This window comes from Microtus pennsylvanicus, chromosome 12, assembly GCF_037038515.1.
Source record: "Microtus pennsylvanicus isolate mMicPen1 chromosome 12, mMicPen1.hap1, whole genome shotgun sequence".
NCBI classification, from domain to species: domain Eukaryota; kingdom Metazoa; phylum Chordata; class Mammalia; order Rodentia; family Cricetidae; genus Microtus; species Microtus pennsylvanicus.
Window position 1 is genome coordinate 88302643 of NC_134590.1, and position 243793 is coordinate 88546435.

Sequence of the window (243793 nt, forward strand, 5' to 3'; positions counted from 1 at the left end):
AGAGACTGTAGAGGAACACTGTGAATCCATCTTTAGCATAGCCCTAAAGACTGTTTACAGGCCAGTCTGATGGAGACGTTCCTTAATTGAGGTTTCCTTTTGCCAGGTGGCCTTGCTCTCAGCCAGCAGATGACAATCTGGCCAGCATAGTTCTGGGCTTTCCTCAGCACTATCAGCAAGCAGACTCACCTAAATGCTCTGTTCTGTCTGCTGAACTAACTTCAGCTTCTTGTCAGCTTCTGGTACTTCAGCTGGAGCAGGAGGAGGGGACGCTGAAGAGGAATGTACGTGCTCTGAGTCAGACTGAAGTGTTCGCATGTGGGGGCGTGTGTGCGCTCAAGTGTGTGGTGTATGTGTGTCTAGTCCTGTTTGCATGCGTGTGTGCAGATGCTTGTGTACATTTATGTGTAGAAGGAGCTGTGGGCTGCTTCCCGCCGCCCAGCTCCCACACAGCTAGCTTTACATCCAAAATAACAACACACAAATTGTATTTTTTTTAAAGATTTTTATTTTTATGTATACAGGGTTCTTCCTGCATGTATCCTACCTTCAGTACAGAAGAGGGCACCAGATCTTATTACAGATGGTTGTGAGCCACCATGTGGTTGCTGGGAATTGAACTCAGGACCTCTGGAAGAGTAGCCAGTGTTCTTTACCTCTGAGCCATCTCTCCAGCCGCCCAAATTGTATTCTTTTAAACACTGCCTGGCCCATTAGTTTCACCCTCTTATTGGCTAACTCTCACTTCTTGATTAACCCATTTCTATTACTGAGTGTAGCACCACGTGGCTTACCAGGAAGGATCTTAACCTGCGTCCATCTTGGAGAGAAAAGCTATAGTGTCTGCTCATTTCCCTTCTTCCCAGCATTCTGTTCTGTTTACTCTGCCTACCTAATTTTCTGTCCTATCAAAGGGCCAAGGCAGTTTCTTTATTAACCAATGAAAGTAACACACAGACAGATGACCCTCCTCCATCATCTGTGTGGACACTAGAGGTGGGTGCCTTCTCGTACTCACTCTCCACCTATGTGATAAGGCAAAATCTGTCACTTGAACCCAGAGCCAGCTTGCTCTGTTGGTCCTCTGTCTCCTGGGATGACAGATGGGCCACCAACAGCATTTATATTAGTGCTATGGATCAGAATTCTGTTCCCCACAATTACATGAAAACTGCTTTACCCACTAAGCCATATATATAGCCAAGATATTTATATTTTGTGGGATCAAAATTTTGTATTTCATTTGTATTTCCAATTTTGAACGTGCAAGTCTGCAAATGTATGTAGAAGAAGCACTGCTTCAGCAAGTCTCAGCATTATTTTGGCACTGAAATAGCATGCCAGTGTGTATGAGAAATAATTAAAGCTAGGAGGTGTTATCTGAGCCAGGTTAAAGGCAAACTCCCATGTCTGTTGGCTACCAGAAAGAACTGGAGACTAAAGAATCTAAAAGTCAACTCTAGGCATCTTGTGACGGAAGAAATATTACTGACTCTGGCCACCAGAGGGCAGACCACTTAGAAAAAAAGGGCAAATCTATAGCCACCAAGATCCACCTCAGGTCCAGTCATCTCCAGGAAACTTACTTTCTTGTTTGTTTTGGAGGGGAGAAGAGAGGGGCCTTGTTTTAAAACATAGTTATATATTTAGTCCCCTGGCAGTATGTTATTATCACATAGACTGTCTTTTATGTTTTTTCTTTTTTTGTTTTTAAATATATTTTATTATTTTAAGGCCTTCAAAGTAACATATACGTATTTTGATTTTGCATCAATCTATAAGATAATTATTTTGGTGGGAAAATTGAGGTCTTTGGTATACTCATTTTTCCAATTGAACAACATGGTGTTGGAGCTGGGGATGCAGCTCCGCTGACAGACTGTATCTTCAGGATGGACAAAGATAGGTCTGTCCCCAGCAGCTGGTGTGTCAGTGCTGCGTGTAGCCCTGACACCAGGAATAGAGGGGGGACGATCAGAAGGCAGTGTTGCCATGGATACATGGTGAGCATTCAGGGCCAGCCTGCCCCAAGAGAGAAATGCTTTCTCCACTCATCTAAGACTTTGCGTCTCTCTTAAGAATTCTTTTTAGATCTACCTATTTTATCTTATGTGTGAGTGTCTCACCTTCATGCATAGGACGGAAGAGGGTGTTCCCTGAGCCTGGAGTTACTGATGTCTGTGACCCACCACGTGAGTGCTGGTTCTTGTCCTCCATGAGAGTAGCAAGTACTCTACTGTTGAGCCATCTCTCCAGCCCCTCGGTTTTGTCTCATAGATTCTGATGCAGTTTACTGTTAAACAGGTGAATATCACTCATTAAAATTTTACATAGAGGGCTGGAGAGGTGGCTTAGAGGCTAAGAGCACTTGATGCTCTTGCAGAGGACTCAGGTTCCATTCCCAGCACCCAGCCAACAAGCCCTGGTTGTCTGTAATTGCAGTTCCAGGCTATCCAATGCCCTCTCTGGTCTACAAGAGCACCAAACAAAAACTCAGTACAATTACATATATTCAGGCAAACATTCACATTATAATTTTTTACATAGACATGACTTGGTGGTCAACATTCAATTGCTGTGTTTAATTAATTCTCTTAGGAGTTGATCTGGCCCCATCTCCAAAGTGCTGATGTAACAGGCTTGTGCTGCCATGCCTGGTTTATGTGATGCTAGGACCGAATCCAGGGCACTGTGCTTGCCAGCCGAGCCCTCTTTTCTGTTGAGCTGCATCCTCAACCTCCCAGCTAGCTCTTCCTAATTTTCCTGCTTGTCAAACCTATGATACAAACAATATAAAATTTTTGTTTTGCCTTTATAATGTTTTGTTTTTTTCATATGTCATCACATGGGCTAAACTAGTTAGTTTATATAACATATTTAATAATGATAAATAATACATTTCACTCGATTCTGAATTTTTATTTTTAATCCTCCTTTTTGTTTAGTTTTACAATAGTAATATTTTTTATTGAGAATATAAATGTTAAATTTTATTAGGTAACTTTTCAACATTTACTTAAAAGACCATGTAATTTTTCTTAATAAGTTATAAAGGTCTACAAGAGCTAGTTCCGGGACCAGCACCAAAGCTACAGAGAAACCCTGTCTCAAAAAACAAAAAAAAAAAAAAAAAAAAAAAAATAAGTTAAAAAGAAATTAAAATTTTAAAAAAAGCTTGACTGGGTTGTATGTGTGGATAAAACTCTTTCCAGAAGCCCTATGTTCTTAAATAGAAATTCCACCACTGGATGGGCTGATTTCCTGTGAAAGTAATTTTAATTATTGAGTTGTTATTAAGTTGATGTGGCTACTTTATTAATATGTTCCTCTGTTATTTCAGTTTTTCACTCTGGAATAAGTTTCTTTGGTCTGGGTTAAAGTTGTAGTACATTATTGGACTATGTTTGCTAGTGTTTTGTTTTGAGATTTACAAAATTATCCTCCTTTTTAAAGTTTTTGGTGAACCACATCTTTGTTCCATTAGATGCTCAGAGTTTAGCTCATCGAAGATCTGCAAAACATCCAGTCATTTTCTGTGTTTTATTCTCCAGCATAATAATGATTTTATATTATTAAAATGCTCCTGACAGACTTCCAGAAAAAATCCTGGATTGTTTGCTTGGTTTTTGAAACATATGTTCTTTATTGCTCTGCATTTCCATCACAGATAGTTTTTCTTTTATTACATTTTTTTCATTTATTTTACTTACCCATTACAGTTTTCCCTCCCTCCTCTCCTCCCATCCCTCCCCCACCTCCCATCTACCCCCCCCCCAATTCCTCTTCCATTCAGAAAAGAACAGGCCTTCTATGGGAATCAATGAACCATGGCATATCGAGTTGAGACAGGACAAACTCCTCCTCCTGCATCAAAGCTGGGCAAGGCATCCCATCATAGGGAATAGGTTCCCAAAAGCCAGTTTATGCTCCAGGGACAAGTCCTGATCTCACTGCTAGGGACCCCACAAACAGACCGAGCTACACAGCTGTTACCCACACGCAGGGGGGCTATGATCCCATGCTGGTCTGCAGCTGTCAGTCCAGAGTCTGTGAGTTCCCGCTAGTTCAGATCAGATGCCTGTGAGTACCCAGGTCATGATCTTGACCCCCTGGCTTGTACAATCCCTCCTCCTTCTCTTCAACTGTACTCCTGGAGTTCAGGTCCAGTGCTTGGCTGTAGATCTCTGCATCTGCTCCCATCAGTTCCTGGATGAAGGCTCTATGCTGATGGTTGGGGTAGCCACCAATCTGATTGCAGGAAGGCCAACTAAGTCACCCTCTCCACTACTGCCAGAAGTCCCAGCTGGGGTCATCCTTGTGGATTCTTCTCCCTAACCTCAAAATGCACCCCATCTCCCACTCTGTCTCACCCCCACCCCGACTAGCCCGATTCCTCACATTCCCCTCTCCCCAGCCTCTGCCCCCAGTTTACCCGGGAGATCTCATCTATTTCCCCTTCCTAGGGAAACCCATGCATCCCTCTTTGGGACCTCCTTGTTACCTAGCTTCTCCCTTCACAGAGATTTGCTGTGCTCTTTAAGGCTCTGACCATGTGATCCCCTCAGAGATTTGCTGGCTCTCCAGGGCTCTGACCCTGTGCTCCCCTTACCTCTCCACAGCTCTGACCACAGGATCTCCTCACAGAGATTTGCTGTGCTCTTTAAGGCTCTGACCATGTGATCCCCTCAGAGATTTGCTGGCTCTCCAGGGCTCTGACCCTGTGCTCCCCTTACCTCTCCACAGCTCTGACCACATGATCTCCTCACAGAGATTTGCTGTGCTCTTTAAGGCTCTGACCGTGTGCTCCCCTCACAGAGATTTGCTTTGTATGCTTTTCCGTCAGTCACAGTCTTTCACTTCTTTCTGTCTTGGTAATTTTCCATCAATCTTACTGATTTTTTTTCTTGTTTGTTTTTTTTAAATAAGATGATTTGTTTTAACTACTACCTTGCTAAATATAATTCTGTAGATAAAATTGCCAGAGATGAAAATGATTAAGAAGAGATGGCAAAAAAAATGAATGAGAACCCTAAGTGGAGCCAGTACTTTGACATGAAAATTGAAGCTGTACGTTAAACTGCTTTTCACAAAGGAATCCATTTCACCGAATTCATTACTGCAATTATACTTTAAGCTTGCTAAAACTGCCCTTCAGTACCCAGCATCTGCATGCAGCGGTGCATGCAGCTGCGCTGTTACTGCAGTGGGAAGGTTTGGCAGTTGTGTCAGGCAGCACCTCGCACACTTTGCTCCTGTGGGCAGCGTGGACGCATGCAGCGTGGCTGCGTATTTGAAAAGCAGGCAGTTTCAAATGACCTAGAAGCTCAAGGAATTATTTCGGTAAATTCTCCTTGGGTTAATGGCTCCAGAGTACTATTTTTAGAGACTGGAACAGCCATTTATTTGAAGCTAAATCATCTTTATGAATTCGTCTTTTAAGTCATAATTGTCAGTAGTTAGGAATAATGGTAGCTGAGTAATGACAAAAAGCCAGAAACTGATTTCAAACAAAATTGCCTGTGACCAAAATGCAGGCAGGGAAAGTTTTAAAATATAGGGCTAGTTGAATACTTAAAAATTCAATTTCAAGTTTGAAATATATATTTTCCTATCATGGAAAAAATTACTAACAGAGATGCCAAGTCTGGTGGCAGAGGAAGCTCCAGCCAGGGCTGACTGTCCAGGATGGGGAACAGAAGAGTTTAGTCATTTAGATCAGAACCGAGCTGCTTAGGCTGGTGTCTTGATGAAATACATTTTATTGTCTTGTCCCTCACTGATTGACAATTTGTAGTATAATTTAAGCTTGTATGTTTACCCCAAGGAACACATTTTTCTAAGAAATGATAATACAGGAAATTATATGACCTGGGGCCAGTCAGGTGGCTCGGCAGGAAAAGGTGTTCACGGCAAGCCTGGTCACAGGAGCTCAATCGCAGGAACCCTATTGGTAGGAGGAGAGACCTGATCTCCTTCCTTTGTCCGCTGATGTCCACATGCTCAGCATGGTGATGTGTGTGCATGCACATAAAATAATAATAAATAAATGTGATAAAATTGTTAAATAGCCAGGTGGTGGTGGTGCACGCATTCAATTCCAGCACTCTAGAGGCAGAGGCAGGTGGATCTCTGTGAGTTCGAGGCCAGCCTGGTCTACAGAGTGAGTTCCAGGACAGGCTCCAAAGCCACACAGAGAAACCCTGTCTTGAAAAACTAGGAAAAAGAAATGAAAATGGTGTGATAGTGTGGTATTTAGGGAGTTCCTTGCTATTTCTTTTTATTCCTTTTTTTTTTTTTAGTTTGAGGATTTCGCACAGGGGTGCACTCATTTCATACATAAATACATTATATTTGCATCATTTTCACCTTCCCATCCCCCTCTCCAAACCTTCTATTTCTCCCCAGTTAGCCTCTGGAAATCGTATCCTCTTGTATTTTTATTTTCTTTCACACATGCATGCGCGCCCCCCCCCCCCACACACACTAAATCCAATGAATGATGCCCTTATTTACATGTGTTTCAAGCTGACTGACCATTTAGGATTGGGATCTCATCCCAGAAACAAACCCACTTCAAAGCAAACAAGTGGGTTCTGTCAGCCCTCAGCAGCCGTTCACTGCCTTTTCATCTGGGGTGGGACCTTGTTTTCCTCCATCTGCACTGACAGCGCCACTGGTGTGGTCTTTGCAGGTCTTACACAGACAGTCGTATCAAGAGTTTATAGGAGCAACATTTCTTAAAAAGAGAGAGGGGGGTGGGGCGGGAATATAACTCTTAGTTTTGAATATAGTTTGGGCAGTAATCTCATCAACTCAGGCAACAAAAAGAAACATTCTACACAATTCGAACAGAAAGAACCTCTTCATTTTGCCTTTTGTTGCTTCTTGTTGATTTGTGTTGGAGTCTGCTCTATGCTGCCCAGGACAACTAAACTCCAGTTCCCCTGTGTGCCTAAGATGATGGGCACACAGAACTGCATTCTGGGAAAGAGAGAGCTGGAAGAGAAGCGTGGATGGGAAGACACCCACCTGATGCCAGGCACGTTTCCATGTGACTGTGGAGGAGCTCCCCATTCAGAGAAACGCTTTATAACCTGGATAACCCTGTGTTGAGGAGCGCCACAGTGTTTCTTCTCCTACTGGTAACTCCCATTGGCTAAACTTGAATGGAAGCTAGCTGGCAGAAGTCTCTGGAAAAGAAGTGTTCAGACTTTTAGCCCTTACTTTGCAGTATAAAATACAACACCAAAGAGAGAGTTGACATATTAAAAAGTAATTGATGCGAATATAGTGTCAGTTAATTGGGTGGACGTTAAGTTGTTTTAAATAAATTACATTTGATAGAAATTTACTTCTGAACGGTTTGGGTAGCTGCAACTAGCCAACTCCTTTCTAGTCATTTAGTAGCAAGTCTGTTGTCGAGACTAAGTAGAATGTCAGAGCAGACCAAGAAGGAAGGGTGACCAGTGCAGGGTGCATCAGGGCAGATGCGAGGCAAGCAACTTGAAGGCCAGCAAAGGTTCTGAAAAATAAACTCACCTTTCCAACTAGAAAATATCAGCATTAGGAGTGAGGAAGAAGTACCACAATAAAAAGAAGCCCCTTTGTGTTAGGAAGCAAGAATCTGTGATTTACAGAAGACAAATCCATATAAAACTAGCAATTCTATGTAAAGTCTCCTTTATTATGGGAGAAGAATGCATCCATTCCAAACACAAAGGACTCATCCAGGATCCCTTCCCATGGTTTTAAACAGTGAACATTGAACAGCACTTTGGTATTCCCTTTGGGCTAAAGGGAAGAATGCTTCCATTAATGCTTCTTAAGTGTGTGCAAAGTTCTCTCTCAGTTCTGGGTGTGAGGCAGTCAGCCCATTTCACAGCTAAGCCTAGGGAAACACTGGTGGGCTGAAAGCAACAAACGTGACAGGAGTCTCTTATGGCTCAGTCATCCCCCTTTCAGGTCATAGGTTTAGAAACATTTGAAACACACCCATGGAGTACCACATAGACTCCTAGGAGATCACTATACAGAATATGTCTTCCAGCAATTTCCAAAGACGTTCTCCAAAGTTTTCCAGTCCCAAGTCCTCAGGAGCCTGTAAATGTGACCAAAGGACTTAGTGTGAGATTAAGGTTAGGGTCTTGGAATACAGAGAGCGCCTCTGGATTATCTAGGAGGGGATAATCGAATTACTCAAGCCCTTGAAAGTGAAGGGCCTTTCAGAACTTCTATGGCCGTGGAGGATGGCCAGAATAAGGTGCACCATTGCTGCTTTGAAGACAGAGGAAGGTGGCCATGGGTCAAAGGAATGTGGATGGTGTTGAAAAGCTGAAGAAGACGAGAAGATTCTCCCTTAAGCCTTCACAAAAGAATGTGGTTGTGTCAGCTCCCTAAACTCAATTAAACCTATGCCTGACTTCTGCCTTAGCCAAGACATAATAAGTTCTGGTTGCTTTATGCACTGATATCTTCGGTCATTTGTCACCACAGAGTTGAAAAACAAACATACTCGAAAGACCACGATTCATCTATCACTCTGGCCTTTTGCTTCAGACACAGCCAGCACAAAAAGCAGCCCCGGTGCAGCAGCTTTCTAACACTGTAGCTGGCTTTAGCAATGCCTGGGCCGGCTGTGCCATGCCTTACAAGTTGGGACATATTTTGAACAAAGATTATGATTATGAGGGCTAAATCAGCAGTTTTCGTGTGTGTGTGTGTGTGTGTGTGTGTGCACATGTGTGCTCATGTCCTCATCTGTGCCTGTGTCTATGGAGGCTGAGGTGGACTTCAAGTGTTCTCCTCTCTTACTCTCATCCACCTTAGTTTTTGAGGCAGGATCTCTCTTTGTTTTACGGAGAGGGCCCGCTTGTTCTTCCTGGCCACCTGGCTTGCTTAGCCCCCAAATAACACACAGATATTGTATTAATTAAATCATTTCTTGGCCCATTAGCTCTAGATTCTTATTGGCTAACTCTCACATCTTGATTTAACCCATTTCTATTAATCTATATATTGCCTATATATTTCCTGGCAGTGGTTTACCAGGAAATATTCAGCATGTCTGTCTCTGGTGGCTCCATGGCGTTCCTCTGACTCTGCTTTCTTCCTTCCAGAATTCAGTCCTGTCTTCTCTGCCTACCTTAGTTCTGCCCTATCAACTAGGCCAAGGCAGTTTCTTTATTCATTAACCAATGAAAGCAACATATAGACAGAAGGACCTCCTACACCATCTCTTTTAACCTGAAACTTGCTGCTTCTCTGGGGTTTTTGTTGTTTGTTTGTATTTGTTTTATTTTTTTTTTTTTGAGACAGGGTTTTTATGTTGCTTTGGAACCTGTCCTAAAACTCGCTCTGTAGACCAGGCTTGCCTCGAGCTCACAGAGATCCACCTGCCTCTGCCTCCTGAGTGCTGGAATTAAAAGTGTGTGCCACCACCGCCTTGTATGAAATTTGCTGTTTCTGTTAGACTGGGTAGCCAGCAGGTCCCAAGGATTCCCCTGTCTTTTCCCTCATGTAGAGTGTTATAGGTGTGGACAGACACTTGGCTTTAATGTTAAATATGGTGTGCTGAAGCTACTCTGAGCCACCATTACCCACTGAGCCATCTCTCCAACCCTCAATTTTTTATTTCAACCTGTGACTTGTAAGACACACATTTTAATATTAGTTGTCATATATAATATTTTCATGAAGCAGTACTTACCTTTATTTTAAGCATTGTATTCTATATCCAAACTAAAATCAACCAAGAGACAAAGAAGGACATTTCATATTAGTCACAAGCAAAATCCATCAAGAGGAAATCTCAGTACTGAACATCTATACCCCAAATACAAGGGTGCCCTCATATGTAAAAGAAACTTCTAAAGCTTAAATCATACATTAAACCTCATACACTAATAGTAGAAGACTTCAACACTCCATTCTCACCATTGGACAGGTCTGTCAGACAGAAAATTAACAGAGAACTAACAGATGTTATGAATCAAATGGACTTAACAGACATCTATAGAACATTCCATCCAAACATAAAAGAATATACCTTCTTCTCAGCACCTCATGGAACCTTCTCAAAAATTAATCACACACTTGTTAACAAAGCAAACTTCAAAACAATTGTAATAACCCCATGTATTTTATTGGATCGCCATAGCTTAAAATTAGAATTCAACAGCAACACTAATTTCAGAAAGCCCACAAACACATGGAAATTATACAACGCTCACCTGAATCATCAGTGGATCAAGGAAGAAGTTAAAGACTTTCTAAAATTCAAGGAAAATGACCACACAACATAACCAAATTTATGCGACACAATGAAAGCAGTGTTAAGAGGAAAGTTCATAGCATTAAATGCCTATATAACAAAGCTGGAAAAAAAATCCCACACTAATGAGTTAATAAAACACCTGAAAATGCTAGAACAAAAAGAAGCAAACTCACCCAGAAGGATTAGATGACAGGAAATAATCAAATTGAGAGCTGAAATCAACAAAATAGAAACAAAGAAAACAAAACAAAGAATCAATGAGACAAAGAGTTGGTTCTTTGAGAAAATCAACAAAATAGACTAACCTTTAACCAAACTAACCAAAAGGCAGTGAGAGAATATTCAAATTAACAAAATTAGAAATGAAAAGGGGGATATAATAACAGACATGGAGAAAATCCAGAGACTCACCAGAAAATCCAAAGGTCATTATTTCAAAATTGGAAAACTTAAGGAAATGGACAATTTTCTGGATAAATATCACTTACCAAAATTAAGTAAAGACCAGATAAATGAATTAAATAGACCTATAACTGCTAAATAAATAGAAACAGTCATCAAAAGTCTCTCATCCAAAAAAGTCCAGGGCCAGATGTTTCAGCACAGAATTCTACAAGATTTTCAAAGAAGCACTAATACCAATACTCCTCAAATCATTCCACACAATAGAAACAGAAGGAGCATTACCAAACTCTTTTCATGAAGCTACAATTACCCTGATATCCAAACTACACAACGATATTGCTAAGAAAGAGAATTACAGAACAATATCACTCATAAACATTGATGCAAAAATACTCAATAAAATACTGGCAAACCAAATCCAAGAACACATCAGAACCATCATCCACCATGATCAAGTTTGCCTCATCCTAGAGATGCAGTTCAACATATAAAAATCTGTCAACATAATCCACCATATAAGCAAACTGAAAAAATAAAACACACGATCATCTCATTAGATGATGAAAAATCCTTCGACAAAATACTACATCCTTCATGATAAAGGTCTTGGAGAGAACAGGAATACAAGGAACATACCTAAACATAATAAAGGCAATATACAACAAGCTAACAGCCAACATTAAACTAAATGGAGAGACACTCGCAGTGATCCCACTGAAATCAGGAACAAGGTAAGGTTGTCTACTCTTTCCATATCTATTCAATATGGTCCTTGAGGTCCTAACTACAGCAATAAGAAAACAAAAGGAGATCAAGGGGATACAAGTCAGAAAAGAAGAAATCAAACTCTCACTATTTGCTGATGATATGATCGTTTACATAAATGACCCCCAAAAATTCTACCAAGGAACTTCTACAACTCATAAACACCTTAAGTAATGTAGCAGGATACAAGATTAACTCTAAAAAATTAGTAGCTTTCCTTTACACAGATGATAAATTGGCTAAGAAATCAGAGAAATATCACCCTTCACAATAGCCACAAATAGCATAAAATATCTGGAGTAACTCTAACCAAACAAGTGGAAGACCTATATGATAAGAATTTTACATTTTTGAAGAAAGAAATTAAATTAAAGAAGACACCAGAAAATGAAAAGTTCTCTCATGCTCTTGGGTAGGTAGAATTAACATAGTAAAAACGGCAATCTTACTGTTCCAGGGAGACCGCTTGTTCATCCCAGCCACCCAGAACCAAAATAATCACACAGAAACTGTATTAATTAAATCACTGCTTGGCCCATTAGCTCTAGCAACTTATTGGCTAACTCTTACATCTTAATTTAACCCATTTATAGTAATCTGTGTGTTGCCATGTGGCAGTGGCTTTACTGGGTAAAATTCCCAGCGTCTGTCTCTGGTGGCTCCATGGCATTCCTCTGATTCTTTCCTTCTCCCTCCCTGAATTCAGTTCCATCTTCCCTGCCTAAGCTCTTCCCTATCAACAGGATAAGGCAGTTTCTTTATTCATTAATGGTAATTACAGCACATTGAGGGAACTCCCACATCATCTTACCAAAAGCAATCTACAGATTAAATGCAATGCCCATCAAAATCCCAGCAAAAATTTTTCACAGATCTAAAAAGAACAATACTCAGCTTCATATGGAAAAGCAAAAAACCCAAGATATCCAAAACAATCCTGAACAATAAAGGAACTTCTGGAGGAATCACAATCCCTGACTTTAAACTCTACTACAGAGCTACAGTACTGAAAACAGCCTGGTATTGGCAAAAAAAAAAAAAAAGAAAAAAAAAAGAAAAAGAAAAGAAAAAAAAAGACAGGAGAACCAATGGAACCGAATTGAAGACCCAGATATCAATCCACACACCTATGAACACCTGATTTTTGACAAAGAAGCAAAAAATATAAAATGGAAAAAGAAAGCATATTCAACAAATGGTGCTGTCATAACATAGATATCAACATGTAAAAGAATGAACATAGATCCATATCTATCACCATGCACAGAATTTAGTCCACCTGGATCAAAGACCTCAACATAAAAACAATCACATTGAACCTCACAGAAGAGAAAGTGGGAAGTACACTTGAACACATTAGCACAGGAGACCACTCCCTAAATATAGCCCCAGTATCACAGACACTGAGAGAAACAATTAATAAATGGGATCTCCTGAAACTGAAAAGCTTCTGTAAAGCAAAGGACAAGGTCAACAAGATGAAATGGCAAAGACTGGGGAAAGATCTTTACCAACCCCACATCAGAAAGGTCTCCAAAATATATAAAGAACTCAATAAATTGGTCATCAAAAAAACAAATAATCCAATAAAAAATGAGGTACAGACCTAAACAGAGAACTCTCCATAGAGGAAGCCAAAATGGCTGAAAAATACTTAAGGAAATGTTCAACATCCTTAGCCATCAGAGAAATGAAAATCAAAACAACTCTGAGATTCCATCTTATACCAGTAAGCATGGCCAAGATCAAAAACACTGATGACAGCTTATACTGGAGAGGATGTGGGGTAAAGGGAACACTCCTCCATTGTTTGTGGGAGTGCAAACTGATACAGCCCCTTTGGATATCAGTACAGTGATTTCTCAGAAAATTAGAAAACAACCTACCTCAAGACCCAACAATACCACTTTTGTGTATATACCCAAAGGATGCTCAATCATAACAAAAGGACATGTGTTCAACTATGTTCATAGCAGCATTGTTTGTCATAGCCAGAACTTGGAAACAACCTAAATGCCCCTCAACAGAAGAATGGATTAAAAAAAAGATGTGGTACATTTACATAATAGAGTACTACACAGCAGAAAAAAATAGTGATATCTTGAATATTGTGGGCAAATGGATTGATCTAGAAAACATCATATCGAGTGAGATAACCCAGACCCAGGAAGACAAATATCATATGTACTCACTCAAAACTAGCTTTTAGACATAAAGCAAACAAATCAGCCTACAAATCACAACCTCAGAGAACCTAGACAACAAAGAAAACGTTAAGAGAGACATACATGAGTCTAATCTACATGGGAAGTAGAAAAAGACAAGCTCTCCTGAGTAAATTGGGCAGACTAGGATCATGAGAGAGAGTAGAAGGGAAGGGGAGAGGATGGGAGGGGAGTAGATTAAAATATATAGCTCAATAAAAACAATTTTTAAAAAGACATGAAAAAAATAACAGATCACAAACTGATGTGGGAGTCCCTTCTGTGTGTTGCTTGTATTGATTAATGAATAAAAAGCTGCCTTGGCCTGATAGGACAGAACTTAGTAGGAGGAAAAAACAGAACTGAATTCTGGGAAGAAGAAAGCAGAGTCAGGGGAACACCATGAATCCTCCACCTGAGACAGACGTCTGTTAGAATTTTTGCCCATAATCCACTGCCATGTGGTGATATACGAATTAATAGAAATGGGTTAAATTAAGATGTAAGAATTAGCCAATAAGAAGTTAAAGCTAATGGGCCAAGCAGTGATTTAATTAATACAATTTCTGTGTGGTTATTTCAGGGCTAAGCTAGCCAGGCAGCCGGGACAAACAAGTGGCCCTCCCATTACAACAACAAAGTTCAACTGAGTAATCCCCCAGGGTCAAGACGTAAAGTGTCTGATAGAATATTTTTCTCTTTTATTTTTATGGACCCCCTAACCATTTTTCCATAATACATATAACATTATTTCATTTAAAACTTTCTTTTAAATATTCTTTTTTTTAAATCTTTTTTTATTGAGAAAATGAGAAAGAAAAAACAAGTTTCCACCTTCTCCCAGCCTCCCATTTCCCTCCCCCTCCTCCCACCCTTCTCTTTGTCTTTTAAATATTCTTATTAATATGACAAAATGTATTTATTCGTTTAAAGTGAATCTTGGACCCAAGACAGTTTGGAAGTTAAGCTTAATGGCAAAAAAAAAAAAAAAAAAAAAAAAAAAGCTTCTCAACAGTGAGAGGGCACTCTCTAGAAAAAAGGTCACCAGATTATGTTCTGCTTTTCTATTGCTCAGTTTGCTCATTTCTCCTTTTTATTTTTAATATTTCCCCTTTTTGTCTCTAAGAAATAAATTATTTGCTTTTTTCCTATGTTTTAGGCTCATTTATTGCCACAGCTTCTCTGGCTACTATCTGTAATTGGAACATTATTTCAAAATATTTCTTGTTTCAGTATCCCCTTTGTATATAGGTTCAGGAGATTTCATTACATTTTCAAAGAAGGTTTTCTGTTTAAAATTATATCTGTTATAATTTTGCTAACTTTCTAAAGGTTGATAATGAATGAATGTTGAAATCAAAAATTATTTTTTGCTCTGTTATGCTGAGAAACAAACCTGCCCTCCAAATCATAGTAAGTTCAAAACAATAAAAGTTTACTAGTCATTTGTTGTGCATATGCATTGAAATTCTGTTCCTGAATCTGCGTTTTAGCATGTAGGCTGAAAGAGCAGCCCTTACAATGACATTTCAGCCCCTAGCTAAACCACAAGATTCCTCTTACACAGCTGCTTTTTCATAGGGGGTGGACATCAGCTCACACATAGCAGAGGCCCAAGAAGGTCAAATGCTAAAAGTTGTAATTGATTTTTTCATACACTATATTCTGATTATGATTTTCCCTCACCTCCTCCCAGATACCCCCCACCTTCCCATATCCACACCCTTTCTTTCTTTCTTTCTTTCTTTCTTTCTTTCTTTCTTTCTTTCTTTCTTTCTTTCTTTCTCTCATTAGAAAACAAACAGATATCTAAAAAGATAAGCATAAAGTTAGGTAAAATAAAAAACAAACAAGAATAGGACAAAACAAGCAAACAGAAAAGGCAGCCAAAGAAAAGACACAAGAACACACATGGAAGCAGAGACACACACATCTGCACACACAGAAATCCTAATGTGGTGATAATTTGTGTTATAACAAATAAGGCTTGCCTGAAGATCAGAGTGCGAAGCTAGCCATACTAATTACCCAGAGAGGCCATGCAGTGGTGGCACACACCTTTAATCCCAGCACGAGGGAGGTGGAGACAGGAAGGGATATGGCTGGGCACAGGGAGAAGTACAAGGTGGGAGGAGACAGGAAGTCATTGCATTTAGCCTGAGGGTTGTAGAGACAGACACCCTTCCTTATCTGGTCTGAGAATTTCAGAGGCAAGAACTCTGATGGCTGGCTGCTTTGCTTCTCTGATCTTTCAGCTTTCACTCCCCCCCCCCCCAATATCTGACTCCAGGTTTTTATTATTAAGATAAAATAGAAGTCACACTATATGTATGGTTATAAAAAATAAAAATAATAAATAAAAAAAAGCTCAGACAAAGCCAAAACATCCCATATCATCAAGTTCTGTTGGCCATCTCCTGCTGGCCATGGGGCCTGCTCTTAAGTGTGGTTTGTATCCAATGAGATTCTTCTGTTAGAGAAAATTAATTTTTCCTTAGGGAAGAGTTATCAACTGGAGATAGCTTCTGGGTTAGGGATGGATACTTGTGTCCATTTTCCCCTCTCAGTGCTGGGACCACATGTGATCTGGACCTGTGCAGGCCGTGTGCTACAGTCTCTGTGAGTTCATACGAGTGTCAGTCCTGTTGTGTCTGGAAGGCACTGTTTCCTAGGTGTCTTTCAACCCTACTGTCTCTTACAATCTTTCTGCCTTCTCATCCGCAGACTTCCCCGGACCCTGAGGGGAGGGATTTGATAGCAACATTCCTTTTGGGACTGTGTGCTCCAAGGTCTCTCACTCTCTGCAAGTTGTCCAGTTGTGTGTGTCTATATTTGTTCCCATCTACTGCAGGAGGAAGCTTCTCTGATGATGATTGAGCAACTCAGCTGATCTGTGAGAACAGCAAAATGTCACTAGGAGTCATTTTATGTTGTGTTCTTATAACGAAACAGTAATATTCGGTTTTCCCCCAAGGTCCCTGTCCTATCTAGTCTCATGTTCTTGACCACCAAGCAGTGTTGGGCATGGGTTTCTTCTCATGGAGTAGGCCTTTAAATATGATCAGATAGTGGTTAGTTATTTCTAAAACTCTGGTGCCACTATCTCACAAGTATATCTTGCAGATAGGTCACCATTGTAGATCAAAGCGTTTGTAGCTGGGTTGGTGTCTGCCTTTCTTCTCTGGAGTACCTTCCAGTACCATAAAAACTAAACATTAAAGGTGAAGGGTTTAGGTAGGCACTTGACTTTTCTCTGTTCCGTGAGCTTTATAGGTGTTATTTTCAGCAATGGGGCCTTACTGTTTGCAGAGAGCAACCACTAGCCTTGGCAATAGCCTGAGTTATTTGGGGTTTCCAGGGTGCCTCTTTGGTCAATGACTCAACTAAAAATAACCTATACCTGGAATTAGAGGTTTCATTTGGTTAGAGATGTCTGGTGGGGCTTTGTCTCCACTATTATTTGATGATTTCATTTAGATTTCTTTCATATGTGTATTTTAAAGAAGCTTCTTGTGGTGGTCTGAAAGAAAATGACCCCCCCAAAAGGGAGTGGCACTATCAGGAGGTGTGGCTTTGTTGAAGTAGGTATGGCCTTGTTGGAGGAAGTATGTCACCATAGGGGTGGACTCATGTATGCTCAAGCAACACCAAGTGCCTCAGTCTACTTCCTGATGTCTTCTGATCAAAATGTAGGCAGCACCATGTCTACTGCATGCTGCCGTGTTTTATGCCATGATGATAATGGACCGAACCTCTGAATCGCAAGCCACCACCTCAGTTAAATGTTTTTCTTTATAAGAGTCACTGTGGTCATGGAGTCTCCACAGCAACAGAAGTTGTTTTCTTGTTATTCATTATTTGTTTTCTTTGATGTCCACTTTTTTGCTAGTTCTTTTTATATTTTAGATATTAGTTCTCTATGGATCTATAGTTGGTAAAAATGTTTTCCCATTCCACAGGCTGCTGCTTTGTCCAAATGATGGTGTCCTTTGCCTTACAGAGCTTTTTAGTTTTGTGAGGTTCCATTATTAATTGTTGATCTTAGTGCCTCCAATGAACAGTGTTCCTTTCAGAAAGTCCCTGTGCCAATGAGTTCAAGACTTTTCCTCACTTTAGCTTCTATCAGGTTCAGTATATCTGCCCTATGTTAAAGTCATTGATCCATTTGGAATCAAGTTCGGTGCAGGGTGATAAGTATGAATCTATTTGTGGTGTAGGAGGTCCTTCTTTCTATGTGTTGCTTGTATTGGTTAATGAATAAAGAAACTGCCTTGGCCTGATAGAGGTAGAACTTAGGTAGGTGGGGAAGACAGAACTGAATTCTGGGAAGAAGAAAGCAGAGTCAGAGGAACGCCATGGAGCCACCAGAGACAGACATGCTGAATCTTTTGTATTAAGCCACTGCCATGTGGCGATATACAGATTAATAGAAATGGGTTAAATCAAGATGTGATAGTTAGCCAATAAGAAGAAAGAGCTAATGGGCCAAGCAATGATTTAATTAATACAATATCTGTGTGGTTATTTCAGGGCTAAGCAAGCCAGGCAGCCAGGACAAACAAGAAGGCTCTCCTCCAACAATTTTGAGTCTTGTACATGCAGACATTTAGTTTGACTAGCACTATATTTTTGATGGACTTAACCTCTGAACTATAAGCCACAACCTCAATTAAATATCTGTTTTTTTTCCAATGTGTATTTCTGGCTTCTTTATAAAGAGCTAGATTTTCTTGTATGTGTGAATTTATGTCTGGGTCTTCAGTTCTGTTCCATTGATCAATCCCATGCTGGTATGCTGGGGTTTTTTTGTTTTGTTTTGTTTTGTTTGCTGTACCTCTGGAATACAGTTTGGTAGTAGGAATGATGCTGCCTCCAGCAGTTCTTTTTTTTTTCTTGTTTTTTTTTTTTTTGAGACATGTTTTGCTGTAGCTTTGGAGCCTGTCCTTGAACTAGTTCTTGTAGACCAGGCTGGCCTCGAACTGAGAGATCTAACTCCCGAGTGTTGGGATTAAAGCCATGCACCACTACTGGCACATCCAGTAGTTCTTTTATTTATTCAGAATTGCATTAGCTATCCTGGACTTTTTCTGTTTCCAATATGAAGTTGAGTATTGTCCTTTCAATTTCTCTGAAGAGTTGTGTGGTAATTTTGATTGTATTGAATCTGTGGATTGCTTTTGGTAGGATGGCCATTTTTACTATGTTAATCCTATTGATCCATGAGCATGGGAGGTCCTTCCATCTTCTGATATCGTCTTCAATTTTTTCTTCAATGCCTTAAAGTTTTTATTATGCAAGCCTTTCACTTGCTTGGTTAGAGTTGTCTGAGACATTCATTGTGGAAGCTGTTGTTTTCCTGATTTCTTTCTTAGTCTGTTGTTTGTACTGATTCTTTTGTTTCTGTTGCTTTACAGAAAGCGTTTATCAGTTGTAGGAGTTTTTTGGTGGATTTTTTTAATGTCATATATGTGTACAATCATATTATCTGAAAATAAAGATACTTTGACTTCTCTTCCTATTTGTATTCCCTTGATCTCCTTCCGTTGTCTTGGTTTCTTTATATCTTAAGAATGTGTGGGCTGTGGGTTGCCTGGTAGGGAGTGCTTCTGGGTTCCTGCTGGGTGTGACCACTAGGGGTCCCCAGGTACACTGGGTTTCTAGGTATTGGGGGTTGTCACAAAGAATGGGGATGGTCAAGAAGGGGTAGGAGCTGAAAGGGCCCTTGGGAAGGAGCAAACCTGGCTTTACCACAAGGTTTGGCAGAGTCTACAGGGGGTGATGCCATAGAGGGAGAACAGACCCTTGCAAGTGATCTGCTATAGGACCGAGGATCAAACTGGGGATTAGAAACAGGGGCTAGGAAGGAGAGTGAAGATTGCCTACCTGACTTCCAGGCCAGCATGGCCAGTGGGTTCCCAGGTGGAGACGTAAGTTTGATATGCTAATATGAGAGTTTTGAGGAACATAATTCTTTCCTAGGGAGGACAGCAAGCAAAGGAATTGAAGATGTATTAACCTGTTCCATGTCATCTTCTAGAATGCTACCACCAGACAGTTTGACCTTGCATCTCTGTCAGTTTCTATGGTCCTGAAGTAGCACCTGTAGATGAATCCAAAGGAAATGAAGTCAGTATAGCAAAGAGACACTTGGACTTTCTTGTTTTCTTGTTGCCGATTGGTGGGTGAAATAGACAGATAGACGCCTGTTGAATCGGTCTCCAGGGAGATCTGGGCATAGCTCCTTTTTCAAGTTGCTTAGTGCAGTGGTAAGAATAGAACATTATTCCTATAAGTGTTCTAGAGAGAGTGGAAGTGTAATTTAAGAAGGGGAAGAGCATGTTCTAGCTGAAAGACTAAAGAGATGTTTCCATTAGATGACGAGTGGAGAAAGAATTCATTGTTTTGTGTGGCGCAGAGAATGATTTACAGTAGCCATATTCAGTTTTGATTGAGCAAGCTTAAGTATAGAGCAAGCTAAAGTAAAATAATACATAGTAAAATACACAAATAGTAGATAGACAGACAGACAGAGAAAAACATCAAACAGGGTATTCAAAGCATCTAATAGGAGCTCTGTTGAGGCAGTTGGCTGGAGCTCCTGACAGACAGTCCTGAGAAGAGCAGAGTGCTCTTTGGTGAGGCTTTCAGGTTAAAGAAGGAATAACAACAGACAGAAATGACGTCATCAAATTGGGCATTTAGAACATTCAGCAGAGACTGACTGGGGTGCTGAGGGAGCCAGATGAAGTTCCCAACTTCGCTTTCTTACCATGGATTAGTGTCCCATGGACGAAGTTCTGACTTCTTTTCCCCACCGTAGGCGTGTTTAAAATTTTATTTATCTTTGTACGTATGAGTGTTTAGTTTGCATGCATGTAAATTCACCAATTGCATGCCTGGCGACCGAGGAGTCAAGAAGAGAGCGTGCAAGTGGAGTGATGGGCAGTTGTGAGTCACCACGTGGGTGCTAGGAACCTAACCCAGTTTCTCTGCAAGAACAGCAAAGGCCACTGTCTGGCATCTTTGCAGCCCCTCTGCTCTGAGCACTTCCCAGCATGGGCTAAACAGTAGCAACAACTATTGGAAACAGCTCCTAGCCCAGCTGTTGCTCTTGGTCTCTGCCCCCAAAATGCCCTCCCATTCCAGTGATCTCTCCCTGAATGTGGTACATATATACACACTGGAGTGCTGGAGGAAGGCTTGTAGCTTGTGGTACCCGCCTACTGGGGCGTGGCCTCTTAGGTCATATATGCTGGCACACAGCCTGCCTCAACCCCATTATCCTCCTTTTCACCGGCTGCTCGTTCGGATTGTTGGATTGCTGGATTCAATCTCTGTCCACCGTTCAAGCAGAGAATTCTGATTTGTGAGTTTACCCCTAAATAAATAACTATTTCTCAATTCTGAGCTACTGTGGGATTTCTTTTAAGCGTCCGTTCATCACGTATCACTTGGGTATTTCTCAACTGTTACAAAAATGACATGAAATTTGAAGGCAAATGAATAGAACTAGGGGGGAAAATCATCCCGAGTGAGGTAATCCAGAAACACAAACATGGTATGCACTCAGTTATAAGTGGATATTGGCTGTTAAGTAAATAATAATCATGCTACAATCCACAGACCAAGAGAGGCTGAGTAGCAGGAGAGCTCAGGGTGGAATACATGGATCTCCCTGGGATAGATTGTGCAGGTGGACTGGAGATGGTGGGGGGGGGGATGGGGACAGGAGGGATGAGGTGGTGCTGGAAGAACAGAGAGGGAGAGCACTGGAAGAGAGTACTGGAAAGGGGGGCATTGCAGGGTCAGGTAGAAACCTGGCACAAGAGAATCTCCCAGGAATCTACAGGATGACCCCAGCTAAGACTCCCAGAAATAGCAGATGCATGGCCTGAACTATCCATCTCCTGTGACCAGAATAGTGCCTAGCCTAACTGTCATCAGAGCAACTGATGGAAACAGATGCAGACACACAGACAAACTAGGCAGAGCTCAGGGAATCTGTAGAAGAGGAAAGAAGATTGTAGGAGCCAGAGTGGTCAAGGACACCAAAACAAACAAACAAACAAACAAGACAAACAGAAACCCACAGAACTAATTAACCTGGGCTCACAGAGACTGAACCGACAACCAGGGAGTTTGCATGGGACTGATCTAGGCCCTCTACATGTACGTTGCAGTTGAGTAGCTTGACTCTCTTGTGGGACTCCTAACAGAGATAACAGGGGCTATTTCTGACTCTTTTACTGTCTTTTACGACCCTACTCCTCATACTGCCCAGGCTCAGTGCATGTGGAGTTGCTTAGTCTTACTGCAACTTGATCTGCCATGCTTGTTGATACTCATGGGAGACCAACCCTTTCCTAAACAGAAACAGAGAATGGATTGAGGGTTGGGAACTGAGGGGGGTTGGGAGGAGGTGCTGGGAGGAGAGGAAGGAGGAAAAACTGTGGCCTGAATGTAAAATAAATTTATTAAAAATTAAAATAAAATAAAAATTTGTGTGTGTATCTATCAACCCCACCCCCCGTGTCTGTGTCAGTGTGCACACGCAAACTCAGAAAGAACAACCTCCTCAGAAAGATGACATCAAACTCCTTTGAGACTGGACCTCCTTGGCCTGGAGCTCACAGGTTAGACACTTTAGCCACCAAGCCCCACCTCAATGTCAGGATTATAATCATGCATCACCATGCTAGGCATTTTCATTTGAGTTCAGGAAATCAAACTCAGATCGCCATGCTTATGGGGAAAGCATTTTACTAACCGAGCTATCAACCTTCCCTCATTTCATGGTGGCCTTATCTGGCTAGCTTCCATGAAGGTCGTCTTAGCTACGCTTCTATTTCTGTGCTACGATGCTGTGACTAAGGCAACTCCTGGAAGGAAGGGTTTATTTGGGGTTTACAGTTCTAGAGGGGTAAAAGTCCGTTGCTGTCATGGCTGGAAAGTGTGGCAGCAAGCAGACAGCCGCTGGAGCAACAGTTGAGAGCTCGCATCTCTAAGTGCAGGAAGTTAGACAGGAAGCCAAGAGAGCGAACTCAAAATGACGTAAGTCTTCTGAAAGCTCTGAGTCCACCCCCAGTGACATGTTTCCCCCTGCAAGGCCATGCTAACTGGGGTTACCACTAACTGGGGCCCCAACATGCAAATCCCAGAGACAATGAAGGACATCTCATTCAAACCACTGCAAGAGCCTTCTGTCTGCACCCCAACATGGTGGAGAAACACATGCAGAAGAGCACACATGGGACAGAGTAACACAGCAAGTCTAGAAGCCGAATCCCTTTTATAGCAAGCTGCTCCCATGGTAACCAGTCTTTATAGTTCACTAGTCCTAACCCACTCTTGTAAGAGACACGTTAACCCTTGAGAGGGTGTTGCCTGCGATACCTAATCACCTCTCTATGGTAACACTTACCTTCTGAACCCTTTCATCTGCTCTTTTGAGATAAACAGCATACAGTGTGCATCACCGTCACCCGCCACACAGCAATGCAGCAGTACTACCTAACTGCAGCGAGGCACCCATGCATCAACCTCCCCACCTCTCCCTGTCCTTCACTCTCTCCCTAGTCTCTGGTGACCACTGTGACCACTGTTGTTTTGTTTTGGCTATTTGAGACAGGATGCCCCAGAATCTAGGCTGGTCTTGACCTTACTATTCTCCTGCCTCCGCATCCCAAAGCTGGGGGTCCGAGCTCGGAGGCACTGCATCCAGCACTCCAGTGCTATCAATGTACACTGTTTCAATGCCCTTGGTCTTTGTATCGCAACTATTTCACTTAACAACCTTCAGTTCTATCAGTGTTGTGACAGATGACATTCTTTCTATGAATGAATCATTGTGATGCGCATTATGTTAGTAAGTTGTTGTCTGTGGTTTGAGTTCACCAAGAGGCTGACTCTGGAAGCAGGGCCACCTGTCCCCCATTTCATACCCGAACATTCTTTCTCAAAGTGTCCCCTAGGACTCCCTATCTAGAGATGGTCCTTTAGCTTTGACAAAGACTGAAGAGAACAGTAAAGAGACCAAGAGCAACAGCAGGGCTAGGAGCTGTTTCCAATAGTTGTTGCTACTGTTTAGCCCATGCTGGGAAGTGCTCAGAGCAGAGGGGCTGCAAAGATGCCAGACAGTGGCCTTTGCTGTTCTTGCAGAGAAACTGGGTTAGGTTCCTAGCACCCACGTGGTGACTCACAACTGCCCATCACTCCACTTGCACGCTCTCTTCTTGACTCTTCGGTTGCCAGGGTATAACTAATATAAGAAAAACTGTATACAATAATTATGCAATCTTTGGGGGTTGGAGCCTTGCTGGAGGATGTATGTCACTAGAAGTGGTATGGGAGGGCTTGTAGCCTTGCCTCCCTTCCTCCTCTCCCTTCCTCCCTCCTTCCTGGATGTGTGCATGAAAATGTGACTAACCAACTTCCTACTTCTGCCATCCTAATTCCCCTGACTTCTGCCAAGTCTTCCTTGGTGTTTGAGCCCATCCCTCTGGAACTATAAGCCAAAAATGAACCCCCTTTCTCTTTTAAGTAGATTCTGTGAAGGTGTTTTGTCCAGGTAACTGAAAAGTAGCTAAGACAGACAAAAGCAACTAATACAGGCTAACACAGACTTTATTCCAGTCTTGGTTCATATGGCTCTCTATCGGAGAGGATTTTCTGAGCATCCTGGCTTAAATAGTCTTAGCAATTGGCTTCTACTTGGCGCTCTCTACTCTTCCCCTAGCTGAAGTACTCATAACCACCTGGTACTGTTTTATCTAATTTTATTTTAGTGATCTCTCTGAGATATGTTTACATACTATACAATATACTCTAATCATACTCATCCTGCTTCTAGTTCCCTTGTTCCTCCCGATTCTGTTTTGCTTTGTGTTGTGGAGGACGACCTTGATCTCCTGTCCCCCTGCCTCCACACCCCACATGCTAAGATTATAGGCATGTGCCACCACACCCGGCTTTATGCAGTGTTAGGGACAGAGCCCAGGTCTTGTGTGTGCTAGACAAGCCCTCTACCAAGAGAGCTATGGCAGCAGCCCCTTCATTTGAATCTTAATTAGAATAAAACAACTTTAAAATGGCATTTTTTAGATAATTAGGGATATTTGAATATAGACCAGGATCAGATAATATTAAAGTGTTATGCTGTTTTGCTTGGTACGGTATGTGGAAAAAATGACAAGTCCTTGTGTATTAGAGATGAAAGGGAAGTATCTGTTAGGAAACTGAGACAATTTCCTTTATTTAAGGATGAGTCTGAGATGTTTGCCCTGAGCAACTGCAAGAGCAGAGCTGCTGTTCGTGGGATTGCTGAAGACTATGAGAAGAAGCAATTTTGCAGAGGAGGAGAGCAGGGTAAAATAATGGGTTTGGTTTGCACATGTCAAGCTTGAGACGTGGGTAGACACCCAAGCAGAGACGTTGAGTAAGCACTTGTATATAGCAGTCTCAAGTTCAAGGAGAGATAACCCTCTGGGAGTCATCATGGATACATGATATTCAAAGTGGTGAGACGGGTGAGAACATACAAGAGATAAAAGTCGTCTTCTTTTTTAAGAAAAAGGAAAAAAGGTCCAGAGAGATGGCTTAGTATGTAAAGGGCTTGCTGGGTGAGAACATACAGGAGATAAAAGTCGTCTTCTTTTTTAAGAAAAAGGAAAAAGATCCAGAGAGATGGCTTAGTTTGTAAAGGGCTTGCTGTGTAAGAGTGGAGATTTGAGTTCAGATTCCTTGACCCCAAGTTAAAAACTGGGAGAGGTGGTTCATGCCTGTAATCCCAACCTGGGGCAGGTGAAAACAGGCATCTCTCTGGGTCTTGCTGGCAAGCCAGTTTAATCCAACAGGCAGGCAGGATCTAGGCTCCATGAGATAAACTGTTCCAAATAATAGGATAGAGTGAGCTTGGTGATCCACACCTTTAATCCCAGAGGCAGAAGCACGCAGATCTCCATGAATTCAAGGCCAGCCTGGTGTACAGAGCTCCAGGCTGGCTGAAACTACACAGTGAGACCCTGCCTCTAAAAACAGAAACACACAAATAAGGTGGAGAGTAGTTCGGGAAGACACTCAACGTCATCCTCTGGCCTCCATGTGCACACATGTGTATGTGTGCCTGCATATACATATGAGCACACGCACACACGCACACATTTTAAAAATGAAGGGACAGCCAGTTGGTTCCATGGGTAAAGGCCCTTCCTGCCAAGACTAATGATACAAGTTCTATTCCAGGACCCACAATGTAGAAGGAAAGAGCCAACTCCCCTCCCGAGAGTTGTCCTCTGACTTGGCATATATGCACCTCACACAAATAAATAACAACAACAAAATTAAAATAGAGAAGGAGAATCCAAGCCTACTACTGTCTTAGTGTTTCTATTGCTGTGAAGAGACACCATGACCACAGCAACTCTTAAGGAAAACTATTAAACTGGGGAGGGGTGTCTTGTTTACAGTTCAGTTGATTGTCATCATGATGGGAAGCATGGTAGTGTGCAGGCAGATGTGGTTCTGGCTACATCTTCCCCAGAAGGCAACAGAAAGTCAATTGACTGTCACACAGAGGAAAGTTTAAACAAAGAGACCTCAAACCCTGCCCCCACAGTGACACACTTCCTCCAACAAGGCCACACCTCTTAACAGTGTCACTCTTTTGGGGGGCACTTTCTTTCAAATGTGGGCCACCGTATTCCACTCCCTGGCCCACAAAGGCATGTAGCCATATCATAATGTAAAAAAATGCATCCAGTCCAGCTTCCAAAGTCCATATACTCTATAACAGTCTCAAACTCATTTCAAAGTCCAAGGTCTCTTCTGGGATAATTGGCAATCTCTTAACTGTAATCTCCCTGTAAAAATCAAAACCAAAAAGCAGATCACAGTCTTCCAACATATGATGGCACAGGATGTACATTAGCATTCCAAAATGTAGGGAAGGGAGCACAGCGAGAAATCCTGGAGCAAACAGGACCAAAAACCACTGGAGCAAACTCCAAACTGTGCATCTCCATGTCTGATGTCAAAATGCTCTTCAGAGCTCCAACTCTGTTTGCTTTGTTGACTGCAACACACTTCTTTGTCTGGGCTGGTTCCACTCTCTGTTGGCAGTTATCCACAGCAGGTGTACCATGGCTCTGGCATTGCTAACATTGGGGCAATCTAGGCTTCAACCTCACAGCTTTACAAAATGGCCTCCCTAAGCCTGCGTTCAGGGACACGCTGATCCATGCCTGGCTTCAGCAGCTTTATTCCATAACTCCTTTCTTCCGTCCTTTATCTAAAGCCAGAACCACATGAGCAAAGCTGCCAAGTTCTGCTACTTGCTGGGACTGGAACATGAATGGCCCCTTCATTCAGTTATTTCTTCACCTGCCTTTTGTCCATTGCCTAAGCGTGGCTGTCCTGAAACTTGCTCTGTAGACCAGGCTGGTCTCAGACTCAGAGATCCGCCAGCCTCCGTCTTCCCAGTGCTGAGATTAAAGGTGTGTAATACCTCACCAGGCTCTAAGCTTTTCTTTATTTAGTTCTATCTCACAAGTTGGAATTTTCTTTTTTTTTATTGAGAAAAGGAGAAAAAAAAACAAGTTTCCACCTCCTCCCAGCCTCCCATTTCCCTTCTCCCCCTCCTCCCACCCTTCTCCCCCTCCCCCCACTCCTCTCCTCCTCCCTCTCCAGTCCAAAGAGCAGTCAGGGTTCCCTGCCCTGTGGTAAGTCCTAGGTCCTCCACCCTCCATCCATATCTAGGAAGGTGAACATCCAAACTGGCTAGGCTCCCAAAAAGCCAGCACATTAAGTAGGATCAAAACCCCGTGCCATTGTCCTTGGCTTCTCATCAGCCCTCATTGTTCCCCATGTTCAGAGAGTCCAGTTTTATCCCATGCTTTTTCAGTCCCAGTCCAGCTGGCCTTGGTGAGCTCCCAATAGTTCAGCTCCACTGTCTCAGTGGGTGGGTGCACACCTCGTGGTCCTGACTTCTTTGCTCATGTTCTCCCTCCTTCTACTCCTCATTGGGACCTTGGGAGCTCAGTCCAGTGCTCCAGTGTGGGTCTCTGTCTCTATCTCCATCCATCACCAGATGAAGGTTCTATGATGATATGCAAGATATTCGTCAGCATTGCTATAGGATAGTGTCATTTCAGGTTCCCTATCCTCAGTTGCCCAAGGAACTAACTGGGGACCTCGGCTTGGGCTCCTGGGAGCCACTCTAGGTTCAAGTCTCTTGCCAACCTTAAGGTGGCTCCCTTAACTAAGAATTGTGCTTCCGTGCTCCCCTATCCAACCTTCCTTTATCCCAATCCTCCTTTTTCCCCAAGTTTCCCCCATCCTCCCCTTCTCCCTTTTCTCTCCCCATCACCCCTTACCCCGATCCCACCCCACCCCCAAGATCCCAATTTTCTCCCCAGCAACTTTGTCCACTTCCCATAGCCAAGAGGATAACTATATGTTTTTCCTTTGGTTCACCTTCTTACTTAGCTTCTTTAGGATCACCAATTGTAGACTCCATGACCCTTATTTATGGCTAGAAACCAATTATGAGTGAGTACATCCCATATTCATCTTTTTGGGTCTGGGTTACTCTAGTAATAAGGAGCGGCTGGGCTGCGTCCCCAACACCCCAGCCGCCTGCTCAGCTAGCTCTTGCCCCAAAATAACAACACACAAACTGTATTCATTTAAACACTGCTTGGCCCTTTAGCTTTTGCCCTTACTGGCTAATTCTGATATACTGATCAACCCATCTCTAATAATCTGTGAGCACAGGTCTTACCGGGAAGATTCTAGGTCGGAGCATCAGCGTGTGTGTCTTCCCTGGAGCAGGGAGCATGGCGTCTCTCTGAGGCGTCTGCCCCGGAGAGGAGAGCTGTCGAGTCTGAGCTCACTTCCTCTTCCTCCCAGCATTCTGTTCTGTTTACTCCTCCCACCTATCTTCTAACCAATAAAATGGGCCAAGGCAGTTCCTTTATTAGCCAATGACCTTCCTCCATCATTTCCCCTTTTTCAGTTTAAACAAAAAAAAGGACTTTAACTTTAACATAGCAAAATTACATATAACAAAACAGTTATCAAGTAAAAATTACAATAATCTTTATCATAACTAAGGAAAACTATAACTATTCTTAACTCCATCAAAGACTCCACAAAGATACAATACTACCTAAGCAAACAAGAAAAAAGCAACTTTCAAACTCTAGAAATGACAGAGACATCTCGCTGCCTGGACAGTCATCCAAAGTTCCTCTGTACCATTGGGGCGTCCATCTTCAGCCTCCAGGCCCATAGTATCCAGCAGACATTTCCCTAAAGCAGGAAAATTCAAAGTCAGTTCAGTCACTATCTGTTGTGTCCTGCAGAATGTCTCGCAGACTCTTTCATGAATCAGGAACCCCGAAAGATCATCTCACCTTAGGCAAGTTCAGTAGTCCTCTCTCTGTGGGTTCTCTGTGTCCAGTTTATGCAATAGTCCAGGCAAGAGCAGTTTCTTGCCCAAATGGCTATCAAACTCCTTAACGAGCCTCTTCGATGCCCATCTTCTTCTTGAAGTAGATTGGTGCTGCCAGGAGCAGAGTGTCTCATTGTCATGAAAAGTCCTCAATTATTAAAACATTAAATGTCCTATTCTGTAATCTTTGAAAGACATAAAGAAAGATATTTATTTAAATATTCAAGAAGCATACAGAACACCAAGCAGACTGGATCAAAGAAAAACATCTCCTCACCATATAATAATCAAAACACAAAATATACAGGTTAAAGAAAGAATATTAAGAGCTGCAAAGGAAAAAGGCCAAATTACTTATAAAGGTAAACCGATCAGACACACCTGACTTCTCTATGGAATCTACGAAAGCCAAAAGGTCCTGGATAGATGTACTGCAGAAGCTAAGAGACCATGGATGCAAACCCAAACTACTATACCCAGCCAAGCTATCGTTCATTATCAATGGAGAAAACAAAACATTCCAGGATAAGAAACAATACGTAGCCATAAATCCATCCTTACAGAAAGTAATAGAAGGAAAATCACAACCCAAGGTATCCAACACTGCCAACACTGCCTACAATAACTCAGGCATCTAGTGACCCTTCACCAGCACATCTCAAAGAAGGGAGACACGCAATCTCTACTACCAAAAGCAATAAGAATAACCGGAGTAAACAAACACTGGTCATTAATATCACTTAATATTAATGGGCTCAATTCACCTATAAAAAGGCACAGACGAAAAGATTGGATACGAAAACAGGATCCACATTCTGCTGTTTGCAAGAAACACATCTCAACCACAAAGACAGGCACCTACTCAGAGTAAAGGGTTGGGAAAAGGTGTTTCAAGCAAATGATCCTAAGAAAAAAGCAGGTGTGGCCATACTAATTTCTAACAAAACTGACTTCAAACTAAAATCAATCAGAAGACACCAAGATGGTCACTTTACATTCATAACAGGAAGAATTCATCAGGATGACGTCTCAATCCTGAATATCTACGCTCCCAATATAAAAGCACCTACTTATGTAAAAGAAATATTACTAGAACTCAAGGTAGACATCAAACCACACACACTAGTAGTAGGAGACTTCAATACACCTCTCTCTCCAAGGGACAGGTCAATCAGACAGAAACCTAATAGAGAATTAAGAGAATTGTTGGAGTTAATGAAGCAAATGGACTTAACAGACATCTATAGAACATTCCACCCAAATAGGAAAGAATATACCTTCTTCTCTGCAGCTCATGGAACCTTCCCAAAAATTGACCACATACTTGGAAACAAAGGAAACCTCCACAGATACAAAAAAATATCAGTGTCCATCTGTGTCCTATCTGATCACCACGGATTAAAGTTAGAAGGCAACAACAATGCTACCCACAGAAAGCCGACAAACTCATGGAAACTGAACAGTCAACTACTGAACCACACCTGGGTCAAGGAAGAAATTAAGAAAGAAATAAAAGTCTTCCTTGAATTTAATGAAAATGAAGAGACAACATACCCAAACCTATGGGACACAATGAAAGCAGTCCTAAGAGGAAAGTTCATAGCACTAAGCGCCCACTTAAAGAAAACGGAGAATGCATACATTGGGGACTTAAAAACACACCTGAAAGTTCTAGAAAAAAAAAGAAGCAGACGCACCCAGGAGAAGTAGAAGACTGGAAATAATCAAACTGAGGGCTGAAATCAATAAAATAGAAACACAGAAAACAGTCCAAAGAATCAAAGAAACAAAAAGCTGGTTCTTGGAGAAAATCAACAAGATCAACAAACCCCTATCTAAATTAATTAAACGACAGAGAGAGAACACGCAAATGAATAAGATCAGAAATGAAAAGGGGGACATAACCACAGACACAGAGGAAATTCAGAGAATCATTAGATCTTACTACAAAAGCCTGTATAACGCAAAACTGGAAAATGTAAAAGAAATGGACACTTTTTTAGATAAATACCATATACTAGAGTTAAACCAGGACCAGGTGAACAATCTAAACAGACCTGTTGGTCGCAAAGAATTAGAAGATGTTATCAAAAACCACCCTACCAAAAAAAGCCCAGGACCAGATGGTTTCAATGCGGAATTCTACCAGAACTTCCAAGAAGAGCTAATACCTATACTCCTTAATGTATTCCACTATATAGAAACAGAAGGGTCATTACCAAATTGCTTTTATGAAGCTACAGTTACTCTGATACCAAAACCACACAAAGACTCAACCAGGAAAGAGAATTACAGGCCGATCTCACTCATGAATATCGATGCAAAAATCCTCAACAAAATACTGGCAAACCGAATCCAAGAACACATTAGAGAAAGTATCCATTATGATCAAGTAGGCTTCATCTCAGAGATGCAGGGCTGGTTTAACATACGCAAATCTATCAATGAAATCCACCATATAAATAAACTGAAAGAAATAAACCATATGATCATTTCATTAGATGCTGAAAAAGCATTCGACAAAATTCAACACCCCTTTATGATAAAGGTCTTGGAGAGAATAGGGATACAAGGGTCATACCTAAATATAATAAAAGCTATTTACAGCAAGCCGACAGCTAACATTAAATTAAACGGAGAAAAACTCAAAGCCATCCCACTAAAATCATGATCACGACAAGAATGTCCACTCTCTCCATACCTCTTCAATATAGTGCTTGAAGTTCTAGCAATAGCAATAAGACAACATAAGGAGATCACGGGGATTCGTATTGGAAAGGAAGAAGTTAAGCTTTCGTTATTTGCAGATGATATGATAGTATACATATGTGACCCCAAAAATTCTACCAAAGAACTCCTACAGCTGATAAACACCTTTAGTAATGTGGCAGGATACAAGATCAACTCCAAAAAAATCAGTGGCCTTCCCATACACTAAGGATAAGGAAGCAGAGAGGGAAATCAGAGAAGCATCACCTTTCACGATAGCCACAAATAGCATAAAATATCTTGGGGTAAATCTAACCAAGGAAGTGAAAGATCTATTTGACAAGAACTATAAGTCTTTGAAGAAAGAAATTGAAGAAGACACCAGAAAATGGAATACCTCCCTTGCTCTTGGATTGCGAGGATCAACATAGTAAAAATGGCAATTCTACCAAAAGCAATCTATAGATTCAATGCACTCCCCATCAAAATCCCATCAAAATTCGTCACAGATCTGGAGAAGACAATAATCAACTTTATATGGAAAAAAAAAAAACAACCCAGGATAGCCAAAACAATCTTATACAATAAAGGATTGTCTGGAGGCATTACCATCCCTGACTTCAAACTCTATTACAGAGCTACAGTATTGAAAACAGCTTGGTATTGGCATCAAAACAGAGAAGTCGACCAATGGAATCGAAAAGAAGACCCTGACTTTAACCCACAAACCTATGAGCCCTTGATTTTCGATAAAGGAGCTAAAAGTATACAATGGAAAAAAGAGAGCATCTTCAACAAATTGTGCTGGCAAAACTGGATGCCAATCTGTAGAAGAATGAAAATAGATCCATATCTATCACCATGCACAAAACTCAAGTCCAAATGGATTAAAGACCTCAATATCAGTCCAAACACACTGAACCTGATAGAAGAGAAAGTGGGAAGTACTCTACAGCACATAGGCACAGGAGACCACTTCCTACGTATAACCCCAGCAGCACAGACACTAAGGGCATCACTGAATAAATGGGACATCCTGAGACTGAGAAGCTTCTGTAAAGCAAAGGACACTGTCACTAAGACAAAAAGGCAACCCACTTACTGGGAGAAGATCTTCACCAACCCCGCAACTGACAAAGGGCTGATGTCCAAAATATATAAACAACTCAAGAAACTAGACCGTAAAAGGCTAATCAACCCAATTATAAAATGGGGCACTGAGCTGAACAGAGAATTCTTAACAGCAGAACTTCAAATGGCCAAAAGACACTTAAGGTTATGCTCAACTTCCTTAGCTATCAGGGAAATGAAAATCAAGACAACTTTATGATACCATCTTACACCTGTCAGAATGGCTAAAATCAAAAACACCAATGATAGCCTTTGCTGGAGAGGTTGTGGAGAAAGGGGTACACTCACCCATTGCTGGTGGGAATGCAAACTTGTGCAACCACTCTGGAAAGCAGTGTTTCGGTTTCTCAGGAAATTCGGGATCAACCTACCCCTGGATCCAGCAATACCACTCTTGGGAATATACCCAAGAGATGCCCTATCATACAACAAAATATATGCTCAACTATGTTCATAGCAGCATTGTTTGTGATAGCCAGAATCTGGAAACAACCTAGATGCCCTTCAACGGAAGAATGGATGAAGAAAGTATGGAATATATACATATTAGAGTATTACTCAGCAGTAAAAAACAATGACTTCTTGGATTTTGCATACAAATGTATGGAAATAGAAAACACTATCCTGAGTGAGGTAAGCCAGACCCAAAAAAAGGAACATGGAATGTACTCACTCATATTTGGTTTCTAGCCATAAATAAAGGACATTGAGCTTATAATTCATGTTCCTAGAGAAGCTAAATCAGAAGGTGAATCCAAAGACAAACACATAGGCATCCTCCTGAATATTAGCCTTCATCGGGCGATGAAAGGAGACAGAGACAGAGACCCACATTGGAGCACCAGACAGAAATCTCAAGGTCCAAATCAGAAGCAGAAGGAGACGAAGCATGAGCAAGGAACTCAGGACCGCGAGGGGTGCACCCACACACTGAGACAATGGGGATGTTCTATTGGGAACTCACCAAGGCCAGCTGGCCTGGGTCTGAAAAAGCATGGGATAGATTTGGGCTAGCTGAACATAGAGGACAATGAGGAAGAATGGGAACTCAAGAACAATGGCAGTGGGTTTTTGATCCTACTGCACGTACTGGCTTTGGGGGAGCCTAGGCAGTTTGGATGCTCACCTTATGAGACCTGGATAGAGGTGGGCGGTCCTTGGGCTTCCCACAGGTCAGGGAACCCTGATTGCTCTTCGAGCAGATGAGGGAGGGGGACTTGTTTGGGGTAGGGGGGGGAAATGGGAGGCGGTGGCGGGGAGGAGGCAGAAATCCTTAGTAAATAAATAAATAAATAAATAAATAAGAGGAGGGGCATCCCACCTATGTTTTTTGCTATGATTCTTCAAATCATACAGGATGACCCAATATTTTGTTTCCTTTTTTTCTCCTCACAGTTACATTAAAAAATTAACTCTTGCTTTATTTCTTTGCTTTATCGTATAAAAAAATAAAAGAAGTAAGACAAAAAGTAAAAAATATGAAAAAGTAGTTGAAAAACTAAAGCTAGAACCATGATTTTCTTCCTGGGTTTTGGAATCTTTAAAAAGTTGTTTTTTTATTTTATTTTAACAGTGTGGGTGATTTGCCTCTACATACGTCTGTGTGCCCTGGAACTTGAGTCACAGATAGTTGTAAACTTCTATGTGTGTGATGAAAATAAAATCTGGGTCCTGTGGAAGGACAGCCAGTACTCTTAACTGCTGAGCCATTTCTCTAGCCCAAAATAATTGGAATATTAAAATATATGAAGTGTGTGTGTGAGTGTGTGTGTGCATTATTGTGTGTTATACATCATCATGAACACAAATGTGTGAACCTATGCAGAGGCCAGAACAAAATATCTGGTGTCCTCTCTACTCTTGTCTAACCTGTGATTTTGAGGTAGGTGCTCTCACTGAACCAGAAGCTCACTGTTTCAGCTAGGCTGACTGACCAGTGAGCTCTCGGGACCCATCAGCCTTGACACCCCAGTGCTGGGGTTTCAAGCATTCATGATCAAACCTAGCTTTTTACATGAGTGATGGAGATTTGCACACAGGTCTTTACCCTCGCAAGGCAAGTGTTCTTGTTCACTGAGTCATCTCCCAGGCCCTGAAATTCTCCACACTTAAACACACAAAGAAACCAACATCTGTGAAACTTAGTAACAACATGAATATGCACACATGTTCCTAAAGCTTACCATATACATAGTTTATAAAATATCTACATACTAATTACAAGTTATACATGATCAGTACCACTTTTTTTAACATATTCTATTAATTTTTGAGAATTTCATACATGGTACAATGTACTATGGTCATACTTAGAGTCCCAGTCCTCCCAACTCCTCTCAGATCTGCCCCCAACTCAATGTCCTTTTTATTAATGGTTCACGGGTTTTGATTTGGGCTTCCCATGTGCTCACGGGTATGGTTCCATCCCACGGGACTAGATATAACTACTCACTTTCAGCAGATAACTTTTCTTTCCTTGGAGGCCATCAGCTATCAGTAACTCCTCTACCAGGGGCAAGATTTGTAAGCCCCTCCTCTCCATGTTGGAATATCTGCTAACTTGATCATATGCGGGCAACAGCAGATGCTGGGAGTTCATGCATGTATCACTCCTCCCATGTCCTGAAACTTTTCATTCTAATCCTCCCTGACCTCTTGTTGGAGAAGGGAGCCGCTTGTTCCTCTTGGCCGCCCAGAACCAAAATAATCACACAGAAACTGTATTAATTATATCACTGCTTGGCCCATTAGCTCTAGCTTCTTATTAGCTTATTTCTTACATCTTAATTTAACCCATCTCCATTAATCTGTGCATCACCACGAGGTCATGATCTACCAGCAAAGTTTCAACACGTCTATCTCCAGCAGTGGATCCATGGCTTCTCTCCGACTCTGCCTCCTTCCTCCCAGCAATTAGTCCTGTTTTCTCTGCCTACCTAAGTTCTGCCCTATCAACAGGCCAAGGCAGTTTCTTTATTTATTAACCAATAAAAGCAACACACAGACAGAAGGACCTCCCACACCAACCTCTGATTCCTGTTGTCTTCCTGCCCTCTCTTCTCTGAGCATTGTGGAAGGGTGTGATCTAGCTTTGCAGCAGAGTGCCTTACAAACACTTTTTCTCTCAACTTTGGCCACTTGTGAGTTTTTCCGCTAACTGCCATCCAAAGAAACTTCTCTGAAGAGGTCTTTGGGCTGCATTAACAGATGAGTGTAGAGGTAGGCAGTTTGGTTCTGTGTCCATTAGCAAAATAGCAGAAGCTTCTAGGGTGTATGTGCTCTCTAGCCATGGGTTCTTGGCCAGATTCCAGGGCCAGGCAAGCATATCCTCCTACAGAGTAGGCCTTAAATCCAATTACAAAGTGACTGGTTACTCTCATAACATCGGTCCACTCTTGCACCAAGGTCCGTTTCTTGTCACTTTTAAAGCTTTTTTCAATTGTAACTTTTCAATGACTTCATTGACTTACTGAGTCCATAAGAAAATATCAGTTTGGGCAGCTTGAACAGTAAAAACTTATCCTCATAGCTCTGGGAATTAGAAGATCATGGTGGCACATGCTTGGTTTCTTCTATGCATGTTTCTGGGCGCCATGTGTCTAAATTTTCTCTTTTTTCAAGGATACCAGTCATTCTGATTAGGACTTCCCAAGTGGCCTCATTTTAGCCAAATCGCCTCTTTCAAGGCACTGTCTGCAAATGCCCTTTCTGAAGTAGTAGAGCTAGGATTTCAGCAAATAAATTAATGGTACACAGCTCAACCCTTACCACTGTGACTTTACATAGAGCTGTAAAGATGAGAAGCCCAGGGTTACCGAGGAGGCAACAATGCAGTAAGTTTTGACACGAGTGTGCTGGCGGTTCACCTTCGGCACAGTGGCTACACTTACAACTACTAGTGGCTCCGAGAGTTAGAATAGCAACTGGCTAACTTTCTCTCTTTGCTGGTGACCCGGAACCCACCCCATCCATACCGCCCTAACTAAAACACCCACACTAAGTTCCTTCCTTCTACTTCTGGTCAACCAGTTGTTAATCCCACCTCTGTGAGCCTGGGTTAATGTTAAGTAAAGCAAATCAACATATCTTTACATAGTCAGCAAATGTAGCATGAAATGTAAGGAAGCTTTGCTTGGTTAAATTGGTTAAATAAATATTACACAACACACTGGTTAGGTTTTGTTTTTGTTTTTTTCTTTTCTTTCTTTGTTTTTAAATCAAATTGACATAAACTAAGCTCATCTGGGAAGAGGAAACCCCAAATGAGACAAGGCCTCCATGAGATCTGCATGTAGGCAAGTCTGTGGGATATTTTCTTAATTAATTATTAATGTGGAAGGGCCCAGCTCATTGTTAGCGGTGCTAACCTCGGGTTGTATAAGGAAACAAACTGAACAGGACAGGGAAAACAAGCCAGTAAACAGCACGCTTTCATGGTCCCTGCTACAGTTCCTCCCTCCAGGTTCCTGCCAGGACTTCTCTCAGTGCTGGATAAAGACCTCAGGGTTGAAAGGTGAAATAAACTTTTTCTTCCCCAAGTTCCTTTTGACCCTGGTGTTTATCACAAAACAGGAACCAAACTAGGACAATGGAAATAAGAGGAAGTAATTGGTCTTCTGTGTTCCTAAGAGAGAGAAGTCCCTGTCTCGTGCAGGAGTTGAGGAAGGGGAGTCAGAAAACTACAAGGAGGTTTCACTGAAATAGGCTCAGAGATCAATTAGACATTGCTTAATTTCTGCCAATATTCATGATAGTAGTGTCTAAAATATTGTTGAACTTTTCTGTCCTGCCAACCAACTCCCAATTAACCACACAGAAACTTATTATTAATTGTAAATGCTCAGCAGATAGCTCAGGCTTATTACTAACTAGACCTTACAACTTCAATCAATCCATATTTCTTATCTATGCTCTACCATGTAACAATACCTTTTTCCAGCACTGCATATTCATCCCGTTTCCTCTGCTTCTGGCTGGTGACTCTGCCCTCCTCTGCTTCTGGCTGGTGACTCTGCACTCCTCTGCTTCTGGCTGGTGACTCTGCACTCCTCTGCTTCTGGCTGGCGATGGCCCTCCTTCTTCTCAGTGTTCTCTCAGTCTGGCTCTCCCGCCTAACCTCTTTCTACCTAGCTATTGGCCAGTTAGCTCTTTTTAAACTAACGAGAGAAAACTATCTTCACTGTGTACACAAAAGGATTGCCCCACAGCAGAGTATAGTCAACTGTTGTAGTAAGTGTCTATGAGCACGTGGTCAGGAAGCGATATGTGATTCTTTTCATTTTTCATTCCTCTAATTAATACGATGAATTGCCCATCTTCTTTATTTTTCAAAAAACCACATCGCTAGTGAAAGCGTCCATACATACTGTGCTTCCTTCCTTTATACTCCAATACTTGACAAAATATCTTGTTGTTTCTCCTTGCATTCTTTCTGCCTTTTGTTGCTCCAGGCAATACAAAATAGCTCATATAAGGCTTGAATTTTTTTCTGGGATGGAGAGAGTGAGGGAAGAGTGCAAGTTTGGTAAGACTTTTACATGTGATCCTCTCTGGCTACAGAACCTAAGGGTGGCTATTATTTGTGGTGGGAACAAGATGGACTATATACCTGGCAAAGTTCTATTATGCAGTTAGTTGAATAAGTCTCGAGGACATGTCAAATGGAATTCTCCAGAGTTCTTTTGTTTCAACGCCCCAAATATATAAAATATTAGTCTCAAAATAAAACCATGTAAATTCATTTGATTATAATTTAAAGTTAAATATTATTACTTTAATATAATAGAAATTTATTTCTAACATAATAAGCTATAAATGAAAAATATAAAAGTCTCAAATATAAGACAGTCTCTACAGAGTGGTAATAGCTTCTTTTTAAAAAGATTTGATTGTTATTTATGTGTATATATGTTTTGTCTATATGTATGAGTATAACGTGTGCATTCTTGGTGCCTACGAAAGCTATAAAAAGGCCCTGGATCCCTGGAACTCGAGTTACAGGTGATTGTGAGCTGCCACGTGGGTACTAGAAGCAAAGCTGGGTTCTTTGCAAGAGCTCTTAACCACTGCGCATCTCTCCAGCCCTTAGCTATAACAGCTTCCCTTCAAACTGTAAAGTAAATTTCACTGCCTGCTCCCGGGAAGCTTTCGATGTCACTCCCAGGGATAGCATTCCGAGGTTATTCGCAAGTTGCCCTCTCCCTGGAGAAGGTGGTTGTGCAGTCTTTGTGGTTTCTGTGGCTCACACTGTGATAGTTACATCAGATTTACGTTAATAAATTATGCTCACACTACTCATATGGCCTGACATAGGAGTAAACTCCCAAGCCTACTAATTAAATTAGGAAGAAGATTGCTTTCCATTAAAAGGTGAAATGCTTTTTATAACACTTACGCTTCTCCCAACTCTCATTGCTGTGTAAACTACATCCTGGAGAATGTGTGGCGCTATATTTAGCTAGCATGTGATGAGACCACCTCCTGCAAGGGCACAAGTGGCTTCTTGACAACTCTTTTGTTTTGCCAATGAATACCTTGTATTAAACATTAAAATGCCATGGTCTTCATAATTGTCACAGCTTAACTGGAAGTGACTTGGAAACACAATTTGTTTAAAAAATTTAGCAGGCTAAAGGCAATATGCTCTCTTGGTTTGGATTCTGGAATGAAAAGAGAATATTAGTGGAAACCTGGTAATCCCTGCTGCCTGTCATTCAGTTAATAATGACATATAGATGGTAATTGCCTCTCTGACAAGGGAACCCTGGCTGAACAAGATGTCCCCTTAGGGGGTACTGGGAAGAGGCTATGCAGGGATTCTGCACTGTTTTTTGCCATTTCCTGCTAATGTAAAAAGATTGACAAATAAGAGGGCTTCCAAGTGCGCTGTTGAGAAAGTTCTTAACTAGAGAGTAATTCCCCAAGTTAGGATTACATATATTCACGGAGTGATTATAAGTCTAAAAGTGATACTTTAAAATCATGTTGTTATGGAAACAAAACACATGTGTAAATGGAAATGATGACTGTAACGCTAAATGAGACCTTGTCTAAAGCGCTTTTGAAATTGAAATTCTGTGTGTTAAGTATTTGGAAACTTCCAACAGGCACACTGAGGATGCTGTTGAACCCTCAGAGGATTGGCACGTGTTCTTATGGTGACAATGGATGAAGTTGGATGACTATCTTCTGTTGCTTGCTTTGTTTCTGAGTCTTTTTGTTCTGAGATCACCTTGTCATTTTACTTTGTTTGTTATGTTTTGTTTGTCGAGACAGGGTTTCTCTGCATAACAGTCCTGGCTGTCCTGGAGCCTACTTTCTAGACCAGGCTGGTCTTGAACTCATCGAGATCCTTCTGCCTCTGCCTCCCGAGTGCCAAGATTAAAGGTGTGTGCCACCACCGCCCGGCCACTTTGTCATTTTAAATAATTTTTTAAACTCATAGATTTATAGTTTCAGTTCCAAATTTTTAGAGAAATTAAAAGACTCTAAAAGACCACCCTGCAATTTGTTATCTGCTTTAATATACGTTCCCACTCCTCTTTGTTCAGAGATGCCCCTCAGAAGAGGGGCTCACTACTCTGCTCCAGTCAAATACGGTACCTCCTTCCTCTGAACATACTACCAAAGGGGGAAAATGCAAACCGACTGGAACAAAGAGGAAACCCTGCAGTCTAAAGAGGAGGAGAGGGCCAAAACTCGCGCTCAGCAATCAGGCCCCAGGAGCAGGGAGGCCCATCCTGACTCAGCCAGTAGCCAAGGTGCACTGAGAGTCTCATAGGAGTTCTTCCTGCACTCTGAAAAACTGAATTTTGTCCTCAAACGCGAAACTAATACTAAAGAGGAAGACAGGAAACACATTGGGGACTTGGCAAGAACCCCCAAATTAGGGAACCCTGCCCCTTCCTCTCAATTTTATTGTCTCTACTAAACTAGTGAAAGTTCATACCTGTAATGAAGCACTACCCAGTGGGATGCAGGGGTGAGGCAGCCATGGTGAGAGACTATAGGGTGGACAAAGCTGAGGTCTGTTGCTAAGAAACAGAAGTTACAAGGGCAAGTGAGATCTCTGATGTTGGTGACTGGTTTATGAAATCCCCAGGTATAAAACTGGCAAAGATCCAGCTGAGGTCTGAAGGGAATTGTATCATCAGGAAACCACAGCTTGGAGACAAACTTGTGGCTGTTTATAGCTGAGGGCTACTCAGGCTCCAGAAAGGTTGGTTGGTGACATAGCATGGCCCTGGTATGTAATGGGCAGGGATGGTTTACTTTTCAGATGTGTAGACTCATGGCAACAAGACTGAGTCACAAAGCACTTACTTCAGAGTTAGGGAAGAAAATTTAGACAGCATTTGTGTTATAAGACCACAAGGAGCCCAAACTTCAGCTGCCATGAGGAACAGCCTACACCCCAGGATTCCCGTGTTAATGCGATACAGTCACTGAATGAGCCTGTATTGTTTTGTTGGATGATGAACTGTTGCTTTAAATTCAAGGGGTTTTTTGGAATTGCATATATGAAAAAGCAAGGTGTGCATGAGGACAGTGAATTGTGGTAGACATCTGTAATCCCGGTACTCAGGAAGCTGAGGCAGAAGAATAGCCACGAGCTTCAAGCCAGCCTGGGCTCCAGCGTGAAACTCTATCTTAAAATATAAAGCAAAACCAACAACAGTAAAAGATACTACTGCAGCACGCTACGATGCCTGTGTCTTTCTTCATTTGGCTGGTGTCGGCCCTTTTTCTCTCCCAGCCCCAGAACAGCTCTTCCTGTTAGCATATGCCACAAGCCCACCTGGTCCTAGCTCTCCCTTCCCCAGATGCTGACTGGGGATTGAACATGTGGTCCAAGCAGGAACTTGAGAGTCCTTCTCTGGAACTCATAAAGAGACACAAGGGAGAAAGAGGGCTCTCTCAAAGATTCTCAAAGAAGATGATGTAAGCCTGGAGTTGTGGACTGTCTACTTCCCTGTAGTGATATTTCATTTGTATTTTAATAAAAGTTTGCCTGAAGGTTAGAAAAGCAAAACAGCCAGCCACTGGATCTCACCTCTACCTCAGTCCGAAGTGGCGATCCTGCCTCCAGGAATCTCACAATGAGACTCTCTGAGAGCTGTCTCCTCCCATCTTATATTCCTCTCCAGGGCTGGGATTAAAGGCGTGCACCACTACTGCCCAGTTTCTATAGTAAACTAGTGTGGCTACTGGGATTAAAGGTGTGTGTCACCACTGCCTGGTCTATAAGGCTGACCAGTGGGACTGTTTTACTCTCTAATCTTTAGGCAAGCTTTATTTATTAAAATACAGATGAAATATCACTACAGAGACCCTATCTCAAAATACTATATATATATATATATATATATATATATGCATTTATATGCATCTCTATAAAGTAAAAGAACACAAGCTATAATTGATAGCTGTTTTTAATGGCGAGGAACTATTTTCTGTTGTTTAAATTAGATAGTTTCTCTTACTTTGTGATGACAGCCTTGGCTTACTGGGAGAGGTTAGGACAAACAAGAAAACAAAACATTTGCCTAAACTTAATGGCAATGGAATGGGAGAAGAGAGGATGAATCTGAGACTTTGGAAAGAAATGAAAAGGTTTAGATGTAGGGTCTGAGTCTAGAGCAGTGGTTCCAACCTTCCTAGCGCTGCAACTTTTTCATAGGATTCCTCATGTTGTAGTGATCCCCGGCCATGAAATTATCTTCATGCTATTTCAGAACTGTAATTCTGCTACTCTCATGAATCATAATGTAAATACCTGATATGTTGGATGTCTGGTATGTGGCCAAAGGGTTGGTTGACCCTCAAGAGATCGTGACCCACAGGTTGAGAACCTCTGGTCTTTCCGACTTGAACCCCTGGGAAAGATTCACAGCTGAGAATGGGGTACTCTTTTCCCCCATCTCTTTACTTAGCTCCTACCTGTCTACATCTGGACTCCTAAAGCAAAGCCCTCCATGGGCTGGGTCTGGGGCTCAGATGGAAAGCAGTCACCCAGCTTGTGCAAGGCCCTGGGTTCAGTCTCTAGCCCTGCTACCCCCAGCATTCTCAGTAAAGGAAAAACACAAAGATCACTGTAGCTGATGAAAAACTGCACAATTTTTGTACAGAGAGAGAAATAATGTGGGCCTGTGTATAGGAAGCCCTGTGGTTTGTATCTGAAAAGACAACGTGAAGACCGATATCGTTGCCCACTAGAATGCAAGGAACCTCTTTACATCACCTCCTGACCTCGGGAAGAAACAGTGTACCCCGAGCTGCTCTTGTGGTGGCTGATACATGCCATATGCTCACCAAACATTTGCTGGCTGAATAAATGAGCTATGTGCCCATCCGCTCACCTTAAAGCTGGCGACAAAACTGAACTGTGCCATCTTATTTTGAAGGCAAGAATAAGGAAGCAGGAAAAGATGTAAATGTATTCAAATGGTTTTCCATCCTATTATCTGCCAGCATAGAATTACTCTTTAAATCAGTTTTTAAGTTAGCATTCAAAGTAATGGATTTCCCTGTAGCATTTTCATACTTGTATGTAATTATACTTTTTAGTCCACCCCCTCCATTGGCTCCTCCCAGTCCTCTGTCCCTTCTTGCTGGTCCTCTTCTCCCAAATACTTCTCCTTTCTTGAGGCTTTCATGTTACAAGATTCTGTCATCACCACTCCCCTCCCCATCCTTAAGATCTTTTCCGTTTTAAGGTCTCTTTCCACTGTCATGACCTCCACCAACACATAAAGGAGGTCCTCAAGAACCCATAATAAAGAATAACAAATGTTTATCGGCGATCACTTACAATAGAAGGCCTCTGCGTTCCTCTGCTCTGTGGATGCTGGAGTTGAGAATGGAACACCGGCCACCAGTGGAGCGAAAGGACAAAAGGGGGGCAAGCATCTTCCTGTCTGTGCTTACAGTACCTCAGACCAGACCCTAATGGGCTGGCATCTAAAAGGCTATTCACTGAGTGAATTCCCACCACACACATACACACTCACAATACTAGAGCAGTGGTTCTCAATCTGTGGGTCACGACCCATTTGGGGGTCAAACATGACCCTTTCACAGGCTCACATATCAGATCCTGCATATCAGATATTTATAGTACAATTCATAAAAGTAGCAAAATTACATTGTGACGTAGCAATGAAAATAATTTCATGGTTGGGGTCACCACAACATGAGGAACTGTATTAAAGGGCTGCAACATTAGAAATGTTGTGAGCCACTGCTCTAGAGTCTCAGTACGGAAGAAAGCAAGTGCTCTTTGTTTTTCTGAGTCTGGCTTATCTTGTTTAACATAGTGATACCTAGTTCTCCTCACCTTCCTCCAACTGTCATCATATCCTCAGTCATTTCCTCAGTCTGCTGCTGTTCTTGTTTGGCATTTGTTGTCATAGTTAAGAGTCTGTTACTAAATCCAAACCCATGAAGATTTTTCCCTATTTCATTTCGAGAGTTTTATAGCTCTTACATTTAAGTCTTTGGCTCATTTATTAAAAATAAAAAACATAACATGAGAACAGGGGTCCAATATTACTCTTTGGCATAAAAATATACAGTTGTTCAAATTTCATATTTCTTGAAAAGATTATTCATATCCAGAATGAATTATTTTGGTACCTTAAAACAAACAATTGGGGCTAGGCATTGGTGGTGCATGCTTTTAATCCCAGCACTTGGGAGGCAGAGGCAGGCAGATATCTGTGAGTTTGAGGTCAACCTGGTCTACAAGAGTTCCAGGTGAGGCTCTAAAGCTATAGCAAAACCCTGTCTCTAAAAAACAAAAACAAAACAAAAAAAACCCCACCAAAAACAAAAACAAACAAACAAAAAAGCAGTTGGGAACTAGTGATATAATTGAGTGGCTAAAGGCACCTCCCTCAAAGCCTGATGACCTGAGTTCAGTCTGCAGACCAATATGGTGGAAGGAGAGAATTGACTTTTCCAATCGTCCCCTCACCTCCACACGTGTGCTGTGGCATGTGCACCCTCTATACACAAAATAAAAAAATCACTTGGCTATAGCTGCCATATCCTTATTTCTGAAGTCTTGTTTCTAGTCCACCTTGGTGATAAGTTTTGAGATTGAGTTGTAGGAGTCCTTTGACTTTGATTTGTCTTTGCAAGACGATTTTTGCTGTTTAGGGTCATTTGAGTTTGATATAAAATTTGAGGAGTGGGTCTTTAATTTCTTTAATAAAAAGTTATGTTCTTGACATACTGAAGATCATGAAGGCAGTCAGGCAGCTTTCCCACTCACAAATCCGGTGTATCTTCTCCTTTATTTTGATCTTTCATTCCTTTCAGTAGTGTTTACAACACTGGAATTATTCTGCTTCTCATTGGTTACATTTATCATTATCATTGGGTTCTCTTGATGCTACTGTGAGTAGAATCGATTGTTTTAATTTTCTTTAGAGATTGTAGGTAATTTAGTACCACAGTTGAGTTTTATGTGTTGGCCTTTTGTTTTAGAGTTTAGTTAAACTTGCTTATTAGCTCTGACAGTTTTAGGATTATGCCATCTACACATAGAGGTAACTTTACACTTTATTTCCTGATTGCATGACTCTTTCTTGCATGAGCTGTCTTTCCAGAACGCCCAGTGGGATGCTGAATAGAAGTGACAAGAGCAGCTGTCCTTTCTTCTGTTACTCCTGGTGTAAGTGGAAATGCTCTGAGTTTTTAACTACGGAGAATGATGCTGACTGTGAGTTTTCACACACGGCCTTTAACAAATAGAAGCTTCTATTTGTAGATTGTTAAGTGTTTTGTCATGAAAGGATGTTTTTTGTTTGGTTGATTAGGATATCAGTCTGTAGTCCAGGTTATCCTAGAACTCAGCATATAGCCCAGGCTGGCCTCAAATGCACAGTGATCTTCCTGTCTTAGCTTCTCAAATGCTGTGTTTCCAGGTAAATGACACTATGTCAGGCTTGCACGGATTCTGTTTATGTTTAGCTTCTCTAGTGTTCCTTGAATAAGGCCTAGTTGCTTGTTCATGGCATGTAACTTCTTCTATATGTGGTTGGATTAATTTACTAGTATTCTGTTGAGTATATTTGTATACATCTCCAGAAGAGATATTGATCTGTAGTTCCCTTGTAATGTCTTTGGCTTTGAGTTTGGAACTTTATCCTTTGAACATGATACATTTTCCAACTTAGAATCAGATCTGTAATGAATCTTTCTCTGTCCCTCCAGCTCCCAAATAATGACACAGAAACTTCTTATTAATTATGAAAATTAGGCCTTAGCTTAGGCTTGTCCCACTAGCTCTTAAAGCTTAAATTACCCGTTTATATTAATTTACATTTTGACTTGCGGCTTTTTACCTTTTTTCCATTCTGTTTATCTGACTCCCTCGATGTCTTGTTAGCATCTCCTCTGCACCTTGATTATCACCTCCTACTTGCTCTCTGTATGCCCAGAAGTCCTGCCTATACTTCCTGACAAGCTATTGGCTGTTCAGCTTTTTATTACACCAATCACAGCAATACATTTTCACACAGCTTACAAATGTCCCACCACACAAATCAACTGTGATTACCTGTGTGAAGATGCCCCCACAATTGCACACATTCCTTTGTGAAAGGTAGATAAGAGCCCATGGACATACATCCAAAGCCCTGCCACTCAGGTTTGCTATATGAGCAGTTAGCAAGAGCTAGGGGGGAGGTTCTTCTTCAGTGTTGTTGCTGACTATGAGTTGCTGTGCTCCTGTCAGTAGCCTTGAATCGTGTAGACTCGTTCCTTTGGTTTGTTATTGATGCTGTATCTGGCATAAAGAGCTGTTTGTTCATGTTTTCACAGGAAAAGCAACACAACACTTTGATATCAAGGTAACATGAGATTCTTGAGGTTCTTGCCTATGTTTTGGAATAGCTCGAAGATTGCTTGGTAGAAAGCAATAACAATCTGGGTCTAGTTTTCTTTTTTTTTCTGGGAAACTTTTGAGTATCCGTTTAGCTCCTTTTGTTGCATTAGGTGTAGTAGAAAATGTTACTCCTTCTTGAAGTGATTTTGGGAGTGTGTGTGTTTCTAGGAATTTGTCTATTTCTTTTAGGTTATAAATTTCTTTCTTTCTTTCCTTCCTTCCTTCTCCCCGCCCCCTTTTCAATGCCTCACAGAGTCCAGGTCATCCTCAAACTTGCTTTGTAGTAGAAGATTGTTTGTGGAGACTGCTCATCCGTTTCTCAACTGCTCAGACCCAAATAATCACACAGAATCTATATTAATTAAAACACTGCTTGGCCAATAGCTTATGCATATTTTTAGCTAACCCATATCTATTATTTTGTATTTTAATACGAGGCTCCTGGTTTACTGGTAAATTTCCAGGCGCCTTTCTCCTTTGGCAGCTACATGGCGTCTCATTGATTCCACCTACTTTCTCTCTATATCTCTGTTCAGATTTCCTGCCTAGCTTTATTCTGCCCTGCCATAGGCCCAAAGCAGCTTCTTTATTAACCAATGGTAATAAAACATATTCACAGCACACCAAGGGGCATCCCACATCACCTCCCCTTTTCTCTCTAAATGAAAAGGAAGGTTTTAACTTTAAATTACATATAACAAAACGAGTATCAAGCAAGAATTATAGCTTATAATATTTAGTCCATTTAGATTTGACAAATTAAGGAAAATACTCTATCATCTATCCTATCTTTGTGAGTCTAAAGTTTTATATCTAATTTATCCTTTATCATAACTAAGGAAAACTATAACTTTATTCAACTCTTCAAAGACCCCAGAAAGATAATATTAACAGGAAGTGCATTGTAAGCAACTTCCAAAACTCTAGAGACATTATGCTACCTGGACAGTCACCCAAAGTTTTTCTGTAACATCTTCAGCCTACAGGCCTATAGTATCTGGCAGACTGTTCCATGAAGCAGGAAATTTCAAAGACAGTTCTGCCTATACTAGCAATTTATCAGTCACTTTCTTCTGTGTCCTGCGGAATGTCTGGCAGACTCTTTCATGAAGCAGAACCCTGAAGGACTGTCTTGCCTTCTTTAGACAAGCTCAGCAGTCATTTTCTGTGGGTCCTGCATGTCCGGTTTATATGGTATACTATCAAGCAGTCCAGGCAAGAGAAGTTTCTTGTCCAAATGGCTAGTCTTGTCACATTGAAGGCAAATTCCATAACGAGTTTCTTCAATGCCCATCAACTTCTCTGTAGTAATTGGTACTCCTAGAAGCAGACATGTCTCACTGTTGAGAAAAGTCTGTTCTTAAAACATTTTAAATACCATATTCTGTATGCCTTTGAAAGATTAAAAGTATACTTATCCATCTGAAATATATCTCTGTACATCTAGAAAACCTAACTAACATGACTACAAGTTTGACTATTATAAATGACTATTAGTCTGTATTTTTCAACTATACACTACATTTTTAAGTGAGCTGCACAAACACAGTACCTTAAACAAGAGCAGAAATATATACAACAAAATTGACCTTAAATTTGTATCAATAGGATGACCTTCAAATTCTGACCCTCCTACCCTCACCGCTTGAGAGCTGGGATTACAGGTGTGTATCACACAAATGATTTACACAATACTGGGACTCAGACCCTGGGCTTTTTCTCCTCAACTTCATTCTGAGTTTGATTATTTTTATTTCTATAAATTGGTAATGATATATTCATTTTGAAAATACTATGGCTGAACTTTTAACTATGAAAAAAATTGAATACATACAAAGGTAAATAGATTAAAAACTTTTACCTACACTTCACCAAGATGAGCGGATATCAGGGTGTGCCACACTTCCTTCACAGCTTTTCTCTCCATTCCTGCGAATGCGGCCAGTTCTCTTCTGCCTAGAGAAGAAGGTATTTTTCAAAAGCATAGAGGACAAACACGAGTACGTGCAGCTAATGGCTTGCTGGCACTGAGCTAGCTCATGCCTTTTAGCTGTTCTCCTCTCTTACACGAGATCAAGTTTCCAGGCAAGTTTCTCCTGCTGGAGTATGATCTCCAGCCAACTGGAGGCACCTGGGAGCTGTAAAATATATTAGCATGTCTGGGTCCTACCCCAGAGGTTCTTATTTTATTGGTCTGGGATATGGTCTGGGCATCAGGAGATGTTTTAAAGCTTATTCTAACATATAGCCAAGATTGAGAGCTTCTGCTCTAAAGTATAAGAACTTCATTTTTCTTCTATTTTTCCATTTGTAATACATTCCTGAGTTGTTCTTAGGGGGAAAAATCCCTGAGAACATGTGCCGTGAGATCCAGCTGCCTATTTGCATGGGTATTTACAAATAAGTAATGAATTTAAAGATGAAGTCAAACGAAAGCCAGGAATCAGTTCTGGAGTTAAGTCTGAAATCTGTTGAGTTGTTGCTAATCTTTCGCAGAAAGAGACCTAAATCAGGATGTGGGGAGCGCAGCCAGGTGTGAGGAATGGAGGCTTAGTCAACGGGGAATTCTTTTGAGTTCCTTTGGGCTTTTGTACAAAGCGGTGCTCTCAAAGCTGGCTGTACATCAGCGGCTGAAGCAATACGTTTTACTCGTGCGTTCTACTTTAATTTGCCAATGCCAAACAGTCTTACGTTTTAGTGAGCATCTAAACCACCCAGAGGGATGCTAAAACAATTGCTGGACACATCCTCAGAATATCTGCATCACTAGATCTGAGGTGGGGGTTCAAAATTTGCATCTTTAGCAAATTCTTGGGTCACATGTAAGAGTTACTGGCAGGTAAGCTGTTTCCGTGGGTGAACCCATCATGGTCTTGACCTCTTTGCTCATATTCTCATTCCTCCCACTCTTCAACCAGACTTTGGGAGCTCAGTCTAGTGCTCCAATGCAACTCTCTGTCTCTGTTTCAATCAACTGCTGGATGAGGTCAAGACCATGATGGTTTCACCCATGGAAACAGTTTACCTGAGCTAATGGGAGCTCACCAACCCCAGCCAGATAGGGAAGGAAAGAGAAAAGGTCCAAACTAGTCCCTCTGAATGTGGGTGACAGCTGTGTGGCTGGGGAGACTGCGGGCCACTGGCATTGGCACCAGGATTTATCCCTACTGTTTGTACTGGCTTTTTGGGAACCTATTCTCTTTGGATAGATACCTTGCTCAGCCAGATATAGTAGGGAAAGCCTTGGAACTTCCCCAAAGCAAGGTATCTTACCCTCTCCAAGGAGTGGATGGGGGGGGGGATTAGGCGAAGGGAAGAGGAGGATGGAAGGGAGTGGGAACTGGAATTGGTATGTAAAATGAAAAAGATAGTTTGTTTTCTCTTTAAAAAAATAAAATAAAGGCACCTGCACCATGCCTGCCTGTTGCCTGTGCTTGCCGGCTGCAGGCCTTCTTCTGGGGCTGCTGCTGCCCACCCCTCTCTCAGGTGCAGGACTGGCTGAGGAAGAGCTCTGGGATCCTTCTTCATCTGTCAACCCTACTTTTCCATCAGAGGGAGGGCAAGTTTCCACCACGGCACCTGCTGTGGCCATGGACGAAGGTGTCCTTGAAAAGCAGGGCTCCTGACCCGGTGTGGACTTCCCCAAGCTCGGCATCTGTGAGGACCAGTTCCAGGTGGATAGCCAGTGTCCTGGAAACATGAAATGCTGCCGCAATGGCTGTGGGAAGATGACTTGTGCCACACCCAAATTCTGAGCTGCAGTCACCACCAGCCTGAGGAATGGGACGAGAATGCTTCTGCCAGGCCGTGCATCTGGCATCATTCCCAAGGCCTCCCTTCCCTCTGGTCTTTGTGTTTCTTCCTGGACCTGCAAAAGCATCTCCCTTTTCTAACCAATAAAGAGCTCCCTTTCAGAAAAAAAAAATTACAAAACCAAAAAAAGTACACTAGCAAAAAAGAAAAGAAAAAAGTTGCTGTCTTAGAGCAAGGTCCAAACATTAGTTTGTGGAGAAAATGTGTCCAGGTAATTTCAACATACATCAGGGGTGGAAAATTAGTGCCTTGGAACGCCATACTTTCTAATTAAAGTGTAGCAGAAACTACAGCAAACCTGGTCCTTTGGAACCACGGCATTTCAGGCGAATGAACAAATTTCAGGTAGAGTCCTGGACACAATTCATGAAGGCCTAACTCTATGCTGGGAAGAAGAATGGTTGGATTCAACTCTCGAATTCTGTCAGTAGAAGAAACACAACTGAAGAACGTTTTCCCCTTTCATGTAACTGTCAGAGAAGTAAAGCAGCTCTTCCAGCACAGATTGTGTGGTACAGTGAGACACGAGGAAGAGGTTGCTTCTGCTGCTGACCAGCAGGGGTAAGTAGCTAGTCCTTGGGAGAGGAGAGGACAGTCAGTATCTTCAGTGGTGAGAAGCAAGCATGCTGCTTGTGGGAACTAGAGCTGACAGTCTGCTTATGCAGATAGAGCCTTCTGTGACAAGATATTCAAAGAAAGTATCCCCATCCCCAAGAAGCCACTGTTAGCTTAATATATTGTAGGTGGCTTGCTTTTGAGTTTTACATTATACATTTGTCCCTGATTTGAATTAACTCTGTAACACAGTTGTGTAATAAATATCATGCCAACCTTACAGCAGCATTGGCCAAAAGGTAGACATGCTGGGACAGTTGGGAGGAACTCTGGTCTTCAAGTCCCTGGTGTTTCCATACTTTAGGGGTTCATAACCACTCATGTTCCTCTGAAAGCCACCCCTCTCTACCACCCCTTCCCCACTCCACCCCCTTTCATCCCACCATGTCCATGCTGAGTTTGGTTTCATGCCATTTTCTCAAAATGCTCCTAAGTCACAGCGCCTAGTACCCAGCTATCCTGAAAGACCACTTTCCTCAGCCCTTATACTATGTGTAAATGGGGTGCAGGTCTCTGCAAAACAAACCCCTCCCCCCCTGCATTCTTGACTACTCAGTTGAATTCCCCATTGGGTCTTTGCTTATTGCTCTGCTTGCAGGTCAATACAATGAATTTAGAAGCCTACTGTTGTAGATCAAAAGAACCCCTAAGTGACTTTTTGTTGGGAGTTAAATTACCTTTTTACTCTTTTCAACCAGCAAAGCAAGTGACTGGGAGCTAGCCAGATGCTAATATGTCAATAAATTAGTCTGCCTCCAAAGAAAAGGGACTCCACTCAAGAGCACACGTTTGTGGCAGAAGCTTGAGAAGTGCATAGGACGTGACAATAGCTAACAATAATTTATTACACATTCCAAAACAGCTGGGAGAAATGATTGGTAATGCTTTTTGTATAATAAAGGAAGACATGTGAGGTGGATACACTAATTATCTTGGTTCTATCATTACGTACCGTATACATGTGTCAAATATCACACTGTACTCCACTTACATATTATTGAAAAATAGAATAAAACTTGCAAATATTATCACCATGATTTATCACAATGAAAGCTTGTGTCAGACCCAAATTTTTCATACTTCTAAACTGTGTATTAGTGAATGGGCCAAATGAGAACAGCCAGTTAACAGCTCCCGGAGACTTGATAAAGTCTACACTGCCTTGTCCTGATGGTCTAAGGAACGCATACCAGAGAAGATGGACTTGGAGCTGATGTGGACTTATGCTGACAAAGGGCCTTCCGGCCAGTTCAAAAGAAGCAATTCTGCGTGGAGAAGGCTGACCTTGGTGCTACTATTCAGTCTCTGCAGCTGCCAGGCTGCCACGTTCTCTGGCGATGTTTGTGCACAGTGTAAGTACTTGCACAAGGGAACTCGAGTAACAACCATTTCACTGTGAAAATGAACAGGTTCACATAGTGACATCAGACACTGCCCTAGCTGCCTTTGGAGGGTAGCCTAAGACAAGGGACCTTCAGCTGCTAACTATTCATCCTCTACTGAGTGTGAACTCCTGATCAGCAGTGTCGAAAAGGGTAAATATTTGTCATTGCAGATTTATTTACACAAACACGCATGCACACTCACACACATACATATACATACACTTACATACATGCATATATACATAGACACACACACATGAATACACACACACTTTCACAGAAACGCACACATAAAGACACACAGATGCACACTCATACATACAGACACACACAGACTCACACACATTCATATACACACAGAGACACATGCATACACAGAGATACATACAGAGACAGGCACACAGAGACACAGACACACACACTTAGCACATTTTCAAACTCCAGGTAAATATTTAGCTAAAGATACTTCAGCCTACTCTCTCTCTCTCTTTTTTTCGGGGGGGGGGCGGAGTATTTTTTTCTCCTAAATATAAAAGTGAGACTGACTTTAAAAATAGGTGCATTACTCAGAAATGGGCAAAGTGTCTTTCTGTTAGTTAAGGAGCAGAAAATCTCACTCAGTCTTAGTCGTTTATGCCAAGAACAGAAGTTAGCATCTCATATTATCCCTGGGGATAAGAGGGAAAGATTTCGGCCATATGTACTCCGAACCCAGGGATTCAGAGAATTTCTAATCTCTCCATCCTCCTTTTTCCTGCTCCCTCCTGTCTCCCTCACAAGTTTGTGTTTCCATGCATTGGTGTGATTCTCTTCTGACACACCTTTGCATGAGGTGTGCAAACTCTTCCAGCTTACGTCCTTTTGGCCCTATCACCCCAGAGCCTAGGGGATCCACTTCAAGAACCGGTTACAGGAAGATGTGAGTTGCCTCAATTTGTGTCACTCACTGTAATAGCAATCCCTAAGCAATCTTCCCAGCAAAGGGTTGTGGTACTCTGCAAACCCTGGGTCACGGACTTGGTGTTTTGTTGATGACAGGGGACAATTACAAGAAATAGGGTAGGAGTGCTTGCTTCTGTAGCACAGATGTTAAGGTTAATAGAATACAAAGATTAGTGCGAACCGCGCATGGAGGGCATGTGACTTCATGAAGTTTCCCCAGTTTGCTTTCTTCTGAGACATGGTTCTGCTTTGGGGCCAGACTGGTATGGAATGTGCCACAGAGCCCAGGACAGCCTCCCAGCTGATAGCCTCTGGTCTCATCCTCTTGGGACCTGGGCTTACAGATATTTACCCTGTGTCCAGTCACATTCCCTACCTTTTAATTTTTTTTTAATCTTAAGTGTTGTTTCTTTATTTTCTAAACTGTGAGGCTCTGGATTTGTTCGTTAGTTTATTCCATGATGCATATGCCACACCATGAGTTATAATCCTTAACCATATGTAGTTTTTATTTGTCAGTTATACATCAAGAAGAAGTGGTCGGACTGGCTCAGAGGATGAATTGCTTGTTCTACAAGCATGAGCCTGGATCTGCAGTGTGATGGCTAAAGAAGCTCCATTTTTATGCTAGGTACCCATCTCGGTACCCACTAGCCTTTGTCTGTGACTCCAGTCCCTGGAAGATAAATTCCCAGTATCCATGACTCAGTGACCGCCACCCAGACATGTACAGCTATGACAACTGCTTCGTTGCTTCAGCGACCTGGTTGCACAGATACCCACAGATTCTTTTTGGTTTTTTTGTGTTTTTTTTTTTTTTTTGGATTTTCGAGACAGGGTTTCTCCGTAGCTTTTGGTTCCTGTCCTGGAACTAGCTTTTGTAGACCAGGCTGGCCTCGAACTCACAGAGATTCGCCTGCCTTGGCCTCTGCCTCGGCCTCCCGAGTGCTGGGATTAAAGGCGTGCGCCAGCACCGCCCGCCCCCACAGATTTTTTTGATTGCTTTAACTACTTCACTTGGCAGAGCAAACCAGTTTTTGCTTGCTTGTGTAGATAGAGAAGGTCTTCTTGTGGTTTTGCCCTTTAAAAAGTCTCCCCTCAATCGCCTTCTCTCAGGGATCTCTAATTTGGCTCAGAGATCGTTCATCCTGCCAACAGGTAATCAATAAATCTTTTAATTATAACTGGATTGAGTCTACAGTCTTTTCCCAGGAAGTCACAAACTCTGTAACACCAGCGTTACCCCTGTAAGAGCCAGGAGATGCGGCATAGCCTATAGTCTCGGGCTGGGCGACTGGAGATGGGTGGGTCTCTGGAACTTGATGACCAGCTAGTCCAGACAAACGCCTAGGTTCATAAAGGCTTGCTCCAGGTTCAGTGAGAGGTTCTATCTCAAAAAACAAAATGGATGGCAATAGAGGACGACAGCACCCTGCATACACATCCACACATAGGCAGGAAAAGTTAAAAACGAAAGCTGTACTCCATTCCCCCAGGCTGCGGTTGCCATGGTCTCTGCAGCCCTTCCTGCTCTCCTTACACTGCTTCCTGTACTTGGGATCACCATATGTGCGTAAACTGAGTGTTATGAAAGATGAGAAATATTAAGACTTTCTGTATGTTTTGTTATTTGTATTTATTTTAATTAATTTAAGTTATATTTATTTATTTTTATTTTACTCCTGTGGTTCCAGGAATTGTGCATGCATTGAAGCGCTTTGCTGGCGAGCCTCAGGTCCAGCCCTGTCACCTTGGTGTTGGCCTTCTCCCTCTGTTTTCTGTGTCTCAGCATTCTGTAAGCCATCAATCAGCATTAGTCTATTTCATGTTTTGCAGTAGCTGGAATCATGGAGAACCACTGGCATAAGAACTTTCTGGGTTTCTTCTTCCAGCCGTCATTTATTTACTTATTTTGCTTTGGGAGGCAGGGTAGCCTGGCTGTCCTGGAACTGACTTTGTAGACCAGGCTGGCCTTGAATTTAGAGATCCGCCTGCCTCTGCCTCTGAAGTGCTGGGATTAGAGGCATTTGCCACCACTGTCGGGTTCTTTAAGTGGTTATTACGAGCAGCTGTGGGTTGCCCTGAGAGGAGGTGTGAGTGAATTTCATGAACAAAATTAATTTTCTAATTCAGTGCAGTCACCTGAATTTGAGAGTATAGAAACTGCTTGTTTCTATACTTGTCACCATACCCAGGAAAGGAACACTGAGAGTTTTCCAGGTGAACAAGCCCCTGATGAGTTTATCTCCGTCCTGTGGACAATAAAAGATTTCATGGATGCCATATGCAGTATTTAGCTCCCAAGGAGACCTACGGCCTACTTGGAACACATCCTATTCACTGTGCCCACTGGAGAGCAGAGTGAACAGATTGCTGCTAATAGCTCGCGCCATGCAGTGTCTGCCAGACATAAAGTGCCAGGCCGGGCACTGACCACAGTCAATGTGGACACCATTTTTCTCCGCTTTTTTCAGTAAGCAAGAACTTCTTCAAAGTAGAACAAAGTGAACGAATTGTATGGGCACTATTAGACAATGATAAGTTATGGTTTATCTGACCACTATATTATAGGGACTAACTCATAGTTGATTTAAAAATGGTCAAGTGCTATCAGTTGTAATGTTAATGCTCATGGGTATCTTAGTTGCCTTTCCACTGCCGCGATAAAACACCACAAGCAAGGCAATTTAAGGAAGAATTTATATTGACCTATGGTTTCACAGGGTTAGGACCTATGTTTTCACAGGGACAGCATGGCAGAAGCAGCAGGCATGGTGGTTGGAGCTGAGAGCAGAGAGTCCACATCTTAACTATAACATGAAGCTGTGAGAGCAAACCGAGAATGGCATGTCTTTAAACTCTCAAAACCCACCCCCAGTGACATACTTCCTCCAGCAAGGCCACACCTCCTAAGCCTTTCCAAGCAGTGCCACCCACTGGGACCAAGTGTTCAAATACTTGAGCTCATAGGACATGCTCTTTCAAACCACAATAACAGGACACCTCAATGCTTTATTGGTATCTTCTGGGATAAATTTCTATACTGAATATATTCTGAAGAGTAGTAAAACATGTCATGCTTCTTTTTCAACTTCATTTTTTAAAAAAAGCCTTTATTGATTCTTTGCGGATTTCACATCACACATCCTGATCTAACCTATCTCCCCTTCCCCTGACATTCACCCTCCACCCTAGCAATCTTCTCCCCAAATACAAAACAAAATTAAAAAAGGAAAACCAAAAACAAATAAAGCAAAAGGAGGAGGAGGAGGAGGAGGAGGAGGAGGAGGAGGAGGAGGAGGAGGAGAAGGAGAACGAGAACGAGAACAAGAACAAGAAGCAGCAGCAGCTGTGGAAGGGCCCTTTGAGTTACAGCATCAATCCTTTAGCCCTTTCATCTTCACTTGTAAGTGTTTATTTGCCAAATGTTCATGGACTCTGCTACCCCACCAATAATGAACTCTCACTGGGCCTCCTCTTGGATAGCCTGTTGTCCTGTGTCATGGAGATACTGTTAGTTTTGGATCTGTAGGTTCACCCCCTTCACATGCTCCAACAGTTCTTAGATGAGGTGGATGTTGGGGTGGGCCAACTAGTAGCCCTGAATCTGGCCCTGAGTGGTAGCTGGGTTGGTCAACCCTCCAGCTTGCCCACCTTGTCACCATCCAAGAGAGCTCTCCAGCTCTGCCTCAGCTGGGATGCTCACTGCAGCGTACAGCAAGGGTCCAGGCTGGTTCTCCTGCTCTCAAGCCCTTGGGTTGGGCTCACCCACACTCATCTACCAGGGCCAGCTCCACAGTCTTGCCCCAGTGAGGTGCAGAGCCCTCTCTTTAGACTGATGTAGAGGGTAAAAGGGGAGGGTGGGGTCAGCTCTCCTGCTCTCTATGCTGCCCTGGTGGGGTGCAGGGTCCACCCTCCTATGTGCTGCAGCTGGTGAGGGACAGGACTATTTCTCCCACTCTCATGACCCCGGGGCCAGCTCTCTTGCCTGCAACAGGTAGCAAGCGGTGGGAGAGGGCATCAAGGGCAGACAAGGGGAGTCAGGATCAGCTCTGCTGCTCTCAAGCCCACAGGGCCAGCTCACCTGTGTCCCTGACAACAGGATCATCTCTAGGGGAGGTACACTCTTGTGGTGAGGGTTGGGGCTGTCTTTCCCAAATATGGATACTCTTGCTACAGTATCCACCAAGGGTCAGGGCCAGTTTGTCCCAGGTCCAGTCAGGGACAGGGCTGGCTCAACACAGCCCTCAGTTTTCAACATGCATGGTTCCTATGAGCCCTTGTATGGGCCGTGGACATCAACGTAGACTCCAGCTACAGCAGAATCATGGCCCCTGACTAGGCTCTAGGCAGCAGCCCAGGTGGCAGCACAGGCCACCAGGTCAGCATGGTTTGGCAATGGCATGGCCCTCAGGTACCAACATGGTCTCAGGCATCCTCATGGTCCTCGTTGGAACAGCTACCGCAGCTACCAACTCAGTTCCTGGCTACTGGGTCATAGACCCAGACATGGCCCTTAACAACAGCCCTGACCCAGAGAACACCATGGCCCTGGATGACTCAACATGGTCCTGGTGGTAGCATGACCCTCAGACACCCACACGGCCACAGGTTTTGGTCAAGAACCTGGGCATCCATGTGGCTTTTGTTAGCAACATCGGCCACAGACATCAGCACAAACCCTGGCTGTGGTAGGACCACAGACCCAGACATGACCTTGGCAGCAGCCCAGGCCTGGATGTCACTTTGGCTCTGGGTAGCAAGCAGCACAGGCTCCTCAGATCAGCATGGCCCCCAAGTCAGTATGGCCCTTGGACACCAACATGGCCCCAGGTGGCAACCCAGACTACAGGCCTCTGTACAGGCCTCAGTGGGACAGGAGCCACAAACATCAACTTAGGCCCCCTCGGCTGCTTCAGGGCCTCAGACCAAGAAAGACTTGGCCCATGGCAATGGCCCAAGCTGGGACATCACCTTGAACTCAGGTGGTTAGCAGGTCATTCGGGGCAGCCTGTTACTCACCACACTCACCTCTTCAGATCCACCTCTCTCCCCAGCCCATGAATCGCTCTTCCTCTTTCTCTTCCACCTTCTACTCCCTCACTCACTGTGATGATGTCTGACCACCTGGCACCAGAAGCTAAAGACCCCGGGTGGTCTTGGTTGAGTCTTGCCCACCCCAGCCACAAGACATGGCACAGAGCCGTTGCTCCATTATTCTTATATAAGAGAGAATAGCGACACAGATACGGGAAAGAGCAAAATAAAGGCAACCTCCAAGCACCGGGTTTGCATTTGGTACACATACACACATAGGCAAAACCATTCATACACGTGAAGTAAAAATAAATACATCATTAAAAAAATGAAAAATCTTTGACCTTGAGGTTTGAACTGATGAGCCATTTTATATATCTCTGATAGCAGAAAAAAATCATGTCTAGTTTGACTCCTGATGGGAAAGGACTTTTTGGTTTTTGGGTTCAACTCAAAAGTTATCCTTTTCCTGATGATTTCTTGGTACCTTTTGTGATAATAAGCTTTAGCCATGAGTATAACCTGATATTAAGCCTTATAAGATTTTCTGGTAAGTAGTCAGGCAGGATTCAGGTGGGCATGGCACCCCAAACCATATGGGAAAGCATGCAAATTGCATAGAAATGTTTCAGATGAACACATACATCTGAATCTGGTGTCAATTTTTGGTTCTTGTAGCTATATAAAAGTATGCCGTATTCACTATATTATTATTTAACATGTTCTGAAGATTTGAAAGTTTTCAAGATATGAATTTGTAGAAAATGTTTGCATACGGGCATGAGGCTGTGGCGAGCGCTGCCAAGAGAATAATTCCTAGGTCAGTTTCCTGTGGTGTTTCTGGGTCAGTAGTGCCAAGACTAATATTCTTAAGTCAGGCTGCCAACTGCAGTCAGGACAATGAGAAATGCTGTAATTCAAAGCTGACGTATGTGACAGAGACCATAATGCAGATAGCCAAACAAGACGAAGGCCTCTGCCTGAAATGACCCCTCGGGGAAAGGGCTGGCACATGGCCACAGTTCCAGGTGTGTCTGGAAAGGAAGAACAATGGGGACATGAGCAATTGTGTTTACAGCGTGCCCCTTTTCTCTGGCTGTTTCAGGAGGACCTACATACACCGTAGCCAACAACGTGAACTCTGGAGTCAAACTCCTGGAGCCAAATTTTAGCTCTGGCACCTAACAATTGATTAACCACGTTAGTTAGCTTAGAGACATCTCGGTTTCTTCACACAGGAAATGCAGATACAAGTATCACTTCCTTCCAGCTACAGGGTTGTTAGTAGTAATGAGTATACACAGTGCTCAGACTGTTGCTTTCCTAATTTCAAAGATTTGTTTTAGTTTTATTTTTTTAATATTTTTTTGGCCGTCATTGTTGTTTGGTTTTTCAAGATAGTATTTCCAGTAGCTATGGAGCCAGTCCTGGAACACGCTCTGTAGACCAGGCTGGCCTCGAACTCACAAAGATCCACCTGCCTCTGCCTCCTGAGTGCTGGGATTAAAGGTGTGTGGCATTAACTCTCGCCCCCTCCTGTGTGTGTGTGTGTGTGTGTGTGCATGTATGTGTGAATGTGTATGTGTGAATGTGTATGTGTGTGCGTGTGTGTGTGCGTGTGTATGTGTGCCTATGTGTGTGTGTGCATGTATGTGTGAATGTGTATGTGTGTGCATGTGTGTGCCTGTGTGTGTGTGCATGTATGTGTGAATGTGTATGTGTATGCCTGTGTGTGTGTGCATGTATGTGTGAATGTGTATGTGTGTGCCTGTGTGTGTGCATGTATGTGTGAATGTGTATGTGTGTGCCTGTGTGTGTGTGTGTGTGTGTGTGTGTGTGTGTGTGTGTGCCAATGAGTGCAAGTGACCAGAGTCCAGAAGAGAGTGTTGGGTCCCTAGGAGCTGGAGTTACAGGCTGTACTGGGCTGCCCAGGTCCTCTGCAAGAGCAGTACATGCCCTTAACACCTGAGCCATCTGCTCAACCTTCTAAATACAATTTTCCAAGAGAACTTTTACAAATTAATTAATAATTAATTAATTAAGGGTCCTGGAAGAAATGACAAATTACAGAGCTGCCAGGGACGGAACATGTTAGTATCTTGCCATTTCGAAACTCAATCCCTCTAACCTTGATGGGGCATGTGGGAAGAATGCAGGAGCTGGTGGTTTGAATGACACATGGCCCTCACAGTTACGTGTATTTGAACACTTGGACCAAGTTGGTGGAGCTCTTCTGGGAGGTTACAGAACTTTTAGAATATGAAACCTTGCTGGAGGAAGCTCATTATTGGGGTGGGCTTTGAGAACGTATAGCCCCATCCCACTTCCTGTTTGCTCGCTCTGCTTCCTGCATGTGGAAGGACAACTTCCGGCTGTGACATTACCTACAGTCACTTAGTGGAGAAGGCTCTCCCCAGTTTCTCAACAGCTTTACTGCTTTGCTCTTTCTATTCCAGTTCCCTTCTGAGGAGATATGTTAACACTATAAAAAAAATCCCATTTCTCCAATACTGCCAAAGCATTAGAGCTGGTTTTAGTCATAGGGAAAAGTCAGGCAGAACCCAAATGAAGTCCTTTCTACAGAATCACTGGCATGTGCTCTGCCGATGCATCGGGTTATGAGAGACAAAGAAAGGTTAAGAAGCTGCCCCAGGTTAAATAGTCCACAGAGACAAGTCAGGAAATGCACTGTATGACTCTGGGTAGCATACCGGCCAGGAAACAAGATGACACAGTGTGATAGTCGACAAGATTCAAATGCAGCCTGTAGGTTAGCTGACCACTACTTTTTCTGTTTATCATATTGTTTTATTGTGATATGTAATTTAATAATCAGGGACACTGAGTGAAGACTAGAGAATTCTTTGTACTATTTGTGCCTGTCTGAGACTTCTTCATAATGCAGTTGAAAATAAAATATATTCCACTCACACAGCCTTTGAATACATATCACAAAAGTCTCTACTGCAGGATTAGCAATGGGCGTATTTTATCTGGAGCTTTGGTTTTTCTTGTTTTAAAGAAATGCAGTTGTGTGGGACTGGAGAGATGGCTCAGTGGTTAAGAGCACTGGCTGCACTTCCAGAGGTCCTGAGTTCAATTCCAGCACCCACATGGTGACTCACAGCTATGTGTAATGAGATCTGGCACCCTCCTCTGGCATGCGGGCATACATGGAGGCAGAATATTATATACATAATAAATCAATCAATCTTTTTTTGAAAAAGAAAAACACAGTTATCTCTGGGCTTGGGCTTAGGTTCCGTGACATGGCTAAATGCACCAAGAATGTTGGGGTCACTGGGAAATATGGGACCCACCATGGTGCTTCCTTCTGGGAAATGGTGAAGAAAATTAACTTCAGCCCATGCGCTAGGTCCTCTTGCTCCTTCTGTGGCAAGATCAAGATGGAGAGATGAACCTTTGACATCTGGCACTGTTGTCCCTGCATTAAAACAGTGGCTGGCTGGACCTGGACCTACAACACCATGTCTGCTGTCACAGTGAAGTCTCCACCAGAAGACAGAAGAAACTGAAAGATCAGTAGAAGAAGTGCTACCATTTGAGACTTGCCTGTAATAAATGGGTTAATTTACATAACAGCAACAACAACAACAAAGAAATACAGTTGTACTGCTGGGTCTTTTTTGTGTCTGCTCAAATAGGTCCTGTGGTGGTTTGAATGGAATTGGCCCTCATAATCCCATAGGGAGTGCCACTTTTAATTAGGAGGTATGGCTTTGTTGGAATGGGTATGGCCTTGTAGAGGAATTGTGTCACTGGAGGGACAGGCTTTGAGGTTTCCTATGCTCAGAATATCACCCAGTGTCTCAGTCTACTTCCTGTTGCCTAGGAGATGTGGGGCTCTCAGCTACTACTCCATCACCACATCTGTCTGCAGGCTGCCATGCTCCCTGTCATGATGAGATTGTACTGAACCTCTGAAACTGTAAGCCATCAACTAAATGCTTTCCTTATAAGAGTTGCCGTGACCATGGTATCTCTTCACAGCAGTAGAAATCCTAACTAAAATAGATCCTTAGCTGGGCGATGGTGGTACAGGCATTTAATCCCAACACTCAAAGAGGCAGAGGCAGGCAGATCTCTGTGAGTTCGAGGCCAGCCTGGTCAACAAGAGCTAGTTCCAGGATAGGCTCCGAAGCTACTGAGAAACCCTGTCTCGAAAAACCAAAAAAAAAATCCTTTGGGGGGCAATTGGCTCATTGCATAATGAGTCTGCTTGTTTCCTCATTTTAAAGCAGGCTCCAGACATGTCTATATCTCTACTGTACCCCTTCATGCCTGGTCAAAGAAAATCAGACCACACAGAGACATGTGACCCAAACTGTGCATGTCAAATTCTTTCTACCAGAAATTTGACATTGGAACCATAAGATACTTATTGGCAGTGATCTTTTCTCCCCAGTGAAAGAAAGTTCAGATTGTCAAAGCTGAATTAGTCGTAACCTTATGAGTGGCCTGAACAGCAGAATTCGTTCCAACGTGAGAGATGAGGATCAAGTGGAAGAGTGGGGATAAGACAGGAGGAGGCACTTCCCAGGTTCCTGTTTGCTGATCATGTTTTTAACATGGTGCCTGCCTGAGGGGCCAGTGCCCTGGGATCCCACAAGACACTTCATTTTTCCTGTAGTACTGGGAGAGGCTTGAACCCAAGGGCTTTGTGCTCATGAGACAGGTAGTCTAAGATCTACTTCACAGTCCACATTAAACATTTGAATTTGGCAACTGATGAGCCAAAACAGCACCACAGAAGTAGCAAATACAGGAAGCAGCTGCAAATCCTTGTCTTCAGAGCTGGGAGGGGTATCGGGATGTGGACATGACTCTAAGAACTTAAGGACTTGGATGCTCCAGTCCCAAAACCATGAGTGTGAGGCAGAGGAGTGATCATGTAGTCACTGTCACACCAGATCAGGCCACTTTCTGCTAGTTGCAAATGAAGAGTTTCAATTAACAAAAGTTATTTTGTGAAAATTTCGCATGATGATATATGCAGATTAGTTTAAATAACTGTACGGTAATGAGTGCAACGTACCACAATAATCCACAGAGCTCTGCTTTCAAATCTTTACATGATTTCTAGCTCATTTTATGCACAAGACTACATTGCTAGGAACATCCTTTTATATTCTCCAATGTACATGCATCTGTGTATCTTTTTGCTCTGAGTAAATTCCCAAAACTTCTAGATCAGAAAAACACACACTTGAAAATAAAGCTTCATAGAATGGAAAATTTTAAATGATGGGGGAAAAGCACACGATTAGATGACATATCTCTTTGTCGTTGAAACTTTAGTCTCTTTTAGGAGATAAGGCTCTGGGCAGGAAGCTAGGCTGAGATATGGTCATAACCCTCATGAATGGCAGCCGAGCCAGGAAAGCTTGCCTTTTTTCAGTGGAGTGGATGAGACTGCCCTCACCTGTGCCAGGCCAGGTCTCCATCACTTACCTACACTTTCTATCAAGAGCTTGCTTCTTCTTGCTCTTTACCTGTGGAGAAAATGAAAAGTTGACGGTTTGGAACCCAGGAGTCCTCACCAGACCCCACCGTACTGGAGCTCTTGGTTGTAACCTCTGGAACTTGGAGGGAAAGAAAACTTCCATTGATCACAATCTACTGAGTTTGTGCTAATTTTTATAGTAGCCCAGACTAAGATAATAACCATCACCTGTTTCTGGCTTCCACTTTCTTCCCATTCATTTTTCTTTTTCTCCTCTTCCTTCTTCTTGAACAAGAAATAAATATACTTTCTTAGGGTTTTTATTGCTGTGAAGAGGCACCATGGCCTCAAGAATTCTTATAAAGGAAAGCATTTAATCAGGGCTGGCTTACAGTTCAGAGGTTTAGCCCATTATTGCCGTGGCAGGAAGCATAGTGGCATGCAGGCAAGTGTATTAGAGGAGTAGCTGAGAGTTTCTACATCCGGGTCCTCAGGCAGCAGGACAAGAGAATGCTACACTGGGCCTGGCTTGACCATTTGAAACTTCAAAGCCCACACCCAGTGGCATACTTCATCAAACAAGGCCACACCTTCTAATAGTGCCACTGCCTGAGAGCCTATTGCCCTCAGAGAGCCATTTTCATTCAACACATATCCAAGTATTTACTAATTTTCTTACATAGAGCGTATCATTCTATAAATATTCTTTTGCACCTTGCTTGCTCTTCCCAGGTAACAATAGTTCATAAAATCAGCCTATGTTCATTCCTGGAGATCTTCATCTTGAGAGTTCTTTAGTATTTCTTTCTGATGCTGTACAACTGCTTATTTCATTATTATACCACTGGAGGTTATTTTTAAACTGTATACAGCATAGGGCTGGAGAGACGGCTGAGTGGCCAAAAGCACGTACTGTTTATCTTAATTACTCTTCTATTACTGTGAAGAGACACTGTGACCAAGGCAACTCATAAAAGAAAGCATTTACTCTAATGTGTATATATTCCACCTTCTTCCATTCTTCCGTTGAAGGGCATCTAGGTTGTTTCCAGATTCTGGCTATTACAAACAATGCTGCTATGAACATAGTTGAGCATATACTTTTGTTGTATGATAGGGCCTCTCTTGGGTATATTCCCAAGAGTGGTATTGCTGGATCCAGGGGTAGGTTGATCCCGAATTTCCTGAGAAACCGCCACACTGCTTTCCAGAGTGGTTGCACAAGTTTGCATTCCCACCAGCAATGGGTGAGTGTACCCCTTTCTCCACAACCTCTCCAGCAAATGCTATCATTTGTGTTTTTTATTTTAGCCATTCTGACAGGTGTAAGATGGTATCTTAAAGTTGTCTTGATTTGCATTTCCCTGATCGCTAAGGAAGTTGAGCATGACCTTAAGTGTCTTGGACTTCCCACAGGTCAGAGAACCCTGATTGCTCTTCAAGCAGATGAGGGAGGGGGACTTGATCGGGGGAGGGGGAGGGAAATGGGAGGCAGTGGCGGGGAGGAGGCAGAAATCCTTAATAAACAAATAAATTTAATAAAAAAAATAAAAAATAAAAAAGAAAGCATTTAATCGGGAGCTTGATTGCAGTATCAGAGGTTTAGTCCATGGTAATTATAGTATGATTCATGGCAGCAAGCATACCAGGCATGGTGCTGGAACATGAGCTGAGGAGACATTGGGCCTAGCCAGAGCTTCTGGAACCTCAAAGCCCACCCCCAGTGGCACTGCTCCTCCAACAAGACCACACCTCCTAACTCTTCTCAAACAGTTCCACTCCCTGGTGACATATGCAACCGTGGGGGACATTTTGTTCAAATACCACAGAAATGGAACTCAGGTCTTCAGGCCTAGACAGCCACTGCTTTGCCAGCTAAGCCATCTCATGGCTCAGTCTCATGTCTATTCCTATTTATCCATCTTAGTTTGGAAGACATTTGCATTGCAAGTTTGAAAATTTTATAAAAAAAATACCACATGGACACTCCTACACACTCGCGTCTTGGCCATACATAGGAATATATTTCTTTTGAGTACCTCCCGAGTAGTAAAATTACTGTATGTGAAGTGTGATTTTCATGTAGGCTGGTATAAACAGTCTTGTAAAGTGTCAATTTGCTCTCTCACCTTACCTACTCCCACAAGGCCACGTCTCCAATTAGTGCCACTCCCTATAAGTCAAGCATTCAAATCCTTGAGTCTATGGGGGCCACACCTATTAAAACCACCACAATAAGCATACATGAATTTGTAGATATGCAAAAAAGGAACATAATGTTTTAATTTTAAAATGTCCTTGACATTTGTCTCAAAAATCTACTTCTGGGAATTTATCATAAAGAAATAAGCAATGGAGGAGAGCAATAAGCAAGTGGGAGGAGGGGAGGCGATAAATAAATAAATAATAAGTAAATAAATAAATAAATAAATAAGCAATGGTGAGAGTCCAGAGTTGAAGAGATATTTGTTAATATACCATCAAAATTAAAAAAAAAGTAGGAAGCAACAATATAAAATTATACTTAAAAGCAGTACCCATCTAATTCAAATTTATGTTCTCAAATCTTAGTTATTGATGCATATATACTGCCCTGGTATATTGTTATATGTGAAAACAGCGATTCATCCTGTCTATACTCTTATCATATGCACGAATGTCTGTGTATACGTGTGCATGTGTGGTTGTGAGCCCAGAGTGACAGAAACACACTACTCAGAATCACCTATGTAGATGGGATTGTAGGTATAATATTTTTTCTTTCTCTGGTCATTTTTATATTTATCTGTAATATCTGATTTTCCTATGCCAGATATATGTGTAAAACTCAGCTTATCTAAAAAATTTATAATTTTGTTGATTTTATTTATATTGAGTGTCTGTAGCCCAGCACTCCTGGGATAGACACAGGAGGAGGAGAAGTCCACACTTGCCTAATGGCTAGTTCGAGGTCAGCAGACTCATTAAGAGAAAGAAAAAAATTTCAGATGTAGATGTAAGAAGTTTTGCTTGTGTTTCGTACCAAATATGTTCGTTTTTGTGACTACCACACAAATGATACTTTTAAATTTTGTTCTTCTATACTTATTGAATTTTTTTCTCCATGTGGTGGTGGTGCACACCTTTAATCCCAGCACTTGCGGGGCAGAGGCAGGTTGATCTCTATGACTTTGAGGTCAGCCTTCAGAGTTAGTCCAAGAAAGCCAGGGTTACATGGAGAAATACTGTTTCAAAAATTTTTTGTATTATATTATATTATATTATGTTATAGACACAGTTTTAGTAGGTTTTTCAAAAGAGTTTGATTTTAAAGTAGGATCAAAATACAGGCATGGTGGCTCATGTCTATAACCCCAGCACTCACGAGTTTGAGGCAGAAGGATTGCCATGAGTTCCAAGACAGTCTGGGTTACTAAAAGTCCCTGCTCAAGAAAGAAGGAAGGAAGGAAGGAAGGAAGGAAGGAAGGAAGGAAGGAAGGAAGGAAGGAAGGGAGGGAGGGATCAAGGGAGGGAGGGAGGAAAGTAGGGAGGAAAGAAGGAAGGGGGGATGGAAGAGGAGGAGGAATCAAGCTATGTGGAGCAGGTAATAATGTAGAAAGAATAAGTCAATATCTTGCAGAGCTATGCACATAAGATCGCGCATAATGCACGTGTCTTCACACTACCAACGTAACAAACATTATTTTAGTGAAATCTAAACACCTGAGAATATAAAATGTGGAATGATGCTCTTGATAGTGATTTACTTTCTGCCACCAGAAAGCATCATGAGCAAGTTGTTGGAGATACTGAAGTGCTCAGAGCCCCCCATCTCACAAAATTTCAAGACAGGCAGCATTGATCTTCCACAAAGAAACTAAAGGCACAGTTCAAACTGTAGCTTTAGCAGGAGGACTTCCTGTCTGCTTTCCCTGCAGTCTCACCCTTAAAAACCCCTTTGCACTGTCTCTCTCTGTCTCATCCTTCTGTGTCTTACTCTCCCATTTTTGCTTGCTTGTTTTAAACATTTATTTTTAATTTAATTTTATTATTTTATGTGTGTTTGTGCACTTTGTGTGTGCAGTGCACATGGAGGCCAGAAGAGGACCTCAGATCCTGGAATTAGGAATACAGAAGTACAAGAGCTGCTATGCCAGAGCTGGGAATTGAACCGGGGCTCTATAAAAGCAGCCAGGGCTATTAGGCACGGAGCCATCTTTTCAGCCCTGTCTTGATTTTTGAGACAGCATCTCACTTAGCCTGGGCTGTCATTAAATTCAACACATAGTTGAGGCTAGCCTCAACTCCTTGATCCCCGTTCCTCCATCTGCTGAGTTCTGGAATTGTAGGGGTGCAGCACCATCCTCAAGTCACACCCAGCAGGATAAAGTCAGGACATTTGACTTTCTTTTTCAATAAACTCCAACTTTCATTTCTCACCATCGTCCAGTCTTGCAGCTACATGTTCTTTTTTAGCCACGTGAAGCCATTCAGGGTCCCTCGGTGCACTACGCTCTTCTATGCTTCTCTCTCTCTCTCTCTCTCTCTCTCTCTCTCTCTCTCTCTCTCTCTCTCTCTTACCTGAAATTCTCCATGTTACCCTTCCCCAATCACTCACTGGTTTTTCATGTGAAGGATGGCTTGACCGTGATGCTTGTCTTGACTTTCTCACTGAAAGTGAACCTTGCTAGCCCCTCAAGGGCACACAGCACGTTCCTTGATGGCTCACGTGTCAAAAAGGAAGTGTGCTAATCTTACACTGTCTGTGCCTGGAGTCTGCCTTACAGTAAATACTCATCTTGTGTGTGCAGAGAGTGAGGAAAAGAAGCTGAACAGGATGGCCCTCGGACTGTCCAGACACCCTGGCTACACACTAGACTGGTGTCATACTGATGTCTGTGGACGTGCTTCTATGGGTTCTGGAAACAGCAAACGTTTCTTACTATAAGATTGCTTTTAGACTCCTTGGAACTTCTTGGCAAATTTTAATTTCCTCGCGACTTAGTGGCCAGTATTCTAGAAGATGGTGGTGCTTCAGCGTAGATACACGATCTCAGGTTGCTTGGAGTTTTTCAGAAATCTGAGTAACATCAGGTCATTTGATTTGTAAACCAGGTGGGTTTCTACTTTCCTGCCTCTCCCAAGACGGAGATGATCTATAAAGTGTGTGTGCTCAGTCTATTTAATAACCAACTCCAATCTCGGTGAGAAGGATCTGCTGAAGTTAGCTTTCCAGGGTGCAGTGAGAAGAGAGGGAAGCATTCCTTTCACAATTTCACCTCAGATAGGATCACATGGAATGTCGAAAAACACATGATATATATAAGCAGAGACAGATGATATTTTCTCAAGGTGCTTGCCGCTCTACCATCTGCCATGTTTGCAGCTGGTTAAAAAAGAAAGAAGAACAGAAATTAGTTTGGCAGTGTTTACTCTTACAAAAAGAATCATGTTGATTTTGCCAGTCCTATGTAATCTGATATGCCTTTTGCAAATTGAGTAAGAGGAAAAAGCTTTCGCATTTGTGCTCCAGGAAAAAATGTGGCCATTGTCCTTCTGACACTTGTCATATGAGTGTGTGCATTTGTGTGTGTGTGTGTGTGTGTGTGTGTGTGTTTGTGAGTGAGTTTTCAACTGTACGTTAGCTAGGCCCTTAGTAAACAAAAGAGACTGAGATAACTCATTGACTAATTCACAACAGCCACGCTGAAGAGCATATCTGTGGCCAGCACGGTATTGATGATATGCTATCACATAGCTTCAAATAAAAGGAAGGTGATGAGATTTAAAGTTAACATTTTAGGCAGCCTCTGGAGTCAAAGTATACTCAGTGCAGAACCCGGCAGCCTGTGTACTATACTTTTTCACAAGAGGTTTGTATACATCCACAAAAAGTAAAATTTGCTCATAAATTTTTTCTTCCTAATTTAGAAATAAAACCCTCTCGTGAATGATATACTTCGAAGAACAGATTTACTTGATGATTAGAAAAAAATAAGTAAATTTGCTGGAGAGGTTGTCTACTATCTCAGTCAATATCAGCTACCTACTATATTGCTTGCATAACTTTGAAGAGACTGATTGAGGTTTATCAAATGTAAGTAAAGGAGAGACTGGAGATATGGATCAGTCGCTAGGAACACAGGTTCTTCCTCCACCAGTCCTCCAGAGGAAGAGCCAGTGTTGGGACTGGTGTTTAATTCCCAGCATCAGCACGAAGGTTCACAACTATCTGTAACTCCAGTCCCAGGGAATTCAACACCCGTTTCCAGCATCTGCCAGAACCACCAGACATGCCAATGATTCACGGGCATAAATGCAGGCAAAATAGCTATACACATTTTAAAAGTTTTTTTAAACATCAGTAGAAGATATAAATTCCAATTTCTTACTGATTTTTTATTACAGGGAATGGGTATACATTCTCACTGAGTAGCTGGTTTTTGCTGAATGTGGAGACACATGGAAGAGAATCACTAGCAATGTACTCCACACTCAAGTTAACCTTACTTTGTTATTTTCATTTTCAAACAATATCTCTTTATAAATTATATTTTGTGCTACTTAAAAATTATCCAAACAAAAGCTACAAAAATTGTTCATTGTAGCAAATATGACACAGAACTATGAATGAGATACTAAAGGATATTGGTCCTGAATATTTGTCTATAAAAAATAAGTTAAACTGGATATGGTGGTGCACATTTTAATTCCAACCCTGGTGTGGCAGAAACAGGCAGAGCCTTGAGTTCAGGGCCAGCATGGCTATGTAGTGAGACCATGTTTCGGAACAAAGTTAGTCACTACTGTGCATGAAAGATTGCAGACATCAAATGATATACCAGACATCGAGCTGTTAACATCCAAATCAGCTCCCTCTGTTTCTTCACGATAGTCTACCAACGGTTAAGCTTCTGTAAGCCGGAGAGATGGCTCGTCAATTAAGAACACTGGCCAGTCTTGCAGAGGACCTGAATCTGATTCCCAGCATCTACATAATGGTTCACAGGCAACAATAATTCCAGTTCCAGGGGACCCAATGCCCTCTTCTGAACTTTAGAGGCACCAGGTTCACAGGCACGTGGTTCACAGATACACATTGAGGTAAAACACTCATTCCCATAAAAAATAAAAACAAGGAAATATTTTTAAAAACAAATTTAAACCTCTGTTAATTTGAGAAGCTGAAACACTTGGTATGTCAGGAAATCTGTAGACCCGGCTCTGGTTGTTACCCAAAGTTATATTGGGCAGTTCCATGCTCTATAGTCTTTTCTTGGAGATTTTCATCCCATTGCCTGCTGTCTGTGTCCATAAACTGACCTCTGCCAACTGCACTGTCTGCAGTGTCTTCCTCTATGCTTCCCAGAGGGCAGGTAAGCACACACTGACAAGCACAGAGCCCCTGATAGCCACAGGGAAGCACGGTGAGAAATGTACGTACAGAAAGACTGGGCTATTTGCTTGGTCTCAGGTCATAATTAGAGTGGTTCCATGCTTTCTGGGTGCAACTCCAGTCCAGGAGCCCCTTTTCTAGGCCACCAGCGGTTTCAGGGTTCTAGTAACAGTTTCTTGCTCTTGTTCCCTCAGACTTAGGTAAAGAAGTTTCCCACTGTCGCTCATTACTGGGTAAGTTTCTCACTAGCGTTCCCACATCTCCCTAAAATACGCTTTCATTAAATTCTCCTCGGCTAAACACCTTGAATAGTCCCTGCAGTTCCAAACAGAGCCCAAGGAATTAGCGGGCAGGGGGGCAGATGGGGGGGGACCTTTTATTAAATTCTCCTCAGCTAAACACCTTGAATAGTCCCTGCAGTTCCAAATAGAGCCCAAAGAGATGGGGGGGAGCAGGTTGGGGGAGCCTTTATGCACTAAGGGAAAAATATGATGTCGCATCTTCATTGCCACCGTTGCTGGGCTTGCAGTCACCTCTGGGTGTGTTTCCAAAGCTTTAACTAGGAGGAACAATCCACCTTGATTGTGGATAACAGGATCCTGGTATTGGGGTCCCAAACGGAATAAAAGGGGAAAAGGAGGAAGCATGAACACCTGTTGGTTTCCTGACCGACCCCCGACACACTGTGACCTATAGTCCTTCTTAGATGTAGCCTAAATAAATCTTTCTTCCTTTAATTTGTTTCTGCCAGGTAGTTTCCTCCTGTCATGAGAAAACTAATACCAGTGATAATGGGACTGGAAACTGAAAGTTGTTTAAACTGTATCTGAAGCGCTTGAGGCATGGAATTCAGCTTCTAAGCAACTCGTGTAGCTCTGGGAAATACACAATATTGAAGGTTAATTTACTTGTTTGGAAAGCGAACTAGTAAGCTAGGGAATTGTCAACTCTGTTTATTTTCTTTGCATTTAAGCATTCAAATAAGTTAGAGATTGACAAACTCTTTCTTGGGAACCAAACCTCGACCCACCGCCTCTCCTTGTATAGAGTTTAGCTATTCCTACTCTTTGTGTTGCAGTGACAGAGCCAAACAGCCAGGACATAGGCCTACGGACCACAGAGTCTCAAATATTTACATATGGCCTTTACAGAGAAGGTTACAAACCTCTGAACCGACTGAATGATCTTCTTGTCACTTCTTTTCTCCTTACTTAGACTCAGTCCTCTCTGTGTCTTTACAGCCAATACATTTGTCTCACACGCATGCTCATAGTAGGAAGTGACCATAGAGAAAGTCAGGGTGCACTGGCAAATACACAGTCTGTTGTTCCTTTGCGAAACTACAGCTCTCAGCATTCTCCTGAACTACGGACATATTCCCAGAAGCCTTTGCATTCCCCGTTAAAAAGCAAGGGCCACCGCGAGCCGTCTCTCTCTCTCTCTCTCTCTCTCTCTCTCTCTCTCTCTCTCTCTCTCTCCCCCCCCCCCCCCGCCTTTCCTGTCGTGTCAGCACACCTGTACCTGCCCGTTGTTACCCCTCCCCCATTAAAAGTGCACCCACATGGGACCTCCGCGTGTCTGTGTTTTCTTCCCCGTGTAATGTCTTTACCCTCTAACCCGCAGACAAGAAAGCCAGCCAGAAATTAGGAACAACACAGTGCTCTTCCACTTGTACTCTAAACTCAGAGTGCATTTTGGCCTTTTTTTAAAGACTTACTATTTAAATTTAACATGACTGTTGGAATTTACATCAGATATTTTAAAATTTGTTCACAAGGAGCTGGGAAGATAACTTGGTGGGTGAAATCACCTGCCACCATGATTGATGACTTGAGTTTGATTCCTGGGACTCACAAGGAGGAAGAACTGGCTACTGCAAGTTGTCCTCTGACTACTACATGCACACAGCAGGGCATACCCACACTCATGCACACTTCCACACCCACACTCATGCAACTTCCACACCCACACTCATGCACACTTCCACACCCACACTCATGCACACTTCCACACCCACACTCATGCACACTTCCCCACACCCACACTCATGCACATTTCCACACCCACACTCATGCACACATTGCCACACCCACAGTCATGCACACTTCCACACCCACACTCGTGCACACGTCCACACCCACACTCATGCACACTTCCTCACAACCACACTCATGCACACTTCCTCACACCCACACTCATGCACACTTCCACACCCACACTCATGCACACTTCCTCACACCACACTCATGCACACTTCCATACCCACACTCATGTACACTTCCTCACATCCACACTCATGCACAATTTCTCACACCCCCAATCATGCACATTTCCACACCCACGCTCATGCACACTTCCACACCCACACTCATGCAAACTTCCACACACACACTCATACACTCTTCCACAACCACACTCATGCACACTTCCTCATACCCATACTCATGAACACTTCCACACCCACACTCATGCACATTGCTCACACCCACACTCATGCACACTTCCTCACACCACACTCATGCACACTTCCTCACACCACACTCATGCACACTTCCACACTCACACTCATGTACATTGCTCACACCCACACTCATGCACACTTCAACACCCACACTCATGCACATTGCTCACACCCACACTCATGTACACTTCCACACCCACACTCATGCACAATTCCACATCCACATTCATGCACACTTCCTCACACCCACACTCATGCACACTTCCCCACACCCACACTCATGTACATCCCACCCCCACACTCATGCACACTTCAAAACCCACAATCATGCACATTTCCAAACCAACACTCATGCATACTTCCTCACACCCACAATCATGCACACTTCCTCACACCCACACTCATGCAAACTTCCACACCCACACTCATGCACACTTCCTCACACCCACACTCATGCACACTTCCACAACCACACTCATGCACACTTCCTCACACCCACACTCATGCAAACTTCCACACCCACACTCATGCACACTTCTACACACACACTCATGCAAACTTCCTCACACCCACACTCATGCACACTTCCTCACACCCACACTAATGCTCAATTCCTCACACCACACTCATGCACACTTCCATACCCACACTCATGCACACTTCCTCACACCCAACCTCATGCACACTTCCTCACACCCACACTCATGCACACTTCCACACCCACACTCATGCACACTTCCCCAAACCCACACTCATGCACACTTCCTCACACCCACACTCAAGCACACTTCCCCAAACCCACACTCATGCACACTTCCCCAAACCCACACTCAGGCACACTCCCACACCCACACTCATGCACACTTCCATACCCACACTCATGCACACTTCCACACCCACACTCATGCACACTTACACACCCACACTCAGGCACACTTCCTCACACCCACACTCATGCACACTTCCACACCCACACTCATGCACAATTCCTCACACCCACACTCATGCACACTTCACCACACCTACACTTATGCAAACTTCCACACCCACACTCATGCACTCTTCCACATCCACACTCATGCACACTTCACCACACCCACACTCATGCACAATTCCTCACACCCACACTCATGCACACTTCCTCACACCCACACTCATGCACACTTCACCACACCTACACTTATGCAAACTTCCACATCCACACTCATGCACTCTTCCACACCCACAGTCATGCACACTTCACCACACCCACACTCATGCACACTTCATCACACCCACACTCATGCACACTTCACCACACCCACACTTATGCACACTTCCACATGCACACTCATGCACATTTCCTCACACCCATACTCATGCAAACTTCCTCACACCACACTCATGCACACTTCCTCACACCCACACTCATGCACACTTTCACCCCCACACTATGCACACTTTGCCACACCCACACTCATGCACACTTCCACACCCATACTCATGCACACTTCCACACCCATACTCATGCACACTTCCTCAGACCCACACTCATGTGCACTTCACCACACCCACACTCATGCACACTTCCACACCCACACTCATGCACACTTCACCACACCCAAATCATGCACACTTCCACACCCACACTCATGCACACTACACCACACCCACACTCATGCACACTTCCACACCCATACTCATGCACACTTCTACACCCACACTCATGCACACTTCCACTCCCAAACACATGCACACTTCACCACACCCAAACTCATTAACAATTCCTCACACCCACACTCATGCACACTTCCACACCCACACTCATGCACACTTCCATAACCATACTCATGCACACTTCACCACACCCACACTCACGCACACTTCCACACCAACAGTCATGCACACTTCCACACCGACAGTCATGCACACTTCCATACCCACACTCATGCACACTTCCTCACACCCACACTCATGCACACTTCCACACCCATACTCATGCACACTTCCTCAGACCCACACTCATGCACATTTCCACACCCACACTCATGCACACTTCCACACCGACACTCATGCACATTGCTCACACCACACTCATGCACACTTCAACACCCACACTCATGCACATTGCTCACACCCACACTCATGTACACTTCCACTCCCACACTCATGCACAATTCCACATCCACACTCATGCACACTTCCTCATACCCACACTCATGCACACTTCCCCACACCCACACTCATGTACATCCCACCCCCACACTCATGCACACTTCAAAACCCACAATCATGCACATTTCCACACCCACACTCATGCATACTTCCTCACACCCACACTCATGCACACTTCCTCACACCCACACTCATGCACACTTTCACACCCACACTCATGCACACTTCCTCACACCCACACTCATGCAAACTTCCACACCCACACTCATGCACACTTCCACACGCACACTCATGCAAATTTCCCCACACCCACACTCATGCACACTTCCTCACACCCACACTCATGCTCAATTCCTCACACCACACTCATGCACACTTCCATACCCACACTCATGCACACTTCCTCACACCCACACTCATGCACACTTCCTCACACCCACACTCATGCACACTTCCACAACCACACTCATGCACACTTCCCCACACCCACACTCATGCACACTTCCCCACACCCACACTCATGTACATCCCACCCCCACACTCATGCACACTTCAAAACCCACAATCATGCACATTTCCACACCCACACTCATGCATACTTCCTCACACCCACACTCATGCACACTTCCTCACACCCACACTCATGCACACTTTCACACCCACACTCATGCACACTTCCTCACACCCACACTCATGCAAACTTCCACACCCACACTCATGTACACTTCCCCACACCCACACTCATGCACACTTCCTCACACCCACACTCAAGCACACTTCCCCAAACCCACACTCATGCACACTTCCCCAAACCCACACTCAGGCACACTCCCACACACACACTCATGCACACTTCCCCAAACCCACACTCAGGCACACTTCCACACCCACACTCATGCACACTTACACACCCACACTCATGGACACTTCCTCACACCCACTCTCATGCACACTTCCACACCCACACTCATGTACACTTCCTCACACCCACACTCATGCACACTTCACCACACCTACACTTATGCAAACTTCCACACCCACACTCATGCACTCTTCCACATCCACAATCATGCACAATTCACCACACCCACACTCATGCACACTTCCACACCCACACTCATTCACACTTCCTCACATCCACACTCATGCACACTTAACCACACCCACACTCATGCACAATTCCTCACACCCACACTCATGCACACTTCCTCACACCCACACTCATGCACACTTCACCACACCTACACTTACGCAAACTTCCACATCCACACTCATTTACTCTTCCACACCCACACTCATGCACACTGCACCACACCCACACTCATGCACACTCACCACACCCACACTCATGCACACTTCACCACACCCACACTCATGCACACTTCCACACTCACACTCATGCACACTTCCGCACACCCACACTCATGCACACTTCCACACCCACACTCATGCACACTTCCACACCCACACTCATGCACACTTCCTCACACCCATACTCATGCAAACTTCCTCACACCACACTCATGCACACTTCCTCACACCCACACTCATGCACACTTTCACCCCCACACTCATGCACACTTCCTCACACCCACACTCATGCACACTTCACCACACCTACACTTATGCAAACTTCCACACCCACACTCATGCACTCTTTCACATCCACAATCATGCACACTTCACCACACCCACACTCCTGCACACTTCCTCACATCCACACTCATGCACACTTCACCACACCCACACTCATGCACAATTCCTCACACCCACACTCATGCACACTTCCTCACACCCACACTCATGCACACTTCACCACACCTACACTTATGCAAACTTCCACATCCACACTCATGCACTCTTCCACACCCACACTCATGCACACTTCACCACACCCACACTCATGCACACTCACCACACCCACACTCATGCACACATCACCACACCCACACTCATGCACACTTCCACACGCATACTCATGCACACTTCCACACCCACACTCATGCACACTTCCTCACACCCATACTCATGCAAACTTCCTCACACCACACTCATGCACACTTCCTCACACCCACACTCATGCACACTTTCACCCCCACACTCATGCACACTTCACCACACCCACACTCATGCACACTTCCACACCCAAACTCATGCACACTTCCTCACACCCACACTCATGCACACTTCACCACACCCACACTCATGCACACTTCACCACACCCACACTCATGCACACTTCCACACCCATACTCATGCACACTTCACCACACCCACACTCTTGCACACTTCCACACCCACACTCATGCACACATCCACACCGACACTCATGCACACTTCCTCACACCCACACTCATGCACACTTCCACACCCACACTCATGCACACTTCCGCACACCCACACTCATGCACACTTCCACACCCACACTCATGCACACTTCCACACCCACAGTCATGCAAACTTCCACATCCACACTCATGCACACCTCACCACACCCACACTCATGCACACTTCCACACCCACACTCATGCTCACTTCCTCACACCCACACTCATGCACACTTCCTCACATCCACACTCATGCACACTTCCATACCCAGTCATGCAAACTTCCACATCAACACTCATGCACACTTCCCCACACCCACATTCATGCACACTTTGCCACACCCACTTCATGCACACTTCCTCACACTCATGCACACTTCCACACCCACACTCATGCACACTTCCACACCCACACTCATGCACACTTCCACACCCACACTCATGCACACTTCCTCACACCACACTCATGCACACTTCCTCACACCCACACTCATGCACACTTCCACACTAACACTCATTCACACTTCCAGTGCATGCTGCTTTTAAAACCTAGGGCCCGTGAGAGGGATCTGCAGGTGAGGGTGCTTTCAGACAAGGCTCCCAACTTAAATTCTAGCTCTAGGACTCATGTGGTGGAAGGGAGAACCCACTTCTACAAGTTATCCCTGACACACACACACACACACACACACACACACACACACACACACACACCATTGAAGGTACATCTACTCCTAACACAAAATAAAAGTGTTTTTTTTTGAGAGGCTGGGATTGTGAGGGTTTGAGACATGGTTTCACTAAGGCATGTAACTCACTCTGTAGATCAGGCTGGCCTTAAACTCATAGAAATCTGCCTGCCTCTGCCTCTGGAGTCCTGGGATTAAGGACATGCGCCTTGTAAAATTAATAAGTTTTAAATAGAGAGAGATCAGAACCTTTAGGTAATGAGACCTTATGGGGAAAAGCAAGGTCCTGTGTTCTAGGAGGGGCTATGGTGCCCTGGGGACTTCCTTTCCCTGTTTTTGTGCCTAGCCCTGAGGCGATCAGTTTTTTTTTGTTCTCCCCCCACTAAGGCCTCAGAACAATAGAACGAACCAACTATAGACTGAAGCCTCAGAGCTTATGAACAAAAATAAGTTTTGCTTCATTTTTAGTGTATTGTCTCAAGTATTTTGTTTTTGTTTTTTTTTTTTTGTGGGGGGGGGGATAAGGTTTTGCTGTATAACCCAGGAGAGTCTGGGCCTTGCTATGTAGCAGTCTGGTATTGATTTGATGATCTTCTGGCCTCAGGCTAATTATTGGGAATTTAAACTTGTCAGCTGAATTGAGAGAAGATGCTTTGCTCTACTAATTGAGGTGCCCATCACTGAGAGGGTGACTCTAGACTCAGGAGGCACAGACAAGCAAAGCAGAGTCACTCAGGAGAAGGGCATGTGCCATTCAGAGCAAGTTACAGATATAAATTGGGGATTACTTACCATGTAGCCACAAAAGGTGAGTGCTCCATTTGCCTGTGGTAGAAGAGGTGACATTGGCTGTCATGAAGAGGTGACAGTTGAATCTCAGAGGATGGATAGGAGTTTGCCTGGCTGACAGGCAGTCTGAAGTGGGTGTCATGGCACCGGTGCTGGAATATTATACTGAATCGGAGACGGTTCACTTTGGAGCACAGAATTGGGGCTTTGGGGAAGAACAGCTGATACCTGATGGAAAGAAGGACCCCTCCTTTCTTCTCTGTCATTTCTTGTTTTAGCGATCAATTCCTTGGTCTAGGCAGACGTACAGCATGCTATGAAAACAGTATCCCCTCTTTACACCCGAGAGAACTATGCCCAAAGAAGTTAGACAGTGTGGTTGATTTTGATCTTTCTCCTTCAACACTGTGTTGGATAGTTATGACCGTATCACACATATGTTATTAGGTGAGCCTGAAAACTTGTTTCTTCCACCGAGAGGCTCTTGGAAAAGTCTATGAGAGATCAGATTTCTCCTCTTCCTTTCCCTGTCCTTCTGCCTTTCTTCTGTCCTCCCTCTCCCTATTTCTTCTCGCTCTCTCTCCCCTCCCTATCTCTTGATCACTTCCTCTCTTTCTTTCTTTGGCAGGTCACAATAGGCTACCCAAGATTGCCATAAACTCACTTTTGGACTCAAGTGATCTCGCTGCTTTAACCACTCAGGCAATGGAGACTACAGACGTAGCTACCATGCCAAACTTGAGGGTGGGTATGCTGCTGATAGAAACATTCTTTTCAGGAGGCAATGACTTATTCTGTTTTGGAAAACTGTATTGAGATATAGTTTATATCCTACACAATTAACTCATTTAAGGTCTATAATCCAGTGACTTTTAAACATATTTACACAGTTATATGTCTATTACTGAAATCGATTTTCTGATATTTAATTTTCTCAGAAGAAACCGTGTACCTGCCCTCTTAGACACCCCCTTTCCAGCCCTGGGCAGACACTAATCTTCTGTGGGACTCTACAGTGCTTTGTCTTATGAGCATTTGCATAAAGGGACTCATACACTATGTTGTCCTTTGTGCCTGGCTCCTCACTTAACACAGCACTCTAGGTTCACCCAGGACGTAGCGCCTCTCACTACTTTACACTGTTTATTTACAATAGAGTTGGGTTCGGTTCTTATATTCCCTTTTCAACGGACATTTCAGATATTTCTACTCTGTGGTGGGTCTTAAATAACAGTACCGTTTTACTGTTTATAGATGTGGTCATTTCTCCAAATCTGTACTTAAAATATTTGTCCCCAAGGAGGTTGGTTGGAAGCAAGTCTGTTACTTCCTGTAGTATCCATCAAAATACACACTGGTTGTGGTGGGTAGGGGAGCTCCTGGTATACAGCTTGTGTTATAGATGTGTAGAATGTGGTGGGGACTCAGTTATAATATGTAGGATGGACCTTTCTGTAATGACTTCTCAATGGCGCACTCCAACTGTGTGTAGTGAAGAGGCCTGGTCAAGTAACTTAGGCTCTAACCAGATGGAGTGTTTTTCTCATGTCTTTTCCTGTTAGATTTACTATTTTGAGAAAGGATAGATGGAAACACATCTTCAAAATACAAAACTGAAGAACATTAAAGAAGTCTTTACAAATATCTTCCTAACTGAAAGGAGGATAGAAAAGTTTTGAATTTAATTGTCCAGGACGTTGTAATTCAGAGACTCTTAAACGGTGCATAATGCACCGTCCCTCCTCTGCCAGACAGAGGAGTTTCCTGATTGCACTCTTGAGATATTATAAAGCATTTCTAAGGCTGCTGTTAAACTAAAGAATGGCAAATTGTGAGGTTTTCAAATAAGTTCCTGCAGACCTCAGTCTGGTCTAAAGTTTCCTGTTTTTACAATTAACTCCTCATGTTTCTTTGTTGAAGTGTGTGTGTGTGTGTGTGTGTGTGTGTGTGTGTGTGTGTGTGTAACCTAAAGATAGACCAGGAAGCATCTGGACCCTCTGGTTCCAGAGGGGAATCCAGACTTTAGTGCAGGATAGGTTGGATACTTCATGGGTTTTCTCTTTTAAGTGAGACAGCTCAGCCTGTCTTAGAAGAACCCAAGTACAGGTAGGGATACTTTCGCATCATCAGGCTTCTGAGGGATTGTGAAGAGAGGTCCAAATGTCTGGCGTTGGTGTTCCTGAAAGTTAGGCTTCCATCTTGGTGCCAACTCTCCCGCTACATCTCGCTTGCCAAATAAAGAACTGTGATTAAGAACAAGTCAGCAAGAACAAAAGGAAAAGATTGCTTGCAACCAGGATGACTCAAGATCTGTGTATAGGCCAGGGAAATTCAAGGCTGTGTTCCGTACCACATGAATGCATGCTAATTTGAATTAAGATGATTTTGGAAGGGTGTTTATTTCCAGATTCTCCAAAAGCAAGGCATTTCTTCCTGGAACTGAACTCAAGCAAAACCTGCGATATTTCAAGCGTTTGGTAAAGATTTCGTGTTTGGGGGAATAATGATGAAAAGACCACTCCTCATAGTAGCAAAGCATTTACTATGAACTGCCACTTCACTGAATCGTATTGCTTTTCTGGTTTACATATGAAGGCAACGAAGTACAGAGGACTCAGTAATGTGTCTAGAGAGTCTTTCCATCAGAGGTCCAGAGGTCCTTCAGGCTCCAAGGAATTGTGCTGATTAATCCAGTTTATGACAAAGCATTTTTACTGATATAAAATATGAGGAGAGATAGCCCAGCAGTTAAGAGCACTGGCTGCTCATGCAGAGGACTAGGGTTTGACTCCCAGCACCCACATAATGGATCAGAGCTGCTTCTAACCCGTTTCAGGGGATCTCATGCCCTGTTCTGACCTCCACAGAGACCAAACATGTATGTGGCCAACAGACATACATAAAAAGCTAATTATTCATACAATAAAAGTAAAATAAAGATACAAATACAAATATGAAAATAGATACAAAAAGTATGCATCATTAAAAAAATAAAATAGAGTAGTGGAAGTAGATAAGTACATGTAAACACCATGCAAACACGGAATGCACTGTAAAACAATACTATATTGCTTTGGAAAACAAAGTGTTTTATACTCCATTTTATCCTGGGTATAACTTGGATATGAGAAGAAATAACGTTTGGACGTTAGGAAGAATAACATCTAATTTGCTAGGTTATTTTGATGCGCCCACTAGTTCATAACATAAATGATTTTTGACAAATGTTTGTCACACAGCTTAGATGACTTCCAAGTATTTTCTCTTGTGGCTCTTAGTTTGGGATATTTTTCGATGACCAACCAATCCAAAAACAAAGCCCGAATCACGGTAGCACCCGTCAGGAAATGCCCTGTTGAAAGGCAGCTTTGATTACTCAAAAGCCTATATTTCACTCGAACTTTCAAGACTATTCTTGTTTAGAGGACGGACTTTTCCTTTCTTTTCTTTTTTTTTGGGGGGGGGGGACAAAATCAACCCCCTGTTCTGCCTTCCCAAGATATGCCTTTGCTTTTTGCTGCAGTTTTCCTACTCCTTTTCGCGGGCGAAAATGCATGTTTAACAGAGCAAATCAAAGTGTCCGAAAAAGGATGTCTGCATCCATCCTGTTTAAAAGAGATGGGTTTCGTTCCCTTTCCTTCGCACATCAAAGAAGGCACTCCGGGAGGAAATAAACCATAATTAGGCACGAGCGAGCAAGCAGCAGACCCCCTTCCTCAGCCTAGCCCATCCCCGCCCTGGGCCCTGGCAACCGTCCGGGGCGCGGGCGCGACGCGGTCCGTGGCCGCAGCTGCAGCCCCCTCGCGCCCGCGCGCGCGCCCGGTCCCGCGCGCACCAACACGCCGCCAGAACCTGGGCGGCGGCGGGCCGGCCGGGGGCGCGCGCTCGGGGGCGCGCTCATGCAGCGGTTTTCTTCTCCCACAATCCAGAGGCAGAGGCGTGGAGGGCGGGGAGTAGGCGGAAAAATAGCAGCGCGGAGGGAGCGGCGCGCTCGCCCGACCGGCGGCGGGCGCGGGTGTGCTGCGGCACTGCGGTTCTGAGGCCGTTACCCCAGCTCCTCCAGAGGGCGGTGGAGGAGGCTGGAGCGCGGCGGCGGAGCGCCCGGGCGTCGCTGAGGCACCGGAGGCTGGCGGGGCTCCCGCGGCCGGACGGTCAGGGACACGCAGCGGAGCCTTCGGTCCCCGGGCAGGGCAAAAGGGCTGAGGCGAGCGCGAGCCCGCGGAGGGATGGTGAGCGCCCGGCGAGGGGGGAGCCGCGCCTGAGAAGGCGAGGACACGCTGCGGGCGGACGCTCCCGGCGCCCGTGCCCGCCGGCCGCTGAAACGCCCAGCGCCGCTCTCCAAGGGCCAGCCCGGCCGCCCCGCAGCCTCCGCGGCGCTCGCGATTCATCGGCGGCCGCTGCGCTGAACGACTCCCTCCGGGAGCGGGGCCACCTCGACGGGCTTTTTGTCTCGTGCCCCGGCCGCTCTTCGCGTCCTCCTCCTCCAGATGCCTTTCTTCTGCCCCTCCTCTCCGGGTGCAGACATTGCCAGCGCCGGCTGCGGCTCCACGCGGGATTTGGGCTCGTTTCCCCTGGGGGGTTTTGAGGAGCGAGAGTCCTTCCCCCTCTTCGATGGGATTTTCCTGCCTTGCCGAAATGGACTTTCATTGATTTCGTCTTACTTCTACGTTTAGTGACCAATTCCCTAGGCGTTTTTGTGGTACTTCCCTTTTTCCTCCCCGCCCGAATATATAATCTGTAAAATGGAGAACGAAATCTTTACTCCCCTTCTGGAGCAGTTCATGACCAGCCCCTTGGTCACTTGGGTAAGTAGGATGTCCTTTATTGTGTATTTTGCTGTGTTATTTGCGGCTGCAGAGATGGAGGTGGGCGTTAACGCCGTGATAATCCTTGTGTTCTAGGTTAAAACGTTTGGACCTCTGGCTGCAGGAAATGGGACCAACCTGGATGAATACGTGGCTTTGGTGGATGGGGTATTCTTGAACCAGGTCATGCTCCAAATGTAAGTGTTTTCTTCTTCTCTCGCTAACTTTTTTCTGTGAAAAATAACATACTTTGAACTTAGATTTCACGTCATAAACCCTTAATTTGGTTCTTTGGCCAGAAAAAAAATCAGGTGGTTTAATTGGATCTTGGAAGGAGTGCCCTTCCTGCTTATTAACCAAGTAGTTATACCTCCTGAAATTGAGAAACTGAATCTTTCACTCTGCCAGTCCTGTCTGTATTGTCTGAAGTGCTGAAATTCAAACCACATTGTGATATCTTTGGTAATTTGGTAAAATGACGGAGACAGAGAAATCTTGTCTACGAAAGAAAAAGACTTAACTGTGAAGTTATGTGCAAAGGTGTGTTCTTATTAACCTTTTAAATCTAAGAATAAATGATTCAAAAATTGAAACTGGTGAAGTAACATTTCAGCGGTGAAAAATTCAGTTAACATTGCTGATTGGTCAAGAAGACTTCTGTAGCCAGCAATTTAAATATCTAAGTTTGATCAGATGACTTACCGTGCTATTGATGAGTTATTAAATTAGTATTTGGGGAATTATTTAAAGGTATTTTGAGGTTTATGTAAATAACTGAAGTCATGAGAGCTGGGTTAATTAAGTCTTTTGTTTGACATGTTGAGTTTCTGCTAAGAAGAAATGTGGCTTTTGAGATAGAAATGGAGTGTTGGAAGCATGTTAGTACCTAGATCAGAGAGGTCAAAGTGACTCCATTTTATCGCTATGGTATTGTAGCACAGGTGCACTGTAAGTACTTCAGTGGTTATCATTGCTGGTATTACAGTTGGGTTTGGACACTTCTTTCTTAATAGAGTCTCATTACAACAGTAATCTTGCAACTTTTGATTTGAAGATATTTCTGTCTTATATATGTGAAAATTGATGCAGTATAAAAACTTGTTATTTAAATTCATATTCTATTAATTTTGCACATGTCAGTTCTGTATTTTCCTGGAAATTATTTTTCTTTCTAGATTTATGCTGGTTAGTTTTTTGTCATCTTGACACAAGGGTCATCAGGAAAAGGGGGACCTCAGTTGAGATTTTAAACTACTCTGTCATTTTCGCATGTAGGCGAGTCTCTGGGGCATTTTCTTGGTTGCTGGAGGTGGGATGGCCCACCCCACTGCTGGCAGTGCCATCCCTGGGCAGGTGGTCAGTTGTATGAGAAAGGTTTAACATTTTTGTTTTATTTTTTAAACTTAGTACTTGGGTGAAGAGTTAAAAACATAATAGCTGCTTTCACTTTGAGTTCACACTCATTTAAAAAATATATATTTTGAAAATAGTGATGTTCCAAAAGAATAGCTGCCAGGTTCTCCCTAGCGCCTTGGGAGGGGACTAGCTGCTTTCTAAACCTCAGGTCTACTTCTGTGTTTTCAGTTCCACCTCTCAGTTTCTCTAAGTGATTTTTAGTGTCCTAATTCTGTTCTGAATGACCTATATAAGGGAAATAAAAGGAAAAGTACTATTCTTTGCTTTCTTAAAAGAATAGTTTATTAAAATTGGGTCAACACAGTATGTTTAAGCAGTAAAGCAACAAAATACCTTATTACTATTTTGTTTATTTATTTTTAGGTACAGAGTCTTATTTTTCCCTGGCTATGTAGATCAGGCTGGTCTGGAACTCTTGGAGAGCCACCTGCCTCTGCCTTACAGTTTCTGGGATTAAACGCATGTCTCACCACAATACATTATTTTTATGAACTATGGTTAGAAAATGTGCTGCATAGTTTATTCAGTTGGCTGCATGACTTAATGAACTCTATTAAAGTGCCATTTGAAACTCTGTGTCATGAAAGGATAGTTAACCTAAAGATGAACCTTAATTAAAAACATTTCTAGATTACATTTAGTTATAGAACTTGTGAGCAAGAATCCTTTGTAAATGAAATGGTCTATTTTTCATTGTGTTCCTTATACTTGAAGTTTATTGAGCTTGGATCTGTGGGTTTCATTTTTATCAAATTTGGAAAAAAATGAAGGCATTGTTTCTTTAAATATAATGTGTGTGTGTGTGTGTGTGTGTGTGTGTGTGTGTGTACGTGTAGCTGAACTTACTTGTCTTTCCTCCTTTTGGAAGCCCAGTCACATGTATATTAAGTTCCTAGATGTGTTTTAAAGCTTATTGAGAGGTTCATGGATGTGTTTTTGTTGTTGTTTTTTCTTTGATTTTGACTAGTCTGTTGTGGTATCTGTGAATATTTTCTGTTATGTTTACTCCTACCCAGCATGTATTTCATTTTAGACATAGTTTGCTCTGTAGAAAACTTGCCATTATACCTTCCATGTCCAGGTTTTTCTGTTTTATCTCTTTAGATTCTTAAACATGGGACATAGTTATAATTGTCTTATTGCCCATATATACTAATTGTGTCATTTCATTTAGTTGGTTTTGATTGAGTTTTCTCCTCAGTATGAATTATGTTTCTTTGCTTTTGTATCCTGGTGATTTTATTTGATGATCTTGTTGGATATTGGATATTTTATTATTCCACAAAATATCGATATTTTGAGCTTTATTCTGGGATGTATTTACGTTACTCAGAAACAGTTTTATCTTTTCAGAATTTGCATTTAATTAATTAATTGATTATTTTGAGACAGGGTCTTTTTATGTGGCCCTGACTTTCCTAGAACTTACTGAATAGACCAGACTGGTCTTACAGAGATCTGCCTGCCTCTGCCTCCCAAGTACTAGAATCAAAAGTGAACACATCCATAGTGGCAGTAAGTTTGTTAAGCAGTACCTTTTTGTACTACTGAGTCAAAACTCTTACAAGTACAGTAATTGGTGGGAACAGTAACTGTGTTGTTACCTGAAATAATTTTTTGGTTCTTTCAGTGACTTTGCATAGTTTCTTCACACTTAGAGGTACTGACAGCTCAGAAGTCTGTAGGGATATCCTCTGCAATCTTTTTCTTGTTTAGCTCTCTTCTCTGTGATATTCTTCATGAGTATTTAGCTGCATTATCTCCAGACTTCATTTCCTCTACTCAGCTAATGTACTACCTAGGTTCCCTCCTCCCTGTTCACGGACTAGAGATCTTCTAGGCAGTAAGATGCGACTGTTGTTGGGTTCAGGCTTGGTATCCATCTATCAAGGATCATGGTTTTTGTTGTCCAGTATCTTGAAAAATACTTCTATGTTTTGTCTTCCCCCTGGTGCCCAATTGTCTCAGGAAGTAGAAATCAGCTTATATACTTTAATGACATTTTTGCTCTTACAGCTTTCATATGGAATATAGATGTTTTTGTTTATTTGTTTGGATTTTGATTTTTTTGTTTTGTTTTGTTTTCCAAAACAGTGTTTCTCTGTAGCTTTGGAGCCTGTCCTGGAACTCGCTTTGTAAAACAGACTTACCTCGAACTCACAGAGATCTGCTTGTCTCTGCTTCCCGAGTGCTGGGATCAAAGGCGTGCACCACCACCGCCTGGCTCAGAATATAGATTTTTATTAGGGGAGACTTACTTTGGAAATGTTTTCATTCAAAGTATTTGCTAAGAATAAGAATGTTTATTATGTCAGTGATGCTGGTGTTACCAGTGTGGACCCAGACTCTGAAAATGAGGCGACTGCGTTGTGACGTTTTCTATTAATTACTTTGTCATAGAACTTTGTCCTTTGTTCAGTGATGTGTAATTCATTATATTTAGAGCTAAATCTTGGATTTCATTGAGTAGCTCCTAGAATCAAAGAATGTCACAGCATTAGCCATCTTTAACAGGAGGGAAAAGCTCTGCAGAACTCTGGAATGATAAGCCAGCTACTATCTATGCTTCAGGGCATTTTCCTACTTTAACTGACTGAAATAGTTTTTTTTTTTCCATGACGCTTACAAGACATAAGACCTGATATCAATAAAGTAGAAACCCTCCTCTTGTGTTGTATCTCCCATGAGGGAAAGTGGTCTGAATGACAGGCTGTGGTTTTGCACATACTGTCGTCAGCATTGCTTGCAGTTTGGTTTTCAGTAACTTTCAGGGTAATGTCCATCATGTTGAGAGTTTGTTCATTGCCCTGCTCTAGACTGATGTCTTCAAGAGCAGTATGTAGTGGTCGATGGTTCTCTGTGTAACTAATCCTAAACTTGAGATTATGAGAACTGGAGAAGAATAGGGTGATTAGTTACATGTGCACATACATTTAAGTGTTTCACCGAGAATTATCTTTGCAATGTTAAGTATGAGAAACATCCTTACAGGATAAATGGAACTTAAGACTTTCTTAACTGTTTTTTTAGAAAGATATGTGTTGACTTTCCTTTAGGTTCTATGAAACACTTTGATACTAACTGAGTAATAGTTTCAAATTTAAAATTAATATTTGAGATTTTATAAGGACATTTAATTCATCAGTAACAATTTGTTTTCATATTGGTGTGATATAAAGACAGAAATTATAGTTTTAAGATTTAAGGTGTAGACTTGTTATTTTAATAAAATAGTTAACCAGTTGTTGATATTCGAAAATAATCTTTCTCATTTCTGATTTTACTTCTATGCTTTCTTCATCCATATAATGATATTTTAATAATTTATAAAGTAGATTAATGAAAGAGATCTGCCCCTAATATTTGTGAGACCTAGGGAAGACATGCATTTATAATAGGTATAAATACTAAGAGACCATAAGACAATCTAGCAAATGGTTAAATGTATTTTAGCATTTTACCATGATTATGTGTGTGTGTGTGTATCGTAATATCTTTAAAGGGTTTATATTTATAATTAGTAAAATTTAGAATTTATAAATTGACCATTCACAGTAGAGCATGATTGAGCACAGACTCCTTTCATCATTCCAGGCTCCTCTGTTACCACAGAGGTTTCATGCAAAGGCATACCTAGTGTGTCCAATTCAGGCTCTTAGAATCACTTTTCCAAATTGCTGCTCCTTTGCATTCACCTGTAGTGCATTCCATCCTAAGCACAGACTTGGGGGAAAGTTAAAAGTGTCATCTGCAAGAGAGGAGTTGGTATGTATCATCTTGTTTATATGCACTTATTATTTAGTGGAAGTAAGTGTGTGGCCCAGTGAGGCCAAGAGTGGAAGTCAGAACAGAAATGTTTTGCCAGTATCTAGATATAGTACTGGGTGAGATGAATGAAGGGATGTTTTGCCAGTATCTAGATATAGTACTGGGTGAGATGAATGAAGGGATGGTTCATTCAAAGGTAATTTCATTAAGTGGGTAGTTTCTGAGTGCTGTCTGCGAGGTCATGGGATATGCTCATTTCTCTACCAATAAAGTCTTTCATGCTAAGTGGTAGAAGTAGAATCTTAATAAAGTGTTGGCCTAAAGAGGGAAGTGGTGTTTTACATGGAAGAACTTTTGTAGGTCCAGGAATGTGGTTACCTAGTGTGTAAAGTCCCTGAGCTTGAGTCCCAGCCCTGGGTGGGTGGGAGACATTTTAAGGAGGACATAACTGAACAGGAGTCATAAACAGTAGAAGAATAGAAGGAAAGACATTTTAAACATATACAGTAAACAAAAAGCATGAAGATGTAAATAAAAGTGGTAAAATTAATAGACTTGAGGGAGATGGAGAAATTGGCAAAACTATTGGTGAGAGGTCACAAAGGGAGTTAAAGATGAATACAAGTATAGTTAGGGCAGGCCCATTGAAAGTTCGGAAATCACATATTCATGAAGAAGAGCCAGTCAACATGGTTGGTTAAGCAATAATCTTTAGCTGCTCAGGAACTGGCAAAAACATCTGTAAAATAAAATTTATTTATATTTGGAAGTACAGGATAAAAGAAAATATATTACAAATTCTAAAGTGAGTGAATTCTTTTTGGAATATATTTTATTTTTGGTTAGCATACATCATGACTTTTTGTCTTTGTTAGGGTTTTTGTTGCTGCAACAAAACACCATGACCAAAAAGCAAGTTGGGGAGGAACACTTCATCACTGAAGGGATTCAGCACAGGAACTCAAACAGGAAAGAATCCTGGAGGCAGGAGTTGATGCAGAGGTCATGGAGGGGTGCTGCTTACTGGCTTGCTCCTCATTGCTTACTCAGCCTGCTTTCTCATAGAATTCAGGACCCAGGTGCCCAGGGATGGCACCACCCACCATGGGCTGGGCCTTCCCCTATTGATCACTAAATGAGAAATGCCTTACAGCTGGATCTCAAGAAGGCATTTCCTCAGCGGAGACTCCTTCCTCTGATGACTCTAGCTTGTGTCACATTGACACTCAAAACCACCCAGTCCAGTCTCTTTAGATTTCATAAAGTTATTGAGCATGAGATTGTACACACTGATCAATAAATGGTCACTGTAATGCCGTGGTTTCTATTACCACTCTCAGACCTCCTCTATACACAACTGAGAGTGTGTAAACCAAAAGCATTCATCAGTACAGTCACACACACAAACACAAATCAAAGACTCATGAGTACTTAGGAGATGAAAGACCTCCTACATTGTTTTGACTGCATCATATATCACACTAGCTTGGTTTAGTTGATTTGGTAAAAATTGCTTCCCATGGCTTGCTCAGCACACCTTCTTAGAGAACGCAGGACCATCCATCAGCCAAAGGATGACACCACCCACCATGGGCTGGGCCTTCCCCCATTGGTCACATAATGAGGAGATGCCTTACAGCAGGATCTCGAGGAGGCATTTCCTCATTTGAGGCTCCTTCCTCCGATGACTCTAGCTTGTGCCATATTGACACTCAAAACCACCCAGTACAGTTTCATTATAACATTTATGAATGGTAAGTCAAAATAATTGTACTTTGTTAATATTTTCTTCCCTGCTATACCCCGTCATCCTCTCCCCTCCCCTCCTCTTTTTTGTCTTTCTGCAGTTAGTTTTCCAGTAATTGAATTCTTTAGTAGTAGTGTGTGAGCATTGAGGAAGAAAAGCAGATGGCATCAAAGGGCGGCTGGTAGACTAGAGCAGAGCTCAAACTTTTCCACTGATGACCTCTTTGCACTTGAGAAATTTTTCCATAAGCTTAGCTGTATAGCTGTATAGAACAGGTATACAAGTCAAGCATAAATATACAAATCACAAATAAATCGTTTATTTTAAAGCAATTCTTTGATATTCATATAACTATCATTTATTAAAAACAAAAGCAAATTCACATGCTAAGTATAAAGATATGTTTACTTTTACATAAAGAGTAAAGTCTTGGCTGAATACTTGATACTGTAGGATGTAAAGCATCTTTAGCATTTTTCAGAGATGATCTTTATTTTAATAGGGCCATTAGAGATTCTGATTTTTAATCCCAAGCCAAAATTTATTGTCATTGAGCAGCTTTTTTAAAAAAATGAAACTTGACTCAGCAATTTTAAAAATCAAATACTTTAACATAGTACCATATAAAAATACACAAATTGGATACATTCTAAAGAATGATCACAGGAAAATATTAATAGTATTTGTTTCCCATAATTAAACCTTCATTGGTTCTTTAAGAGCAGAAAACAGGGTATATCCATTCAAAACGCTGACATTTATGGCACACAATAGTCTTGAATCTGAACCAAGATGTTTTAGCAATGTGATCATTGTCATGGCATGGTGTGATGACATGCACTGTGCAGTGTATGTATGCAGTGTAGAGTCAAGGCTGAAGTGCAGTTTCATGGCCCAGCAGGTAAGTGCTGCCAGAGATGTCTTGGTTTCGTTACACATTTTATTTTGGAAGTTTTGGATGCTGTATATTCAGAAACCTTTCATTGTTGCCAGATTTTTTTTTGACCATATATTTAGTTATGTGACTTCCCTATGGGATTGTAACCTACATTTTTAAGAAACTGGACTTAAGAAACATTTTTTTTTCAGTTTCTTACAAAACTAAACTTTGTCTTACCATATGAACTAGCAATCCACTCATAGGAATTTGTCCCAATGAGGACAATCCTACCCTCTCTTCCAGGCTTTTTAAAAGATATAATCCAGGCTGGCCTCCAACTCATGATCTTCCTGCCTGTCCTCAGTATTTGCTTACTGTCAGATGCTACCATAGTCAGCACATTCTTTTTTTTGTTTTGTTTTTTAAAAAAAGTGCTTGGGTTTGTGTCTATGCCTTGTGTGAATTCCCTCAGAGGCCAGAATTGTGACTTGCATTATTTGGAACTGTAGTTACTGACAATAAGTTGTGACCTGCTCTTTAAACTCTTGAGGCATTTTCCAGCCTACGTTTTTTTCTTTTAAATACTATGTTCAACAATATTGGTTGTCCTCAGTTCATTTGGACATATTCTAAATCTTCTACCACTTACAAACTAGTGTCTCATTTTACTAGAGTCGAAGTGTACTAAACAGGTTGTTTTTCTTGTAGACTCTGCTGCAAGTTTGTTTCTGTACCTTTCTTCTAACCTGAGTTTCAGTAGATCATAGCTTTTGCAGTCTTGCTCGTGTTTGTCTGGACCTTTCTGCTTTATGCTTTACTATTTTTATTGTATTTATTGTTTTTTGTCTGTCTTTACCAGGACTTAAATAAATATCTTTTTATCTTGTCTTAACTTGGTGGCATATAATGAAATGCTTAGTATTAATCCATTTGAAGTCTGTTTTACTGGTAGATTGAAAAAGCCCACTTTTAAATTTGTTGCCCAAAGACTAGATCTTGAGCAAATATGGCCCAGGTTACTAATGAAGGCAGGCCTCTCTGACTTTGTCTTAGGGTTCAAGGGCGGTGGGTTAAAGCTTCACAGATGGTTGCCATAACCTTATCGCCTTGTGCTGATTGTGTGGTGACTCACAACAGTCTAAGAACATGAGTTGATTTGCCCAATACTGTGGTTCTCAAACACTCTAGAGGCTCTGGAGGTTGTCTGTGAGATCAGAATTATTTTTATACTATTAAAATGCCATTTGCACCAGACTAAGAGAATTGTGGGAAGAGGGAAGGCAGAGATGTAGTTGCCATCAAAGTGTTACAAGAGTACTGATTATGAAATAAAGGTTGGGTAGGTATATGTGTTTGGGGCACTTGAGCTAAGTAAAGAGACCTGATCTGTACATAAATAAGTAAATAGTGGGTAAATTGTTGCCACCTTGATATGATCAAAACTTCTACTACCTTGTACTGGTAGTTAATAGATTCTTCACACGGTGCTTGTAGTTAAAAATTTGTTTTCACATAAAAATGATGAAGTAGTAAAAGTTACTGCCTAGAGTACAGCTTGTCTTTTATTTTGTTTGAGGCGGGTTCTTGTTTTGCAGCCTAGGCTGGACTTGAACTCAGTGTGTAGCCCAGGCTAGCCTTAATCCTTTTAGTCTCTTAATGTGCTGAGATTACAGGTGTAAGCCACTGTGCCTGGTCAAGCTTGTCTAGTTAATATACATATTTTAAAATATTTATTTTTATTTTAATGTGGTTTGCCTACAAGTGTCTCTTGCCTGTTGCTGCAAAAGTCAGAAGAGGGTGTCTGATTCCCTGGAACTAGGGTTGCAAGCAGTGTGAGGAGCCAGGAGGGTGTTTCCAGTCCTCTGCTAGAGCAGCCAGTGCTCCTAAGCACTGAACCCCTATTTGATATTTAATATGTCTTTTTAATGGAAACTATGCCAAAAATACTTGTGTTGCTTAACAAAGTATTGTTATCACTAGAAATACTTAGATGAAATTTTGAATTGCAAGCCAAGCAAGTCCAGGGTTTTTGGACACTTATTTTTGCTTGAAAGAACAACTGATGATGATTATTTGGGACAGACACATACTCTTAAATAACTTAAACAACTTTTTTTTAAAGGAAAACAACTAATTGTATTTATTGCTAAAATGATATCTGAGTTACAGAAACGATTGACATCTCAATATTTAAAGACTTATCATGTTTACTTTTTTATTTTACATGTATGAGTGTTTTGCCTGCCTGTGTGTATGTGTTACGTGTGTCTGGTGCCCGAGAACAGAAGAAAGTGAATTTCCTGAAACCGGAGTTACAGGTTTTTGTGAGGTACCATGTGGGTGGTGGGAACTGAACTGAGTCCTCTTCAAGAACAAGTATGTGAATTTTATAGTTCTAATAAAATATCTCAACATTTGAAATGTATGCATAATTCAGTGAATCACATTTTGTTTTGACACAGTCTCTCAACATAGCCTAGACTTGCCACAAACTTATACACAAGGTTTTCTTAAATTCCTGATTTTTCTGCCTCAGTCTTTCCCAGCTCTGGGTTTATAGCTCTGCATCACTATGCCCAGCTATAAAGCAGTATATTTAAAATTACCTGTCTATTAGCTAAGAAAACCACATACATCCTTGTATTGTATTGTAGGTAGACCAGTGCATTTTTTCTTTCCCTCCTTTCTTACACCCTTCCCTCCTCTTTCTCCTTTCCTCACTACTCTTCCCTTCCCTTTCTCCTTTCTTTCCCTTCCCTCATTCTTTCTCTACCTCCCTCCCAGTGCGTGGTACTGGACCAATAGGTTTTAATTTCAAATTAGGAAAAGATAAGTTTCATAATCCACATTGCTAATAAGTGTTAAGATAGCAGTACCTCTTACTGGATTTTGAGAGCATCAAATAGTAATATCAATACAATTTGAAAAGGCTATAATATATGACTACATCATTCTTCTGGTTGTATGTTTGTGTGAAAATAAATTTTTTCTTTTTATACTTTAAGCAAAACAGTGTATAAACACACTGAATACAGATGCACATAGTTGATTTCCTGAAATCAGGAAAGAAAGAAAGATAGCATAGCTCTCCTGGTATTTTATACAGTTATGCAACACCCAAAGGTAAGACCTGTATGGCATTGGACTTCTATGATTGCTGTATCTCTGTGATGTTTTCAAAATCACTGCTTCTGTGTGTTAAATGAGGGACTGTGAGGCTGCACTTGATAGATCTTTCTGGGCCAATGAGAGAAACCAAGATTTTTTTTTATCTTTTGAAGAAATAACTTGATATATCTGAAAATACGCCTGTAATCTCTGTGATAGTTATATTATGTATCTTTCCAAGAGTTACTGTAAACACACACACACACACACACACACACACACACACACACACACACACACACTCACGTTGTTAATGTTTGGTTATATTGTTGCCATGCACAGTGAGTGAGTTTATGAGAAGGTTAGAGGGAAAATTAAACCAAAGGACTTTTTTTTTTAAAGTAACTTTTCTTCCTGATCATACTCAAGGATAAGCTATTTAGTATTTAAATAATTCTTAATGGTAGTGATATTTATCTATTGTTTTCATAAAGCAAAATTTTGGTTTATGTGTGTTTTAATTTAGATATATGAATCAGTTATTTCAAATGTTTCATAATTAAATACAAATGTCCATATTTACAAAATGTAAAATTATCACAAAAATAAAAACAAATTGTATACAGGTATTTTTAAGTTACAGGGGCGTGATCACAAAAATGTACACAACAAAAATGGACACAAATTTAGCAACATACTGAAGCATTGGTGGTTAAGCACCAACGTTTAAGTACCAGCACAGAACAGATGGCCTGAGAGGAGACACAACAGGCCTGGAGTCTGGAGAGAAGAGCATAATACCATTAAACATTAAAACTATCAGGTTTCTGTTTTTCATAGATATAGTCAACGAAGAGATAAAGGTGTAATCCTGGTTTGTACCACTGAAAAGTTTAGACTACTCACGTTGTAAATGTGCTGATCTTTCCTTTACATTTTTCTTAATTATAAAATGTGTGTGGGCAGTGGTAGGTAACATACTTACCTGCATATTCTTTAATTGGAATTGGCACAGCATGTTTTAAGTGAGTCATTTACCTATGATCACTTGTTTGAGGCTCTGTTTTACTGACAGATTGGTTTAACCTCTTACAAGACCATTTTTGAGCTATATTGCTTGGCTGTTTGCCACTAGAACATTGTTTTTCTCATGAAAAGAGATGGGCAGTCTGTGATTAGGTTGTTCGCAAATAGCTGTGTTTGATTGGAAAGAAATTGTTCATCTTGTACATGTTACATGTGTAGCATTTAAAGACTAATCTTTTTTAAAAGTCTTTTCCAAAAATAATATAAGAATTTTTGATTATTAATTTTTTTAGCATTGGAAATATTGAAATGAAAGATAGGCTATTTAGAATACTTAATATACTATATAGTTTTCTTTTAGAAAATTCTTGAGTATTTTAAAGAATATTTTACTGAGATTTTTATACGTATATATAAGTATACATATATATTTAAATAACAAAATATACAAAGGAATGGGGTATTTATGTCTATTTAAGGTATATTCTTTTTTTTGTTTTTTTTTTTAATTTATTTATTTATTAAGGATTTCTGCCTCCTCCCCGCCACTGCCTCCCATTTCCCTCCCCCTCCCCCAATCAAGTCCCTCTCCCTCATCTGCTCGAAGAGCAATCAGGGTTCCCTGACCTGTGGGAAGTCCAAGGACCGCCCACCTCTATCCAGGTCTAGTAAGGTGAGCATCCAAACTGCCTAGGCTTCCCCAAAGCCAGTACGTGCAGTAGGATCAAAAACCCACTGCCATTGATCTTGAGTCAGGGCGGTGGTGGCGCACGCCTCTAATCCCAGCACTCGAGAGGCAGCTGGATATGGAAAAAAATTTTTTTGGTTTTTTGAGACAGGGTTTCTCTGTAGCTTTGGTGCCTGTTCTGGAACTAGCTCTTGTAGACCAGGCTGGCCTCGAACTCCCAGAGATCCGCCTGCCTCTGCCTCCCAAGTGCTGGGATTAGAGGCGTGCACTACCACCGCCCGGCCTAAGGTGTATTCTTTATAGATTAGTTGTTGATTAGAATTCTTAGGTTCTGTAAAAGGGATAGTATGGCTTCATAAGTGTGTACTTCAGCTACATAACTATCAGACAGAATTACTAGTATTTGCCCCTAGGAGTAAATAAAATGGATAAGGTTCATAAAGCAGAAAGGTTTTTTGGTTGCTTTTCAGTATTTTTAAAAAAGGTGTTTAAATAGTTAAAGGCTTATAGTGAAAACCAGTACTCCTCTGTTATACCCCTCCTCTCATCTCACTGCAGATCTCCGGCAAAAGAAGTTACAGCCTTTTTATAAGTAGTATTTTTTTTCTGTTTCTAGACACACACACAGACACAGATATACATACACGTGTATATGTTTGCACACAAAGTACTTTCTCTCTGGCAAACAATAGAAAAGTACTGTTTACAGAGAAGTTATATAGAATAAGAGTACCCATATATCTATCTACTTTTATGTGTTCATGTATCATTTTTAAACTTTGATCTATTGACTTCTTTTAGTAGTATGTAGTAATCTGTGTTTTTCCTTATCATATCCTTCTAACATGGTTTTCACAAGATAGACAGCAATCAGTTTCTACATTATTGTTACTATAAATTATTTAGTACACAACTAGATATTTCTTTTCCTGGAGTTACTGAAATTGATATTTTTGTGCATGTGATTCTCCATAAATTCATTCTTTAAAAGTAAAATATTTTTCATGGGTTTATGATTTGAGGCTCTTTTCTTGTGGACTATTTTACCCAAGAGCAGTATTTATCACATAAAGAATCACATCCTTGGGGTGAAAAGGTTTGCTTTCCATGACCCTAACATATGTCAGTGTGACTCAAAATTAGGCATGCATCACATCAGAAATCTGAGCCTTATAATTGAAAGTTTATTGCTCTGTCTACTCACGCCTAGAGTGCTTAATGACTATCCTATTTTGAAGGCCAGAGAGTTTATGATTTTAGAACAGTGATGGAATGTCCATTTACTCTAATCAGGTAGGAACCTCTCGGCTCTATTTTCATAATAAAAAGAGCATTCGGTTAGATACAGGATAGATAGAAAACTAAAACTAGTAGGGTTCAGCCTTATTCAAGTAACTGTACTTTCTGTTGGACACTTTTCAAGTCTGGATAATCATATAAATTTCCTTAGATTTCATGTGTGTACTTAACAGATTTGTTCGTACAAAACAGTTTTAATGAAACAAATTTATTTTTTTAAATCCCTTTTCTTAAAGAGCCCCGTTGAATATAAGGATTAATTTTAGGTGTTCTTTCCCTACTGTTTTGCTTTTTCTAGCTTAACTTGTCATTTTTATTTCACCTCTAGTTTCTAAAATAATTTTCTCTCATATCATTAATACATAAAATGTTGGGGATTAGTACTCTGAACTCTCAGGATGCTGGGGCAGGAGGATTACGAGTTTGAAACTAGCTTGGACTACATAGTGAGATCCCATGTTAAAAAAAAAAACAACTCCCTTTTGTAGATTTAGAATTATCTTGATTGTTTAAAGCAGTTTTTCTCAGAAGCTTAATAGAAAAAAATCCTTAACACCTAACAATTGTTTTTAACATGAAGTTCTTAAAATATTTTGGTCAAACCAAAAGTTAAGGTATAAATACATGGAAGTTCTTAGAAGAGCAAAAGAATTTTGAGATGTCATGTGTAAATGTTAGGTATGACTTTTAAAACTTTGAGGTTTGGGTATGTCCTTGTCATGATCAAGGCATGGAATTATAATATATATGGAATTATTATTAAGTATGTACAGTTATTTTAGTATCTATACGTTTTCAGTAGTGATATTGAAATTATATTGTTAAATTTAAATAACCCATATTCATAATAAAACATCTTTGTGATGGCAGCTGGCAGGAAAAAGCAAGTACATCATCTTTAACTTGACTGCCTACTGTGGAAACAGAATTGGAATATCTCAAAAATAAATGGTGATTTATTATTTACTTGGGTTTTGTAGATGATATTGATGGAACTTCCTATTGGCCTTTTGTTTCCCTAAGTGAGAATAAAGTCAAAGAGCTCAGTAGATCTAAGTAGAGTGTAAATTTGGAATTCGGTTTAGTGGTTTATATTACTTCTAGGTATCAGTAAAATATTTTCTAGTTCTAAATATTGTCAGTGTATGAATACAAATGATCAAGGTTATGAAATGCATAAAAGGCCTCAAGTATATAATGCAAATTTATATGAAAGCTTGAAGGTAGCTAGAGAGCTGTGGTATTTACTGGATGCTTATGGTTGCAAATAAAGTGTGTGTGTTTACACATAGGCATATCTAATATTTTGTTTTGTTGCGAACATAGAAAAAGATTTCCTCCAGATTTCTGCAGTTGTAACCATGACTTTCTGACCATGCTTCTGTTGTCTTTGTTTGCTATTATGTGCAATCTGACTTCTGGGATAAAGTATCATTTTTATAAGGAACTAGTTCTAATTGGTCATTTTACTTCAAAGACTTAGCGAATTTTCTATTTAAATTCTCATTTGCCTTTGGGCTGTTTGTCTTTATTCATTGTTCTCTTGTTGTAAGCATGAGCCAGTCACAGGTTTAGCCTGTCTTAGCAATATTCAATATTTTGCTTTGCATACCCCATACCTTGATTTAGGAATCTTGTTATTCAGTAGAATAATTGTCATCAGTATTTACTTTGTGTGAGATAAAAGTTTGAGTGGGGAGTGACTGTTTCAGGCTGCCAAGTAGATTGGAGAATGACAAATTAAAAGAGTTGATATTAGAAAGCAACTATTAAAACAGTTGTTGTGTAGTCAGTGATTATTTTTATTTAATCAGCAGTGTTTGTGTCTGGAATTATGCCCTTAGAAATAAAATGTTATGAGATCCTGTGCTTCTCTCAGGGAGCTTTCAGGTTAAATGAGAGACCAAGAGTCAGAAAAGCATAGGATAAAATTATGTACCAAGTCAGGGAACAGTTATTATACTATGACTTAGACCTCAAAATGATGGAGGAAGGTCATTGGTTAAATAAAAAGAAACTGCTTGGTCCTCATTGGTTAGAAGATTGGTGGGAGGAGTAAACAGAACAGAATGCTGGGAGGAAGAGGAGGTCAGCTCAGACTCCACGGCTCTCCTCTCGGGAACAGACGCCTCAGAGAGACATGCTCCCCGGGAAGACGCAAGCTATGAAGCTCCGACCCAGGATGGACATAGGCTAGAATCTTCTGTAGTAATAGGAGCGGCAGGGCTGCGTCCCCAACACCCCAGCCGCCTGCTCGGCTAGCTTATGCCCGAAATAACAACACACAAACTTTAATCTCTGCTTGGCCCATTTCTATCTAGCCTCTTCTAGGCTAATTCTCACATATTAATTTAGCCCATTTCTAATCATCTGTGTAGCACCCCTAGGTGTGTTTACCAGAGGCGGTTGCGGGGAGCAGGCAGAAATCCTTAATAAATAAATAAATAAAAAAAACCAACAAGATCAAAAACACTGCTGAAGAGGTTGTGGGGAATAGGGAACACTTCTGCATTGCTGGTGGGAGTGCAAGCTGGTACAATTCCTTTAGTTGTCAGTGTGGTGATTTTTCAGAAAATTAGGAAGGAGCCTTCCTCAAGACCCAGCATACACTTTTAGGTATATGCCCAAAGGATGCTCAGTTGTGCCACAAGGACATGTGCCCAACTATGTTCAGGGAGCTTTGTTTGTCATAGCCAGGACCCGGAAACATCCTAAATGCCCCTCAACCAAAGAACGGACAAGGAAAATGTGGTACATTTACACAATGGAGTACTACACAGCAGAAAAAAATAATGACATCTTGAATTTTTTTTTTTGTTTAAGATGAAGATTAAAATTAAGGTAATACTTTGTATTCTGGAAATTTATTAAGAAAATGATCCATTTAATTCCTTCTCTCACAAAAGGAAGGCACTTCTTTTAGATGATAACCATATTAATTTATTTGATCACAATACTTTTACTGTGTGTAAGTATATAAAAATCATTCTGAAAACCTTAAATACATAAAAAATTCATTATTAATTTGGAATATTTTTATTTTCACAAATTAGCTAATGTTATTTTAGTATCTGTATAAATCTCAGCTGTTTATTCACTTGTTAGGAATGAGTTTTGGAGAGAGATTAATGCATTAAGAAATCTAGCTGCATAGAATAGCCCAATATTTTAATTGAATTTATAAAGAAAAGCTAGGAAGAAAATTTGTTAAGCATTTGAAAAATCAGTATTAATATTTAAGATGTAAATTCTGCAAGAATTTGAGGGATAAACAACATTTTGGAGGCCTGAGTACTATGAGATACTATTTGAAAAACTAATGTTTTTCACATATTTCTGACATATAATTTGTATAGGAATGCTCATTTAACCCACTGTGGTCACCTCTCTTTAAACAATGGAATGTTTTTTTGTCAATGTAAGTTTAGTTAAATAGCCATATAAGCAAAAGCAACTGAAGCGTGTGCCAAGAAAGAAAAGTTCCGCTCTTAATTGAGTAACCAGGTGATTCTGGGGAAGACCTGTTAATTGCAAAGGATCTGTAGGCAGAAGGGAGTATTTCACAAACTCATCCTCGGGGACCAGCATTTGATTGTAATAAACTATATTTTAAATACGCTGCAAAATCCAAGGGAACACTTTCGTCTTCAAAACAGCAGCATGCCTCCAAGAAAACATATCCTCAAACCTGTTTCTTATGATAGCTCTGAAATACAGCCTTCTAATTCTTGAATCCCTACAGGGACAAATCCCACCAGGTTTCCTGGAGTTGGAAAGAAAAGCGATTAACTTTCCATTCTTTTCAAGACTGAATATTTGCATAGGCCACTTTTTAATTTAAACTGCTTACCTAACCTATAAAATGCAGTTAATCTGGGTGCTTGTTATCAATCACAACTCCAGAAATGTAACCTTTAATTTATTTTTATTACTTTCTCAAAATGTAAAACTTTATTCAAATGTCACAGCTTCTCTACCTCCATTATGAAAAGTTGTCTAACTAAAGAATGTGAGAACCTTCCACTAATGATCCTTACTGCTGAGACTGTGGCGAGTTTATCCTGAACTTCAAAATGAGTACCAGCTTTCTCTTGTCCATTTATCTACAACATGTGGTACATGTATGCAGTTTTCCTCTCCTGGAAACCATTGCCAATAAAATGAACCGTAGAGTGTAATTAATACAGTATTGTGGGGAAAGTTTTAATGATAATTCTACAATAATACAGACATAGGGCAATATATATGAAATAAGCTTTTGTTGAATTTCTGAGAAAAAGTTTTTTTAATATGACTTTTAAAGCATGTATATCTAATACCTTGAATGTAATATAATGTTTTAAATAAAACATTGCTTATATGAAAAAAAATATTGTATCATGCCACTTTGCTGAAAGTGAGTAACAACTGTAGGAGTTTGCTTCGGGATCTTTTATGTATAGAATCCTATCTATATTTTGACTTCTCGTCCATTTGTGCCCCTTATATATACTATATACTTGTTCTGAGTTATTGCTCTCAATAAGATTTAGGGCATAATGTTGAAAAGTAGTGGACAGAGTGGACATCTTTGTTTTGTTGATGGTTTTAATGGAATGCTTTTGAGTTTTTCTTCATGTAGCATGATGTTTGTTGACTATGAACTTGCATGCACCATTGTTATGTTGAGATGTTTTCCCTGCATTTGTAGTCTCTCTGGTACTTTTATTATGAAAGGGTGTTAGAATCATTTTGGCGGAGGCCAAAGAGGCACTTTTGCATCTACTGAGATAATCATGTGATTCTGTTCATGGGTCATTTATGTGGTGGATTATGTTTATTGATTACAGTTGTTGAGCAATACTTGCATTTGTGGAATGAAATGACTTCATCATGGTTGATAATCTTTTTGCATATTTTTTGAGACAGGATTTCACTGTGTGGAATTCATGGAAATTCGCCTGCCTCTGATTCCTGAGTACTAGGATTAAAGGCATGTTTCCACCATGCCTGTTTGATATGTTCTTGAATCTTCTTTGTAAGTGATAAGGAATTTTGCATCTGCATTTGTCAGGGAGATCGCTTATAATTTTGGTTGTGTCTTTATCTGGTTTTGTTATTAGTCTAATACTGGCTTCGTTAAGAGAATTTGGAAGCATTTCTTCTATTTCTAGTAAATGTAATAATTCAGGAAGCATTAGTGTTAGTTCTTTACAGGTGTGGTAAAATTCTGTGGTGAATCCATCTGGTCCCAGGACTGTTTTAGTCAGTAGGTCTTTTATTGCTGCTTCAGTCTAGTTTGTGGTAGATCTGTTTAATATTTTTTTAAATCTTTTCTTGATTAACTTATTCGGTCATGTGCATTTAGAAACCCATCAATTTCTTTTAGATTTTCCAACTTGATGGACTATAAGTTTTTAAAGTATGTCCATGAGACTGGATTTCATTGGCAACAGATATAGTGTCTCTCTATTTGCCCCTAATCTTGTTAATTTGGGTCTTTTCTCTCATGGTTTATTTGTCTAAGGGTTTATCAATAATTTCTAATTTATTTATTTCTATCCTGATCTTACTTAGTTTATTCTATCTCCTAGTTTTGAGTTTAGTTTGTTCTTGTTTTTTAAGAATACACACCTTTAAGTTGTTTATTTGAGACTTTTCTGAAGACTTCTCTGATTTTGTGATGTGGGAATTTAGAGCTGTGAATTCTCTGGACCTTTTGTGTGTGACACACACACTGTTGATTTTTAGCTCTATAGCCTTGGTAAGATAGACTGCATAGAGTTACTTTTATTTTCCTGTATGTTGAGACAGCTTTGTGTCCTGGTATGTGGCTAGTTTTAGAACCTCATGGATTGCTGAGAAGGATGTCTGGTCTGCAGTATTGAGTTGAATGTTCTATATATATGTTAGTTCTGTTTGATATATAGTGTCATTTAGCTCCATTTTTTTCTCTGTTCATTTTTAGCTTGAAGACCTGTCTTGATAACTGTTTTGGACTTAATGTGTGATTTTTTTTTTTTGTTTTTGTTTTTCGAGACAAGGTTTCTCTGTAGCTTTGGAGCCTATCCTGGAACTAGCTCTTGTAGACCAGGCTGGCCTTGAACTCACAGAGATCTTCCTGCCTCTGCCTCCCAAGTGCTTGGATTAAAGGTGTGTGCCACCACCACGTGGCTAATGTTTGATTTTTAAATCCATCTTTGTTTTATGAAATTGGGTACATATTGTAAAAAGAGGGCCCACTTGTGCTTCCTGGCCACCCTGCTAGCTTAGCTCTGAAATAACCACACAGAAATTGTATTCATTAAAACACTGCTTGGCCCATTATCTCTAGTTTCTTATTGACTAATTTTTTTTCTTTCTTTCTTTCTTTTTTTTTTTTTTTTGGATTTTCATGACAGCATTTGGTGGCTGTTCTGGAACTAGCTCTTGTAAACCAGGCTGGCCTCGAACTCACTAATATCTGCCTGCCTCTGCCTCCCAAGTGCTGGGATTAAAGGTGTGTGCCACCACTGCCCAGCTTTGTTGGCTAATTCTTTGATTATTTATTTATTTTGTTTTTGTCGAGACAGGGTTTCTCTGTAGCTTTGGAGCCTGTCCTGGAACTAGTTCTTGTAGACCAGGCTGGCCTCAAACTCACTAAGATCCGCCTGCCTCTGCCTCCCAAGTGCTGGAATTAAAGGTGTGCACCATCTTAATTTAACCCATTTCTATTCATCTGTATATCGCCACATGGCAGTGGCTTACTGGGAAAGATTCTAACTGGCGTCCATCTCAGGCAGAGGATCCATGGCTTCTCCCTGACTCTGCTTTCTTCTTCCCAGCATTCAGTTCTGTTTTCCCTGCCTACCTAAGTTCTGCCCTATCAAAAGACTAAGGCAGTTTCTTTATTCATTAACCAATGAAAGCAACACATAAATAAAAGGACCTCCAACACCAGGTACACCTGTGTTTTGTATGATTGTTTAGAATAATAATGTCCTCTTGATAGAATGTTTTCCTTACTTTCATCACTTCTAATTTGTGTTGGTCTATTTTATCATATATCAAATAGTGACTCCTGCTTATTTTCTGGTTTCATTTAGTTTGAACACCTTTGTCCATCTTTCTTTCAAAGGTATTGTCTAGTTTTGGTGGCAAGATAGTTTGCTTGGAGGCAAGACAAAGGATCCTGTGTACTGCTCCAATAATTCAAGTTTGTGTGTTTTGATGGGGAAGTTGAGTCTCTTGCTATTCAGTTTTTGAAAGGTTTGTATTAATTCTTTTCATTTTGTTGTTTTTCTTAGTCCTTACTTGCTCAACAACTGTCTTATTACTGTTATTCTTTCTGTGTCACTTCTTAGATTTAATCAGTCTCTTATGTTTGATGCATTCCCTCCATTAATCTTTGTAGAGAGCTGGCTTAGTTCTTTCTTATCAATTACTGTACCCTGCTTTTTTTCATGGGAAGTTTCTTTCTTCCTTTGTGACAGGTAGTTCTTCTGGCAATAGTAATCAGATTTGGCATCTTTGAAATTTGAGGACTTGAAGTACATTGCTTCAGCTCTTCTGGATTTTAAGTTTCCTTTGAAAAGTCAGTTGTTAATCTGACAGGCTTGCCTTGGTTCTGTGTATTTCTTGTTTTAAGCATGGCATAGTTTGCCTTGGTGAAGGGCTGTTCTTTCTGGTTCTGTTTGGTGTTCTGTAGGCCTCTTGTGCCTGGATTGGCATCTCTTTACTTATATCTAGAAATTTTTCTTCTATGAATTTTTTTCTTAAAATACTTGCTATGGCTTTAACATAGACTTATTCTCTTATGTTCACACTTTTTAAACTTCGCTTTTTCATAATATCCTACAAATCTTGTATGGTCTGTTGCTGTATTTTAAAAAAATGTTATTGACTTTAAGAAATAGTCTCATGTCTTTACCTTATTCTCAAGTCCTGTTAGATGTCCTGTATTTATTCTTTTTTTTACTATTTGCTCTCAGGGGGTCCCACCACCCAACTCCCAAATAAATACATGGAATTTTATTAATGCCTGGCCTTAGCATGTTTCTTGCCAACTTTTCTTAAATTATCCTGACTACTTTTTGTCTCTGGGCTTTTACCTTTCTCTATTCTATGTGTCTTTCTTTACTTATTACTGTATGGCTTTCTGTGTAGCTGGGTGGCTGACCCCTGATGCCCTCTCACCTTCATTTCCTGTTCCTTGATCCTCTCTTCCCAGATTTCTCCTCCTATTCTTTCTGCCAGCCAGCCCAACCTAGCCTTTCTCCCGCCAGTTACAGTTCATTCAGCTCTTAGACGAATCAGGTGTTTTAGACAGGCAAAGCAGCACAGCTTTGCATCATTTTATAAATATTCCACAGGATAAATAAATGTGACACATCTTAAAATAATATTTCACAACAATGTCCTGTGTAGGATATTAGTCCTTTATATGATCAATTCTGTTATTTGGCCTTAGGTTTTTAGTTGAGTTTTTCATTGCAATTTGTTATTTCTTCTGTATATCTATTTTTTTTTTTGTTGAATTCCGTTGTATCCTGTGTTGACTTCCTATTTATTTCATTCATCTGTTTTTTATTTCTTTTTAAGGCGATTGAATTTGTTCAAATATTTTTACATGTCATGGGGAGCCTGTTACTATGGGGTTGTTGATTTTTTTCTTCTCTCATACAATACATCCTGATTGCTTCCTCCCCTCCCCTCCCCTACATCCCTTTTCCTTCTGGTCCACTGCTCCTCCATTTCCTTTCAGAAAAGAGCAGGCCTCCCAGTGTTATCAGCCCAACTTGGCGTAACAAGGTACAATAAAAGTAGGCATAAACCCTCATATCAAAGCTGGATGAAGTAGCAGACAAAAGAATCAGAGACACCTGAGCTAAACAACCACAGTATGTTTGCGAGGGCCTATGTGCAGGTCCGTGCAGGCTCCATGATTGTTGCTTCAGTCTCTGTGAGCCCCCCTGAGCCCTGCTTGGTTGATTCTGTGGGCTGTTTTCTCCTGGTATCTTTGAACTCTCTGGCTCCTATAAACCCCCACCCCCACTCCCATTTTTGGAGGATTCCCTTGCCAAATGCTTGTTTGTGGGTCTCAGTATCTGTTCCCATCTGCTGCCAGAGGAAGCCTCTCTGATGATGATTGGTTTAGGCACTAATCCATGAGTATAGGAGAATATCATTAGAAATCATTTCATTGACTTTTTTTTTGTCAGTTGTGTTTGGTTATACCCTAGGTCTCTGGGTAATCCAGCTTCCTGATCCTGGCCATCTGGGTAGTGTCCACATAGTCTCCCTCTCATGGCTTGTGCCTCAAGTTATACCAGTCATTTGTTGACCACTCCCTCACGTTCTGAGCCAGCATTGCCCCAGCGCATCTTGTGGGCAGGACAGGTTGTCGGTCATAAGTTTTGTGGGTAGGTTGGTGTTCCAGTTCCACCACTGGGAACCTTGCCTGGTTACAGATGGCCTGTTCAGGTTCCATATCCTCCTTCACTAGGAGTCCTCACTAGGGTCACCCTCATAGGTTCTAGGAAATTCTACTGTACTAGGTTTCTGCATTACCCGCAAATGCCAGTCATCTCCCCATACTCTCTTCCTCTGTTCCTCCCTCCCTCCCCCACCTGATTCCTCTAGTTCCCATCCCCACCTGCCCCCAGTGCACTCACAAAATCTATTCTATTACCCCTTCCCAATGAGAACCATGATCCCCAGACCTCTCTTCTTTATCTAAGTTCTCTGGGTCTGTGGATAGTAACGGATTACCCTTTAATAATAGCTAACTAATGTCTACTCATAAGTGAGTACATATCATGTTTGTCTTTCTGGGTCTGGGTTGCCTCTCTCAGGATGATTTTTTTTCTAGTTCCAACCACTTGCCTGCACATTTCATTGATGTGGGAGTGTCATATATCAATCTGTTGATTTCATTGGTTAAGTAATAAAGAAACTGCTTGGCCCTGATAGTTTAGAATATAGGTGGGTGGAGTAAACGGAACAGAATGCTGGGAGGAAGAGGAAGTGAGCTCAGACGACATGCTCCCCTCTTCCGGACAGACGCAATGAAGCTCTGACCCAGGATGGACGTAGGCTAGAATCTTCCCAGTAAGCGCACCTCGGTGCTACACACATTAATAGAAATGGGCCAGGCAGTGTTTAAATGAATACAGTTTGTATGTTGTTCTTTTGGGGCATAAGCTAGCCAGGCGGCCGGGAGCCAGGCTGTGGGAAGAGGTCCGCAGCTCCTACAACATCTTCTTGAGTCTTCCTTGATGGCAAAAGTGGTGGGTGGGGGCGCAGTGATTCCCATTGGGAATAAGGATAGTTAGGCCCAGATAGTTCTGTCCCAGGACCTGCCAGTGCCCCCACTGACCACAAACAGAGAGCACTGAGACCCATGTTGCAAGTTCCCTAGGAACCATCTTCCATGATGGCCAGCTTGCCGTTCTCTCCTCTTCCCTGTATAGTGCAGGGCTTCACAGAGAGGCATCCACAATGAGGGACTGGATGGCACCAATGGTGATGGGGTGGGGCTAGGGGTGTGGGTATGGTTAGATATGGGGCTGAACTGGAAGCCAAGGAGCTTGCATTACAAGTTCCAAAGAGAGAAATCAAATATCCTCCTGATCTCCCATGCATGCACAAGCCTTGGCGAATATGCACACTCGTGAACATGCACACCATCTCTCTAACCCAATCCCAGTCTTAGGGTTTTCTTGATTCTCCATGAGAAGGGGAAAACCAGGATAGATCAGGAGGAGCAGGGGGAAGAGGAAGTAGGAGAGAAGGAAGAGGAAGAGGAGGTGGAGAAACCTGCAGTTCCCCAATGAGGAGAGGCTAGCACCTAGGGACTACCCACTACATCCAGGTACCACAGTAGTTCACTTACAGGACAGTGTCTACCCTGTCTGGAAGGATGTCCCACGTGATCCAACGTCTTTGCCTGTACCTAACTGGGCATCTCACCTGGGAGCTTGTGGTAGATGCTGCCAGAAAAGAAAGCTGCCACAATGTAGTCGGGACAGTGCCTTGAGTTCCTCGTCCCACCCCCATCCCACCACACCACAGCACACCCCCACCCCACCCCTACTCACAACCCGGGTGCCCACCTTCCCACCCAAGCCCCATGCCTCCTCTGGGGACACAAATGGCCTGCAGGAAGGAGGACGGATCTCACTTGCTGAAAGGCAAAAGCTGGCTACCTGGCAACAGTCCCGTGATGGGGTTGGGGGTAGAGTCAGGGTCCAAAGCCAGTCCATGCCCTAGAAGTTGCTGAGGCCTTTTCAAATCCAACACCCGTGGATTTTTCACCAAGTGAGCCAGACGTGTGTACACTGGACCCTAAGCCCAGGAGAAGGGAGAAGCTGGTTTGTTGGCCAACTAATCTGACAGAGACATCGTTAATTTTGGCCTTGTCTTTCCTCATTTAATTTAGCCTGAAAACTTAAGGGGAAAACTAATCTCTTAAAGTGAGGTATGGCATATGTTGTGTGAGGGTGCCCTATGAGGAAGGGGAGAGAAGGCAGAGAAGACTGGACACTTCTGGGCCTGGACCCTGACTCCAGGCCGGGGCAGAGGACTAAGGAGGGCACAGCTGGTAGGCAGATGACCCAAGCAATCAACCCCTTTGTCAGTGCCTACCTGTGCACCTCCCCTGGGACCTTGTGGTAGAAGCTGCCGGAAAAGGGAGTTTCCAAAATGTAGCCCGGGTAGGGCCACGAACTTCTCACCCAACCCCCACCTTTACTCCCTACCCGGGTGCCCACCTTCTCACCCCAAGTCCCATGCCTCATTCACTGAGGACATGTTGGAGGACATGCCAAAGTCCAGGGACAAGGCAAGGAGGAGCGGCCAACTAGGGTTTGCCTACTTTCTCTGTGCCCACATTCACCTAGGGTACTTGCCTGCTTCACTGAAGCTTGGCAAAAGCTCTACCACACTCTGACACCACTGGCCTTCTCAGAACCAATTAAATCATAGCCAATTACTTAATAATCTTGACAATCTGTGCATGTGTTGAAAACATTATTTGCTATTCCCTAGCAATGTAGTTATATATTATAGACTATGACTTACTTGTCATGCAATTATTCTAGGCTATGAGCTATAAATAATGAAATTGATTTACCTATCTAATGAGATCATCAATAATATCTAAGATCTTTGAAATGAACTTTACAAAATCAAGGTTTTCAATTAGTAAAGACTGTAGAATAAAGTGTTTTGTCTCTACCTGGGTGATCATAAATAAATAATTATTAATTGATTTCATTCTTTCCACCAACAAAGGTGATAACTTTTGGTCCCCATAGTAAATGAGTCTATGGAGCACTAAAATAAACTATGAACTTTTTTTTTGAGAGTTTTCAACTTACTTTTGGTACATAAATGACTGGGATTAACTAAATCGCATTAAGTTAAAATAAAACTAAGTGTAGACTGCTGTTTTAAAATTCTGGCCTTGTCTTTCCTCCTCATTTACTTTAGACTGAAAACTTATGGGGAAAGCTAATCTCTTAAAAGTGAGGGAAAAAGATGTATGGCATATGGTGGGTGAGTGTGTTCCTGGGTGCTACGCCAGTGCGGCTTGGATGCCGAAACTGGCATGGGATGCCCGGATTCGGATACAGAGACTTCAATGCAGGGAGAAGAACAGCAACCTTTATTTTACCCCAAACTAGAGCCTTTTATACCTTTAGGCAGCTTGCCGGAGACATGCTAAGCAGCCAGACATCAAGATTAGGGCATCTGTGTACTGGGAATGCTTATGTGAAAAACCACTTGTCAGAAAGAACACAAACATCCTTGTTGATTACAGAGGACAAGGAAGTTTAGCTGTTGGTCAGGGGGAGAGAGGGCAGCTAGATCACACCACCTGGTGAGTCAGGAAACACATATCTTTGTGTCAATACCAGGACCAATAATACATAAAATGATGGTTACATAAAAGTTCAACTTGAAGAACCAAGGAATTTGTCAGGGTTGCTTACAGGAGCTGGGATGATTTAAATATTGCCATGTCACCAGAAAGTCCACCCCAGCATGAATGATGATTCATGAATGTTGTAGCCTTAGAGTTCTCTGCTAGACATACAGGAAGCTCTCCAGGCTGGAGAATCTCCTCCAGGAAGCTTAGCTGCTCAGACAATGTTCCCATCAGAAGTTGTTTACAACTTCCAGAAGCTTGGGCAGGGCCCTTGTGACTCTTGACTCAGCTCCCCAGGACTTGTAAGGTTGTTTCCTTACTAAGTCTCAGGAGCTCCTTCAATGAGACAATGTTTCTATTCAGAGGAACTGCTACACTCCACTCCTTTGATGACTCTAGTTTTCTCTGCACCCTATTTTCTGTGATAGTCTCAGCCTTCCTGTTAGTGACAAGAATACCTATGTATGACACAGCCAAGGTTACTTGTTCTTAAGGACTATGCCAATGATTATGACTCTCTGAAATACTCTTATCTATTGCAAAAGTCAAGTTTTGTTCCAGGACAAGTAGCAAATGACAGCACTAGCATCAGTGCAAATATTTAGAGATAGCTTGACAGGCACGTCAAGATAATAGAATAATTGCATGGCAAGTAACTCATAATCTAGAGTATATAATTACAGTGCTGGGAAATGGCAAAGGATGTTCTCAAAACATGCACAGATTGTGAATATTCTTAAATAATCATTTGTTAACTAGTTCTGAGACAGCCAGTGGTGTCAGAGTGTGGGTCATGTGTCGGAGCTTTCTCCAAGCTGCAGTGCTTCAGGCAGGGTACCCTAGGTGAGTGTGGGCACAGAACTAGGAGTCCAACCCTAGCTGGCCGCTCCTGCTCGCCTTGTCCCTTGCCGTTGGCATGTATCCCAGCTCAGCTTTCATTTTGCCCCTTTGCCATTCCCCAGTGAGGCCTGGACAGTGGCCTCCTTGCATTCTGCTCCAAAGCCTCACAGCCTGCCTGGTCCTGGCAGGATAGAGCCTTCCAATCAGATGCTTCCAATCAGATTGCTGGAGATGACATAACTGTCCCCCAAATGGCCTTAGCAGTGTGTAAGAGGAGCCTGCAAGCTTATGTCAGGGCTTATACCCCCTAGCTCTGCATCCACACTCACTTAGGCTACCCTGCTCCACAGCAGCTAGGCAACAGCTCTGTCACATGACCGGCACTCTAACACCACTGGTCATCTCAGAACCAGTCAACACACAGTCTGCAACTTAATAACACTCTGTGCATGTTTTGAGAACATTCATTGTCATGTACTAGTAATGTAATTATTCTAAAACTCGGGTTACATTCCATTCCAAGTCTGTCTGTCCCCAGTGCAAGGGGAGCAAGAGTCCAATCTTACCCACCTGCCTGTGGAACTATGGAGCTGGGGAGCCAAGTGCTATGCTGTGTGTCCCATGATTGTGGTCAGTTTAGAGGCTGGCCTGGGCTGCGTGTCACTCAATACAGCCTCTACCTTGTGATTCTTAGCTTCCTTCCTTGGCCCTGGGATTCCCCACTGGGGTGTTTCCTCTGTAGGTTTGCTGCATGCCTGGTTAGATTTTGAACTTTGTCAGAGGTGGGTGGGCTCTCTTTCCAGGGTGCAAATGGAGGTGGCCTGTCTGGCCCAGGCTGGCCCTCGGCCCACAAAAGACCAAAAGGCAAAAAATGGCCAAAAGAAAAGCCTACAGCTCCCAGTATTCCCAGGTGGTCCCCCATCCTAGTACTATCCAGGCCTGACTCTGCTTGACTTCCTAGATCAGACAAGATAGGGTACATTCAGGGTGATATGGCCATAGAAAGAGGCAGCACACGCTGCAGGAGCCCTAGAGCTTGCTGCTTTCCTTGCCCCCACACCTGACCTCATGACCTCCAACACCCCTTTTGGCCACCTAGTCCAGCCAAGCCCAGCCAACACTCTACCCCTGACCTGTCTAAAGCGCACCAGGCTGCTCTAGGCAACCCACCTGCCCACCTGCCAGCAAGGCTCTCCTCAGCACTATGCCCGGGCCAGGACCCAGGATACAGGGCCAAAAGTTGCCATCATTACCAATGGACATTCTCTCCCTTTGGTCCCTTGTCTTCTGTTCCTCACCTGGCACCTTCACCCTGCCCCAACCAAGCCCCTGGTAGGTTTGCTGGCCCACAAACCAGCTCCCCCCTTGCCCTGGGCCTGTGGTCCAGTTTGCGCACACATCTGACTCCCTTGGTGGGGAATCCACTGGTGTCAGATTTGACAGGGCCTCAGGTAACTTCCAGGGCATGGACTGGCTTTAAACCCCAACTCTACCCCTACCCCCACCTGAGGCCTGTTGCTTGGTAGGCAGCTTTTGCCTTTGGGCAGGTGAGAGCCCTCCTCCATCCTGCAACAAGTTTTGTCCCCAGTGAAGGCGGCATGGGGCTTGGGGTAGGAAGGTGGGCACCCGGGTTGGGAGTAGGGGTCGGGGCTGTGTGGTGGGATGGGGTGAGATGAGGAGTTCGAGGTCCTGCCGGGGCTGCATTTTGGCAGCTTTCTTTTCTGGCAGCGTCTACCACAAGTTCCCAGCGGAGGTGCCCAATTAGGTGCAGGCAAGGACGTTGGATGATAGCACAACATAGTTCTGTCCCAGGACCTGCCACTGCCTCCACTGTCCTGCAGGTTCTCTACTGTGGTTCCTGGATGGATCCCTTTGTCCCTAGGCACTAGCCTCTCATCATTGGGGAACTATAGGCTCCCCGTGCTTGTCCTCTTCTTCCTCCTCCTCAAACTCTTACTCCGTCACTTGCTCCTCCTCTCCCTTCTATTACTTTTCTTCCTGCTCCTCTCCCTCATCCTTTTCCTTCTCCTCCCCCTATTTCTCTTTCTCCTCCTCTATTGCAGTTCCTCAAACCCCCCCCCCTGACCAGTGCTCATCAAGAATCAAGAAATCCAAAAGTCTGGGATAGGGTTAGAGAGACTGTGTGCAGGTGCACTTGTGTGCATATTGGCACAGGCATGCACATGCGCCAGAAGTCAGGAGGCTCCTTGGTTCTTTTTTGGGAAATGAAATGCCAACACCTAGGCTTCCAGTTCTGCCCCATGCCCACTCACACCAAAGCTTCACCCCTTTCTCCAGCAGGGCCACCCAGTCCCCCATTGCAGAAGCCTCCCATGAAGTCCTGCACCGCGCAGAGAAGAGGAGAAAATGGCAAGCTGGCCAGCATGGAAGATGCTCCTGGGTAGATGGTTCCTAGGGAACTTGGAACTTGGGCCTTGGTCCTCTCTGCTTGTGGTCAGTGGAGGGAGGGGCAGGTCCTGGGACAGAACTATGTTGTGCTATCGATCCTTATCCACCACTCCCTCCATTAAAGAAGACGCAAGAAGAGGCTGAAGAGGACCTGGGGGAGGGAACTGGAGAAGAGGAATGGGGTGAATCACACTTGGGATATAAAATCAATGAAAAATTCAATTGAAAAAGATGTATTTTATCTATAATACATCTGTGATGTCAGTTTTTCTGTTTTTAGTCTTGTACATATATATCCATGCAGGCATCTAGGCAGGCCAGAGAAATGAAATCATCTTACCAGGAATTACAGTACGTTGTCAGTCCTCTTCTATTGTGCTTTTATTTGGTGACACCTGTTTTTCACCTACAATGTACAGAATGTGATTCCCATCACATAAGTGGTCTACTGTTCATGTACATTAGGAAATATTTTTTATAGTGTCTTGAAAATATGGTTTGTTTTGCTTTTCATAACTTTACAAATTACCTTGAGATGATCATATTTGTATTCCAGTCTTCTTGGATGTCAGAATTTGACTGAACTACATTTGGTGTGTCTGATTTTTGAGTACTTGGATAGAAGATGTACTCCCAATGTTTTCTATTCACAACCACATTTTAATAATGTAAATATTCAAGTGATTACTAGAATAGAATATCAGAATCATTAAATACCTCATGCCTATACGTAAAACATTGTTATCTATCTAGTAGAAGTACAATTAAGTTGGATATATGTATATATATTTGTATATATAATGAAAAAGTTGAGGATTCAAATGTAAGCCCATGCTTCTACAACTATCTCATTTTTTTTACAAAGAGGTCAAAAACACATAATAGAGAAAAAACAGTATCCATCCTGATCATAATGTTTGTGCTTGTAATTATTCTTCTTTATTTGAAATTTCATAGAAAAGTAGAAACCTTATAGAATTTAGATGTATGTATTTAATGAACCTGGTTTAAAAACCAGCAGACTTTTCTCTCTCTCATATACCATTTTGTCTCTATATTATGTAGCTGGATAATATCCATGAGCCACCGGGAGTCCAGTTATATGTTGCATATTCAAATGAGCTTGTGTCTGTGTTACAGAAGTTCTCTGCTCTTTAATGTTCCTCATGTGATGACACAGATTTAATGACTTGTATTGTGTGCTAATGAGTAAATGTTCTAACTTTCTTTTCTACAATGGAAATATTATTAACAAAAATGGTATGATAAGTTCATTGAAGGATTTTTGCTGTGACAAAAATTCTCTTACTATCACCATACTTTTATACTTTTCTTTGGCCACGTGATTACTACAAAACATTGTGTTCCTATGAGACAAGTCCAACCTTTTATATCAGGAAAAGTCATTGTTATCTGCAGAAGAAACTGTTGAAAAAGACAAAGAAAGTCTTACACCACATAATTAGCATTGGCCAAGTTCTTCTCAGGTGTGAAATTTCCATGAACTATTATAAGGAACAAAAATGGCACTTATGTAATGTTAAATTATGTTAAAACTTACACCAATTTGATTATCTCTGTGACCCTATTACTAAGTTGTAGTAATATGGTTATTATCTCTAGAGTTCTTGTTATTCTGCTAACACTTTGTGTGAATCCTAAGAACAAGTGCTGATTTCTTTTTTGTCTACTGATGTAATTTGTTGCTGGATCATTTACTTTCTCTTGCTGAAAATAAGTACTGGTAATATATTTTGATTTAATTTATATACAGTATTTTATGGTTATTGATAGATATGCTATAAAATGCAGTCTTAAAGTTGCTATAATTTATGCTACATATGGTCTACTTTTACTAAACTATATCTCATTATATTTTTCTATGTGAAAGAAACTTGATTATTCTCCAAAGAGAAAATCTTCTTATGCAATAATTTTTAGATCTATCATATGAATAGAGGCATATCAGAAGTGGTAAGAAAGTCTGAATTCTAGGTAGTTTTCAGTAGAAATGTAATCCTTTCCATACAGTCATTTTATTAATTCCCATTGTATGTTTACAATTCCCAATTATATCACATAACCATAAAATATACATAAAAAGATTGAATTTAACAAGGCTTTCCTAAATCCCTGGTCTAGAAATTTGTCCCTGCATAAGATTCTCGAACTTGTTTCTGAGAACTGTTCTTGATAAAAATCTTTTATTTTTAATTACATGACAATTGTTAAAACTAGATTATCTTTACATTAGAATGAAGAGGTTGATAAATACATGAAGCCTTGACATGAAAGGAAGAGCTGTGTTCTGTATAGCAAGGACCATTCATTTCATAGAATACATTGAAACACTAATGCACAAAATTAAGAAACACGTGTTACCATGTTTTGTTGTGTGTATATTTATTATATAATATGAATAATAAGATAGATTTATGAATCAGAATGTTCTAAAGTATATTTCTTATAATTCATCTTTAAAGAGCCAAATTTCTGAGAGAAAAAGTAAGTTAGTATATAAGTAAACATTTGTGCTTGAAGATGCTACTATTGCAAAAAAAGAGCCTTATTTTGCCTTCGCCACTTCTACATTTGAACGATTAACACATAGGATGATATTTGAGCATACCATTCTGTTTCAAAATTGGAAGAACCTACTAATTGATATGATTCATTTTGTTTCTATCATTGTCATTCACACAGAAACACCCTTTTTCATCTTTGTAATGACATACACATATTTTGTAATTTCTGTAGTAGTTTTCTCTGTTATATTTCAGGATTGGAATTGACTGGTAATAGAAGTTTATTTACTCTGAAATATGCTATGAAGTTGTTGCTGCTTGAGGAATGAAAAGGAGTGAAACAGGGCCTTGATATGTACTTTGTGATGACCTCAAAATCATAATTCTTTGATCTTAGTTTACTAAATGTAGGGATATAAATCACTATGTATTATTTATAATATTTTTCTGTGCATTTTTAACTTACTGAAGAAGTAGTCACTGTTTTCACCAGAAAAATAAATAGAAGTAGGATTATAAGATATAATATTTCATATTATTTTCTAACCAGTTTTTGCAATGAGTAATGTGTGATGTTATAGAGAAATCTTTATAAGAACCACAAATCGAACAAAATAGTTGATTTTTTACTAACTTCTCCCAGTTTCCTGAACATCTTTATTATGCTTGAATTAATACAAATGCTATTGTTCATATCTTTTAACATGTGGTGTTATAGTAATAGACGCATTTCTATATTTATTTTTTCCAAATAGAATATATGAGTTATTTTCACATATCTGACTCATTGTTGATGTGACTACCTGTAAATTTGGTTATTCCTAGTAATAAAGTATTATCTACTAATGATTTTATATATATATATATATATATATATATATATATATTTGTATACTGTGATACATATATAATAGAAAATTTAATGTAGGCATTTGTGCAATGGACTAATTATAACTTAATTCAGACTAAAGTAGTATGTAGGAAGATCCACATAACAACAGCCACGAATGCAATCCAGAGAACCCGAAGACATGCTTTACAAAAAGAATATATTTTATTACACCAAATTTGAAAAAGGTAAAAGAAATGAATAATTTTTTGATAGGTACCACTTACAAAGTTAAATAAAGATGAGATAAACTATTTAACTGTACCCATAACTCCTACTGAATTAGAAGAATTTTCCAACCCCTACACCCAAAAAAGTCCAGGATTAGATGGCTTTAGCAAAGAACTGTACCAGACTTTCAAAGACTAGTTAATGTAAATGCCAACACTCCTCAAATTATTCCATAACATAGAAACAGAAGGAACACTGACAAATTCATTTTATGAGGCCACAGTTACTGTGATAGTAAACCACATAAAGACTCCTCAAATAAAAGAATTACAGACCAATTTCCCAGTTGAACATAGATATAAAACACTCAATGAAATACTTGAAAAACAAATCAAAAACACACATAAAATATTATCTACCATAATCCGATAATAGTAAATACAATGGAGGTAAGAAAATTCACCTTCTACCACATTCTGCTGTTATCCAACTTTCTCAGCACCAGGATTATTAATTAATCACTCAAATACTCATTCTTTGCTTTTATTTCCCTTAGAAACATCGCTGTGGACATATAATATGGACGTCTACAATCTTTCTTTCATTTTTATTATATATATATATATATATATATATATATATATATATATATATATATATATATATATATATTGGTTTTTCGAGGCAGGGTTTCTCTGTAGCTTTGGTGCCTGGCCTGGAACTAGCTCTTGTATACTAGGCTGGCCTCGAACTGCCAGAGATCCACCTGCCTCTGCCTTCTGAGTGCTGGGATTAAAGGCGTGCGCCACCACCAACTGGTGGACGCCTACAATCTTAGCACAGTGACTTAGGTCATCCTCATAGAGCTCTCTGACCTCCCGGAGGTGTGTTATCATGGCCTTTATCACCATCTATCAAATAACTTTGCTGGGAAACAGGGTCATCTTCATGGCCACAGTGACTGAGAGAAAGCTTCAAACTCCCATGTTTTACCTGTTGGCAAATCTGTCCCTGCTCGACATATTCTGTCCATCAGCCACTGTCCCCTAGATGCTCAAAAATCTCTTGACTGAAGATCACAGCATTTCCTTTGTTGGGTTGTTTGCAGCTCTATTTCTTGGTGGCCCTAGCGGGGACTGAAATTTTCTTGCTGGCTGTGATGACTTATGACTGGTATGTGGCCATATGCTTCCCTCTGTGTTATTCCCACATCATAACCAAGGTTCGCTGTGTGCACCTGTTGTTAGAGACCTGGGTAGCTGTGTTTCTTAACTCCTTTCTCCACACAAAGTCTACCTTTAGTCTGTCTTTCTGCAAGTCCAATTGAGTAAACCAGTACTATTGTGATGTCCCACCTGTGGTGGCCCTGTACTATTCATCCACCTACATGTCAGAAATGCTTGCTTTAATGTTAGAGGTATTTTTGGTGTTGGTTCTTTTCTGATCACTTTGATCTCCTACATATACATTATGTCCACCATCCTAAAGATCCAGTCAGTGGAAGGGAAGCACAAAGCTTTCTCCACCTGTGCTTCTCATCTTCTTGTCGTCTTCTTGGTCTATGGCACAACAACATTTACCTCTATCCACCCGTCCTCCAGTCAACATTGTCCTGCTAGAGACAGACTCATCTCTATGCTATATGGGGTCCTTACCCCCATGTTAAACCCAACTAGCGACAGTCTGAGAAACAGAGAAGTCAAAGGAGCACTCAGAAAAGTTTTATGTCTTAGGATATGTTCACAGAAAACATGATTGAAGAGTCTCTCAAACTCTTCTGAGAATCAATATACAAAAAAAGGTAGCAAAGTACTAAAACAATTATTATAGAAATAAATTGATAACAAACTTGCATTTAAATTCACATATTATTATGAACATCTTTGTATCCACTTTAAAGTGTGTAATTGAAAGATAAGAATCTTTGATACTGCATAGCATTGGTAGGTCACATGAGATAACAATATCTGTTGCTTCTTATCTGTATCAATCGCTATATCTACATGAATGCCAACCTATATATTTACAGATATCTACATCACCACTTTCTTTTTGGTTCTAATCTACATTTATCCATGTAGTTATAGATATTATGTTTCTATTTTGTCTTGTTCCTTTTAAAAGACTTTTATATGTGACCATGAGGGCCTTGCTTGCTTGTTTATCTGCTTCATGCTCACAGTGTCCATAAGAGTGTGTTGGGCCTCCTGGAACTGGAGTTATGGAGAACAGTGGTCACCATGTGGATGTCGGAGACAAAATCCTAGTCTTGTGTAAGAGCAGCAAGTGCTTGATCTTCTGAAATATTCCTTCCACTGTAATTTTATAAATTTTTAAATTTACATATTGGTTTATTATAGGTGTGTGGATGTTTTGTATACATACATATCTGTGCACCAATTTATTCAGTAACTGGATGCCACAGGAGGACGTTATATTCCCAGGAAAAGGAATTTAGGATGATTGTAGTTCATCATCTGTGTTGTGGGAATTAAACATGGTCTTCTTAATCTCTGAGCCATCTCTAAAAACTCCCTAATTTACTTCAAGTGATAAGTTTAAAGAGTCAAATCGGTTTTATTGATTATAAACACTGTGAGTAACAACTAAACCATAATAGTTACCAAATATCTATCATTTTGTGGTGAGAGTTCTTGAAAATTTCTAATTCCCACTAAGTAATGCATGTCTGATATTTATTATATTGAACGTACTATTGAAGTAACATTCATAGGTACAAAATATTATTTATTCTGCTAATACTGTGCATCTGTGAGTACAGAAAATGAACAAATGATGAAACACCCAAGGATGAAAGTCATGAAACAGTTTTATTTTTTTCGTAAGACAAGGCCATGGGACACCACTCCAAACACCATGGCCTGAGTTCAGCTAAGCAGACCATTTTATTCCTTTTTTCTCCTTTTGCTTGTTTCCTGACATAGCAATCCATATGTATGTTGTGCAAATAATTTGATTGACTGTAGTAAACTTGGTTAAAGTTTTCTAAATTCCCCCCAAAGTAGAAAAAGTTACTCAAACAGTAGCACTTATCAAAAGTTCTTTTTAGTACCGACTTGGGAGGGGAGGATTTCTGTTACAGGCAGCACAGTGAGAAACTTTAAAGAGTACTGACTAGCCTGATGTAGATGTCTCCTTTATGTTTTCAGATCCTTCAACAACAAATTCTCTTTTATCTCTACACTCCTAAATTCTATTAATGAACATATCTTTTGTCTGTTTCTTTGAGTTTGGTTCCTTCAAATTATTTGTCCTTCTGTGACGTGATTGTTTCACTAAGGTTAATCATCTCTATCCATTCATGTTGACACAGAAAACTTTCCTCTAGGGCACAAAACAGTGGATGGTATCTTTATAAGAATTAAATTTTACCATTCATCTGTTGAACACAGTTTGATCTCCTCATGTGAATTGTGAGTTATGGATCGGTAAGTACGAAGAAGTAGAGCATGATTTTTACAATATTAATTTATTTTATTTTAGAATATTTTTATTATTGCTTGAAAGGTTTGTACATACATATAATGTATTTTCATGAAGTCCATATCTCATTCTCTCTGCTCTAGTCAATTCCCCATCTACCCCCATTATTTTCTTCCGTGTGTGTGTTTTATTCTTCTAGCTGATTCCATTCAGTTTTGGCAGTGTGTGTGAATGTTGTAGTGTTATGTCATGGGTATGGATAGTTTTTCATGGGTCACATCCCTGAAGAAAACTGAAAATTGACATTCTCTTTCTTTTTATTTGGTTTTTCATGGCATGATTCCTTGGGCAACAGCCTTGGTTGTCTTGAAATTGGCTTTTTAGCCAAGGCTATCCTCTGTCTTTGAAGTGTTTGTATTAAAGGTGTGGGCCTCCGTGACCAGGCAAATTTTACATTTCTTGGCAGCCATCATTGCCAGTTCCTCTTCAGATAGATGTGGGATTTCATAACTAACCATCTCCTTCCATGTTGGGATTTTTGTCTGATTTGATTTTGTGCCTATGCTGTTCAAACTATTACAATCACTGTGAGTTCACATGTGATACTGTACAAGTATGTCCTAAAAAACACTGTTTTATTAGACATTCACTAACTCTGGCCATTAAAATCTTTCCATGTTCTTTCCTGCCAGGATTCCTGAGCTTTGGAAGGAGGGGCTACAATGTAGATGCCCATATAGAGATAGCTAAACACACTCAAATCTTTATTACCAGCACGTTGGACCGTTATGGATCTTTGTGTGTAGAGCTATATGAAGCACAGAGACATTACTCTAGGGAATGAGAGATAAACTAATATGTTGTATAACAATAACTAATTAATACTAAGCTGGGCATGAAATAGATCACAAGATTTGAAACTTGGTAGCACTGTTTAATTCTTTTATTCCTCTGGAAGCATGAACAGCACCTTCCGGCACAATGAAACCAGCTAGCCAGTAGGGGTGAAGCTTCCAGGTCAGCAACAACTTTACTTCTTGGTATTCCATGACTCAAGTTTTTGATGTCATCAGCAATAGGGTTTCCCCATCGTTTCTGGAGAGTAACCAAGAGCATTGACAACACATATAATGTTCAGGAATCCGAGCCATAATGACCCACAACTCCCATAATATGTAACTAATTCCTGTAATGTTTTACATAATTGCCAGTGGTGTCTACTTTGGGGAATTCATCTGCTCCCATTACAGGGTAACTTCATTTAAAGTCTTTGTATACATATTTTAGGAAGCTTCTGTAGGATCAGGTTTGCAGGTGAATTTCTTTTAGATTTTTCATATGCTTTATTTTCTTATTTAAATTTATTTTAGAATTTCACAAGAGAGTATTCTATTTTTTGTTTCTGTTTTTATTGAGCTATATTTTTCTCCACTCCCCTACCTCTTCCTCCCCTCCCCTTCTACTTTCTCCCATGGTTCTCATGCTCCAAATTTACTCAGGAGATCTTGTCTTTTTCTACTTTTCATGTAGGTTGGATACATGTAAGTCTCTCTTAGTGTCCTCATTGTTGTCTAGGTTCTCTTGGATTTTGAATTGTAGGCTGGCTTTTCTTTGCTTTATGCCTAAAAGCCACTTATGAGTGAGTACATATAATATTTGTCTTTCTGGGTCTGGGTTACCTAACTCAATATGATGTTTTCTAGATCCATCCATTAAATTTCTTTCTTTTTCAAGTTAATGGAAACAAGTCTTTATTAAGTAACTTTTAAGATCAGAACAATGAAGTCCTTATAATCTTTTACAGCAAATATATAATATCAGTGCATTGGCCATCTTATGTTAAAGGCCCTTTATCATAAAATATATGGTTTGAAACGTAACCCAAATTGAATTTATAATCCCTATAACTTCAATACATACACATAAAAAAGAGTGAGGTAAGATTAGCAAATACTAAACTATAATGATAATTTATCATGCTTAGTTTATGGTTTGTAGAAACAGTACACACACTTAATATATGCTGATTCCTTGGCTTATTAGTTGCAGTGTATGATGAAACAAAATGCAAAACACATGCTTGGTAACATACGTCCATATCTACAAGATGGCAGCTAGAGATACTGACAATTAACTATCCTACAAGCAAATACCATTACATCATAATATGCCACCAAGGCAACTTTTTTATAATGAAAAATCAAAATAAAAACAGCTAGTTATAAACTTTGTACAAAATTTATCTCTTCAAATGGAAATAAAAAAAATAAAAAATAAAAAATGCTAGTGAATACAGAGAAGATTTTTAATTTTGTTACACTGTCTTCGCTCTCAGTGCTTTAATTTTACAACCCTGGTGTCCAACAATCTAGGCGACATGCTCAGAAATGGGCACCAGGATGCACTCAGTGGTGTTGAGTCTCTTCCTCCTCAGCAGGGCTGCTTGCTCCCCATTCAGAGTGGCTGCACTGGCCCTGGCACCGCCCAGACAGTAGTCATGGGACAGCACTGCTGCCATTCTGCCCTCGGCATCATTCCCTCCATACAGCACCCTTGACACCGCTGCCGGTGCCTCCAGAGCATTGAACCCCAAGTCTGGCAACAGCACAGACCCCGGGGGGGGGCAGCAGGATCTTCTGGGTCTGGGAGGCAGTGGCCACTGGCAGAGACAGCAGCAGCAGCAAGGTCCTCTTCTTAAGTCCCTTCCAGCTCGTCCTCTTTCAGCTCTGCCATCCGGGAGGCTGGTCAGCAGGGTGGAGCAGTCTCCTCCGGAGCCAGCTAGGTCCCTGTCCTGCCTGTCCCTGCGCTGCCAGCCACTGCTTGCAGCCCTGAGCACTGACTCCCCTGGCTGGGATCTTAGGGGCTGAGTGAGGCCAGGCATTCCCTCAGCAGCAGCCTGTCCTCCTCAAGCTCTGAGCTCCCTGGGCTGCATAGGCAGCTGCAGCAGGGATCCCGGGACCATCGCCAGAGCCAGGGATGCAGCTTGGCATCTAGGCAGTGTGCTGTGGATGGCGGTGGAGGCATCAGGAGTGGCAGATGATGGTCCCATGGCAAAGTGGATCCTGGGCCCTGCCCGGTGCGCAAACACCTTTTTGGGGGGAGGAGGCCGCTCCAGTGCCTGGGCTGAGGAGCACCAAGGTCGCCAGGGCCAGATTAAATTTCCTTTATTTCCTTCTTCTTTTTTTTATTTTTCCATTCAAAAATTTACACTTCCTCCCCTCCTCCCACTCCCCTTCTACTCCCCTACTTTTCCTCCTCCCTCCCCCTCCCTGCTTGAGAGAGGGCCAGGAACCCCATCCTATGGGAAGTCCAAGGTCCTGCCCACTACATACAGGCCTAGGAAGGTATGCATCCAAATAGACTAGGGTCCCAAAAGCCAGTATATGCAGTAGAAACAGGTCCCAGTGCCAATATCAATGGCTTTCAGTCCGCCCCCAACAGCAGCCACATTTAGAGAGTTATGTTTGATCACGGGATCATTCAGTCCAGGTCCAGCTGGATTTGGTGAGCTCCTATTCCATCAGGCAAGCTGATTCAATGGGTGGACCAAACTCTCACGGTCCTGACTTCCTTGCTCATCTTCTCCCTCCTTCTGCTCTTCCACTGGACCTTGGGATCTCAGCTGAGCGCTCTGCTGAGGGTCTCTGTCTCTATCTCCATCTATCGCCGGACAGAGATTCTATGGTGATATTCAAGATAATCATCAGTGTGATAGTGGGGCAAGGCCAGTTCAGGTACCCTCTCCTCTGCTGCCCAAGGACCTAGCTGGGGACGTCCTCGTGGACACCTGGGATTCCCCGTAGAGCAAGTCTCTTGCCAACCCTAAAATGGCTCCCTTAATGTAGATATCTTCTTCCCTGCTCCTATACCCTCCCTTCCTCCATCTCTACCCTTCCACTCCCCCAAGCTCTTGCCAGTCTTTCCCAACTCAGCCTGCTTCGGGGCTGAGGGCCTGGGGAGAATTTCTTAAGGTTCTTGGTGTTAATTAGGCCTCCATATAATCACTCTTTTACCTTGCTCTCTCATTCACAACCCGATCCAGTCCTTCCTGCTCCATTATCCCCCCCATTCCTCCTTCAAACAGCCAGGACTCCATCTCCCTTGAATTCTCTACCCTTTTTGATCCCTTGCCAGGTTCATGACCTCCATGGCTATTCCAAATTGAGTACATACTGAATACCAACTTCAAGGCTAACATATCCATATTAGAGAGGTCATGTGACATTTGTCTTTCTAGGTTTGGATTACCTGGCTCCGATTGGATAGTTCCAGCTAATGGAAATTTACAACTAATTTCATTTTTCCTTACAGTTGAGAACTCTTCCATCACTTAAATATAACACATTTATCAGATCTATTCATCACTTGATGGGTACATAAACTGTTTCTATTTCTGAGATATTGTGAATAGAGCAGCACTGACCATGGATGTGCAAGCATCTCTGCAGTAGAGGGTCCTTTGGACACGTGCACAAGCATACAACAGCTGAATCAAATGATATTTTTATTTCTAGCTTTCTAAGGAACACCCACACTGAATTCCATATGGCTTTACCAGAAAATAACCACTCTTTAATACACAATCTACAGATTCCATATAATTCCCATCACTACAGATTTGAAACAGTGTCTTTAAATCCACAAGTACACTTCTTAAATGAAACTGGATGCCGCAGAATTTGGTGCATATATGTCTAGTATATAATGTCTTCTTGTTTAATTGTTCCCTGATTAGAATGGAGAGTCTCTCATTTTGCCTATTGATTAATTATAGTTTGTAGTCTGTATTGTTAGATACTAGTATAAAATTGCTATTTTCATTCCTGGAACCAATTGAGTGGCTAATTTTGTACATCCATTTGTTCTAATTAAGTTTCTATCTTCAAAGCTAAGATGGGTTTCCTGTATATAAGAAGTAGATGGATTTTATTTCTTTTTTGTTTAATCTTTTTATTATTATTTATTTATTTATTAAAGATTTCTGTCTCCTACCCGTCACCGCCTCCCATTTCCCTCCCCCTCCCCCAATCAACTCCCCCTCTCTCATCAGACCAAAGAGCAGTCAGGGTTCCCTGCCCTGTGGGGAGTCCAAGGACCTCCAACCTCCTTCCAGGTATAGTAAGGCGAACATCCAAACAGCCTAGGCTTCCACACAGATAGTACGTGCAGTAGGATCAAAACCCAGTGCCATTGTTCTTGACTTCTCAGTAATCCTCATTTTTGCCTATGTTCAGCGAGTCCGGTTTTATCCCATGCTTTTTCAGACACAGTCTACCTGGCCTTGGTGAGTTCCCAATAGAACATCCCTATTCTCTCAGTATGTGGGTGCACCCCTCGCGGTCCTGAGTTCTTTGTTCGTGCTCTCTCTCCTTCTGCTCTTGATTTGGACCTTGGGGTTTCAGTCCGGTGCTCCAATGTGGGACTCTGTCTCTGTCTCCTTCCATCACCTGATGAAGGCTAATATCCAGGAGGGTGACTATATGTTTTTCTTTGGGTTCACCTTCTTATTTAGCCTCTCTAGGATCACGAATTATAGGCTCAATGTCTTTTATTTATGGCTAGAAACCAATTATGAGTGAGTACATCCCATGTTCCTCTTTTTGGGTCTGGGTTACCTCACTCAGGATAGTGTTTTCTACTTCCATCAATTTGCATGCAAAATTCAAGAAGTCCTTGTTTTTTACTGCTGAGTAGTACTCTAATATGTATATATTCCATTCTTTCTTCATCCATTCTTCGATTGAAGGGCATCTAGGTTTTTTCTAGGTTCTGGCTATTACAACCAATGCTGCTATGAACATAGTTGAGCATATACTTTTGTTGTATGATAGGGCCTCTCTTGGGTATATTCCCAAGAGTGGTATTGCTGGGTCCAGGTGTAGGTTGATTCTGAATTTCCTGAGAAACCGCCACACTGCTTTCCAAAGTGGTTGCACAAGTTTGCATTCTCACCAGCAATGGATGAGTGTACCCCTTTCTCCACATCCTCTCCAGCAAAGGCTATCATTGGTATTTTTGATTTTAGCCTTTCTGACAGGTGTAAAATGGTATCTTAAAGTTGTCTTGATTTGCATTTCCCTTATCGCTAAGGAAGTTGAGCATGACCTTAAGTGTCTTTTGGCCATTTGAAGTTCTTCTGTTGAGAATTCTCTGTTCAGTTCAGTGCCCCATTTTTTAATTGGGTTGATTAGCCTTTTACAGTCTAGTTTCTTGAGTTCGTTATATATTTTGGAGATCAGACTTTTGTCAGTTGCGGGGTTCGTGAAGATCTTCTCCCAGTCAGTGGGTTGCCTTTTTGTCTTAATGACAGTGTCCTTTACTTTACAGAAGCTTCTCATTCTCAGGAGGTCCCATTTATTCAATGAAGACATTAATGTCTGTGATGCTCGGGTTATACGTAGGAAGTGGTCTCCTGTGCCCATGTGTTGTAGAGTACTTCCCACTTTCTCTTCTATCAGGTTCAGTGTTTTCAGACTGAAATTCAGGTCTTTAATCCATTTGGACTAAATGGATTAAAGTTTTTTCTCCTGTAGTTTTTGGTACACTTTATTTGTTCTGTGTACTTGGTGCTCTAACTATCATATACTCTGGTTGTTTTCTTTTCTGGCCTTATTGTTTATGTGTTCTTTGTGATTCTGTAACCATAATGTGTGTTTGCTTTATTTGGAGAAGTTCTTTTCTATGTTTTTGCTGACGATCTGGTCTATGCTTTAGACTTGGGATTAGTCTCTCTTCTTTATGCACATAATTTCAAGGTTAAGTTATTTTACTCAGGGTGTTTCAAATTTTCTGTCTATTCTTTTATTTTTAAATATTTCCTCATGTTTGCTCATTTGATCCAGATCCTTTACTTCACATTAAGTCCTGATAATCTCTCTTTTTTTATATTCATTCATTTTGAAAGACTTGCCTTATAAAAAGTTTTCTTTTTGAGCTATTGAGTTTTTCAATTTCATCTTTATAATATACATGTATGATATCATTTTCAGTTTCATCTTTATATAGCCCGAGTCAAATTCAACATTTCTATCTCCTCTTCAAATTCTGTTCTTAAGCCCTAGATTGTTTTTGTCATTTTCATCAAACTTACTTTTGTATTTTTCTTTGATATCACCCAGGCATTTATTCTCCTTATGTTCTTTCTCCTTAATTTCCTTGTTCTATGAATTTCTGTATCTTTGTCCCAAATAAGTGGCTTTTGGATGAAGAAAAATGAGTCTTCAAAAGCTGGAGGCAATGAAATATCCTAGAAGAGAATTATCAGTGCAAACTTGGGCATAGTTTTAAAACCAATAGATTATGCTTGGGTTGCGCATATCAGTCATGAGGTTCTGAATTTGAGACATAACAAGGAATGGCAATTTTAAGCATTACTGTCTAAACATGAAGGTATTTACTAGGTTATGATTTGTTGTTTTTCAATGTGCATATTCTCTAGAGAATTGTCCTGAAAAGGAAAAGAATAAATGATGACATTAAAGAAAAAAATCATTTTTTTCTATTTCTTTGTGCCTTCTTATATTATTTGAAGTCTCTGATATCATTTATGATTGTTCTTTTAAGTTCTGGGTTATGAGGTTCACCTAGATAATTTTCATTGGCAACCTTTTCTATAGGATTGGTTGGTTTTAGAAAGAAGATACTGGTCTAGTTTTAGATATTGTTGGTATTTAATGACGATGTCTAAGTATGTAGCTTCCTTTAATGGTTCTAAGTCTAATCTAGACTGAGCTGGTTAAGGTAGAAGAGAGGTTGTGTGGGCCGACTAGCCCTACAGGTTGGAGATGACTTGGGTAAAGAAATCAGGTAGACATATGGAGCCTGGCTGATGTACAGGATGTGCTTCCCATGATGCAAAGAAATGTACGCCTGTGTGAACAGACTGAATGTTGTGTTAAAGGAGCCTGCGTGTTGGGGGAAATATAGGGGATGTTTAGGCAGAAGCTTTAAAACAATTTTGAAACAGAGAGTAGAGGCCAGATTTTATTGGGACACTAGATGTCCAGACTACATCTCACAGATGGGGAGAAGACATGAACAGGACATCTGAACAACTTAACAGGTATTTTTTTTGTTAATGTATGATTCATGTAGGTCTAGCCCACTGTTGTAAAAGCTCCCACTGAGCTGATGGTCCTGGGCTGTATAAAGAAACAAGTTGAGAAAACCATGAGGAACAAGCCACTAAGCAGCATTTCTCAAGGGTCACTTCTTTAGGTCCTGCCTCCAGGTTCCTGTCTATACTTGGTGTCTTAGATTCTCTTGATAATGATTACAAACTGTAAGATGAAATAAATGTCTTTTCTCTCTGGATTGGTTTTATAGTGTTTTATCACAGCAACAGAAAGCAAGTGAATATATCAATCATGATTTCATCAGGAAAGAGGATCAAGTACCAAACACATGTATCTGCATTATTTATTTAAATTTAATATTAATTTTTTGTTAATTCTCAGAATTGCATACATGTATACAATTAAACATGACCGTATCCAATCCCATTTATCCTACCAAGATGACCTCCTATCTGTTTTGTGTGTATTCCTCCTAACTTACATATTTTTGGTTTTTATAATAACAACTAATCATGTCCATATGTGAATGGGTTTGGGGCCATTTCATGGAGCATGGAAAACATGCCAAAAGCCACACACACAAAATGAATGATTCTTTATCCTCCAACAACTACCAGTATCTCCTCAGAACTGAGTGGTATCTAGAAATCATCTGCCCCATCTACACTAGGATTTTGGCTTTCTTCATCTTGTGTAGGTTTGTGAAGACAACCACAGCTGCTCTAAGGCCATGATTTTTATGCTGTGTCATGTACACAAGAGAGCACCCTGTAATACTCTTCCCTGTAACATTCGCTCTGCTTTCTCCTTCTTGCTGTTATTGGAAACTTGTTGATAGTGGTGGGTTTAAGATAATTGTACTGTTTAGGATTGAGAATTCAGTCTTTTATGCTTAATATGTTGAGAACGTCTTCACTGAGTTCTGTTCACTGCAAAATAAGCTTTGTGATTAAGGTTGACATCAACATAGCTCTATCGGTATGCACATATAAAATATGAAGGCAACATGATGGAATGATCATTCGTAAGATAGCATTACCAAGTATTGCCTTGAATCAAACATAAAACGAACATGAAACTCCATTCTGAGGAGCAAGTATTCAATCTAATTAGAAAGTGCTTAAGTACTCCATAATAGGCTTTCAAATATTGTATCACCAGACGTATCTTACCTGTAACGTTAAGTATTTTAGGTACTAGGCCTAAAGTTGGGTAAGACCATTAATGTCTTTTCTTCACAAATCAGTTTGAGAGTACCTTTTATCATTATGAAATCTAGACAGTAGGGAAGAAGTTTGGTGGTTGATTTGAGACTGATTTCTTTATGTCATTTAGCTAAAGGTCATAGTATTTTTAGAAGTTTCATCTTACCATGGGTATATTTGCTAAAGAAAGTGGCAGGTAAAGCAAAATTAAGAATGTGTAAAAATTCTCTTGGAATTCCACTGCTTTGCTAATTTCAAAGTTAATGATAGTATTCATAGCATTTATATACTTAGGAATATGTAATAATGTACATATATAACAAAATATGTACATATAACATAATACATATATATGATGCATATCTATATATAATTAATATGAAAAGAGGGCATAGAGTTGAAGGGGTTCAATAAGAGATATATGGGCATATGGGGCATTTTGGAGAGAAGACAGAGAAAGGGAGATGATAAAATTAGTTGAGCCACCTGAAATCTAATCCCAGTGTTCAGACCTAAACACCTCTTCACAAAGCAATAATTATTGGACACAGTAGGACAATAGTATATATATCTATATCTATATCTAAATCTATATACATATTTCATTTATATGTACCTACATAAGTAGCAATAATAGAGATGAGGTCATGAATTTTATTATTATTACTTAAAATACCAATTCAAATTCCCACTACCCTCTCCTCCTCCCACTGCCTCCTCACACATTCCTACCCATCGCCCTCCAATCCTAAGAGAGGACAAGGCACCCATCCCTGTGGAAAGTCCAAGGCCCTCTCTACTACATCTAGGTTGACCAAGATATACATCCAAAGGGTTTCTTGTTTTTCCATATGAAGTTGATTACTGTTCTTTCAAGGTCGTGAAGAATTGTGTTGTGATTTTGATGGGGATTGCATTGAATCTATAGATTGCCTTTGGTAAAATTGCCGTTTTTACTATGTTGATCCTTACTATCCAAGAGCATGGGAGATCTTTCCATTTTCTGGTATCTTCGTCAATTTCTTTCTTCAAAGACACTAAGTTCTTGTCAAATAGTCTAACAAATGTCCTTTCTTAGTGTTACCTCAAGATATTTTATGTGATTTATGGCTATTGTGAAAGGTGATGTTTCTCTGATTTCCCTTCAGCTTCTTTATCCTTTGTGTATAGGAGGGCTACTGAATTTTTTAGTTGATCTTGTTTCCTGCCACTTCACGGAAGGTATTTATCAGCTGTAGGAGTTCTCTGGTAGAGTTTTTGGAGTCACTTATATTCACTACTATATCATCTGCAAATAATGAAAGTTTAACATCTTCTTTCCCAATTTGAATCCCCTTGATCTCCTTATGTTGTCTTATTGCCTAAACTTCAAGAAGTATGTTGAAGAGATATGGAGAGAGCAGACAGCCTTGTGTTCTTCCTGATTTTAGTGGAATTGCTTTGAATTTCTCTCCATTTAATTTGATGTTAGCTGTTGGCTTACTGTATATTGCTTTTATTATATTTAGATATGGTCCTGTATCCCTAATCTCTCCAAGACCTTTATCAAGAAGGGGTGCTGAGTTTTGTCAAATGCTTATTCCACATCTAATGAAATGATCACATGAATTTTTTCTTTCAGTTTATATATGATGGATTACGTGGATATGTTTTTCATATGTTGAACCAGCCCTTTATCACCGGGGTGAAGCCTACTTGATCATAATGAATGATTTTTTATGTGTCATGGATTTGGTTTGCCAGTATTTTGTTGAGAATTTTTGCACTGATGTTCATGAATGAGACTGATCTGTAATTCTCTTTCTTGGTTGAGTCTTTGTGCAGTTTTGGCATCAGGTTAACTGTAGCTTAATAAAAAGAGTTTGGCAATGAGCCTTTTGTTTCTATAATATGGAACACTTTGAGGAGTACAGGTATTGGCTCTCCTTTAAAGTTCTGGTATAATTCTGCACTAAAACCATCTGGCCCTTTGCTTCTTTTGGTTTGGAAGTTTTTGATGATGGCTTCTATCTCCTTGCAGCTTATAGTTCTATTTAAATTGCTCACCTGGTCTTGATTTAACTTTGGTAGATAGTATCTATCTAACAAATTGTCTATTTCTTTCACATTTTCCAATTTTGTGGAGTACAGATTTTTGTAGTAGGACCCAATGATTCTCTGAATTTGCTCAGTGTCCACTGTTATATTCCCCTATTTATTCGTTATTTTGTTAATATGACTGTTCTCTCTTTGCCTTTTGATTAGTTTGAATAAGGGTTTGTCAATCTTGTTGATTTTCACAAAGAACTAGCTCGTGTTTCACTGATTCTTTGTATGGTTTTCTATGTTATTGATTACATCCCTCAATTTGATTATTTCCTGTCTTATACTCCTATTAGGTGAGCCTGCTTCTGTTTTTTTATACTGCTTTCAGGCGTACTGTTAGGTCACTGATGTGAGCTCTCTCCATTTTCTCTATGTGGACACTTAGAACTATGAATTTTTCTTTTAGCACTGCTTTCTTTCATAGTGTCCCCTAGGTTTGGATATGTTGTGCCTTCATTTTCACTGGATTCAAGGAAGGTTTTAATTTCTTTATTTTTTTCCTTGACCTAGGATAATCAGTAGTAGACTCTTCAGTTTCCATGAGTTTATAACCTTTATGGAAATAGTATTGCTGTTGAATTCTAGCTTTACTCCATTGTGATCTGAGAATACAGAGTGGATTACACCACTTTTTTATATCTGTGGATGTTTGCTTTGTTACCAAGGATGTGATCAATTTTAGAGCAGGTTTCATGAGGTGCTGAGAAGAAATATTCTCTTTTGTTTGGGTGCCATGTTCTATAAATGTCTGTTAATTTCATTTGATTCATTACATCCGTTAGTTCTCTTATTTCTCTGTGAAGTTTCTGTCTGTTTGACCTGTCCACTGTCGTGAGAGGAGTGTTTAAATCTCCTATTATTAGTGTATGGGGTTTGATGTGTAATTTTTTTTTTTTGAACACTGGCCAATTTATTTTATTTATTTATTTTTTTTTCTGGTTTTTATTTTTTTTTAAATTTATTTATTTATTAAAGATTTCTGTCTCTTCCCCGCCACCGCCTCCCATTTCCTTCTCCCTCCCCCAATTAATTCCTCCCTCTCCCCCCCAGCCCGAAAAGCAATCAGGGTTCCCTGTCCTGTGGGAAGTCCAAGGAACCCCCACCTCCATCCAGGTCTAGTAAGTTGAGCATCCAAACTGCCTAGGCTCCCACAAAGCCAGTGCGTGCAGTAGGATCAGAAACCCATTGCCATTGTTCTTGAGTTCTCATTAGTCCTCATTGTCCACTATGTTCAGAGAGTCCGGTTTTATCCCAGGCTTTTCCAGACCCAGGCCAGCTGGCCTTGGTGAGTTCCCAATAGAACATCCCCATTGTCTCAATGTGTGGGTGCACCCCTCACGGTCCTGAGTTCCATGCTCGTGCTCTCTCTCTATCTGCTCCTGATTTGGACCTTGAGATTTCAGTCCTGTGCTCCAATTTAGGTCTCTGTCTCCTTTCATCGCTTGCTGAAGGTTAATATTCAGGAGGATGCCTATATGTTTTTCTTTGGGTTCTCCTTATTTAGCTTCTCTAGGATCACTAATTATAAGCTCAATGTCCTTGGTTTATGGCTAGAAACCAAATATGAGTGAGTACATCCCATGTTCCTCTTTTTGGGTCTGGCTTACCTCACTCAGGATAGTGTTTTCTATTTCCATCCATTTGTATGCAAATTTCATGAAGTCCTTGTTTTTTATTGCTGAGTAGTACTCTAATATGTATAAATTCCATACTTTCTTCATCCATTCTTCCATTGAAGGGCATCTAGGTTGTTTCCAGGTTCTGGCTATCACAAACAATGCTGCTATGAACATTGTAGAGCATATACTTTTGTTGTATGATAAGGCCTCTCTTGGGTATATTCCCAAGAGTGGTATTGCTGGGTCCAGGGGTAAGTTGATCCCGAATTTCCTGAGAAACCGCCATACTGCCTTCCAAAGTGGTTGCACAAGTTTGCATTCCCACCAGCAATGGATGAGTGTACCCCTTTCTCCACAACCTCTCCAACAAAGGCTATCATTGGTATTTTTGATTTTAGCCATTCTGACAGGTGTAAGATGGTATCTTAAAGTTGTCTTGATTTGCATTTCCCTGATCGCTAAGGAAGTTGAGCATGACCTTAAGTGTCTTTTGGCCATTTGAAGTTCTTCTGTTGAGAATTCTCTGTTCAGCTCAATGCCCCATTTTATAATTGGGTTGATTAGCCTTTTACGGTCTAGTTTCCTATATATTTTGGAGATCAGACCTTTGTCAGTTGCGGGGTTGGTGAAGATCTTCTCCCAGTTGGTGGGTTGCCTTTGTGTCTTAGTGACAGTGTCCTTTGCTTTACAGAAGCTTCTCAATCTCAGGAGGTCCCATTTATTCAATGAGGTCCTTAATGTCTGTGCTGCTGGGGTTATACGTAAGAAGTGGTCTCCTGTGCCCATGTGTTGTAGAGTACTTCCCACTTTCTCTTCTATCAGGTTTACTGTGTTCATACTGATATTGAGGTCTTTAATCCATTTGGACTTGAGTTTTGTGCATGGTGATAGATATGGATCTATTTTTATTCTTCTACAGATTGACATCCAGTTTTGCCAGCACAATTTGTTGAAGATGCACTCTTTTTTCCATTGTATACTTTTAGCTCCTTTATCGAAAATCAGGTGTTCATAGGTTTGTGGGTTAAAGTCCAGGTCTTCTATTCGATTCCATTGGTCGACTTCTCTGTTTTTATGCCAATACCAAGCTGTTTTCAATACTGTAGCTCTGTAGTAGAGTTTGAAGTCAGGGATGGTAATGCCTCCAGACGATCCTTTGTTGTATAAGATTGTTTTGGGTATCCTGGGTTTTTTGTTTTTCCATATAAAGTTGATTATTGTCTTCTCCAGATCTGTGAAGAATTTCGATGGGATTCTGATGGGGATGGCATTGTATCTATAGATTGCTTTTGGTAGAATTGCCATTTTTACTATGTTGATCCTTCCAATCCAAGAGCAATGGAGATCCTTCCATTTTCTGGTGTCCTCTTCAATTTCTTTCTTCAAAGACTTAAAGTTCTTGTCAAGTAGACCTTTCACTTCTTTGGTCAGAGTTACCCCAAGATAATTTATGCTATTTGTGGCTATCATGAAAGGTGATGCTTCTCTGATTTCCCTCTCTGCTTCCTTATCCTTAGTGTATGGGAAGGCCACTGATTTTTTGGAGTTGATCTTGTATCCTGCCACATTACTAAAGGTGTTTATCAGCTGTAGGAGTTCTTTGGTAGAGTTTTTGGGGTCGCTTATGTATACTATCATATCATCTGCAAATAACGAGAGCTTAACTTCTTCTTTTCCGATACGAATCCCCTTGATCCCTTTATGTTGTCTTATTGCTATTGCTAGAACTTCAAGCACTATATTGAAGAGGTATGGAGAGAGTGGACAGCCTTGTCGTGTTCCTGATTTTAGTGGGATGGCTTTGAGTTTTTCTCCATTTAATTTAATGTTAGCTGACGGCTTGCTGTAAATAGCTTTTATTATATTTAGGTATGATCCTTGTATCCCTAATCTCTCCAAGACTTTTATCATAAAGGGGTGTTGAATTTTGTCAAATGCTTTTTCAGCATCTAATGAAATGATCATATGGTTTTTTTCTTTCAGTTTATTTATATGGTGGATTTTATTGATAGATTTGCGTATGTTGAACCAGCCCTGCATCTCTGGGATGAAGCCTACTTGATCATAATGGATAATTTTTCTAATGTGATCTTGGATTCGGTTTGCCAGTATTTTATTGAGAATTTATGCATCGATATTCATGAGTGAGATCGGCCTGTAATTTTCTTTCTTGGTTGGGTCTTTGTGTGGTTTTGGTATCAGGGTAACTGTAGCTTCATAAAAGGAATTTGGCAATGACTCTTCTGTTTCTATATTGTGAAATACATTAAGGAGTATAGGTATTAGCTCTTCTTGGAAGTTCTGGTAGAATTCTGCATTGAAACCATCTGGTCCTGGGCTTTTTTTGGAAGGTAGATTTTCGATAACGGTTTCTAGCTCTTCGCGACTAACAGGTCTATTTAGATCGTTCACCTGGTCTTGGTTTAGCTTTGGTATGTGGTACTTATCTAAAAAAATGTCCATTTCTTTTGTATTTTCTAGTTTTGTGGCATACAGGCTTTTGTAGTAAGATCTAATGAGTCTCTGAATTTCCTCTGTGTCTGTGGTTATGTCCCCCTTTTCATTTCTGATCTTATTTATTTGCGTGTTCTCTCTCTGTCGTTTAATTAGTTTGGATAGGGGTTTGTCGATCTTGTTGATTTTCTCCAAGAACCAACTTTTTGTTTCATTGATTCTTTGGACCGTTTTCTGTGTTTCTATTTTGTTGATTTCCGCCCTCAGTTTGATTATTTCCAGTCTTCTACTCCTCCTGGGCGCATCTGCTTCTTTTTCTTCTAAAGCTTTCAGGTGTGCTGTTAAGTCTCCGATGTATGCTTTCTCTGTTTTCTTTAAGTGGGCACTTAGTGCTATGAACTTTCCTCTTAGCACTGCATTCATGGTGTCCCATAGGTTTGAGTATGTTGTCCCTTTATTTTCATTAAATTCAAGGAAGACTTTAATTTCTTTCTTGATTTCTTCCTTGACCCAGGTGTGGTTCAGTAGTTGACTGTTCAGTTTCCATGAGTTTGTCGGCTTTCTGGAGGTAGGATTGTTGTTGAATTCTAACTTTAATCCGTGGTGATCTGATAAGACACAGGTGGACACTGATATTTTTTTGTATCTGTGGAGGTTTCCTTTGTTTCCGAGTATGTGGTCAATTTTCGAGAAGGTTCCATGGGCTGCAGAGAAGAAGGTATATTCTTTCCTATTTGGGTGGAATGTTCTATAGATGTCTGTTAAGTCCATTTGCTTCATTACCTCCAGTAGTTCTCTTACTTCTCTATTAGGTTTCTGTCTGATTGACCTGTCCATTGCTGAGAGAGGTGTATTGAAGTCTCCTACTACTAGTGTGTGTGGTTTGATGTCTGCCTTGAGTTTTAGTAATATTTCTTTTACATACGTGGGTGCTTTTATATTAGGGGCGTAAATATTCAGGATTGAGACTTCATCCTGACAAATTGTTCCAGTTATGAGTATAAAGTGTCCATCTCGATCTCTTCGGATTGATTTTAGTTTGAAGTCAGTTTTGTTAGAAATTAATATGGCCACACCTGCTTTTTTCTTAGGACCATTTGCTTGAAAGATCTTTTCCCAGCCCTTTACTCTGAGTAGATGCCTGTCTTTGTGGTTGAGATGTGTTTCTTGCAAACAGCAGAATGTTGGATCCTGTTTTCGTATCCAATCTCTTAGCCTGTGCCTTTTTATAGGTGAATTGAGACCATTAATATTAAGTGATATTAATGACCAGTGGTTGTTTACGCCAGATATTCTTATTGTTTTTGGAAGTAGAATTTGTGTGTCTCCCTTCTTTGAGTTGTGCTAGTGAAGGGTCGCTAGATGCCTGAGTTATTGTAAGCAGTGTTGGCAATGTTGGATTCCTTGGGTTGCGATTTTCCTTCTATTACTTTCTGTAGGGCTGGATTCGTGGCTACGTATTGTTTAAATTTGTTTTTATCCTGGAATGTCTTGATTTCTCCATTTATAGTGAGCGAAAGCTTGGCTGGGTATAGTAGTCTGGGCTTGCATCCATGGTCTCTTAGCTTCTGCAGTACTTCTATCCAGGACCTTCTGGCTTTCATTGTTTCCATAGAGAAATCAGGTGTAAGTCTGATCGGTTTACCTTTATAAGTTACTTGGCCTTTTTCCTTTGCAGCTCTTAGTATTCTTTCTTTAACCTGTATATTTTGTGTTTTGATTATTATATGGCGAGGGGATGTTTTCCTTTGATCCAGTCTGTTTGGTGTTCTATATGCTTCTTGAATATTGAAAGGAATATCTTTCTTTATGTTGGGAAAGTTTTCTTCCATAATTTTGTTCAAAATATTTTCTGGGCCTTTGAGCTGTGACTCTTCTCCTTCTTCTATTCCTATTATTCTTAGATTTGGTCTTTTTATTGTGTCCCATATTTCCTGAATGTTTTGTGATGAGAATTTGTTGGCTTTGCAGTTTTCTTTGATCAGAGCGTTTATTTTCTCTATGTTGTCCTCAGAATCTGAGATTCTCTCTTCTATTTCTTGTATTCTATTGATTATGCTTGTTTCTGTAGGCTCTGCTCGTTGACCTAGATTTTCCATATCCAGCTGGGCCTCAGTTTGTGTTTTCTTCCTTGCTTCCATTTCAGTTTTCAATTCTTGAACTGTTTCCATTACCTGTTTGATCGTTCTTTCTTGGTTTCCCAGGGTATTATGTACGTATTTACTCATTTCTTCAAATTTTTGGTTATACTTCTCATCCATTTCTATAAGGGCATTTTTCACATGTTGTTTAAGGGACTCTACAGCTTTCATAAAGTCAATTTTTTCCACTTCTTCTGTGTTATGGTGTTGGAGACCTTCTGTTGTAAGATCGTTGGGTTCTGGTGTTTTCATGTTGTTTTTCAGATTATTGGGTGAATTCTTTCCTTGGCGCCTGCCCATCTCCTCCTATGGATGCTATCTAAGGGGTCTTTTAAAACTGGTTCAGGTTCCCCTGCTGGCCAGGGGCTCCTCTTACAAAATGCCCTTGCTCTGTTTCCTGGTTCCTGCCGGGGGCCAAGATCCCTCTCACCCCTCAGAAAGGTCTTCAGGAATAGGACCCGGCTCCTCCTTTGCCAGGGACCTCCCCAACCGAAGGCCTACCTCTTTGGTTTAATTGTAGTGGGGCGATCTGTTCTTGGTGTTGCGTGCGCGGTCCCTGCAGCCTGCTTCTCCTGCTGGGACGGTTCCCGCCGCCAGCAGCCTGTGTCCTCTGCTGCCGCTCTGGTCCCAGTGGGTCCCCGCCGGCTGCGCTGGGCGTACTCCGGCCGCGTTCCGCCGCCCGGTGTTCCGGCCGCGTTCCGCCGCCCGGTGTTCCGGCCGCGTTCCGCCGCCCGGTGGTCCGGCCGCGTTCCGCCGCCCGGTGGTCCGGCCGCGTTGCGTTCCGCCGCCCGGTGGTCCGGCCGCGTTGCGTTCCGCCGCCCGGTGGTCCGGCCGCGTTGCGTTCCGCCGCCCGGTGGTCCGGCCGCGTTGCGTTCCGCCGCCCGGTGGTCCGGCCGCGTTGCTTTCCGCCGCCCGGTGGTCCGGCCGCGTTGCGTTCCGCCGCCCGGTGGTCCGGCCGGGTTGCGTTCCCTTGATGTGCAATTTTAAGTTTTAGTAAAGTTTCATTTACATATGTGGTTGCTCTTGAATGAAGGGCATAGATGTTCAGGATTGAGACTACATCTTGATGAATTGTTCCTGCTATGTGTATAAAGTGTCCTTTTCTATCTCTTTTGATTGATTTTGTTTGAGATCAATTTTGTTAGATCTTAGGATACCTCACCCACATGTTTCATAGATCCATTTGATTGGAAAATCTTTTGCCAACCCTTTACTCTGATGTCTTGTCTGTCTTTGAGGTTGAGGTGTGTTTCTTGTTCCAGTGAAAAATGGGGACCCCTAAGCCAGAGGAAAGCCACTGCCTCTGCCTTGGCACTCCCAAGCCCTGGAGGCAGAAGAGCCCAGACTGGACTGAGGATGGCTCTATGCTCAGCACAAACAGCCTAAGGGGAATCCTCTCCTCTTCAGGGTTCTGCACCCAAAGGACCAGAGGGCCCTCCTTAGCTCCTTCCAATGCAAGGCTACCTGCTTACCAAAGGCAAGAAATCCCAAGATGTGGTCATGGCTGCCATGCCAGCCCCCCTGGTGCCACTGGTGTCTTTGGTTCCTGTGGTGAGTGACTGCAGGCCAGTCTCCCAGAAGACCAAGGTTCCTGGAATCGCGAGGGAGGAAGAGGCACCACCACTGCTCACAGACTAGAAGCAGCAGCCACCTTTCTTCCACAGAATAGCTGAAGTATCTGGCTGAACAGTGCTTTTGGGCTGACTTATTGTCCTTCCAGGTTCTGCTGTCTGTGCACCAGAAGCTCTGATTGGTAAACTCACAGCTGGAGCCCAGTCTGTGGGTCTTCCATGAAGAGCCCTCTGGCATATGCACAGTTCTATTTGGGGGTATCCCTGAGAAGACCAAGCAGTAGATCAATGCTCTGTTACCAGCTCCAGATCTACCTGAGCCAGGGCCTGTACAAGTGTAATTGGAAGATCATTTCCCAGGTGCTCTTCACCAAGACCCACAGGGATAGAAAGGCAGGGAGAGTCTCTTAGGGCTTAGGCATAGGGATTGGGGCATTTTTGCTTAGAGACTAATCACTCACCCCTTCTTCCTTTGGTTCAGTTGGTGCTTGCATCTCAAGTGGCTATTCTTCTTTTGATTCATTCAGGTGGTGTTATGTATACAGTTTTTTATGGCCTTACAGGGATAATGTACATGAATAGTGTGTGTTGCTGTGTATATTTATATGTGTGTTGTATATATATATATATATATGTAATATATATACATACAGATATATATATACATATATGCCATGTGCACAAGTAAATAAAATGAAATTGAAAAGCTAAAGAATCTCCCAATAGGTAGCTTTCTCTCCTTTCCTAGGTTGCTTCTCCAGAAGTCATGACATACCCTAGGCATGGACCAATAATTACATATAACTTATTTGAAAGTGTAACTACACATCTAGATAACCAATTTTTCCCTTCATGTAAAAACAGTGACAAAATGTAGAGAAAATATAGGCATTATATGAATAGTGCAGATGGTAATAGAAGTTATTTTATACAGCTATAGTAATGAAATCCTCATGATAATGTCAAAAATATACATGTTAATTAACGAATTTGAATGAAAGCCCCAGACACAAATCCACATACCTATGAACACCTGATATTTTATAAAAAAGCCAGAAATATGCAATGCACATGAGAAATATCTGTAACAAATGGTGACAGTCTAACTGGATTCTGTGTGCAGAAGAAAGGAGATAGCACCATATTTGTCATCCTGAACAAACTCCAGACCAAGTGATTCAAAAGCCTCACCTAAATCCATTTTTACTGAACTAGACAGAAGAGAAGCTAGGGAGTAGCCTGAAATGCATTGACACAAAAGACTACTTCTTAAACAAAACACTGATAGTGCAGGCACTAAGATCAACAATTAATAAATGGGACCTCACAAAACCAAAATGCTCCTGAAAAGCAGAGAACACTGGCAATAATATAAAACAGCAGCTGACAGACTAGAAAGGGATTCTCCCTAACTCCACATCTAATACAGGGCTCACATCACAAATATCTAAACACTGGAAGTCCATGTGGAAATCTGTGATTCCTGCTGCTGCCAGATTTTAGGGGTGAGGAATATTCTTTTGCAGACCCTTTAATAGAAATGAGAGACATTGAAGGCTCTGTGACAACCTCTCCCCACAAGCAAACAAATCAATATAAAACCAGTCCAGACAGAGAGATACAGAGAAAAATCTTTGAAAATTTGATAAATTTGCTGAAGTATATAGATCTTCACAAATGATGGGTTTTCCTGTGGGGCAGGGTCTGGGAATAAACTTAGCAATCTTTAAAGATTGGACACTGTGGGTTTCACCATACTCCACTGAGTATGTGGGAGACACAAAATAAAATACCTGTATTTTTTTTCTTTTTCTTTTTGAAAGGGAAAAGGGGTAGAAGGGTCAGCCTGGGAGGAATGGGAAAATAGTATCTTCAGTGTACATTGTATGAAATTCCCAAATAATTAACCATTTTTTTTGTATTGAGGCAAAAAGAACTCAAGAAATTAGACATCAACAAATCAATTAATCCACTTAAACTGGGTTACAGATATAAACATAATTCTCCATAGAGAAATCTCAAATGACAGAGAAAACCCCAAAGAAATGTTCAACATTTTAGCAACTAAGGAAATTTAAAGTCAAAACCAGTTTGAGAGTCGATTGAACATCTGTCAGAATGACTAAGATCAATAGCACAAGTGACAGCTCATGCTGGTCAGGGTGTAGAGCATTGTAGTAAAACGGGCGGCTGGGCTGCATCCCAGGCACCCTACCGCCCGCACGGCTAGCTTTACCCAAAATAATTACATGGAAACTCTATTCTTTTAAACACTGTTTAGCCCATTAGTTCCAGCCTCTTATTGGCTAGCTCTTACATATTGATCTAACCCATTTCTAATAATCTTTGTAGCCCATGAGGTGGCTTACCAGGGAAGATCTTAACCTTCGTCTGTCTGGAGTGGGAGAATCATGGCGACCGACCTGACTCAGCTTCTTTTTCCTACTATATTGTTCTGTTTACTCCACCTACCTAAGGGTTGGCCTATCAAATGGGCCTAGGCAGTTTCTTTACTAAGTAACCAATGAAAGCAACATGTCAAAAAAAATCACTCCCACATCAGAGCATGGGGAACATTTGTCCATTGCACGTGGGCGTTAAAACTTGTATAACTGTTATGCAATTCAATATGGATGTGCAGGCTTTGTTGACTCCTCATGGAGGCCTTACCCTTTCTGGTGAGAAGATATGGTCGGATGCATTGAGGTAGAGAAAGAACAGGAGAAGCCGGCCACTCGAGTTACCATGTTGTTGGAGTTGGAGGAGGTGCTCATGTCTGACTGGGTGGCAGTGTGGTCCCATGTATTCAAGGAGAACTAGTAGCTTGAGTTCATGTTCACTGTGTCCTGGAACAAGACTGAAGGCAATTTTGACATCCACTGCCAGAGCTGGATGGTCCAGATGCCGAGGAGCAGTTCACGGGAACAGATGGGGTCTCCTGAGCCAGATGGAAGCCCCTGCCTCTGCATTGGCGCTTCCAAGACTTAGGCCATAGAAGAGCCGGGACTGGGCTGAGGATGGCTCTGTGTTCAGTGCATGCAGCCGCTAGGGAATCCTCTTTTCTCCTGTGTCAGGCCAGCAAACGAGCAGAGAATCCCCTCCATGGCCCTGTGCAGGGCAAGGTAAGACTGCTTCATTGAGGCAAGGTATCCCAGCTGCCACACCTCCCCCTCCGGAGCCCCTGGTTTCTTCCTCGCCAGTGGTGAGTGCCTGCTGGCGGTCTCCAAGAAGACCTAGGTCTCTGAAATTGTGTGGGAGGACTAGGTGCCACTGCTGCTCACAGACTGGGAGCCACAGCCGCCTTCCTTCCACTGCAGAGCTGGAGTTTCTGCCTGAAGAGTGCACCTGGGCTGGGCTCTTCTCCTTCCAGGTTCTACTGTCTGTGTACCAGCAGCTGTTCTTGGTAAACTCACAGCTCGAGCCATGTCTGATGGTCTTTCCCAAAGAGCCCTCTGACATAAGCATTGTGCTGTTCCAGGACATCCCAGAGATGACCAAGCAGATAATTGATGCTTTGTGTTACCAGCTCCAGGTCTACCTGGGTCATGGCCTGGACAAGTGCAGTTGGAAGATCCTTGCCCAGATGCTCTTCACTGAGACCCACAGGGAGAGACAGACAGGGAGTGTAGCTTAGGGCTCAGGGCTTAGGGATTGGGGCATTTTAGTTGGAAGACTAGCTACTCAATTTCTTCTTCCAGTTGGTTTAGGTTGTGCTTATACCTCTAGGGGCTATTCTTTTTCTGATTCATTCAGGTGGTGCTACATATAGAGTTTTCTATGGCCTAACATTGATAATGTACATGAATAGCATATGTGCACAGTAACTCAAATTAAATTGATAGGCATAAGCGTCTCTCCATAGGCAGCTTCTCTTCTTTCCTAGGTTGCTGCTCCAGAAGTCATGACACACATCAAGCATGGACCAATAATTACACATAACTTATTTGTAAGAGTAACTACACATCAACATAAAATGTTTTCTCTTCAGGTAATAGTGACACAATGGAGAGAAAATGCAGGCATTCTATGAATAGTGCACAAGGTACTAGAAATTATATCCCATAGCTATAGTAACAAAACCCTAATGATATTGTCAAAAATAAACATGTTAATCAAGGGATTTGAATCAAAGACCCAGATGCAAATCTGCATATATATGAATACCTGATATTTTATAAAGAAGCAAGAAATATCCAATGGGAAACTGAAATCTACAATGGGAAACGGTGGCACTCTAACTGGATTTCAATGTGGAGAAGAAAGTAGAGCGCGCCATATTCATCAACCTGAAGAAAACTCCAGTCCAAGTGGTTCAAAAGCCTCACATAAAACCATTTGTAGTGAAGCTGACAGAAGAGGAGCTAGGGAACAGCCTTGAATATATTGAAACAGGAGACTACACTAAGGTCAACAATTAATAAATGGGCCTCACAAAACTGAAAATCTCCTGGAAAGCAGAGAACATGTGGCAATAGGAGAAAACAGCTGCTTTTAGACTGAAAAAATGATTTTCCCTAACTCCACAACTAATAGAGTGCTCACGTTCCAAATACATAAATATGGAAGTCCATGTAAAATTTTGTGATCCTTGCTGCTGCCAGTTGTTTGGGGCAAGGAAGCTTCTTTTGCAAAACCATGACTGAGAATGAGAGACATTGCAGGTTGTGTAACACCCACTCCCCCCCCCAACAAACAAATCAAAATAAAAACAGTCCAGACAGGGAGCTATTAAAGAGAGTCCTTAAAATTGTGATAAAGATGTTGAAGTATATAGATTTTCATAAATGATGGTTTTTCATGTGGGAAAGGGGGCTGAACAACAAAGAATCCTTTATCTACATAATAATCAAAACAATATCCATGCAGAATTAAGAAAGAATACTAACAGCTGCACAGGTAATAGGTCTAGTAACATATAAATGCAGACCTGCTAGAATACACCTGACTTTTCAATGGAAACAATGTAAGCCAGAAGGTCCTGGTTGAGCCCTATGAAGACATTAGTAGGCCATGGATGCCAGCTAGTATACACAGTGAACTTTCATTTACCATAGATGGAGAAAAGACAGGAACAGATTTAAATAATGTGTAGCTACAAATCTATATCAATGGAAAGTACTAGAAGTAAAATTTCAACCCAAGGAAGTCAGCTACATTCACAAAGTCACAGAAAATAGATGATCTCACAGTAGTAAATCCCAAATAAAAGAAAAGCAAAGACAATAATGTCACCACCAACAAAAAGTCAAATAACAGGAATTAGCAATCACTTGTCATTAATATCCCTTAATAGAAATGGTATCAAGTCACTTATAAAAAGACACAGACTAACAGATTGGATACAAAAACATAATTTATTCTTCTGCTGCATACAAGAAGCACATCTCAACCTCAAAGACAGACATCGCCTCAGAATAAAGGGTTGAGAAAATTTTCCAATAAAATGTACCTAAGAAACAAGCTGGCGTAGCTATCCAAATATCTAACACAATAGACTTCAAACTAAAATCAATCAAAAGAGAAAAAGAAGGACATTTAATATTAGTCACAGGAAAAATCCATCAAGAGGAAATCTCAATACTGAACATGTATGTGCCAAATACAAGGGCACCTTCATATGTACAAGAAACACTTCTAAGGCTTCCATCACATATTATGCCACACATACTAATAGTGGGTGGCCACAACACTTCACTCTCACCACTGGATAGGTCTGACAGACAGAAACTTAACAGAGAAATAAGGGACTAAACAGATGTTATGACTCAAATGGACTTAACACACATCCATAGGATATTCCATCCAAAGATATAAGAGCATACCTTCTTTTCTTCTCTACACCCCATGGAATTTTCTCAAAATTGACCATATACTCAATAAAAAAAGAAAACTTCAACAGATTCCAAAAATAATTGAAGAACCCCATGTATCTTATGGGATAACCATGAATAGAAGTTAGCATTCACCACCCACACTAATTTCCTAACCCACAAACATATGAAAATTGAGTAATACTTATCTGAATCACAAATGGGTCAAGGAAAAAACAAAGAAAGAAATTAAAACTTTGTAAGGTTCAATGAAAATGACCACACAACGTACACAAAGTTATGGGACACAATGAAATCAGTGTTAAGAGGAAAGTTCATACCACTAAATGCCTATATAAAAAAGCTGGAAAAATCCCAGATTAGAAAGTTAACAGACCCAGCTGGAGAGATGGCTCAGTGGTTAAGAGCATTGCCTGCTCTTCCAAAGGTCCTAAGTTCAATTCCCAGCAACCACATGGTGGCTCACAACCATCTATAATGAGGTCTGGTGCCCTCTTCTGGCCTGCAGACATACACACAGACAGAACACTGTATACATAATAAGTAAATAAGTAAATATTTTTTTTAAAAAAAAGAAAGTTAACAGACCACCTGTAAGCTCTAGAACAAAGAGAAGAAAACTCACCCAGGAGGACTAGATGACAGGAAATAATGAAATTGAGAGATGAGATTAACAAAATAGAAAGAAAACAGTACAAGACTGGCTTTGTGGGAACCTAGGCCATTTGGATGCTCACCTTACTAGACCTGGAAGGAGGTGGAAGGTCCTTGGACTTCCCACAGGGCAGGGAACCGTCACTGCTTTTTGGGCTGATGAGGGAGGGGGACTTGATTGGGGGAGACGGAGGGAAATGGTAGGCGGTGGCTGGGAGGAGGCAAAAATCTTTAATAAATTGTAGTATTAAGAGCGGCGGCGGGGCTGCGTCCCCAACACCCCAGCCGCCTGCTCGGCTAGCTTTTGCCCCGAAATAATTACACAGACACTGTATTCTTTTAATCACTGCTTGGCACATTAGCTCTAGCCCTTACTGGCTAATTCTGATATCCCGATCAACCCATTTCTAATAAACTGTAGCACGGTTCTTACCGGGAAGATTCTAGCCTAAGTCCATCCTGGGTCGGAGCTTCATGCGTGCGTCTGCCCAGGAGCTGGGAGCATGGCGTCTTTCTCTGAGGCGTCTGCTCCTGAGAGCAGAGCTGTGGAGTCTGAGCTCACTTCCTCTTCCTCCCAGCGTTTTGTTCTGTTTACTCCTCCCACCTATCTCCTAACCAATGAGAGCCAAGCAGTTTCTTTTTATTTAACCAATGACCTTCCTCCATCAATAAATAATTTAATTAATAAAAATAATAATAATAAAGAAAACAGTACAAGAATCAATGAGACAAAGAGTTGATTCTTTGAGAAATTGAAATTTTGAGAAAAATCACAAAATTGAAAAATGTCATTCCAAACCAGCCAAACTTCAGAAAGAATATACAAATTAAAAAATCAGAAATCAAAAAGAGGACATAAATCAGACACGGAAGAAATCTAGGGAAATCTAGTGGGCAGGTCACCACCAGCTGTAAGACTTCCTACAGCACATACCCACCACCACCTCCTTCTAAGGGTACTGGGAATACAGAATCCTGTCACTGCATTCTCTTTTGTGTTTGTTCCGTTAATCTGCACTCAGGGCCTAACATTGCATAGCAACTGCTTTGCACACTGATTAAGATCCAGTTCCAATATGAACTTCTTTATAACGTGTACTTAAATTTAAATATACATCATAGTAAAGTTACTATTCTTAGTTAGTGTTCAGTAAATTAAGCTCTATCATTTATGCTGTTATTATATTAATTATACACAATAATTGAAAGATCATCTGCAAGTCATACCCACAAGCATAAAATAGTTTGTTTGTTGAGCCTCTTAAATTGACATTTTCGTCAGTGAATACATTGAGGAAAAGGTGTCTCTATCTAGAATAATCTCCAAACATATATTGTGTATATATATATATATATATATATATATATATATATATATATATATAATCTCTTTCAAGTATTTATTATTTTCTTTATGAGTATATATTTGTAGTGTGAGATTACGTCATCTGAGTACACATACCCTCAGAGGGGAAAAAGGTGTCTGATTCCATGGCGCTGTAGGTAGAGATGGTCGTGAGACACTTGATGGGTTGCGACCTCTGCAAGAGAAGCCAGCACTGTTGGCCAATGAACACATGTGTGTACATAGTCAGAACAAATGATAGATTCAAAGAGTAGAATAATTATTTGAAACACCCTGCTTAGATGATTCTTTTAGCAATGAAATGAAGAAGAGATGTGAATAGACTTTATCTATTATTGCTATTTTAGTGCAACTCTTTGAACTGCAATTCTTTTTTTCATTTATTTATTTATTTGCACTGCCATTCTTATGAAAACCTAATTCCCAAGTCACTGACAGTTCCTTGAGACTCATGGGACTACTCACAGTGATCTCCACGACTCTAGGGCTGGAACTCATTCACTCCTCAGAGCACGAGCACGCACACACACACACACACACACACACACACACACACACACACCACCACCACCACCACCACCACCACAACAACAACAACAACAAAAACAACAAACCACCCCATTTGACACCATGGTGCATCTGGTGATACCCTTTCAAGGGCCCTGCAATACTGGAGTTTTAGTGTCCTGTGCTCTGTTGCTATGTCTTTGCATTATTCTACACAAACAAATGGAACTTTCAAATTCTTCCTGAAGTACACCTGAGGATTTCTAGATAGCACCATAGAGGAGTATGCATGCACTTGTAGACGGGTATCTGATAGTCTAAAACACTGTAAGTTTTAACCTTTATTAGTAGTGACGAAAGAAAATGATCGTCAAAATGTCACTTAGATCATGAGCGAAAGAAAGAAAAGCCAAACAGCCTATCAGTAGTATTAGTTTCCCTGTCACTTCACAGCCTGTGCCATGCATAGAGGACTGGGAATTCACCTGACCCATGGCTGCACCCAACCCACTGAGCTGGCAGCCAGTCCTCCCAAATGCAAACATCCCACTCCAACCCTGGAATGGGATCCCTGTCACCCCCTCCCTCACCCCTGTCACCTTAACCCTCACCACCCTCACCCTCTCCCTCACCACCCTCATCAGCCCCAGCTTGGCTCTCGAGGGTCCACCCTTCATGACTAGGCCGATTTCTCACACTCTGAGGTTGTACAGTGAGTGCCCAGGACCGTGCAGAGCCCAGCCATCCCCAGGAGCTCTGCGCATGCGTACTTAGGCATGTGCGGACAACTGTCCAGAAGACAGTTGGAAGAGCAGGAATTGTGGCCTCTGAGCCCCGATACCTGCAGTTCAGTTTGCTGTCAGCTGTCCTGTCTGCCTCTCACTGGGGTCAGTGCTGTATGAGGAACCTGCATGATGAGAAAAGCGCCTCTTTTTCCTGTCTGGGAGGCGGCCACTAGTGAGCCGTGTTTCCTCCATGGGAGAGCAGTAAACTTCACCCAGAAAGACTTCACTGAAGTGCGGCTCAGTTTTCCTAACAGTAAGACTCCACTGGCATCTGGTTAAAAGTAGATTTAGAAATGCTAGGGCCAGACCGAACATTCACGTTCAGCCAATGTCTCCTCACACCTAGGTTTGGAGTTGATCTGACAGCCAGTGTGTCCGAAATGCCGCTGTTTGCACTGAAAAACAGCGCGTGTATTCTCTCTTTTAGATGGGAAGTCGGCAGGCATGTATAGGTTCTGTCTGCCAGGCTGTGTAATTTGGTGCTCTTTCCATTTCTCCTTGTCATTCCTTCTTTTTAGTGAGAGTTTGACTTATTCTTTTCCAATTTGTTTCCCCTTAATGTCTTTTTGCTGTCTTATTGCTCTAGATAGAACTTTAATTACTCTATGCATAGATATGCAGAGTGGACTACCTTGTCTTGTTCCCGATTTCAGTTGGACTGCTTTGAGTCCTCTCCGCTGAGTTTGATGTTGGCTGTTGGCTTGCTGTATATTACCTCAATTATGTTTAGGTATGTTTCTTGTATCCTTGCTCTCTCCAAGACATTTATCACGAAAAAATGTTGTATTTTGTCAAATGCTTTTTCGACATCTAATGAGATGATCATGTGGTTTTTATTTTTTAGCTTGTTTATGTGGTGGATTAGGTTGACAGATTTTTATATGTTGAACCATTCCTGCATCTGTGGGATGAAGTCAATTTGGTCATGGTGGATGATGGTTCTGATGTGTTCTTGGGTTCGATTTGTCGTTATTTTATTTAGTATTTTTGCATCAATGTTTATGAGTGAGATTGGTCTGTAATTTTCTTTCTTAGTATTCTCTTTCTGTAATTTGGGTATCAGGGTAATTGTAGCCTCATAAAAAGAGTTTGGTAGTGTTCCCTTTATTTCTATTGTGTGGAATAATTTGAGGAGTATTGGTCTTAGTTCTTCCTTGAAAGTCTTGTAGAATTCTGAGCTGAAACCACATTGTCCTAGTCTTTTTTTGGTTGGGAGACTTTTGATGGCTGTTTCTATTTCTTCAGGAGTTATAGGTCTGTTTAATTTGCTTATATGGTCTTGATTTAATTTTGGTAAGTGATATTTATCCAGAAAGTTGTCCATTTCCTTTAAGTTTTCCAATTTTGTGGAGTACAGGTTTTCAAAATATGACCTGATGATCCTCTGTATTTCCTCCATGTCTGATGTTATGTTCCCCTTTTCCTTTCTTATTTTGTTAATTTGGATATTCTCTCTCTGCTTTTTGCTTAGTTTTGATAAAGGTTTGTCTATTTTGTTGATTTTCTTGAAGAACCAGCTCTTTGTCTCATTGATTCTTTGTATTGTTTTCTTTGTTTCTCTTTTGTTGATTTCAACTCTCACTTTATTTCCTGCCATCTAGTTTTTTTTCATGTGAGTTTGCTTCTTTTTGTTCTAAAGTTTTCAAATGTTTTGTTAATTCAGTAGTGTGGGATTTTTTTTCAGCTTCTTTATATAGGCATTTAGTGCTATGAACTTGCTTCTTAACACTGATTTCATTGTGTTCTATAAATTTGGATATGTTGTGTGGTCATTTTTCATTGAATTTTAGGAAGTCTTTAATTTCCCCCTTTATTTCTTCCTTGACCCATTGATGATTCAGGTGAGCATTGTTTAATTTCTGTGTGCTTGTGGGTTTTCTGGAATTAGTATTGCTGTTGACTTCTAGTTTTAAACCATGGTGATCTGATAAGGTACGTTGGGATATTCCATTTTTTTTTTTTTGTATTTTGGAGGTTTGTTTTGTTACCAAGTATGTGGTCAATTTTTGAGAAGGTTCCATGAGGATTCTGTAGATGTCTGTTAAGTCCATTTACTGGTATTGCGTTGCTTCTTTGTGGTGTAGCATGTGATCTTCTTTTCTACTCATCTTTTCCTCTAATAGGTATGGTTGGGCTGTTTGAGATTCTGTTGAGTAATCTTCTAGGTGCCAGTAAATCCCAAGCTCAGATGGTTGTTCCTCGTGGTACAGTCAGTGTCACAGTTCTAGTTTCCCTGTTGGTTACTCCTGTTCCTGGAGGTAGCTCAGTGCTCCTGTGCTTGGCTCTGCTCCCTTGGAGTTTGCTGTTTCAGGCCTACTTTGGCTTAGGCTGCAGGCTTTGATCTGTTTCTGTACATCTTGTTCTAAATATCCTCCTGCAGAAGTCCCTGGCGTGGAGTTGGGCCTGTTGTGGTGGAGATTGTTGAGTCTGGATCTGGTCGCTGGCTATGTCCTGATCCCCCCATGTCCCGGGACTGTGTCTGCTCCTGGCTTCTGCTTCTTGGTGTAGCTTGTTTTTTCTGTCTTAGGTAACTGGTTCAGTCCCACTCTGGTTCTGGTGGAGATCGCAGACTCTGGGTCAGCTCATTGGCTCAATTCTGGTCTGGCAGTGTCCCAGGACTGGATTTGCTCTTTCCTTCTTCTCCTAGTGGAGCTTGTTTGCTCCAGCCTCTCTCCTAGGAGTCCCATCATCGAGTTCTTGTATAAAAGGAATGTGATACTTGCTTTTAGTACTAGCCCTAAATATGTTAATATTTTGCTGTTGATGGCCTGTTAACATGTTGTTCATACAGGGTTAACTCAGTCAGCGATGATGTCCTTATTTTTACTTTGGAATTTTCTAATTGGAAGAGACTTCCACCACCTGTTGAAAAGATGATCTCTGCTCGTGCAAACTCTTCTTGGGCTCTTCAGCAACATATGGGTAAGAAAGTATAGGTTTAAATATACTGCTTTTCCTGCTCTTGGTTTTCTTGCTACATTGAATTTTTTTGTGGATTTGTTATAGAACATATAGTAAATTAGGCAGAATTTGCATTTCTTTACACGTAGAAAGGGTGGGGAAAGGACAGTAATTTTCTCTTAAGAATTGTGTCTGTTCATAAGTTTAACCTACTGATCTTATAGAGAGTGGTCAGTTGACAGTTTTTACTAATATCCTTTTGTTTTCATAAAGTTATATAAGCAAAACATTTAGTTTACATTCAAAAGAATGCTGAACTTAATTTTCTTTAAAAATTTGGGTTCTGTTTATAATATGCTAACATCTCTGAAGGGAAATACTAACATTTTATTTACACTATCTCTACTGATAGTATATCAGCTTTTGGTATACCCTGTGATGTAGTTGGAGGCCGCTTGTTTGTTTCCTGGCTGCCCAGAAGCCCAGCCATGAAATAACCACACAGAAACTATATTAGTTAAATTACTGCTTTACCCATTAGCTCTAGCTTCTTATTATATCTAACTTTTATATCTTAATTTAACCCATTTCCATTAATCTGTGTATCGCCACGAGGCTGTGGTGAAGTTCTGGTGTCTGTCTCCAGTGGGGCCATATGGCTTCTCACTGACTCCACCTTCTTTCTCCCACCATTCAACCTAGTTTTTCCTGCCTACCTGTGATGTGCCCTGCAACAGGTTCAAAGCAGTTTCTCTATTAGCCAGTGGTATTCACAGTTTATAAGGGGAATCTCACATCACTGTGAGCCGGGTTGAAATTCTGGGAACTGATTGTTTTGTTGTTGCTTTTTTAGAGAGGATCTTCCTATATAGCCCAGGGTGGTGATGGAGGAGGGTCATATGTCTATTGGTTAATAAAAAACCGCCTTGGCCTTTAATAGGACAGAAAATTAGGTAGGCAGAGTAGACCAAACAGAATGCTGGGAGAAAGAAGCTGAGTCAGACCATATGTTGTATGGTTATATGTTTTAAGTTATGAGAACTGTTTCATGTCTATTTTTGCATAAAATGAATCTCCAAAAACGGAGTTTGAATAGGTCTTTGACAAATGAACCTATATATATATCTCTAGAAATGTCTTCTAGTTTCTTGGAAAATTCCATTTCAGTAAACTTTTTTTAATCTAAAGCCGCCAGAGGAAAATATGCTCCTGAATCTAGGTGTACTGAGACTGTGAGAATATTTCTGTTGATGCATAGTTTTCTGTTTGGAGTCTCCAAGCCTTCCAGTTTAGAATTTCTTTAATGATGATGTGGGAATGTTCTCCTGCATGGAATCCACAATGTTGGTATTTGCATATGCTTTTACTAATTTTGTATTTGCCTCGTCCAAAAATAAATATCTGTTCTTGTGGGACAGTGGAGTTGGGAACAGAGAAAAATCAAAAGAGAAGTGCATATGCCAAACAGGAAACTATGACTGTGCATCTGAAACTCTGTTCAGGTTACTTCTGAAGGCCTCGCCACACGGCGGGTGTGTCTGGATCAGAGAGTCTCACCCTGAACGTGTCATTTTACTTACAAGTCCTTGTGGTCTTCCTGTTTCCTAGGTTTCAGTAGGTCTAAGAGCTTGGAGAACAATATTTTCCCAGAGAGAGTGACTCAGAGCCTGGCAGTTGTTTCCTATTCATCTCATTCACCGTAGCGGTGTTTCAACGGTGTGTCTGGATTGTGGCCCCTATTTGAAAACAAGTTTTGATTGTCACAACCATTGAGCTATTATTGTTATCTGGGTGGTAATATATTAGATTCCAAGGCCTGGTATAGTGGCTCATACCTTTAATCTCTGCATTCAGAAAGCTGAGACAAGAAGACCACTAGTTCAAGGCTAGCTTGAGCTATATTGTGAGGCCAGCCTGTTTCCACATAGTGATGCAGTTTTAAAAACAACAGACAGGTTAATACCTATATAAGAGACCTTTAGTTACTTTATAATGTGATGAAGGCAACCATTGTTAATTTTATGAATTGAAAAGCTTGTTAATTACCTTCAGAAATTTCATATATTCTATGTGGTGCTGTCATACATCATTAGTCCCAGCACTCAGAAGGAAGAGACAGGTGGATCTCTGAGTTTGAGGACAGCCTAGTCTACAGTGTGAGTTCCAGCGCATGCAGGGCTACACAGAGAAAATCTGTGTCAAAAAAAAAAAAAGAAAACATATAGAGTGCTTGAACTGGACGTGGTGTGGTGTATGTCTCAAATCCCAGCTCTCAGGTAGTGTTATGAGAATCCCACCTGCGATGACCATACAGATGTAGTTTATAGCCAATTGAAAGTCTTTATTCCAGCTGGCTTGGACTACACTCAGGTATTCCAGACCTAAGCATATCCCTGAGCATTTAGAGCAAGGAGCTTTTAGTAAAAGGCGAAAGATTTATACGATCTGAAGAGAAATCAGAGTATGCAAGGAGCTTTTAAAGGCAAAAACAACATCCTTCTATCTTATCTTGTTCAGCAGAAGCAGGGGAAGGTTTGCACAGGCAAGCAGATTAACAGAAGCTAAATTACCTAAGCCATCTTGACCTTGGGTTGCTAGAATAGAGCTGGGTAATTTTCCATGGATTCTCCATGAAGGAGATCAAATTCTAGGTGAGCCTAAAATGACCTCAGCAAGAGCAGAAGATGGAGGAACTGTCTTGATCTGTCACATTTCCTACTGGTTCTATGGACATGAGACAAATCATTGACTCATGCTGTTCTAGGGGATCATAGTTTGTCCTAAGGACCAGTAGTTTAGTTGGCCATGCCGTCGAGGATGTAGGATCTGATCATTAGCTTGCTCAGAATATGAGGCAACGTCCATACAAATGCAGACAGTAAGGTAGTCAGGCATGGAGGCTAAGTAATTGGAGCCTAATACTGATTATCTCTGTCTCCTGTCCTTCTTTTCTTTGAGGTTTTCTCGGGTCATGGCCTCTGCATGGGGGTCACCACAGCATGGGTGGGTGGTCTGGTGGAGCCAGTGAGCCAGTGGAATAGCGTGCACTGCCTTGGGGCAGTGAATTAATGAACTGAATAGTTCAGGACAACTCACTCCCTTCCATTTTAGATTTGTTTCTCCAACAAGCAGAAAGATTAGCACTCTCAGCTCCAGCACCATGTCTGCCTACACACCACCATGCCTGCCATCATGACGATAATGGACTGATTCTATGAAACTGGAAGCAATCCACCCTCGTTAAATATTTTCTTTATAAGACTTGCTATGGTCATGGTGTTTCTTCAGAGCAATAGAAAACCCTAACTAAGACAAACAGCACTGATGATGGTTGGGCAAGTATTTCAACGGTAGGAAGAAACATCCTTTGAGTCTGTTCTCAAGAGTGGAACAGGTAGATCTTAAGGTGCTGCTGCTGATTTCCACAGTGGCTATACATGTTTGCACTCCCCTTATTCCACATCCTTGGCAGCATGAGCTGTCATTTGTTTTGTTCATCTTAACCATCTGACAAGTATAAGAAAGTGGTCATCAGTGAGCAAAGGTCAAGATAGAATATGGGTTGCTGGTTGATAGCCTTATTAACAATCATCTCCTGTGGTGGTTTGAATAAGAATTGCCCCCATAGACTCACAGATTTGAATGCTTGGTCATGAGGGAGTGGTGCTGTTTGACAGGGATTAGGAGGTGCAGTATTGTTGGATTAGGTGTGGCCTTGTTGGAAGCATGCCACTGGGCTTGGGCTTTGGGTTTTTTTCAGAAGCCCAAGACAGACCCACTGTCTCTCTCTGCCTACTGCCTGTAAATCTGGATGTGAAACTCTGATACACTCTAGCACCATGCCTGTATGCATGTCACTATGCTCCCTGCTTGATGAAAATGGACTGCATCTCTGAAACAGTAAGCTAGGCCCCAAGTAAATGTTTTTTTTTTGTGAAGGTTGCTGTAGTAATTGCGTCTCTTAACAGTAACAGAACTCTAAGACATATTCCCTGTACCTAACTTCCTTCGTTCCCAGATTCACATCTGAGGATGATGGGGGTTAGACTGTGACCCTGCAATGATACCCATAGCAAAAAACACAAGACTTAGAAACTAGAGGGGCATGAAGTGTAAGGGACCAGGGTCCCGATCAAACCTTAATTTTAATGGACTCATGGTCCAGGATACAGTCCATTTGGTGATAATAGCTGTGGCTTCCACTTCCTAAACCTGGCTGTGTATCCATGGTGCAATGCTACCTTCACACATATAGGAGCGGAGAGTATCACTATATAGGTCCTTTCCAAGTGTCTTTCGGTGTCCCTTGGCTACCTGCTTGACCCGGACAGTATCACCAGGCTCAAATAAGGGGAAATTGATGGTGGAGTTGAAGGTCAGCTGGGTGTCTCAGATAGATGGTCCAGTGAATAGCATTTATGGAGGATTGGGGTGAGGGGGCTTTAGTGCCTTGAAAAAGGAATTTTGCTATTCTGCTTGTCTTTGAGCTTTGGAAGCAGTGGGGGTGATTCTGAAACATAGTCTCATAGTGAGTAAATCCCTTCTGTATGGAGGGGTGTAGTGGGCTGAAAACAAAGCAATCCTCCTAATCCTTCAAGTAGTTCCACTGCCTAATGATGAAGCATTCAAATATATGAGTCTGTGAAGGATATTCTTATTCAGACCACCTCAGGAACAGGCTAAAGCAACCAGATATAAACCCGCACAGCTTCAACCATCTTGTTTTTGCCAAAGATGCCAACAACATATTGGAAAAAGACAGCCTTTTAACAAATGGATCTTGTACCCAACTGTAGCAGAATGATTTGAGATTCCTATTTCTTACCCTGACAAAAATCAACTGTAAATAAAACAAAGACCTAATTTGAAGACGCGAAACTCTGTGAAACTGTTACAAGAAAAAGTAGGGGAAATACTTCAAGATACAGACAAGAGGTAGGGACTTTCTGGCTAGTACTCCAGTTTATCAGAAAATAATGCTAACAGTTCACAAGTCACCTTCATGAAATTAAATACGCGTGTAAAGAAAATTTCGAGTGAAGGTTTCTTCACTTCAGAATGGGAGAGAAATCGCTGATCTTTACATCAAACACAGGGTTATTTTTAGAATATACTAAAACACCCCCCAATAAAAACAGCAACAAAAAATAAGCAAGAGATTAACCCAGTTAGCAAATGGGCCAATGAACAAACAGTTCACAAAGGTTGAAATGGCCAGTAAACCTGTGAAAATGTTCACCTCTCCAGCCATTAGAGAAGTGTGAACTAAAACTGCGTTGAAACCCCATTGGTAAGTATTTTTAAATCTCTGGTAATGAGTTTCTCTGCCGATACAATACATCAGATCAGGTCAAATTAAAAGTCTAGGTTTAATGAGCAAAGCAACTTTTGGGTGTTTCTTGGGGGGGGGGTGGAAGTAGGAGAGAAATCACACTGCTGCTTCCAAGGAGGGGGCCTTAAATACCCTGTAAGCAAGGTCTTTGAGTAGCTCCAGGAGAGGAGCTGCCTATGGCAGGCTTAGTGAGAACAGAGTGGAGAGTTCCAACATCTCAACCTTTGGGTACCGTTTCAAGTCTATCTATTTCCTGCTGGCATAGAACAGTATGGGGAGGGGAGTCCAAAGTCAGTGGACTCATGCTTGGTGGGAGGTGGGTGAAGAAGCATTTGGTCAACTGCCATCCTGGAGACCTCAGGGGTCTATTTCTTGAGGAAGTGAATAAGGGAGGTTGCTAGGAGAAAAATAGATTATTAACATCGGCCCTGTGGACAGGACTAGCCATAGGAAGAGTGATGCCTGTCAGAGAGAATGAAACAGATGTGCTCTGGTTGTACAGAGGAGGCAAGGGTTAACGAGCCAGATGCAAAAGAGCAGGTATACCACTCATTGGGACATTTTGAAAAATTGGAGGGTCCGGTTCCGGTTGGCCAGACCATTTATCCTGGATAGGTTCCTGTTTCAACCTGGAGAGGTGGTACTAGCACTAATGTCCCAGGAGTTTGGGGAGATGGCACATCAAATTGGGGGATAATGTGCTTCAGGAGTACCTGAGCCATCACAGAGCTGTTTCCCTGGAGATGGGGGTTGCCTCCATCCCTCCTATAAAGGTATCACTAAGAGTTAAGAGATAATGGAGCTTATTATGAGTGGACATGTGGGCGAAGTCATCCTACTAGTAGGCATCTCATTGGTGTCTTCACAGCATGTGCAGGGACTGGCATTATCTGTAGGCTCCCCTGTGGGTTGGCCTTGGCATAAGTCTGGCAGGAGGAGTGGGCCTGTCTAGAGATTGATCCACCAGGCTAGATTCCTTGATAGCAGGATTCTTTGGCCAGGAACCTGCAGATGTCTGTAAGACAACTGGAACAGATTTACAACTTGGTGTCATAGAAAAATTCTGTGGCTTTGGGTTAAGAGGCATGGACATTTTTCCTAGTGCTTGCTTGCTTTCATCCCAGTGAAACATACCTTTAAGTCTATACCTAGAAGATAAACAGAGGAAATTTACTGAAGAAAAGAGGTTGAGCGAGTGGAGGAAGAAGGAGGGAGGCTGAGGAGCATGAGAGGATGAACAGAGTTGAACCTGCCTGCAGGCTTCCCTGCCCTCTCCAATGCTAATCTCTTCAGAGGGGGATAAGTTAGCATCTCGGCAGAGTTTTGCCATATATGACTGAAGATGATACAGTAATGCTGAGAAAGCTTCTATGCAGTAGCAGTCAAAACTGCAGTGCTAGAACTCAACCTCGGAAGTTACACCTAGGTTAACTTGTATGTCTTTGTGATTTACCAGATTAGCTGCAGTTTACCAATGTTGGAAAAAGAAAGTTAGATGTTGTTTTTAAATTGGTCTTTGTCACCCCGAATAGACCTTAGATAAGGAGGAAAAAACCTATTGTCAGACTGTTTAGGTCATCATACTGCTACATCATAAAATAGGAATATCTCAGTCTCTGGTGTTCAGCTGTGGTCCTGGGACATAGATTGTATTCATAATCTGTGGAAGGCAAAAAACAAGTTTTAACGTTGTAAACAATTTAGTGTTTGAATGCATGGAGGTGCAACTTTGATTCCTCAGTAAACCAGCATTGTTTAGAAATCTGTCTTTCATAAACCTTGTTTTTTTAATCATATTAGAGATCTAATGTCTCCTTGGTGGACCACTCCATATGGTCAATTTTATTTAAGAGGTGATATAGTCATGTGACCTCCCTCTGTTTCAGCCTTAGTCAAAGTGGTGACTGCCGATGTGCTGTACATAGTTAAAATGGTGGCCGAACATGTGTTATTTCCCAGAACAACTCCAGTTTGCAATCACAAGTTTTCATTTCACTTACAGAATAACTTTCTCTGTCATCACATCAGATTCAGGGCCAGAAAAACCCAGAGGCAAATTTTGAACCCAGGCAGCTGGTTATAATAGCAACAGCTGAGCTGTTACCAAGACACATAGAACATGTAAACCCAGGCATTTAAAACCAGTCAGAAACAAGCATTCAGTGGCCACATGTATTTATACACAAGAAAATATATAGGAACAGAGTGCTGTCCATCCATACAAAGTAGACAGAATGTTTTAACAGAAAGACAGACATAACTTTCCATGGGAAGCCATGTCAGATGATCAACTTAAAAATCCTAAGATTGTTAAAGGGAGCTGCGGGCTGCATTCCGTCACCCAGCTCCTGCCACTGGCTAGCTTTACCCGAAATAACAACACACAAACTGTATTCTTTTAAACACTGCTTGGCCCATTAGTTCCAGCCTCTTACTGGCTAGCTCTTACATATTGATCTAACCCATTTCTAATATTCTGTGTAGCACCACTAGGTGTGCTTACCGGGAAAGATTCAGCATGTCTGACCTGGGGGCTTGCTTCATCACCTCTGCCCTGGCGATGAGCTGCATGGTGTCTGTCTGAGGAGTCTTATCTCACTTCCTCTTCCTTCCAGCATTCTGTTCTGTTTACTCCACCCACCTATGTTCTAACCTATGAGGGCCAAGCAGTTTCTTTATTATAATTAACCAATGACCTTCCTCCATCATAAGATCAGAACTCGCAGTATAAGAAACCATAAGAATTAAAGCAGTAGGCAGGGAGGATGCTCCCAGTTGGAGGGAAGGATGACAACACCCATTGCATTCCCCACACTACACCGGCTCCAGCTTGCTAAGCATAGCAACGATGGGAGGCATCAGAAGACCAATGTGGCATGCTGTCCCCTTCCCCAAGGCAAACGAATGTATGCCTCCTATGTACAGAGTGGAAAGCCGGATGGGACAGAGGGACAGCCACAGTCTGTCATGCCGCGGTGTCAGTGGTGGTAGCAGGAGCAGGGGAAGACAAGAACCATGGGGAGAATGCAGCTGACTTGTTCCACATTGTAGCACATGGAAGAACAAGACACCCGGTGAGAGAGCAGGCAGAGCAGAGTGGGGTATGGGTAGGGAGGAAGTACAGATCCCAAATACTGAGTAACTTTGGATAAATTTTGCAGCAGTTGGGGAAATAGATTTAGACTTGGTGCTGCCCACTTCAAAGGCTATGCCAGAGACCAAAGATAATGGCAGGACATTCTCCTAGATGGCTTGAGGTCAAGTGGCGAGGGGAGGTGAGGTGTCTTTGCATAGAACATCTCCTAACCAAAGGTCCCACAGAACAAAGACAAGCCTTGCTTCAGAAGTGGGTTAGGGTTGCCCCTGTACAGCCACATCTTGGCAGGGTACGCTGAAGATTGGGAGGGGTCTTGGAACTCTAAACAGTGATTTGGAATGGGCAGTTTATTGGGCCAAAAGCTGATCAGTTTGGGAGGGAGCATTGTAAGAGGGAGAGTGACTTCCCACATCCACGTGGTTACGGTATCCAGGCCCAGCACCAGACAACAGGTATTTTTGAATCCCCACAGTGGGTTTCTCTGCTGATGCAATGGGTCAGATCAGGCCAAATTAAAATCCAGGTTTAATGAGCAAAGCACCCCTGGGTGATCTCAGGGCTAAGAAGAAATCACACTTCTGCTCCCAAATGAAAATCTTAAATACCCTATAGGCATGGTCTTTAAGCAGCCTCGAGGGGCGCCGGGGAGCTGCCAGTGGTGGGCTTTCTAAGAAGGGTGGGGGAGCCAGGCGGTGGTGGTGCACACCTTTAATTCCAGCAGAGCCAGGCAGATCTCTGTGAGTTCGAGGCCATCCTGGTCTACAAGAGCTAGCTCCAGGACAGGCTCCAAAGCTACAGAGAAACCCTGTCTTCAGGGTGGGGTTTGTAATGGGAAGTGAGACTGGAGCGGAGATTTCCAACACCATCACACCTGTTAGTATGTCATCATAACAACAAATGATGGGAAACGTGGACAAATGTAGGTTGTATATACTGCTGGTGGGAATGTCAGTTGTTTTTGCCAATATGTGTATCATTATGGAGGGTCCTCAAAAAACTGGTACTATATTCACTACATACATATCCCAAGTATGCTGTTTGTATGACCTGCATGGCTTCAAGTCATCTTACCATAGAGAAACTTGTATGTGACTTGCAGCACTATTTGCAATAATTAGGTTATAGGAACCGCCCTTATGTTCAACAACAAAGGACTGGATATAAGAAATGAGGTACATGCATGCAGTGGAATTTCATTTGGCCATAACAAGAATAAAGATATCATTTGCTGAAAAATGTGATTCACCTGGAGGTAATACTATTAAACAAATTTATGTGTGCCCCCATAAAGTTGTGGTACCTAGATTTTATACAGATATATAAAATGTTTGTGTATGCATGAATGTAGAAGAAAAGCTCCATAGATGACCCCGAGGACTGACTGGAGCAGTGAAGGCAGAGCAGAGCACTTGGAGGGCGATATCCTCAACTACGTTATCTACACTATGGAGAATTTCCTGTGGAGCATCACACTGTGTACAATAATATACACAATGAAGACATTTGAGACAGGCTTTCTCTGTTATCTAGCCTGGCAGCCCTGGAACTATAGACTAGACTGGAGTTGTACTCACAGCGATCCTCCTGACTCTGCCTCCCAGGTGTTGGGATTAAAAGCATGTACCGTAATGCCTGGCCTTACAATGAAAATTTTTTTAATTAATTTATTTAAAGAAAGTCCTTTTTAGCTTACTTTCAGTCTTATATATTTATCTAATTGTACAAATTGTTTTTGTTCAATAATACACTATTACATATAGATAAAATAATGTGAACTCTCTGAGATACTACATTGACATAATTTTTACTGATTCGTTGTGCAATTGAAACATTTGCGGTCTCTAGACTCACTGGTGTCTGAGATTTTTGAGGTACTTTGAAGGTTACAAAATGTAGTGATTCTTTCTACCTTGAAGCATATTAAAAGCCTTTCGGTGTACTGTAGGGAGGTGAGGTGCTACACTTAGCAATGGGAACGAATCGTCCCACAATCAGCAGTGACTCTGCACTTTACTACTGGATGACAGCTCCGTTTATTTCACTCATTGCCACTTTTATACCAGTCATTCTTCAAAGTTTGTTTCCTGCCTATATCAATTACCTTACTATATCTTTCACAAAAATATCTAGGTAACAGCTTAAAGCTGGGAATTATTTATTTTGGCTCACAGGTCCAGAGGTTTCAATCTTCATGGTGGAGAGACTATTGCAAAGCATAACAACTCATATTGTGTCAGGTAATAGACAATTTCACTGACTTTTAAAGTTTCTTGAAGGGACAGCAGTCTTAGCAGATTATGCCATTAGATCCCTGTCTTAAAAGCACATCTAATCATGCTTATGCACATTTGCATGTGGAAGCTCAACCTCTTGTGTTTAAAATAAAGCAGACTAATCTACGTTTGTTAGGAGAGTCTTGAATGACTTGCCTACCTGACACCACATTGCAGCAACATAAATGTTGTTAGCTAGATCCAAATGATGGTGTCTTAGTTAGGGCTTCTACTTCTGTGAAGAGACACCATAACTCCAGCAAGTCTTATAAAACAGAACATTTGATTGGACAGTCTTTCAGTTCAGAGGTTTGGTCCATTATTGTCATGGCAGAACATGAACGTGTATAGGCAAACATGAAATTGGAGAAAGAGCTGAGAGCCTTACATCTTGATCCACAGGCAACAAGAAGTAAACTGAATTAGGCTTAACTTGAGCATAGGAGACCTCAGAGGCTGTCCTCACAATGACAAACTTCCTCCAACACCTCCTAATAGTGCCACCCCCCATGAGTTTATTTGGGCCAGTAACATTCAAACTATCACAGATAACTTCCACATGCACACACCCACAACAGGTATACTCTTTTATTTACTTGTCTGATATTCCATGTTATTCAGTGATATGCATAATATGCAACATACTGTCTGAGTAGAAAAGTTACACTTAAATATGGAAAATAAAATCATGTATTTGAGATGCCATAATATTTTGTTTGAACTTACTCCTTGTAGTATTTTTGAGTATGAAATATATTAGTGAGGTAATTAATGCCAGTCAGATACTGACTTTAGGTATTTTCTTTTCATTAAATTTTCAGCAGTGTTAGGGAACTAGTGAATTTAACACCATTGTTATTGATCATGATTTATGTGTAAAGTGTTAAATGTTTGTACGTGAGCAAAAGCATTTGCACTTTAATTCAGAACCCTTATGATTCTTATCTAGAATTTTATACCAATTCTAATATTTCATGCACTTCGACTATATTTTCCATAACTGTACATACATACACTACTTAAAAACATAACTAAGGTGGCTATAAATTTGATTGTTATAGATGACTATCCACTAACCATTATTTCTTAGTTATCCTAAAGAGTTTATAGTAGTAGCTTTTAAGAACTAGAATTTACATTACATTTTAAAATGAGTCGCATAGGTTCACGATTAGAAACACATATCCAGTATGTTAAAACAAAACCTCAAATTTGTATTAATATAAAAAATCCATACCATTGTAAAATATTTGAGACTAGTAGTTGGTTTTCAGTTTAAAAGTAGATTCAATACTCTACCATTTTATTCTATCATTCTTATATTCCCCCTTTTTGTTCCCCATCCCCCCTTTACAACATTAGGTAGGAGAGAAAGGATAGACAAATGAAAAAAAAGTAAATCCCTTAATCTAACCTTTTTTTACTTCTTCCCTAACCATGACTAATAACAGCTTACAATCAATTCCTCTAAATGACAACAAACATCCAAAACCCACCAAATGACCAAAAACTATCCACACCACTTCTTGGTAATGTGGTTGTCATTTTCTTCAAATTACTTCTTATTATCTGGGGCAGCAGCATCTTTAGAGGCCCCTGAGAAAATTGTGATAATGGCCAAGTCCTGGGAGAGCTAGCTGTATCATTTGTTGTCTAGTCTCTGTGAGAAAGTGTGGGGCTTAACAGAAGTCCTGCCTGGAGGAGTCTGTGAGCCTGGACCATCTTAACTAGTTGCTCTGAAGTTGTCCTAAAGGTTTGCACATCAAAACTGATCTTTGGGTAGTGTTTGTTAGCTTAATGGCATTACCACAGTCATCATTGAAGGACCCCTTCATTTTTTTTGGAGCACTCGAAGGTTCTTGTTACGAATGGTCATGGTTTACTGCAGAAAACTTAAAACATTTTATATGCTGTATACAACAGATCTCTGAAATGTTAGACAACCAGAATCTATCAAGTACATCAGGGGTACACAAGCTTAGTGCCTAATTACCTGCTTCAGACTCAAACCCTGAAACGCATACAAGTAGCTGGATGAAGCTTATTTTGAGAATTAATTAGTAGCCTACATGACTACTAATATCCTCCAAAGTTTATATATACATGAAAATCTTATAGATTTTGAGATAGTATTTATATCTTAGGAAAAGTTTCAAAGAGTCAAAATGAAACCAAGGATTCATGACAATAAAATAGTCCCTTAATTTTGATTTTCTTCTATCCCATACTAGGCAGCTCTTTAAACATGAAACAGAGATTTTCAGTTTTCCTTTAACAAGCATGCTTAGGTTTAGAGAAGAAGAAAGCCATGCTCCAACTGCAAAACCAGCTTTGATTTTTAATTGAATTGGGATTAAGAAAAGACCATGTTTGTGAAGATTGATGAAATTCTACCCTGATTTACTCTTTTTCTTGGGATATTTTCTCTTGATGATTCCTCCTCTTCATATATCTCATTTGTCCAGAAACCTATAGATTCCTTAGTTGGATACTTTTATCCTGGAAGGACAAAAACAAAACCCTGCCCAATTCTAACTGTTGGAACAGGGTACATGTTCTTATACTTTCCTTGGCTAGTTGCCAAGTCTGCCGGTTGATTGTAATTGGCTTTCATCATCTCATAGGGATTGTCAGTCTTAAGAGGTGTGACTTTGTTGGAGTCGGTATGAGCTGTTGGAGGAACTGTGTCACTGTGGGGGTTTGCTGTGCTTTGAGGTTTTCTATGCTCTGAGTACCACCCAGTATCTCAGTTGATTTCTTTTTACCTGCAAGATCTAGTAGTCTCAGCTCTAGCACCACATCTCCCTCTACGCCGCTGTGTTCTCTGCCATGGTGATAATAGGTTTAACTTCAGAAAGTGTAAGCCATCCCCTTAATTAAATGTTTTCTTTATAAGAGTTGCCATGGTCATGGTGTCTCTTCACAGCAGTGAAAACCCAAAGGCACCAAGTGATAGAAAAGTCTTTTTTTTTCCTGATTCTTCAACCTTGTCCCAAGCACTCAAGCTGTTAAGGGCCAGTGTGTGTTCATCCAATTCAAACTATCTGCAACAAATTGCAGCAAGTTGTATGCATCAAACTCAACTGTTGCAACTCAGCATATTGGTGCTCACCTAGAAGCTGGTCTTGGGAATCATCAATGCCTCTAGCCCTATTTCATTGTTCTATGACTCTAGCTTGCTCTTGCCACCATGTTATCCATTGTGTCTGAGACCGGCTTTCAATATTTCTGTGACCAATTCTTTCCAGTCTTGTGGGATATTTCTGTTCTGCATTGCTTATGAATTTAACGTCTGCTTTACATAGGATGAACGCTTACCATATGAAACGACTGCTTCTTCAAATCTCCTCAAATAGAATATGTCTATAGGATTCCATTAACTTTCTGATGACCTTAGGGTGTGTGTTGTCTCCTGGTTGTTGTATAGTAACTACGGCAGGTTTTCTAATAATTTTGGGACACTGCACTTCAGTTCATGATGCAGTGGCATGGTGGGTTCTTGTCTACATTCCTGTGTCTGAGTATTTCTCTTATTTTCATTAGTAGGTCAGTATAAGGTTTGTCTGTGGTTTTTTTTGTTGTTGTTGTTGTTTTGTTTTGAGACTCTGAGTAGCAGTCCTGACAGGCCTTGAACTCACTGAGATCCACTTGCTTCTGCCTCCTAAGTGCTGGAACTAAAGGTGTGCCTCCACCACCTGGCCTAAGGCTTACATCTTATCAGTCAAAATTTCTTATCTTTATGTACAAGTGTTTCTAAAATTTTTATCTTATCTGTCAACTTCTCATATTTGGCACAATTATCAGACCACACATTTTATATTTGGCAAAAGAAACCACTGTGGCTATGAAGGATGAGATGAATTACCAAACTGATGATGATTATAATCGGCATTATGTCAATCCCAGCTAAGTCTTTTATCCCCTCATTTACTATTTTTATTTTCAAACCATCCATGGTAGCATTATTTAGGGTCCTAGTACCCTGCTTTGTGATATTTTTCATCCTTAACATGGAAATGATTTAAAAAAAAAAACTCTTCCAAAGGTCCTGAGTTCAATTCCCAGCAACCACATGGTGGCTCACAACCATCTGTACTGAGGTCTGGCGCCCTCTTCTGACCTGCAGGCATACAGACAGAATATTTTATACATAATAAATAAATAAGTAAATAAATAAATAAGTTTTTTTTAAAAAAATGGGGCTGGAGAGATGGCTCAGCGGTTAAGAGCGTTGCCTGCTCTTCCAAAGGTCCTGAGTTCAATTCCCAACAACCACATGGTGGCTCACAACCATCTGTAATGAGGTCTGGTGCCCACTTCTGGCCTTCAGGCATACACGCCAACAGAGTATTGTATACATAATAAATAAATATTTAAAAACAAATATTACTCAACTCTCTCCCTCAAGACGTCCCAATGTCTCACCAAATCTGCTGACTTCTCTGTTTGGTGGTTGGCTCAAGGCGTCCAATGTCTCACCAAATCTGCTGAGTTCTCTGTTTGGTGGTGGGCTCAAGATGTCCAATGTCTCACCAAATCTGCTGACTTCTCTGTTTGGTGGTGGGCTCAAGCACCTCCTGCAGTTTCCAAGTCTAAGTCCACTTTCCAGAGTTCCCACGAGTAATGGCCGACTAGTGTGAATTCTCCATTTATGTGATCATGTCACACATTGGAGTGCCAAAATATTGTTTTCCCACTGGCACAGAGGCTATACCTGAATACTACTGTCTTCAGCCAGTAACTGTGGCAGTCACTGGCCCACTTCTCAGGCAGCCATGTCCTGCTAGATCTGTCTCTCACCACTGTCACCAAATACAGTTATTTAAAGATTTATTTTTTTATTATGTATACAGTGTTCTATCTACCTCTTTGCCTACACGCCAGAAGAGGGCATCAGATATCATTATAGATGTGTGTGGTGCTGGGAACTGAACTCAGAACCTCTGGAAGAGAAGTCAGTGCTCTTAAGCCCTGAGCCATTTCTCCAGCCTCCAGATGTACTATTTAACTAAATCCTTATTGTTCTATTTACCACACAGTGGAGGCTAGGTTGAAAACCTGCTAGCTCAGAGAAGTTGAACAGAAACTAGATGACCTTCCCTCTTCACCAGCATCTCAGAATGAGAAAGTCTCTTTTCTGTTGCTCCAAAAAGGGCTGTCACATTTAAAGTTCCTCCGTCCTACTTCCTGTGTATCTCTTCTTTTTCTGGTTCCCTTCTGTCTCTCTGTCTACTTTCTGTCAAATAGTTGCTGACTCTGTCTCCTGACCCAAAGTTGATTTTATTAAGTTCACTCAAATGCAAACTTGGGATTCACAGTGTGATCGTGTATCCTACAACTTTAAACCACACTTAGAGTCTTTGGGGTCAGATGGATCTAAATTTTAACCATGGCTCTGCCAGTTAAACAACTTTGTGATCTTTGAAATTTTGCTGAATCTTCTTTTTAAGATTCTGTTTTCCTGTCTTATGATAGCATGGTAATTTATATCAGGGACTGGAGCAGATCAGTGATTGCTTAGGAAACCCAGATAGATAGATAGATAGATAGATAGATAGATAGATAGATAGATAGATAGATAGATAGATAGATATTGTGTATGTATCTGCATGTTTAGACCAGAGAAAGTGATACAAAACTAGAGTATCTCTGAAATGCATAGGCATGTGGCATAGAGGACACTCAATGAATGTTCTCTTTCCGTGCCAATTTTAAAAGTTCATTCTTAAAAACATTATTTTACTAAGTGTGGATGTTTTTAATGCAAGTATGTACACTACATGCATGCCTGGTTCCCATGGAAGCCAGAAGAGGATGTTGGATCCCCTGAAACTGGAATTTGAAATAGGTTTGAGCTACTGTGTTGGTGTCACAAATTGAGCCTGGGTCCTTTGGAAGAGCAGCTAGCACTCTTAACCTTTGATCCTTCTTGCCAGCCCTTGAAACTTCATTTTATGTCACAGATGCAAAGAGATAATGTTCAGACTGCACATCCATTTACTTGATATGTTAGGTTACAAGACTCTTGGCAATGAAACAGACTAAGAGAGAAGTAGCAGTTTTCTGTTGTGAGTTTTCTTAAATGCCAGCTTGTATCATCAGTTCTTTAGAATTTAAACATTTACCTTCTATAGATTGGATACTGACTTTGAGTGACCAATTGAAGCAAGGGCAACCAGGTGAGGAAAATAATTGAAAATTGAATGTGATTATTCATATCCATAAGTCTTCTTTGAAAACAAGACTAAGCCACAAACTATTTCTCTTGTTATATGGAGATGGGTTTGTTGCTTACTTTAGTGTATTACTAGTGTGTGTGTGCGTGTGTGTGTGTGTATTCGTGATTGTATGCATATGTGGAAACCAGAGAAGGATGTTAGTCTATCACTCTCTGACTTACAATTTTGATACAGTGTTTCTCACTGAAACTGGAGGTAGATTGTTACCGAGCAAACCACATTGGTACTCCCATCTCTGGCTTTTATATGTGATCTGAAGTCCAAGCTTAGGTCCTTAATCTTTTCTTCATTTCACTATCAGTTAATATTTTTGTTCGTTTGTTTCTCCAGCCTGTGTCCCATGCCTGACCCATCTCTGCCGTTTGGAAATTTGGGCCAGTCTAAAAGCAGAGCAGCTTCGTTCTAACAGTTTCATCCATCAGTTGCCTCTTCCCCGAAGTCTGCGGAGCTATTTGCTCTATGAAGAGGTTTTGAGGATGAATGAAATTCCAGAACCTGCAGCTGTTGATGATGTAGAAACCAGCGAGGCTCCTGACAGCTCAATTGTCAGTGCTGTATAGTCACAAAAGATGGGACTGTTTACAACTGGACTGCTCAGTCCCTCCTCCCCAATCCTGAGAACTTGGCTCATCCTGCCTTACTCAGTTGTCTCCAGTGTACTTTGTTTTGTGGTGTTTTCTGACCTAATCATTTTCTGCTTTGTTCTGCTACTGAGCTGTGATGCTGCTATGGTGTTGGATGTGACCTCTTCCCAGTTAAGATTTGTGTTCACCTGTGCTTGAAACTAGGGATGGAAGCCATAAACTCCCCAGGAAGAAGATATAATGTGACTGTGCTTTTGAATCACTTAACAGTGTTATTCTATTTATGCACCAACATCCTCTATGTTTATAAAAGGAAATTTTCCTATGTTGTTCTTATTTTTTAATGCAGATATATTTGTGAGGTGTTGATATTCTTGCATTTTAACATGTAAACTCAGGGGAAAGTTTTTGAAGAACACAGATTTCAGTCATATTGTTTTTTGAGATTCTTTCTTTATTCTTTTTGGCAAAATATACCCCATTTTCAGTCTGCCAAGACAAGAACATACCTAAAGTCAAAGGCATACTCACTATAAAAATTATGTCCTTTTCAGAAATATTGTACTGCACTCAGAATATTAATAAGGAGACCTAAAAGGAGCGTTCATACAGCACCGTCTGTAGAGACAGGGGCGCATTTCAGTTGTGTAATGCTAAATAGAACAGTCAGATTTCACTCAGCTCTAGAATAAGAGGGCAGGTTTGTTTCTATGAATCAGTAATAGCCAATAATAGTCTATTCATACATACACTACTTTTCCTTCTTAATACCTGGATGTATTTTTAGAGCATTGATAAAATAAAGATCTTAGAGTCCTGCCTTGTGAGTTTTTACAATAGCTTTATCTAAACCTTGAGTCAAGAAAAATCAAACATCATCAAGACATTTGTCTGAGAGACTGGAAATTAGCCTTGAGAGGGAGGTATTAGAGTGTTACTGTCAGAATAGGCAGCACAGGCTGATTTCTACAGGAGGCAGAACTTCATCTCCTGCCAGCAACCTGTGCTTGATTAGACCATCTGGACCCATCTCTAATAGACTCTCAAAACAAGCGTGATGAAGGTGGACTTCATTAGAATGAGTTAGAAGACTAACTCATTTCTCATATTCAAAGTCTTGTTTGATGTAGATATATAGATATTGAAAATCAGGCAGAAGTTCTGATGGTTCAGTTTAACAAAGATTTTCCAAAATTGTATGTACTATGTTTTTTTTTTAATAGTGTGACCTTTGTTTTTCAAACTCTGTTTCAGGATTTATTTTTGGTCATGGCTAACTATACACATAATGCTTTTACAGAATATCTTTTAATGTATTCTGTTTGTGTTCAGTTGTATTACCACAATCCAGTTTTCAATAACCTAGCATTAAGGGTTTCTTTTTTTTGAAGCCCTAAAATTCAGTACCCTGGCTGGTGATTTTTTGACTTTACAGGATTGAAAAAGTGACAAGCATCCCAGGGAAACTGCACTTTGAACTTCATCTTTTCCTAGGCTAGCAATACACAGTATGCTAGTCTCTTGGAGTCTGATGCTACTGAGAAGTGACAGTGAGCTGTAACTGCTAGCCGGTCATGTGGTCACAAGGATGTCTGTAGGGGCATGAATGTTCACAGATACACGCTGGAGTGTCCTTATAGTATGGTTGAGTATTCTTTGGGTATATGCCCAAGAGTGGTCTTGTTGGGTCTTGAGATATGTTGATTCCCAATTTTCTGATAAGCCACCATACTGATTTCCAAAGTGGTTGTACAAGTTTGCATTCCCACCATCAATGGAGGAGTGTTCCCCTAACTCCACATCCTCTCCAGCATAATCTATCATTAGTGTGTTTGATCTTAGCCATTCTTACAGGTGTAAGATGGTATCTCAGAGTTGTTTTGATTTGCATTTCTCTGATGGCTAAGGATGTTGAACCTTTCCTTAAATGTCTTACAGCCATTTGAGATTCTTCTGAGAATTCTGTGTGGTTCTGTACCCCATTTTTAATTGAATTATTTATCTTACATGTGGTTCCAAGCTTTGAATTTTCAGATAAATGTTTTTAATTTCGAGTGTCTGTAAAACTCAAAGCATGAAATGGATCATAGAGGAGAACAGGCCTGGAGGGAAGTGGGATGGCAGAGGAAGTGCACTGTGGAAGGGTAAAGAAACCTTGCAAGTGGAAAGTTTTCATCAGCGATGGGAGAATGTGATGGTGGGGAAAGGGTTAACCAAAATTAAGCATGGAGGAAAAAATCCTTTTGGAAAAATACTACATTTGAAGTCCTTTAAAATCATTTGAGGGGCTGGTTAAATAGTTTAGCATGTGAAGGTGTTTGATGCCAGCCATATGCTGTTGAGTTTGATGTTGGGAAACCACATGGTAGAGGTAAGAGTATGATCCAGAAAGTGATGCTCTTGACCTCTACACATGTACCGTGGTTTGCCACCAAGCCTAACGAATGGAGTTGCATTCTTGGAAGCCTAAGTAAAACAACTGAATGAAGGAGCCCTGCATGCATGGGTAACGTTTCTCCCAAAGATTAAGTTGACTAAACAAAGGTTCCAATACTGTGAGATAGTTCCCTCTGAGCTGTGAAGTAAGGGGGCGCCTGTCAAACATTACAGGCTCCTACCAATGTCCTCATTTACACACGAGAATTAGATTGGTGGATGATTCTGAACACACTATACACTTGGGATATAGGACATTTAAAGGTCATGTTGCATCTGTGCTAGATAGCTTCCACAGTGCTAGAAGCTTCTATGCAAGCTACTGGATGAGGAAAGTTGGCGATGATTCTACCAATCTGTAGACCCTGCATGTGACAACTTGCCTGGCAAGATATTCTCCGTGTGATAGTGTGTTGACTCTTATAGGAACAATAAACATTGTGATTTGATTTTAGGTCTACCACGCAGTAGGGAACTCTTGGCTGGTTCTGTAAACCTGGTTCAGAGCCCAATGACTAAGGCCATGGTGATGTAATATGGAAATCTCTCTCATTCTAGAGACTGGAACCTTTGCTGGACATCACAGCCAGAGTTCATAACATGCTTTGAGATCATTTAAGATATAAGGCTGCTATCTTACTGTGTCCTCAAACTGATTGTTAACCCACTTTTAAGAGAACAATGTAACAATGACCACTACTTTGCTTGGTCTTCCTGCATAGCCACCTTTTACAAACTAAACTAAACTTAAGTAATCTTATTTTCTTCTGTGCCCCCTGATCCAGAACAAATGTGTATCATTTGTATAAAACAGCAAACATAGAGGTTGAAAACACTCTTAAATGAATATCAAAACAATTGAACACAGCAGCATTACTGGGCAAACATGGTGTTTGTAATGTTTTTTGGTGTCTGGGTGAGTTAGGATCAGTTGCAGTTATTACCTTCATCCCTTGTAAGACTCCACAAATGATTCTGTAAAGTATCCCACTCCTTCCCCAGGTGATTCTTATGGGGAAATTCAATAAAAGAGTGAGCAACAAAAGGGGCAGACACACACATTTACACACAGGGACAGATGTAGGGACAGACATAGACTCAGACAAGAGAACAAGCACAGGGACAGGCAGACTTCTTCAGAAAGGCACAGATTTAGAGTCATGCAACAGAAAGAAGGGAAGACAGGGAATATGTAGAAAATTCAAATCTGGAAATGAATCCCAGTGGAAGTGCTTTTATTTCTTTCCTTAATGCCACACTGATGAAGTATTGGTGACTCTGAGTTAATCACTGATGTGTTGAATCCACACAACAGGACCTCTGTTGTTGTTTTGTTAAACTTACATAGAATCAAGCTGCCTTCTATGTACTCTTGCTGACACCTATACATTCGAGCAATTTTTTATGTTAATTAATAAATTAATTTATTTATTTATTAAAGATTTCTGTCTCTTCCCCGCCACCGCCTCCCATTCCCGTCCCCCTCCTCCAATCAAGTCCCCCTCCCTCCTCAGCCCAAAGAACAATCAGGGTTCCCTGCCCTGTGGGAAGTCCAAGGCCCACCCACCTTCATCCAGGTCTAGTAAGGTGAGCATCGAGCAACTGTGATCCCTAATGAGAGACGTTTCTTTATACAATGGGCTCTGGTGAATGCATAGACTCACACCTGGCCGAAGTTTAGAGAATGCATAACTGTGCAGTTCTCAGACCTCAGCAAGACATCTGAACTACAACACCCTCCAAGGCTCAGGGACTACTCTGAAAGAGAGAGGCAGAGGTTGTAGATGGTTTCTGTGAAATGGTGTCAAGGACACAATGATCATCACACACAGGAAGGGGTTCTTAAGGCCCCACCCTCAGTGAGGGACTTTTCTCACTTAATGTGTGCTAGGGGATGGGATGCCATAAGATTACAGGAAAAGGAAATTCACGTAAGCAGCCACACTTTAACTCTTTAGATTTTAAGGCCAATAGAGTAAATCCACTAAAATTCATTGACGCCTATTATTGAACTCCAGTTCCCAAAACTGTAATGGCAGTCTCAGATACCCAGAAACGGGCTCAACCTGGACTTGGGAGGATTTTTGGAGGATAGATAAAAGCCAACATTCCTTAAAAACTTGTGAAACTAGTTCCTCTACCCAAAGGTGTCATTTCTCTTACCACTGGAAGTAGGGAATATTGGCTGCCTGTGGTGTCTATTACCATAATAAGGTACAGACCGGCCTCCAGGCTCCTTCAGTAGCACAAGTACCTGCTGTACAGTTCAAAGTCCATGCTAGTGTTCTAGATCTTCTACCCTCCTGCCCTCCCCTAACCTTCCTCTAGTTCAGAAGAATCCCTACCCCAGCTTCTCATTTTCTTTCTAAACCTATCTCTCTGTCTCCCCCTGTCTCTATGTTCCTCTCCCTCTTTCTGTGTCTCCTCCTCTGTCTCTCTCCCTCTGCCTCTCCTTTTTCTTCTTTCATAGTCAGGTGTTCAGCCAACATCTGTTTGTGGTCTGTCTGATTTGATATGCCACTAACTTTTCTATCCCTGATAGGTATTATAGAAGCTTTCTCCTTAAACATGTCATCAAGACATCATGTCAACAGTTTGTACAATACCAAGAAACAGTTTAAAATATTTTTAAAATGTATTTTAATGAAAAAACTATACTGAAATCAGTATATACGGTGTGAAGACATATTGAACATTAAACTTTAGAAATTTTTTTAAATATTCCTGAAATTGTCATTGTTACTGGTAGCTCCTCATAGGCTTCAGCAGCAACTAAAAAGAAAAGCAAGAATTATCAGTAGTATCAAGAACATCATTGGTGGCAGCGTCAGGATGAGCAGTAACAGAGGCATCACCAGTAGAATCTTATATAGTGTCATGTCACAAGGAATGTCATTGTATTTGAGAAGTGGTGACAATGTGGAGCCTTATTTCATTGGTTTTATTCTCACATGTTGCTTCTTTGGGGGTGTTTATTTCCAAAATGATGCTATCCACATAAGTCACAGTTTATGGACAGAGAAAAATAGAAACTAATATCTAACAGTTACATTTCTCTGCTTAGCCATTCAGACAACACAAGTTTCATGTTAGATGTATTTTCAATATGATTGGAAAAGATAAGTATTTTTTTCTAGTTTTAGGTAATGGCTAAAGAGTCCTATATATAGCACAAAATTTAGTTATGATATGTATTGGTGCCAAAGAGAATTGGATTTCTAGTGCATAAATCATCATCTATTTTAAATCACTGCTGTGGTCGGACTTACCTTCTTAAACTCATTTTAATGTATGTCACATGTTAAATTAGGTTGAATGCCCACAGCATCACTGTTGATACAAATCTCAGAAACCATATTCCGGTGGTTAACATCAGCAGTGCCATTGTTGCTTCCCAAAGTGGCAGAACCTTGGAGTGAGTTGCATAGTGGGTGTGTTCAGCTGGATTGGTAGCGCTGAAATACTCATTAGCACTCTGAGGGTCGAAAGCGTCACCTGGCACATGAACAAGAGCAGATTCCTAATCAGTAGTGAAGCTATCACACTTGTGTTCTCTTCTAAGCAAGTTTCAAGAACAGGGTCAGAATGTTGTCGAGGGGGAGAGAACGAGGAGGAAGGAGAGAAAATGGCGTCCGCAGATTACAGTACCTAATGCCATGCTGCAGCCCAGCAGGGCTACAGTGCTTACACAGCCCAGCCAACTCAAGGATGCACAGACCACCCAGGCCTATGGGAAACAAAGCTATGGAACCTATGGACAGCCTACTGATATCAGCTCAGAGCACTGCCACCTACAGGCAGACTGCATATGTGACTTCATATGGACAGCCTCCCACTGGTGATACCACTCCAACTGCCCCCAGGCATACAGCCAGACTGTTCAAGGATGTGGCACTGGTGCTCATGACACCACCACTGCTCCAGTCACCACAACCCAAGCCTCTTGTGCAGCTCAGTCTGCATATGGCACCCAGCCTGCCTACCCAGCCTATGGCCAGCAGCCAGCAGCCGCTGCACCTGCAAGACCACAGGATGTAAAGAGCCCACTGAGACTAGTGAACCTCAATCTAGCACAGCGGGTTATAACCAGCCCAGCCTAGGGTATGGACAGAGTAATTACAGATATCCCCAAGCACCTGGGAGCTACCCCATGCAGCCAGTCCCTGCACCTCCACCCTATCCTCCTACACATCGTATCCTACACATCCTATCTTTCTCTTCACAGCCAACTAGTTATGATCAGAGCAGTTAATCTCAGCAGAGCATCTATGGGCAACCTAGCAACTATGGGCAGCAGAGTAGCTATGGTCAACAAGGCAGCTATGGGCAGCAGCCTCCCACTAGTTACCCCCCTCAGACTGGATCCTACAGCTAGGCTCCAAGTCAATATAGCCAACAGAGCAGCAGCTACGGGGAGCAGAGTTCATTCCGACAGGACCACACCACATGGTGTCGGGGGCAGGAGTCTGGAGGATTTTCCAACCAGGAGAGAACCAGAGCATGAGTGGCCCTGATAACCGGGAGAGGAGAAGAAGGGGATTTAATCATGGAGGCATGAGCAGAGGTGGGCAGGGAGGAGGACGCAGTGGAATGGGCTCTAGAGAGCGAGGTGGCATCAATAAGCCCGGTGGACCCATGGATGAAGGACCAGGTCCTGATCTAGGCCTTCATATAGATCCTGATGAGGATTCTGACAACAGTGCAATTTATGTGCAAGGTTTAAATGACAATGTGACTCTGGATGATCTGGCAGACTTCGGTAAGCAGTGTGGGGTTGTCAAGATGAACAAGAGAACTGGAGAACTCATGATCCACATCTATTTGGATAAGGAAACAGGAAAGCCTAAAGGTGACGCCACAGTGGCCTATGAAGATCTGCCACCTGCCAAGGCTGCTGTGGAATGGTTTGATGGAAAAGATATTCAAGGAAGAAAACTTAAAGCTTCTCTTGCCTGAAAGAAGCCTCCAAAAAATAGCAAGTGGAGTGGCATGCCACCTCATGAGGGCAGAGGGATGCCACCACCACTCTGTGGAGGTCATAATAGCCCAAGAGGTCCCAAAGGAACCATGGGTCCCATGGGAGGCATTGGAGGAGAGGAGGGGGCTTCCCAACACGAAAACCCTGGGGCTCCTGAGGGACCCCCTTGTGGAGGAGGAAATGTCCAGCACTGAGCCAGAGATTGGCAGTGTCCCATGGCGGGCTGTGGAACCCAGAACTTGACCTGGGAACAGAATGCAATCAGTGTAAGGACCAAAACCTGAGGGCTTCTGCCCGCTACCATTCCAACCTCCGGGATGTGATCGTGGCCGAGGCGGCAGTGTTGCCATGCAGGGAAGAAAGGGTGTCCTTATGGATCGTGGTGGTCCTGGAGAAATGTTCTGAGGTGGCAGAGGTGGAGAGAAACGTGGCTTCTGAGGTGACCATAGCTTGGACCGAGGTGGACTTGGTTGAGGAATACGACATGGTCCTGAGGATCTTCCTGGACCATTGGTGGAACCCATGATAGAAAGAAGTGGTGGACCTGGAGGTCCTGGAAGGCCTGCGTAAATGGAATAAGGTGAGCACAGTCAGGAACTTAGAGACCGGCCGTACTCGAGAGACCTGAACAGCTGCATGGATGACCAGATTTATTTTATTTGCACCAGAAAATATTTTAAATTTATAATTCCATATATATAATGTTGACCACAACATCATGATTATTACTCTCTGTACTTTAGTATTTTCACCATTTCTGAAGTAACATTAAAAGAAGTTAAATCCTAGTGAGCAGAGTTTTTTATTTTCTTTTAAAGATGGCTGTTTTAGACTTAGCAATGGGAACCCCTTGTGAGCATACTCAGTATCGTTTTGGACTACCAAGGGAGCCTCAAATTGTAACAAGGTTCATGGTTGTGATTGTTTTCAAAAACATTCCAAATGTTTATTGTCTGTCAACAAGTAATGTTGCAGAGGGTCCATGGTGTCACCATGTGCATACAGGAACAAGGTCATCATCAGCATGTGGTCTCCCCCTTGCATGCCCAGTGTAAGTCCTAAAGAACATGTGTGATCCATTGTGGTGTCGTAAAGTGTAATTTTCTCAGATTCCTGAAGAGTGTCACATCTGTGACTTGTACCTGGAAATGAAGGTAATTCAGTGTCGGCGGTAGGCTGGGGCACAACGCCATTGTCATAATTTGCAGGAAGAAATCCTTCAGGCTTGGTTTCTTCAACCTTTAAGGAAATTTTGACATCTTAGTTTTCATTAAATATGTCACTGATTTTTGTTCACTTTAGAAGAACTTATCTGTTAACACCAGGGTCTTGATGTATAGGCCTCAAATATTTGTTAGCTCAGGGAATTTTATCACTATATCCACAAATATTGTGTAACCTTTGATTCCTTTCTGTTTGATTCCATGCCAGATATTGAGAATATTAAAAGGTGACCTGCTCAGCTTTATTATGTGTGTACGGGGGAGGGGTATGGAGAGGGAAGAGAAAAACCTTCACAAGGTGGATCTCTATTATCAGCTGGTGAGGCTGTCCTGGTGGCCTGCAGCGAGGTTGAGGCAGACTTATGGACCCTGTTGGTCCTGGAGAAATGTCCCGAGGAGGCAGAGGTGGAGACAGATGTGGCTTCTGAGGTGTCCGTAGCTTGGACCGAGATGGTTTTTGTGGAGGAATACGACGTGGTCCTGGGGCTCCTCCTGGACCGTTGATGGAACAGATGGAATGAAGAGGAGGTGAATCTGGAGGCCCTGATGGCTCTGTTTAAAAGGATAAAGACGAAAACTGTCAGGAATTTAGAGACCGGCCCTACTAGAGATACCTGCAGAGCTGCATGGATGAACAGATTTATTCTCTGAACCCAGAAAATGTTTTACATTCATAATTCCACATTTATCATGTTGGCCACAACATCATGAGTATTACTGTCTGTACTTTCGTATTTTAACCATTTGTGAAGAAACATTAAAACAATTAAATGGTAGTTTTCTGATTTTTTTTCCCCTTTCAAGTTGCTTGTTAGATGACTTGACAATGGGAACCTCTTGTGAGCATACTCAGTATCATTGTGGAGAACCCAGAGGGCCTCTAATTGCAACAAAGTTCATAGTTGTGATTGTTTTCAAATACATTCCAAATGTTTAATAACTGTCAAAACTAATGTTGCAGAGGGTCCATGGTGTCACCAGTGTGGCTACCAAGAGCAAGCTTAGGGTCAGCATGTGGTCTCCAACTTGCATGCCCAGTGTAAGTCCTAAACAACGTGTGTGACCCATTGTGTTGTCGTGAAGTGCAATTTTCTCATAATCCTGATGAGTGTCAACGCTGTGACTTGTACCTTGAAATGAAGGTAATTCAGTGTCGGCGGTAGGCTGAGGCACAACGCCATTGTCATCATTTGCAGGAAGAAATCCTTCCGGCTTGGTCTCTTCAACCTTTAAGGAAATTTTGAGATCTTAGTTTTCATTTAAAATGTCACAAATTTTTATCCTCTTTAGAAGAACTTATCTGTTCATGCCAGTGTCTTGATTTATAGTCCCCAAATATTTCTTTGCTCAGGGAAATTTTATCACTATATCCACTGCTATCGGTTAACCTCTGCTTCCTTTCTGTTTGATTCAAAGCCGAGAGTTTGAGAATCCTAACAGGGGAAATGCTCAGCTTTATATGTGTGTGTGTGTGTGCGTGGGGGGTGAGAGGTGGACAGAGAATAACCTTCACAAGGTGGCTCTCTGTTTTCACCTGGTGAGGCTGCCCTGGTGGCATGCAGCGAGGTTGAGGCAGACTTCTGGACCCTGTTGGTCCTGCAGAAATGTCCCGAGGAGGCAGAAGTGGAGGCAGAGGTGGCTTCTGAGATATCCGTAGCTTGGACCGAGGTGGCTTTGGTGGAGGAATACGACGTGGTCCTGGGGCTCCTCCAGGACCATTGATGGAACAGATGGAATGAGAAAGAGGTGGTCCTGGAGGCCCTGAAGGATCTGCATAAAAGGATAAAGACGAAAACAGTCAGGAACTTAGAGACCGGCCCTACTAGAGATACCTGCAGAGCTGCATGGATGACCAGATTTATTCTCTGAAGCCAGAACATGTTTTACATTCATAATCCCATATTTATGATGTTGGCCACAACATCATGAGTATTACTGTCTCTACTCTAGTATTTTCACCATTTGTGAAGAAACATTAAAACAATTAAATGGTAGTTTGCTGAGTTTATTTTTTTCCTTTCAAGTTGCTTGTTTGAAGACTTGACAATGTGAACCCCTTGGGAGCATACTCAGTATCATTGTGGAGGACCTAGAGGGCATCTAATTGCAACAAAGTTCATAGTTGTGATTGTTTTCAAATACATTCCAAATGTTTAATAACTGTCAAAACTAATGTTGCAGAGGGTCCATGGTGTCACCAGTGGGCTACCAAGAGCAAGCTTAGGGTCAGCATGTGGTCTCCCCTTGCATGCCCAGTGTAAATCCTAAAGAACGTGTGTGATCCATTGTGGTGTCGTGAAGTGCAATTTTCTCAGAATCCTGAAGACAGTCACCTCTGTGACTTGTACCTTGAAATGAAGGTAATTCAGTGTCGCTGGTAGGCTGAGGCACAACGCCATTGTCATAATTTGCAGGAAGAAATCCTTCCGGCTTGGTCTCTTCAACCTTTAAGGAAATTTTGAGATCTTAGTTTTCATTAAAAATGTCACAAATTTTTATCCACTTTAGAAGAACTAATCTGTTCATGCCAGGGTCTTTATTTATAGTCCCCAGATATTTCTTTGCTCAGGGAAATTTTATCACTATATCCACTGCTATCGGTTAAATTCTGCTTCCTTTCTGTTTCATTCAAAGCCGAGAGTTTGAGAATCTTAAAAGGAAAACTGCTCAGCTTTATATGTGTGTGTGGGGGTGTGGGAGGTGGACAGAGAATAACCTTCACAAGATGGCTCTCTGTTTTCACCTGGTGAGGCTGTCCTGGTGGCATGCAGCGAGGTTGAAGCAGACTTCTGGACCCTGTTGGTCCTGCAGAAATGTCCCGAGGAGGCAGAGGTGGAGGTAGAGGTGGCTTCTGAGATATCCGTAGCTTGGACCGAGGTGGCTTTGGTGGAGGAATACGACGTGGTCCTGGGGCTCCTCCAGGACCATTGATGGAACAGATGGAATGAGAAAGAGGTGGTCCTGGAGGCCCTGAAGTATCTGCATAAAAGGATAAAGACGAAAACAGTCAGGAACTTAGAGACCGGCCATACTAGAGATACCTGCAGAGCTGCATGGATGACCAGATTTATTCTCTGAACCCAGAAAATGTTTTACATTCATAATCCCATATTTATGATGTTGGCCACAACATCATGAGTATTGCTGTCTGTACTCTAGTATTTTCACCATTTGTGAAGAAACATTAAAACAATTAAATGGTAGGTTGCTGAGTTTATTTTTTTCCTTTCAAGTTGCTTGTTTGAAGACTTGACAATGGGAACCCCTTGTGAGCATACTCAGTATCATTGTGGAGGACCTAGAGGGCCTCTAATTGCAACAAAGTTCATGGTTGTGATTGTTTTCAAATACATTCCAAATGTTTAATAACTCTCAAAACTAATGTTGCAGAGGGTCCATGGTGTCACCAGTGTGGCTACCAAGAGCAAGCTTAGGGTCAGCATGTGGTCTCCCCTTGTCATGCCCAGTGTAAGTCCTAAAGAACGTGTGTGATCCATTCTGGTGTCGTGAAGTGCAATTTTCTCAGAAACCTGAAGACAGTCACCTCTGTGACTTGTACCTTGAAATGAAGGTAATTCAGTGTCGCTGGTAGGCTGAGGCACAACGCCATTGTCATAATTTGCAGGAAGAAATCCTTCCGGCTTGGTCTCTTCAACCTTTAAGGAAATTTTGAGATCTTAGTTTTCATTAAAAATGTCACTGATTTTTATCCACTATAGAAGAACTAATCTGTTCATGCCAGGGTCTTGATTTATAGTCCCCAAATATTTCTTTTCTCAGGGAAATTTTATCACTATATCCACTGCTATCGGTACTTCCTTTCTGTTTGATTCAAAGCCGAGAGTTTGAGAATCGTAACAGGGGAACTGCTCAGTTTTATATGTGTGTTGGGGGGGGGGGTGGGAGGTGGACAGAGAATAACCTTCACAAGGTGGCTCTCTGTTTTCACCTGGTGAGGCTGCCCTGGTGGCATGCAGCGAGGTTGAGGCAGACTTCTGGACCCTGTTGGTCCTCCAGTAATGTCCCGAGGAGGCAGAAGTGGAGGCAGAGGTGGCTTCAGAGATATCCGTAGCTTGGACCGAGGTGGCTTTGGTGGAGGAATACGACGTGGTCCTCGGGCTCCTCCAGGACCATTGATGGAACAGTTGGAATGAGAAAGAGGTGGTCCTGGAGGCCCTGAAGGATCTGCGTAAAACGATAAAGACGAAAACAGTCAGGAACTTAGAGCCCGGCCCTACTTGAGATACTTGCAGAGCTGCATGGATGACCAGATTTATTCTCTGAACCCAGAACATGTTTTACATTCATAATCCCATATTTATGATGTTGGCCACAACATCATGAATATTACTGTCTGTACTCTAGTATTTTCACCATTTGTGAAGAAACATTAAAACAATTAAATGGTAGTTTGCTGAGTTTATTTTTTTCCTTTCAAGTTGCTTGTTTGAAGACTTGACAATGGGAACCCTTTGTGAGCATACTCAGTATCATTGTGAAGAACCTAGAGGGCCTCTAATTGCAACAAAGTTCATAGTTGTGATTGTTTTCAAATACATTCCAAATGTTTAATAACTGTCAAAACTAATGTTGCAGAGGGTCCATGGTTTCACCAGTGGGCTACCAAGAGCAAGCTTAGGGTAAGCATGTGGTCTCCCCCTTGCATGCCCAGTGTAAGTCCTAAAGAACGTGTGTGATCCATTCTGGTGTCGTGAAGTGCAATTTTCTCAGAATCCTGAAGACTGTCACCTCTGTGACTTGTACCTTGAAATGAATGTAATTCAGTGTCGGCGGTAGGCTGAGGCACAACGCCATTGTCATAATTTGCAGGAAGAAATCCTTCCGGCTTGGTCTCTTCAACCTTTAAGGAAATTTTGAGATCTTAGTTTTCATTAAAAATGTCACTGATTTTTATCCACTTTAGAAGAACTTATCTGTTCATGCCAGGGTCTTGATTTATAGTCCCCAAATATTTCTTTGCTCAGGGAAATTTTATCACTATATCCACTGCTATTGGTTAACCTCTGCTTCCTTTCTGTTTCATTCAAAGCCAAGAGTTTGAGAATCTTAAAAGGGGACCTGCTCAGCTTTATATGTGTGTGTGTGGGGGGGTGGTAGACAGAGAATAACCTTCACAAGGTGGCTCTCTGTTTTCAACTGGTGAGGCTGCCCTGGTGGCATGCAGTGAGGTTGAGGCAGACTTATGGACCCTGTTGTTCCTCCAGAAATGTCCCGAGGAGGCAGAGGTGGCTTCAGAGATATCCGTAGCTTGGACCGAGGTGGCTTTGGTGGAGGAATAAGACGTGGTCCTCGGGCTCCTCCAGGACCATTGATGGAACTGTTGGAATGAGAAAGAGGTGGTCCTGGAGGCCCTGAAGGATCAGCGAAAAACGATAAAGACGAAAACAGTCAGGAACTTAGAGCCCGGCCCTACTTGAGATACTTGCAGAGCTGCATGGATGACCAGATTTATTCTCTGAACCCAGAACATGTTTTACATTCATAATCCCATATTTATGATGTTGGCCACAACATCATGAATATTACTGTCTGTACTCTAGTATTTTCACCATTTGTGAAGAAACATTAAAACAATTAAATGGTAGTTTGCTGAGTTTATTTTTTTCCTTTCAAGTTGCTTGTTTGAAGACTTGACAATGGGAACCCTTTGTGAGCATACTCAGTATCATTGTGAAGAACCTAGAGGGCCTCTAATTGCAACAAAGTTCATAGTTGTGATTGTTTTCAAATACATTCCAAATGTTTAATAACTGTCAAAACTAATGTTGCAGAGGGTCCATGGTTTCACCAGTGGGCTACCAAGAGCAAGCTTAGGGTAAGCATGTGGTCTCCCCCTTGCATGCCCAGTGTAAGTCCTAAAGAACGTGTGTGATCCATTCTGGTGTCGTGAAGTGCAATTTTCTCAGAATCCTGAAGACTGTCACCTCTGTGACTTGTACCTTGAAATGAATGTAATTCAGTGTCGGCGGTAGGCTGAGGCACAACGCCATTGTCATAATTTGCAGGAAGAAATCCTTCCGGCTTGGTCTCTTCAACCTTTAAGGAAATTTTGAGATCTTAGTTTTCATTAAAAATGTCACTGATTTTTATCCACTTTAGAGGAACTTATCTGTTCATGCCTGGGACTTGATTTATAGTCCCCAAATATTTCTTTTCTCAGGGAAATTTTATCACTATATCCACTGTTATCGGTACTTCCTTTCTGTTTGATTCAAAGCCGAGAGTTTGAGAATCGTAACAGGGGAACTTCTCAGCTTTATATGTGTGTTGGGGGGGGGGGGAGGTGGACAGAGAATAACCTTCACAAGGTGGCTCTCTGTTTTCACCTGGTGAGGCTGCCCTGGTGGCATGCAGCGAGGTTGAGGCAGACTTCTGGACCCTGTTGGTCCTGCAGAAATGTCCCGAGGAGGCAGAAGTGGAGGCAGAGGTGGCTTCTGAGATATCCGTAGCTTGGACCGAGGTGGCTTTGGTGGAGGAATACGACGTGGTCCTGGGGCTCTTCCAGGACCATTGATGGAACAGATGGAATGAGAAAGAGGTGGTCCTGGAGGCCCTGAAGGATCTGCATAAAAGGATAAAGATGAAAACACTCAGGAACTTAGAGACCGGTCCTACTAGAGATACCTGCAGAGCTGCATGGATGACCAGATTTATTCTCTGAACCCAGAAAATGTTTTACATTCATAATCCCATATTTATGATGTTGGCCACAACATCATGAGGATTACTGTCTGTACTCTAGTATTTTCACCATTTGTGAAGAAACATTAAAACAATTAAATGGTAGTTTGCTGAGTTTATTTTTTTCCTTTCAAGTTGCTTGTTTGAAGACTTGACAATGGGAACCCTTTGTGAGCATACTCAGTATCATTGTGGAGAACCTAGAGGGCCTCTAATTGCAACAAAGTTCATAGTTGTGATTGTTTTCAAATACATTCCAAATGTTTAATAACTGTCAAAACTAATGTTGCAGAGGGTCCATGGTGTCACCAGTGTGGCTACCAAGAGCAAGCTTAGGGTCAGAATGCGGTCTCCCCCTTTCATGCCCAGTGTAAGTCCTAAAGAACGTGTGTGATCCATTGTGGTGTCGTGAAGTGCAATTTTCTGAGAATCCAGAAGACTGTCACCTCTGTGACTTGTACCTTGAAATGAAGGTAATTCTGTTTCGCTGGTAGGCTGAGGCACAACGCCATTGTCATAATTTGCAGGAAGAAATCCTTCCGGCTTGGTCTCTTCAACCTTTAAGGAAATTTTGAGATCTTAGTTTTCATTAAGAATGTCACTGATTTTTATCCACTTTAGAAGAACTTATCTGTTCATGCCAGGGTCTTGATTTATAGTCCCCAAATATTTCTTTTCTCAGGGAAATTTTATCACTATATCCACTGCTATCGGTTAACCTCTGCTTCCTTTCTGTTTCATTCAAAGCCAAGAGTTTGAGAATCTTAAAAGGGGACCTGCTCAGCTTTATATGTGTGTGGGGGGGGGGTTGGTGGATAGAGAATAACCTTCACAAGGTGGCTCTCTGTTTTCACCTGGTGAGGCTGCCCTGGTGGCATGCAGTGAGGTTGAGGCAGACTTATGGACCCTGTTGTTCCTGCAGAAATGTCCCGAGGAGGCAGAGGTGGCTTCAGAGATATCCGTAGCTTGGACCGAGGTGGCTTTGGTGGAGGAATACGACGTGGTCCTCGGGCTCCTCCAGGACCATTGATGGAACAGATGGAATGAGAAAGAGGTGGTCCTGGAGGCCCTGAAGGATCTGCGTAAAACGATAAAGACGAAAACAGTCAGGAACTTAGAGCCCGGCCCTACTTGAGATACTTGCAGAGCTGCATGGATGACCAGATTTATTCTCTGAACCCAGAACATGTTTTACATTCATAATCCCATATTTATGATGTTGGCCACAACATCATGAATATTACTGTCTGTACTCTAGTATTTTCACCATTTGTGAAGAAACATTAAAACAATTAAATGGTAGTTTGCTGAGTTTATTTTTTTCCTTTCAAGTTGCTTGTTTGAAGACTTGACAATGGGAACCCTTTGTGAGCATACTCAGTATCATTGTGAAGAACCTAGAGGGCCTCTAATTGCAACAAAGTTCATAGTTGTGATTGTTTTCAAATACATTCCAAATGTTTAATAACTGTCAAAACTAATGTTGCAGAGGGTCCATGGTTTCACCAGTGGGCTACCAAGAGCAAGCTTAGGGTAAGCATGTGGTCTCCCCCTTGCATGCCCAGTGTAAGTCCTAAAGAACGTGTGTGATCCATTCTGGTGTCGTGAAGTGCAATTTTCTCAGAATCCTGAAGACTGTCACCTCTGTGACTTGTACCTTGAAATGAATGTAATTCAGTGTCGGCGGTAGGCTGAGGCACAACGCCATTGTCATAATTTGCAGGAAGAAATCCTTCCGGCTTGGTCTCTTCAACCTTTAAGGAAATTTTGAGATCTTAGTTTTCATTAAAAATGTCACTGATTTTTATCCACTTTAGAGGAACTTATCTGTTCATGCCTGGGACTTGATTTATAGTCCCCAAATATTTCTTTTCTCAGGGAAATTTTATCACTATATCCACTGTTATCGGTACTTCCTTTCTGTTTGATTCAAAGCCGAGAGTTTGAGAATCGTAACAGGGGAACTTCTCAGCTTTATATGTGTGTTGGGGGGGGGGAGGTGGACAGAGAATAACCTTCACAAGGTGGCTCTGTGTTTTCACCTGGTGAGGCTGCCGTGGTGGCATGCAGCGAGGTTGAGGCAGACTTCTGGACCCTGTTGGTCCTGCAGAAATGTCCCGAGGAGGCAGAAGTGGAGGCAGAGGTGGCTTCTGAGATATCCGTAGCTTGGACCGAGGTGGCTTTGGTGGAGGAATACGACGTGGTCCTGGGGCTCTTCCAGGACCATTGATGGAACAGATGGAATGAGAAAGAGGTGGTCCTGGAGGCCCTGAAGGATCTGCATAAAAGGATAAAGATGAAAACACTCAGGAACTTAGAGACCGGTCCTACTAGAGATACCTGCAGAGCTGCATGGATGACCAGATTTATTCTCTGAACCCAGAAAATGTTTTACATTCATAATCCCATATTTATGATGTTGGCCACAACATCATGAGGATTACTGTCTGTACTCTAGTATTTTCACCATTTGTGAAGAAACATTAAAACAATTAAATGGTAGTTTGCTGAGTTTATTTTTTTCCTTTCAAGTTGCTTGTTTGAAGACTTGACAATGGGAACCCTTTGTGAGCATACTCAGTATCATTGTGGAGAACCTAGAGGGCCTCTAATTGCAACAAAGTTCATAGTTGTGATTGTTTTCAAATACATTCCAAATGTTTAATAACTGTCAAAACTAATGTTGCAGAGGGTCCATGGTGTCACCAGTGTGGCTACCAAGAGCAAGCTTAGGGTCAGAATGCGGTCTCCCCCTTTCATGCCCAGTGTAAGTCCTAAAGAACGTGTGTGATCCATTGTGGTGTCGTGAAGTGCAATTTTCTGAGAATCCAGAAGACTGTCACCTCTGTGACTTGTACCTTGAAATGAAGGTAATTCTGTTTCGCTGGTAGGCTGAGGCACAACGCCATTGTCATAATTTGCAGGAAGAAATCCTTCCGGCTTGGTCTCTTCAACCTTTAAGGAAATTTTGAGATCTTAGTTTTCATTAAGAATGTCACTGATTTTTATCCACTTTAGAAGAACTTATCTGTTCATGCCAGGGTCTTGATTTATAGTCCCCAAATATTTCTTTGCTCAGGGAAATTTTATCACTATATCCACTGCTATCGGTTAACCTCTGCTTCCTTTCTGTTTCATTCAAAGCCAAGAGTTTGAGAATCTTAAAAGGGGACCTGCTCAGCTTTATATGTGTGTGTGTGGGGGGTTGGTGGATAGAGAATAACCTTCACAAGGTGGCTCTCTGTTTTCACCTGGTGAGGCTGCCCTGGTGGCATGCAGTGAGGTTGAGGCAGACTTATGGACCCTGTTGTTCCTGCAGAAATGTCCCGAGGAGGCAGAGGTGGCTTCAGAGATATCCGTAGCTTGGACCGAGGTGGCTTTGGTGGAGGAATACGACGTGGTCCTCGGGCTCCTCCAGGACCATTGATGGAACAGATGGAATGAGAAAGAGGTGGTCCTGGAGGCCCTGAAGGATCTGCGTAAAACGATAAAGACGAAAACAGTCAGGAACTTAGAGCCCGGCCCTACTTGAGATACTTGCAGAGCTGCATGGATGACCAGATTTATTCTCTGAACCCAGAACATGTTTTACATTCATAATCCCATATTTATGATGTTGGCCACAACATCATGAGGATTACTGTCTGTACTCTAGTATTTTCACCATTTGTGAAGAAACATTAAAACAATTAAATGGTAGTTTGCTGAGTTTATTTTTTTCCTTTCAAGTTGCTTGTTTGAAGACTTGACAATGGGAACCCTTTGTGAGCATACTCAGTATCATTGTGAAGAACCTAGAGGGCCTCTAATTGCAACAAAGTTCATAGTTGTGATTGTTTTCAAATACATTCCAAATGTTTAATAACTGTCAAAACTAATGTTGCAGAGGGTCCATGGTTTCACCAGTGGGCTACCAAGAGCAAGCTTAGGGTAAGCATGTGGTCTCCCCCTTGCATGCCCAGTGTAAGTCCTAAAGAACGTGTGTGATCCATTCTGGTGTCGTGAAGTGCAATTTTCTCAGAATCCTGAAGACTGTCACCTCTGTGACTTGTACCTTGAAATGAATGTAATTCAGTGTCGGCGGTAGGCTGAGGCACAACGCCATTGTCATAATTTGCAGGAAGAAATCCTTCCGGCTTGGTCTCTTCAACCTTTAAGGAAATTTTGAGATCTTAGTTTTCATTAAAAATGTCACCGATTTTTATCCACTTTAGAGGAACTTATCTGTTCATGCCTGGGACTTGATTTATAGTCCCCAAATATTTCTTTTCTCAGGGAAATTTTATCACTATATCTACTGCTATCGGTACTTCCTTTCTGTTTGATTCAAAGCCGAGAGTTTGAGAATCGTAACAGGGGAACTTCTCAGCTTTATATGTGTGTTGGGGGGGGGGAGGTGGACAGAGAATAACCTTCACAAGGTGGCTCTGTGTTTTCACCTGGTGAGGCTGCCGTGGTGGCATGCAGCGAGGTTGAGGCAGACTTCTGGACCCTGTTGGTCCTGCAGAAATGTCCCGAGGAGGCAGAAGTGGAGGCAGAGGTGGCTTCTGAGATATCCGTAGCTTGGACCGAGGTGGCTTTGGTGGAGGAATACGACGTGGTCCTGGGGCTCTTCCAGGACCATTGATGGAACAGATGGAATGAGAAAGAGGTGGTCCTGGAGGCCCTGAAGGATCTGCATAAAAGGATAAAGATGAAAACACTCAGGAACTTAGAGACCGGTCCTACTAGAGATACCTGCAGAGCTGCATGGATGACCAGATTTATTCTCTGAACCCAGAAAATGTTTTACATTCATAATCCCATATTTATGATGTTGGCCACAACATCATGAGGATTACTGTCTGTACTCTAGTATTTTCACCATTTGTGAAGAAACATTAAAACAATTAAATGGTAGTTTGCTGAGTTTATTTTTTTCCTTTCAAGTTGCTTGTTTGAAGACTTGACAATGGGAACCCTTTGTGAGCATACTCAGTATCATTGTGGAGAACCTAGAGGGCCTCTAATTGCAACAAAGTTCATAGTTGTGATTGTTTTCAAATACATTCCAAATGTTTAATAACTGTCAAAACTAATGTTGCAGAGGGTCCATGGTGTCACCAGTGTGGCTACCAAGAGCAAGCTTAGGGTCAGAATGCGGTCTCCCCCTTTCATGCCCAGTGTAAGTCCTAAAGAACGTGTGTGATCCATTGTGGTGTCGTGAAGTGCAATTTTCTGAGAATCCAGAAGACTGTCACCTCTGTGACTTGTACCTTGAAATGAAGGTAATTCTGTTTCGCTGGTAGGCTGAGGCACAACGCCATTGTCATAATTTGCAGGAAGAAATCCTTCCGGCTTGGTCTCTTCAACCTTTAAGGAAATTTTGAGATCTTAGTTTTCATTAAGAATGTCACTGATTTTTATCCACTTTAGAAGAACTTATCTGTTCATGCCAGGGTCTTGATTTATAGTCCCCAAATATTTCTTTGCTCAGGGAAATTTTATCACTATATCCACTGCTATCGGTTAACCTCTGCTTCCTTTCTGTTTCATTCAAAGCCAAGAGTTTGAGAATCTTAAAAGGGGACCTGCTCAGCTTTATATGTGTGTGTGTGGGGGGTTGGTGGATAGAGAATAACCTTCACAAGGTGGCTCTCTGTTTTCACCTGGTGAGGCTGCCCTGGTGGCATGCAGTGAGGTTGAGGCAGACTTATGGACCCTGTTGTTCCTGCAGAAATGTCCCGAGGAGGCAGAGGTGGCTTCAGAGATATCCGTAGCTTGGACCGAGGTGGCTTTGGTGGAGGAATACGACGTGGTCCTCGGGCTCCTCCAGGACCATTGATGGAACAGATGGAATGAGAAAGAGGTGGTCCTGGAGGCCCTGAAGGATCTGCGTAAAACGATAAAGACGAAAACAGTCAGGAACTTAGAGCCCGGCCCTACTTGAGATACTTGCAGAGCTGCATGGATGACCAGATTTATTCTCTGAACCCAGAACATGTTTTACATTCATAATCCCATATTTATGATGTTGGCCACAACATCATGAGGATTACTGTCTGTACTCTAGTATTTTCACCATTTGTGAAGAAACATTAAAACAATTAAATGGTAGTTTGCTGAGTTTATTTTTTTCCTTTCAAGTTGCTTGTTTGAAGACTTGACAATGGGAACCCTTTGTGAGCATACTCAGTATCATTGTGAAGAACCTAGAGGGCCTCTAATTGCAACAAAGTTCATAGTTGTGATTGTTTTCAAATACATTCCAAATGTTTAATAACTGTCAAAACTAATGTTGCAGAGGGTCCATGGTTTCACCAGTGGGCTACCAAGAGCAAGCTTAGGGTAAGCATGTGGTCTCCCCCTTGCATGCCCAGTGTAAGTCCTAAAGAACGTGTGTGATCCATTCTGGTGTCGTGAAGTGCAATTTTCTCAGAATCCTGAAGACTGTCACCTCTGTGACTTGTACCTTGAAATGAATGTAATTCAGTGTCGGCGGTAGGCTGAGGCACAACGCCATTGTCATAATTTGCAGGAAGAAATCCTTCCGGCTTGGTCTCTTCAACCTTTAAGGAAATTTTGAGATCTTAGTTTTCATTAAAAATGTCACCGATTTTTATCCACTTTAGAGGAACTTATCTGTTCATGCCTGGGACTTGATTTATAGTCCCCAAATATTTCTTTTCTCAGGGAAATTTTATCACTATATCTACTGCTATCGGTACTTCCTTTCTGTTTGATTCAAAGCCGAGAGTTTGAGAATCGTAACAGGGGAACTTCTCAGCTTTATATGTGTGTTGGGGGGGGGGAGGTGGACAGAGAATAACCTTCACAAGGTGGCTCTCTGTTTTCACCTGGTGAGGCTGCCCTGGTGGCATGCAGCGAGGTTGAGGCAGACTTCTGGACCCTGTTGGTCCTGCAGAAATGTCCCGAGGAGGCAGAAGTGGAGGCAGAGGTGGCTTCTGAGATATCCGTAGCTTGGACCGAGGTGGCTTTGGTGGAGGAATACGACGTGGTCCTGGGGCTCTTTTAGGACCATTGATGGAACAGATGGAATGAGAAAGAGGTGGTCCTGGAGGCCCTGAAGGATCTGCATAAAAGGATAAAGATGAAAACACTCAGGAACTTAGAGACCGGTCCTACTAGAGATACCTGCAGAGCTGCATGGATGACCAGATTTATTCTCTGAACCCAGAAAATGTTTTACATTCATAATCCCATATTTATGATGTTGGCCACAACATCATGAGGATTACTGTCTGTACTCTAGTATTTTCACCATTTGTGAAGAAACATTAAAACAATTAAATGGTAGTTTGCTGAGTTTATTTTTTTCCTTTCAAGTTGCTTGTTTGAAGACTTGACAATGGGAACCCTTTGTGAGCATACTCAGTATCATTGTGGAGAACCTAGAGGGCCTCTAATTGCAACAAAGTTCATAGTTGTGATTGTTTTCAAATACATTCCAAATGTTTAATAACTGTCAAAACTAATGTTGCAGAGGGTCCATGGTGTCACCAGTGTGGCTACCAAGAGCAAGCTTAGGGTCAGAATGCGGTCTCCCCCTTTCATGCCCAGTGTAAGTCCTAAAGAACGTGTGTGATCCATTGTGGTGTCGTGAAGTGCAATTTTCTGAGAATCCAGAAGACTGTCACCTCTGTGACTTGTACCTTGAAATGAAGGTAATTCAGTGTCGCTGGTAGGCTGAGGCACAACGCCATTGTCATAATTTGCAGGAAGAAATCCTTCCGGCTTGGTCTCTTCAACCTTTAAGGAAATTTTGAGATCTTAGTTTTCATTAAGAATGTCACTGATTTTTATCCACTTTAGAAGAACTTATCTATTCATGCCAGGGTCTTGATTTATAGTCCCCAAATATTTCTTTTCTCAGGGAAATTTTATCACTATATCCACTGCTATCTGTTAACCTCTGCTTCCTTTCTGTTTCATTCAAAGCCAAGAGTTTGAGAATCTTAAAAGGGGAACTGCTCAGCTTTATATGTGTGTGTGTGGGGGGGGGGGTGGTGGACAGAGAATAACCTTCACAAGGTGGCTCTCTGTTTTCACCTGGTGAGGCTGCCCTGGTGGCATGCAGTGAGGTTGAGGCAGACTTATGGACCCTGTTGTTCCTGCAGAAATGTCCCGAGGAGGCAGAGGTGGCTTCAGAGATATCCGTAGCTTGGACCGAGGTGGCTTTGGTGGAGGAATACGACGTGGTCCTCGGGCTCCTCCAGGACCATTGATGGAACAGATGGAATGAGAAAGAGGTGGTCCTGGAGGCCCTGAAGGATCTGCGTAAAACGATAAAGACGAAAACAGTCAGGAACTTAGAGCCCGGCCCTACTTGAGATACTTGCAGAGCTGCATGGATGACCAGATTTATTCTCTGAACCCAGAACATGTTTTACATTCATAATCCCATATTTATGATGTTGGCCACAACATCATGAATATTACTGTCTGTACTCTAGTATTTTCACCATTTGTGAAGAAACATTAAAACAATTAAATGGTAGTTTGCTGAGTTTATTTTTTTCCTTTCAAGTTGCTTGTTTGAAGACTTGACAATGGGAACCCTTTGTGAGCATACTCAGTATCATTGTGAAGAACCTAGAGGGCCTCTAATTGCAACAAAGTTCATAGTTGTGATTGTTTTCAAATACATTCCAAATGTTTAATAACTGTCAAAACTAATGTTGCAGAGGGTCCATGGTTTCACCAGTGGGCTACCAAGAGCAAGCTTAGGGTAAGCATGTGGTCTCCCCCTTGCATGCCCAGTGTAAGTCCTAAAGAACGTGTGTGATCCATTCTGGTGTCGTGAAGTGCAATTTTCTCAGAATCCTGAAGACTGGCACCTCTGTGACTTGTACCTTGAAATGAATGTAATTCAGTGTCGGCGGTAGGCTGAGGCACAACGCCATTGTCATAATTTGCAGGAAGAAATCCTTCCGGCTTGGTCTCTTCAACCTTTAAGGAAATTTTGAGATCTTAGTTTTCATTAAAAATGTCACTGATTTTTATCCACTTTAGAGGAACTTATCTGTTCATGCCTGGGACTTGATTTATAGTCCCCAAATATTTCTTTTCTCAGGGAAATTTTATCACTATATCCACTGTTATCGGTACTTCCTTTCTGTTTGATTCAAAGCCGAGAGTTTGAGAATCGTAACAGGGGAACTTCTCAGCTTTATATGTGTGTTGGGGGGGGGGGGAGGTGGACAGAGAATAACCTTCACAAGGTGGCTCTCTGTTTTCACCTGGTGAGGCTGCCGTGGTGGCATGCAGCGAGGTTGAGGCAGACTTCTGGACCCTGTTGGTCCTGCAGAAATGTCCCGAGGAGGCAGAAGTGGAGGCAGAGGTGGCTTCTGAGATATCCGTAGCTTGGACCGAGGTGGCTTTGGTGGAGGAATACGACGTGGTCCTGGGGCTCTTCCAGGACCATTGATGGAACAGATGGAATGAGAAAGAGGTGGTCCTGGAGGCCCTGAAGGATCTGCATAAAAGGATAAAGATGAAAACACTCAGGAACTTAGAGACCGGTCCTACTAGAGATACCTGCAGAGCTGCATGGATGACCAGATTTATTCTCTGAACCCAGAAAATGTTTTACATTCATAATCCCATATTTATGATGTTGGCCACAACATCATGAGGATTACTGTCTGTACTCTAGTATTTTCACCATTTGTGAAGAAACATTAAAACAATTAAATGGTAGTTTGCTGAGTTTATTTTTTTCCTTTCAAGTTGCTTGTTTGAAGACTTGACAATGGGAACCCTTTGTGAGCATACTCAGTATCATTGTGGAGAACCTAGAGGGCCTCTAATTGCAACAAAGTTCATAGTTGTGATTGTTTTCAAATACATTCCAAATGTTTAATAACTGTCAAAACTAATGTTGCAGAGGGTCCATGGTGTCACCAGTGTGGCTACCAAGAGCAAGCTTAGGGTCAGAATGCGGTCTCCCCCTTTCATGCCCAGTGTAAGTCCTAAAGAACGTGTGTGATCCATTGTGGTGTCGTGAAGTGCAATTTTCTGAGAATCCAGAAGACTGTCACCTCTGTGACTTGTACCTTGAAATGAAGGTAATTCTGTTTCGCTGGTAGGCTGAGGCACAACGCCATTGTCATAATTTGCAGGAAGAAATCCTTCCGGCTTGGTCTCTTCAACCTTTAAGGAAATTTTGAGATCTTAGTTTTCATTAAGAATGTCACTGATTTTTATCCACTTTAGAAGAACTTATCTGTTCATGCCAGGGTCTTGATTTATAGTCCCCAAATATTTCTTTGCTCAGGGAAATTTTATCACTATATCCACTGCTATCGGTTAACCTCTGCTTCCTTTCTGTTTCATTCAAAGCCAAGAGTTTGAGAATCTTAAAAGGGGACCTGCTCAGCTTTATATGTGTGTGTGTGGGGGGTTGGTGGATAGAGAATAACCTTCACAAGGTGGCTCTCTGTTTTCACCTGGTGAGGCTGCCCTGGTGGCATGCAGTGAGGTTGAGGCAGACTTATGGACCCTGTTGTTCCTGCAGAAATGTCCCGAGGAGGCAGAGGTGGCTTCAGAGATATCCGTAGCTTGGACCGAGGTGGCTTTGGTGGAGGAATACGACGTGGTCCTCGGGCTCCTCCAGGACCATTGATGGAACAGATGGAATGAGAAAGAGGTGGTCCTGGAGGCCCTGAAGGATCTGCGTAAAACGATAAAGACGAAAACAGTCAGGAACTTAGAGCCCGGCCCTACTTGAGATACTTGCAGAGCTGCATGGATGACCAGATTTATTCTCTGAACCCAGAACATGTTTTACATTCATAATCCCATATTTATGATGTTGGCCACAACATCATGAATATTACTGTCTGTACTCTAGTATTTTCACCATTTGTGAAGAAACATTAAAACAATTAAATGGTAGTTTGCTGAGTTTATTTTTTTCCTTTCAAGTTGCTTGTTTGAAGACTTGACAATGGGAACCCTTTGTGAGCATACTCAGTATCATTGTGAAGAACCTAGAGGGCCTCTAATTGCAACAAAGTTCATAGTTGTGATTGTTTTCAAATACATTCCAAATGTTTAATAACTGTCAAAACTAATGTTGCAGAGGGTCCATGGTTTCACCAGTGGGCTACCAAGAGCAAGCTTAGGGTAAGCATGTGGTCTCCCCCTTGCATGCCCAGTGTAAGTCCTAAAGAACGTGTGTGATCCATTCTGGTGTCGTGAAGTGCAATTTTCTCAGAATCCTGAAGACTGTCACCTCTGTGACTTGTACCTTGAAATGAATGTAATTCAGTGTCGGCGGTAGGCTGAGGCACAACGCCATTGTCATAATTTGCAGGAAGAAATCCTTCCGGCTTGGTCTCTTCAACCTTTAAGGAAATTTTGAGATCTTAGTTTTCATTAAAAATGTCACTGATTTTTATCCACTTTAGAAGAACTTATCTGTTCATGCCAGAGTCTTGATTTATAGTCCCCAAATATTTCTTTTCTCAGGGAAATTTTATCACTATATCCACTGCTATTGGTTAACCTCTGCTTCCTTTCTGTTTGATTCAAAGCCGAGAGTTTGAGAATCGTAACAGGGGAACTTCTCAGCTTTATATGTGTGTTGGGGGGGTGGGAGGTGGACAGAGAATAACCTTCACAAGGTGGCTCTCTGTTTTCACCTGGTGAGGCTGCCCTGGTGGCATGCAGTGAGGTTGAGGCAGACTTATGGACCCTGTTGTTCCTGCAGAAATGTCCCGAGGAGGCAGAGGTGGCTTCAGAGATATCCGTAGCTTGGACCGAGGTGGCTTTGGTGGAAGAATACGACGTGGTCTTCGGGCTTCTCCAGGACCATTGATGGAACTGTTGGAATGAGAAAGAGGTGGTCCTGGAGGCCCTGAAGGATCTGCGTAAAACGATAAAGACGAAAACAGTCAGGAACTTAGAGCCCGGCCCTACTTGAGATACTTGCAGAGCTGCATGGATGACCAGATTTATTCTCTGAACCCAGAACATGTTTTACATTCATAATCCCATATTTATGATGTTGGCCACAACATCATGAGGATTACTGTCTGTACTCTAGTATTTTCACCATTTGTGAAGAAACATTAAAACAATTAAATGGTAGTTTGCTGAGTTTATTTTTTTCCTTTCAAGTTGCTTGTTTGAAGACTTGACAATGGGAACCCTTTGTGAGCATACTCAGTATCATTGTGAAGAACCTAGAGGGCCTCTAATTGCAACAAAGTTCATAGTTGTGATTGTTTTCAAATACATTCCAAATGTTTAATAACTGTCAAAACTAATGTTGCAGAGGGTCCATGGTTTCACCAGTGGGCTACCAAGAGCAAGCTTAGGGTAAGCATGTGGTCTCCCCCTTGCATGCCCAGTGTAAGTCCTAAAGAACGTGTGTGATCCATTCTGGTGTCGTGAAGTGCAATTTTCTCAGAATCCTGAAGACTGTCACCTCTGTGACTTGTACCTTGAAATGAATGTAATTCAGTGTCGGCGGTAGGCTGAGGCACAACGCCATTGTCATAATTTGCAGGAAGAAATCCTTCCGGCTTGGTCTCTTCAACCTTTAAGGAAATTTTGAGATCTTAGTTTTCATTAAAAATGTCACCGATTTTTATCCACTTTAGAGGAACTTATCTGTTCATGCCTGGGACTTGATTTATAGTCCCCAAATATTTCTTTTCTCAGGGAAATTTTATCACTATATCTACTGCTATCGGTACTTCCTTTCTGTTTGATTCAAAGCCGAGAGTTTGAGAATCGTAACAGGGGAACTTCTCAGCTTTATATGTGTGTTGGGGGGGGGGGAGGTGGACAGAGAATAACCTTCACAAGGTGGCTCTCTGTTTTCACCTGGTGAGGCTGCCCTGGTGGCATGCAGCAAGGTTGAGGCAGACTTCTGGACCCTGTTGGTCCTGCAGAAATGTCCCGAGGAGGCAGAAGTGGAGGCAGAGGTGGCTTCTGAGATATCCGTAGCTTGGACCGAGGTGGCTTTGGTGGAGGAATACGACGTGGTCCTGGGGCTCTTTTAGGACCATTGATGGAACAGATGGAATGAGAAAGAGGTGGTCCTGGAGGCCCTGAAGGATCTGCATAAAAGGATAAAGATGAAAACACTCAGGAACTTAGAGACCGGTCCTACTAGAGATACCTGCAGAGCTGCATGGATGACCAGATTTATTCTCTGAACCCAGAAAATGTTTTACATTCATAATCCCATATTTATGATGTTGGCCACAACATCATGAGGATTACTGTCTGTACTCTAGTATTTTCACCATTTGTGAAGAAACATTAAAACAATTAAATGGTAGTTTGCTGAGTTTATTTTTTTCCTTTCAAGTTGCTTGTTTGAAGACTTGACAATGGGAACCCTTTGTGAGCATACTCAGTATCATTGTGGAGAACCTAGAGGGCCTCTAATTGCAACAAAGTTCATAGTTGTGATTGTTTTCAAATACATTCCAAATGTTTAATAACTGTCAAAACTAATGTTGCAGAGGGTCCATGGTGTCACCAGTGTGGCTACCAAGAGCAAGCTTAGGGTCAGAATGCGGTCTCCCCCTTTCATGCCCAGTGTAAGTCCTAAAGAACGTGTGTGATCCATTGTGGTGTCGTGAAGTGCAATTTTCTGAGAATCCAGAAGACTGTCACCTCTGTGACTTGTACCTTGAAATGAAGGTAATTCAGTGTCGCTGGTAGGCTGAGGCACAACGCCATTGTCATAATTTGCAGGAAGAAATCCTTCCGGCTTGGTCTCTTCAACCTTTAAGGAAATTTTGAGATCTTAGTTTTCATTAAGAATGTCACTGATTTTTATCCACTTTAGAAGAACTTATCTATTCATGCCAGGGTCTTGATTTATAGTCCCCAAATATTTCTTTTCTCAGGGAAATTTTATCACTATATCCACTGCTATCTGTTAACCTCTGCTTCCTTTCTGTTTCATTCAAAGCCAAGAGTTTGAGAATCTTAAAAGGGGACCTGCTCAGCTTTATATGTGTGTGTGTGGGGGGGGGGTGGTGGACAGAGAATAACCTTCACAAGGTGGCTCTCTGTTTTCACCTGGTGAGGCTGCCCTGGTGGCATGCAGTGAGGTTGAGGCAGACTTATGGACCCTGTTGTTCCTGCAGAAATGTCCCGAGGAGGCAGAGGTGGCTTCAGAGATATCCGTAGCTTGGACCGAGGTGGCTTTGGTGGAGGAATACGACGTGGTCCTCGGGCTCCTCCAGGACCATTGATGGAACAGATGGAATGAGAAAGAAGTGGTCCTGGAGGCCCTGAAGGATCTGCGTAAAACGATAAAGACGAAAACAGTGAGGAACTTAGAGCCCGGCCCTACTTGAGATACTTGCAGAGCTGCATGGATGACCAGATTTATTCTCTGAACCCAGAACATGTTTTACATTCATAATCCCATATTTATGATGTTGGCCACAACATCATGAATATTACTGTCTGTACTCTAGTATTTTCACCATTTGTGAAGAAACATTAAAACAATTAAATGGTAGTTTGTTGAGTTTATTTTTTTCTTTTCAAGTTGCTTGTTTGAAGACTTGACAATGGGAACCCTTTGTGAGCATACTCAGTATCATTGTGAAGAACCTAGAGGGCCTCTAATTGCAACAAAGTTCATAGTTGTGATTGTTTTCAAATACATTCCAAATGTTTAATAACTGTCAAAACTAATGTTGCAGAGGGTCCATGGTTTCACCAGTGGGCTACCAAGAGCAAGCTTAGGGTAAGCATGTGGTCTCCCCCTTGCATGCCCAGTGTAAGTCCTAAAGAACGTGTGTGATCCATTCTGGTGTCGTGAAGTGCAATTTTCTCAGAATCCTGAAGACTGTCACCTCTGTGACTTGTACCTTGAAATGAATGTAATTCAGTGTCGGCGGTAGGCTGAGGCACAATGCCATTGTCATAATATGCAGGAAGAAATCCTTCCGGCTTGGTCTCTTCAACCTTTAAGGAAATTTTGAGATCTTAGTTTTCATTAAAAATGTCACTGATTTTTATCCACTTTAGAAGAACTTATCTGTTCATGCCAGGGTCTTGATTTATAGTCCCCAAATATTTCTTTTCTCAGGGAAATTTTATCACTATATCCACTGCTATTGGTTAACCTCTGCTTCCTTTCTGTTTGATTCAAAGCCGAGAGTTTGAGAATCGTAACAGGGGAACTTCTCAGCTTTATATGTGTGTTGGGGGGGTGGGAGGTGGACAGAGAATAACCTTCACAAGGTGGCTCTCTGTTTTCAACTGGTGAGGCTGCCCTGGTGGCATGCAGTGAGGTTGAGGCAGACTTATGGACCCTGTTGTTCCTGCAGAAATGTCCCGAGGAGGGAGAGGTGGCTTCAGAGATATCCGTAGCTTGGACCGAGGTGGCTTTGGTGGAGGAATACGACGTGGTCTTCGGGCTTCTCCAAGACCATTGATGGAACAGTTGGAATGAGAAAGAGGTGGTCCTGGAGGCCCTGAAGGATCTGCATAAAAGGATAAAGACGAAAACAGTCAGGAACTTAGAGCCCGGCCCTACTTGAGATACTTGCAGAGCTGCATGGATGACCAGATTTATTCTCTGAACCCAGAACATGTTTTACATTCATAATCCCATATTTATGATGTTGGCCACAACATCATGAGGATTACTGTCTGTACTCTAGTATTTTCACCATTTGTGAAGAAACATTAAAACAATTAAATGGTAGTTTGCTGAGTTTATTTTTTTCCTTTCAAGTTGCTTGTTTGAAGACTTGACAATGGGAACCCTTTGTGAGCATACTCAGTATCATTGTGAAGAACCTAGAGGGCCTCTAATTGCAACAAAGTTCATAGTTGTGATTGTTTTCAAATACATTCCAAATGTTTAATAACTGTCAAAACTAATGTTGCAGAGGGTCCATGGTTTCACCAGTGGGCTACCAAGAGCAAGCTTAGGGTAAGCATGTGGTCTCCCCCTTGCATGCCCAGTGTAAGTCCTAAAGAACGTGTGTGATCCATTCTGGTGTCGTGAAGTGCAATTTTCTCAGAATCCTGAAGACTGTCACCTCTGTGACTTGTACCTTGAAATGAATGTAATGCAGTGTCGGCGGTAGGCTGAGGCACAACGCCACTGTCATAATTTGCAGGAAGAAATCCTTCCGGCTTGGTCTCTTCAACCTTTAAGGAAATTTTGAGATCTTAGTTTTCATTAAAAATGTCACCGATTTTTATCCACTTTAGAGGAACTTATCTGTTCATGCCTGGGACTTGATTTATAGTCCCCAAATATTTCTTTTCTCAGGGAAATTTTATCACTATATCTACTGCTATCGGTACTTCCTTTCTGTTTGATTCAAAGCCGAGAGTTTGAGAATCGTAACAGGGGAACTTCTCAGCTTTATATGTGTGTTGGGGGGGGGGGGAGAGGTGGACAGAGAATAACCTTCACAAGGTGGCTCTCTGTTTTCACCTGGTGAGGCTGCCCTGGTGGCATGCAGCGAGGTTGAGGCAGACTTCTGGACCCTGTTGGTCCTGCAGAAATGTCCCGAGGAGGCAGAAGTGGAGGCAGAGGTGGCTTCTGAGATATCCGTAGCTTGGACCGAGGTGGCTTTGGTGGAGGAATACGACGTGGTCCTGGGGCTCTTTTAGGACCATTGATGGAACAGATGGAATGAGAAAGAGGTGGTCCTGGAGGCCCTGAAGGATCTGCATAAAAGGATAAAGATGAAAACACTCAGGAACTTAGAGACCGGTCCTACTAGAGATACCTGCAGAGCTGCATGGATGACCAGATTTATTCTCTGAACCCAGAAAATGTTTTACATTCATAATCCCATATTTATGATGTTGGCCACAACATCATGAGGATTACTGTCTGTACTCTAGTATTTTCACCATTTGTGAAGAAACATTAAAACAATTAAATGGTAGTTTGCTGAGTTTATTTTTTTCCTTTCAAGTTGCTTGTTTGAAGTCTTGACAATGGGAACCCTTTGTGAGCATACTCAGTATCATTGTGGAGAACCTAGAGGGCCTCTAATTGCAACAAAGTTCATAGTTGTGATGGTTTTCAAATACATTCCAAATGTTTAATAACTGTCAAAACTAATGTTGCAGAGGGTCCATGGTGTCACCAGTGTGGCTACCAAGAGCAAGCTTAGGGTCAGAATGCGGTCTCCCCCTTTCATGCCCAGTGTAAGTCCTAAAGAACGTGTGTGATCCATTGTGGTGTCGTGAAGTGCAATTTTCTGAGAATCCAGAAGACTGTCACCTCTGTGACTTGTACCTTGAAATGAAGGTAATTCAGTGTCGCTGGTAGGCTGAGGCACAACGCCACTGTCATAATTTGCAGGAAGAAATCCTTCCGGCTTGGTCTCTTCAACCTTTAAGGAAATTTTGAGATCTTAGTTTTCATTAAGAATGTCACTGATTTTTATCCACTTTAGAAGAACTTATCTATTCATGCCAGGGTCTTGATTTATAGTCCCCAAATATTTCTTTGCTCAGGGAAATTTTATCACTATATCCACTGCTATCTGTTAACCTCTGCTTCCTTTCTGTTTCATTCAAAGCCAAGAGTTTGAGAATCTTAAAAGGGGACCTGCTCAGCTTTATATGTGTGTGTGGGGGGGGGGGTGGTGGACAGAGAATAACCTTCACAAGGTGGCTCTCTGTTTTCACCTGGTGAGGCTGCCCTGGTGGCATGCAGTGAGGTTGAGGCAGACTTATGGACCCTGTTGTTCCTGCAGAAATGTCCCGAGGAGGCAGAGGTGGCTTCAGAGATATCCGTAGCTTGGACCGAGGTGGCTTTGGTGGAGGAATACGACGTGGTCCTCGGGCTCCTCCAGGACCATTGATGGAACAGATGGAATGAGAAAGAAGTGGTCCTGGAGGCCCTGAAGGATCTGCGTAAAACGATAAAGACGAAAACAGTGAGGAACTTAGAGCCCGGCCCTACTTGAGATACTTGCAGAGCTGCATGGATGACCAGATTTATTCTCTGAACCCAGAACATGTTTTACATTCATAATCCCATATTTATGATGTTGGCCACAACATCATGAGGATTACTGTCTGTACTCTAGTATTTTCACCATTTGTGAAGAAACATTAAAACAATTAAATGGTAGTTTGCTGAGTTTATTTTTTTCCTTTCAAGTTGCTTGTTTGAAGACTTGACAATGGGAACCCTTTGTGAGCATACTCAGTATCATTGTGAAGAACCTAGAGGGCCTCTAATTGCAACAAAGTTCATAGTTGTGATTGTTTTCAAATACATTCCAAATGTTTAATAACTGTCAAAACTAATGTTGCAGAGGGTCCATGGTTTCACCAGTGGGCTACCAAGAGCAAGCTTAGGGTAAGCATGTGGTCTCCCCCTTGTATGCCCAGTGTAAGTCCTAAAGAACGTGTGTGATCCATTCTGGTGTCGTGAAGTGCAATTTTCTGAGAATCCTGAATACTGTCACCTCTGTGACTTGTACCTTGAAATGAATGTAATTCAGTGTCGGCGGTAGGCTGAGGCACAACGCCATTGTCATAATTTGCAGGAAGAAATCCTTCCGGCTTGGTCTCTTCAACCTTTAAGGAAATTTTGAGATCTTAGTTTTCATTAAAAATGTCACCGATTTTTATCCACTTTAGAGGAACTTATCTGTTCATGCCTGGGACTTGATTTATAGTCCCCAAATATTTCTTTTCTCAGGGAAATTTTATCACTATATCTACTGCTATCGGTACTTCCTTTCTGTTTGATTCAAAGCCGAGAGTTTGAGAATCGTAACAGGGGAACTTCTCAGCTTTATATGTGTGTTGGGGGGGGGGAGGTGGACAGAGAATAACCTTCACAAGGTGGCTCTCTGTTTTCACCTGGTGAGGCTGCCCTGGTGGCATGCAGCGAGGTTGAGGCAGACTTCTGGACCCTGTTGGTCCTGCAGAAATGTCCCGAGGAGGCAGAAGTGGAGGCAGAGGTGGCTTCTGAGATATCCGTAGCTTGGACCGAGGTGGCTTTGGTGGAGGAATACGACGTGGTCCTGGGGCTCTTTTAGGACCATTGATGGAACAGATGGAATGAGAAAGAGGTGGTCCTGGAGGCCCTGAAGGATCTGCATAAAAGGATAAAGATGAAAACACTCAGGAACTTAGAGACCGGTCCTACTAGAGATACCTGCAGAGCTGCATGGATGACCAGATTTATTCTCTGAACCCAGAAAATGTTTTACATTCATAATCCCATATTTATGATGTTGGCCACAACATCATGAGGATTACTGTCTGTACTCTAGTATTTTCACCATTTGTGAAGAAACATTAAAACAATTAAATGGTAGTTTGCTGAGTTTATTTTTTTCCTTTCAAGTTGCTTGTTTGAAGTCTTGACAATGGGAACCCTTTGTGAGCATACTCAGTATCATTGTGGAGAACCTAGAGGGCCTCTAATTGCAACAAAGTTCATAGTTGTGATTGTTTTCAAATACATTCCAAATGTTTAATAACTGTCAAAACTAATGTTGCAGAGGGTCCATGGTGTCACCAGTGTGGCTACCAAGAGCAAGCTTAGGGTCAGAATGCGGTCTCCCCCTTTCATGCCCAGTGTAAGTCCTAAAGAACGTGTGTGATCCATTGTGGTGTCGTGAAGTGCAATTTTCTGAGAATCCAGAAGACTGTCACCTCTGTGACTTGTACCTTGAAATGAAGGTAATTCAGTGTCGCTGGTAGGCTGAGGCACAACGCCATTGTCATAATTTGCAGGAAGAAATCCTTCCGGCTTGGTCTCTTCAACCTTTAAGGAAATTTTGAGATCTTAGTTTTCATTAAGAATGTCACTGATTTTTATCCACTTTAGAAGAACTTATCTATTCATGCCAGGGTCTTGATTTATAGTCCCCAAATATTTCTTTGCTCAGGGAAATTTTATCACTATATCCACTGCTATCTGTTAACCTCTGCTTCCTTTCTGTTTCATTCAAAGCCAAGAGTTTGAGAATCTTAAAAGGGGACCTGCTCAGCTTTATATGTGTGTGGGGGGGGTATGGGAGGTGGACAGAGAATAACCTTCACAAGGTGGCTCTCTGTTTTCACCTGGTGAGGCTGCCCTGGTGGCATGCAGTGAGGTTGAGGCAGACTTATGGACCCTGTTGTTCCTGCAGAAATGTCCCGAGGAGGCAGAGGTGGCTTCAGAGATATCCGTAGCTTGGACCGAGGTGGCTTTGGTGGAGGAATACGACGTGGTCCTCGGGCTCCTCCAGGACCATTGATGGAACAGATGGAATGAGAAAGAGGTGGTCCTGGAGGCCCTGAAGGATCTGCGTAAAACGATAAAGACGAAAACAGTGAGGAACTTAGAGCCCGGCCCTACTTGAGATACTTGCAGAGCTGCATGGATGACCAGATTTATTCTCTGAACCCAGAACATGTTTTACATTCATAATCCCATATTTATGATGTTGGCCACAACATCATGAATATTACTGTCTGTACTCTAGTATTTTCACCATTTGTGAAGAAACATTAAAACAATTAAATGGTAGTTTGTTGAGTTTATTTTTTTCTTTTCAAGTTGCTTGTTTGAAGACTTGACAATGGGAACCCTTTGTGAGCATACTCAGTATCATTGTGAAGAACCTAGAGGGCCTCTAATTGCAACAAAGTTCATAGTTGTGATTGTTTTCAAATACATTCCAAATGTTTAATAACTGTCAAAACTAATGTTGCAGAGGGTCCATGGTTTCACCAGTGGGCTACCAAGAGCAAGCTTAGGGTAAGCATGTGGTCTCCCCCTTGCATGCCCAGTGTAAGTCCTAAAGAACGTGTGTGATCCATTCTGGTGTCGTGAAGTGCAATTTTCTCAGAATCCTGAAGACTGTCACCTCTGTGACTTGTACCTTGAAATGAATGTAATTCAGTGTCGGCGGTAGGCTGAGGCACAACGCCATTGTCATAATTTGCAGGAAGAAATCCTTCCGGCTTGGTCTCTTCAACCTTTAAGGAAATTTTGAGATCTTAGTTTTCATTAAAAATGTCACTGATTTTTATCCACTTTAGAGGAACTTATCTGTTCATGCCTGGGACTTGATTTATAGTCCCCAAATATTTCTTTTCTCAGGGAAATTTTATCACTATATCCACTGCTATCGGTACTTCCTTTCTGTTTGATTCAAAGCCGAGAGTTTGAGAATCGTAACAGGGGAACTTCTCAGCTTTATATGTGTGTTGGGGGGGTGGGAGGTGGACAGAGAATAACCTTCACAAGGTGGCTCTCTGTTTTCACCTGGTGAGGCTGCCCTGGTGGCATGCAGCGAGGTTGAGGCAGACTTCTGGACCCTGTTGGTCCTGCAGAAATGTCCCGAGGAGGCAGAAGTGGAGGCAGAGGTGGCTTCAGAGATATCCGTAGCTTGGACCGAGGTGGCTTTGGTGGAGGAATACGACGTGGTCCTGGGGCTCTTCCAGGACCATTGATGGAACAGATGGAATGAGAAAGAGGTGGTCCTGGAGGCCCTGAAGGATCTGCATAAAAGGATAAAGATGAAAACACTCAGGAACTTAGAGACCGATCCTACTAGAGATACCTGCAGAGCTGCATGGATGACCAGATTTATTCTCTGAACCCAGAACATGTTTTACATTCATAATCCCATATTTATGATGTTGGCCACAACATCATGAGGATTACTGTCTGTACTCTAGTATTTTCACCATTTGTGAAGAAACATTAAAACAATTAAATGGTAGTTTGCTGAGTTTATTTTTTTCCTTTCAAGTTGCTTGTTTGAAGACTTGACAATGGGAACACTTTGTGAGCATACTCAGTATCATTGTGGTGAACCTAGAGGTCCTCTAATTGCAACAAAGTTCATAGTTGTGATTGTTTTCAAATACATTCCAAATGTTTAATAACTGTCAAAACTAATGTTGCAGAGGGTCCATGGTGTCACCAGTGTGGCTACCAAGAGCAAGCTCAGGGTCAGAATGCGGTCTCCCCCATGCATGCCCAGTGTAAGTCCTAAAGAACGTGTGTGATCCATTGTGGTGTCGTGAAGTGCAATTTTCTGAGAATCCAGAAGACTGTCACCTCTGTGACTTGTACCTTGAAATGAAGGTAATTCAGTGTCGCTGGTAGGCTGAGGCACAACGCCATTGTCATAATTTGCAGGAAGAAATCCTTCCGGCTTGGTCTCTTCAACCTTTAAGGAAATTTTGAGATCTTAGTTTTCATTAAGAATGTCACTGATTTTTATCCACTTTAGAAGAACTTATCTGTTCATGCCAGGGTCTTGATTTATAGTCCCCAAATATTTCTTTGCTCAGGGAAATTTTATCACTATATCCACTGCTATTGGTTAACCTCTGCTTCCTTTCTGTTTCATTCAAAGCCAAGAGTTTGAGAATCTTAAAAGGGGACCTGCTCAGCTTTATATGTGTGTGGGGGGGGTATGGGAGGTGGACAGAGAATAACCTTCACAAGGTGGCTCTCTGTTTTCACCTGGTGAGGCTGCCCTGGTGGCATGCAGTGAGGTTGAGGCAGACTTATGGACCCTGTTGTTCCTGCAGAAATGTCCCGAGGAGGCAGAGGTGGCTTCAGAGATATCCGTAGCTTGGACCGAGGTGGCTTTGGTGGAGGAATACGACGTGGTCCTCGGGCTCCTCCAGGACCATTGATGGAACAGTTGGAATGAGAAAGAGGTGGTCCTGGAGGCCCTGAAGGATCTGGGTAAAACGATAAAGACGAAAACAGTCAGGAACTTAGAGCCCAGCCCTACTTGAGATACTTGCAGAGCTGCATGGATGACCAGATTTATTCTCTGAACCCAGAACATGTTTTACATTCATAATCCCATATTTATGATGTTGGCCACAACATCATGAATATTACTGTCTGTACTCTAGTATTTTCACCATTTGTGAAGAAACAATAAAACAATTAAATGGTAGTTTGCTGAGTTTATTTTTTTCCTTTCAAGTTGCTTGTTTGAACACTTGACAATGGGAACCCCTTGTGAGCATACTCAGTATCATTGTGAAGAACCTAGAGGGCCTCTAATTGCAACAAAGTTCATAGTTGTGATTGTTTTCAAATACATTCCAAATGTTTAATAACTCTCAAAACTAATGTTGCAGAGGGTCCATGGTGTCACCAGTGTGGCTACCAAGAGAAAGCTTAGGGTCAGCATGTGGTCTCCCCTTGCATGCCCAGTTTAAGTCCTAAAGAACGTGAGTGATCAATTGTGGTGTCGTGAAGTGCAATTTTCTCAGAAAGGTGAAGACTGTCACCTCTGTGACTTGTACCTTGAAATGAAGGTAATTCAGTGTCGCTGGTAGGCTGAGGCACAACGCCATTGTCATAATTTGCAGGAAGAAATCCTTCCGGCTTGGTCTCTTCAACCTTTAAGGAAATTTTGAGATCTTAGTTTTCATTAAAAATGTCACTGATTTTTATCCACTTTAGAAGAACTTATCTGTTCATGCCAGGGTCTTGATTTATAGTCTCCAAATATTTCTTTGCTCAGGGAAATTTTATCACTATATCCACTGCTATCGGTTAACCTCTGCTTCCTTTCTGTTTGAGTAAAAGCCGAGAGTTTGAGAATCTTAAAAGGGGACCTGCTCAGCTTTATATGTGTGTGTTGGGGAGGGGTGGACAGAGAATAACCCTCACAAGGTGGCTCTCTGTTTTCACCTGGTGAGGCTGCCCTGGTGGCATGCAGCAAGGTTGAGGCAGACTTCTGGACCCTGTTGGTCCTGCAGAAATGTCCCGAGGAGGCAGAGGTGGCTTCAGAGATATCCGTAGCTTGGACCGAGGTGGCTTTGGTGGAGGAATACGACGTGGTCTTTGGGCTCCTCCAGGACCATTGATGGAACAGATGGAATGAGAAAGAGGTGGTCCTGGAGGCCCTGAAGGATCTGGGTAAAACGATAAAGACGAAAACAGTCAGGAACTTAGAGCCCGGCCCTACTTGAGATACTTGCAGAGCTGCATGGATGACCAGATTTATTCTCTGAACCCAGAAAATGTTTTACATTCATAATCCCATATTTATGATGTTGGCCACAACATCATGAGGATTACTGTCTGTACTCTAGTATTTTCACCATTTGTGAAGAAACATTAAAACAATTAAATGGTAGTTTGCTGGGTTTATTTTTTTCCTTTCAAGTTGCTTGTTTGAAGACTTAAAAATGAGAACCCCTCTTGAGCATACTCAGTATCATTGTGGAGAACCTAGAGGGCCTCTAATTGCAACAAAGTTCATAGTTGTGATTGTTTTCAAAGACATTTCAAATGTTTATTAACTGTCAAAACTAATGTTGCAGAGGGTCCATGGTGTCACCAGTGTGGCTACCAAGAGAAAGCTTTGGGTCAGCATGTGGTCTCCCCCTTGCATGCCCAGTGTAAGTCCTAAAGAACGTGTGTGATCCATTGTGGTGTCGTGAAGTGCAATTTTCTGAGAATCCTGAAGACTGTCACCTTTGTGACTTGTACCTTGAAATGAAGGTAATTCAGTGTCGGCGGTAGGCTGAGGCACAATGCCATTTTCATAATTTGCAGGAAGAAATCCTTCCGGCTTGGTCTCTTCAACCTTTAAGGAAATTTTGAGATCTTAGTTTTCATTAAAAATGTCACTGATTTTTATCCACTTTAGAAGAACTTATCTGTTCATGCCAGGGTCTTCATTCATAGTCCCCAAATATTTCTTTGCTCAGGGAAATTTTATCACTATATCCACTGCTATAGGTTAACCTCTGCTTCCTTTCTGTTTGATTCAAAGCCGAGAGTTTGAGAATCTTAAGACTGGAACTGCTCTGGTTCATGTTTATTCGTGTTTGTGTGTGTGTGTACATGTGTATGTTTGTTTTTGTTTGAGAAGGGCTGTGTAGAACCTTTAGGAATGGCTCTCTCCATTTTCCTGTTGTGAGATGATCTTACAGTGCTTCAGCTGCTCTTCGTTTTTCATTCTGGATGGTTTGTAGGTTTCATTGCTGTTCTACTCTTGGCCTCTAACCTAGATATCAGCGTTTTGGCATTATGTATTTCAGACACTTTATGCTTGTTGTGTTCTGAGATGGAACTCACGTCATAGAGTTACAAAGTTAGTGCTGTCTCCTGGCCTGTGTGTATGTGTTTCTGTACTTGTGTGTGTGTGTTCTAGCTTTTCAATGCAACAATTACTCTGTTTGAGAGGGGAGAGAGTTGATGATAGAAATAGCGTTTGGTTTTTAGCAGTTCACAATGAGTATGGAATAAACTCATTGAGATGTTAGGTTTTCCTCTTCCTAGGCATAGCATCATCTTTGTGCCTTTGGGGCCTGTGTCCTTTCTCAGCATGTCTGGCTGACCTCTTCATGAAGTCTCCTACTTAATATTCTGTTAGTATGGGGTACCGACATTATCTCGCTAAGTTTGGTGATTTTATACTCATTATACTGCAATTACCAGATAACGGATTCTGAAGAACTCATGTGTTAATATAGTTTTATGCAATTCTAACGTCAGAAAAGTGATGTCTGCTTTTATTTCATTCACATTTTTGAAGGATAGAAACCACTGATGTTTTGCTTTAGTTGCCTCAAGAATATGCTAATGTCTTAATCCGTTAGTGATATTTTGTTTTGTAGTCTAATCCTTTGCTTATCCAAGATGTTGTTCCCTTTATGCTCGGGAAACTCTCCATGGTTGCCACACTCATCACATTACCATTGACTTTCTGTATCCGCCAAAAACCTCTGCATTAGTCTAATAATTCTATTTGTGTTAATCATGTTACTTTGTATGCTAATGAATTTTTACTGAAATCTTGGAAGATGTCTGGCATGTGAATGTCTGCTCATTAAAATCTCTTGAGATCTATCTCCCTGCTAAGACCTCCTTTGATCTATTACTCAATTTGATCATACATAATAGCTAATAATAATTTAGAAGCCAAATTGGATTAGGCCTAAAAGACAGAACATTTGAGTTTGGTTTTGAAAATATTAAAATTACAGTTACCAATGGTTTCATTAGGTGTAAGAGTTATGTCGAATCTGCCCGTCTCTCCTAATGTTGAACTGAGATGCTCCAAGGTAATGAGCTAGCTCTTAACCATTTGTATTGGAGATTGGTAAGTGGTGTAAGTAAGGTCTACAGACAGAACTAGCTCTTTTACTTGCCTTATATCTTATCTTGAATTTTGCATGAAAATTGATGGAGCTAGAAAACATTATTTTGAGTGAGGTAACCCAGACACAGAAAGACAATTATCACATGTATTCACTCATAGGTGGTTTTTAAACATAAAGCAAAGAAAGCCAGCCTACAAACCATGATCCCAGAGAACTTAGACAACAATGAGGACACTAAGAGAGACTTGTATAGATCTAATCTTCATGGGAAGTAGAAAGAGACAAGCTCTCCTGACTAAATTGGGAGCATGGGGCCCTTGGGGGAGAGTTGAAGGGGGAGGGGAGAGGCAGGGAGGGCAGCAGAGGAAAATGTAGAGCTCAATAAAAATCAATAAAGAAACACAAAAGAAAATTGACCATTTCCTTTACATTTTCCAGTTTTGTGGAGTACAGGTTTCAAGTATGATCTGATGATTCTCTGGATTTCCTCAGTGTCTGATATTATGGCCCCCTTCTCATTTCTGATTTTGTTAATTTGGATATTCTCTACTTTTCTTTTGGGTTCTTTAGATAAGGGTTTGTCTATATTGTTGATATTCTACAAAAAAGCAGCTCTTTGTCCCACTGACTCTTTGTATTGTTTTCTTTGTTTCTATTTTATTGATTTCAGTCCTCAATTTGATTATTCCCTGCCATCTCCTCCTCCTGGGTGAGTTTGCTGTTTTTATTCTACAGTTTTCTAGAGTGCTGTTGGACTGTAGTGTGAAATTTTTTCAGATTCTTTATGTATGTACTTATTGCTAAGAATTTTTCTGTTAGTACTGCTTTCAAAGTATCTCAAAGAATTGGGTGTGTTGTGCATTCATTTTCACTAAATTCTAAGAAGTCTTCCTTTATTTCTATTGAGAATTGTTCAGTTTCCATGAGTTTGTGGGATTTTTGCAGTTAGTGTTGTTGAATTCCAACTTTAACCCAAAGGTGATCTGATAAGATGTGGTTATTTCATTTTTTTTTTATCTGTTGAGATTTGCTTTGTTACCAGGTATGTGGTTTAATGTAGAGAAACCCACAGAAATAGCTGTCCCAAGAAAGTGGGAGCTCACTGGCTCTTGACTGACAACTGGGTAACCTGAATACGACCAAAGTAGGCCCGTTGAATATGGATGACAGTTATATGGCTTGGACAGCTTTGTTGGGCCACAGGAAGTGGGACCAGGTTTTATTTATCCCTAGTATGTGAACTGGCTTTTTTGGAGCCCATTCCCTATGGAGGGATACTTTGCTCAGTCTAGATACAGGGAGGATGGCCTTGGTCCTGCCTCAAAGGATATGACAGACATTGTTGACTCCACATGGGAGACCTCATTCTGTCTGCAAAATGGATGGGGAGAGGGTGGGAGAGGATAGGGCAAGTAAGAGGAAGGGAAGGAGAGGAATCTTGGATTGGTATGTAAAATAAAAGATTGTCTTAAAATAATAAAAGAAAAAATGAATAAAATAAATAAAAACACTAATGAAGGTTATTTCTTTTATACTTGCTGTGACAAAATGTCTGACAGAAATTATTTAAGGAAGGAAGGAAGAAAGGAAGGAAGGAGGGAAGGAGGGAATGAAGGAAGGAAGACTAATGGCTACAGGAAACTCCTGTTTGCCTTCCTTGCTATAACTGAATGACTTTCCCTCCAGCAGTTGAAGTAGGGAAAGCAAACAGGGAGGCTTTGTCTGTGGCAGTGGTCTATTGCTTCTCACATGCTGGTAGACAGGGAAGCATACAACCCAGAACTGGTTCCAAAAATAGGGATGACCATTACAACCCACCACAGACAACATTCTGCTAGCTAGACCATATCCCAAAGGTTAACCAGTCTCCTAAATGCTAACAAAGTATTCAAACATTGAAACATGTGCTATCCCTTCATTCTCTGTCTCTCTCTTTCTCTTGCTTGGTGGTGGTGGTGGTGGTGGTGTGTGTGTGTGTGTGCATGTGTGTGGGCATATGTGTGTACATGCCTGCATGTAAAATTACAGTTATGAAGTTATGAATTAGCAGCAAAAATCATTTTACAGTTAGGGTCACCCCAACATGAGAAACTGTATTAAATGGTCACAGCATTAGAAAGATTGAGATCTACTGCCTAAGAAGGTGACTAGCTAGCATGGGTATTCCCAGGAGTGAGGGTATGAAGGAGGTGAAGGATATATTTGAGGCTAGGTTCCTCATTTCTGTTACTATTTGCAACTATGCAGACATAGATACACAAAGGCATCACTCCCCTCATAAGCAATTATGTTATTTTTCAAGTTATCGGGAATTACAATCATTCATGTTTTTTTCTAGAGTATTCAGGCATTGCCTCTCCTAGAGTACTTTGGTTCATCACTGATTTTCTCAGAACTGCTTGTTCCCTCTTCTTTATTGTGGTGATCTTGTTAAAATATAGAAATTGTTTCTGTATGTTCTGCAATGAAAAGACAGAGGATCGACTCTCCTGGTTTGATTAGGAAATGAACTCTTTTGATTTGGGGTGCACAATTTCAAAACTACTTTATCCCTTACCAGGACAGGGTATTGAAAGATGGAAAGTAGAAACTATTACTTAAAAGTAAAATATCTGCTAATATGCTTATCTATTTACAAATTACTATGATATCATCAAGAAGTAAAAAAAATATTTCTGATAACTAGATTGAGAAAATCATGAACTGAGAAACTGGGTTTTTCCTTGTGACTGAGACTGAACTGAACTCACTATATTTTAAAATTTCTGAATCTCATGTGAGATGATTATTAATTTTAATAGGCCCCTTTCATCAGAGTTTCTCTTCTATGTTTGGGCTGCAAAATGCATGTTATTTTCCATTTGTAAATAAACTCTCGCTTACTAGTGTTCTCCATATCATAGTATCTGTGAAACTGCTTTAGAGAAACCCATTGGTCCACTGAGTCACATTCAAAAGTCATTAATATTCAACTTCTGATTCATACAAACCCTTACTTTAGGGCTCCAGGTTACAAACAGGTTTCCGAACCTCCAGCAGTGCATGGTGATGAGGTCACTTTAATATGAATAGGTAAATGTCTAATTACAACCCTACAATATTGTAAATGTGTGAACATGATACAAAGAATCAGAGTGTACATTAGTGTCAAATACAGAACAAATATCCAGAAATCAAAGTGTTACTATATGGTAATTGAATCTTAACATCCACAACTGCTGGCTAATTGGGGAAAATACTTACTGTGTGACTGGAGGAAGAGATTTCATTATCCTCCTAGTGGAATCAAATAGAAAACACGCTGTAATCTCTTCATAATGAAACCTTGGTTGAACACATTACAAATAGCTAAATTTCCACAATTTCTTGCTAGTGTAAACACAGAAACAAAGAGATAAACAGAGGAGATGCTCTTATCTGTGATCCTGAAATAGGAATATCAAAGGGAAGAGAAAACCTACCTGCAATTATGCTGAAGGAAAAGGCACCTGGGTGATGCCTGGACCACTGCAATAACTGGACCCGTTAAAATGTATTCAGGTGCATTACCTCGGTCGTTTTAAAAATCAGACTAATGTGTATTTATTTCTGCAAACCATCCTTGGTCAAACATCAGGCACCTTCCTGTGTTTCCAGCTCATTGTCCTCTTGGGCCACTGCTACCTGCAAGGACTTACTGCTCACTGGAATTTATAGAAAGGATGGTTCACAAATACCAAACGCTTTTCTCTGACCAAATCTCCATATAAAACTGTGATAGGTGGACTGCTGCAGCATTTTAACAAAATTCATAAGACAACGAATTTCACAAAGGAGAATTTTACCTTAATAGCAGAGGTACTGCCCTTGCCCTCTGTTCTAGATTCAGGCACATCAGGATTTTCAGAGATCCTTTAGAATACAAACATGTAGTGGTGAGTGGGTTTGGTCCTTATAGAAACTCTGTTGAAAGATTTCTTACCTGCATACTAAGTAACATTTTTGCATTTTTGTAATTCAACATTGATCCCTGTCTTAAAGTTTTTTGTTGCTTTTGTAGTTTCAACTTATTGCAATCTATGTAACATTCAGTGAAGACTCAGTCGTAGTTCTATTTAAAAATAAAAATTTAAAAAGCCAGTGGTTTTGGAGATGGCTCAGTCAATAAGATGTTTGCTGCCCATACACAACAACCTGAGTTTAAATCCTCAGCATCCACATAAAAAACTGGGCATAGACACATACATGCACATGTCACCCCAGTCCTGTGTGTGGAAGAGACAGGCTAGCATTTGGGCTTATTGGCTGCAGACCAGCTTCAGGGTCAATCAGAGATCTTATGTCAAGTGGATAAGTTAGAGAGTGATACAAGACACCAATATCCTCCTCTTTCCTTCATGTCTGCACAGAGAAATATGCAAAAAAAATATGTAAAGTACAAACACACACAGAATGAAAACCACTAAAATTATAAATTTCAGTGTTGACAATAAAATTGACACTTTTCAATGTAAACAACATTAATGTGAAGTTTCTTTAACTAGTAGAAATTTGCCAATCAAATCAGATTAGAAATGAGAAACTTGTTTTTAAATGGGAAGTTGAGCCCTCGTACACACTGTTCCTTTGTTTATGTTGGAAGAGTCTCTTTTCCTGTTCACATTCTCTATGAGCTAGGCTTTCTCAATATGTGCTTCTGAGTTGAAGCCATATTCCCTCTACTACTTTAGTGTTCATTATTTAAGCAATGTCACCCTCAAGAACAGCACTAAGATTGTAAAAAGAAGAAACTGTACCTATTTGGCTTCATCACCGAATGTGCCTCCGCCCCGTTCTTTATTAAAAACTCAGCCATTTGGTGTTGCCTTTCGTATAGCGCGAGTTTATATGGGGTCATCCCATACTGTAAAAAAAAAATTCATTTTAGAAATTACATTCTTCTCAACTGAAAAAGTATCACTGATTTTGTAAACAAAAAGTCACAAAAGGATAGATTTTCCTTCAGCCCTTGCTGCAGATTCATACACACAGGGGCTCCCTTCCCTTTGACACACCTTCCCCTGTCCAACACTGCCTGTGAACACCACTCATCTCCAGAACTTCCCACAAATGCTCGCTGGTTCCAAGCTTCTTAGCTCCATGGAGATGTGCCTCCATTTCCCAACCCTAAAACATTGAGTTAGATTTGGTGTGCCTCTGTTGAATGAGTGGACTCAAGTGGCATCTCTGGAGCAGTTTCTCAATCTGTCTTTCAAAACTATGTTTTTCCCTAAACTAAAAATTATCTCACAAAACCAAACATCATTCCCTATTGTAGTGGTCCAAAAAATACTGGAGGACGATCCCAGACTCAAATGGTATGTAAACACAAAGAGTGCTTATTCTTCAGAAATAGCCAGCATGCAGTCCATCACCCATATAAAATGTTAATGAGGACCTAGGACAAAGACATGAATGCCCTTTTAAAAGGGAAATGGGGAATTCTAAGTATCTTTTTTATAATTGGGCAGTCAGGGAGTAGTTACATGAGGTGCACATTGATTGTACAAGACTAGTAACAGTTTCATCCGTTGTTGGATTTTTCTGTCACATATGGTCAGTAGTAGCCAGATCCTGCAACTCTGGGTCTCCCGGCCTCATAAGGCTAGGTTTGGAACTGTTTAGCCAATTGGCTAAACTTGACTGGGGAACTTCCTGGATTCAGGCTTAGGTCATTAATTAAAATGGAGTCACTACTTGTCTAAGATGGAGTCACATTTTGGCCCTTTCATTATGAACATAGAAAATTTGAAAAAGTTAAATAAAGATGTCTTCTCAGTATGTTTTCTTCAATGATCCAATTTCCACATTTGCCTGTGTGCATGTGACCTTTTCACTCTAGCCTCATCTCTGGGAGACAAACCACATCAGTAGCTTCTTAACTGTAACAGATTTCTGATGTTTTCTACAGACATTTACCTTAACATTATTTTTTATTGTTTGTGTGTATGTGAAGTACGTGTGGGCCCGAGTACTTTACTTGTTCAATTTTAAAGTAAAGCCCAAGTCTGAAACAAAATGTGCTGTGCTGAGTTCCTTTAAGTTACCTGCAAAACTGTAAAAAACAGATTGGGAAAAATGTTTGACTCTGAACAGATTTAGTGAGTCTGCTTGAGCTTCAGAATGTGGAAAGTGATCTGAGTGTCATTGCTGGAAGTACATTGCGAATGAAGTTGAGTGATTTTTACCTTTGTTTTCGCGTCAATATTTGCCTTATATTTAAGCAGTTTTGCAGCAATTGTGATATTTCCTCGGACAACTGCATGGTGTAGAGCTGCATCCCCGCCGAAATCTAAGATGTGGGGATCGGCACCCTGCGTGAGTAGTATGGAGACACACTCCACGTTGTCCATCTGGGTCGCCTGTGGGTATTGTAGAAAGAAAGAGATACTGAATTCAAGAAAGTCAGGATAAGCATTCCAACAATTGCATTGAATAGTTACCCTTGGATCAGACCAATTGTTTAGGTTATGCATATTATCTCTTTTTTGAGACTGGGGCCTCTCAAGTACCCCAGGCTTGCCTAAATTCATGACCTCCCCACCAAAGTTTTCCAAGTGGTAGAATTTCAGGGGTATGCCACCACACCTAGATATTAAAGCATTTCACCAGCACTGTTTGGCCATTGTTGCAGTGGGGGAGGTTGCTTGTTCATTTGCTTGTTTTGATAATTTGACACAGGCTGAAGACACTGGGAAAGAAGGAACCTCACTTGAAGGATCGCCTCTACCAGACTGGACTCGGGGAAGTCTGCAGAGCATTTTCTTGATTGAGGTTGATATGGGAGGGCACAGCTTCCTAGGGGAGATGGCATGACTAGGCAGGTGGTCCTGAGTAGTATAAGAAATCCGAGCAAGCCTTGGAAAAAGGCATGGGAAAGCAGCATCCCCCCATGACCTCTGCTTCATTTCCTGCCTCTAGTCTTGATTGAGCTTCTGCCCTGGTTTCCTTTAATGCCTGACTGTGATGTGGAATTGTAGGCTGAATAAATATTTCTTTTCTCAAGCTGGTTTTGGCCAGTTTTTCATCACAGTAATAAAAACCAAACAAGGATAATATCTAATCAATTTTATACGAAAACTCTTGCCCGATAGCTACCTTAATTAAGGGTGTACAGCCTTTGTCGTCCTGGATATTGATGTCTGTACAGTCGTTGGATAGTAACCATGCTACCACGTTGGGATGATTATGGGCACATGCATAGTGCAGTGAAGTCCTACAAATTGAGAGGACATTTTAGGAAATGAAAGATTACTATGTAAAGGTACATTCAAGTGTAAATACTATATGGCAAAGTGAAGTTCCTTCTGATGTAAAAGAAGAAACTAAAATTTTCTTATTTACTTATTTCTCTACTTAGGTGTTCATTTGCTGTGCTAGGCATATAGTGCATTTAGTGCACTATATATATAGTGCATATAGTCCCAGTCAAGGAAAGTGCTCTATCACAAGCTTCATCCTTCCTCAGAGCAGCCTCTCTGGATTACAGGAGAACACCTCTTAGAATGAACTAAGCTTGGATTTGAATCCTACCCTAATCACCGTTGGTTATTAGTTACCACTTACACTTCCTATGAGCTCCATGACTCAATCTCTCCATCTGTAGAATGGGGATTCAACACTGTAGCTGTCTTACACAGTGCTGCTGTGGTTTTAAAACTCACATCTTCAAGAGCACATACAAATGCTTCCAGCATCTGACACTGACACCTCAGTGTTTGCTGGATATAATTATGATTGGTCTTCCTAATGGTAACAAACACAGTATTTCAATGAAGAGAAATAACAGAATTATACCTATAGTGGTGCAGGAGAATTGTCTGTATTCTTTCTATCATGTTTTAAATTTTTTTTCAAATATTTACTGATTTATTATGTATACAATATTCTGTCTGTGTGTATGCGTGAAGGCCAGAAGAGTGCACCAGTCCTCATCACAGATGGCTGTGAGCCACCATGTGGTTGCTGGGAATTGAACTCAGGACCTTTGGAAGAGCAGGCAATGCTGTTAACCTCTGAGCCATCTCTCCATCCCGTCAGTCATGTTTTAAATAAATGCTGATTGGCCAGGCAGGAAGTATAGGCCGGTCAACCAGACAGGAAGCAGAGGTGGGGAGATATAAACAGGAGTATTCTGGGAAGAAGGAAGCCTATTCTTCCCCAGTCCAGCCCAGACTACCAAAGAAGTAACATGTGACCTGCCCGCTTGTAAAAGGCACTGAGCCATGTGGCTAGCACAGATAGGAATAATGGGTTAATATGAGCTACAAGAGCTAATAAGAAGACTGAGCTAATGGGCCTCTCAGTTTTATAACTTACGGTGGGTGATCTCTGTGTTATTTTCTCTGGGACTAAATGGCTGGGGGACTGGGTGGGACAGAAGCCCCAATAGCACAGAACTCATGTTATACTACAGCAGATGCAAAATTTTTTATTCAAATAACTTTACAATATCTTAAAACTCTATTTCCTAAGCTGGCCTTGAACTTGGCAATCCTCCCAGTAGGTAGGAATGCAGGCAGTTCCACTGCACCTACCTTACTCTTTATTTCACACTTTAGCATCACTGACATCTGTCACTTATAATTCATGATATTTGATGACTATAATCAGCAATGCTTTCTACTTTGCTGCCATACAAAATAAAAGGTCATCATGTAATCCATTGTGCCTTACATCAAATGAAACGACACAATCCACAGGCCCATGATAATTCTAAAGGTCACATGTATCTATGTAAATTTCAGCTCTTAAGACTATGAAATGTAAACAGATTTAGAATAGAAATAACAACAAACAAAAATCTAAATCCTCAGTCATCAATACTTTGACGTTTTCATTTTCTCAGTGCCCAGATGTAATGTTTCTATGTTTGCTACCAACAGAAACACAGCATAGTCCTCAGACAATAGACAGACTATCCATGTTAATACAGACACCAGAAGGTAGCAAATGCCTTTGTCTGAAACCTCTCAATGTGTCCATGATCTAGCACCATAATTGAGCAAATCTCTCGAGAAGGAGATAATCCATGGCTTCATAGCTCCCTTGCTTTGATTTCCAAAAAGCTTCTGGCCAAAAAATACTAAGGATGCGATTGGGCATCTTTCATTTTATTCAGTATTTAAATATATAGAATGTAAGGAAAGTTGACTGGGCAGAGAAACATGAATATTTTCAGAATGAGAGGATCTTGAGAGCTAGTAGATTGTGTATGCTGTACAGTAGATATCTAAGTTACACGTGGGGAGTAAATGGATTGGCAGAATGGATAAGTATAGCTGGAGAATTCAGAGTTCTGAATGGATACATTTATTAAGCAAAATAATACTTTGAAACAATGATTTACTATTATTTGTATGACACTCTAATTTGGAAGACTGAATAACTATAGACTAAATAACCTCACAACTCCAGACATGATCAAGAAGCATGTGAGCTCTGGAGAATCTACTGTTGAGGGCCATTATTTCCTGCCTATGATCTAGTGAGAAATAAGAAACAAGGACTAGGAAAGAGGTCTGCAGTGATTGTTTAAACTCAGTTGCTAAGCACTCACCCTGCAAGCCTGAGACACCGACTTCAGAACCCCAAGCACCTTGAGAATCTGGTGCTAGAGATGTGGATCCAGGAGGATCCCCAAAGCTTGCTTGCCTGCAAGTCTAGGTGAGTCAGTATACTCCAAGACAATCAGTCAAACACAGTGGGGATTTGGGTGAGAGAATCTGTATCAAAAGCTGAGATGTAGAAACCACAGGGTAGTTCATCAGGTGAGGGCACCCACTGACAGACCCAATGGCCTGAGTTCAATTCCCAGAGCCCACAACATGGCAGAACACAACTGTCAAATACTATCTCTCCTGAACTTCACACACTTACTTGGCATGTTTGGGGCACATGAGCCCCACACACTTATGATTTTTGTAATGTGATGAAAAGAAATTTTTGAAGAGAATTTCAACCACTAGCCTTCACGTATGTACCAAAATCAAAGCACACACAACAGGTATATAAGGGGCAGGGAGACAGAGTTATAGTTCAAGTTGAAAATTTCCTTATGAGATTCCTCGGCGAGCATGAAACTGACATATGTTTTCTTTTCTTTCTTTTTTCTTTTTTTGGCTTCTAGTGGACATCTTATGTGAAAATTTATCTCATGATACAATTTTCTGTGTTGCATATAACAGCATTAAAAACATATACATTAAGGGCTGGAGAGATGGCTTGGCATTTACAAGCTCTAGTTTTTCTGTAGAGGACCTGGGTTTGATTCCTATCACCCATATAGCAGATCAAACTGTCCATAACTCCACTTCCAGGAGAGCCAACACCCTCTTCTTATGTGTGTGTGTTATGTTGAAAATACATGCAGGCAAAACACTCAAACCTATAAAATTTTAAGTGCACACATTAAACAATGTACGTGGTTTTCTTAGCTAAATCCCTTTAAAGCACCCAATAAAGTGCTCTAAAAGAGACAATGTAAAAGGATTTGTAAACTAACTGAAGATTTTTGTTTTGCTTTCTTAAAGAAGGCCTCAAAGCTGCCCTTCCAAGGTGAGCAGGTGCCTACGAGCCTAAAGCAGGCACAAAGCCCAGTGGTCTCCATGAAAGAAGAGCCTTAAGCAGTATGACCTCTGCCCTCCCTCAGGCTGCAGATCTAGAAAGTATGTTTCTCCCTGGCAGACCCTGACTGTCCCCAACATTTTCCACCCCTCCTGCCCCTCACCATCCCTGGGCCCCATTACCTTCCTCTCTTGTCGAATTCGTTTATGTGGTGTTCGTTGCCATTGATGAATTTTTGAACTAATGCCACATCACCCACGCTGGCCGCCCTTTGTAACTGCCCCACAGGGTCATACCCAACTAGATACAGTTGAAATTGCGGTCGTTTCCGACCAAAGCGCCCATGACCCAGGCATGCGGGCCACAGGCGGGTGTACCAGCGAGTCCGCTGAGGGACTCTAAAAGTCAGGGCATCATATTTGAAGTCATCCTGCATGTTGAGCCTCAAGGCTCTGCAGGCCCTCCCGGCCCTCCTGGCCCTCCGCGCCCTCCCGGCCCTCCCGACCCACCCTTCCTTCCCCTTTAGCCACCCATACCCTCCCAAACCCAATAAGAAATATTCAAAATCCTGGTAAGTTTCCCCACTGAACCAAATAAGCGTCCTGCTAGGGCAGATCCTTGGTTCAGTGTGAGCTGAACTCTCCTTCCTCCTTAGCAACAGAGTTTCCTGGGCATAGTGATGCGCTGTGAGCACACAATGGTGCTCAGCAGTAGTGCACCATGTGTATTCTGCGCATGCACATTTCAGACTCCACCAACAAAAGCATACAGTACTCAGCACATGTAGACAAATATTGTATGTTTTCTCTTTTAAGGATGTTCCCTTTTAAGGTTCTGATATGGCAACTACAATCATAATACACAGAGGTTTGGAACCTACAAAGGAACCAGGAGGGAGGAGAGTATCTCTCAAGGAAAGGAAGTAGTCTATAGTGTTTGAAAGCTAAAAGGAAAACTAGAATTGGATGGTTTAATAAAAGGGGGATGGGACAGAAAGGTAAAGAAGGGAAAATAGAGAGGGACAACCAATACTAAAGGTTCTTCGAAAAACTGTATGGAAACCGAGTACCCTAAAAGCTTCCTATACATATGTGAAAGGAACCCACATTGAGACAAAAAACAACAGGGGAGAAAAGGCTTCCGCTAGACATTTGTGCCACCAAATGAAACCTCCAGTGCCAGGAACAGGTTACCGCCTGTTGAGTCATAACCAAAGAGACCCATGGAAACCAGCAAACAGCACAGCTATTGCCAAGGCTCTTGGTTGCTCACAAAACCTGATGTTAGGGTCTTGTTTCTAAAGGTGACACTTCTGTCACTGAATATGGAGAAGTTGAGCTGCTGTCTAACTAGATTATTCACCTACTAACCAGAGTTCAGGGTACTGGAAGGTACTCTGTGTGCTCCTGGAGGAGAAAGAGAGTCCTCAATAGCTCTCAGCACAAACCCTTCAATCTAAAACCACACCTACATGGAAGGAAGCTCACAGACATCTGTAAGTTTATTTCTAGAGAATCTAGCACCCTCTTGTGTCTTTGCAGGCACCAGACATGCAGACATACATGCATGCAGACATACATGCATGCAGACAAAACATACATAGACATGGAAGAAATGTGATCTATAAATATTGAGACATAATTCATGTAGTAAATTCACTCTTTAAAAGTATACAACCTAGTAGTTTGTTTTAGTATGTTCTTAAAATTATGCAACCATCACCCTATTTATTTTAAAAATATTTTCATCGTTCGAGACAAAAACCCTTTATGTGTGAGTGGTTACTCTTCGTTCACCCAGACCCCACCCCCTATCAGTTACCAATATAACTTTTTGCTTCAAGTGTCTCATTCTGGGTATTTAATAGATATCAAATCATCTAATAAAGAAGTGTCCCATTCTCCAGTCCTTTGGCTACTTTCGACTGAGCTTAATGTTTGTGATATTTATTCATGTTTTAGGATGTATCAGCTCTCTACCTCTTTTCATGGCTAGAAACTAGACCATTGTATTAACATACCACCCTTTGTTTACCCACTCATCAAGCAGTAGGTAATTAGGGTTTCACCCTTCTTTCTTTTGTAAATGATCAGGTGCTAGTGGCTGCACTATCTTCATCTACAATTTCAGCAATAACATAGCAGGTTCCTGTTCTCCAGTATCTTTACACTTTCACATGTGTCCCAGCATCAGTGCATGCTAGACAAGTGCTCTACCTGTGACCTCAGCATGCAACATGTACTTCTCAATTTTTCTAGCAGATTTTGTTGTCCAGCTTCAACCTCATATATGTGACTCACACACACACACACACACACACACACACACACACACACACACACACACATGCTTTCCTCTACCAAGTGCTGGGATTGCAGAGCTGTGCCACCATGACTGACTTATCTTTTGTATTTTCACCATCATAATGATATCAAGTATCAACTCATTGAGCTTTGATTTGCAGTACTTGAGGGTTGATGGTGTTAAAGAACTCCCAGTGTGCCAATAGGACATTTGGAAATCTTTCCCAGTCCCATAGCACGTGGGTGAGGTTCAAACCACGGATCATAAGGGAAAGACAAATATGACATGCAGATGGAAGGGGAGTGTAAAGAAGAGAAAAGGTCATGAGGAAGGGAGAGAGAGAGTGAGGAGGGAGAAAGGAAAGAGGCTGAGACCTGCTTGCCTCAGTGGGGAAAAAAGAGAAAAAGACAGAAGGGGAAAGGAGGGAGGGAGGGAAGGAGGGAGGAAGAGAGAGCACTAGAGAGACTAGAAGTAGCCAGAGCATCTCTTAATGGGACAGGGTACCATTTGCTGTACAGCCAGGCATAGGGCATGAGGTGCTGTGACAGGGTGTGCATAAATACTAACAAAATGTCTCTTGAGATCCATTGCTCTCTGTGACACTGGGCTCTCATTCTAGTGTTGAGTCATAGCAAATCTACACATTCTGAAGAAAAATTCCTATACGCCTATACAACACATGGGAATAAATCCAACAGCAGGAGATATACAATGATTTCTTCTGGACCCAAAGGAATAAGGAAAACAGGGACTTGATCATCAGGTCCTTGTGTTTTCTATAATTACTGACTGTACTGAAAAATTGAAACGGCGTAAACAAATGCAGACAGATTGTAATATATATATATATATATATATATATATATATATATATATACAGCTTTAATGGAGAAATAGACGTAAAGAACCACCGTTCCGGCGGAGACCAGGAAAGTAGAAGCACCCTCACCAAATTTATGGGCAAACATTAGCCCGAGGCGAACACACCCCCTAAGGGGCGGGACTTATCCCTACATCTCCCCTTTTTGTCTAAATAAGACAGAACTAAACCAAATACAACTATATACAATAATAACAAATAATAAATATAACAAACAATATTGAGAACAAAAGTTTTGATAAACATTCTATCTCAAGGAATCTAAATAATGTAGAGAGTAACTACAATTATATAATCTTCAACTTCGTCAAAGATCTAAGAAGGGAATAAAAATTACTTAACGAACGAGATATATCCAAAATGTGCAACAATTGACAGAGACAACTGACTACCTGGGCAATCACCCAAAGTCTCGTATGCAATGTTGAGTCAACCAACTTTGGCTAAGGCCTAACATAACAATATTGAGAACAAAAGTTTTGATAAACATTCTATCTCAAGGAATCTAAATAATGTAGAGAGTAACTACAATTATATAATCTTCAACTTCGTCAAAGATCTAAGAAGGGAATAAAAATTACTTAACGAACGAGATATATCCAAAATGTGCAACAATTGACAGAGACAACTGACTACCTGGGCAATCACCCAAAGTCTCGTATGCAATGTTGAGTCAACCAACTTTGGCTAAGGCCTAACATAACTGACATACCATTATTAAAGGCAAGGAACTTTTCAAAACTATCTTACTCTGTCTTGGCAGGATATGACAGTCCTGTTTTATCCATTGATGCACGCTCTGTATCTCTGTCAGTGGTTGAAGCATGGGCATTTCTTTGCCCAAAGGCCAGTTCTGCCAAATAGAAAGGCTCCAGGTGGAGTGTCTTTGGTGCTCAACATTCTCTCGGGAATAGAGTGGTGTTGCCAGGAGCAATTGTGTCTCACTATCACGAAACTCTGAGTTAGATTAAAGGTCATTTTCTACAGCTCTTTGAAGAGGTTGAAGATTATCTATCTATACTAAGTATAATCTCTATATATCTAGAGAACCTGATTAGTCTAATTATTAATGACAAACTTAGTTGACTATCTATATAATTCTCAATAGCTATCTAACTTAAAGACTAAGACAATAAACAACTGTGTAACAAATGAGGATAATGACCTCCCAACCCCTAAATGATGTCCCTAAATCCAGCGACAAACTTTACTGGGAGAGGGGACGTCGTCCTCTAGAATTACTTCCAGCTGTCATGGGGGCGACGTTCTTTCTGGGGGATTCTGTGAAAGTAAAATGATGGTTAAATTTCAAGATCAATGTCTTTTAAAATTGCAAATAGTCTCTGAGTATTTTGTGGAGGTCTGGCCAGAATGTTGTACAAGATGTGCACCATTACAGAGAACCAAGTCGGGATCGTCTTGTGCAGCTGGTACCCAAAACAGGTCTTGTAGTAGCGCTATCAGTATCATGACGTCATATCAACCAGGTAGAGTTGTTGTTGTGGGGCCCCATCTTCTTCCTGGAAACTTCAAATGTCACTTCAGGAAAAACTCATTGTTCATTGTGAAAAACTTAAACATTAATCATATAGACATATATAGACACACACACACACATATATATATATATATATATTCAATGAAAGGCATGATAGATATATTCAATGAAAAGTATGATAGATATGAAGAAAAGCAAAGATGTTTTCTAAACTCATATTTATTTCTGTCCCATATCATGGCTCCTGACATGAGACAGAAAGTCCAGAAACTCTGGGTTTTTCTCTTACTAACAGGCTTGGAATTGGAGAGGGACTGAGCCAGAGTCCAACTTCAAAACCATCTCTACATATTTATAAAGAAATGTTTAATAAGACATATATATATATATTAATACTTACAAAATGTGTCCATCCATCAGTAATTAAATATTCAGGGTCCCTTAATTTCTTTGAAGATGAGTATTTTCCTATGGCGATAAGAAAAGAACCCTGCCTCCAACCTATCTGTATTTCTTACCATCAGTATGCTCGCCATCCTTATGAAAGAATTGTTATTTATCTTTTCCAAATGGCTTCTCTTCTTCAAACCGAACCTTTATTAATTTTGACGGTATCCACAATTTTTCCTCACCTGTGGAGATAAGAGCAAAACCCCTTCCCCAATGTAGCACATCTCCTGGCTTCTATTGTGAGGTCAGCACATCCTTGAAATAAACTGGTTGATTTAGTTCAGTAGACTTTTCCATTATCCAATGTCTTTCTGCAGTCGTTGTTCCCTTCTCATTAGCATTGAGAAAATTCAAGGTTAACAAAGCATTATGTAACCTATTTCTGGGGGTGTTTTCCACCCTTTTCTGTTTGTTCAACACATCCTTTATAGTTTGATTTGATCTTTCTATGACTGCTTGACCTGTAGGATTGTATGGTATACCTGGAACATGCTTGATATTGTAATAATCAAAAAACTGTTTCATTTTCCTAGAGACATAAGCAGGACCATTATCCATCTTTATTTGTGTAGGTATACCCATGATAGCCATGACTTCTAATAAATGGGTGATTACTGAATCAGCTTTTTCTGAATTTAAAGCAGTTGCCCACTGAAAGCCTGAATAAGTGTCAATGGTGTGATGAACATATTTTAATTTTCCAAATTCTGCAAAGTGGAACACATCCATCTGCCAGATTTCATTCCTTTGGGTGCCCTTTGGATTAGCCCCTGCAGGCAGTGGCATTTGGTTATAGAAAAAGCAAGTAGGGCATTTCTTTACAATCTCCTTAGCTTGTTGCATTGTAATTGAAAACTCTTTCTTCAAACCTTTGCTATTAACATGATGTTTTTTATGAAATTCAGAAGCACTACCAATCAATAATTGATCAATTTCTGCATTACCTTGTGCTAGAGGACCTGGCAGACCCGTATGGGATCGGATGTGTATTATGTACATAGGGCAAAGCCTGTTCCTGATCAAATCTTGAATCTGGAGGAACAATGAGGTTAGTTCTGTATCATCAGGTATAAATTCAGCACTTTCAATATGTAAAATAACTCTTTTTGCTTATTGTGAATCAGTGACTATATTAATAGGTTCTTTAAAATCCCTTAGCACCATAAGAATGGCATATAATTTCGCCATTATAAGAATTATAAGGACTTTGTTCCACCTTACCCAAGTCTTCTGATTTGTAACCTGCCTTCCCTGATTTATTGGCATCAGTGTAGAATGTACGGGCTCCAGTTATTGGAGCATCACAGACAATTCTAGGAAGAATCTAAGAAGTTCTCTTTATGAAGTTAAGCCTCTTGCTTTTTGGATAGTTGTTATTAATGTCTTCCAAAAAATTAGCACAAGCTCTTTGCAATGGTTCATTATCTTCCCATAATTTCTTTAGTTCATCAGCAGTGAAAGGCACTATAATTTCTGCTGGGTCTATGTCTGCTAGTTGACGAAGTCTCGGCTTGCCCTTTATAATTAACTCAGAGACTTTTTCCACATAAGTTTTCAGTTTCTTACTTGGTTTATGTGGTAAAAAGATCCATTCCAAAATAATATCATCTCTCTGCATTAAAATTCCTGTAGGAGAAATTTTTGATGGTAGTATGACGAGGATACAATCGAGCTCTGGATTCATCCTGTCCACATGTGCCTGCTGTAATTTTTCTTCAATCATTGTCAGTTCCTTTTCTGCTTCAGCTGTTAATTCTCTGGGACTGTTTAAATCTTTATCAATATCCAAGGTTTTGTTCAAATGAATTATTAGATCAGGTGTTATTCCAATAGATGGTCATAGACTGGAAATGTCTCCTAACAATCTTTGAAAGTCATTAAGAGCCCGTAGGCGATCTTTTCTAATTTGTGCTTTTTGTGTCTTAATTTTTTGCAAACCTATTTTATAACCTAAATAATTAACAGAATCTCCCTTCTGAATTTTTTCAGGAGCGATTTGCAATCCCCATTTAGGTAAAAGTATCTTTATTTCTTCAAACAGTCTGTTCAAGGTATCCATGTTTGAATCGGATAACAAAATGTCGTCCATGTAATGGTATACTATAGATTTGGGAAATTTCTTGCGTATTATTTGCAATCGTTGTTTCACAAAATATTGGCACAGGGAGGGGCTATTTAACATACCCTGGGGGAGGACAGCCCACTGGTACCTCCTCGAAGGTTGAGAATTGTTATAAGTAGGCACTGTGAAGGCAAATTTTTCTCTATCTTCTTTTTGCAAAGGTATAGTGAAAAAACAATCCTTTAAATCAATAACTATGAGAGGCCATCCTTTTGGTAATAAAGAGGGCAAAGGAATTCCAGATTGCAGAGGGCCCATAGGTTGAATAACCTTGTTGATAGCCCTGAGATCTGTCACCATTCTCCATTTACCTGATTTTTTCTTAACCACAAATAGAGGAGAATTCCAAGGGCTGGTAGATTCTTCTATATGTCCAGCATCTAATTTTTCTTATACCAGCTGTTCTAAAGCGTGTAACTTTTCCTCAGCTAAAGGCCATTGCTTTGTCCATATTGGTTTCTCAGTCAACCATTTTAGAGACAAGGCTGTTGGTATCTCTGAAGGGACATCAATTGCTTGTTCTTGTACAGTCCGAATGGCCGGTTTTCTCCGTTGGTAATATCTTTAAATATTATTCTCAGAAATATAGGATCTAGAAGTGTTGGGGACCAAGAATCCCCCCAACCAAATATACTGGTCAATCTTCCTCATTCTCTCTGCAAGGACAGCTTGCTGCCTGCTGCTGAAAGCACATTCAGTTGTGACACAGTTCTTGGAACGGCTTAACCACAAGATGGTTCAGAAAAATATAAAACAATTACTTCCCCCTTGGCCTAGGGCACAATAGTTTCCATTCCCCTCTAACCTTACCCCTCCCTGCCAGAACCATTCTATAAGAATAAACCCCTGCCTTCAATAAACGGAACCTAGACGCATGTCAGACTAACTCTGTCATTCTTTATACGCGCTTGGTTCTCTTTCTCTTTCCCCCCATTCCTACCCAGGTGATCTCGACTCGAGGCCCACGAATTACGTGGCCTGCTGGACAGGTCAATTGGCGCCCAACGTGGGGCTGCATGAGGATCGGTGGTCACAGGACAACCCCAATTGAAGGAAAATGCGTTCCGGAACGTGCTTTGGTAGAGATGCCCTGCATCGCTCGTGCATCGTCTTTAGGTAAGTTCGGCTGTCTTATTAGGATGGGTAAGTCGGCTTCTAAAGAGGCCCTCTTTATAAGGGAGATAAGGAGTACTTTACGGGAAAGAGGAATAAGAGTTAAGAAAAAGGACCTCCTACAATTTTTCTGTTATACCGAGGAGAAATGTCCTTGGCTAGTCTTAAATTGCCCGGACTTTCACCCCCTAACATGGCATAAAGTAGGCAAAAGTATTAATGAACTTCTGAGAAAAGGTGAGGAGGTCCCTTAAGCATTTTTTAGTTTTTATGGTATAATTAGAGACATTCTTAAAGATTCTGAAAAGGAGGGGAAAGTCTCACATCTCCTGGAACTTTTTGAGGATTTCCTTAATGAGGACTAGAAATCAAATGAGACTGCCCAGTCCGACTTAATGACTCCCCCCAAAACCACACTTCAAAAGCCGGACCCCAAGCAGGTTGCATCTATAGATAAGTCCACTTCTCCAACACCCTCCCTCTTAGATGAAAAGATCCCTAAGAACCTTAAAAATCTCCATTTGTCTTTGACTGAGAAAACGCCCACAGAGGCTGCATCTTGGCCTTCTCTCTATTCTGTAATCCATAATAATGACAATGATGATTGGCTAGACCCCACTGAGGAGATAGACTTAGAAGAAGAGGCTGCTGCTTATGAGAGGGGAAAGTATGATTCGCCTCTTATAGCTCCCATAACAGCCCATGAAAGAAAAAGCAGTCCTCAAAGACTTGTATGGTCTCAGCCACCCCCTTATACATCAGTCCAGGATTATCAGGCTCAGCCATCAGCCCCTTCCTTCCCTATGACTTTGCCTTCCCACACCATGGAGACTCCTGGCCTGTATTGCCTTCCTTGTCTTTCCATTGTAGAACTTTAGAACTTTGGAGAACTGTTTTGACTTTGTCCGATGCCCTGAGGTTGTGTGGCTGTAGCCCTTAAGGGCCAATTCCACGGCCAATGGGTTTTAGACAGGACAGTGGCCAAGTGTGTATAGAGAATGACGGAGTCGGTCTGGGATGCGTCTGGGTTCTCTTTCTCTTTCCCCCCGTTCCTGCCCGGGTGGTCTCGGCTCGGGGCGCACGGATTGCGTGGCCTGTTGGACGGGTCAAGTGGCGCCCAACGTGGGGTCCCTTGGCCCGTCCGGCAGGCCGCGTGGTTCGTGGGCCTCAGGTCGGGGTTGCCTGGGTGGGGGTGGGAGGGGGAGGGCCTGGGCGCATCTCAGACTGACTCCCAAAAATTTCAAGTTAGAAAAGATTCCTTAAAAACATTACATGATTTTCAAAGGTTATTGGGTGATATTCAATGGTTACGGCCCTATTTACAGCTCACAAAAGGTGATATTCGTCCCCTTGAAGACACTCTTGCTGGGGATGCAGATCCCTTGTCCCCTCGGATACTTACCCCGGAAGCCCTTTTAGCCTTTAAAAGGGTGGAAGATGCTATTTTAAAACAACATATAGGATATTTCTGCCCTGAACAACCCCTACAGTTAATTTTCTTCCCTACAGAATTTTCCCCAACTGGCTTACTCTGGCAAGGCTCAGTTCTACTCCTCTGGGTCCATCTTCCTGTTGCCAAGCGAAAAGTGCTTCCTCTTTATCCCCTTTTGGTCTGTCAATTGATTATGCTGGGTTTAAGGACTGCAACCAAATATTTTGGCAAGGAACCTGATAAAGTTATACAACCTTATGATAAAACTAATCTAGAATGGCTGGCCCTTCATCATCCTGAATGGGCTGTTCTTGTTTGCTCATATAGAGGAAATTTTGATACTCAATTGCCTAGTGATAAATTGATTCAATTCTTTTCCCATACTCCCTTCATTTTTCTTCAAAATACAAAATTAGAGCCTATTCCAAATGCATTAACAATCTTCATTGATGGATCAAAAAATGGACGGGCTGCATATGTTCTTGATGGCATAACAACTGCCATCGACACCCCCTTTTGTTCTGCACAACTAGTAGAACTATATGCAGTGCTAACCGTGTTACAAAAATTCGAACACCATCCTGTTAATATTTATTCTGACAGTCATTATGTGGTTGGAGCGTTACAATAGTTGGAAATGGTCCCCACTATTCAACCACAAACACCCACTTTTGATATGTTTCATAAGATACAAAAATTTATTAGACAGAGAGACCACCCTTTTACATTGGACACATCCGCGTGCATACAGGTCTCCCAGGCCCCTTGGCCTTAGGGAATGAGTTGGCGGATGCAGCCACCAAAATGCCCCAAGCATTTTTCTCAGAAATCAGAGGAATAGCAGCCGCAAAAGAGGCCCATCGACTCCATCATCTCAATGCTCAAACACTGCGTCATAAATTCCTTATTACAAGAGAACAAGCTAGGGAAATTGTCAAATCATGCAAAAATTGTTTGCCCTATTTACCAGACCCACATTTTGGGGTAAATCCACGAGGCCTTACGCCTGGACAACTCTGGCAAATGGATGTGACACATCTGCCTACCTTTGGGAAACTCAAATATATCCATGTTACCGTGGATACCTTCAGTGGGTTCATTGTTGCCTCTGCACATACCGGAGAGGCCACCAAGGATGTTATTAGCCACATGATGCAAGCTCTGGCTACCTTAGGTCAACCGACGTCTGTTAAAACAGATAATGGCCCTGGATATACTAGTTCAAAATTTAAACAGTTCTGCACAGCATTGGGAATCAAGCATGTCACCGGAATACCTTACAATCCTCAAGGACAAGGTATTGTTGAGAGAACCCACCAAACTTTAAAGAACACCATTAGCAAATTAAAAGCACAAGAGACATTGGTCCCCCACAAAGGTAACCAAAAATTGGTGCTTGCACAAGCCCTCTTTGTTCTAAATTTCCTGATGCTCGATGAACAAGGAAAATCGGCAGCAGACAGACACTGGCATCCCAAAACTCATCAGGGATATGCCAAGGTTCTATGGAAGGACCCCATAACTGGGCTATGGAATGGACCCGACCCAGTTCTAATCTGGGGTAAAGGTTCCACTGCCATATATGATACAAAGGAAAAAGGAGCAAGATGGCTCCCAGTCAGGCTGGTTAAACCCTTCTCTGACACCAAATAGGCCCAGGGATGTACCTCCTGAGGAAATATTTTTCTGTTTATATTGCAGAAATGCCACTCTTGAAAATGCAAGATATATTCGCAAAAAATATTGAGCCACTTTATGGAACCCTTGCCGTAACCTTGATGTTCCTGATTGTTCTTTTCTGCTGTTTTTGCCTTCGCTGTCACATGTCAGGCCAGGAATGCACTTGGTAAGATCACACATGGTAAGGATGTTATGCTTAAGAGGAGTCTGGTCCCTCTGGGCTGGGATAATTTTGGCCGGCTTTAAGCCCATTGACCCGGAAGGCATTATAAAGAGTCTGTATGGACCCCCTTGTGATTGCAAAGGAGGAGATGTTCTGTCCCCACCATCAACAAGTTTTAAAACTGTGGATTGTGGGACTAAGATGGCATACTTAGGGATCTCCACAACTGTTATAGGCTCCACCCAACAATGGACATGTGCTGCCAAACCTAAGCCTCTTTCCCATGATTCTCCATGTCCTAAAGACTGCAAATACACAGATCAGATGCATGCATGATGTTATTCTTCTTACTCAGAATGCATTAACAACGGCCAATCTTATTTTACTGCCCTGGTCACTCGTCACTGGAAAGGAAATGCTGGAGGTGACTGGTCAGTTCAGCCACAAATCCTAGGTTCCACTAACAAACTCTCACAGGCCTCATGCACAGTCCCCGTTGGCAAACTTGCATGCTGGAATAAAAACGCTCCAATCCATGTCTCCGATGGAGGAGGACCCACGGATACAGTCTGTGAAGTTCAGATCCAAGAGGAGGTACAAAAATGGATTGACTCCCAGATTCCTCAGATTCATTATCACCCCTTACTACTTCCAAAACCTAGGGGTGTCGAAATTGATCCTCAAACGTTTGAGGTCCTTGAGGCCACTCATTACACCCTAAATATTACCAATCCTACATTGGCTCAGGACTGCTGGCTGTGCCTTGCCTATGGATCCTCCTGGCCTTTAGCATTACCGTCATCTTTTAATGGCACTTTTAAATCCTCCCTTGAGAACTGTATTCTTATGCCCCCTTTTAGGGTTCAACCTGTCGCATTTAATATGACATTATGCGTTTATAAGCATTATCAAAATAATAGCTTTGATATAGATGTAGGGCTTATTACCTTTACTGCCTGCAGTTTTTAATGCATCCTCTATGCTATGCCCCCCCCACACGGGGCATGTGTTTGTATGCGGTGGAAACATGGCTGTTCTCCCTATGAACTGGACAGGGCTTTGTGTACTGGCAACTCTACTCCCTGATGTTGAATTACTACCAGGGAATGAACCAGTACCCATTCCCACTTTTGATTATTTTAGTCCCAGACATAAAACAGCTGTTCAATTCATTTTCCTACTTGTGGGGCTAGGTGTTGCTGGCGCCCTGGGGACTGGAACTGCAGGATTGGCCACTAGCCTTTCTTCCTATACTAAGCTCTCCCAACAATTGGCAGATGACATTACTAAGGTCTATACCTCGGTACAGGATCTTCAAGATCAGATAGACTCCCTCGCGGAGGTCGTGCTTCAAAACCAGAGAGGTTTGGATTTGCTCACAGCAGATAAGGGCGGGCTATGTTTTTATGCCAATAAGTCCGGCGTTGTACGGAAACGAATAAAACATCATCAGGAGGAATTAGAACAACGCAGACGCGAGCTGCACGACCGGCCAATATGGACTGCTTGGGGAGGAATCCTCCCATACCTTCTTCCCTTTTTTGGTCCGCTTTTGGGACTCCTTTTGCTTATTTCTTTGGGACGTGGGCTTTTAACCGTTTAACGCATTTTATTAAGTCTCAAATACATTCTGCATTAAAACCTGTTTAGGTTCATTATCATCGCTTAGCTGCCAATGAAGAAGCTGCCAATGAAGAAGCTGCCAATGAAGAAGTTGCTGTGATCGAGCTACAGAAGATTTCCCTTCCTTCCCCTCAACCCTTATTCCTTTCCCACTCCCCACTTAGATTTCATACCCCAAGCCCAGGCCCAGGATGGAAATTCTGGACAAAATTGTAAAATTTAGCCTTGCTAGATCTGTCCCCATGGTGCTTTAACCCAAAAAAATCCCATGAGGAAGAAGACTGGAAAGTCAGTGACGGAAGAATTGTTTAAGCCTAGGCCCACCTAAGACAGGGCAATCCTAATGGGGAGAATGTCCCAAAGACGGGTAAAGGTCTAGCATCAGTCTTCTAACAGGCTCAGTCTCTCTCATGATTTTGACCTTGACACCAGCCATAGAGTTGCAGAACACCCACCGTCGAGGCCTTGCACGCTGAGGGCTAGTTCCCATTGCACCAGCTTAGGCTCAGCACTGAGGCCTTGCATGTTGAGGGCTAGTTCCCATTGCACCAGCTTAGGCTTGGATCAATTTTGTGTCTGCTCCGGCTACAGAGTCTTTGGTCTCTCGAATATCAGAGTAGCACCCAGATCCTAAATCCCAATTGGCTAATTTATATATAGAGGGGGGGGGAGATGTTGGGGACCAACAAGCCCCCCGACCAAATATAGTGGTCAATCTTCCTCATTCTCTCTGCAAGGACAGCTTGCTGCCTGCTGCTGAAAGCACATTCAGTTGTGACACAGTTCTTGGAACGGCTTAACCACAAGATGGTTCAGAAAAATATAAAACAATTACTTCCCCCTTGGCCTAGGGCACAATAGTTTCCATTCCCCTCTAACCTTACCCCTCCCTGCCAGAACCATTCTATAAGAATAAACCCCTGCCTGCAATAAATGGAACTTAGACGCATGTCAGACTGACTCTGTCATTCTTTATACGCGCTTGGTTCTCTTTCTCTTTCCCCCCATTCCTACCCAAGTGATCTCGACTCGAGGCTCACAAATTACGTGGCCCTCTGGATGGGTCATAGAAGTAGCAGGAATGTTAATTTCGGTATTCCATTGTTGTAATAGGTCACGACCCCATAAATTCATTGCTATATTGGCTACATTTGGCCTTAATTTTCCTATTTGTCCCTCTGGCCCTATACATTCAACCCATCTCGTGCTCTGCCTTACTCGAGATAGGGTTCCAATTCCCAGGAGCTGAACATTTACATTCTGAAGAGGCCAATATGGATGCCAAGATTCTGGGGTAATGATACTTACATCAGCACCTGTGTCCAGCAGGCCAATAATAAAAATGCCATTTACACACACTCTCAGTTTAGGTCTTTGATCATTTATAGAAGTTTGCCAAAACACACATAACTTATCTTTCTGATCATTATTGCTTGTAACAGTAGGCATGGGGCTTCCTAATTGTCCTGACGAGGCACGTTCTCTCCAGAAACTGGAAATGACTGAACCATGTTTGCCATGGGGGCCTGTGAGGCCCCCCTCTCACATTTCCCATCTATATCAGGTTGCCTTGTCTATCTCTTGTAGACCTGCATTCATTCATCCAATGTCTGCCTTTTCCACATCTTCTACATAAACCTGAAGGCTGAGTCCTTCTATTTCTGTTATTTCTAGGAGATACATTATTATTATTATTATTTCTGAAAGATGCATTATTATTATTATTATTTCTGAAAATCTGTTGTCTACAATTCCTTTTCATATGACCCATTTTGCCACAATTAAAACATTTGTTATTCTGGTGTCTCCTTTTACCATTGGAAATTGCTTCTTCTACCCATGCTTCAGTGCCATGATCAAATGTATCAACACTGAGTGTATGTAAGACCCATTTTTCCAAGGGCGCTGATCTGAGCTTTAAAGGCCCCAAAATCCTTTTGCATTCCACATTTGCATTTTCATAAGCCAAAGACTCAATCATTATACGTCTTGCTTCTGGGTCAGATATCCCTATTTGTACAGCCTTAGTTAATCTTTGTAAAAAGTCACTAAAGGGTTCTCTCTGACCCTGTTTAACTCTGACAAATGATTCCATTCTCTGTCCTGGGTCTTGTACCCTGTCCCAAGCCCTTAAGGGTGCTGTAGTACACATGGAGAGTGTGTTTTCATCCAAATTAGCTTGTTCCTAAGGGTCGGAAAAGAGCCCTTCACCTAGAATTTTATCTAGGGAAATGTCAATTCCCTTTGCTTTTTCCTGCTGTTCTAAAAGTCTAGCCTCTTGCTTGAATAAGCATTTTCATTTCAATTGCGGTCCACTCTCAAGTACCGCAGAGCTCAGCTGGAGCCAGTCCAAGGGGGTTGCTCTGCTTGTCGTGGCCCAAGATCTTAGCATCTTTTTAACAAAAGAGGCTTGCATCCCAAAAGTCATGACAGCCTGTTTAATTTCCTTGAGGTCATTCATACGGACAGGCTCCCATGTATCCTCCTTGATGACCCTAGGGTTTCTGGAACCAATCACCTTCTCTGTTGTTATTACTGGAAAGGCAGGTAGAGCTGTAAGTAGAGCTTTGTGGAAATTGCCCCGGAGAGATTTACCCACAGATGTAGTTAAAATTTGCCTTTCTACCCTTTGCTCTTCTTCATCAAAATTTAGAAATTCCTCAATCTTTTCAATTCTATTCACCATTGCCTTCTGCAATGTCTGAATCTCCTGTCCAGAATTATGTTCCAAAGCCTTCATTGAGGATTCTAAAGTATGAAGTTTGTCCGTTAGAGATAACATCTCATCTTTGGACATAATTTTTATGGCATAAACCGTGCCTTCTTGTATTGACAATCTTTCCGCCAATCTGTCATAAGCTTTCGACAAAATCCGATTGTCACATTTAGCAGTTTTGATTCTCTCAGTCAATGTTTCATTTCCTACAGAAAGGGACTGAAGCTTATGATCCAAATCAGCTGTTCCCTCTTCCATAGTAATGAATTTCTCCTTAATATCAGCCACTAATGTTTTGGTTCCTACAGAAAGGGACTGAAGCTTATGATCCAAATCAGCTGTTCCCTCTTCCATAGTAATGAATTTCTCCTTAACATCAGCCTGGAGAACTTCAAACTGATTCTTGAGAAGATTGTTGTCATTCTCAATTATTTATAAGCCTTCAATCTCTGCCTTAAGAATCCTGGATGCATCTCGTAAAGACTTTATCATATTTCTATTATCAAACTACTTAGTGCCAATGAAAACTACGAATCCCAGAAGGATCCATAGATGTGGGGTGATAGACATGTCTTGTAAAATCTCCCACATGGTGCAATTAAAAAAACTGTTAAATTCTTGAATAGTAACATGTTCAGACATTTTATTTATAAAAGAAATTTTTTTTACCTGCAATGATCGGTTCCTGCCAGTGGTGGTCTCTGTGTTTTTGGAGCCTGTCCAGAACTAGCTCTTGTAGACCAGGCTGGCCTCAAACTCACAGAGATCCACCTGTCTCTGCCTCCCGAGTGCTGGGATTAAAGGTGTGCATTACCACTGCCTGGCCGGCCTCGAACTCACAGAGATCCACCTGCCTCTGCTTCCCAAGTGCTGGGATTAAAGGCATGTGCCACCACCGCCTGGCCGCCCTTGAACCCACAAAGATCCGCCTGCCTCTGCCTCCCAAGTGCAGGCAGAATGGGCCTGTGTGGCCGAGTGTGTCTCGGACTCGGCACTGGGGCCTGAGTCACGAACTAAAAAACAGCATCCGGGGTCATGCTGTGTTAGCTAGCAGGCTACGAGCTCGAGTCGGGGGCAAAATAGCCCGATGTTGGATGCCAAAGTGTAACAGCGTAATGAATGCAGACCGACTGTATACATTTTGTATACAGCTTTAATGGAGAAATAGACTTACAGAACCATCGTTCCTGCGGAGACCAGGGAAGCAGAAGCAGCAGCTGGGAGCACGCTCGCCAAATTTATAGGCAAACATTAGCCCGAGGCGAACATGCCCCCTTGCGGGACTTATCCCTACAAAGGTTAAGCTCAAAGGGCCCACAGTTAGGGTCTAAAGCTTGCTTAGTTGCTCTTGTGTTTTTTTTTCTTATTTGAAATGTTTGTATTAGAACGAAAATGGGGGGGGGGTGAATTGGTGTCAAAAACAGAGGCTGCTCTCCCCAGGCTCTCAGCTCTGGGAGGGCACACTCAAGCAGGAGCTGCTAGCTCTACCCGGGCCTGAATCACTGAGGGTGGCAACACAGCCAAACAGGCATGGGAGTCTAAACCTGGCCAGCAGTGTAACTCCAACCAAGCCCCCACCCTATACTCTGTAGCTGGGGTTGACCAAAAGCAGCCAGATGAAGCAACCAGGAGTCTGCCCACCATAGGCACCAGGCAGTCAGGCTCTATAAGGATTTCCTTGTGATGAGGACCCATGGCCCAGCTCTGCATGACATGGCATGAGACAGGAAGACTCACACACAGGCCTGGAGATACCCACCCTGGGCTCTGAAGAGAAGGCAAGGGCCCACCTTGCACCTTGCAACACCAGCCAGAGGTTGTTATTAGAATGAGCAGATGTGTGGTATGATGCCTTAAGAGAGAGGGGGGGCAGGCTCAGGTCCTGTGGACAGAGACCAGAGAGGAAGGGAATGCTGGGCTGAGGTGGTGAGGGCTCACACCTTCACCCTTGGCAACCATGGGAGAGCAAGCTCTGCACTTTGGGCAGTACAGCGGAGATTGCCATGATGATGAGAGCACAGTGAGCCAATCCGGAGGATGAGAGTAGGAGACCTAGTCCCGCCCCTAATTTGCCACATGGCAGCATGGGCTGGGAAGAGATGCCCCCACCCACCCATTAATGCCTGGGGGCAGGTGAGAAACCAAGTCCTGTGGTCATAAGAGCAAGACAGCTGTCCCTGACCCCCACCAGCTGCAGCACTCAGGAGAGCAGGCCCAGGACCTCTCCAGGGCAGCACAATAGAGGCCTACCCTGTTAGTGCAGGTGTGGGTGAGCCAGCTCCGAAGATGTGACCAAGGGACAGCTGTCCTCATTTTTCATCCGTTTTGTGGCAGTATGGGCAAGGGGAAGATGCCCCCACACACACTGCCCATCAATTCCAGAGGCAGGTGAGAGAGCAGGCCCTGCACCTTCCCCAGGCAACACAATAGAGCCAATCCTGTTGGTAGAGGTTGCTGTGGAATAATAACAATCATTTTGTACACTGTAAAGGTTTGTCACTTGAATTGGTTGAATAAAAGATTGACAGGCCGGTAGCCAGACAGGAAGTATAGGTGGGGACAAACTAAGGATGATGGGAAGGAGAAGGGTGGATTCAGAGGTGCCGCCACCAGCAGAAGATGAGGAAACAGGATGTGTAAGGACTGAGGTAACAAGCCATGAGCCACATACAAGAGGGTGGATAAGAAAAATGGGCTAATTTAAAGTGTAAGAGTCAGTTAGTAATAAGTCTGAGCTATCAGCTGAGTTTTTATAACTAATATTAAGACTCCATGTAGGTTATTTGGGAAATGATGTAGAAATAGGATAAAAAAAAAGTAGGTTCAATAATTTACAGGTGAGCTTTATTTGTTTAAAGTATAAACAAAATATCACCACATTGGTGGGTAAAAAATTAAAATGCCTGCCAACAGAGGTATGGGTGAGAGAGTCCCAAAGTTGTGAACAAGGGAGAGCTGTCCCCATTACTCATCTGTTATGAGATGGCATGGGCAGGAGAGGGTTGCCCTTCCCCACCACAACAATGCCTGGGGCAGGTGGAAGAGCCTTCCCTGACCCCCAACAGATGCAAGCAACACTTTGGAGAGCAGGTCCTGTACCTAATCAGGGGACCACAATAGAACCAACCCTGTTAGCAGAGGTGTGGATGAGCCAGCTTCAACGTTGTGAGCATGGCAGAGATGTCCCCACTTCTCATCTGTCTTGAGGTGGCATGGGCAGGGGAATGATGTCTTTTGCCTCTGCCCATCAACACCAGAGGCAGGTGGGAGAGATGACCCTATGGTCATAAGAGCGGGAGAACCGTCTCCGATCCCCACCAGCCGCAACACTCAAAGAGCAGGCCGTGGACCTTGCCAGGAGAGCACAATAGGTGTAGGTGAGCCAGCCCTGAAATTGTGACCATGGAGAGCTGTCCCCACTTTCCACTTGGCAGATCAACCCTCCAGATGCTCAGGCCCAGACCTAGGGTTATGACTTGGTCTGCCCCAACAGCCACCACATCTTTGATTTACCAGAGCATGTGAAGGAACCTGACCCACAGACCCAAAGCTGCAGGATCTCCACAATACAGGGTGCCAGTGGGATGTCCAGGAGGAGTCCTAGTGGGGGCCTAGCATCCAATGTGTAGTGGAGATCAGGGACCTTGAACCAGCAATGACTCTTTACAACAAACACTTGCAAGTAGAGATGTATGGACAAAGGGGTATACAGCCTGACTTGTTGGGTCACGCTGCAGCTTCCATGATACGATTTTTAATTCCTTCCCTTTTTGTTATTTTTCTTATTTTATTTTCTTCATTTCTTTCTCTTGAATTTTGTTTTATTGGGGTACAGGAGTGGAGTGCAGATGCGAAGGGATGGGAAATGAATGGGATCGAGATACACGATTGAAAGACACATAGAATAAGTAAATTTTGTTAAAAAGGAATAGAGGTGTTGTCTTAGTTAGGATTCTCTAGAGTAACAGAACTTATAGAATGAATTTCTCTCTCTCTCTTTTGCCTAGAGAAGTAGACTCAAATGCCAGTGAAGGAATGGACTCGCTAGTGAGGCAAGAGCAAACATGCAAAGAGAGAGGCTTCCTTCTTCCATGTTCTTGTAGAGGCCTCTAACAGAGAATGTGGCCCAGATTACAGGTGGATTTTCCCACAGAGGTTAAGAGCATTGCCTGCTCTTCCAAAGGTCCTGAGTTCAATTCCCAGCAACCACATGGTGGCTCACAACCATCTGTAATGAGATCTGGTGCCCTCTTCTGGCCTTCAGGCATACACAGACAGAATATTGTATACATAATAAATAAATAAAATATTTTTTTAAAAAAAGATCTGGATTAGAAGTGTATCTTCCCACTCCAAATTTAGCAGAAACCCCTCACAGGCGTGCCCTCCATTTTTTTTTGGTTTTACTTAATTCCAGGTGTAGTTAAGTTGACAACTAAGAATAGCCATCACAGGGGCTGATGAGGTATTTCAGTGTAGAGTCCAAAGGCCTGTGTTTAGTCCCCTGGACTCACATTGCATACAGCTGATTTTACAGCTTGTCCACCAACCTTCACATGAATGCCTACACATGTGTGCATACATGCACACACACCACAAATAAATACATGTAAACAAAACAAGAATATTGTCTCACCAGTCGAGAGTCTTCAGTCAGATTCTCACCTCAAAGAGAGTAAAAGAAACTTTATTCTGAGCTAACTATGAGTGACCATGTCTCACAAAAGCACACTGGGTTCCCTCAAATGACACATTCCAAAGTGCAGTCAACAATATGAACTTTTTATAGAAAAGCAGAAGAAACTATTCAATCAGTCGGGTGGACAGTGGTGGAACACACCTTTAATCCCAGCACTCAGGAGGCAGAGGCAGGTGGATCTCTGAGTCCAAGGCCAGCCTGGTTCACAGATCAAGTTCCAGGGCAGCCAGGGATACACAGAGAAATGTCTCAGGAAAAAAACATAAACCGAGGCATTTACCAACTACGTGGCGGAGACAGCAGTAGAAACAGTCGCCTTAGTGGAGAAGACTGTGCTGTTACAGATTCAGTCTAATGATTTGACTTTCCCATTGGAAGCAAGTGGTCTACTAATAACACACCCCAAAGGCTTTGTGGGAGTCAAAAGCATGTTAGTTTACCACAGAGATGGGCAGCATGAGGCTATGAGGGGGACTCTAGAGAGCTCCAAATGCCTTGGGCTGTGGATGTACAACATTCCAGTTCTCCACAGGCATCAACCTTTTAGAATCCTCCTCACTTTCATTGACCTTTTCTGGGAACTTCTATTCCCACTGGAGTGGAGAGCTCCTATCCTTTCCCATGTT

The 243793-nt window shown here is 41.7% G+C and overlaps 1 protein-coding gene and 4 pseudogenes across 6 annotated transcripts; 4 read left to right on the forward strand and 1 right to left on the reverse strand.

The window, feature by feature from the left end:
- Nucleotides 1–50239: 50239 nt before the first annotated feature.
- Nucleotides 50240–50603, forward strand: LOC142832903 (WAP four-disulfide core domain protein 2 pseudogene; annotated as a pseudogene).
- A 33867-nt stretch (nucleotides 50604–84470) lies between these two features.
- LOC142832198 (ankyrin repeat and SOCS box protein 3-like) lies at nucleotides 84471–236693 on the forward strand. Of its 6 annotated transcripts, XM_075942467.1 has the most exons (7): nucleotides 84471–84682; nucleotides 84779–84879; nucleotides 152866–152996; nucleotides 212574–212612; nucleotides 230686–230857; nucleotides 233988–234132; nucleotides 235780–236693. In XM_075942467.1, exons 1-5 carry the CDS (start codon nucleotides 84620–84622, stop codon nucleotides 230790–230792), a joined length of 441 nt encoding a protein of 146 aa, XP_075798582.1. In that variant the 5' UTR covers nucleotides 84471–84619; the 3' UTR covers nucleotides 230793–230857; nucleotides 233988–234132; nucleotides 235780–236693. The 6 variants fall into 6 exon arrangements, with proteins under 6 accessions (XP_075798582.1, XP_075798583.1, XP_075798585.1 ...); XM_075942468.1 differs by lacking the exon at nucleotides 212574–212612; XM_075942470.1 differs by lacking the exons at nucleotides 230686–230857; nucleotides 233988–234132; nucleotides 235780–236693 and adding an exon at nucleotides 228574–230676.
- LOC142833253 (5S ribosomal RNA) lies at nucleotides 113229–113347 on the reverse strand (annotated as a pseudogene).
- On the forward strand, nucleotides 118309–120092 carry LOC142832938 (olfactory receptor 5V1-like; annotated as a pseudogene).
- Nucleotides 176562–178371, forward strand: LOC142832197 (RNA-binding protein EWS pseudogene; annotated as a pseudogene).
- Nucleotides 236694–243793: the final 7100 nt, after the last annotated feature.

What these genes read in the sequence shown, in the direction of transcription:
- LOC142832198 (XM_075942466.1), top strand. Translation starts at nt 84,620, where the DNA reads ATGGAGAACGAAATCTTTACTCCCCTTCTGGAGCAGTTCATGACCAGC. An exon ending in CCAGCCCCTTGGTCACTTGG is followed by an intron (nt 84,683 to 84,778) that starts GTAAGTAGGATG and finishes CTTGTGTTCTAG; the next exon opens with GTTAAAACGTTTGGACCTCT. An exon ending in GGCTCTTCAGCAACATATGG is followed by an intron (nt 152,997 to 170,246) that starts GTAAGAAAGTAT and finishes TTGTTTCTCCAG; the next exon opens with CCTGTGTCCCATGCCTGACC.